The following is a 243,040-nucleotide window of genomic DNA, read 5'->3' as shown; positions in this document are numbered from 1 at the left end:
TTCCTCTGATTACAGTTTTAAATAATACATCTCAAATTCCTTTTTGTATTTTTAGCTCATGAACTTCTCAAGATGAGACAAATTATTGGTATAAAGCAGAAGGTAGTTTTGTATATTGGGGTCTGTAGAGATGGTTCAATTCTTAACAAGGTGACTGTAGGTGAACAACATCTAGGTTCTTCATGATTCAGGTTTTCTGATCAGTTAAGACAAAAATGGACTGAATTCTCATGTGCTTTAGAGCAGTGGTTCTCAAAGTGGGGCCTGGGGACCTTCAGAGGTCCATGAGGGGTTTCCAGGAGGTCCCCAGCAAAAAGGGGAATCATTTATTTTCACTATAATTTCATCCATAAGTAACACAATGACAGAATGTATGACTATTGTGGTCATGGGTTTCATTCACTCTCTGTAATAAAACATCTAAAACCAAAAATCTTATCGGATTAGGGACCCTGGTCTAATGGTCTGATCCTGGTCTAATTTGTATCAGTTTGGGGTCCTTGATATGAACATTTTTGAGAACCACTGGTTTAGTTATTTTATAAATAGCTGACATTATGCCAGTAAAATGAAATATTCTTCAGATGATTGGTTTCATATAACCGATATCTTAGTTTTTTTGTTTTTTTTGTATCATGAATAAACACTATCCTCAAATAGAAATCTAATTCCTTCAAGTTGGTGAACACTGACCATGGTTCACAAACCAAAGTGAGCTAATGCCACCAGGTGGTGACATTGTAACATACTGTACATGATAAGTGACTGACAGGCTCTGCTTGGACAGCGTGACGTTTAACCATTTACTCAAACATAATGTACACTCCAGTATGAATGGTTTGAACATGTATTAACAAGGAGTTGATTTACATTTAACTCAAAAGTACAAATACAATTTAAAAACTTAAATCTGAGTATTACATGAAGTGACCACAATATCATATTCTTCTTTTTAGTTGTGTAACTTATTAAATAATAAGGAAACAGAAGCAGCATGTTAAGATTAAGATTTGTTAATAGCACAACTAACATCTTACTCTCACTTTGTGAGAGTAAGATGTTAGTTTTGCCTGCTGGAAATTCAAAGGCTTGATGTGTTTTTTTAAAAAAAAAAAACATTGTCAATTTGTTATTGTGAGCTCATAAATTGTTAAACTGTGAAACATTATTATAAATCCTGCTGTGAATTGTTGAGCAACTATTTCATAAAACTTGAGTCCAGCCTGGTGTGAACATAACAAAACTGTCTCATGAAAGAACAATTATCAGAAAAGGAACAAATCTGGCTTCAATATGTCTCACTGTATCAGCCAGTGCTGCATTCAAGAACTGTTTTATGAATAAATTGTACATGTAAATTCTATTTTACGCTTTTGTCAAGAATATAAACTGAATTATTCAGTGATCTACTCAATATAGCAAATGAAAGATCTTTACATCTCAGTAAAAATCAGAGCATAAGAAGAGAGAGAAGAGATGAGAGATTTGGAGAATTTTGATGCTTCAGTAAACAAACAGCCAACAACCACTGATACTTTGCCTCAAAGCAAACTGCACTAGAAAATTAGAGGTCCAGTGGACAGTAATCATGGCTGCACTTTGGCTGCTGAGCATCAATAATCCTGAAACGTGCTTGTAAAAACATCAGCAGACTGTTGTGGGTGATGATTACAGCTGTGGACCAGAATGCATTTCGACTGCAACGCTCAGATTTTTTTTTAGATGTGTTAAACTAGAGAGAACCCGGAAGTTAAGTAAATTTCCTTCAAAATAAAACAATAATTAGTCTGAACAACAACAATCACATAAAGTACTCAGTAGAGTTAATTAAATAGACACCAGAACGGACTGGGAGTCCGTTATCATGTGTGTCATTTGTGCAATAATGAACTCAAAATGGTGTCACTCATCTTTTGGCTCAATTTGTGGGTCTGCATTTTCTTTCTTAAACCACTTAAATGATAGTAGCATATGTCTGAGAATCAGAATCAGATTAATTCGCTAATAGCAAGTTCAAGGAGTTCAATGTGGTCCAGATGAAGCAATAAACATATGAAGCAATAAACATAAACATTAAACACAAACTTAACAGTGTAAGAAAGGGAGAGTAATTTACATTTCTGTGTAGTGGAAGTGGATTGTGCACTTGCATATTGACATGATAAAAACTATGTGTGTGCAAAAAAGCAGAATATAAATAGAAGTATGAATACCAATGTAGATATAAATATAAATCTGAGTGTAAATAAACTATGTGTGTGTATTAACAGGATATATATGTACTGTTAACGATTTAAAAAATAATATATATATACATCTACACAGTGCAGGACAGACAAAGAAACAGTATACACAATATGAATTAGAGTGAGAGTTGGTAAAAAAAAGTTGGTATGTTTACAGAGTTTTATTACTGGAAGTCTTTCAGCATATAGTGTCCATTTTGATCTCCAAATGGCTGACTTTTAGGGCATTTCTTTCTTAAAATATTCCTACAGAAAATAAACACTCAGTGGTGGAAAGTAACTAAGTACATTTACTCAGGTACTGTACTTAAATACAGTTTTGAGATACCTGTACTTTACTGGAGTATTTCTATGGTATGCTAGTTTATACTTCCACTCCACTACATTTTAGAGGGAAATATTGTACCTCCTGCTCCACTACATTTATTTGACAACTTTAGTTACTTTTCAGATGAAGATTTGACACAATGGATAATATAACAAGCTTTTAAAATACAACACATTGTTAAAGATGAAACCAGTGGTTTCCAACCTTTTTGGCTTTTGACGTCTTACAAAAAGCAGTGTGTAGGCAGGGTCACATTTCAGATGTCTATGAGCTATTAACAGCTCCACCAAATAGTGATTTTTCCCTCTAAACATGGTTTCATTTCAATAAATGTTCAAATGATCCAATATTTCACTAAAAATCAAAGATTATAGAAAAAGTCCAAAACTGAAAACAGATTTGTGTATCAGAACTTTGTTTTTTATTCTTTCCCATTAATCAGCTCACAACCCCTCAGATTTACCTGGTGACCGTTTGGAGGGGCTCGACCCCTAGTTTAGGAACCACTGGACTAAACTAGCTAAGTGTAGCCTATATAAAGTAGTTGAAACTAGCTCCACCTCCAGCAGCTACAACAGTAACATGCTGTTTACACACTGATGCTTCAGTATTAATAGTCCAATGATGTCATATATAATAATATATCAGTCAGAGGGACCAAACCACCTCTATTACGGCAATACTTTAACTACATTTTGCTGCTGCAGGACTTTTACTTGTGATGGAGTACTTGTACATTGGTACTTTTACTGAAGTAAAGGATCTGAGTACTTCCACTACTGTAAACCCTACAAATTAAAGTTTCTGTTTATAGTTGTGGAGATATTGTTTTACTCTGAAGGGTCCTGCCGGATGTGGAACAGCCAACTGACGGTTGCTCTTAGCTCGTTAGCTTGGTATCTGTCGGTACTGATTTTCGAGCTTCGCAGTAACGTAGCATCCGTGATGGCAGGGAGAAATCACCTCCCCGAGTTCCTCTAATATGCTCCCTGTTGAGGGGATAAGGGAACCACCGGACCAGTCTCAAAATGACCACCGGCTTCAGCTCCGGTTCCTGCCGGTTCGCAGATTATTTTGTGATCTGCGGACTCGACACCGAAAGCGGGCTGGAACCCGACGAACTGTCCGGTAAGCTCAGCAGCCATCGCGGTAATGTCGCGAAGGGGGGTGGGGGGGCAGAAGGCAGGAGGATGTAGCCAGCATATAAAAACACCAAGCCAGCCTCATCCTTTAGATTTTACTGTATGTGTCGTGTATATATTTGTGTAACATTAACTGGAGGCTGTTAAGATGAATAAACGGCGTATATACCATTAATGTCAGGCCTAACGTTAGCTCATCTTTTCCCAGCCTGTTTGTTTGTAACGCGGCTCGGTGAACAGCGAGCGGATTACTGGCTTGTTATGTGTCTTTTAAGACCTGACATGAATTCTGATTTAAAGGTTGTAGCCTACATAAATTCCCTGCTGTTTTTTTAATTCTCTTAAATATCAAAAAAGAGTCGATGTTGCGGCGCATTTGTAAATATTTGATGTGTAGCATTCATCTTAGTAGATTGAGGCCGTGGTGGTTGATGGTGTTAACACTGATGTCAATTTAAAACCTCAATACAACTGAAGATGTGGTCATTGTGGCTCTTAGCTGTCAGCGACCTAATTAGATTATACAACACACAGGGCAGGATAAACTTACTAAGTGTTAAAAAAAAAAAAAAAAATGTAATGACAAATATAAAAGTGGATGATCAGGCATTGGCATAGAAGGATAGGGTACAGGATATGTAGGTTGTTTTTGTTTTGTCTGTTTTGTTTTTTGTTGTTTGATGTTTACCCCTGAGGTCAAATAGGATGTGTTGTTAAAAGTGTTACAAGCTGTAGCTACAGCCTACACCTTTTTCAAAGTTGTGTTGTTTTCAACTGTGGTATCTGAGTATCTGCCTCTTCTCTATGTGTTTATGTATGTACAACATGTGAGTATATGAATTCAAATTTCAAAAATTTTCAAAAAACCCCCAACCTAGATGCCTCGGGGCTAAAATTTACCATGCCCCCCCATTGACCCCTGACATCCCCAGCATCCACACAGTGCATGTACACCATCCTCAGAGGGCACACCCTTCACAAACAATTATATAATATGCTTAAACCTCTACTAAGAATACAGTAGGTAATGACACACCTGAAACCAGTCTGTGTCTGGACCTGGAATCCTTTTTGATTGTGACTTGACTTGTGTCTTGATTGAAAATGAGAAGATGCTGCAAATACTGTATACATGCATGTGAAACTGTAGCCTGTGAGTCAATGGTTAGTCTGAGCCCTGAGCATGACCTGTGGGTAATAGTGCTGTTTTTACCTCATACCATAATGCTGATCAATAGATGTATGTTTTGAGTATGGTTTTTGCATCAATGTAATAACCTTTCTTCATTTGTCAGGTATTTTGTTTCACTGGATTAGATAAAAATAGAAATAATCCATTAACAATTTCTCATTAGATTTTCCAAAAAATGATCTATATGATGATATATATTGATATTATGATACAAAATTACATATATGATAGCGAAAGGGGAATTGATACATTACACACTTCTATCATTCAGATATTAGAAATGGTTAAATTTTTTCTCTGTGTGTTTGTGATGACTTAATTAACTTGGATTTTCTGATATAAATGGTATAGACGGTTGGGAATTGGGTTACAGTAGGTCTTGTTACCCTTATTGTTGGTGTTTTTGGACAAGACACTTGGAGACAATACATGGTTTTACCGTCTTGAGCATTGTGAGAAATGATAGACACTGAATCCAAGATACAACCTACCAAGCTGCAGCTGTTTAGTGACAAGCTAATTCATGTACTACATCTACAAAACATCTAAATAACATATATAATGAGGTGAAGGAGTCATTATGTGAAGCTGAACAGGAACCATTAATGTCAGTTTTGAGTATTCACAAAAACCTTAACTGTTAGCTGTTATATCAGTGACTTTAATGCATAAAACCGTAAGTCTGTTATTGGACAGATATGCTCTTAATTGCATGTTAAGACATTTACTGCAGTGATGTTGCATCACCCAATCCTCACAGATATGATTGCATTTCCTCTCAGAAATTCTGCTTTTCATTGATTAATTGACTTTATTTGATGATCCAAGACAAACAGATTTAAGATAGTTACAATCATCTAGAATTGTAGAATTGTTGTTGCTGCAGACTGAAATGTACAGTAGTACTGCATTTATTGAGTGAACTGTGGATGATTAATTTTCACTGTCAATGCCTTTTAAGTAGTGTTATTGAAGACTTTTGCTAATGAATTGTATTGGTTTTTTGTCTCTTCCTTGGGTACATTAGTGTTTCCGGGGTTGTGTGGTTTTCTGTCAATATAGTTTCTCCTTAAGGCCTTCCACCTTGGAAAAAAAATGATGTAGTAATGAATACTCTTGAGTCCTTGTCACCTCTGGGAGTTATAGTAGACTCAGGATATCAGTGGAGATGGGTGTTGTGTTTGTTTTTAATAGTGTTTTTGACTATGGAGATTTGTGTCATTTGGACTTTATGTAAATACCCGGTAGCGCCGACATTTCCCACATCAGATAATGTCAGGGTTTTCCACAGCACTACCCCTGCAAACGAAATATCCTGGAAGGAACAAGTATATTTACCAACATATGTAGTTTCAAGCCAAATGCTGTATTTCTTACTGCATTCACATTCAATTATTTTATACTATACACATTACGAGGAATCAGAAAATACTCAGTTTTCTCTCTAAAGCTGTTTTCACTCATGTTAGACTCCCGCTGACAGTTGTTATGGTTGAGTCAGGCAAAGTATCCAAGTGTAAACCCTGTAATGTGAAATAATAGCCTTAAGCCTGTTGTGAGTAACTGTCTTACGGTGTATAAGCTCTCGTTGACTGGGTCAACGGTCCAGGCTGTACTCTTCTGGCTGCAGACAACCAACCATTTTGACCGATTTTCTGAACACAGAAATGCGACACAGTGATTGATAAACTTGACCCTTTTTTGCCTCTTTATCTATTTTCTGCTCTGTTTCTGTGCGATTTGTTATGACTCAGCAGGTAACGAGAGGCCTGTAGAGTTGGCTGATGTAGTACAAAGAAAGTTTAGATAAGGGGTTTCCTCCTTGAAGCAATGCTTAACCAGAAATCATTTCAATTTTTAAAAACTCACCCCTTGTACTTCTCATTTTTACTTCCTTTAATTCGACTTCCTGTTTAGATCAAATTAATGTATTTATTGAACACAAATGGAAAGATGTTGACCATTTTGCTTTGAATTGAGGACAACCAGGAGTAGAGCACAGATAGACATTGCCTCCTATGTCTATACTAATGCGGTTAAGTCTGAAAAGGCATCTTTTTCTCTCTGTTTTGGCCTTTCGTCCACAGTAAGCCTGCATTGTCTGCAGCTGAGCACTGTCCGCTTGTGAAAGTACAGCTTTTGGAAAATGTGTAAATGCCATTCTTGCATTAGTGTAGAAAGAGAAAACACTGTTGTATGATTGTCATTCTTCAAAGCATGCTTAGTTACCATTATGATACCATTCAACCTGTTTGTTTTTGACACATGTAAATGCCATAAATAAATATACATTTTATTAATTTTTTTAAAATGGAGATTAATGTCCTGAAATTTGGCTACACTGCTCACGTTTAAACTAAATCAGCTGTATTCTCACGTTCTCAACAAGGTTTCTTTGTGGCATTTCCGATTGGGCAAAAATGTAAGCGGTTGAAACCCGGCACAGCAGTAAGATCTGGGGCTCTGTGGTTATAGATCACTGAAGTTGTTCTACTTAACTGCATGTTGCTGCTGTTTACTGTAGACAAAGGTTAGGGGCTTGCCCTCATCAACTGTTTCAGTTGTGATTCAAAGAAAGGAAATGATGTGGAAATTCCATTGTTACATATGTTTATTGCAGTTTAACATCTGCTATAGGTATACCTACCAGTTATTTTGCATATAAATTCAGAAATGAAGAGAAATGCACCTGTTGTTTGTTTGTTGTCACAAATATCGAAGTTCCTAACTATATCATACAAGCTCACTAATTAACATGTTAGGTCATGTTTGTTTAATTCGTAGAAAAAACTATGTAAAACCAAGTGGTGGTTTTATGGGGGGTTATGTGTGGACTATTTTCTGGCCAGGCGCATTGACTTCCTAAAGCCTTGGCTTCTTTAAATATTCCTTTTAATGAAAGGGTTCTTGCCTAAAATTTTGCTAACAAAACTGCCGGCCATTGATGAATACTTAGCGCCATGAATGACATGAGCCAAATCCAACTCTCCAGTGGCTTCCTCCAGTATTTAACAGGACCACATTATGTTCCACTTATTTAATATGGTGCAGTGGTGATTCATGTACAGTGGAACACAAAGAAATGACCAAAACTTTCTTTAAGCGCAGTGTTTGGCAGCACAGCGAGGACCTGATTAGCATATGTATGACCTTGCCGCCTCACAGGCGACACTGGAAAACAGGGAGCCGAGGGACATATGTACACTCGCACACAGGCTCCACTTATTCAAATGCTAAATATCCTTTTGAATTTCCCAGGCAACCTCTCTCCCCCAATCCTACTCAGCAAACAAATGAGGTTGAATGGCTCAACATGAAAGCTGGCTTTAAATGCATGATTTGGGCTTTCATATTTTCACTCTAAGTTGTTTATTAATGCGTCTGTAAAGGGACCCCTGTCAGCGATTTAAAAATCTGCTTGATAATGTATCTGTGAAATTTTGGATGCAGTTTGAAGATTCATTCACACATCTCACAGTCCCCCTCCTCCTCCGAGGGTGCTGTGTATCTTGATATTTTCACACAGAACATAAACATAGGCTCATAAGCTGTAGATTAAAGATTTTCTTATTAATCAATAATGGGCTTTATCATAATATCTGCTAATAGTCTGTTTTTACTTAAGTTATATAGATTTATTTTCACAAAACACAAATGCCCACAATAGATTGCATTTACACATGAATCTTGATTTAATAAGCTAACAACTTACTAGCTCATATAATCAGATGTTAATTATTGGAATTTATTCTACTGGAAGGGTAGAGTTTTACCTCTCTATATATCTACATAAGCATAACTTTACCTTGCTGAATTTAGGATATTGTTACCCATCTCTTCCGTTCCCCGTGTGGATAAGACTTTGTGTTGGTTGTCAGTCACCAGTTTAAATTTGCTCAGTCCCTCTTGGTGAGGACTTACATTCTTTCCCATCGGCTCAGAGTAATTAAACCTGCACATTCTTGTCTGCAAGTCTGTGTATTTTCTGTGGGTCAGGTTTTCAGTCCAACCCTTTCGCTGCTAACAGATGTTTTAAGAGCTAAATTTTCAGGCTGTCTTGTGACGCCAGTGCAGTGTGAGATTCAACGACTTTCTGTCTTCGTTGTCCTCCTGTTATCTGGAGATATGACATTAATGTTGGATGAGCTGGAAAAAAGTTCAGGATAACAGAGGAGTTCCTGATTGTACTTTCTCTTTAGAGAGGGAGAATCCTGAGACTGCCTAAACCAGGCTACTCCATGGCTTTGCTGAAAAGGTCGTTTTCAATATTATTAGTCAGAGGAGCACTCTGCTGAGCTATAATACCAGTATGTGTGTTTGCAGTAAGTCCAGTCCCATTAATAGGATGCCCTGACATTTTCTTTATCACATCTTTTTTTCACCAAAGTTACCCATGAAACAAGATGCTGGTATATTTGGCAGCTAGCCTGTAAATGGTTTTAACCACTGATGTAGATGTTGAATGACAGTGACACACAGTTTACTGATGACTGGCACACTAATGCCAGTCATCAGTAAACTGAAATGCCAGTTAAGAAGCTTCTCTCACTCTGTAACAAGTAAAAAATCCCTTTTAATCAGACAAAAACCCCACAGTCTCTATTGATAGTATAAACTATGAAGGCTTTGAGTTTAAACTGAGAGTGAACTATCATGTTCCGTTAGCACCGGATCCTCTGGGGGAATAAGTGTTTATGTCTTTACTGCCGAGCTGTTTCGATGTGTTTGTCGTGTCTGCACCGCATTCTGCTGCGGGCAGTCAAATCGAGTCGTAGATGAATATCACGTTCCAGTCAGAGAGGTTCATCCCTTCGTGTCTGAGCCTAGTGGGCCGTGCGACAGTAGGTGTGAGGGTGTACGGATACAGGAGGGGTGCGGAGCTGTGGGTGGTCCCTGGCTTACAGACTGAGGGACATGGCGAGGAGCCAGAGCTTAGTGACGCTTTACTCCCACTGCTACCGGTCCACGCTCTCATCAACATCATCATCATCATCACTTGTTGGAGAATACACTGTCCATTTGCTGGAGAATATGATAAATCAAGAAAATGTCTACAGTATGGTGTGAGAGTTTGTAGGTGCTCTATGTCAATGAGTCTCCACCTCAGGTAAAGCAATTAGCGCTTAATTAGTAATAATTACCAGGTGAAGAAGTGAATGAAAGGAGCACCTTTGTAATCTTTGTACAGGAACAGGGATCGGCAGCCAACTGTGGTAGAGCAGGTCACCCAATGTGAAAAACAACAAATAGCACACTGTCTTTAAAATTAAAATTATACATTTAATTTAGTTTTTCAAGAATTATTGGAAGGAAAGCTATCATAGTCATATACGAGGGATAGGTACACACTTTTATTTATAGCATTTGCGTTAAACTTTTCTATTTCAGTAGTTTTTAGGAGATTTTCATTTCCATTAACTTTTCAGTAACAGTATCTATTTGGTTTTTTCAATATCCACTTTCCTTTCTTGGTTTCCCTTTTCTTCTTAACATTTACTTGTGACCTGATTGTTCAGAGTCCTGTAGTACAGTATAATAATAGTTTATTTGCCATTTTCTCTTTTAATTTTCCATTTCCATTTTTTTTTTCTTCTAATTTTCAGTCTGGGTCGACTCATCCTCCATCCACCCCACATAAGGCATCTTTATGTAACCAATCAGTTACTATGCACGTAATCGATAAAAATAAAACGAAGTTCACAGCAGTCCTGTCAAGTAAACGACGCCATAAAGGAAACTTTCTGCAAAGTCACTCTTATCATTTAGCTAATTTGTATTGATTTGACTTTGGAAAACAGTGTTGTTTTTTTCCGTATCTTTTGTAGTCTTTAAGTTTCCTGTAATATTCCTCTGGTATATGCTGTGATAATAAATGTGTTATTTTCACAATCAACAAGCTTTCCTGTGTTGGTGCAGAGGCCTGCTGTGTGCAGAATGTGGGTGTGAATTATGGAAATTGAACATTAGACACGATACATTATATTCTGATGACTTTAAAAGAACGATAACTGCAACTGTTGGTCAAGTAAAGCAACATGTTGCGATCTACTCTGGTTCAGCTGTGTTTCACTTTGGTTGGTGTCAAGCCAGATGCCTCCAGATGTTTGTTGCATTACTGCAATGCTTGACTTTGACTTGAAACGGTTTACAAACAGCTTCAGTCACATCATCATGTTTCATGTTTGTTTGCAGTTCATGTCATGGAGAAACATGCATGTGAACAACAGAAGTGAATTTGTTATTTCAGCTATGCACTTAAAGCATTTCAATAAATATGTCCAAACATAAAACCAGAGTTTTATGCCTTAAATGTACTGATGAAACACAACAACAACATGATTTTAGGGCCATCAGTGTGGTATGAAAACATCAAAGAAATTATAAGGAAAGGAACTGAGTCATGTTTTCCCAGCCTTACTAATCATAATAATCTCCCCGTCTGACCTACAATATCTGTGGTTTCTGACATGTTTGAAGTCTGAGTTTGTGCTTCTGGCCTAGTTTCTTCCCTGTGGGCAGTTTGGATATGAAAGTAACCAACAGATTAAACCACTTAATCCTTAAGATTTTTATTCCCTTGACTGAGTTAGTTTCACTGTATTTAAAATGTTTAAAATGTTTGTCGTTCCACTCAACATCTCCTGTCTGCAGAAAGAGAAGACTGTGGAATTAATGGGGATATTTAATCTCTGATACATTTGTGGTCAGATAATGTCAACTGCTAGCTCGAACAAAGACAAAACATTTATCCATCATTCTGAAAGTCTCAGCTAGGACGTGAATGTAGATTAAACAGAAATGTCCAAACAAGTGGAAGAAAGAAATTCATGTAGTCACCAGGGAAGACACTTGAGAGTCTTCATCATCATTTCTTATGTGTGTGTGTGTGTGTGTCATAACTGAGACACGTTCTTAGTGTAATGTAAATGGATTATCTGCAACCCAAACTACAAAAAGCCCTTTAAGGAAAGTGGAGCTACAATGATTAGATGATTAATCGATTTCTCAGGCAACAGAAAATTAATCGGCAACTATTCTGGTAAGTAATTATCCCCTTACGCCTGGAGGGCATCATGCCATTGGTCGTGTCTGTGTGTCCGTGTGCGTATCTGTCCGCAACTAATCTCACATACTACTGTACCCGTCAGCCTAAAATTTTTTGTGCACATTTATGACTGTATGCTCAAGGACCTCTCATGGTTGTGATTATTATTCACAGTCTTTGAAAAGCCTATTTTATACCGCCATTCCTTACCAGCCTATCGTGAAGCTTAGACTTGGGGGGGGCAGGGAGGGGTTGATAATGTCTGGTGTGTTACAACAAAATGTTCTAAATAAGTAACAATGTTTAAATTAAAAAGTTTGGACTTATCGTCCTGTTTATTGTTTCCTTATTAAGTCTATACAGTGTGTGTTGACATTGTGTCTCCATATAGTCAAGGTTACACCTTGATAACATAACCTGCATATTGTCTGCCCTTCATTCCACTACTCTCATTCATACACGTTGAACACACAGCCCACCCTGCACTTCCTGTTCCCCACCCACATGACCACAGACACAACTGACGGAGATCTGCACGATCCTGAGTGCACTCTTTAAGTTAGTGGTCATTTTTCAAGAAAAATGCTAAATATTCGCTGGTTCCAGCTTCTCAAATGTAAGGATTTGATCTTTTAAAATTTTTAATATGCATTTTTCACTAATTTCTTTTTTTTTTTTAGACAAAACAATAAATCCACAAAATAATCTGCAGGTTAGATTAAAATAATTGTTAATTGCAGCCCTAAAGGAAAGTCTTAATTTGAAGCTGACATGTTGTAAATAGAAAACAGTCGATGGCATGCTCTCATTTGGCTTCAACATACTGCATGAATGCGTGTGCCCGCCAGCAGGACTGTTTCTTTGAGGCTTGGCAAATGTCATGCATGGAGAAGACTGCAAAAAGCATCGCCTGGCTGCATAAAGGTTCTTTTTTATGTAGAATCTTAGATAATCTAACAGCCCCGAGTCCAATTAGTCTGTAACACAAGAGCAGCCATTCACTCTTGTCAAACCCATGACTGTCTACTGATAAGAAGCACATTTCCATATAGACTAATTTGAAGTGTTTTTAATGTGAGATCAAAAGGGTGAACTGTTGAAATTTGTCAAAATGTCACATCATTTTTTGTAAAATAACAATGCATTACTCCTGGTAAATCATCTTAATCTGTAAGGTTGTTATTATGGTTTATATTTCTTATTGTCAACAAATCCCATGAAAAGAAAACAATTTGTTGGTGTCTCATTACTTTCTGACATCGCAACCCTGTCTGTAGCACTGGGCTCCAAGAAGTAAATGTTACCCAGACAGTTTAAGTGCATCAGTTGGGGACTATTTTCAGCCACGGATTAATCCACATTTGGTTCTCTGGGAACTATAACGGCAGCAGGACGGTGTGTGTGTGGGATCGATTCAAAATAAACTACAGTGTCTGCATTCATGGTAATGAAGGAACACGTCACCCAGTGGAACGGTTTGGTACACGGATGTGTTTTTAAGTAGTTTTTGGACAATAATGGAGCTTGAATGGAGCACAGAGAAATAAACAGTACCGGGCAAGGAATACTTATTAGAGGGAGCAATTCATTGTTTGGTCTTTTCATGGGATTTGTTGACAAAAAGAAAAATATTGAATATTGCCAAACCATATCTTATAAATAGTAGCACATATGATTGACATAACAAAAGATTTTCTCTGCAATACACAATTCAATCTTCCATCAGTAACGCTGAATTTTTGCCACACTGGCAGGTTCATTCTAGTGTGTTTATTGTGAGAATATAATCCATATCAGAGCAGTATGGATTTGCATGATCTCCAGAAGAAGAGGAAAACTACAACACACACACACACAGAGTTACTGTATCCTTGTATCATAACCGCACCAGTTGTCTTGAATTAGCAAACCCACCTGACAGAGACACCATCATGTCTTGAGTCTGAGTGCAGCTTGTTCCCGGAGCAGAGCTTCGAGGACAGAGCTGTCAGGGTGTGTTTGCACAAACTGAGAAGTGATGCGCTACCCATCCAGAACCGGGCTTTTAATTATATTTTTGCTTTATTTGCTGTGTAGCTTTATGCCAATATATAGAGGCTACTAAATTCAGAGATGGGGCCAGAGGAAAATTGGCGAGTGCAGAAGAAGGTAACCCTCCCACCACACACTCTCCTCCCCCTCCTAACCTGTGCTCAGCTTCAACCCTTCAATTTTTAACCTAGCACACTTTTTTTTTTTTTTTTTTTTGATTTCTCAGCAGCGCACTTTTGTTACTACAAATTCTAAGTTTTCAGTTATTTTCTGCACAGGTGTGGGGACCTGTCCTTTCTGTTTTGCGCACTCTTGATTTCTCTCCTCCTGGTTTTTTTTTTCCCCCCGTCCTCCCATCTCCCTCCCATCCTTCAGCAGCAGCTGAACAATGAGCTGATGTTTGACAATCGCTGCTTCTGTTCCTCACACACACACACAAATCCGGTGCTGCCTGCGCTGGTATTGCTTGGTCAATGTTTACTCTCCCCCTACACTCTGAATGACTTTTCAGTACTGCCTTGGTGTGTGCATCACTTCTGCTTCATTCTGGGTTCAAATCAACTCAGTTTGTGCTTTCTCTGATTGATTATTTTGTGTGTTTCTTTTGTATTGCCATTAAAGCTGTCAGAAAGCATCGTAATCTTTAAAGGTTGTATTTTTTTTTCTTTGATTCCTAGCATCATTTTGTTTATTTTCTAGCCTGGGATGCAGACGGCAGCTTTATATGATGCAATACAGTCTTCCTCTCAAGACAAATATGCTGACTTGCTCTTCCCTCTGGAGTTGTGCTTGGCACTTTAAACCTGCTTCTGATCAAACTGTTCCTGTGCTCCTCTAACCTCATCTAAAGTATTGTGCTGACTGGTTGTCTTCTGTTCTTGCTCTCCTTCTTCCTCTCCTTTCCTTTCTCCTCTCTTTTTTTTTTCACTTTTAGGTGAGAATTTTGAGCAGAGTCCACTGCGGAGAACCTTTAAATCCAAAGTTCTTGCACATTATCCAGACAATGTGGAGTGGAATCCATTTGACCAGGATGCGGTGGGCATGGTATGATCTCTACATAGCTAAAACATTTTTCTCATGTCTTTTAAAAATAATACTAGGTCGGGGTGTATAGTTGAAATCATGACAAAATGAATAAGAGTATTGTTCCTACATTGACTTGTATCATGTTATGGCAAATGTATGCAAAGTAGAACTGCAACAATTAGGTGATTAATCAATTTGTTGCCAAATATTTAATGAATCGCCAACTATTATTGTTATTATATTTTTATAATCATTTTGAGTCATTTTTCAGAAGAAAACTTGCCAAATTCTCTGATTCCAGCTTCTAAAATGTAAACATTTTCTGGTTTCTTTAGTCCTCCATGATAGTAAACTAGTAAACTTTGGGTTGTGGAGTGTTGGTCGGGACAAAATTTTTTTTTTTACCATTTTCAGACATTTTATAGACCAAAAAACTAATTGACTAATCAAGAAAATAATTGACAGATTAAATAATCTGCAGTGCTAATGCAAAGCTACATAAATAAATGAATAAATTCTATATGTGTTTAATGCAATGGACTTTGTTCTACTACTGATCTACTACTAACACATATAAAAGACAAATATCAGTAACTAATTTCTCCCACAGCTCTGCATGCCAAAGGGTCTGTCGTTCAGGACGCAGGTTGACTCTCGGGAGCCTCAGTTCCACTCCTTCATCATCACCAGAGAGGACGGCTCTCGGACCTATGGCTTCTCCCTCACCTTCTTCGAGGAGGTGACCAGTAAGCAGATCTGCAGTGCCATGCAGACTCTTTACCACATGCACAATGCAGAGCAGTACGACATCTTGCACACTCCCACTTCCCCACACGGACCTGAGGAGCAGCGACACCAACACTCCCAGCCTCGGCCCGTACTCCACGCCGCGCCCGCCATCTCCCGCCTGCAGCGTTTCAACTCGTATGACATCAGTCGCGACACGCTGTACGTGTCAAAGTGCATCTGCCTGATAACACCCATGGCCTTCGCCCAGGCCTGCAGGAAGGTGCTGCAGCAGCTTCACCAGGCTGTCACCTCCCCCCAGCCCCCACCCCTCCCCCTGGAGAGCTACATCTACAACATCCTCTATGAGGTGCCCCTGCCACCCTCTGGGCGTTCCCTCAAGTTCTCAGGCGTCTATGGGCCCGTGGTGTGTCAGAGGCCGAGCACATCAGAGCTGCCACTCTTTGACTTTGCCATCAGCGAGGTGTTTAATCTGCTGGGGGTGGAGAACGTTCTCCAGCTGTTCACCTGTGCCCTGCTCGAGATGCAGATACTACTCTACTCACAGCGTAAGTAGCTGCCCTGCTGCAGGTACACTCAATGTTGTCATGAAACTTTTAGTATCAGGCCATATCAAGAAGCATACAAGGTGGTTTGCATCTTGCACATGTTAGTGCCAGAGTTTAAAAACCAGATAGACAAGTGTGAAGTCTTCCATTGAAATCCTATGTAGCATGGACACAATTCATCAGCATCATCATATAAGTTTTCTAAAGTGCTGGAGGAGGAAAATCAGGAAAAGAAAATCATGCATTATCTAAAACAGCTGTTTTCTAGGACATACAATAATGAGATCCTTAGTGGAGGTGGTCTGTAGACAATCAGCAGTTGCAGCTGGAGCTGGGAAACTGTATCAGGACATGTGACCAGACATTATCTGGGTTCATTGTCATTATATACTAATGTAGCTTAAAGGCCTTCTTTCCTCTTTAAAAGAGTAGATTATGGATGGATGGATGGATTTTATATTACTAGTTGTGTAAAAGTAGTCTCATATTATAGATATTTAGTTTAACCTAAAAAAAAAAAGTGTCATAAATATGGTGATTTAAGCTTTTGTCTATTGCCTAGATTTTCAGTATTTGTATTTTCCTCGAATATCCTTCAGTAAAATATTTATTGTGAGTTCAGGAAATGTTTTTGACCTGATGGTGGTCTTTTAAATTCCTGGTTGAAGCTTGTTTCCTCATTCGCCAGGGTCTAACAGAAAACACCGTCACTCAGTGTAGTCGGTGGCGAAAACAAAATTGCTGAGCTCTTTGTGCTTGTCAAGACAAATTAGACCGTCACTTCTTGGCAACGTCTGCCTCACCCAGAATCCTAAACATAAAACATTAGCACAAGAAGAGGAAATGTTGCACCTCATGTCATTACTACACTGTGGCTCTATAATACAGCTTTATGGCCGGTTTCAGAGTTTTTTTTTTATTTTTTTAGATTTAAAATGTCCGGATGGTGCTTGTATAAGAAGAGAAACTGTGGCAAGGACACATGTTTGATATGCATGGCAGAACTATTATCCAGGAGATTACGTAACCTGTTGAGTGTTTCCATTAAAGTGATGCAGTGTGAGTACCAGCTTGTGTAAATGTCGGTCCCCTCACCCATTACAGGCGGCTCCTACTGCCAGGACTCACATGTAGATGTGGGCATGTCTGTGAGAGGTTTTTTGTATGAATTGCTATGTAGATGCTGCTTGTGGGCACATTTAGGATGCTAAGCAGAAGACGTTTTTGTCGGTGGTGATAAGTCTCTCTTTGTTCTCCCTTTGCCTCATCCTTGCAGCAAACCCACAGGAAGAATCTGATAAACAATTTAATTAAAAAAAAAACTCTTTTAGAGGAGCTAAAATACAGAGAGCCTGTTAGTATTTATTCATAGTAGTAACTGCTCAGAAAAGATTCAGTTAATCCACACTTTGCAGAGCAGAACAGGTTTTTATAAAGGTGGCATTGTTCACCATTATGAGTGTGTGTGTGTGCGTGTGGAGAAACAAGGAAATGATTTAAGGATACTGGGTCTACTGTGGTGTTTGGATCCATTACAATATATAATGGAAAAGTAACGCACACCAAAGGTTGTAGTGATGTGCTGATTACTGGAAGTAGACTTGAGAGTAGAAAAAAAGTGCTGCATACTCTGGTTCCACATGCATTTCTCTTTTATTTAGATGATGTTTCGGCCCTCAGGCCTTCTTCAAGATCAACAATAATAATAGGACACAGGCAGTGAGGTATGTTATGTAAAGAGTACCTAGGGGTAGTTTGTTTTCACCCTCATTTTCTAACTTGTAAATGGGCTTATTTGAAGGGAAGTTTATTTACTCATGGCTTCAAGGAGTATATATTCTCATGGAAGAGGTACTTGGATGATGTGTTTTGTTTGTTTAAAGGGTCCAAGACCCAGCGGGAGTCATTTTTTTACATACCGCAACTCATGTTCTGAATTTCTGTCATTTACTATGGATTATGACTACACACACACATCAGTTTTTTAGATTTATGGATCACTAGAGAGCATAATTACTTGTATACAGTTTACTGACTACTGTTTACTAAGGGCAGATTCTGATCACCCCTTATCTTTAAAAAATTGTCTCCTGTTTAGTCAGTTTTGCAGATTAAAACAAATTGGCCAGAAAAGTGATGATTTTGACAGGAACATGAGTGAAATGAAAAATAACTTTCAACAAACAGGATACAAGATAACATTACGACAGGATAAGAAATCTGTCGCAATGATGCTGCCACTAAAATAAAAGACAGATCTAGGTCTGATCTCTTAAAAAATAAACCTACAGTGAAATCAAATGACCGTATAATATTTACAACAGATTATTCTAAGAGTGCACAAGAGGTAAGGGGAATAATGACAAAACATTGAGGTATACTTGAATCTGACCACCTGGTACACTCATATTTACCTCCTCCTCAATCAGCCTAAGCTACTTCAGCATCTATTCCTGAGGGCAACCACCACTGTGGTTGTTGTAGTTAGTTTAATTATAATTACCGTTGTAACAGTTTTAAACATCCTTATACAGGTAAAGAGATCCCTATAAAAGGAGTTATTTCATGCCACACTAAGTTGGTCATTTATCTTATCACTTGCCCTTCTGGTAAGTCATATGTTGGAAAGACGAGTAGAACGCTGAAAACTTGTATCGCTGAACATAGAAGCACTATTAGATGCAAAAACATGAATTGTTGAATTTAATCATCTTATTTCCTCTCTAAGATATATTAGTATTAAGAAGGTATCACTCCCCTGAAGATGAGGTCATTTGGATGATTTACTTTCCAGGAGGGAACACTATTGGATCTGCCGTCTGAGAACCCTGCCACCTCATAGATTGAATATAGATTATGACTTGAAATCTGTATATGTGATATTAGACATATAGTAGTTGTCACTTTGTTTGAAGTGATTTGATTGGCTGTAGTTCCTGTCACTGTTTGTTAAGAGTTCTGATTGACTGAAGGCCTCTTGATCGTTTTTGGAACATGATTGTCTAATCACCATCAGATGTGATACTAGGGTGTGGTCTACATACTATATACTAGTTCCTGTGTCTTACTATTATTGTTGATCTTGAAGAAGGCCTCAGGGAAATGCATATGGAGCTAGAGCGTGTGACACTTTTTTTTTTTCTACTCTTTGGATCCATTACAATGGCAAGACGAGGCAAATGGTTTTACAAAACGGCCGGGGCCGGGGGGAGAAGCTCTTAAGGGGGAAAGCCGTGGTGTTGCTAGGCGACCCGGAGACAGGGAGGATAGCAGTGATGCAGGATGATTATTATTGGCTGGAAGTGACATCATGCCACCCCCCCACCAACCCAACCCCCCCATGGGACTCATCACTGCAGAACGTGTGAAGGGTGTTGTGTAGAGTTGAGCCCTGGCAATCTTCCACTGACGAGAAATGAGGGATTGTGAGGAACAAATGCTACACACTTAAACACACACACACACACACAAACTGAGGAGAGGGATGCTCTGCAAATAAGGAGACGACTGTGTGTATGTGTGTGTGTGTTGCGTGCTAAAAATAACGCTGGAATTCATATCTCTGATTGTAAAAACATTGGCCAGCATCTCTCCCATGCAGCCATAAAAGAAATGTTAAAATCCCGGCTGCTGTTTCTCCCTACCTTCTCAAAGGGGAAACTTGTCATGTGTCAGTCATGTGTCAGTCATTGTGACATGCTGCAATTAAAGTCATTATTTATCAGCATTATTTCACAGGCAATTTCTGCTTTTATGTGATTTGTGCAGTAGAGAGTGACAGGGAAAATTGAGCGAGAGAGAGAGAGTTCGGGGTGTGTAGGAGAGATCTGAGCTGAGGATCGGCCAAGCGAGCCACCAAAATAGCTTCTGAAATTAAGTTTAAAAGCTTGGATTTGAAGCTGGATCTTTGACAGCACAGTGGATTTGGCTGTGATCTTAAGATACATAATTAAGCTTGCATTTCAGCTATGTAAAGACACTTTTACATTTTAGGGAATAGCATTAACATCCTTCCCACCTTTCTTTATTTATCGGATTAAGTGATTTAGTGCCTGCCCACTTCACTCTTCATTCAGTTTGTACCTTTGTGTTTCCAAACCTTGCTGTCTTTCTTCTCTCCCTTCAGCTTTTTAACAACCTGTCAAACACATTATCTCTGTTTTTTCATTTTATTTCTTCCTTAATCTGCAATATCAGTTAGATAATGTAGCTCAAACTAGTAACTCCAAGAACTAGACACTTGCTCTGATGAACAGTATCAGAATCTGTAAGTAATTTCCGTTACTGCTAAGTTACAAACTGTTGAAATGAACGCTGTCTTTTGTCACACAAGCTGTTTGGTCAGTTAAGTGCTGAGATGGAAGATCTGTAGCAGTTTCACTTCTGTGTGTCCAGTGTTAATTTTAGCTTGCTGTAGTGCAAATGTTTGCACTATGTAAACTGAATAGTGCAAGTATAACTAAGGATAAGTCCAAACTGCTTCTAGTTTTCAATGTAGACAAGCAAAATTGGAAAATTTAAAATCCCATTTTGTGATTTTATGGCTGTTGTTTACAAGAATCACAGTATTTAACAGTTACTTTTGCTGTGTTCATGTATAAAAGCGACAGTATTTGACTGTTTCATAAGTGGATGTGGTTTCTTCTTGTGGCCTCATTTAAGAGCAGACAGAGGATGTTAGTATTCTTGTCCCCATCCCGGGAGAGAGAGGACGCCTGGTGAGAGGGGGGGGAAATGAGGGGGGTTAGAGTCTCTTCTCATGGAGACCAGCATATGACCAAATGAAGGAATGGTATTTATTTTGGCACCATAACAGGAGAGGCAGAGCTGCTGCTGAATGTACAGTAGGTGTCAACAGGATAGAGCAGGAATGCAGATGAGGAGGACTGCACACATATTTGCATGTATACCAGTTCACTCAAGTGTGATACCATGAACATGAAGGAGTGTTGCTTTGTGAAGTCATGACAAAGGAATTTTGCGGTAGCCAGACGGCCAGCTGACTTTAGCTGTGTCATAGTTCAGAGACTGTGAGATTTTTCCCGAGCTCATAAAGGTCCTTCCAAGTTAAGGACCAGGACTTTGTACTGGGAATAGCCCACAAAGCACAAATACAAGAGATTACAGTACAACTACAGTGCTGGAAGAAGTATTCAGAAACTTAAGTACAACAGTGATACCACAATGTGAAAATGCTTCTTTACTAAAAAAAAAAAACATCCTGCCAAAAATTCTCCAGTGTTCAGTGGATAATGGAGCACTGAGGGCTGCAAATGACGTACTAGTTGTGTTGTCCAAATTCAGGCATATCGTTGAAACATTTCTGGCTGCGTGTGGAAGAATCTTTGAAATGTTGCTTTGTGTGCTTGTTATGAGATATTTGGTCTACAGATGTGGTCCACTCCCTGTATTTGGACACAGCTCACGTCTCATCACAGCTAATTCATGTAAAAGATTGTTGATCCAACTCCTCCTCCACATTTACAGAACAGAGAATAAAGTTGCTTTCTTTTGTTACATTAGTCCACTCACTTCTGGTTAAACTGGTGCTTTCTTAAAACTTTCATACATATTGTACATCTCTGATTTGGCCACATCTAACAGCTGTATATTGTTTTGGACATTTCAAAGTGAGACATCAGAAATTCCCTGCTGAATGTCCCGACCTTTATGTGTTCCTGTTGACCACCTTGTTGAACAGATGTGCTCGCTAACAAAGCTAATGCTACTGTTTAGCAGGATTGACTATCATGCTGTATAAGAAAGTTAATACATCAGAGAGTAATCAGAAGAAGAGATCTGTGTTAGATAAAAATAAAGACGATCAGGTTGCGCAACTCTTCCGTTTTAGAGGAATAAACAAAACATTTATCAGGCAAAGTCAAGCTAGCCGATCAATCTAGGGAAACATCATGAGTGACTACATCTGCAGCTTTCTTCCCGTATATTATAGGAGAAAATTTCCACTATTTACTGTTAAAATTTGGCTGAAAACACAGAAAATCCCCTACTGCTGTCATTGAGCAGGTACTTGACTGCAGTGAATTTTGTGGTCGTGCTGTGGAAACCACCACTCAGAAAACAAAGTGATTGCTGAGAATCATTACATTAGCTGTGATTACGATTCACAGAGCCTTTAAAATAATAATCAAGCCAGGAAATTAACCCTGAAATCTGCATTGTATGCACCTCTGGTACATTATATTTGTTATATGGTTACAGTCCCTGTTTTCTTTATGTGTGTGAAACAGATTACCAGAGGCTGATGACGGTGGCAGAGAGCATCACAGCCTTAATGTTCCCCTTCCAATGGCAACACGTGTACGTTCCCATTCTGCCCGCCTCCCTCCTCCACTTCCTGGACGCACCTGTGCCGTATCTCATGGGCCTCCACTCCAATGGACAGGATGACCGCACCAAGCTCGAGCTGCCACAGGAGGTACAAACACAGATACACACAGTATATTCTTTCTATACTAAGTTAAGCTTGTCTGCTTTTCTTTTATTTCAATATTTTACATATTGCAAAGAATAATGAACAACTGAAGGGGTTGTAAACTGCTGCTAAATTCATTGTGTGAAAGGGGTCCATACCTTTACCTCTGTACAGTTATTCTTGCTTTTTAGTGTTAATGTAGTTTTCTAGCTTGTTACTTCTTTTTTATCTGTTCACAAAGATGGAAAAAAGATGTTCAGGATTTAAGTGAATCAGTCCCTCCTTATATTTAGCTTTTTTTTCTTCAGACACACAACCATGGTTTGTTATAACATGCCAGTGTTTTTATTTACAATCAGAGCAAGCAATTTTATTATTGCCATTCTGCATAGATAGACCCTTTGTTGTACTGCAGACACGATTATTTGCTGAAGGCCTCTTGACTGATTTTGGAACATGATTGTGTAATCACCATCAGATGTATTACTAGGGTGTGGCCTACATAAAATACTAGTGCCTCTACTAGTGCCTCTGCCTCTATTGTTTATCTTGAAGAAGGCCTGAGGGCCGAAACATCATCTAAATAAAACAGAAATGGAGCCTGAGTGTGTGACACTTTTTGTCCTACTCTCTGGATCCATTACAATGGCAGGAGAAATGGCAAATGGTTTACAAAACAGTCAGAGCCGGGGGGAGAAGCTCTTGGAGGACAGTTTTACTCTTCGCATTCCTTGTTTGTCTTGGTTTTTTAAGCTGCTTTCAAGCATCCAGTGACTCCAGATATTTTGACTCTCTGTCTTTTAATGTAGAACATGCACAGTGCTCTCATTGTACAGGGCTGTTTCCACGGGCATCGCTTGGCTTGGGCATTTGGGGCTATATCCCCAAAGATTTTTTCTTTAGCCCCGACTAATTCTCCACTTTCAGCAGTTTGTCACTAAAGAAGACGGCAGTGTTTTACTTTTGTATCTTCAGCGAAGAGAATAGAGGCAAGATCATTGGGAAAGGTTTTCCAGGAAAATATGTGAAATACTGGTGTCTTACTGGCTGACACGTAATTCTTGGGGTTTCCATGCCAACTGCTAGTTCACACAGTCAGTCAGTGTGAGGAAAAATGGATATACGAAGGTTTTTACTGGTAAAAGGGTTGAAACTGAGGCAGTGGCACAAACATCCTCTCATGCTGAGCCAGGAAAACAAGGTGTGTAAAAGTCTGTATGAGTTCCAAATTACATGAACATGAAATGAGCAGAGCTTAAGTTAGATACAACTAACGTACATTGCATTGCACTGCCCAGCTAAACCGTTAGCAATGATAGCTTAGTTGTGCCTCTCCTTGGCTAGCGACACCAAACTAGCCTAACTAAAATTACCGTTTTGGGAAGACAAAACACAGAACATAACAGCAATTGTATTATGTGTTGTGGATTTTCTGTCATATAGTAATAATGATAATATCTGATGTGACACTCATTTTAATGGAGACACATTTATGTATGTTGATGTTCATTTATTTGTCATAGAGCTGGAGAATTGACCATTAGTTTTTGGCTTTACTGATACAATTATCACAGATGAGCCAGGCAGGATAGATGAGGAAGAGAGAACAGGTGATACAGAAGGAAAGGAGACAGAAGAGGGAGATAAAATAGACAGTAAAGATGAGGAAGACCAGAACAGAGGGCAGCGAATATCCCAAGAGGCAACGTGAAACATCCCAACTGAGCTCATTGATTTGGGGACTGCAGATACAGGGCCGAGGCGAGTAAAACATCTCTGCTTTCCATCCAGCATGTTTGGCCTGCAAAAAAGATCATTCCAACTAAGTTGATTTGATACATTTGACTGGCTGGAATACTGTATTACTGCCAATGTAGATTATATGGCAAATCAAAACAGGCAAGGGATCAAAAAGATACACTCCCCACCACAGGTTACAGAAACTGGAAGAGAGCATTAGATTCTTTTAGAGAGCATGAAAAATCCAACATGCACAAGGCCTCAGTAATGTGTTGGAAGAGCTTTAAAACCACACAGGTCCAAGGGGATATCTCAGAGCAGCTGAAAGCTGCAAATGTCAGTGAGAATGTGGATTGTAGGGAGTATCTCACACGTATAGCACCAGTGACAGCCTTTCTTGGGAACAAGGTATTGCTTTTCAAGGTCACAATGAAGCACCAGACAGCGACAATAAAGGAAACTTTATGGAGTGCATGCAACTTCTTGAGAAGTTTGATCCTTTCCTGCAAACAAACAAACTGCCTTCATATGTGACCTACATCTCTCACAATCATCCCAAAATGAGTTGACTCAAAGCACCTCTGTTGTTATGACGTCAAGGATCATCTCTGAGATTAAAGAGGCAAAAATCTACTTGATAATGGTGGATGAAGCAAGGGATCATCGTTGGGAGCAGCTTGCATTGTGTGTGTGATACATTAGTCCACAGGGCTTGCTGAAAGAGAGATTCCTTGGAATTTCCCAGCTTGAGGCATTTGATGGTTGCTCCATCACTGACACCACAGAGAAGGAACTAGAGAAACATGGAGTAAGACATTCTTCTTACAGGTGTTGTTCAATCCTACGATGGTGCCTCTGTTATGAGTGGAGCAGTGGGAGGTGTAAAAGCTCGATTCAGACAAAAGCATCCAGAGGCACTGTATATCCATTGCTATGCCCGTGAACTTAATCTTGTCATTTGCTCCACTTCCAAAGCCAACCCAGAGGCATGCCACATGTCCATCATCATAAATTACAAGCTTTTATGAAGAAACTAGGGGTGGGGAACAAAGAACTTATCCAGCTGTCCAAGACTCGCCGGGGGTGCCAGATTGAGTCTGTGGATGCCACTCTACAAAACCTCCCTGCTTTGATCCAGACCGAAGGGAGCATTTCAGCACCTCTAGCTAAGCGACTGGAAAGAAAGCTTTGGAGATTCATTACCATCTACATGCTTGTCTTGCTTCAGACACTGCTCTCAGTAACTCAGGGCCTGCACGAATACCTACAGAAAGAAACTGGTGATTTTGTGCAGGCAATAGAAGACAAAATGGTAGTTCAAAGTACACTCACATTTACTGGAACGATGAGAAAGCACATGAAGTGTCTGAGAAGACCAAGGCCCTGAAGATCTTGATATTCATGCTACTGGGACACAGAGGAAGAAGCGAAAGGCATGGAGGACTATGTACTCGAGACATCTTGTGGCACAAGGTCAGAACTCACTGCTGTTTGAAGGGGTTTGAGAAAAGGTTTTCTGGAGTTGGGGGGAAAAATCTTGATGGGCATATAGGCCTGTCATCCTGCCTTAGAACAGTTCCTGAATGAAGAGGCATGAACATTACAGCATCCACCATCCACAGCCTGCAGAGATTAATGCCGCAAAATATTTCCTTGAAAGAAAAATAAAAGTAGTACCCAGCATCAAAGTGTCTTTTCCCTTTTGGATGGTGACATGTTCCCCTCCCTTAATGCCCTCTTTCAAGCTTCTTTGACCATCCTGGTCATCAGGCGCAGTTGTGAAAGGTCTTTCAGTGCCCTGCACCGACTGCACACGTTGCTGAGGAATACAATGGGTCAGGACAGGCTAAGTCATTTGGCGATAATGTCAGCTGAGAGGGAGATGTTGGCTGATGTGGGCCGACAAGACACTTCCGCCTAGCACTTCCACCCTCAAAGTGCCAAGAAGAGAAGTGCGGACAGTAAACAGTTTCATAATGTCACAACACCCTCTTTCCCTTCTCCCTCTGTAACTCATGCCCTCACACATAGTTACACTCAAAGATTGACAAGACGGAAGCCAAACTGCTTTTGGGATTGTTACAAGCATCATTGTTCAAAACTATTTATTTTGCTTCTGATCATTTATTTGTATATATCTGATTAATATCATGGGATATTATATGGCATGGTGGGTAAAGTTATGACCTTTGAACTAGTCTATGTTTACATTGAGAGAAAACCAACCTATGCTAGGGTGACTCTGAAAATATTTTTAGTGTCATGTAGAGCACCTTTGTCATTCTGAAGTGTTATCTGTTAGTTTTGGATCTTAATTGAAAGCAGTTTAATATCTTGTGTTATTGATGTTATAGTCTATTGTGTAAATGTAGACCGATGATGCTCAGGAGCTTTTTGTGAGAACTGATTTTCAACACAAAGGGAACGTAAAGGCTTAGTTGAACCAAAGCTTGATGGAAAAGAAATTGTTGCCGGTAAGTTGGATAATAGGCATTTAAAAGGTCTTTGACTTGATTGTAGAAAACATTCTGTAGTGATGATAATTATAAAAAATGTGTTGGTTTTACTGGCAAACTAGACAAGGCAAGTTTATTTGTACACACATTTCAACAACAAGGCAATTCAAAGTGCTTTACATAAAACATAAAAGGCATCAAGACAGTATGTAAAAGCCACACAAGGCAATGTCAAAAGACATTTAAATACAATTTAAAAAGTGTTAAATTGTAAATAAAAATAAGCTAAAATAGAATAAGACAGATGGAACAGGAGAGTAAAAGTTACAGAGCAGTGTAAGATTAATAAAAGGCAGCTGCAAACGGAAAAGTCTTCAGCTGTGATTTGAAAGAACTGAGAGTTGTAGCAGACCTGCGGTTCTCTGGGATTTTGTTCCAGATATGTGGAGCATGAAAACTGAACGCTGCCTGTACATGTTTAGTTTTGACTCTGAGAACAGAAAGCAGACCTGTTCCAGACCCCCTGAGAGGTCTGGATGGTTCGTAACGTAGCAGCAGATCAGAAATGTATTTTGGCCCTGAACCATTCAGTGCTTTGTAAACCAACAGCAGTACTTTATAATCAATTCTTTGACAGACAGGAAGCCAGTGTAAAGATCTGAGAGCTGGGCTGATATGATCCACTTTCTTGGTCTTAGTGAGGACTCGAGCAGCAGCGTTCTGACTCAGCTGCAGCTGGCTGATAGATTTTCTTCGGGAGGCCTGTAATGACACCGTCACAGTAGTTGAGTCTACTGAAGATAAATACATGGACAAGTTTTTCCAAATCCTGCTGAGACATAAGTCCTTTGATTCTTGATATATTCTTCAGGTGATAGTGGGCTGACTTTTTAATTGTCTTAATGTGGCTGTTAAAATTCAGTTGTGAGTCCATGACTACGCCAAAATTTCTGGCTTGGTTTGTGGTTTTTAATATTATCGGTTGAAGCTGGGCGCTGACTTTTAATCGTTCTTCTTTGGCTCCAGAAACAATTACTTCAGTTTTATCTGACATATCCAATCATCAATTTGCTCAGTGCACTGACTCAGTGCTTGTACTGGACCATAGTCCCCTGGTGATGTGGTTATGTAAATTTGTGTGTCATCTGCTTGATATTACTAAGTAATATTAAACATTCATAGATTTCAAGACTGTACTTTTCACTTCCTTGCCAGCACAGTTCTATTTCTTTCTTTCTAACTGCAAATAATTTCAGTCATCATTTCATTTCATCTTACCCTTTTGTCTGTTTACTTTCTTATATTGCAACATTTTCTCATGTTTTACTACTTGTAGCATTGAGGTAGAAATTGTGGTTCATATCAAGTAGATACATCAGCAATGATTTCGCAACCAAATTATGAAAGTTTACTCAGTCACTTTGAGTAGTTTTCAACTCTCTTTTGTGAAATTGACAGTGTATTATGGGTTTTGAGGATTTTTTTTATCATATAGGCATAGTAATAATGGTGGCAGGTATCACATTTTCTTTTAAGACATTTGAGTGACTGGAATATTCATGTGCAGATTATAGGGTAAATCAAATCCAGACCCTTCCTTATTTCTCCAGTTTTCACATTTTTAAGCAATTTGTAGCACTCACATGCAAGAAAAAAATGCATGGAAACAGTCTATTTAGAAGTACCTTTTTAAAATGTTTTTGATGGAGAAGAATCTGGGCTCAGCCGCTGATGGTTGACAGTCCAGCCAATACCCCTGGGTGTTTCAACATCTGCTATTGCTCTCAGCACTGTGTGCCAGCTTCGTTTTTCAGTCATCAGTTTTGCCTCTCACTTTTTACACACTTCTATAAATAAGTGCAACATGTGCTGATGAACTGTCAAATGTACAAGGCCATAAAGAATATGAATTTCACAATGTGTTATTCTCCCAACTCACCTCATTAACTTCAATATTTTTGTATTTTTTGCCCTGTTTTTCTCCAGGCTAACTTGTGTTTTGTGGACATCGATAATCACTTCATCGAACTGCCAGAGGAGTTGCCGCAGTTTCCCAACAAGCTAGAGTTCATCCAGGAGATCTCAGAGGTGCTCATGTCCTTCGGCGTGTCTCCAGAGGGAAATATTCACTCTAGTGACAGCCATGCCAAGTACCGGGGCTTCCGATCTGTGGATATGGTCTCTGACAAGCGTAACGGCAACCTGGCTTCACCCCTCAACTCCTACCTGCTGAGGGAGAATGAAACTATTGCCAGACTGCAGGCTCTGGTCAAGAGGACAGGTGTCAGTCTGGAGAAGGTGGGAAGTGATAAAATCTCATAAATCAAAGTATGATATGATAGAGTATCATATATTGGGGGTTGTCTTCTCCAGTTGATGATCATAAAATATTGGCCGTTGATGTAGACAGTGATACATTTTCTGAAAGAAATTTTTCAGACTATTAATTGTAAATATGTCTAATCAAACTTTTAGCAAATTTAAGATGTTTAGGATCAGGATTTCCATGATTTGCAGTTGTATGTATAAAAACGTGTTTGTGCCAGCAGCAAATATATTTGAATCATTTGAATTTGTAAGACATCGTCGTCTTGAAATCCTGTGTTTGATAACATGTAGATGATATAGTGAGCAAAGATGACACAGAAACCCACAATAAACACGAGAAAGCCCCTCCTACACTTCCCACTAGAGGCAGAAAAAGAGAAAAGTGATGTCAAACGTGTTCAGTGGTATTGGTCAATCATTGTAATCATTGATATATGAATGCCAGCTTTGAATATACTGTTCGTGTTTCACATCTGTGGAGAGCCTCAGTGTTGTGAGCGTCAGGTTGATGGAGCAGGTGGGTGATAAAGATGTTTTCCAAGAGACCTCTACACGTTCAAAACATCACCTCTCGTGACCTTTAAAATGCTGCTGGTTGACATCTTGTAGCTCGGATGGCGGAAATCCCTTTACAGATGTCAACAGATGAAGTTGGCATCTGTACAGTCTAATTTCCTTTTCGGCTCTTGTGCTTTACAGACAGTAGTAAGTCGTAAGTAGTGACGAAATACTCTGAAGGTTGATAAATGGATGAATTAGCTGCCAACTAGAGAAAGTCTACATGCAGCCTATAATCTGCTTTATGCAACGGTGGCCAGCATTAGCTTTCCTTGAACGGATTAGCTCATTAGTGTATAGCTGTCCAACAACGAGGTCAGGCCTCACAGATACTTATTACTGTACTGGATATGAGGCTCTCCAGTCATGTGATCATGTCATTGGATTGAGACTTTGTTTTCTTATTCATACATACATACAGTGGTAGGCCTGTTCTGTGTTATTTTAACCCCCCAAATGTTGGCATCTGTACAGCTGACCCACTGACACGCTGAAAATAGAAGCTGTGTTTCAGTTTGCTTTCAGCCATAAATCAAAACACATGTCCTTGACTTCCTTTCCCATAACCTTGCTGCTTCATTAGCAGCCTATGATAACAGTCAGAAAAGATAACATGAATATATACACTGATCTGCTCCTTTTCTTTATCTAAACCTCTTTCTCAAAGCAGTTTCCCTCATTTCTATCTTTTCCTCATGTCCGTGCGTATCAGCTGGAGGTGAGAGAGGATGCCAGCAGCAATAAGGATGCGCGGGTTCAGTGTGACGAGGAGGAGCTGAAGATGCACCAGGTTAACATCCAGCTGCGTGAGGTCTTTGCCAACCGATTCACCCAGATGTTCGCGGACTACGAGGTGTTTGTCATCCAGCCAAGCCATGACAAGGAGTCCTGGTTCACCAACCGAGACCAGATGCAGAACTTTGATAAGGTGAAGTGTTATAGATAGAGATTGTATAGTGAAGAATATTGTTTTCTGTTAAATATGACATTGAATTCCACCCTTTTAAATGTGTTTGTATGTGTGTGCGTGCAGGCCTCCTTCCTATCTGATCAACCGGAACCCTACCTGCCTTTCCTGTCTCGTTTCCTGGAGACACAGATGTTTGCGTCCTTCATCGATAGTAAGATCCTCTGTCACGATGACGAGGAGAAGGAGCACACGCTGAGGGTGTTTGATGCCCGCGTGGATAAGATCCGCATGCTGAACGTCCGCACGCCCACTCTACGCACATCTATGTACCAGAAATGCACAAACATCGAAGAGGCGGGTAAGGAAAGACATTGGCCCTGAAAATCCTTGAAGGCTTTGTGAATTTCAGAAAAAGAATAAAAAAAACCCTTAAAAATAGCTTTTAAAGCACCAAACATTGTACTCAAATGTGTTTGCCTCAGCTCTCTGGACGTTGGTTGTTGCTTTCAACTGATAAGCCACAGGTTTTTTATTTTGAAAATTAACATCTTGACTTGAGATGGGTAAAAATTTGACCTCTGTCATGTTTAATTATGACCCTGTCTAAAGCCAAAACATTGCAATTTTGTGGATTTAATAAAAAGACCTTCAATCATCTAAATGACTGTGGGGATAAATTAACTTTAGAAAGTGAACTTTTGACATACTACATAGTGTTTGAAGTGTCTAATTAGCTCTGACTGGTAATTGCTGTCTTATTTGCAGACAACCTGCTTAAAAAGCGATATGAAAAAGCTGATTTTGTCGCTCCTGGACCTCATGACATTTGTCTCGAGAACGACAAGACTCGTAATATTTGCTCTCTATATCTTGAACATCTTTGGGTGGCAGCTCTCTGAATGTGTGTGCAATGCATTACGTGTGATACGCTCACAGAGGATAGATGGACTTGTCTGCATAATAATTGTCCACTTTAATCCAGAACACACAATAATACTGTTAAATATAGAAAACCTGCTAGATTAGAAATACTATGAATGTGTTTTTAATGTATTACCATCAATTCAAGATACCTCTGTGAGATCCTTTGTGCGTTGCATACATGTCAGTTTTTCAAAGCTTGGTGGACATAATCTTTTTAATCTAAATGCACTATCACTGATCTTTTTAGTGGTGATCTGATAACTGGCAGCATGCAGGGAAATGTGTGATAATTATTTTCAGGAAATCAAATCTTTGTACCAGTGAATCACAGCTTCAGACAGTGTGAGAAACGTTTTCTTTCAGTCAGTCATTGTCCCGTTTTCTCTGCTTTGTGTCCTTACATGGACGACTTGATGTGATCTTTTAAAAGTCTATTGTGTTTCTCTAAACTCGCGGGTGCTTTTGTTAATATGTGTGGGTGGGTTGTTAAGCAGTTATCAGAGAATCACTGTCTAAAGCTGCATTCATGGATGATTCTGAACTGGTTCTTTTAGAGAAAAAAGAACTTTCTGGGTCTTTAATCTGTCACTTCTTTTGCTTCTGTGGGAGTTTGGGATGAAATGTTTTGTTCAGTTTGAACTTTGTCTCTTTATTCAATTGTCAGACATTTACTAAATGAAAAATTAGAGGTTCTTCATTATAAGTATCCTGTTTTCCCAACACAGCATATATATATATTCATGCATATTTATTTGACATGAGAATAAGTTATTAATCTGGGAAAATCAGAATGCATTTTATTGCCTCCTTAATATCATTTTTAAAATTCATCCTTCACCAATGATATATGTATAGTTGTCAAGTCTTGACAATGAAATCACTATGATTTGGACAAATTAAGACAATGAAACTGATGGATGCATCCTGTAACATCATCCCCAACTCTTGCGTCCGTCCCACATCTTCTTATAGAAAAGGCCATTGAGATGAGAGTGGTAAAGATTGACCACACTGCCCTGCACCCCCACCTGCTGGACATGAAGATCGGTCAAGGACGCTACGAGCAAGGCTTCTTCCCCCGCTTGCAGTCTGACGTGCTCTCCACTGGGCCAACCAGCAACAAGTGAATATTTCACATGACCTTTTAACCTTTGTCCGTACTCGACTTGAGTCTGACTGCTGTGTTACGATGTTTCACGACACAGTTTATTAAGTGTTGTCTTGCGTTACAGATGGACCAAGAGGAGTGCTCCTGCCCAGTGGAGGAGGAGGGATCGACAGAAGCAGCACGCTGAGCACCTTTATTTAGACAACGACCAGAGAGAGGTGAGAGTCCCCCGCATTCTCAGCTCATATACATACATATCGACTGGCTCAGCTTTGTTGTCTTTGTTCATTTTTGCATGACCGTTTTCTCTCTTTGTTTTATTTTGACTTTGCTTTTATCATCTTGTTCACCCCTCCCCCCCTCACACTTTTGGTCACTTTCTTTCTTTCTCTCTCTTTGTCTGCCTGCCTCACACTCACGCGCTCTCACACACTCTCAGCATGTAGAGTGTTTGTTTCCGGAGCTGCAGCTCCTGCTGTTTCTTGACTACTACTGGCTCTCGCAGTCCTTCAAGCCCTGTCTAAAGTCGGTGACTGTGGATGTGGTATGTGTTGGTAGTTTGTGAGGCTTTAGCTTTCATACTGGGATCACATGACCTGTCCACTCATGTGGTCTCTACCTTTAGCTCTTTACCCCCCTCTGCTTCCTCCACTACGAGCTGAGCTTTACCTGATAATCCATGTTATGTCAAGACTGTGTCATGTTTTAGGTTATGACAGTTGGAACTCAATAAACATGAAATGATGCAAACAAAGTTGATTGAAAATACAATTAAATTTATACATTTTCTCCAGAATTATTAACTTACTTTGTTAAATACCTGAATAATTTTAGGCCTGATTTGATAAACATAATTACTGTTCATCACAGTTTGGTTGCTATTTGCTATTTAGCCAACCAGTTTTCTGGTTTCAGTTAGAGCATCTGTTCTTTTTTTTTTGATAAACACAATTTTTATGTCATTTTTGTGAGTTTCGCCCCTCATATCGGTTATAAGTTCAATATCTGAAGGCTGAAGTCTAGATATTTCCAACAGGAATAGTATTGACAACACAATTTCTCAGTGCAAGAGATAAGAAACTGTGTAGCAAACATATTTTGTATATTTGACTCTATATAATGAACACTGGCAAGACCTTTGAATCCCTTTTAGAGCAGAAAAATAAAAGATAAAGTAACCCATCATCAGACAACCTTCATTACCTTCATCATTAGTCGAACAAACTGTGGTTGAACTCTCTGTGGTATTCCCTTTCTGTTATTGAGTGAGGTCGGTTCTGTGGTTAGACAAACATTTGTAAGAAATTTTGAAGTAACCTCCACTAGTGACGTCAACCCACCGGTATGCTGAATTGATTTCTCTGACATAGAGGTTCTCGGTTTCCTTTTGTGGTTAGCTATTACGTGACTGAATTCTCTCTCGTGTCTTTTATCAGAAATATATCCAGGAAGCCAGGAACCTGGGCACCACCATCAGACAGCCCAAACTGTCAAACCTGTCACCTTCTGTCATCGCACAGACTAACTGGAAATTTGTTGAAGGATTGCTGAAGGAATGTAGGAACAAGGTTTGTGCATGAATGAGCTTTAGTTATTCAGTTTGATCTGTTTGCAGTGGCCAACTCGGTGCAGCATTATTGTAGTTGAGAAATGCTCACTGCATTTTGTATTCATATAGATATTATAGATATTTTGGTCTTTAAGCTGGTTTTATACAAAGTTACTTAATGGGAGTGCTGCTGCTATCTCAGCTAAGAAAGATATAATTAAAAACAAAAACATCAATTTGACAAACTATAGTTGAGGCTTAAATTATAGTCAGTTTGTGTGCAGTTAATTGGTGGACAGAAATGACAATAAAACAGTGGAACATTGCAAAACCAAACCAAGGCCTTGTGTTTAGCTAGATGAGTTTCTCTATAAATCATTTTTACTACTACAAAGAGTTGAATATCAGGACATGGCTTGTTCTGAAATTAGCAAACAAAACAGTAAATAAAAATCCAAAATTATTAGTTTGATTGCGGTATTGTATCAGAACTTCGAGTAACAACAGATTGCGTGTTTATGCTTATCTGTTTACTTCCCGGCAGACTAAGCGTATGCTAGTAGAGAAGATGGGTCGAGAGGCAGTGGAGTTGGGTCACGGAGAGGTCAGCATCACCGGTGTGGAGGAGAACACTCTGATTGCGAGTCTCTGTGACCTGCTGGAGAGGATCTGGAGCCACGGGCTGCAGGTTAAACAGGTCAGGAAGCCACTCTGCACTTAATTGAGTCCCAACAGCTAGTTGATAAACTCTCACAGTATTTAATGACCCTAGGGTATGTTTTTTTCTTTCAGGGTAAATCTGCCTTGTGGTCTCACCTGCTGCACTACCAGGAGAGCAAAGAGAAGAAGAATGCGACTCCAGGTGGTTTGGGACCTCCAGGTACAGTAAATGTTAAAATCAGTTCATCTAATTAATAAATTGATGAACAAAATAGTGACTTTTGACCTAGAAAGTACCTAATATCTTTCTTTCTACCCCAGGTTTCATCCATGATACCGAGCGACGCAAATCTGATGGTGGTGGATCAGCCATGCCCCCTCTTAAAGTCTCCCTGATCCAGGACATGAGGTGAGGAAGGATGGTTGTCATTTAGACATGAGCTAATGTTGATGTCATGAAGGAATGAAGGATAAAGTCCCTTTATTCCATCCAGTGCAGCTAAACTGTTTTAGAAATGTATTACTGTACTGTCAGAGAAAAGTAAACTGGATTAATACTGCCCCCTTGTGGTGGACTGTCAAACAACACCTACTCAGAGTTCAAGCGTTCACAAGATAGACGTCCTCAATGGAAATCATGTGTAAAACTGCCTTTTCACCACATACAGAACAGAAACAACAACAATCAAACACAAATAGTACTTTCCAAGAGTTTCCCCTTCAGACTAAATGTCCTATTTGGGGTTTGTGACGTAATGTGTGTTTGTTTTTGGTCACTCATTCAGTCATTTGGTCAGAATACATTTATCTGACACTCCTGTCTCAGATAAATGTATGCAATAGTCTCTTTATTGGCTTCACTTTTGTAAATAAATAACATGTGTGATGCCACACAGTTAATTAGTTGTGGCGGCACTCTTTCCTGTTTTCCACATTTGCCACTATTGAGTTAAACTCTGACAGGAAATAAATCTTCAAAAAAACAGTAACTGCCTTGTAAAAAGTCTTGTTCCACAGACAGACTAGTTCATTCTTCTGCACCAAAGAGCTGTTAGGAATAAGTCATGAATAGATGCAATGCAGCATCCCAGTAAAAGAAACATTTTAAATACCACAAGATTATATGTCGCAACACATTTTCAAGCCCACTAATATTTTAGAAACACATAAAAATTCACATAATAGTGCAGAAGGTTAAAATACTATATCACAACAGTAATCCAGATATTGTTTTTCTTATTATGACCCCTAAAATTAGTTCTTCAACAAAGCAAAAGCATTAACTGAAACTTCCAAAATGTCAGCTTTTGGTTGACATTTTTGTCAGACTATTGCATTGAACATCCAATAAAATCACTACCTTACTTATTATTATTATCTCAGTTTTTTAAGTATTTTATGGGAAATTAGGGGAAAGACAGAATGGATGAAATGAACCAGAGGTCCCCAGCAAATCGGACAGCATCCCAGACCTTAGGATGCCTCAATTAGCTCAATACTTTTTAGTTTTGTATATTTATATTCAAAGAACACAAAGCCTTTGAATGGAGGTGGGAGCTCCTGCGACACACCCACATGCTGTAACAGCTGTGTGTTTTTGATTTGCGTGTTTGTGTGTGTATATGATGGCAGCCATCGCTGTCATCACGTCTGCTGTGCACAGCCAGAGTTGAGGAGTCAGGATTTGTGTGGCGTGTGTAGCAGCACGTTACTTCCAGCCTAATTACCAGACCCCCGCCAGCCTGGCTGAGAACAGAGGAGGGGTCAACTTGGGCCACAAACACACACGTCTACACTGCACTGCGCTGATAGGTAGAACCTCCTCCCCACCCATGTAAACGTCTGACGGCATGATCATAAACATACTCTGACACACAAGCTACCATCACCCACCCTTAATGAGTTTTAATAATTAATAGCATTATCTTAAAACACAGTAGATGTTTATACTGAAAATGATGAGTTTATGTTTGATTTTATCACATTTCTTAAAGCTTTTTTGAGATGATAACAATATCTTATATTGGCGATATCTGCTGTCTCTTCTGGGTCAGAGGTCACAGTAATATTGGTGCATACACTAGATGTTTTCCTCTGTTGCCATGGAGATAACGAGCAGAGGAAACTGGGTTACCTAGTGTGAGTAGAGGGTGGAGACATGGAGGGGGGGATGGAAGGTGGAGGAGGAGACATGAAGAGCTCTCAGAGAGCAGACGAGCTTATGGCACAGGTGGAGTGGAAGGGAATGTGTCTGGACATCAGAGCATGATAGTGGCTCGGAGCGATGACACAGGAACTAGCTCACACACTCAGGGGGCCCGCTGCAGTAAAAATGCCATGACGGAGGCAGACTGAGACATCTTTCTGGCCACAACAACGAATTAGATCATTCAGTTTATGCTGCAGAAATACAATAGAAGTAAGAACTAAGTCAGATTTTTTAAATAACATTTTTAGTGCTGAAACAATCAGTCCATAAATTAGGTAACACTTAAAGTTAGTTAATAAATGGTTTATAACACACTATAATTTAGTATTTAGTAATGTATTTGTCAACACCCATAAGTGAAGGCTGATGTGTCTTCATAGGAGAAGTTAGAATTGTTGACACTGTACATTAATAAACACTTAAAATTGTCCTTATACCTGCTTCTAACCACACTGTAGTGTGTTACAAAGCATTTATCAAATGTTTGTATACTAATTATAAGTATATAATTATAAGTTTAATTATAAATGCTAAATAGGAGACTTAAAGTAAAGTGTTACCATAAATCAATTAGTCGATTGACAGAAAATTAACTGCCACCAATTTTGATAATCTATTGATCATTTATCAAGTAAAAAATATCAAAAATTCACTGGTTGCAGCTTTTTAAATGTGTATAAATGAGTGTTATATCATATCAAACTAAATGTATTCGGGTTTTGGAGATGTGCGAACAAAACAATTTTAAGACATCGCTTGGTTATCGACAAATGAATCAATAAAGAAAATAAGCATTAAGAGCAGCCCTAAATGTTTGCTTGGTATCAGTTATCAGTTTAGACAATAGACTCCTGTATTACAATATCTGGATGTATTCATATCACCGTGGTGGTTCCACTTATCTAGTAAATGAAAGTGCATGGACACTATTTTTTCTGATTTTTCTTTTGTTGATTGGTTGGTTTAGCTGATAATCATGAAATGAAACAACTGAATGAATATAAGCCTCAGTAGCTTTTAGCATTATCTGGTTCTCTAAGATGCATTCTGCAATTTTGTAATCTTTATTGTTTGTAAATAATGTCTATTCTAAGCATTTTCCTCGCAGTATAATATCTGTGTGTATAAGTTTGCTGGTACTGTGTATGACCACTAAGAAGTTATCAATGCTGTAAATAGTTTGAGTGTACCTTCCATGATTTTATATTCAATTAATCCCCATCTCTGCCTTGTCTTGTTATTTTCACACAATAATAACGATTTAAAATATGATCATTGTTTTCTGTTTATGTATAAGTTCTTCTCCTCTTCAGACTCCTGACCTTGTCATTTTATTTCCAGACACATTCAGAACATAAGTGAGATCAAGACCGATGTGGGTAAGGCCAGAGCTTGGGTTCGCCTCTCCATGGAGAAGAAGCTGCTTTCCAGACACCTGAAGCAGCTGCTGTCTGATCACGAGCTTACAAAGTGAGCAAAAAGAAACAGAAACAGGACAATTACAACCGTGAATCTTACATTTTAAACATATCTCATCGTTTAATTTTCCCACCTCATATTTCGTTGACCTTCTTTCTGTGCTTGTGGAGGAATGTCTGTCTCATATGAAATTAAGATGACGTGTGATCTACTCATTTATAATACATTAACTCTTTTGAAATTGCAAAGCATCGTACTGTAGTCCACTGCTGCATCAATAATTCACAGCTTGCTCCATAATTGATATCTGGGTGATGAACTGGGTCAGTGGGATTTTTTTTGTCTGCTGTTGTTATGTCTTCTACTTAATACAAAGCAATACCTACTTTGTTACCCATCAATTGTTGAGACACTGTTGAGGAATGTTTTATCTGCTAGTCATCCCAATTTAATAACGGAAAACATCTTTGTGTATTTTAATTTTTAGAAAACTTTACAAGCGATACGCCTTCCTGCGCTGTGATGACGAGAAAGAGCAGTTTCTCTACCATCTCCTGTCCTTCAATGCTGTGGACTACTTCTGTTTCACCAATGTCTTTACCACCATCAGTGAGTGCTACTTTGATGCCATACAAGCCTGATAACACCGCCAATTAAACTACCAGATCGGTGTTGATTGTTTGTGACTGACATGACATTTCTCTCCTCTCTGTCTCCCAGTGATCCCCTACCATGTGGTGGTTGTTCCCAGTAAGAAACTGGGAGGCTCCATGTTTACAGCCAACCCTTGGGTGTGTGTTTCTGGTGAGCTGGCTGAGACCGGGGTTCTGCAGGTCCCGAGGAATACTCTAGAGATCACTTTTGAGGTTTGTGTTACAAGACTTGGGTCTTATTTTTTAAAAATTTTTTGTGATTAAAGTGATTATGGTCCGGGAATGTGGCAATGTTGCCACAATGAAATCCAATAGGACAAGAAACATGAGTGGTTAGGATATCAGACATTTTGTAAACAAGCCAACAATTTAGGCAGATTATCTAAACCACTTTATTATGAGTTAAAACTGAAAAGCAAGCGGACCCAAAATGTCAGTAATAATCACTCATTGCACAGGATAACTGTGTGTAAGTACGATAGGTCTAAGTTGATCCTGTAGGTTTATCTGTAAACTGTGATGGATGTTTACAACGCACAGTTTGTATTGTCATTTTACTGTTTGCCTTTGTTTTGGCTTCCAAATAAGTTTGGTAAAGTAGGGGTTTGTTTCATGTTTCTTGCCCAGCTGGCGTTTAAAGGATAGGTTCACAATTCCTCAAGTCTGTCTTAAAACAACAGTCAGGTGCCAAAATGAATATTGAAACAGGTTTTGCTCACTGTAATCATTCCTCCTGTTCATGCTGACCATTGGAAGATCCCCTTCAAATGTGCTTACAGTGGAAATGATGGGAAAGTCCTCGTTTTTAAAAAAAAAGCTTTCTGCAAGGGTTTATCTGAAGATAATATGAAGCTTGAAAATTCCCTCTTTGTGTCTCGATGGACGGTGTTTTCCTGTTCAGCTGCGGTGAAAGGTTTTTAACAAAAAGAGTGAATTTGGCTGTAAGACTGTAACTTTGAAAGATATTGACTTGATTTGAGTAATTTGGGAGGCTGAAGCTTCATATTAGCTTCATATAAACTTTTAAACACATTATTTGCTGTGGATTTTGTCCCCCATCACTTACATTGAAAGTGCATTATGATCTTTTTTTGACTTGATTGTTTACTACCAGTATGATATTAACATGCTTCCCTCTCTTTCAGTGCCAGAACCTGGGCAAGCTGACCACGGTGCAGATGGGTCACGATAACACAGGGCTCTACGCAAAGTGGCTTGTAGAGTGTGTTATGGTCCGCAATGAGATCACGGGGCACACATACAAGTAAGCAATACTGTACCTTTTGAGGAAAATGTGCCTAATATTGCTTTAAATAGATATTTCTTTAAAGAAAATGAACACAATGTGTTTGTGGGCAGGTTTCCGTGCGGCCGGTGGCTGGGGAAAGGCGTGGACGACGGCAGTCTGGAGAGGATCCTGGTAGGAGAGCTGATGACCCCCACCACAGAGAATGATGAACGAATGTGCCGCACACCCCCGATGCAGCAGTCCCCCGGGATGATGAGGAGGTTTGTTACCATCTCGCCAAACAGCAAGCCAAGTAAGTAACTTAACTGCATAACCATAAATTACCTGGAGCTTATTCTAAATAATCCTGGTGTGGGTTTTCTAGCTGACAGGAAGCATTTGTTTCCTCTGGATTCTCCTTTTTACACTTCAATTAAAGATTCAACTGTTATCTAAAGAGCAGGAGACAACAGTGCCCCCCCTTTTTGTGATGCTTAAAGTCTTGTTCTTAATACCTTCACTGGTAAAAATTGATATACACAAATGATAAAACACGATGACAAATGGATAAAACGTGGATGGGGGATTTTTCTTCCATGTGACTGCTCGTATTGTCTTACAGCATCTTTTTTTTCTTTTCTTCTCATCCAGAGTTAAACACAGGTCAGATCCACGAGGGAGTGGGAGAGGCCATCAACGGGATTGTGAAGCACTTCCACAAACCGGAGAAGGAGGTGAGAGACGGCAGTCTAGACAGGCTCCAACATGCAGTTCTATTATTCATCACAAATGAAGAGAAGCAGCTTTCTGCTCTGGTGGTCGCTGAGCCCCTCAGTAGCTCAGTAACAGACCGTGTGGTGTAATTCAGATTTTTAAAACGTGTTGCTGTTTTTTGGAAATGTACATCAATCTTGATCATTTTTTTCTGGCCTAGAATGAAGCCTGTTTTTCCTTTTTATGTAGACACTAATATCAAATTAATAATTATTTCGCATGAAGTGATAATTGCAATTCAAAGGAGAAGCACATTGTAACTGAACCGTTGATTGCAGGTTTTAATAGTCATTCATTGTGTAGTCAAAGAACAAAGGATTTTTACAGGGAAATCCCCTTCACTGTTTCTCCACCTGTTAATATGACTGACACGAGTATGTAAGTTGTTGTGTTGGGTTGTGTCTTTGCACCTTAGTCCTCTTTCCCTGCATCATATTGACAAGTTAGGTTTGATATGTTAATGGGTTACTTGGTTTAAATGTTTATGAAAAATTGTTCCATTTAAATTCACTTTTGGAAGAAAATGTCAACATGAAAGGAATCCTGTTTGTCCTCTTCACAGAGAGGCAGTCTGACTCTTCTCCTCTGTGGGGAGTACGGACTCGTCTGGGCTCTGGAGCAAGTTTTCCAGCATGGTTTCAAATCACCCCGACTCTTTAAGAATGTCTTCATCTGGGACTTCTTGGGTAAAGACCATCAGCAATGAAATTATATTCACATTTATACAACTAGGTACTGAATTATAAAGTAATTAATGTGTCTCTTAATTAAATGATGCTTTTACAGAAAAGGCACAAGTGTACTTTGAAAGTGCGGAGCAGCGAGAGGTGGCTCCGGACGAAAACTGGCAAAGCAGAGTGCGCCACTTCTGCCGCTTCATGCGGGCCATCAACAACACGTCCAGGAACATTGGCAAAGATGGGAAGTTCCAGATGCTCGTCTGTCTGGGTGCAAGGTAGAAACACTCCTACTAACCTGATTTATATGTAGTGAACAACCTAAACATTTGTTGGGGATGATAAGGAAGATTTAGGGTGCTGAGGGTCTGGGATACAAAGCTGTCCTTCTCGCTGAAATGTCCTTGGCTAAAGTGCCGTTCTGAATCTGATACTGCATCATGACCTGCAGGGGTCAAGTGAACATGATCTCTCCTCTGAGGATTCTTGAAGTATCAGATATTTTAATTGTTTCCTTTAGCTCTGCTTCCCCGACGAAGACTCTATGTGCCTTTGCATTTCTTCCGTAGTGATCCGGTCATTTATCTGTTACAGACTGTTACTGTTCCTCTTTACACCACAGTAGTACAGGTACAATTAGTCAGTTCATAGATTAGCTGATGGACAGAAAATTAATCTGCAACAGCTTTGATTATTGATGAATTGTTTAAGTAATTTATCAGGCAAAACATACCAAATATTTGCTCATTCCAGCTTCTCAATTGTGATTATTTGCTGCTTTTGACAGTTTTATATCACTGTAAATTGAATGAGTTCGAATGAGTTTGAGTTTTTAATGTTGGGTAGACAAAATAAGCTATTTGAAGATGTTACCTTGGACACTGTGAAGTGCATTTTTCACTAGTTTCTGACATTTTATAGACTAAACCATTGATCAGTGCAATTATTATTATTATTATATTATATTCTGCAAGTTAAATCTATAAATAAAATTATTAGTTGCACCCTTACTTCATAATACACATTTTTATGATGCCTTTTTAGGGGAAGGGATTTTTAATTGCAGTATAATGTAGTTTGTCTATGAAACAAACTTTCCTGCCACCATGGTTTTAAATTATTCTTATTGGAAAAATGCAGAATGAGGTAATTACTATCAGTGGTGCTGCGTTCTTTAGTGTGATGTTGTTGTGTTGACTCGTGTGTGTGTGTCTGCTTCAGGGACCATTTGCTACATCACTGGATCGCTCTGCTCGCAGACTGTCCAATCACTGCTCAGATGTACGAGGACACTGCACTGATCAAGGACCGCTCATTGGTAAACTCTCTGATCAGAGTACTACAGACTCTGCAAGAGTTCAACATCACCCTGGAGGCTTCGCTCGTCAAAGGTGTTGGTATCTAAACCAAACCAACCTCCCACCGGTTGTACCTGACCAGGAAGAGCACTGGGGACCACTTAAAAGATTAACTGAACCTTTTATATGCAGGAACAGACTTGAACAAAGGATATCTTCTGGCTTATATTACAGCTACTGTTACATTTGCCATATATTAAGTGCAATGAGCCTTTCAAGACATGTTGTTATTTTTATCCTCAATGATGTTGCCATTAAATGTTTCAAATATGTTTTCTATTATGAACCATGATTTTCACATTATTGACGATGACCTACATGTGCTATAATGTTTTATTGAAAGCTAAATATTTTCATTGTTACCGTGAACTGCTGACAATGGCTATATTTAAGGGAAAGCGGGGATCAAAACTGTTAATATATTTTCAGAGAAAAACAGTATTATTTTGTTAAATCAGTCAGGTTGCTTGCTCTGTCGTCAACTCAGATTTCCAATGTCATAATGCAGAGCTTAAAGCAAATGATGTAGAAGTATGCTTTATAAGTATGTGTATGACAGTAGGGAGGTGAAGTGTGGAAGGTGATTTACCTACATAGGAATAAAAAAGGCTGTTACATTAGAGCCTTTACCTGGGAAATGTACTCGTATGCAAATCTTTTACATGGAATACCTTCAGTGGAGAAAAGGTTCCTTCTTGCGTGATACTGAGACTGTGTGGCTTAAGCCTGTATCCAGTGACTGACAGTCGGATAAAAGAAAATACCCCAAGTTATTGGTTTTTGCTCCAGACACAAGTTCTCCGAGAGATGCTCAAGCCAGCTCTCTGTGCAAAGCGGTTCACAACGACAGCCTTCATGTAAATACCTCCAACCAGCCCTTTCCTCAACCACCATCCAAGCCCTTACACTATATCTGCCCTCCTCTCTGAACAAAAACAGTGTCTTTGTAGACTCCTCGTGATAAAGGATGAACTCCTGCTTGTCTGTTGCGGCCATGTGAAGAGCAAAAAGGACTGCTCCCCCCCCCCGCGGCCCCCCCCACCTGATTTTGTTGTCATGGTTCCTTGCTATGCAATATCCTCAAGAGAAAATGTCCCCCACCCCCCATACAAACTCTACATCGGGGTCTCTTGAGGTATTACTGGGCCCTCCTCCTACATTGAACTGAACTGTGCAGAACAAGAGATTTGATATGTGAAGGACTTCTTTTCTGTGCCAACAACGTCTGGAACGACTGTGTTGTACTCGTCTGTGTACGACCCACACATGAGCATCTTGGGAGATATATATTTTTGTTTTCCAATACTGTTGTACATTTATTGACATAGCTGTGTAATGTAGTGTTTACTAAGTGAGCAACAGTGTACAGTGTAAAAATATATTAAGAATAAAGCATCTGTAATGCGTTAAAGTGGATTTAATTGTATTAGTATTGAGTAGTTGTCAGTGGTAGAACTACTCAAGACTACTCACTACTTTGAGGTACTTGTACATTACTTGAATATGGAAATTTATCTGCAACAATTTGAATAACTGATTGATTGTTAAGTATAATTTTTAAAGCAAAAATGCTGAAAAATTATTTGGTTCCAGCTTCTCAAATCTGATTGAAATCTGATCTTGACTGAAACTTGTCTTCTATAAATGTTTTCACCATTTTAAGACAATTAATCGATAAAATAACGGGCAGTTTAATTGATAATGAAAATAATCTTAAATTGCACCTCTAATATAAATGAGTTCAAACTACAACAGTCAAATGCTACTTACACATTAATGGATCAACAATAATCCAATATTATAATTTATGATGGAAGCATTTCTGTATTGAGTACTTTGATTTGGAAATTTTAAGTGCATTTTGCTGATAATATTTTTGTACATTTGCCTTAGTAATATTTTAACTGCAGAACTTGTAGTTGAGTATTTCTACAGAGTGGAATTGCTACTTTTACTAAAGTAGTAAATGGATTCAAATACTAATCCTGCGCTACTGCTAGTAAAGATTTATATTCTCTGCTTTCTCAGCTGAGAAAATGTAAACAAACTCGTTCGCGCCATGTCAAGTAGCTGTTTTTCTTTAAAGCCTCACGCCAGATGGCTTATGGGACTTTGAGTTCAAAAGGAGGCCGTTAACTACTGTTACGCCACAGAGATCTCTCGCACGCTCACTACACCTCCCGTCATCCAGCTCTACTGAGGAGAACGCGAGCTGCACAGCGATTGGTTAACCCAGGTTCAAACCCAACGGCTGCACTCCTTATTTGGTCATTGTACGCTCAGCCGTTTCATTCCGGCTTTTTATGCAAATGATATTCTAATGAGCAGCTGTATGCAGTAGTAGTAAGAGCATGCGCAGTGTGTGAAAAGAATACGGCGAAGATTCAAAGTTTTTGTTCAGTAAGTACGCTGTTTTTTTCCCTCCCGTTTACAACTTTTATTTGTGAAATGTCGCTTGTTTGTTTTGTGTGACGAGTCTGGTCGTGATGTGGTGTAATCGTAACCTGACGTTTCCAGACGTTTGCGAGGTTCATGTACAAAGACTCGACAACCGGATAACGTGGAAGTGAACGGGAGCGTGGCGTGGTAATGGTAGCCAGCATGCTAACAGCTAACAACAATGAGCCATATTTGGCGCTCTAGCGGGCAAAAGTTTAAATTTAAAGGGAAGGATGTGTTCATAGCAAGTTTTCATATCATGTTAAAAATACTGACACCATAAATTAATTGTGCCAAGTTGATAATCGTGTGATAATTATCCACGCGTGTTGCACGTAATTCAGCGAATAGCCCGGTAGCTTTTTGTTTGTTCACTCCAGAAAGCCGCCGCTGCTGCCCGCTTTTTGTTCCGAGATCTCCCCGCAAACACTTAACTCAGCTGAGCAATGTCTAACATCAACTCTATTTAATGTCTGTGTGTTAGCAAATTGGCAAAGTTTCTAATTTATTGACCATCGTGAAGGAAAGTAAAACCGAGGTCAGTTAACGTTACTAAACCGCTGTGTCTGATTCATCCTAACGTTTACCGTGCGGTGTGTTTGACAGTTAAGCAATTTATCGGTTGCAGCTGCAACAAATATTACTTAACTGGTGCTAATTATTTGTTTCTTTACAATAAAACAAAGAGCAGTGGGTTATATAGTTGAATTAAAGTCAGTATTGTGTATTTTTAAGTGTTTCTGTTCCCGCGACTTAGCGTTGGATACTCGGACGCTAAAGTTAACTTTGTTATGATTTTTGTAGTTGTTTTGTGCAATGTATGTATGTTTGCTGAATGCACGTGTTTCTTTTGTTTAAATTAACGGGTTAAGAGACTGGTTTCTTGCATGTCTGTGTGTGTGTGTTTGCTTGTGGGGACCGCCCCCTTCTCAGTAGTAAAAGCACGGCTGTCTGCAGACATCCACGGTGGTCATCACGGGGACTGAGCTGAGACAATTACTGATCTTTGTTTTTACATTTTCAGGTTTTTTTGCTTTAACACTGACCGACTATGTTTGGCTTTCACAAGTCAAAGATCTACCGGAGTAACGACGGCTGTTGCATCTGCAAGACAAAGTCCTCAAGTTCACGCTTCACAGACAGCAGTCGATATGAAGAAACATTCAGGCTCTGTTTTGGGTAAAATATCATATTCATTTATTCATCTTGTCTATTTGTCTTGTTTCAGCTTGTGTGTGTGAGAGAGAGAAGAGAGATTGCAAAAATTCACTGCAAAAACCCCCTCACTTGAAACGGTACAACATTTTCTTTGAACTAGTGATATTTGATCATTACAAGCAAGAAAATCTGCCAGTGGGGTGACCTTCAAACTATTTTTGTTTTGTTTTGGTTTTTAGACTTTGATTTTAGACAGTTTGACTTCATATAAGAAATGAACTATCAGAAATACAAGTTTAAGATGCTTAAAACTAGATTATTTGTCTTTAAAGTCACCTCAGTTTATGAGTCGTGGTGTGCATCTTCTGTTTGATATTTAATATCTTTAAACTCTTTAGGCGTGATCTGATTTTTGAAATAAGTTAAGTAATCTCGTTTTGTCATGATAGACAGTAGTGTGATAACAGTGCAATCCACTTTTCATACTTGCTGCTTGTCAGCTCGACCTGAAAAATAGACTGCATACCTTACTAAGACAATTTAAGTCCAGTTATCTTGAGTCTAATAACCTAAAGTGCATGTGGTGCCTGACAGGAGTATTTGTCTTTGATAACAAAAAAAAGTTCAATCATTCTAAAATAAGATAACTTTCTTGAATTTCCTTTTTTGCCGTGTTTAGGGTGTTAAACTTCAGCCATGATACTTTTCATGATGATTGATTGTGTGTGTCTCATTTATTTAAGGTTGTCAGAGGATCGTGTCGGAGACATTTGCAACGCCTGTGTGTTACTGGTGAAGAGGTGGAAGAAGCTGCCTCATGGCTCCAAGAAGAACTGGAACCATGTAAGACATGTTTGCTCTCTGCAGTGACGCGATAATCCTTTTTTCTTTAATTGCCATGTTAAGGCTTTAAATTGACTTGACCTGACACAGGTGGTGGATGCCAGAGCTGGACCGGGCTTCAAGGTGACAAAACCCAAGAAGATCAAGAACAGCGATGGAAAGAAGAAAAGCAAGCTAAAGAAGCTTCACAAGTTAAAGAGACAAAGTAGGTTGTTTAAAAATATCCTTAATGCAGCACTAACTATATGTGAGAGATATGTCTATTTTGAATAGATTTGAAACTAGTGAGACAAAGATTGACAAGGATTTGTTGGATTTCTCTGATTTGTCGTTGAAGTGTTGAGAGAAAAGTACGTGTTGTCATAGTTGGACAAATAACTGCAGTTTCACTTCGTCAGTCTTGGGTTTGGTGTGTTTTTCTGGTTAGTCTGTACTGACGGTTAGATTAAAAATTACTGTTTGAGCAGCATCTTGTGGTTCTCTGGGTTAGGACATGCACTGTGACTGTGGTGTCTAAGGTTTCACATTAAAGCTGCAACGATTAGATTAGTCAATTGTTAGAAACATAATTGGCAGCAATTTTGATAAAGTTAATTGTTTGGCTTTTTTTTTTTTTTTAGGCAAAAATTAACAGATTCCAACTTTTATAATGTCAGTATTTGTTAATTTTCTTAGTCCTCTATGATAGTAAGCTGAGTATCTTTTTGGTTTTGTGCTGTTTATTGGACAAACAAGCAGTTTGAAGTTGCCATTTTGGGCTTTTGGAGACTGTGGTGACCATTTTTTCACATTTTTAATCCAAAAAAAAGTTTATTGATAAAATAATGGGCAGATGAATCGATAATGAGCATAAGTGGTAGTTGTTGCCCTAGTTTGAATCCAGGCTGTTTTTTTGACCCACTTATTAAAAGCAAAACCTTTACCAAAATGTTAAAAACACAAGTGAATTCTCCATCTCATTGTCAGTTTTGTGCCCAGTGAATAGTTGATAGCTGAAAATGATTTGAGATTTACTCTTTACGATAGACGGCAGTTCACCAAATGTATCTGGTGACTGATGCGTTAAGTGTTTTTGTTTTTGTTTTCTAAGCAGACTCAGATGCTCACAGTACAACCTCCAGTGTGTCTCCTGCCCAGTCTCCCAGCTACAGCAACCAGTCAGATGACGGCTCAGACATCGAGTCCAAACAGAGACGCTCAACTCCGTCTATCTTCTCTTTCTTGGACCGTTCCTACTGGAAAAGGTAAGCAATCTGAACTGATTAGACCACATGACAGGACAAATTTAACTGTTTTATAATTTGTCAAATAACTCAAAACTTTCATCTTTTTTCTTTTCTGTAGGCAAAAAGTGTGCTGTGGGATTGTCTACAAGGGGAGATTTGGAGAGGTGATCATCGATCCTCGACTTTTCAAGCCCTGCTGCAGTTCCAAAAAACAGAAGACACTGGTGTCAACGCAAGTGGCCACACACCTTCCAGACACACTTCCTCCACAACTCCCCGAAGACATGAAAGAAACCTGGTGATTGCTTTTGTTGAATCCCCCTGTAGGGTTATCCATGGCATCCACCTGGATTTGTCTCCAGTGGCAGACTCCCTATTCCACCCCCCCCCCCCCCATTAGATCAAGTAGTTAGATGTTTCTTTTCTACGTAATATTCCTTTTTTTATATGGGTATTTTTTTAAACTTTTGTATAGAGTTGATTTTTCTTTTTTTTTTCTTTTTTTTTTTCTTTTTTTTACAGAAAGCAAAAAGGAAAAAAAAAAATTCTTACGGGCATTAGTGTTATTTATAGGATGAGGAGGCAAATTCTGTTGAGGCTCCGTTTCTGATTCTGAGTTGTTTTTTGTATTAAGTGATCAACGTTATGTAAATATTTTGTCACTTTCATACATATCAAGACTGTTCTATTTTTTCATATTTTGTCAAATTGTAAGTGTGCATATGAAAGACACCAGCTATTTCTAATACCAGCTTTTTTGTGTGTGTGTCGCTGCAATGTTTTGTCCTTTTTTTTTGTTTGCTCCATATGTGCAAAAGCGTGATATGTAGGATTTTTTTATTTTTTTTTCTTAGTACACAAGGGGCTGTTGGTGACACCAGGGATCATTAGTCCAACTGTCCTCTATGAATTTAATGAGCTTTTAATGTGTATATTAGATGCCAATGCATAATCTCTTGCGTTTTCACGGATTAAGCATGCCACACATTTGAAACACTCCATTATAATTTCAGCAGTCTGAGCACATTGACATCGAATAGATGTGGTTAGACCATGCATGCAGTACGTTCCTCTGCCTTTTTGGAATAACAGAAATGATGTATTTATTTCATTTGTACAGCCTCCAATGAAATGACAATGCATGTTGTAAAGCAAATGTTTGTTTTTTAAAAAAAATAGATCTTGTAAATACAATGTTTGGCTCTTGGTCCATCCAAACCTTTTTAAATTACAGGAATGGCAAACCACTACTAACGCAATGTTTCTGAAAGGTGCTGAAAATGTACTCTTTTCTTTTTCTTTTTTTTTTTTTACGCTAAACCAGTGTATATCTGTATTCACCAACTTTTACCAAAATTTTTACATCTCATTTTCTCAAACACGTTTCTATAAAATGCCTGCAAAGCTTTAGCCTGTGCTTTTTAAGTTTGCACAGAAATGTGTGCAAACTGCAGGGAAAGGTAGAGGCTTTGTTGCAGCATCAGTGTCTCTGTGAGCTGTTAATATTCCTTTGCTGTTTGATTGCTAATGGTGTGCATAGCTGAGGACTTATTTGTGGTCAAAGAACAGCATACAGGAAACACATGATCTCCGTTTTTTTTTTTCTTTAAAAAAAAATATTGGTGAAAATGTGTTTTGATTGTCATTGCTGTGATTTATGTTCAGAATCAATTGTCAAAGTTCAAACTATGCAGACATTGTGAATGTGCGAAGTGCTCTGGGGCCATCTTATCACTTAGTGCTGTTATAGCGTCAAGTGATGGATCCTGATTCAACCAAATTGGCTTGTAAAAAGCATCCATTATTTCAGCAATAATTTTTACATTTTTTCAGTCACAATTCATTATTGTCTGAAGATATTACTAATGTATTTCATGTTAAAATAATGCTCAGATTGCACAGTTTTAGCCATGGTGCATACTGTCTCTCAAATTAATACCGCAATGACAACGGTTGGTTTAGTAAAAAGTATATTATTGTAAACCATCTCAAACTTCATGAACTGACAGGTAATGCTCTATTAAGTTGCTTAATATATAAACTTTATGCGGCAGGGTAGTTAAATGCTGAACATGTTTTATGATTCTTATTAAAAGGAGAATTGCTGCTCCCTTTTAAACTGGAAAATAAGCTTGTTTTTGTCCTTCGGGAGTTGCCATATTGTTTTTGCGAGGTACATTTTGGGATGTGAGATGTGCCTTAATGAATTACCTGATCTTTTCATTATGATGTTCATGTAATTTATATTTATTTATTACAAATCTCTTTTTTTAACTGAAATTTTGAGATAACTGGTGTAGAGCCTTTCAGAAAGTCTGTTTTTTTGTTTTTTTTTTTGTTTTGTGCACTTCTTTTGAACATGCAATGTAGATTTTTTAATGCTTCTTTTGTATACTGTACCACAAAGTAGAACTGTACTGTAATTAAAAAAAAAGAGAAGAAAGTGTCTTTGAAGTATTTATTCGGACCAGTAGATGGAGCACAAGAGCCACACAGGGGAAGGCTTTGAATCATCGCACTTTGAACACACTGCTGTGGTGAAGTTTACTTTTGGTTATTTGAGTTTTCCTCTTGCGTTTCATTAAATTGGTTTACAGGTGTTGAACTAAATTGTAACATTCTTAATCGTACTTTTCCACATATTACCCAAAAGTGGTATTTAAATGCTGGCTATCAAAATCTGTGACCCTCTATAGACTCACCATTTTTTCTCTACAGTTATTACTATCTATCTACTATGGAGGTACCGTTTTTGGTAACATCTATCTAAATACAATATGTGATAAACTATGGTTTTAAAAAAAACTATTTAGCGGCAATGTAGCTGAAATTCGTAATCTAGGTCACAGAATCTGATGGGTCACAATGTGGTATAACCCTACGTTACCGACAGAAACGAGACCTGCCGAGGACTCGCCAGGAAATACATCTTTTTACAGCCAGTTATGTTGGGAAGGTTTTTTTTTTTAAGCTTTTCGTGTTTAGTTAGCGTTATAGTTTGAAGGAAAAATAATGAAATAAAAATAATTTCTTTGAAACAGTAACAGAACACGAGCTACCCGGCGTTCGTCGTCTGTGTTTAATGTTAGATACGTTTTTTAGTTTTTAGTTCAGGATCTCTCACCGTAGTAGAATAATAAACTTCATATAACGGAGAGTTCCTACATTTTTAACGGCCATGTACCGTTAAAACCGACAAACGTGTGTTTCCTAGCAACCACGTTGTTTGACTGACTAACGTTATTTATGGTAGGTCGCTCGACACTTTAGATAAGTGTCGCTCGACAGAAATGACGTATTTTCGACAGAAAAAAGTGTCGCTCGATACTTTCCTTTCATGTTGCGCACCTTGGGCATTTTGTTATGTCGCGGACACCGTCATATTTTGTCGCGCAATTTGACTGGGTAGTGTTACTAACGTCGCCATGGAGACTGTAGCTTTCATTGATCTTCCTTATTCATATTTTAGTCTGTAAGGTAACTTTAGATAACTTGTAACGGTCTTCTTTAATTAGTCCCGGATGATGTAATGTAACTAAACAAGCCGGCTGCACGGGAGCGTGTGGTTACCATGGAGACGACCGAAACCTTTAGCCAAGGCATAAATTGAAAACGTCGTGCGACTCTTTAATTTCTGTTGAGCGACACTTAGTCCTATTAAAAGTGTCGAGCGACCTACCACAAATCAAATCTTTCAGGACTAACAGCTAGCTTTTGGTAGGTAGCTGAATTGGCTAACCAACCGTCACTGACGGAAATCACTTAGATTATATGGCTGTATTATATGTATGCGTTCTTTTTTATTTCATTAGTTTATCTTTCTAAGACAGACACCAAATGCCGTGTTTACAGACTTTTAAAGAACTAAAACAGGTCAAGTTATCGATACGTGAAAAGGAAGTGTGGTCATGGCTTTCAGAATAAAAGCCTCTTACGCGCATAGACATTGTTACGTGTTTTACGTAAAGTCTCGCTACTTCCGTTGCGTCACTGGCGATTACAATGACTTGACGCAGCTCTGCTTCAAAAAGCGGGTTTTTCACTTTCTCGTGCACGCGCTCTCTCAATCACACACACACACATACACACGTGCACGCACACGTACACACACACACACACACACACACACACACACACTATTACTCACTCCTTTCTCTTTTCAAAAGCCCCTTGTGAAGCAGATTGACAGGCTAGAATGAAAATGAGGCGGACGCTCGGTCACGACTTCAGTGCGTACGCGTCCTTTTGAGAAGACCTCTAAACTTGGATCATATCACCATGGGAGCTATTTGGGCTGCAAGGGACTTTTGTTTGTTTTTGCTCTTGTTAAATAGTCGCCAAAGCGCAGCGCTTCCAGAGATTCGAGGTGGGACTATAATGTGTGTGTATGTGTGTGTGTGTGTGTGTGTGTGTGTGTGTGTGTGTGTGTGTGTATGTGTGTGTGTGTGTGTGTGTGTGTGCATGTGTATGTGTGTTGTGTTTTCCAGCCGTGGAGACTTTACGCACGCTTTCAGGAGTGCGCTCTTGTTGTTTCCACTGCGATGACTTAAACATTTTCTTTTAGTTTTTAAATGTGTGGCTGTATAAAAAACTGATATTACCATTTCAGTACCATTGTTGCTGTAGGAACTGATGTGCTCCCTGTACGCATGAGTTTATAATACAAGTTTGTTTTGTCTGTAACTTATTCATTCAGTCTAAGATTAGTTTTCAATTTGCTTGTGGGCTGCTGTTATTATTAAGATAGTTTATGTTTTAGTCGGATTTTGTCAGTAAAATCCTAGTTGTCTTACCTGATGGTTTTAGCATACGCTTGTAAAATATGACAACGTTATCAAACGTTATTTTAAATAATACATATTAAATGTCATATTTGAAGCGTTTAAGCAGTCATAACCTATTAGACCTATATGGCTTCCAGCAGATCCTTGTGCCGAGGGAAGTGATGGCTGTCACATTGATGCTATTTGTCAGACTACCCAAGGCTCTTACAAGTGCACGTGTAAAGCAGGCTTTAAAGGAGATGGGAAACACTGTGAAGGTAATTGTGAACTCCTTTTTGTCGATCTGTTTGCTTTACATTCATATCTGGTTACCAAACACCAATATTTAATTGTCAAGCTGGGATCACTGAGTTTGGTTGTTTAGTCACATATTTTAATGCTGAGTGGCCTTTTGGATAGTTTTATGTCTGTAAAACAGACTGCATGTTTGTAATTGCCATATCATACTCTTTTTTTAATCTGTATGTATCAATTCTTAATACATATATTGGCACACAATTTGCTATGATACTGGTACCCATTTATTATATTTAAAATATACACTATATATCTTTCTATTGCACTCAAGTTCTCGTTCTTTAAACCTGTTTCTCAGTAGGTGAACATTGATTTATGTGGTGTTTACTTCTCAGATATAGATGAATGTGACTTGGAGTACAATGGTGGCTGCGTACACGAATGCAACAACATACCAGGCAATTATCGCTGCACTTGCTATGACGGATTCAATTTGGCACACGATGGACATAACTGTCTAGGTAAGATCAGTTTTACACCACTAAAGTAAACGCCTTTTTTGTGTGAGACAGAGAGCTTGAATCATCAAACCTGTTGGCAGAGTTAACACTTTGTGTTGGCTGCATGTGAAGTTTCTCACACTAACTCAGAGTTCTTTTCTTGAGCCCTCTCTTGTAAATTTGCAAAAATGTTGCCCAATATGCACAGTTCTGGTTTTGTTCATGCAATCATTTAAAAGACTGATAAATATTTGTTTGAAATTTGACTAGAAAAGCTTTATTTATACTTGCAATGTTTGTAAACACAGACAAAACTGCCTTATTTGATTTAAATAAGTGACAAGCTCAGTTTTGAATAAAAAAAAAAAACTCTTCATAGTAGCGTAAACACTATTCATTAATGAAATCAATGTGATATCCTGCAGATGTGGATGAATGCAAGTTCAACAATGGAGGGTGCCAACACACTTGTGTCAATACCATGGGCAGCTATGAGTGCCGCTGCAAAGAGGGCTTCTTCCTCAGCGACAACCAGCACACATGCATCCACCGCTCTGTGGGTGAGTGTACGACAGGCACACTTGTTCTGTAAACAGCAGCCGTGCCTGTATCTCCTAGCTTGACAGCACAGATGAGCGTGAAGTACAATTGAAGAGAGTTTTGTGGCAACTCCAACAGCATTAAATCGCTGTTTTAAAAGATCTGCAGTAAGTGAAATTTTCAACGGTGCCTTGTCCATTTTGAGTTTATTATTTGTAAATTATAGTTTATTTATCATGTGTGTGTTTTTGTGTATGCTTGTATGTGCTAATTCAGTCACGCCGTATGTAGCAAATTCTACAACATTCTCATACAAATCTAAGATTGACGGCACAATGAGGGCTGACAGCTTCAAGCTGGCTCCCGTCTCTGAGCTTTTATCTGCAGCAGCAACATGCTGTGGGAAAAGGATCTGTGTGTCCCGGAGAACAAAATAAGTTAATAACTGCAACACTCGGGTCTATGTGGTCTGTGTCACAGATTAGACTGAAGTGCCTTTGTTTTGTCTTCTTGACTGAACTGAACTAAAATGCAAGTGCTTTCCACTTCATCGGGTCTTGACAACCCTTTTAAATCCTGCGGGCTGATCCAGTCAGCTGTGACCCATCTATATAAATGGTGCTACATGTCTCTTTTTCTAGCTCAAAGCATTATTGAGGATGTGATAGACGCAAGGACTGTTTCTGTTGTTTTCAAGAGATGAGCTTTTAGACAACTTCTGCGATATTTCCTTTTCTTCCTAGAGGTGTTAGAAATAACACGGTGGTTGATGTTTTTGGATTGTGTAAAGCGTGAGAACAATCAGTGTCTTTGAGGTTGGCCAGACTAATCTCTCAGTATGAGTGCCTTTGTGTGTAGCCGGTCAGTCACTGTAGGAGAGCTTCATTGTGTACCTCTCTCTATCCCAGAGGGCCTCAACTGTATGAATAAGGAGCACGGCTGTGCCCACATCTGCAAAGAGACACCCAAGGGGGGCGTTGCCTGTGAGTGTCGTCCAGGGTTCGAGCTGGCCAGGAACCAGAGAGGCTGCATCTGTATGTGCTCAACGGCATGAAGCTAACTTTACACCACACACCTGCCTACACACACACACAAGCACACACAGATGGCTTCAAATGTTGCACTGACTGTTTGGCTCATAGTTGCATGTTGTTGACCCGGCAGTAACGTGTAACCACGGCAACGGGGGCTGCCAGCACACCTGCGAGGACACAGAGAATGGTCCCATATGCAAGTGTCACGTCAGGTACACCCTGCAACCTGACAGGAGGTCGTGTGTAGGTAAGGACACTGTTAGCTGCTCAACACCAGCAATGTAAAAACATGTAAAACATAATGCTGCTGTCAAACTTCTGTATGTAGTCTGTCAATTCTGTCTTCTCTAATATTCTCACATCCATTTTCAAAACTGTCCTTTAAAGTCACATCTTAATCCTGTGGAGGATGTGGCCATATTGTCTTAACCTCTTAAACCCCACTGACCTACCAGTAGGTCAGTCGTTGCACATCGTACTATGCTATATCTATAAAAACATTGCTAAAAGTCGCAGAATTTTATTTTAGATTCTAGGGGAGTTTCAAAAGTTTCCAAATAGACCAAATATGTCAGGATACATTTTGGGGAAATGTGTATAAAAATAATGTTGAAGACCACCAGAATATAAATAAATGGAAGGGTATCTTTGGTTTGAATGTTTCACTCAGTGTAAACATCCTATAACTTAAATTAAGAGCTGAAGCAAGCTGATACAGATTATACTGTACCTGAATTCTATCAGACAATGCAGAAGATTATGTTTTACAACCTTAAAGCTACTTAAGGGAAAACAAAAGGGGAAAACTGGATGTTAAAACTGGTTGTTAAAGTCATTTTTCAGTGTATCTTGTCAGCAATAATCTGACAGTGTTGGCTGGTTGTATTCATACATATATAAATAAAACTGGATGACAGAGGTGTGATTCTGTTTATGTTTTGGGTTCTTGTTTCTCAGAATGAATTATTCTTAAAATCAAAATAGAACAAAAACTTAAGTGCGTACTCCAGGGCCAGCAAACTTCGTTTCTTTAGTAAAGCAGCTGTTATCTTGATGAATGAATGAAAACACAGTAACTGGAAACATCTCTGTGTGTCAGTTCTTCTGTTATGCAGAGTACATTTTTCCTTACAATCGTTATGAAGGATAAGGATCAGCCTTCAGATATCAGGTAATATTGTTCTCTGCAGCACCAGCGTGTGTGAGGTCCAGGCGTATCACTGCAGGGTTGTCTCCAGATTCACTTTCCTGATGTGCTGCTGTTATCTGACAAACACCAAGCCACTACAAGTTGAATATCACAAGTGTAAACATGCATCTGGTTACTGAAAGGTGACCACCACAAACACCCAGAGGTGCTCAACTTAAGACGACTTCCTGAGAGTGAACAGGAAAGTCACAGCGCTTGTGTTATGTTGTAAATGTGGTGACTTTGTGTACCATTTTTTTATTGTATTTTTGATTTGTTTTGGGTCACAGAGCGAGATGAAGCCACCACCGAAGCCTCAGACCATAATGCCACATCCTTTACTGAGGTGGACAAACGGGTCAAACGGAGACTCTTAATGGGTGAGAAGTACATTCCTAAATTCATTTTCTTCCTGCGCCAGATAAACTGAAACCAAATGAGGCTAACAGCCCAATTTTGTGCTGTACGTGACCGCATGTTGAGCTGCCAGGAACCACTCAGGGGTGTTAACCAGGGGAGAGGAGTAATGTCTAGTAAACCAACGCATTCCTCAGTCTTTTGAGCAAACTGTGAAATGACTACGCGCTCGCTCTCTCGCCCCCAGCTTCCCCCCGGAAAAATATGCATTTGTGACAATGTGGTACATTTCACATTTTCCTTCCATTTGGGAAGGGTAGAGTGTGAATCTTTTCTTGTATAGTTAGTATTTATCAGTTGTGTGATTTTGGGTCACTCTATACATATAAATCTTTATATTTTCAGCACTTTACCAAGTACATGGCTAGAACATGAGCTCTGGGAGTCTGGTCTTGTGTTATAAATAATACATGTTGTTACAGTAAGCCAGTGTATGGTCTTATGTACAAGTTATCCTTCCAAACAGTCCTCATTTGTCTGTATCTACGAGCAATTATAAATGCTTAATAATATGAATTCTATATTTTTCACAGCTTCAAATGTTCCAAGAACTTAAACTAATAATGGAAAATGTCTATAATGTAGAGTAGTATTACATCATCTCTACAGTCCAGGTGTTTTGCAAGCTAGATGCTCAGAAATTCAATGTTCTGTTTTATACCGAGAATCCGGTATCCTGTGGAATAACGTCTTTCACATGAAGAAAGGTCTTTCATATACATTCACATTGTATGCTGTAATTTCAGAGACCTGTGCTGTGAACAATGGGGGGTGTGACTGCACTTGTAAAGACACATCCACAGGCGTGCGCTGCAGCTGCCCAATCGGCTTCACACTGCAGCCGGATGGAAAAACGTGCAAAGGTTAGACTGCTAAGTCCACTGAAAACCTCCAAGAGAGGAGCATGATTTGCGCATTTGTGTCTTGTTAAAGTGATGCTAGACTATCACCTCTTTCCCACAGATATCGACGAGTGTGAGCTTCATAACGGCGGTTGCGAACACTTCTGCAGGAACACCATTGGCAGCTTTGAGTGCAATTGCAGAAAAGGTTTCAAGCTGCTGACAGATGAACGTTCTTGTCAAGGTAGAAACAGCTTCTGACTGTTTTCCTCAAACTATGGACAGTCGACATAGATTTTGACAAAGTTGTGATGCATAAGACAGAGTGGCATGTCAGTAGGAGACATTTGGGACATCCATCGTTCCCATGTATATCATTTCTTGTGATTTTTTTTATTCCAAAGGGCCCAATCCATCATTTTTGATCATGTAAATTAAAGTATATTCACAAGTATAATTATAGAGTTTGACCTATGGATAGTATACATGCAAAAGTCAGGATTTTGTTTGTTTTTCAAGTGATTGGAATATAAGTTGGTTTTAATGTAGATTTAATCAAACCTTTTAAACATCATAAAACATTAAAGATCTGTCAATCAATGTGAGAGTGATTGCAGCTTCCATTCCTGTGTTTTGATATTTGGTAATGGATCAGGGTCTGTTCCTTCAATGATGCTGACCTGATGCAACTGCAATAAACTGTAAGGCGTCTCGCTGCCTTCTTTTTTACCTGTAATTACTTTCATAAGTTCATACTCTTTTCCTTAATGTAACACACACAACATTGCATTTCATTTAATGGGAGGATTCAGGATCAAATGTAAATGTGTGTCTGTGGGTGGGAAATCCCTCCTGATGAAGATTGCGACTGACTGCCCTGCTATTATGTCATCTGTGTGATTTTGATTACAGATATAGATGAGTGTTTTTTTGAGCGGACATGTGATCACACGTGTGTGAACTCTCCTGGTGGTTTTCAATGTCTGTGCAACAAAGGCTACACCATGTATGGACTGGCCCATTGCGGAGGTGAGACAAAGTTGGGTGGGGGGGGGGGCTACACATACAGTAACAACTCGAGGGTAACACATGAGAGATGTGTTACCAAAATGGGAACATGTCCATTGATGTTCTGGAAAAAACATAACCTGTAATTCTAATAATGATTTTCCTCTTTGGTCTCAGATATAAATGAATGCAGTGTGAACAACGGCGGTTGTGAGCAGGGTTGTGAGAACACCATGGGTGGATTTGAATGCTTTTGCCATCTTGGTTATAAGCTACACTGGAACAAAAAGGACTGTATTGGTAAGCCAGTGCCTCCTCTGTATGAGAGGCTGTCTCTTTGGAAATTGTGTGACGAAAACGTATATGACATTTCACATTTTGGACTAAAACCGGGGGGACAAAAACAGGAGATACTTTGAATTCTGTTCTCTTTTTCTCTTTAATTCTCTGTCACTTGGTTTTTCTTGTGCTTGAGAAAAATATTCAAAATTCTACAGTGTGGTTGTTGCTGTCAAGATGTTGAACTTGTTTGTTGTTGTTCTTACTGTGCCACCTCTTCCTCCCTGTTACAGTCAAAAGTTTTTCTTTTTTACCTTGGAGTTTTATTGTGGTTTCTATCTAGAGGCTGGGGGTTTACCACCTGCAAAACCCCCCTCTAAACCTACCTTGAACTGTAGTAAGCAGGAGGGAGGGGACCGCTGCTTCCTGACATGCCAGTCCCAAGTTCATTTCAGCAGTGGTGAGTTGCTTAAGCCAGATGTTCACATAGCAGGCTTTGGCTGTGCTGTACCTGCTGTGACGAGAAACTGTCCAATGAGCATATTTCTAACTAAAACTAACAAAACTACTGTTCATACAATAGCTCTTGCATAACATAAGTCACTGTCAGTTTTGTTACACTCCTGCCTATGTTGCTGCTCTTATTAATTATCAAACAGATGAAAGCATCATTATGTTCTCACTGTTCTGCTTTCATATGGTGCACTTCATCAGACCTGTAATGAAGTTTTCTTCATCCTTACAATATTTCAAACAGAAACATGCAGATTCTGCGGATAAAAAAAGCGCAGAAAAATGTCCGCGTCTATGTAATTAAACAACAATTTAGTCCTTAATGGCTACCCTTTGTGGCCTACTCAAAACTTCCTGCAGCTGTTTCACATTGACAGCTTTCATCATTCCTCCATTTACAGCACCTTTTATGTTGCTGCAGTTCTGAGGCAGCATAAAAGGCAACATCAAGTGCATAGTAATGATTAACATTTTGATGGTTAAACACCAAAATCTAATCATTCATTCAACATAGTCTAATAGCAGGCATGAAGTGAAGAGATGGAGGTGGAGCAGCTGTAGAAAGTGTTGAGTAAAGCACCAAGTTTAGCCACCAGTGCTAAATTTCTACTTGATAAAAGTTGGTGTACACTTAAATTTGGATATTGTTTGATGATTGTTTGCCAGCAGATAAGTTTGAAACATTGTAAAGGGTGAATAAACTACATTTGGGTCATTATGTTGGTTGAATAGTCAGAACAGTCACTTCTTCATTGCAACACGTCTGATCCAATCAGTTGACATGACATGATACACCTCAGTCAAGCACATCATTACATTTTGGTCATGAAAGCAAGCAAGACCTAAATTACAGGTTCCAGGGGACACAGCTATAACTGTGTTTAGGAAACACAGCTCGCCACAGTACTGAATGACGAGCAGAATTAAAACATGCTAATGGACACATAATTAGTCAGTAAGTCAACCTGCTCAAGGTCTAGTTGTGTGAATAGTCGTCAACATCCTTCTGCAGAGCAACGCTTCATGTTCCTACATGCTGCCTGTTTGCTCTCACCGACTTGGCTTTTGTGGCCCAAACTTTTGTCTGTGTTGGTCTCTGTGTCACGGCCTCTTGTGTGTTTTCAGGGACGGAGGATTCCTACACTGTGACCTGTGGAATGCCTTTGCCCTGCTTGGCTGACGCACAAAAGAACAACAGTGGCTCGCATTGCTTAGGCAAGTACAAAAGATCACAGATTTACATCAGCTTCTCTCTTTCCTCTCTGCCACACAAAACAGCAACTCAAGAACAACTCGCACTTTGATTGTTTTCCGTTGGTGTTTAAGTTGATCAAAATGATGAGATTTTTTTTGTTCCTCTGTCTTGCAGGTCCAGAAATGTCCAGTGTTCCACGCATTAAGACCACAGCCACTTTCAAGTCTGGCACTACAAAGTGCAACTTAAAACGGAGTCAAGACAGACTCAAGGAGAGCTTGAACTCAGCACGCTCAGGTACAGAGGTTGCCACACAACAAGCCTAACAATTCCTCAAAATACAAGACTTAGATTACAGATAGACAAAGATTAAAATTATAGTTCCTTCATGTCACTGGTTAGAAAACATTTTGGGTTTACCGAAAACTGCCAGCATCTCAAGCCACAATCTTGAGAAGATAAAGCAGACCTGAAGGCTCCTTCAAAGTAAACCAAAAAACCAAAGGCAAATGTGAAAGAAGTTTGTGGGGAAAGTGATGTGGTTTTCAGTGTCTTGAACGTCTCAGGGCAGCACTTTGTCTGGCAGTGACAGGGGAGGATGTAATTAGCCATAGCATGCTTTTCAGTTGGGTCTGACCTAGCCATCAATCAAATGAGTTTCCGATTGTAGGATTATTTTGCTTCTCCAGAGGGTTTCGGCATGGTCTTTTACATCCCTCACATCCACTGAAAGGGCACATAATTGTTTCAAATAAAGGAAATTGTCACAGTGACATCCCATTCTTTTCCATTTTCCAGTCTACATGCACAAAGATGATCATATTAACTGCGTACAAGGGCTGTTTTAAACAATCTGTGTATGGAGTGGCATTATTATCAACATTAAATTAGTTTATTGTTACTTTGCTGTTATGCTAGCTGTGATTTTCTTTAACAATTATGCGATTGTTTGTGTTGTATGTGTGTGTCTGCTGGATGTGATGTGGTCGTCGGGGGGTGGTTGTCTCCCATGTCCACAGATAGCAGGTTCCTCTTCACTGAAAATGTCCAATTCAGCTACGTGAGCCTCCGCTGCACCCCCTCCGGGCAGCGTCCGCGCAGCCGCCACGGCAGGAAAGCAGGAGAGGAGGACGGCTCCTCCATCACAGCTGAGTTTGAGCTGGATGTGAACCTAGAGGAGGTAACAGGTTGGTCTCTCTGTGCTTCCTGCCTGCCTGCCTGCCTGCAACCTCTGCTTCTTGTTCTCCCCCTATTTCTTTCGGCGCTTTCTGTCACTTAACAAACCAAACCGTTAAAGTATCTCCTGTTTTGACTTGGCGATGGTGGTGGTGGGCTCTAGTTTGGGGCACAGGGTTGAGGAGTTTTTGTTTTTTTAATTTGAATTCTTTACAAATGGTGGCCAAGATTGTTCTTTCCATGACTTGATGGTGCGTTTGTTTATGTGCATGCCTAGATCAGCATGTGAGCATCCAGACATGAATGTACTACAGGTGTACAAGATTATATTTTCTCTGGAGGCAGTTGTGGTATCTAGTGCTTCTCTCAGCAGAGAGCTGTGACCTGAATTGTGTGCGTCGACGGTCAGAGAAGAGGCTCAGGAAGACCATCAGGACCCTGAGGAAGTCCATCAACCGGGAACAGTTCCACCTCCACTTTGCCGGCTCCGACTACGAGCTCGCCAAGAGTCTGGGTCAGCCGGCAGAACTGCCAGGCCACTGTGTGGCGGGTCAGGTGCTGGTGGGCAGGAAGTGTGGTGAGTTTGGCTTTTGTATTTACCTGTTATCCAATGTAGAAACCATGATAAAGGTCAGGACATGCACCCTCCAGCCAGACATCACCTCTATTGGAAATGTTGATGTTTTTCATCTCTCAAGAGCACAGATCCAGACACTGTTGTCAAACAAAAAGGCAGCAATGGCTCTGACTAGGCCTATACACACAGTAGACTCATAGTCATGTCTTTAAGTAATTGAAATAATCCATGCCAGTGAGATATATTTAGACAAGCTGGTTTAATGATTGGATTTGGAGCAGGTGTTGGCCAGATGAGTGCCATATTTGGTTTGCAGACATGCTGTAATGAGCTAGTTGGAGGGGAGAGAGAGCTCACTTGGAAGAACAGAGAGACTTTTGTTGGCCCTCTAAGCTGTGAGATCTTCCAGCATCTCTCTGTGATAAGAGTGTAACATGAGGGCTGATGGCAGGTCCTGTGGTAGCTGTTGCCTCTCGTTTGAGTTTTATATACAACCTGCAATGGAGCAAATGTTCATTAAGTAAGACCGCACACTGTCAGTGTTACTGAGCTGAAGGCTGGCATGTGTTTTCTCTGGCTGTTGCAACTGTGCGCCCCTAGTTTCGGGCCTCACAGTAAGTTTGCTGCCTGCTACATGAAACTGGTGCCTTTCCTCTGTTGAAATGTCTAAATATTTGTTCAAATGGTATGCATTTTTGTTCGATATACGCACATGTCTACCACCAGTGTTGAAGATGTTGGAATCTGATGTAGGCCTAATCTCAAGATCTTAAGTAAACCTCACACAACTCTTCAAGTGTTTTTTGTTTTCCCCTTTTAAACCACCATCCTCCACTGAAGGATGGGGCTGATGGTGGTGTTATTCTTCCTCTCTAGGTTTGTTCATTTTTATTGGATACCAAAACAACTCAGTTACGCTGCAGTTTCCGAAGATGTTTGTTTAAAAATGTCTCAAAATCCATCTGCTTTGTGTTGCACATATCTCCCTGTATCACTATGTTTTTTCGGCCTCCACATTAACATTTAAGTTATTTCTGCTGTTAAGCTGAGCTGACATGATACAAACATAAACAGTCCCAGTTCACAATTTTTATCTCTCAGTGTTAAGTGTCTTGATTCCTTAACTCCCCCACTACACTTTCAGGTCAACATTAAGCAGTCTATTGGCCATGGCAGGGGTGTAGACATGTAATTTGGGAGAGGAGAGAGAGGGGTGGGGGGGGGGCTGAAAGGCATTCTTAAACTCCAGCTCTTTAAAGGAGCTATATTTTCCCCTCCTCCCCCATCTCCCGCCCTGGCTTAGCTCTGAGTGCAGTTTAGTCCTTTTCAGTTTGCCCACTCCATTGAAAACCCCATTTGAGTCTTGTTCTCACTGCCTCAGAGGGAGTGTATCCCTCCACGACAACGCAGCCTCCTATGCATTTGGAGAAATGTGCTTTCACTTCTGTGCACCCTTTTAAGCATTTCTACTCTCATTCTGTGATGCGTTCAGGTTACTGGTTGAATTTCTTTATATTCCTGGTCATTGATTCTGTTTAAATACCTGTTATGGATCATTTAGTTTATTAATTATGCAACTATTTTGTCATTCAGTTGTTGTTTTTGTAACTTTTTAGCTTAACATTGTCAGCATGTGACTGTGTGAACAAGTGTGAGCAGGTCAACAATTAAAAAGTTCCAGGGTTGCCTTGACTAGTGCGCGTCCACGCGTTCGCGTCTATTTGACCGTTGTAGTCAACTTGTTTGCATGTTTGTTTTAACATTGAAGATGTTTAGGAAGTGCTGTTGATTCAAGCTGGCAGTTTGAGTGCTGCGTCCCCCCTGCCCCCCAGCTGGGGCCACTTTGCATGACCCCCAGCCACTAAACTGCTAAAGAGAATTGACTTCAGCCACACCATGGGAATCAATTAGCATCAGCTGTTTGGGCCTCCGCTTGATGGGCGCAAGCAGCGATTGGGCCAAGCAGAATGGGGGGATTCAGAAACCTGACCCCTTTTATTGGGTTCAGCTCCTTACCACTGTGATACCGTAGTGTTTTCCTATGTCATCAAATAGGCAAAGACTGAGGACTTGAATAGAGGTGAAAGGTCTTTTAAACCTCTTTGGGGCCATCAATTCGAGGACTCTATAGAAGCGTTCTTTGCATTTGAAAGGCTTCAAGGTTTTTTTTTTCTTTCACTCTTACTCTCTCTCTTCTCTCACTGCTTCCCTCTGTCAAATAAAAGCTGTTAGAGGACAATGCTATGATGGCTCCTCATGGTCTTTCAGAATAAACAATAGGCTTCAAAAAATGAACTGCTCTTGAGAGAATTACATTTTCTTTCTTTAAAGGAAAATCTAACAATTTGCTGAGCCACGTATAATGGATCTACGTTAAAGCTTTTGTGTGTCAAGCTTTTAGAGATAGTGGTTTTCTACTACAGCTTAAAGGCTACAACCGAGGCACATTTTGGACTAAAGGCCCGGGGATTTCATTGATTTATTCTTGTGTGAGATCAGCCTCAGTTTTCAAGTCAAGTTCTTAAGACCATCAGACAGACGCAGTAATTCCCAAATTAATTACAGGCATCACTCTGAGTGGGAGGAACCAAAGCAAAACGGTGCTTTGGTCCCTTTAATCAAGCCTTTGCACTTTTGTGAGATAAGAGGGAAATGCTCTCTTTGATTAGCTTCTGTGTTTGCTTTTAAAAGAGGCGAGCGTGCTTATGGTGGTATTAAAAGTAATTCCCTGATGCACAGCCATGTTATATCAAGTACTGGGACGTGTCAGATGTAGGGCACAAAGGCAGCTGTGGAGAGAGGCTTGGTGCTCTTTTGTCTCAGTGTTTTTTTCATCGATGCATTAGTTTGGTTTGCAAAGGCATTTTAACAGCTCAGCGCTGTGGTTTTTTACATTTTGATGTGTCCCTGTCAGTTGTTTACTGTATGTGTATGAGTTTAGTGCATCGCATGAAATGTGAAACACATCATGCAGACCTCAAGGTCTCAGTTTGTGTTTTTGTTTATAGGATTACGCAACAGTTCTTTGGTCCAAAGAAAATATGATTCAGAGCTGATCCATAAAAAACACTTTAGAGTGACAGTGTTTAGTTACTGTAGTGATTACTCGTTGTAATGTAAAGTTATTTGTTTTAATTTTAAGTAAAAATTTGGCAGAAAACATGGTTATATTTTCAGTAATAACATTGTTGCAAATTAAAAGCTAAATGTCTCACCTTTGTTATCAATAAATATCCACTTGAAATTGAAAAAAGAAAACATATCCCAATCCTGATTCTTCTCTCTTTTTTTGGTAATTATTATTCCATACCATAATTTCCTAATTCATTGCTATCCTTTAAGACTGCTCCAGCTTGAATAAAACGTTTGCTTCCTATGTGGAAGTATTCCCTTTAGTTGGATTTGCAAATTTATGACAACTAAGGTCATGGGACTAAATCTAGCATGAGTAATGAGCAAAACTATTTCATTTTAGTATACAGCCCCACAACATTTAGTTACAAAAATCAGACAGTGCACCAATAAAATGGCAAAGAATTAGGATATAATTAAGAAACATACTCTTTAAGCTGTATGTCTATGAGGACCCTGTAGATTATTAACATGTCTTTTTCTCAATTTTCAATTTTCACAGTAAGAATACAACATTCATTACAGGCATCTTTAGCAATATTTATGACTACTTCTCTATCAGAGGTTGTATACTGATAACTTGATTTAGAAGTTCAAAGTATATATTTAACAATAATTACCGTAATTGCAAGTTATAGAAAGGTTTATGGGTACTTAATAACACATCAGTAAGCATGATGCGTTTTTTACGTTGCTGTTTATGAGTAGTTATCTATCCATCTTTCTGACATTTCTGTCATGTAGTCCCATATATTCAGAAAATACCATGGCCAATAGCATTTTGTGATCAGCTAAAATAGATCATAAAACAAAAGTATTTTTTTAGGCTGTACCCTATTGAGTCCACATAGTTGAACTGAACTGGGCTGTTATAGTTTCTACCTGCTTTGCTACAGTTTGCTGCACCTCTGTATGCTGTGATAAACTGCATCAAGGTCAATTATATTTTTAAAGTTGTCAGTCATGTTGTGTTCACCATCTGCCCACTGCCAGGGTCCATTTTTTCACTCTGAATAATATTATTAGACAAGTGAAAATCTCAAATCTATTAATAGACTGATAATTTTATCAGAATCAGTTTGAAAATTGATCAGAATCAGTTAATTGGATGATTAAAAGATGCTGAGCAGTTAAATCACTCTTCACTGTGTTTATCTTTTCCAAGTATCTACATGGTCCTGTTTGATTACACTTGAGAGGCAGCTGATGAAGTCTGGGTTACTTTTATGTTCTTGTCATGCAGTTGAAGTGCTGTATTTATAGTGTAAATCTACAGTGTGGTCAGGACTGTTTGATTATGTGTAGCCACAGGGCATACCGCTATTCATTTATGTCTGTATTTTACATTGTCTAGCTCCCCTCTCATGGTTTTTGTAGTAGAGCGCTACCTGACGCACCAGACACTGATCTGTCTGCTAAAGTGATGTAAATTACAAATAGAGACGCAACACTGAGTTTGTGTTTCTTAATTCTTTTTTTTCATTTTATGAGGAGAACGTTTTATTACACTGGCTTGAATTAACTACTTTCACAGCGTGTCTTTCTGAGAGAATAGTAGACACGTTTAGAGAACTCTCCGCAGCACAAAGACAAAACTATCACCTGTCAGAGATATGAGAAGCCACCACAAGCTTGGCGGCTCCTTGTAGAAACATTTCTGAAGTTCGGTTTGTGTGAGTCTTACTACAAGTGAGTAATTGCAGAAATAAACGTTCATCTATCCTGGTGTCATTCCCCACCTGTCTATTAGTGAGCTGCAGTGTTGGGACACACTACGACGGTGATCAGGGAAGGTGTGTTTTGTGCCCGGCGGGAACGTATCAGGACGAGGAGGGACAGATGTCTTGTGAGGTCTGTCCTGGACCTGAAGGAAGAGAAGTCTCCAAGGTGGTCGGGGCTCGAAACATGTCAGAGTGTGGAGGTAAAACACTGTTAAACAACCCACATAAATTATCCTGTGCTATCCAGATACAACAAACACAGAAATAATATTGACAGAACATTTTTCAAATGAAGTAGTTTGCCTTTATCTCTATGATTAGAGCAGAAATCAGACATTTTAATGATTTTCTTGACATTGTACTTACTAATATTTGAATTAAGACACAGCCTTAACTGCAAAATGTCATTTAAAATTACATTTTATCTGGTAAGTTTGGTGTTATTGCCAACAAATCCCATGAAAACTGACAATGAATTGATTCTACTAACAGGTTTTATGTGTAGCTAAAGTCTGTTATAGCTTATTTTTCTTTGCCATAGACCTCATTATAACACAACTATTTATTTTTTTTGAGTAATGTTTGCTAAAAACTGGAGTTTTTATTCTTATGTAGCCTTTTATAAACCTAAAACTTTTTATTTGTCACCCAATTTTAGAGGATAATGTCTTCAGTAGGAATGAAATGACTGAGTGCCACAGACAGGCTCTTGTTGTTGCTTTGGTCTTTTCAGGCAATTTGTTACAAAAGTTTAAAACATTGCCTTATCCTCTGAAGTAATCAGCGTCATAATATAAGAACAGAGCACATCTACAGTTCACCTACATTCACTGCCGACCAAAATCATATAATGAGGATGTACAAACAGATTCCATCAAAGATCTGAGAAAGGTTTTCTTTCATGCTTTGATATCGTAAGAGCTTGGAAATAAAAAAACAAACTTTGAAACTGCATAATCTAAAGGGAAATAAAATATAAAATCTAGAACAAATAAACACAGGGGAGGAACAGCAATAAAGCCACAGAAGGAAACAAAATGTAGATAAATGTTTAGTGAATATGAACAACACAGGAAGCGATGGTGCCTTGATAAAGATCTCTCCCTGCCAGATGTTCTGCTTTGTGTAAAGCCAAAGAAGCTTGAGCTTAGATGTTGAAGATGTATTTGAATTCAAAAGGTGAACTCCAGTTCTGAATAAAAGCTGAAGGAGCCATCATGTTTTGGTCTCCTCCGCTGCTGTTATCGCAGTCACTTTGTGGCTGAATCCCAGATCCCATCTCCCCTGACAGACTAAACAAGGAGAGCTATCAGCAGACTCCCAGTGGCACCCAGTTTGTATTAGTCATCCAGGGGATACAGAGTGTGAGAGGTGGTGCACTTGTAGATAAAACATGCTATAATTTTCTTTCTTTAGACTCCTGTCTTAATGGAAGGGAATGCATTTTCTGTTTTTCACATGCAACATAGATAAAAACTAATCTAACTTGTACAACTTGCTCCTAAAAGTTTGTAAGAGTGATTTTTTTGGCAGAAAACTTTTTGGCAATTTGAACCCTGACTCAACCAAATGCTTGTGTGTGTTCAGGTCAGTGTTCGCCAGGTCAGTACTCTCATGACGGCTTCATCCCCTGCCTGCCGTGTCCACTGGGAACATACCAGCCAGAAGTGGGACGCACCACCTGCTTCCCTTGCGGAGGAAACCTGGTCACCAAGCGCAGTGGCGCCACTACTTTTCAGGAGTGTGAGACCAAAGGTGTGGCAGTCATCTGTGTTATTGTTGTTGGCGGGTAAAACCCTCATAACTTTAGTGTTCTGTTTCTCAAGTTTCAACAAAATGGATGGATTAGATGGTCCTTTTGGAGCTAAGACTATTATGAAAACCTGTCAGACTTATTAGATAAGGACAGACTGTGGCTGTTGACAAAAGAAAATTTGATATTTTGTTAGCTTTTCAAGGTTTTCACCTGTCAACAACAGTGTTACAGTCTGTGGAACATTTTTTTGGCATTGACAGGAAGTTTGCTGCCCTCTGCAGCTGCTGTAGTTTTTGTACATTTTGGTGCTTGAGTCAGTTGAAAAAAATACACATACTACATGTTAGCCTGTTCTTGCTAGGTGGTTAAAGGTTACGCTGGAGGTTTTTGCTAGATACAATGCATTTTTAATTTAAAAACATTAAAATCAGCCTAACTGGAGATTCAAACTGTTCACCCAACAGTGACTGTTTGTTGGATTATATTGACTAACACCTCTCTATCACTGTCATTGTCTCCTGTAGTTCAGTGCTCTCCGGGACATTACTACAACACCAGTACACACCGCTGCATCCGCTGCCCCATGGGCACATATCAAGTAGAGTTTGGTCAGAACTACTGTGTCGCCTGCCCTGGAAATACCACCACTGATTTTGATGGCTCCACTAACATCATGCAGTGCAAAAGTATGTATTTCTGTACTACAGTGATGAATTTATGTGTTATTTATATTACTCATAGACAATGAAATACGGCAGCAGTTAGTGATTCAGTTCTGGATAATTTATATTGCTACATCAAGAACCAAAAGCCTGTTTGACACAGTTGTGTCTTTTCACAGACCGGCAGTGTGGCGGAGAGCTGGGAGATTTTACCGGCTACATAGAGTCCCCCAACTACCCAGGGAATTACCCTGCCAATATTGAATGCACCTGGACCATCAACCCTCCACCCAAACGCAGGATCCTCATTGTCGTTCCAGAAATCTTCCTGCCAATTGAGGACGAGTGTGGAGACTATTTAGTCATGAGAAAAAGCTGTGAGTCTGAGCTGTGTGTGTAATAGTCAGTGAAATCTGGACTCTGCATGTTTAATCATTTCTTTTAAAGTTAAGAGAAGAAGTTTCTCTTTTTGTCTTTTTTTTGTTTCTCGTCAAGGTTAAGTAGGTTAGGTAGGGATGTAGCAATCATGGTTAAGCTAAATCAAGTTAAATGTTAAATCAACACAATGCTCTTATAGAAGGGATGACAACAAGTGTGCGTACAAGCTGTGTGACCAAAACTGTATACAAATTTCTTAGGCACAACATGTTTGTGTGTATCAGAAGCTTATTTATGTTGTTAGGATTACTGCAGACTACTAGCATTATTGTTACAAGCTAGTTATGGAGGATGTCCTTTTAATTCTGATGTCACAGCGCTCTCCAACTCCGTGACGACCTACGAGACTTGTCAGACATACGAACGCCCCATCGCCTTCACCTCTCGCTCCAAGAGACTTTGGATACAGTTCAGGTCCAATGAGGGGAACAGTGGGAAAGGCTTCCAGGTCCCATATGTTACATATGATGGTAAGAAGAGATGTGATGCCTTGTCCTATGGATGTGATGCTACTGCTGTATATACGCAAATTTGGTTTAATTTGTCCCACTAATAAGCTGTTTATGGACTTTATTTGTTTCAGAGGACTACCAAGAGTTGATAGAAGACATAGTCAGAGATGGGCGATTATATGCTTCAGAGAATCATCAGGAAATTCTGAAGGTATGAAGTTTACACCTGTTCAACACAAATGTTTAACAAAGAGCATGATTTTTGCATTTTTTACCTTAACTTTTGGCCAGAGTTAGCCAGAAATGTCATAATTAATAATGAATCCAGCCGTTGGAACGTGTAGAAATGAAAAATCTGGCAGAAATGTTGCCCTGTATAAAAATGTTTCATATAAATTTAGTCACTATATCTGTGTTTTACTTGTCATTCTGTATCTATATTGAGCAGCACGTATTAATGGAAGTAGAAAAACATTGAATCAATATGTATTTAAATAGCAGAAATCAGTACTAAGTTGTGTTAAACATTGATTATTCAGATTAATAATACCCTCTACTCCTTTATGTGTGTTCCCGTGAGCAGTATGTGCTCACTGGATGTGGATCCAGTGAGCACGTACTGCCCTCTTGTGGAGACTTGTAGAAATACAGCCTGCTGCTCACGTTGGCTTTGTTTGTGCTTTCCATTAATATAATACATTTTCTCACCAGGACAAGAAGCTCATGAAGGCGTTGTTTGATGTGCTGGCTCACCCACAGAACTTCTTCAACTACACAGCACAAGAATCAAGAGAAATGTTCCCTAAATCCTTCATCCGCTTCCTGCGCTCCAAAGTCCTGAGATTCCTGCGTCCTTAGGATGCACCGGTTGCCACACAGTAGCTTAGATACTGGCCACAGTATCTGTTTTATCCACTCTCCAGTTTGAGAGTATTCTGTAGTTATCTGTTTTTACACGGACCGATACGAGAGTGGACCGCACACCTGATAAAACCGACCCCGAGGAGAAAGTAGTCAAAGAAGTGGACTTTTAACCGGAGCTTTAAGAGGGAGAAAAGTGGTGCAGAGCATCCTCAGATAGGCATCAGGATCTCTTCCCTTTGCCTGGAAATGTGTTTAATTAGAAGAATTGTAATGACTTTATAACCTCCTTTAAATTTTCAAGTCACCGTCTCAGGATGCAAATCCAAAGTGCTGGTCTGCCTCATTATGATTTTGTTTGCTGAAGAGTCTTCTGCATTTTCATCTAATGGTATTCATGTATTTGAATATTGCTAAATGCTGTACATTCTAACATTATGAGACTTTTGCTTGTAGCGTGGTGATGAGAAGCAAATACGGTAGCTAAACAAATATATACTGAATCTCAGTGATACTGTATATAGAGTGTGTATCTAGTTTTAACATAGGCTACTTTCACAAGTAGAGTTGAACTGACAGAAAAACTGCTAAATGAAAGAAATGATTATAGCACGAAATGTTTTCTAAGGAACATTAGCACTACTAAGAAAGTAGTGGGACCACAAAAGCAATTATTCTAATGAATGTTTTGTATATGATGTAAAAAGTTTTAGGTGAAAAACGCTACAATGTCTGGTAGCGACTACATGTTTGACAGTATAGAATTACTGCAGCTCCTGTTTCAGTGCTCGCAACTGTCCTGAAAAACCTTTTCAGATTCCAAAAATAATGGATTGTGGCTTTTTATGCATTCATGACACAACAACCGCTCCATCTAAATGACACCAGTGTGCATTAATTTCTTTTTTTTGTTTGTTTTTTTTAAATTGTGAACCAACAACCAAAGACAGCTGTTCACTCTGCTGAGAATTGAGGACAAAGGAATGATGTGTTTTTGAGTAACAGTGATATCAGAGGTCAGAATAAATGAAAAGTCTTGTAAAATAGAATTGAGCTATTCACCTGTCTTAGATGATACATGTATGTATATTTTTTATGGTTTTGTACATCTAATATGCTGTAAATAAAGATAGGAAACTTATTTTTGGATTGGATTTCACTTACATTCACACTTCAAACACTGACTGTCCAAAGTGACTCATTTCAGATGTATAGATCTCAAACACTTTGACTAATTTATGTGCATAATGCACAACACGCCACAAACTCTGACCTAAAGATTCACATTTGAAATATTTTGTTGTTATATAACTTAAAGTAACATTGCCATAAATATTGTACACCCTGCATTACAGATATGTATCTATTCTCCATCCTCTGTCTAATCTTGTGCTTTATACAGCGGTGGAAGACGAACCAATACAGTAATGTAAAAGTACTCCATTACAAGTAAAAGTCCTGCATTACAAACGCTACTTAAGTAAAAGTATTAGCAGCAAAATGTACTTAAAGTATTAAAGTACTAATTGACTGATATATTATTATATATTACATCATTAGATTATTAATACTGAAGCATCAGTGTGTAAGCAGTATGTTACTGTTGTAGCTGCTGGAGGTGGAGCTAGTTTCAACTACTTTATATACACTTAGCTTGTTTAGTCCAGTGGTTCCCAACCTAGGGGTCGGGCCCTTCTAAAGGGTCACCAGATAATCTGAGGGGTCATGAGATGATTAATGGGAGAGGAAAGAAGAAAAAACAAAAGTTCTGATACACAAATCTGTTTTGAGTTTTTGGGCTTTTTCTCTAATCTTTGATTCTTGGTGAAATATTGGATCATTTGAACATTTATTGAAATGAAACCATGTGAGAAGTTTAGAGGGAAAAATCACTATTTGGTGGAGCTGTTAACAACTCATAGACATCTGAAATGTGACCCCAACTACACACTGCTTTATGTAAGACGTCAAAAGCCAAAAAGGTTGGAAACCACTGGTTTCATCTTTAACAATGTGTTGTATTTTAAAAGCTTGTTACATTATCCATTGTGTCAAATCTTCATCTGAAAACTAACTTAAGCTGTCAAATAAATGTAGAGGAGTAGAAAGTACAATATTTCACTTTGAAATGTAGTGGAGTGGAAGTATAAAGTAGTAATAATAATACTCAAGTAAAGTACAAGTGTACTTAAGTACAATACTTAAGTAAATTTACTTTCCACCACTGGACTTTATATTATAACTCTAACTCTATCGTCCCGTGATGTTCCGCGGGCCAAAGTTTGGTTATCAGACTGTTTACCATGATGTAAACCAAAGGGTGAGTTCGTTATACTGTCTGAGGTACTATTTCGGGAATCGGGAGGGGCGGAGTGTAGCTACGCGTGTATGGGTTTACCAAATTTAACTAAAACTCATTAAAAGCAAATAATTCAGTTGTTCAACTGTACATCTTTTTTCCCGAGCTAGATTTGATGTGAAACCAAAAACCGGCAGCTAGATTGTAGGAATCTGATGTGTCACCGCCCGCCGGGACGTCACTATAATAATAATTGAGCGCATCCAACGGTCCAGTATGCGGAAACTGACCTTCATCTCCGGAAACTGCCAGTCAGCTGCTAGGAAGCTGAGGGTGTTTATCCCTGAGTTAGCTCGATGGCTAACGTCGTCAGTCGTTAGGCTGTAGCTTCTTCACATCGCTGGCGCTGTTTGTGGAAACAGTTGAACGTTTTCTTTCATTTGGAAACTGAAGATCTGAGACACACTGAGAAGATGAAGTGTGCGTTTCTGCTCCAGGTTCTGGTGCTGGCGGGTTTTGTGCCGTTCATAGAAGTGACAGCGAAGGTGAGGCTAATGCTGGCTAGGTTAGCTAGGGTTAGAGAGATAGATTAAATCTCCTCACCCAAATCTATATAATCGATGTAATAAAGTGTGTTTCAATGAGCTAAAAGACAGTTTGAGGTTGTCTCGTGACGACCAGAGAGGAAAAGTCGCAGGTGACGTCACGCTATAATAAGGACATATGACCACAAACACTCAGTTTATAGATTTTATTAGGTGTAGTTGTCTAGATACAGTATCATATAACATTGAGCATTATAATCTTTATGAAGGGAGGATTTATTGCATGTGTAGCTGCTAGTAAATCACTAACCACTTAGTTTGCATGCAGTGCAGGTTATCTACGGGTCTTAAAGCCTTAAAAAGCAAAGATTTAGGATTCCCTTTAAAAAAAAAAAAAAAAAAGGCCTCAGAAAGATCTTAAAGTCTTAAATTTCATTCACGAAGGTCTCAAATATTTTTTCCAGCCTGCCACAGGCATTAATGTTAGTTACAAAATGCTTTTTAATGTAATTTTAGCGAAACCTGGTGGTTAAAATCCCCGATTTTATTGTTCCAGACCTCTGACCTTAAATGAATTAGTTATCTTTTAATAGGTTTATATCCATCCATTCATCCATTCTTTATCTGCTGCTTATCCACATCCAGGTCATAATTATTGAGTCATTGGATACATTATTGGGAATGTTATATGTTGCCAGGAAGTAATGACAAAAATGTTAAATAAATGTAAATAAGCTGACATTTATTTCACATTGTGCTTGGTAAATAATTATAGGCCTTATAATCCCTAATGGTTTTTTATTGATATCTTTAATACTTTGAACATGAAACAGGTATTAAATTGAATTCTATGTGGTGTTAAAAATGTCTTAAAAAGTCCTTAAATTTAATTTGATGAAGCCTGCAGAAACCCTGGCAGTGTGATCTAATGACACAAAGAGTCAGATAAATTAGACATATATATGTGCAACAGAATGTACAGACGACAACAGGATTAGGTTAGATTAAGATTAGATTAACATTATTATTATTATCATCCCAGAGAGAAACTGGTTTGCAGTGTGTGCACAAAACTTAACATGCATAATAAAAGAAACATACACACTAAGAAGGCAGATATTATGGTACAATATGGCTGACAAAACAAAACAGGTTATAAATTGATGTATATTTGGTGGGAGACGTACATATTGCAGTGCCGGTGTTATAAAAGTGTGTTGTGTGTGTGTGTGTGTGTGTGAGAGAAGTGGGGTATATACGAAGAGGGAGAAGAAGAACAAAACAAATAAATGAAAATATATAACATGTACGAACGATCTCTTACAGAATTCTGAAGACATCCGCTGTAAATGCATCTGTCCACCATACAGAGACATCAAGGGTCAGATCTACAAAAATAATGTGTCTCTCAAAGACTGGTATGTAAAGTGTTGTTTCACTATGATTGCTCACTGCACACTTCCCTGAATGATATTAATTTCCTGCTTACTGGCTCACTAATGGGGTTCGTCTTCTTTTCCAGTAACTGTCTCCATGTAGTTGATCCAATGCCGGTTGACGGGAAAGATGTGGAGGCGTACTGTTTACGCTGCGAGTGTAAATATGAGGAGAGAAGCTCAGGGACCATTAAGGTAAGTTGATGAGGAAGTAAGTGCTTCAAAGAGTGAGTGATTCATGGTTACTTTTCATTCATAACCAGGGCTGCAATTAATGATTGTTTTTGTGTATTAGTGCTGAAGCAATCAGTTGATGTTGATTAAAGGATTGACAGAGAAATTATCAGCCACTGCTTTGATTATCAGTTTATCATTAAAGTCATTTTTCAAGCAAAAATACAAAAACATTCCCTCGTTCCAGCCTCATAATTGTGAGGTCTTGCAGCATTTCCTCGTCATATATGTGATAGTTAACTGAAAATATTTTGGTTGTTATTTTAACAGAACAAGCAACCTGAAGATGCTCTCTTAGGCTTTAGGGGATTACGATAAGCATTTTTCAAAATTACAATTGGTCAATTTCTTGAGAAATGAATTGTCCTATTAATTGATAATAAAAATTATTAATTACAGCTTTATTTTCATGATCAAATAATCTGTCTATTTTTAGAGATAACTTGGGTAATTGGTCTATAAAATATCAGAGATTTAAAAAAAACAAAAAAAAACAAGGTGAGGTTTTCAATTTTTTTGTTTTGTCAGAGAAATAATCCAAAATCCAAAGATCTTCAATTTTCCAAAGATATAAAACACAGCAAAGCATCTCACATCTCACGTTTGAGAAGCTGGACTGAGTGAATGTTTTGCATTTTTGCTTAATAAATGACTTAAAAAATTAATCAATTCTGAAAATTGCTGTCAAATAACCTTCTGGCAGTTGACTATTTGCTTATTTACTAACTGTTGCAGCACTACTTCACTACAATGTTTTCAATGTTTGGATTGCTTCTATGTTAAGGGGAAACCAAACTCACCTGTAATCCTTCCATATATTTAGTTCACCATCATCATGTACCTGTCCATTCTGGGCCTGCTGCTTCTCTACATGGTCTACCTGACTCTCCTAGAGCCCATGCTGAAGAGGCGTCTGTTTGGACACTCGCAGCTTATCCAAAGTGATGATGATGTTGGGGTATGTGCGACTCTTTATATCACATACTGTGTCAATAACCTCTCTTTGCATCGAACGTCACGTGTGATTAACACCATCTGGGTAAACTTTAACAAGTTTATGGGTCTCTGTGTTCATTTTCGAACCGTTGTGGGAGGCGAGGGAATTGTATAGGTGGATTTATATTATGTTAGAAAGGCATCTAATGTCCAAATTACACTTAAAATGCAACACAGATCATTTCTTAGCCCCATCTGGTTCCACCTGAACAAATGCTGCAAGCAGTCTTGTGTGGTAAAACCACAATCTAAGCAAGAAGGAGTGATTTATATTTTTAAAAAAATGCTCCCTCGTTCTATATCAGATAGATTTTTATGTGTGGGAGGGCTCGCTGGATCACTGGAGAATCCATTAGAAACCACAATCACAGGCAACAGACTGCAGCAGGGAAGCTCTTAAACCAAAGTGTGTGTGTGTGATGCAGGCAGCTCGAAGCATTTTCTCTTCACAACACAATATGTTGACTTGCTTTTGGCATTAACTGGATCGTGAAACATTGTGAAAATAAGTTCCTGTTTTCAGGATAAAGGGTTAAAAGGTACCTGGTTAATGCAGCTAGATTTCTACTGGGTTATTTATGTGAACATGGACGTGACAAAGACCACAGACAGGGAAAGCACTTTATGTCTCTGATAGTGGTACAGCGGGATTAAATCACTGTTTGTAGCTGTGTGTTGTTGTAGCCAAAGTACAAATCAAATAAAATGTGTTCTCTGATCTCCAGTTGCACCTGCATTGTCACGAGTTCCACAAAAAAGAAGTTTATCTTTTTTAGAAAGCACTAAATTAATCACTTCTAATGACCCATTATTGGTTGAAATATTTAGTAGGAAAGAAAACTAATTACTGACCAAGTTGAAGCAAACAGGTGTTTTAGAGTAATTTTACGATTACAACAAATGCAAACTATTCTTCTTCTTCTAATTTCTGATGGTAATCTTGCTGTTTGCATAGTTAGTTAGCAATTTAAGTAAAACATATCGCCATTAAAATGGTCAAATGCAAAAAAAGAGAAGTAAATTAGTTTGGTCTCCTTCGGTATGACACAGTGTTTTAGATATCGACTCCCCTTGTCCTTTGCCTGAGGGGAGAGGGGAAGTGCAGCTGCCTTGCTGAGCACTTTGTGTTTTCACTGGCAGAGTTCAGGGATGAGGAAGTCCTACATGAGAGGTTTCTCTAAAAGCTTTTTGCTGTAAAAAATGTGTCTAAACAGTCAGCACAGAATGTTTCACATGGTTGTTGTGAGTCATTTCTTACAAACTACTTAAGAGTTAGGAATGGAAAATGACAACAAAGTCAACAACCAGAAATTAGCTTAATGCAAGAGGTTGTTCTGGTAAATAAGCTCTTACTTGTAACTTTATAGAAGTTACTGTAGTTAACCTTTGTAGAGGTTACTGCTGTTTGTTTACAACTAACAAAAGATATATGATTAAGTTTTTGTTCCCTGTATTTAAAGCAGCAGAACAGAACATTTCTACTGCTGAGAGAAATGACAGTAATACTACAGTTATCTAATTGACCCAAAGTTCAGACTTAATATTTGTTGCACAGTAGCGTCCACTTAAATTGTCACTGGATCAGAACAAAGGAAGAGAGATTTGTAAGCACAGCTAATATAATCGGAAGTACTGCCGCTGCATTAATTATAGAGGAAATGGTGGGCTTGTAATGTTTAGTCAATCTTTGATCCAGAGAGGCTGTTAAGTAAAGACTAGAAAATGTTGGTCTACTTAACTCAACATGTTTGTCACAGATGCCAGTGGTGATCCTCTCGGTCCTTTATTGTTCTGAACTTTGTTTTATTATGTGGTTTTCTGATAATGACAGTAATAACAACCTTATTTTGTTGCCCTTAAAAAAACAAAAAAACAAGTTATAAAATGTTTAACAAAAACACAAAACCAGAAAATGGCCTGAATGAGAGCAAATTAAACACAACATCTTATTTTAGCAAATTACATTTAAAGTATGAATGAATCAAAAGCACAAAAAAGATTCAGAAGAAATAACAACTTAAGAAAAGGCAAGTCTATGTTGTTTTAAAAGAGATTTGATGGATGGAAGGTCAGAAATACACAACAAATACAGTCTCAAGATCCATTCTGAAATGTGCTCTCAACCATTGTCAGAAAGCTAAAACTGTGTTTATATACAATCTCCTTACACGGAGTCTCAGGCCCTGATCACACAGAGTGCGTTTTGCATGCCGCAAAATGCTGCCTTTTTTGTTGTAGCCTACAATTTAAAAAAAGAGCAGTTTGCTGCGTCTTTTTTTACATTTTTGCTTGGCAGTCCAGTCACCAGATCACCTGTCCTTAGCCTCATTGTTTTGCTGTGAAGTAAACTGACTACAGTCCTGCGGTTTTCTGTTCAGATCATGGTAACTATGGTTGGTAAAGTCATATAGCTCCAGGTATCCAGCAACAGCCACCACTAGTTTGTCGTCCATGACTGTTGTCTCCACTTCTTGTTGTCACCACCACAGACGACCCGCCTTTCAATTCATCCGATTGGATAATGGGGAAAAAATGTAAATGACATCAGGTGTTTTTCCACTCTGAGTTGAAGTTTTTGCAACTCTAATTGTTTAGGACACCCTTGCAAAGCGTCACTCTTATTGAAAACAATTACAAAAAGGCATCGCACGCTGCTAAGCGCTCCATCTGATCAAAGCCTTATAAGAGAGGCTTATTACTGACTGCTGTCAGATAAAACTATATCAGACCTTCTCAGCTGATCATATTTTTTTTTCCTGTTTGTTTTCATTGTGTGTATTCAGGACCAGCAGCCTTTTGCCAACGCTCAAAACGTCCTGTCCCGTTCACACTCTCGACCCAACATGCTGAACAAAGTGGAGCACGCCCAGCAGCGCTGGAGGAGGCAGGTCCAGGAACAGAGGAAGTCTGTGTTTGACCGCCATGTTGTTCTCAGTTAAACTGCCCTGCAAGAAAAAGTTACAGGTGGAGCAAAACAACAAAAACACTGTGACAGAGCCCTCGATTTATATCTCTTCCTTTCTCTCATTTGTGGTTTGTATCTCATTAAGTGTGACTCTGTAGACCAGAAGTCCCTGGCAGACATTTAATCAAAGCTAGGAACTGTTGCATAGTCTACAGGCGGCACAGGAGATTACAGTGAATTCATTTTTGCACAATGTTGAATGAGAAGTCTTTAAAAACATTTCCAGAAGTAGAATTTAATCTCTGCCTGCTGTCCAATTTGCAGAAGTGCCAAGTCACTGGAGAATTTGTAATGGAAATTTGATGGTAGAGACTAATAAATGCCAGATAAAAACTTTCCAAGTTCATGTTTCATAACATTCTCCATCTCTATAATCTTCTGGCCAACAGTATGAAGCTGACCAGTCTTACAATTTTACAAGCCAGCGTTTTCAGCATCAAACATGCAGATGTTTGTTGGTGACACTCCACATGGCTGGATAAATGGTCCATCCCACTTGACTGCAGTAATCATCAGTTAGCACATAGCTGGTGGGTATTTTCCACCTAACAACTAACATAATTTAGAACTACTGCTCTCACCGTTGATTTAAGGAAATCATGTAAAATAAAAATCATTCAGCTTTCTTTGAAAATGCATGTTTTATAATAAATCTTTTATAAATGTGTTTTCAATCCTCCATCCTTACCGTAACATTTACTTTCTGATAACTGGTGTGGGATCCATCATTTAATGCATTCAATGAAATTTGATATTTGAGAGTTGTTTCACTTGAACCTCGTTGCAGGTACTGATGCAATTTCTTGGTGATGTCATACAGTAGTAAACGTAGCTGTGCTATTGATCCTTAACTATTGAAGACATTTGAACTCAGTGCCCTCTTCAACTGCCTGAACAAATATAATATGTATTTCCTTTATGTTTGTAGCACGTCTGTGTGCTTGGTTTAACATCATTTCCTTTATCAAGGTCCTAAATAATATTTGTTGTCTAACAGGCAGCATTGAGTGGTGATATTCTGAGTTACAAGAAGTTTTTTTTTTTGTGTATAGCTGGGCTGGAGTGGATGAAGAATCACAGCTGAGAGTCCTTTGAAAGTGTTCTTAACTATTGTATATGTGATACCTTTAACTTTGAAATAAATTTATGTAATATTTGTGATTCTTGCATTTGTATTGTATTGAAACTTCTTTGTGCTTTACATTAGCAGCAGGACAAAGCAGCAAGCAGTGCTCACCAGCAGTTAGTACATATAAACGTACGGATTTAAAATGGTTACAATCATCAAGGATTAAATCACAAAAAAAGCCAAAAGGCAACAAACAGTATGACAATAACAACATAGTACAAATACAAACATGCCAACAATTATATACAATATATTCAAAGGTGAATTAACATGGTTTGTATCCTCTGAGCTCCCTTCGTTATGAATATTAGGTTATATATTACTGAGAAACCATCTTTTCAAGGCCACTTTGAATGTGTGCTCTGATATGATGAGTTTAGACTTGAAGGAAGGTTGTTCAATATTACAGCTGTGGAATAAAGGAATATATTTCTACCCATCAAAGTCTTATCACCAAACAAATATGTAATTTATCAAATCAGCAGTGGTGGAAGGTAACTAAGTACATTTACTCAAGTACTGTACTTAAGTACAATTTTGAGGTACTTACTGAGTATTTCAATTTGATGCTATTTTATACTTCCACTTCACTACATTTCAGAGGGAAATATTGTACTTTCTACTCCTCTACATTTATTTGACAGTTTTAATTACTTTTCAGATGACACAATGGATTATGTAACAAGCTATTAGAATACAATACATTGTAAAAGATGAATACAGTGGTTTCCAGCCTTTTTGGCTTTTGACGTCTTTCAAAAAGCAGTGTGTAGTCAGGTCACATTTCAGATGTCTATGAGTTATTAACAGATCCACCAAATAGTGATTGTCTCTCTTGAAACTTCACACATGGTTTCATTTCAATAAATATTCAAATGATCCAATATTTCTCCAAAAATCAAAGATTAGAGAGAAAGCCCAAAAACTGAAAACAGATTTGTGTCAGTGCTTTGTTTTTTTCCTTCTTTCCTCTCCTATTAATCATCTCACGACCCCTCAGATTTATCTGGTGACCCTTTGGAAGGGCCCGACCCCTGGGTTGGGAACCACTAGACTAAACTAGCTAAGTGTATATAAAGTAGTTGAAACTAGCTCCACCTCATGCAGCTACAACAGTAACATGCTGCTTACACACTGATGCTTCAGTATTAATAATCTAATGATGTCATATATAAGACTATATCAGTCAGAGGGACAAAATTAGTATTTTAATACTTAAGGTACATTTTGCTGCTAATACGTATGTACTTTTACTTTAGTAGGGTTTTTAATGCAGGACTTGCATTTGTAATAGAGTATTTTTACATTGCTGTATTGCTACTTTTACTCAAGTAAAGGGTCTGAATACTTCTTCCATCACTGCAAATCAACATAAAGTAAAAACTACTTGTGGCCTTTTTGAGGTAAAGTGAAGTATTGTGCACTGATGCCTTTGTGGCTCAGAAAATCTCCCTTAATTGACCCTTTTGATCATTTTTTAACACTATGTTGGCAGTAATTTTCTGATCAATAAGTATTTCACACTGCTAAGGGAGAAATATTTTACAGTTTAATTTGGGTAAAAAAGGGTAAAACTACGATTAATTGAATGTATTAATTTCTAGCACATGCAAGAAGTAAGCCTCTAAAACATCTGGAAATGACCTATAAAACTCGTCGTTCACATCTGTTGGACCAAAACGCGACTAATTGAATCTGCAGGCTGTCTAAGACTATTTGATTCCCATTAAGTATCTTCTTTTCTTTTAGCCGAGTGATTTACATACCGCTGCGTCACCATTTCCTGTGCAGTCCACTTTTTTTCATGCAGTTATACTGAGGAGACTATTTTTCCACAGAAAAAGAAATCAGCTTTCAGGCTGCACAGACAGAAAAGCGACAGAGCCTCTGTTCAAGAATGGATCACTGAGAAAACACCTCAACAACACAGAAAAGGCAGGTAGGCTTTTGTTTAATCTCATTACAGGTTGCAAATGTAGAAATCTAACGAAATCTGAACTTCTTTTTTTTCTTTACAGTAACTTACAGTATTTTCTGGCATGTGTGATAGATATGTTAATAAGAAAAGAAAATGTGCCTGTGTCTTCTATAGTCTGCTGTGTTGTTAACATGGTCAACATGGCAAAGGTTAAAGTTATTAACAGACACTGAGTTTGATCGATGTTGGTAAACTGTCAAGTCCACTGTTCTTTAAGGGAAAACTAGTCCCTCCAGGCTTTAGTGCTGCATTTGCAATGTTCAGCCTACAGGGGGCGCCTCAGCCTTTGGATTTGTTCTGTTCTAATAATCAAAGTCTTTTTGCAATCTCCAAACATTTTTCATACACTCACCTTTGCTTATTTTTTTCCTGCTTATCCCAACAAGTTTTAGTTTTCTTTGGACATTTCACCAACCTTCTCTTACAACACAACACACTCACAGGTACAAGCTCCTGCGTATGAAACATTACACCGTAATTCAAGGTTTCTGAGTCCATGATGTTGTGGCTGCTGTGTGGTAACAAAACAAAAAACAAAAATGCCATGAGATAAAGGAATGTCCTTGTGCTAAACTTTGCTCAATTTGTCACTGTTGTGCTGTCGATGCTGCAGTTATTCAAAGCTTAAAGCGTTTTAGTGACAGTAAGACAGTGTTTTACCTTTTAGACAAAACATTTCAGTTTGTTATTCATCAGTTAACAAAAGAATGAGTTGAATAGCTGCAGATTATTGTCTGTCAAAAGTAATCAGTTCATCATCTCAGTACTTTTCTTTCCTTACTGAGTGTTTGTGTATCACTCATTGAATTGATGATGTGTTACAGCAACAAAAACATGAAGGCATCCTCACCTCTGACACCATCAACACATTAAGGGAGTCATGATGTTGGTACCAGATTTCATAGGCAGCAAAATGGAGTCTGCATGAAAAAAAAACAACAGTCAAAACAGGTTTGAAATGCGCCTAAGGCTGTAAACTCTTGAATGCATGAATAATCAAACAGCTCACATTCTTGAACAACAACAGAGTAGCTAAAGTAGCACAGTAAGAGTGATGTGCAGTCAAATATTTCAATAAAACTGAAGAGATAGTCGCACTATTTAAAATTCATTCTTTCCACAGAAGACACTTGCAGCTTATTTTCCTTTGCAGCTGCGACCTCTGCCAGACAAGTTGTGTCTTCTCAACCTGACTCCACTTAATCCTGAAGTTTAAGAGTTGCCTCAGGTCGCTTTCCGAAACCAGATACAGTGTTTATTGTACCAAACTTATTTTTTATTACAAAATGGAGCAGATAACTGTGCAGTGACTTTGGCCTGTTGCTGTTCTCTTCTCATATGTGTTCAGTATTTCCATACTCTACTCCACTTCCTCAGTCTTTGTGAAATGCAAAGGCTGACAGAAAGGATTAGAGGTGAATTTTTGGAGTGTAGGTGGCAAAAGCCCCACAGCTCTGTGGAATAATCCCCCTCGAACGTCTGAGGATTTTGGATTTACGGTGGATCCTAAACAAACACACATAAGGTTCAGTGATTTTATATCTGACAATAAATGTTCACTCCTTTGTGACTGCGGTTTTAGCTGGTGTATAATCATGAGAAGCCAAGCATAATGGAGAGTCCTGTAACAGCTGTAAGGATTTCATGTATTAGCGCGTGTATATACATGGAGCGGACGCATGTTGTAGTTTGATTTGTTTAACTCTCCTGTGTCATGCGAGAAAAAGGAAGTGCCTTCTCATGAGAAATCCAGATGGCTCCGCTATCAATGGAACAATGAATTCCACGAGTTTAAGCTTACTTTTCTGGTAAAACATCCCACGAAAAAGCAGCGAGTGTCTCTCTCTTTTGTGTTCAGGCGGTGAGGATTCGCAGGAAGGTCGATCTTTACGAGACCTTGAAAGGTTTTGAGTCAGGCTCAGAGAGAAAAGTTGCACAGTGGCAGAGCTGTAGGCTTCCTGCTGACTTGATGCTACGAGCTGTGATGACGGATGTCTGGGTTTTGCGACTTCCTCTGTTCCCAAGTCTGGGGGATGATAAGACACCCCAAGAGACTGAATGGAGCAGGTTTTATGGATGGGTAGTGCTTCAACATTTGGTGTAAAGATGTTACATGTAGCAGCATTGAGAAATACCCATAAATGGCTGCAAGATGCATGTTCAGTTGTGTTAAGATTTTGATATATTGTCAATAAAAAAATTGAGCTCTTGAGGAGCTTGACAGTTCATTCTTGAACTTGGAAACTGCCGCCTAAACACCCTCCACTCGAGGTCCACTTATGAGATCGTTCTTGAGCTTTTGAGTGTATCATACAGTCTTCATCAGCAGTTAAAGTTTGTTCAGTTGTCATGGAGCTTCCATTGCATTCCATTGCATGAAAAGGCTCAATCTTATTGATAAATCATATTAAAAAGAGACAGAAAATCCCTAATTTGTAAATCCCTTAAATTATGATTACCCCAGTAAATGAGATTATGGTGCATGTAACAGCAGAAGTTAAAAGATTAGCTGAAGACAAAATGAGCTCTTTATATAAGTATGTTTTGTTTATTTTCTGTACTGAACAGATACTGACCAGTGGACCACTGAGAAGCACGCAGTAGAAGTTTGAAATACTTGCTGTTGTCTGGTGTAATCTTTCTATGGAAATGCACAACATGAACTGGACTACATTAGCCGATATATAAAGATGTATTTTCATTTTTCAGAGCCACAGTGAGAGTTAAGAGGTTTCAGTTGGTTGGAGTTAACTCAAACTGAGGGGGGATATTACATTTTGGGCGAATATTGACATTTTTGTGGTCACCTTCACTTTGGTCCTTTTGATTCAGCCCCAAAGCAGCAACACTTGATGTCAAAAAAGTCCAAGCACATGCTGTAGAATATGATTAGAGAGAAGTAGTGGTGGAATGTAACTAAATACTCCAGCATTGCACTTGAGTATTTGTACTTTACTTGTGTATTACAACTGTATATTACTTTATATTTCTACTTCACTACATTTCAGAGACAAATACAACACTACTTTATCTGACAGCTGTAGGTATTACAGTATACAGTAAATATACAAAAACATCTGATCAGTGTCATATATAACAAAATGTTAAAGATTAAACTTCCTTCTTAACCAGCTGCAAACTTAAAATGTTGTTTAACCGTTAATGCACCAGAGATAATAATTCAATAATATAATATCTATAATAACGTAATATAGCTAACAGCACTCATTCTTTTACATTATTACATCATCTTACAAATTGCTCGACAGTATGTAAAGTACTTCAAATTAGTTTCAACTGCCAGGATAATATAATACACTGTACCGTGTAGTCATATAACACTGATAAGGACCATGCTACTGCATAATGAGTATGTTTACTTTTAATACTTTAAGTACATTTTGATGATTATGTAAAGAAGCATTTTTAAATTACGGTATTACTAGCGCTACTGAAGTAAAGGACGAATACTTCTCTCTACATCTATCTTTACATCATTGTTATTGGTGCATGTCGAGGTGGAGCTAATTCTACTTTATAATTGGATTTTCATTGGATTTTCATTGGTCAGATCAATGTATTGGAGTAAAAAGTACAATATTTACCTCTGAAATGTGTACAGAAGTAAGTTGCACAAAATTGTAGTAAATGTAAGACAGACGGATAGATAGATAGATAGATAGATAGATAGATAGATAGATAGATAGATAGATAGAAACTTTATGGATCCCAAGGGAGATTTTGGCATCCAGTAGCTTATATAACACCTATAAAACACCAATGCACACAGGAATAAAAGAATAAAAACACAGCAGTGAAGCGATAGTCTAGCCAATGGAGGTAGTGCAAATACAAGATGATCAACAATAACAACAATAATAATAATAATTACTGTAAATAATATAAAATACAAACTGGAGATAAATATATAAACAAATACAAATCGTGTGTAAGCCTCACATATCCAGTAACAGACAGTCCAGCGGTCCCACTAATGTTAGATACATAATACTGTCAGCAACACTGGATTAAAACTAAATTCAGTGCTCTGCTCTGCTCGGTTACAACATTCATCTTCTGACAAATGAAAGACAGCTTTGTGTGTGTGGGTGAAATGTATTCAGACAATGTGTTGCAGCGCTGCCAACCCGGTTTGGTCCCATAAGCAGACCCCATTCAACTGGTGAATATTCATCCACACTCCTGAGCCCAGCATGACAATAAACAAGGGGGGGGGGGATAGGCTGAATGCCTGGTTGAGGAGGGCATGGGGCCAAATCCCGAGAAAAGCGGGGGGCAAACAACCCGTTTCCACGGCAACAAGTCCTGCCTCCCACCCCTGCAGGCGGCTGTGAGAGGGGAGGCAGGAGGCTTTTCTTTTTTTCTTTTTTTTTTTTTTTTTTTTTTTTTTGTCGGTTTTGGTTGGAAAGACATGAGTCGGAGTTTATTGAGGAGGGCAGGTATCCGGCAAAACCGGCCAAAGTTTTTCACCGCATAGACGAACGGGATTTGTGCGTCGCAAAGGGATTACAATCTCAAAATGTCAGCAGCGATGGATATGAGGAGAGATTTGGAGGTAAAAAAAAAAGCCGTCAGTTAGTTAGTTACTGAACACGACTTTTCAGCCGGATGGTTAAATGTTTACTTAGCGGTACAAACTACCGAAAAGATCTACAAAACTTGTGTAAAAAGGTGTTGTAAAAAAGTTTTAAGTGTAGTCCAAATCTCCATGTGACCATATTTGGTCATAGACATGTTAAACCATGAAGTGCAGAAGCTGGTTAAAAACACCAGACTGTTGTTTTTTTTTTTCTTTGACTTGACCCTTTGAATGGAGAAAAATGTCCCAGCGGAGAGGCTGCGGGTTGTAATTAACCTAGACTAAGTTATCTAAACTAAGCTAAACAGCCATAAAGTTAAACCAGCAGATAAGCAAGACCAGCAGGACTCCAGATCACACCACTCTGGACTGGACTCTCTCAATGTGTCCTTTTCCTGTTGTAGGTTGGACTTTAGGAGGGCAATTTTTTGTCTTTGGAGATAAAACCCACATGAAAAAGTGTGTGACTTTATAAAGCTCTGTGTTCTGTATTGATTATGGTCATATTTTATATAGTTTCATGCAAGATTGCACTCATGCAGCTGTCTCAGTAAGTGCTGTATGTATGTGTATGTATACAGTATGCACTGTACTGATGTATGTACTGTGTGTACATTAAGGCTGCAACTAATGATGCTCTCATTATCAATTAATCTGTCGTTTATTTTTTCAATTAGTCGTTTGGTCTATAAAATGTCAGAAAATGGTTAAAAATGTCAGTCACTGTTTCCCAAAGCCCAAGATGCAACCTCAAATATCTTGTTTTGTCAGCCCACAACCCAAAGATATTCAGTTTACTGTCATAAAAGACTATAAGAGACCAAAAATATTCACATTTCAGAAACTGGAACCAGAGAATCTTGGTGTTTTGTCTTGAAAAATTACTCAAAACAATGAATCAATTAGCAAAATAGTGGGCAATTTATTTTCTGTTGATCAACTTATTGATTAGCCTAATTGACTAATCGTAGCAGCTCTAATGTACGGTATATGTACTTACACAGGTATAGCACTGATGTACTTTGTGTACATTTGGGCTCCAACTAATGATTATTTTCATTATTGACTAGGCTAATCTGTCAATTATCTTCTCAATTAATCAATTGAATGTTTGTCTATGAAACAGTGAAAAATGTCCGCCCCAGTTTTTCAGAGCCCAAGACGGAGTGTTCAAATGTAGAGCTAAAACGAGTAATCGATAATCAAATAATCAATTAATCACATAAGCTATTTTGATAATTGATCAATCATTTTGAGTATTTTTTAAAGAAAAAATACTAAAGCTCTCTGGTTCCAGCTTCTTAAATGTGATTATTTTATGGTCTCTTTCGTCCTCTATGACAGTAAACTGAATATCTTTGTTTGGGTTGTGGTTTTGGTCGGGGCAAATTTGAGGTTGGGCTTTGGGAAACAGCGATCGACATTTTCACCATTTTGTGACATTTCGAAGACCAAACAACTAATTGGTTAATTGAGAAAATAATACCCAAATTAATCGATAATAAACTAATCGTTAGTTGCAGCCATATTCAGATGTCTTGTTTTGTCGGACGAAAACCACAACCCAAAGTTATTCAGTTTACAACGGTATAAAACAGAAAAAAGCAGCCAGTCATCACATTAGAGAAACTGGAACCAAAGAATTTGGGCATTTTTTTCTTAAGAAATGACTCAATTATCTAAATAGTTGCTGATTAATTTTCTGTTGATCGACTAATCAATTAATCAATAATCTAGGTATTTGCTGATTACTTTTCTGTTGACCGACTAATCGATTTATCAACTAATCATTGCAGCTCTAGTGCACAATACATGTAATATACAAAACAGTAAAGATTTAATGTAATAATTTAATATTGTAAAACAAAAGGCAGTTAAATGTGCCATGTGTTCATTTCAGTATAGGCCTAGTTGTTCTTTTAAATGTATGCATTTGTTTTAACATGTTTATTTATTAAAAGGAACTAAACTACGTTAAAGATTTCAATAAAATTTGGTGCAAACCAAGCAACAAGTGATCGATGAACCAAGTGATACGGATGCAGATCCAGAATTTTCTTCAATTATTCCCTATCAATGAAAGATTAGCATTTTCTAACATTTTCTATTGGCTCCGGCACTTGGATTAAGAAAATATAACTCACTGTTTTCTATCTACTGTTTATTTTGATGCAACAGGTTCTATTATTAGAGTAATTTACTGACTTGGCACCACATTTGTAGTTCAAGTAAGGGGAGTTTTCTGCCTATCATGACTGTTTACATATTAGTTTCCTTGACAAAATGATACATGAATGACTCAATTCTTAAAGGTTGACTTTACAAACAATACAAACCTAACAAACTGAGCTGTTAGAATGCTTCAGCTAATTTTATTTAGCTCTCTTTATTTCCCAAAAGACTTTCTATTGTGCAGATCAAACAATGACCTCACTGGACAGGACTGTCAACATAAAGCTATTGAGGAGGTTCTTCTCTGTTCCCCTTTCAGTGCAACAGCAGTGAGCCTGGCCGGTCACCAGACACATTCAAAGGGACTGTTGTTCATGCAACATCACAATAACACTTCTCTTTCCTCTTTTTTCATGATACTGTATAAATACATCTAGATAGTTTTGCTGCCAATCTTAAAAAAAATAAAAACAATGTCTCCTTATTACATTTTACAAAGATTTTAACTGTGATAGTTCACATCTCGTGAACAGTTTTGATTTCCTGTGTATGTACTTCGGTAAAAAAAGTACTTCTCAACCAGACATTTTTCAACAGCAAGGTCTGTGGATTTTTATAAATAGTAAGTCAGCATGTTTATAAAAAGACATTGCTGATGAGTTTTTCAAATGTACACTGTGTGCTACTGTGTACGCTATATTGAGGCTACAGCCAACCGCTCTAAACCTGAGCATTCACATTCAAAATATGTGTATAAATAAATAGCAGTTCAGGAAAGTTTTATTGTGTATTTGAGTGAATTGTCCCCATCTTCAATAGAAAATTGGTACCCTGTTAGTAGCTGATTCATACGCAAATTCACACAGCGATGAATGTAAAATGATCAAACTTAATAACCAGAAGTTGGTAAGATATTTTATTCAATTCATTGTTGACTGATCATGTGGCTAAATATAAGAACAAGGTAACAAGCTACTCTGGCAGTGATGTTTGAAATAGTTGCTGTTGTTCCCTCAGTAGAAGCAAGGTAATAATTGGAGCAGCCCTTTGATGGAAGAGAGTATTTTTTGTCCTGTCAAACCTGCAGTGTGGAACTTTTACATATAAATGAATGTCTGTTACGTTCAAGCCCTTGTCAAATGAGTTCACACAATGCTGATTAAGCCTATCACCACCAGGTAAATCTCTCTGTATTTCATAGTATACTGGAGTTTTTAATCTGGTGTTGGTTTGACATTCCCGCTCTGGCTAGATGAATGAATACTGTGCTCTATGAGCAGAGCATGCGCACTAGAGACTTCCATCGGCCGAGCTGGCTAAATTCCAATTAGCCCTCTGCTAATTTGAATAGGATAATATAATTCAATTGTGAAGCTCTTCTAGACTTTCCAAATGTTATTGGACTGAATGAGTCATTTTGCAGGGGTTGTGTGATGCCCAAAACAATTAATCCACCATTTTAGGGTTAGGGTTGCAACAGTAGCAATGGAGTAGGCTAAGGCAGCGCCTATGACGTAAGTGTGTGTCAAAAGTGTTTTTGCAATTACTCTCACTGCCGGGCGGAGACAAAAGTCACACACTCCAGCTTTAAGTCTTTGAAAACCTTATTTGTCTAGCTGAACTTAGGTGCTGCAGTTCTGGTAATTTCAGGAATAACTTAGTTTTTGGTAGTAACAGTGATTTACTTTGAGAGTTTCACAGATTTTTAGACAGTACATAACTTTTTAGTCGGTCTGTCTGTTGGTTGGTTGGTCTTTCCAAAACTTTTGTCCAGACTGAAATATTTCATCAACTACAGGACAGATTGAAATTACGTTTTGTGCAGACATTCATGGTCCCCAGAGGATGAATCCTACTGACTTTGGTGATGTCCTGACTTTTCCTCTTGCGCCACCATGAGGTTGATATTTGTGGTTTTGGGTGGAATATCTCAACAACTATTGGATGGATTGCTATTTTACTTGACACAGACATTCATTTTCCTCAGAGGATGATCCTCTGACTTTATGTCAAGCACCATCATCAGGTCAAAATTTTAATTTGTCCCCCCAGCATCTCTAGCATGGCTGTAGACTCATCTACATCTTGTTTATCTTCATTTATACTGAAATGTTTTTGGGAAATCATTGTTGTTCATCAGGACTTAACTTCCCACTCATACAAACAAACACATGCCTTGGAGTTGCTGTGTACAAGAGTCTGATGATACTTTTGGCTGTAGAGCAGCTCTGAAGGAGCAGTTTTGTTCAGTATCTTGCCGAAGGGAACTTCAGCCTTTTTTGTATGCATAATTTCCATTTGGCTGATTTCTCAGTCAGGACCATGAATCTTAATCAGGGTTGAGGTCATAAGACCATCTCTTGCTGCTTTACCCCCAAGCTTTACTGAAGTTATCAACCACCGAGAGAATTCTTCCTTTGATACGAAGAAATCTTGCTTCCGTGCTTCATTGACTTGCATGAAGCTACCAAGCCGATGTGCATCTAAATACTCATTCTGTTCAGCTATATTTGTAACCTCCACTACAACCTCCGCTGTGGTTGTAGGCTGTGGCTGTATTGTACCATGTTTCAGCTTTTGTTTCACAGTCACATGGCTCAAAATCACACATTAAATGAAGATGGTTCACACACTTTAAATGCAATGAGGTGAGCAAGTAGAGTATGAAATAGCACAGATTGCTTATAACCTCCCTACTACTTACTAGGATTAAGAGAGAGTGAGTCACTATCCCAGAGGTAATGACGTGCTGGAAGAAAGCTTCTGCAACTGTGTCTGTGTTAAAACAAATGGAGCAGAGTTGAACTCAAGGTCTCCTTAAACAATTCTTTGTGAGTTTACAACATTGAATTCTAACACACATATGTCTGTTTTGTTTATTTATGCGTCTCTTTTTCCTGGAAAACATGTTTGACTCTGCTGAGTGGTATATGAGAGGATGTCTTTTAGCTTGTCCTGTTGTCTCCCAGTGCTAGCTACATTTGTATGACATCATTCTTTTATAATCCCTGGTTATAAAGCCTCTGACTTTGCTTTGACACGCGTTGCTATGGAAACGTGTTGCTATGGCGTCTCTGTAATGGTATTCCTTTAGGTTTGCTGTATAGTAGGCTAAATATATAGCATTATAAACAACAACAACAATTAATAATCTCTGTATACACTGTAGCCTACATATAGTGGTGTGATGTGTTTTTTTGGGTGCAGAACTATTCTTTATACTGTGTAACCGTAACTTGACATCACCATGTGAACATGCCGCGCTGACTCAGATAAAAGCAGCCCACCGTCAGCTTTGATGTCTGTGATTGCAAACACTGTCAGCTGTGTTTATGAAGCTTTAAGCTCTTTAACACTTGTCAGAACCTGTTGATATTCAGAATTAATGGTGCATGTCATCTGCAAAGCCTCTTTATAAAGTAGACAGCTAATGGCCTTTAATGAATTACTTACTTTGTCTGGGAATATAATTATCATATTTTGACATGGAGACACAATTTCTAGATTGTTTGATATAAGGGACTTGATGCCATTTCTTTTTCTAACATTGTCATCATACACATGATGGTTTTCCTCATGAGATCACTTCCAGTTATCTTCATTCAGTCACTGACCTCTTATATCACAAGTACTAATGTAATAAGTAATAGAAAACAGAGGACATTAATTGAGAGACGTTGAGCAAAATAGTGATGGAAACAGATTTCTGAATAAATCTCCTCTTGTGCTGTCTTTATGAACATAAAAGTTGTTGATGGAAAAACACATTTTCTTTTGCTAAGTTTTTGAAATTTGTACATTTAGGTGGAAATATGATGACAGAAAATCCAGTCTAACCTTATAGATTATAACCTGCTTGACTGTTGACTGACTGAAAAATGTGCTCATTGAAGAGAATGTGAGCATCAACGCAGGTGATGTACAACTTATCATATATTTTTGTTCGGTTAGTTAAACTCTGACTTAAAGACAGGGGCAAACAAGAATACATTTTATCTCCTTTATGTCCTTGCAAAAGTCAAAGACTGTGTGTCAGAAGTCACCTCTGTGACAAAAATTCGAGCCCCCCCCCCCCCCTCCCGTCAATGCAGCTCAGATGGATATAAGCCTGTTTTCCACATGCCTGCCTCTGCAGCTGTGCATGCTCATATCTAGGTTACACAGAAGGATTTTCCCTCTTTTCCACAAAGAGCAAACACACCATGATTACTCAAAAAAAAAAAAAAAAAAAAAAGCTGAAACGGCTAAAAAAGGAGATAAAAAAAGATTTCAAGAATTGGTTCCACCTGGCCAACTGAGCTATATAGTGGCAGCATGGCAGAGTATGTGGTAGAGTATGAGGGTAATTATGTAGGTATGGCTATGTGCAACTGCCAGTAGCATCAACCTTGGTGGTTTTCTTTTACACTTTTACAGACACATAGAGGCTGTCAGAGCCTTAAATACATACATTTAGAACATAATACATCAGTCTTTCTGTTTCAGCGCAGACGTTTTGCTTTCCCCACCATGTTTTTCCTGCTACGTGTGCGCACATCTCACATACGCAGTTCATGCGTGTGTTGCAAAAGCTTTAATGTGAACTCTGATGATGCAACTCAGCCAGCTCAAGTCTCTTTTTGTTCATAGCGCACAAAACTGGTCTGTCTGCAGATATTGCAACAATGGCGTGGATCAGTGTGTGGGCTCACGCTCTCATGTCTGCCAGTGAGTTGTGACGTCTGGAAAGAGTTGAGAATTTGCAGAGATTTTCACTCTTCCTTTGCCCATTGCTTCTTGGCTACACGTAAGCTCTGTTGTGGTTTTCAAAAACCTTGAGGACAGGTTGCTGATCAGCAGAAACAGAGGACCGGGTCAGCCAGAAAAGCTGAGTAGCAACAGACTGGATAGAATTACAGTATTAGCCTCTGTTTATGGAAGCTGTTGTGTCTCCCCCTGCATGCCTTTCAGGATAAACAAAGATCTTAAAGGAAACCCAGTTGCAGGAGGTTAATGAAAGTTTGTCCATCATGACATCATGTGCTGAGAGTGTGCATATTTGTGTGTCGTCTTTGTTGCATGAGAAAGAAGCTCTTCTTGGCACCAGGTCCAGGTGTTTCAGCCCCTTTCTTGTGCTTTCTTTCACCCTTTTAAAACATTCTTTAATACTTTGAATGCAGCGGCGGTCTGATGGATAGGGCAAATACTAGTACATTCCTGCATGAAGTGAGGAGAACTGTGTATCAGATGATCTGTCAAATGTGACAGGGCCAAGGACGTGTGGGCGCTCTTTTGAAAAGATATTTAACCTAATTAAGTCTCTCTCTTTCACGCACACACACACACACACAAACCCACACACACACACACACACACACACACACACACACACACATACACACACACACACACACACACACACACACACACACACACACACACACACACACACACACAAGACTGATAAAAGACTTACTTTTTAACCACATCTCCCTCTCAAGGACATATTGAACACAAAGGACTCTTTTATTCCAGCCCCAATAGTCTAATGGAGACACTGTTGCAGTTCCATTTCATGAATATGCTCTTTTTGCTGGGGAAAATATGCGTCACTGATATGCCTCTCATGTAATCAATTAGTACTTTTTGACTTGAAAATGGCAAAACCAGGAAAAAACCCACAAATGGTGAAGCTAGATCATTAAGATGATGGTGTTGAATTTCTCAAGGGGACAGTTTGGCTTTTGGGATTATTTCTCATGTTTTAACCAAAGACAGGCTAACTCATGGATGAGTCTTTACCTCCCTCTGTGTTGAGTTTGAGGTAATGGGAATAACTGCTGGGATTGTACAAACGAGGGGAAGGAGAACTTTTACTGTAAATTCTCTAAAGCTTGGTGTCTTGTTTGATTGGCTGCTAATTGTAACTTACATATTATAAGTTGCTCATTTTAATTATTTCATTTTGTCTCAAATTCCATTAAATTTTGTTTATGGTCAGTTGTGGTCACTAATTCATTCATTCGCTCAGGGAGGGGGATCTGAAGGATGATCCGGGTCAAACAGATGTGGTTAAGTTACTGAAGCTGCGATATGCCAATCTGGAGGACAAATGTGATGAACTTGGTGCTTCTCTGGAGCATTGATGTACAAAGAAAGTGGCGTATCCTGATACGTTGACACGACCCACGATGATGCACATCTAGCTGTGCGTGAGCTTACTTAGAAAATGGATTATGTGTTGTCCTTTAGACTTGCTTGTGTTTGTTACCTAACCTGGTTGGTCCGTGACATTAAATTCAAAACTTCATAAACACAACACTCCACTCCACTGTCTTTACTTCAAGCATACTTAAAGTAAAGTCAATATTTTATATAACTTGAATATTAAGGGGGCCTTAAAGAGACAGTAGATTGCCTGTTTCAGACAGAGGCTGAACTTGGGGGCTGCTGCATGGAGAGCCAGTATAAAATAAATCAGGAGGTTTTTTGAACTGTAATCATGCGAGGATTTATACCAGTTGGTCCCCAGAATATAAATATAAACCTGGAAACGTGCATTATACGTCCCCTTTAATGTTGTTTCATGCCCTGCCTAGTTCTGTAGAAGTTTAGCGCCAATCAGTGTTAGCTTTGTCATCAAGACCCAGTTGTGAGTTAAAGAATGCTCCAAATGAGCATGAAACTGTTGACTTTTCACAGTTGACCGTTAACTTGCCTTCGGCTCTGACATCTCAAGAGAAAATTTGTCTTCAATCTGGTTGAATGCACTTTAAAGGTACTCTAGAGCTTTGTTAGAAGTGGTTGTTTACAGACTGTGATTTTGTGTAGGGAGATGGTATCAGACCTCAGGAAGTCAGTTGGCTAACGCCTTGGTGTTTACACTGCAAAGTCCGTCTTGGGCCTCTGTGACCCATTTCTGTGATTGTAGCTTTCTTAGTCAAAAAAAAGAAAAAAAAAGAGGAGAAAATCATGAATTCATAGAAACGAATATAACAAAGGCGTGAAGAGCGGATATAATTTAAAATGTTGGCAATTTTCTTTTCTTGGCTTCTTACAGATGATTGCAGTTTTTCTCTAATCTATTTGCTTTAAGGTGTTACAAATTAAAAAACCAATGCTTAACGTGTCAGAGAAAAATCTTATAAGTCAGTGAAAATATTCAGTCTCACTACCAAAAACATAGAATATTTTTTCAGCAGGTATTAATCAGAGATAATGTTACACAGCTGCCACTGTGTCTGAATGTTATAGGTTGAAATATTCCACCCAAATAACATTCATTTGGTTTCATTTAGAGCAATATGTAAGATTATATTTCTTAAGTTACACATATTTTTTCTCAATTTCCTTTTTTACGTTGTATTTCTTGAATGGTTTGTTTTGCTTAATCATGCAATCATAGATCAATTATTTAGCTAATTTTTGTTTATTTTTGGCTGGACTGGTCACAGACCAGCCCTCTAACCGCAGTTGTCCATGAGTGAGTGAGTGCCTGAGTGAGTGATGAAGTTACACGATTGGTTGGCCAGCTGACTGTTGGAGTTTTCCCCATTGGCTGTTGCTCTTTCTTTCTTTATGCTACCTCAGTACACTTTACCAGCAAATATTACTGGGATCTCTACAGAAAATTGCAGATAAACATTTAGTATCCAGGAATTCACTTTATAAACGCTGCTACTGACTATCTTTGTAACATATTGGCCACAGTTTCACACATTTCACACGCAGTCGTCAAGACTCTTTGCCCCAAATATGGTTAAAGCTCTCTAATTTATAGAAATAATTTGAGAATGATTCTAATTTTGGGACAAATGTCATGTTGCTTGATAAGTAACTCTCTCTCTGAGTCACCTGCAAACTTGTCAAACTTTAGTGCATGTATATCAGTGCACTTTTAAACTTTTTTCAGTTTAAAATTCTGTCTGTGTCACAGAAACTATAGGGTCCTAGCGATCCTGCCCTATTTGAACCAGTTTTCTGTAAAAATGCACTTTGAATGTAATGTTTTTTATTCTCCTCTCGTTCTCTAAAACTCAGAATGACAACAGGAGAGGAGAATTGTGAGCAGGACAGGACAACACCATTCTTTGTGTCTGATGAAAATAATGATGCATGGCCCGTCCTCTTAGCACAGTCCACAGTTACAGGAAATAGCTGACAGCAGGAATGCTCCCTCTCTCTCCTCATCTGTCTCTATAGGACTCAGCTGCACTACTGGTTGGCTGGCTACTTCATACAACAACTTCCTGTAAACAAGTCATGCTGCCAAGCACCCTCCCATCCTCCACCTCTGATCTCTATGGATCTCCATTTGACCTCCTTATGCACCAGAACAATTGCTTTGAGCTTTCTTGAAAGGGTCAATGCTGCATTTAAAAAAGTGATTTTCAGGGGCAGTGGCCTCCAGTTTGAGAAGAGGGTTTAACAAACTAATGGGTCTAATTTGAGATTAAGTCCAGACAGTGTTTATTGTAAGGAAGTGGTCTTCACAGTTCTTTTTTGGTCTGTTAGGACTTGTTGTAGTGTTGAATAATAATAATAATAACAACGTGTCTGAGGCTGTGAGAGCATGCTTTTAGCAATACCCAACAGTGACCTGAATGCTTTTAACATCACCTACAGCTGTTCACCTCCATTGAAAAATCTGTTCACCCGCATTGTATTTGGGTAGAGGCAGAAATCTCAGACAGGGATCATTGGAAACCTTGGCATATAAAACCAAACCTATCTGCATGGTTTGATATTGAGCCACTGTAGACCAGTAAATATTGGCCAGGCTGATGAATTGGCTGAAATTAGATTATTATATGTTGGTACATGTCAGCTAATAAGTAACAAGAAATTGCAGAGCAGAAATGCCAAAGATATGATTGCGGTAATTTAGAAACAGTGTCTCCATTATGTTGTCTGTCCAGCAGAGAACACTGACAAGTTTATTTTTAAACACAAGTAAAAAATTACTATTGGAATTGTTATTGGATGTTTCTGATGTTCTAGGTGGAGGAATAGCTGTGCTAGAAGCAACAGAGTTTCTCTGGCACAACACTGTCTAGGACTGCAACTAACAACTACTTTCATTATCGATTAATCTGCAGATTTTTTGTTGATTAATCAGTTAATGGGTTTACAATGGGTTTAAATCCCAAAGTGATATAATCTAATTGCTTGTTTTGTCCAACCAACAGTCCAAAACCAAAATATATTCAGTTCAGTATTACATGAGACAAAGAAAAACAGCCACCAGCTGCAATATTTTCATTGCAGATTCAACATGGCAGGTGCGGTGAAGTGCGGAAATCTGTAGCATTTCTTTATTAGCTTACCTTATGAAATGTTGTCAAGTGCAATAACTCACCTTTTACTCTACTCTTACGTTTGAAAAAAGTAGAATTTAGGGTTCAAGTTCACAACAATATTAACTATGGGTTTATACTAATCCTTTATTAAGCTTTTAATGCCCTATAATAAACTTGTAGTTATTATAGAAACCAGTGTTCACTCTTTGATACCAAAGTTAAGCAGTCAGAGGTACATTAAGCCAGGTGGTGTGCAGAGCTGGGAAGTCAAATGAGTTGTCCTATTCATACTGATGGCACAGCCACTTCTGTCCTTCGTCCTTTCTGTGGTCGTAAAGGAATGTTGGTCTTCTGTTTTTTTATGTGGCACTGGTTTTAAGTCCGTATTCATCACGGTATTAGATCTTTTTATTACTCTATTGAGTCTTATCCCAGTGCTATTATAATAATAGCATTAATTCCCAGTCTAATTTTCTAATTGTACTCACAAACCCAAACAACCATAGAAGAGTTTTTAGTTGCCGTTATTAGTTCATGTTTTTTGTAAAATACACAGAATGCTGCAGCTTTTCTCATGTTTAACATCCTTGTGTTTGTCCATCAGGTGAGTGGGCGGCTTGCAGACGAACATGACTGCCAACAAGAGTTCGAAGGCTGCGCCTCGTACAGGAGGGGTTAAAACTCCCCGGGACATCCCCGACAGGTCAGTGACTTCTGGGAAAGGGTGGGCTGGTTGGTATGCTCTGCCAGTTATGTCAAATGGTTTTCAAAGTATCTATCTGACTGGATTTTTTTTTATTATTTTGATTCGAAAAAGAAACAACTTTTTTTTTTTTCACTGCTGGGAAACTACAGCCAAAGATTGTCAGTCATTATAAGACTCCCAGATCTTTTGCAAGTACGATCCTGTATCCTGGACAAGGGCCCCATCCAACTTTTAACTGTGAATGGTGAGCTGAAGCTTGTGGTAGCATGTTGAGAGCTGACAGTGTCCTGCTGTGAGAGAAAAACAAACTTTGGGGATGATATTTGATATCTTGACTGTTCAACCTTACAGTCTGTCATCCTGTCCATTTTTACCATGCCCAAAACTGTCTTCAACCAGAAAGTCTCAAAAGGAATAGTCAGTTTGGTGAGAAAAGGTCTAGTCTCATGTCACAAATAGTAGTTTAACATGACAATTGTACGTCACAACTGTGAAATGTTGTCTGTTTTCACTGTCAGCAGTCACGCCACCCTCTGACAGGCTGATGGCTGATTTTGAACTAGATGATTGTTATCAGTGGTGCTTCTTTTTCCGTTTCTCACACTGTATATAGCAATTTTACTATTTGACTGGCAGTGTTGCTCATTTATTCCTTCCTGATTTTCTTGGTGGTTAACACACAAGACAATATTTCTCACACAGTGGATCCTGTAAACTCAGGCAGCTGTTTTCCGTAACTGCTTGCGGCAAAAGTTAGACCGACTGGAAGTGGCAAACCACACAAATTTTAATCGTAATGCTAATATTAGGATGTGGATAAAAATCTGTTGCTATCATTTGCTGGTAAAAGTGCACACAGAGTTGTGCAATGTACGTTATTCCCAAGGTAACCTGGTGAATATAAATATAAGAAACACTTATCTCAGAAGCACAAAGCTCTCTCACCCCATTGGCTGCATTCCAGTGAATGTGAATGTGCATTTAACCTCTTTTGATTAATGTATTTGTCTTTGTACTACAGTCTTATTAACAGCTTAGTGGTCTCATGGGCTCATGTTACCCTAGATTCTTTAAGATTGCATTTAAAGCTCATGACGCATGCATGCTTTGCTTCCACACAATTTAACAGATGGAGAGATGTTAGTCGTGTTTGGTAGTGCTGCACAATGTTTCCCTCAAAATATGAAATCAATCTGACATCAGTCTCTGAGCTAAATTACACCTACGCTGAACATTGTAGCCATATGGCAACATGCACCAACATGGTGGGAAAAAGAACAAAAAACAACAAAACAGCAAAAACAATCATCGTCCTATGATGTGAGTCCACTGTGAGGGGATAAATGAAAACTTATACAGGATCTTTCCTGGCAATTTTCTGACGTTATAGTTTGAATACATGTCCTACACCTCAAATATCACAGTGAAATACAAAAAACAATCCAGAGAGCGATTTACTACCATCTGTGACCAGTGTTTTATATATCCAGAAATGCATATTCACTAGATTTATCTTACTACTAGTTTTATCTTCTTTCCTGATCTACTTGTATATGTACTGTATGTACTAGACATGAGAAAATTTAACCTCAAACTCTCTTGATTAAAATCCTTTGTCCTTTGGATATACTGTTTGCTAATACAAGTGGCAAACAAGGCATGAAACTACATACTTATCTATGTTGAACTATAACAGTAGAAGTACTGCTCCTGTGAAAAGTCTGCTCCCTCCATCCTGGTCAGTAACAGGAAGTGGCTTGTGGTTAACTTGTCCTGGTAGCCTGAATGAAAGCCAGAGGCCAGGTCGTCACTGGCATCCAGTGCTTCGTATGGTACTTTATGTGTGGCCGGCCCAGCTGAAGCTGACTAAACTGGGCTTATTTTTACAAGCATGATCCAGACCACCAGAACCCCCTAAAAAGTCCCCAAGCCCCCAGCAGACCCAAATTCTGCACATATTTTTTTCTTTTTGTGTCTGAAAGTGAGTCTAACATAGTGTAACAGTTACAACATAAAGATAATGAAATGATTTTAAGATTTTATTTTTACTGTTATGAGATCTGTTGCTAGGTAAACAAATATGCTCATTCTGTTTATTAGATACTGGTGAATGAACCGAAACAAGTACACAAAAACCAAATAATGATAATATCAAGATGAAGTCAACCATGTGCATTAGAAAGGATATTAGATGCTCATTAGTGTGTGTTTGGTCTGGTTGCTACTAAAACATAGCCATTGATATTTAATTTCAGAGACGCTGTTCTCTCTCTCTCTCTGGCTTCCTACTTCAGCCACATGACTTGGCAGTTTAGTTAGGAGTTTTATCCTTGGAGCCAGTTAGGTTTTAATTCGCCAGACAAATTCTAATAGCTCCCTATTGAACCACTGCAGCATGTCATGTGTTGGACTGCTGATTAATATCAGAGTGTTCAAAATGTATTTTCTTCATAAAACATACAGTGTGTTTGACTTGCAGTGTTTTAAATAAGAAAGTCTGACCTACTTAAGATTTAAATTTTTCCCTTCAAGCTCAAGTCAGTATACTGTAAAATGACACTAATTACTGTATGAGAGTAAGAATATAGTCAGAAGACTTGTTTGGAAACTGAAATGCCTTAGGAAATAAAAACTATTAAAAGTGAATTTCAGACATACTGACATTTAATAATCAATCAATACCAAATATTAGACTGAAAACAACAGTGGTACTAAACTTCATAAGAACTATCATATCCAATGAATTCCTTGTTAACTAAGCGGGGAAAAATCCTGTTGATTCAAACCATTTTTATGCATTTCTGATTAATCACAGTACCTTGACTACAGAGCCCCTTAAAAATCTATGTATAGCACACCAGAATATGATAGAAGAAATTCTCAGACAGAAGTCGCTTTGAGATCTCATATTTCTTCAAGGGAGGTTAGATAAGATGCATCCATCATACTACTTGCAGTTTGCAGGTTCCTAGGTGTTGTAAAAGTCTCTCCGCCCTGGAGCATGAGGAATGAAACCAGGGAAGGGCAGATAGGTGTGAAGCCAGATCTGCCCCAACCTGCATTTTTGGATCACAGTCCACAGTCCTCAGCTTCCTCCTCCCATAACGCTTGTTATTCTAACCGTGACTATGACATCAGATCTCCCAACGCTTCACTTTCGCAAGACTTAGCCAGATTCCAAGTCATGACAAGGTTCCTGAAAGACTATGAGTAGTAAGGTGTCTGGAATCTACAGGGAAATTTTGTCTCTCTGTGGAAATCTTTAATGAGGCGAGCACCGTGAGAAACTGTGTTTGCGTGTGGTTAAGGATGATACAGTCAGCAGTGAGCTGGGGAATAGCACCTAGTATAACTTAGCTGCAGAAAGCTTTGAGGACCAGAGAGGAGCAGGGAGACTTTTACAGGTAAGACCACTGTAATAAATCTTTGCTTAGAGCTTTCTGTGTGAGGTCCACTATGATTCTCCTCAAGATAGTTTGATTATGTGGAAAAATCCACAGTGGCATTTTAATGTAGTCTGTATTTCCTTTGGCCTTAAGTTGAATCTCATGTTGCCAAAGACAGAATACTTTCCTGTGGTTATTTTAAATAAGTAGCTCAGGTTTTCATTTGGTCTTTGATCTGGGAAATTAATTCAGAATTTTCAGCTGATTCTTTAAGAGTTTTCTTCCATCTGTTCCATATTGAGTTTCTGTTGCAGTAGGGTTGAGTGGAGTTGTTGGCAGCTCCTGTAACTTGCCTCTTTTAGTTTATTCATATCTATTAGACTGAAATGTTTTTATTTTTATTTTTAAAGAAATATTTAAATATTTGTTCACACCTTTCTCTGTCTTTTTTTAGGTGCCAGTCTACATCACCCTGTCCTGCTCTATCTGCCTGCCAGGGGCAGAGCCAGCAGCCTCTCCTCAGTGACGGTGAGAACTCTGGGAAACAGAGCAGGTACCTCAGGACTGACGGCAGGTTCCTGGTACGTGCTGGCTGGAACAGCAAGGTTGCTACCCTGTGCAGTGGTGCATCTTTCACTGGTGATACTGATTCCCACGGCCGTCTCGTCAAGTCCAAGAGCATCAGTTGCCTGGACAACAGGCTCTCCATCTATAAGCCCCCAGCTCAAACCAAGGAGTGTCAGGAAAGTCAGGGCGTCCAGCAGCTGAAGGACAACCAAGGGGATCTCTCTCTGGGAGATGGACTTAATGGTAGGCCCTTGAGTTGGAGCACACTCTCACTAGGACCTTCCTCTAGCCAAAGCCACAAGCGCACCCTCTCTCTCACCCACTCAGTAGCAGGTGTTCCCCCCACCACAATCCGCAAAAAGATCTCAGAATGGGAGTGCAGGAGGGTCGCTCTGCCTAGGATGAGCTTGTGTCTGGATAAAAGGCCAGGAGGAGAGCGCGTAGGGGGCAGTGAGGGCTGTCCGAGCCTGCTCTCTTCTCCCTGTAGCGAGAAGACATTTGACTTTAAGGGGGTTCGCAGAATGAGCACAGCATTCTCAGAATGCTCCTATACAGAGACAGAGGAAGAAGAAGGAGTTTCAGATAAAGACGGCCTGGGTCGCTTCCAGAAAAGGATAGGCAAGACAGAGTCTTCAGGAACATTTGTACGTTCCCTCTCTGCTCGGAAGGAGACATCAGCAGTCCTCAACAGGATACAAAAGATAGAGCAAGCCCTGAAGGAGAATCCCAACCCAGCTCCTCCACGTTATCTGAGTAATTGCTACGCTCCAGACAAGATAAGACAAAAGTCTTTTGTGATAGGTGATGACTTGGACAGTACATGCACCAGCAAGCGCAGCAGCATTTGCTCAGTGGCCACTGAACCAGACCCTGTTTTGGTGTCTGATAAGCTCTCTAAACTCAGACAAAGGTTTAGTGTGAGTTCAACCAGGTCTGAGAGCCCAGAGCCACCCAGCCAACAGACTTCTGTCGGCACTCCAGTCAACCCCTTACCCAAACCCAAACGCACTTTTGAGTACGACGCCAAACGGGACCAGAAGGGCGCGTTGCCATCCAATGGACTACCTCCAGCCACTGAGTCTCCCCCGCCTCTTCCCTCGACCCCTGCACCCAGCATGACACGCACAGCAAAGTCGGAGGGGAGCACCCCCATCAGAATCCAGGACAGGTTAGACAAGGATCAGTGTACTTATGTCTCTCAACTCACTGACATAAAAATACTCAATATTATTGAAAGTCAGCTCAAGCTTGGAGAGCTGTTGTGTATCAGTTTGTTTCCTACCTTCTCAGACAATAAAACATTTGTGTCCTTTATTATAGTAAACAGCATGTACTAGAGATGTGATGCTACTGCATAAATATGCACTGTACAACCTGCTTTCTGCTGTAAAGCTAAAGTTTCTAACATGTCTGATAGTCTTGTGGGGAACCTGTGGAGTGTTTGCTTTGTTGGTGTTGTCGATTAATAAGTTACTTATCAATGTGTCCGGTTGTAGTGTTGGAACAATTTGATTTGGTTCTCCTGAGTTTGTTTTAGTTAGGATTTGAAGTGGAGATCAGTGTTGAAGCTTTATTATTATCCATTGAACAACAATAGTGTTTTTACTTCATTTAAAGAGCATTGTGTGATTTTATAAAGGCTTTTCCAATTTAATCCATCATGAGTAATGTCATGATTGGTTTATCATAAGGTGATTGCCTATTGGATATAGGCAAATAACATGTTTATTGTACTCTACAGACCAGATACTTCTCAGAAATTAATTTGTAAACACTCCTAGCAAATCTATGTTCAATTTCTTACTAAGTTCACTTGTACTCATACTGTAATTGAAGATATTGTGATTCTCCAACTTCCTTTAAACTGGCAGCAGTGAATATCTAATAGAAACTAGTGAAATCTGACACTGAATCATCACGCTCCTCTGTTGTGTTCATATTGGCTTAATCTTTGCTGCTGTACTATTACTACTATTATTTTTTTTCTTAACTTATAGTTCTCAGGCTCAGATGTCCTTAGTTTTCTTGCATGAGGGTGGGGCCTCTCCAGATTTTCCCAATGTAAAATGGGGATGAAAATCCTTAAACGTTCATCCCTTGGACTGTGTTTAAAATTCCTGTGGTTCAAGCAATTTCAGACCAAGCTTAAAAGCCACGAGCTGTCAATGGGGCGACATGACCTTACTGTAGATCCCTGCTCTAATGTACCAAAGTTTCTCTGCAGTGCCACAGCTTATGATGTGTATCTTACAGTGTGCAAAGAGCACTCAGAAATAGTAAGATATCTGCATGTTTACTTGTGACTTATCAGGAATTTCCTTGTGATTGGAGCACATGTTATTCATGGCATTTCTCTGTAATTCCCTTTTCTGTATTTTAGTGGCTTCTGATTTGCATTTGAGGGAATTGTTAATTTTTTAAACTTGTGTTTCTAAGTATTAGAAGTGTCTTAACCACCTATTCAGCTCTTTTCTGTTAGCACTTGGCCAGTCTCTCTGTCTTTCTGTCTTGTGTTTACAACATCTTTCCCCATCTTGCTCTGTTTTGACTTTTTTCATTTCTAGAGAGTCGTGTGAGTCGGAGGATGCTGCAAGCTTGCCATCTTCGTATCCGTCCTCACCTGCAGAGAATGGCACACTAACCACAGAGACACGGAGTCGACCCAATTCCAAAAGCACTTTAGAGGAGAATGCCTATGAGGACATAGTAGGTAAGCACACTGCTACGCCAGCTTTGAAAACAGGAGAGATGACCTGTGTGGTAAATGTGCAGCCTTTTGGATACTGTTTGATCCAATTCATATCAAGGAGATGATGTCATATTAGACAGTAAACGGTTATGAGTAAGACAGTGAAAGTATGTGAGTAAACTGATAGTTGCTAGTCCAGATGAAGTGTTAACGCTAAATTCTGGTAAAACCCTGCAGCACTGTGAGGAAATTCCTTGAAATGTTTAGTTTTTTTATCACAGGTCTGTTTTTCATGGCTTTGCACTGATTTACTTTTTAGATATGTAATTACACAATGACTATGAATTGAAAATATCCATGACTTATGATGGTGATGGTGAGTGTAGTAGTGGCCAGTAGTCATGTTTTACTGAAAGTGATACAGTAGCCCCTGTTTTGCCTGGCTTAATACAGTTAAATAAGATTGTCAGGGTAGCTCCTCCTCCTGCATCTGCCTCATGTAGAAGTGTGGGTTATAGAAAAAGTATCAGCATGGTAGCAGTCAATGAACACTCCTGGGGTCTGAGAATGAAATTAATGGGTAACATGTGGTTGTATAGGCTGGATTTTACTGTCAAGATTGTCTGGATGTCCACAAATTTCACACCGCTGTCCAGCACTATCTACTGACACATACTGAGAGAGGATGAGCTCTCAGAATCTAAACTCCGCCATTATGTTTTTCATAGAGATGGATGTATCGTTGCAATCAATGATCGTGATTATTTTAGCTATAATCATGCAGCCTGAGGACAAAACTAAGGGTAAAAGAGATCTCTATACTTACCTTAAATTTGGATTATTTAGCATCATCTTCTCACGTTGCAACTCTTTTAGAGACAGGTCGTGTATCTTACTGTAAACAGGACTGACACAGAAGTTCTCTGAGGTAATGTGTGCATGAAATTCTTGATATATTAAAGCCAAATTCCTTTCCACTAGCAAATGACCCCAGGCCTTCTGCCCAGTCCAATTCCCAGTTCCCCTAGTGCATACTCAATGCGGTGGAAATGTGTGTCAGAGTGAGTATAGTGTGGCTTAAATATCATCAATTCTGTGTCTTATGGTGAAGTTTGACTTTTAGTTGTGGTAAAAAGTTTTCACACGCTGAAATATCTTTCATGATGAATGTTCAGTGATGACCAAATAAGGGCTAAATGTTTTTGATATGCAGGTATTTCGTTATTTCATGGTCTTTCTACAAGTAGTCATGCTGATCTTGAACAGTGATTAGTGCCGTGCACATCAGAGGTTTACTGAAGCTGAGGATGTGCAGCAGTCTCAGAGAGAGCGTAAGGGCATGACTGATTTTCATATGAATCCCAACAAAGCCTCCATTGTTCCGCCAGCACTGTAGAGTGTAGAGTTTGCAGTTTAGAGAGGCACTTCTGCCAGTGTCTGTTTGTTCCTGACAAAGAGATTGTCTCCGAGTGAGTTTGAAATTGTTCCAGCTATTTCCAGCTATTTCAAAACAGGTTTTCAAACTAAGTCCTAATGGAGTAGAACGGTGGTATCCAACACCACTATGCAGTGGTTTACAGGTCAGATGATCCATTTAAGAAGCAGCCACAGCAGTAGGAAACGAGCCATGTTTCAGTCCCTCTGTGCCCTTATTTTCACAAACAACTCACACAGAGAACCAGAATTCCCCACTTATTTCCTTGGAACATCTACTGTATCATAGTTAACATGAATTTTATCTCATCATCTTGGTTTTTGGTATCTTGTCTTGATGCCAAACCTCAGAAGTAATTTTTGACCTGTGCTACAGTGCTACTGTAGTGTGTAGTTGATAAATGGTGTGTCAATGAGTGATTTCTTTATAGGCTGATGAATCACACCCTGTGTACCAGTGAAGCTGTGATTCAGCTTTCTCTATTATTGAGTCCTGGCGTGGTTCAACCTCACAGTGTTGCGTTATCTTCACTGATGTAGTTTGCTGCTTTGTGAATAAAGGTTTGGAGCCCTGAGAAGTTTTGGTACATGTAAGGAGTGATTGAAATTCAAATCAAGTTGCACTGGCTCCATTGAGCCAATAATTTGTTATTCTTTGGTGCAAAAGAGACCAAAACTACTGTGCATTACTCTGCATAGTTTATCCAATGTGGTCACAAGCAGACTGTTCTCATGATGGACACACTGTATAGTTTGCAGTGCTGCCAAATGTTCTTGCAAAACTGTAACCTATTTTTTCATCCCATGCACATTTGTGTTTAAACTATGAATGGGCGGGCACCGCAACTGTACTGTAGTTTGTCCATTTTATAGGGTAAGCTGATACTGACATTGTTGGTATAGTTTGTTCTGTTCCTCACCCTGCCCAGAGAGTCCATTGTGTACACAGAAATGTACAATCACAGTTTGCAGTTGAGGTGTGTCCACTCCCTACATAATACTGTGTGTCTGGGAGTGTGTTAGAGAGAGATCTGGATGTTTGCAATCAGAGGAGTAGATTAGTACCCTCCAGTATATAAGCAGCTATACAGACATATCATTTTCCCAGCAGGCTCTCATTACAGCGCTGCTTCAGTTTAATGGAGTTGCGGCACAACGTGGGGTCAGACTAAGCCCTCTTATTCCGCTCCTCAGCTTCAATGATGCACAGAAAATCACTCCAGTAAGCTAATTTACAATGTACAGCATTTGCAGTTTACCTAAAACAGGTTTAATAGTTAACCTAAAAATAAAGAACAGAACAAAGCTCTGCCTGTAGGTTAATGTTAATCATTTTTAACATGCACAATCATTATTTGACTTTGTGAGTTCATCAGGTTTTCCGCTAACATACTCAGGAAGAAGGAACACAGCTACTAAATAGGTTTTGTTTTTTTCCTTTCTATTAACAGATAACACTGCTTTTCTTTCTTTTAAAAGTTCCTCTCATGCATTTCGACACCATCTGGCTCTGTTTTTATACTTCAGTGTGGTTTCTTCACTTTCTCACAACCTTTTTCAGACCCTGCCAAAAAGCTATTCTCAGAGCGCATGTCTGAATAGACATGGACTGTGGTGTTACACAAGTTTTCTCTTTATTGAAGTTGGCTCTCTGCCAGGTGACATCAGTGAGAGCTGTGCAGTGCTCTGTAATGTGCCTTTCTTTCCTTTTCTGCTATCATCTATCGACTGAAGTATCTACAGAGAATACAGTAGCAAGGTCTGTGCTTATTGGGACTTGTTTAGATGCAGTGTTGCATTTTTCATGTCAGTCCTTAAAATGAAGTGAGTAAGTAGACCCTAGTCAGAGTCTCAAAGCGTATGGCTCTGCTCTATATTTTTCTTATTGTCATGTGCAGAGCCAAACTAACAAAGAACTCATCCTGCTTACAAGAATTGTATCCAAAGCCTCATATATCGTATTTCACTGGGCCATAGACCTCCGTTGTTGTCCAAAAACTAATAAAAACATATCAATAAGCCTCACTGCTGCGCTGGGTGACATCCTCCTAGGCCCGGAAGAGTTTGGGCATGGTAGTTTGTTTAGAAACAGCTCCTAAGGCTAATGACAGCAATCACGTTTTCAGTCTCTAGAGAGTAGTTCTGTGTAAGGCAGACACCACTGTGCTTGTGCGGGAATGTGGTGCCGTTTACAGAGCTTTGCTAGCTTGCTATGCTACATATCTCAACCTCTTCACTTTATACGTAAGTTATTCACAGTGGACAATATAGTATAATAGTATGAAAAATGCTTCAGTACTTCACAACAAAGAAAAATAGGCACAGTACCAGTCAAAAGTTTGGACACGCTTTCTCATTCAAATGAATGGGAAAATGTGTCCAAAATTTTGACTGGTACTGTATAACAACGGCTATTTTAATCATATTTCTACAAACATTTAACTTCTATATCCAGAATCATTGTCTAAGAAGATGACCCTCTTCTTCCTCACTGAGAGCAGACAGTTTGCATGCCTGGACAGTGACTCACCAGCAGCGTTGCGTCCAGCAGTTTCAGCTGGGCCCAGTGGGGCCTGTGGGGCCCAGTGCCAACAGCAACTGTTTTGAAAAAAGGGAGTTCACTTGAGCTAGCTGGGAGTGACCTTTGACTTACCTTTAATGACTCATCTCCTTTCAGACAAACCATAGGGAGGCTCTTTTGTGCCCCTCACACCCTTTACTGCCCTGTTTGCCCTATTTGACCCCACAACCTCTTCTGTCTTCTGTCAAAAACAGCCTCTGACAGTTGTTGGCTTTGCTCTTGACATTACGTTTGAGCCACACTGAATATCTACATCATTCCACAGAGAAGGAGAACCCATACGAGGATGTTGACCTGAAGCGGAGGAGTTTGGGTCGAAAGTCTTGTCTTTTGGACAGCAATAGATCTTGGACCACCATGGACAGGAAACTGAACTCTCCACCTCAGGTAAGTCATAAGCCTGCTGGGATTGACAGCACTGGTATGTTTCCCTCTTGTAAATAGAGCTTATATGTTTTTTTTATGTGGAAAAGTGAATCCCCTCACTGGATGTCAGTGCTGAATATCCTGGACAAGATCCTCTAAAGAATCTCATACCTCGTTTGTTACGCTACAGGAAAAAGTTTGACCTGGTGATGTTCCATAGACAGGTCCAGTGGCAGATTTGTCTCCCATGAAGCACTTGTCTCCCTTAAAAAATGGGAATCTTTTTTACATCATTAAAAAAAAAAGTAAAACATCTTGAATTAATGGACTGGGACGAATACCAGGTGAAATGTATTAAACCTTCTATATTCTGTTCTCTGTGACTAGTTGCCTTCCAAACCCAGTAGCCAGTCCCTTCGCCTCACTGGGGGCAGCGACAGGAAGAGCCACCGGCTGTCACAGTTGTGCAAACGCCACAGCCATGATGAAATGCTGCTTCTCCCCCAGCGGGGTATATCAGCTTCACCTTGTGGCCTGCTGGATGATAGCCTCTGTGGCACCAGTGATACCCTGGCCTCACACAGGCACTGGAGGATCCCAAAGGTAAACATGGCTAGATCCTACACAAACACCTTCACTAAATCCTTGCAGAGCACTGTCTGTGTTCTTGGTCCTCTCCGGCTTCTCAGACCAGCTCAGGTTTCTGTAGAAAACCCAGTCAGAGTCAGAGCAGATCGGGATCATTTATAATGCCTTCATTTAGACAATAGATATTGTTACACAGTGCTTCAATGCATGTAATCACTGCTTGAGTTTAAGCCCTTGTGGTACCTAACTCTCATTTAAGCCATTAAGTTCTATTTTTCTGCAACCCTTAAAGCATGTACAGTATTTTACAGTGTTACTTTTGGCTAGGTACACCAACTACTTCCTTTATACTTATGATCAAAAGAAACAAAAGTTGAGATTTCCCAACAGAGAATCTCTTCTTTCCTGTGTTTACAGCTGGTCCAGAGGATCAACTCCATTTACTGCACTAAACGTGGGAAGAAGAGGCTTAAGAAGCTGTCCATGTCCAATGTTGAGACTGCATCTTTGAGAGGTAAGGGTTCTTTTTTTTCCCCCCTTTATCCACTGGCTAGATAAGTGTGTAAATATTTGCATCTCAGCCACCCACATAGAGTTCTAGCTGTGTTCCTTCTTGTGACATAAACACATGTTTGTGGAATTGCCCTTTGACCCGTAAAATATCTTCTTGTTTGTCTCATGTCTGCCTCCAGATGACAACAGCGAGAGTGAGAGCGACTCTGATGACAGGTTCAAAGGTGAGTGACCACAAAGTCCATTTCCAGGGTTGAGGTGCTGGACTTCTGTTTGTTCTCAGCTTTTTCTTGGAGCTGTTTTTCTCTGTTTGTGGAGCAGCTTCACATGGCAGTTTTGGTTTTAATAAATTACCTTGCTTGACTGGATGAATTGTGACCAAAACATTTGCCATATGCATGGATTACCAGTAAATCATTCAACATTTATTACATGTCAAATTTAATGAAACAAATGAATACTTATGAGATTTTTGTTTTATGTCTGTTATTGACATGAGCGATCAGTGGTGTCAGTGAAAGTGAATCACAACAGCAAGTACAGCAACATATATATTATAATTTCTTGACAGGCTGAAGATTAATTCACTGTGAGTCTAAAGTTGCATTTCAGTGTGAATGAATGCTTCCTTCCCTCCTCAGCTCACACCCAGAGGTTGTTGAAACTGCAGTCCATCCTTCGACGGGCCCCCAGCTACCGCACACTGGAGCTGCAGCTTATTGAGTGGCAGGAGAGAGAACTCTTTGAGTATTTTGTGGTTGTTTCTCTGAAAAAGAAACCCAGCAAAAACTCCTACTCCCCAGAGGTCACCTATCAGTTCCCCAAGGTAAAGTCATGACAATTGTAACTGAAACCTGCTGTTGGACCTTTTACATCTGGCATAACATATATCCTCAGTGACTGAATTTATTTTTACATGGAGCAAAAATCCAAAACGTCCATGTATCAGTGCCCCCGAAAATGCTTCATAGGACCTGTTTTAGCTCAGAAATTATAAATCCAAAATACTGCACAGATACATCGCTGCAGACCTTGTCTGTAAGATTTGATGTAATTTGAATCGCAGGCTGGAGGGTCAATATGTAGTTAAATGAGAAAAACTATTTTAAATGGTTTTATTAATAATATTAATAAACATTTTGCATGTGGATCACAGCAGATTTTACCTGTTGTTTACTCTTTGCTTGTAGTGCACAAGAATATTTGTGCACAATATAAATAAAACAGGGACCCATTCTTAAAAACATTGCTCCCTAGCACTACTAGTGGTCAGAAACTGCACAGGGTATCTTTAAGATTTATAACACAGTGCCAAGGGAGTCTTGGGAGCCTGTTGCAAACACCAGAACCCATTTCTGTAGCAATTATTCAAAGACATATTTTAAAGATGTTAAGATTTGGTTCAGCAGAAGTGTCCCTTGGGAGAAGTACATGTCTGCCAGCCAGGAAGGAGGAAACATACACTTAATTGTTAAGATGATGAGAGTCGGACAGGGCAAAGGTTTAAGCCTGCATGGGAGAACTGTTAGTCTGGGCACTCTGAGATCTATGGGGATCTTTAAAAAAGGAGGCCAGAATTGTCTGAATGAGTAAGAGCTAATTGAAACTCTTCTCCTCTCCTCTCCTCTCCTCTTCTCTCCTCTCCTCTCCTCTCCTCTCCTTTCTTCTCTTCTCCTCTCCTCTCCACTCCTCTCCTCTCCACTCCTCTCCTCTCCTCTCCTCTCCTCCCACAGCTAGAGAGGCCCACCAAGCAGATAAGGGAGGCCGAACAGAGGCTCAAAGCCATTCCTCAGTTTTGTTTCCCTGATGCAAAAGACTGGAGTCCTGTATCTGAGTACTCCAGGTATGGCTGAGAATCCTCCACATTCAGGGTCAAATTTATTATTACAAACTGGTCTACTGTCTGTTTGTTGTTACAACATATCAACTATTGTATAAAGAAAGTTTAGAGGAAATGAACTACCTACCTAACTACTGTGCACGCAGAGCATTGTGAAGCTACATATGTTATCAATTATTATTTTATGTAACGCTTAGCAACACAGCTGTTCAGTGTGATTATCTTGAAAACACCTCCACCCTGTTATTGCTGATATGAAGGATAACATCTTTATCTGTGTAATACAGCAGCTGATAGGAGCTCTGTCTGTACCTGCCTACCTTACTATGTTTATTCATGTTGATTTTCATCTGTATTCACTTGTTCTTTGCTACAGTGAGACCTTCTCCTTTATGTTGACGGGAGAGGACGGCAGCAGGAGGTTCGGGTACTGCAGACGCCTGCTGGTAAGCCACCGTTCAGCTCCCCGTCCTCTGCTCCCTGTTCACACCCTGCTGAGCCTTGTTTGTTGTGACAGACCTTTTCATTCGAACATGTGATACGGTCTTCCTGTGTGTTGCGTGACTGTCCATTGTTGCAGCAGGAAAGAAAATCGATAAAAAAACAAAACAAAAACAAAACATGACGGGTGTGAAACATGTTGGAACACAAAAAAGATTCACACACTTATGATTGCAGCAACTAATCTGCAGGAGGGTGCAGGGACTTTTCATCCTTTTGTTGTTCAGGTTTGTCCAGGAAATAAATGCAACAGCAGTGTAATATTACATGTAATCTGATATTATACATTTAGTTTGAGTGTGATATAATCATAAAATGATCTTACAAAAAGATAATTACATGTAATCTTAATAGAGTTAATACTGCAAAAAATTCAGTAATAGTCAGAAAGCGCATAATAATAATTTAAGCTGAACCCCAGTTAAAATTGACTCATTCGATTTAACAAGAGTTTCTCAGGAAAGGCAAGACAAAGAGAAACCATGAAAAATTTTAACTTTGTCATTGTGGAACGTTTCCTCTATATAATGAGGCTGCAGAGCACTTTGAAGTTTTTTGTTGAGCTTCCCATTTAGCTTGCGGGCACTGAGCATGACTGTGTGGGATTCTGTGAATGTGGTGGTGATTTTGTTTGCCGTTTGGTATTTCTGAGTGTGTTTACAGTACTGCAGTGTGTATGTTCTCAGAGGTTTACTGGGAGTGTCTCTACAACTCTGTATGTGCTGGGTAACATCTTTTTGAATTCTTTGACCAGACTAAGTTATGCTGCTCTCATGCATGATGTCCTCTGATGGACTGAAATTCCTCTCAATAGAAGCAGATTTTAATGAAGGTAGAGGAAGAGGTGAGCCGCTCTCCTCCAGTAACTTTGTTTCCTCCCCGCTGTCTGTCCAGCAGTTGGCAGTAACCAAGCATTCCTGAGGACTTGAATCAAGCTCCACATAGTTGATTTAATCATCCATTTGGAAAAGCGGAGGAGAAACAAGAGGAGAAAATTGTATACCTAATATGGACAAGTGGTTTGGCGTTTCTTGAGTGCTTGTGTTCATTTGTGTCTGTGTGTTTGAGTGTCTGTGCCTGCGCCCCCAAAGTCTGGAAGCACATAATGGTCTCTGAGTGTACATAGGAAGGTAGATACGATCAGCAGAAGCAGATAAATCACCTGTGTTTAGGAAGTTGGTATCCACATGAAAGACTTTCACCTCAGATGACTAGATTTTAGACTTCAGCTACAGTATTTAAACAATTTATCTGTATATTATCATAGTCTGATCCTTTATGTATTTGTTTTTTAAATACATCCCACACCCTTTGATAAGAAAAAAGTCACTGTCTCATTATTAAAACCGAGTCCGTCATCACCAATCAGTTTCTTATGCTTTCTCTTACAGCCGAGCGGGAAAGGACCTCGCCTTCCAGAGGTGTACTGTGTCATCAGCAGACTGGGCTGTTTTGACTTGTTCTCCACGGTGAGCTCAGTCTTGTCCATTCACATGCACACAAACACATATAGGCAGCCACAGTCAGCTAGCTGTGTGTGTGGTGTAGCTGTGGTTAACCCCTCTCATAGCTGAAGTAAATGACATTCAGCAGACCTTCTGCTGAATGCCTGTTCATTGATAAACCTTATTTCAGTCTCTTTTTTTCACTTTTCTGATTTCACAGAGTAATTGTTTCCTTCGCTTTTGTCTCAGTGGTGCTAACAAAGAGCAGAGCTGTCGGTGTGTTTGACTTTTTCAGCCTTATCTGATTACTTTTTAATTCAAAGTGATTGAGTCCAGACTGGTGAAACAAAGTAGCTGCTAGATGACGTGAAAATAAAATAGCATGGTATGTTTCAATATGCAAACATGTGCGGTATTCAGTGTTTAATAATGGCGTCCTTGTGAAGCCTTTTAAGTCTGTAGGCGAAGTGCGATCAAAAGTTGGCAAATATGAAACCTGAAATGAAAAGTCTGAAATGTTTTAGTTGAGTTAAAGCAGAATAGTTGTGCCATGTAGCTATTGATGCTTTTATAATTGTGTACTTGTACTATGGTTTGTCTGGTTTTACATCATGTGATATTTCAAGAGTGAATGTCTCAAATGGCTCTATTTTATGGATGGTACAGCAGCACACCTGTGAATGAATCTAATTTTTTGCTTTGAAGACTTTTAAGTGTTTTCCAGGTAAATGAGAGAGGATGGCAGTGTATGATTTCAGAGGTAGTTGTGTGTGAGAGAGACAGACAGACAAACAGAGAGATGGAGAGCGAGGTGATATCATATGACCTTGAATAAGAGTGATTCTCCAATCAACTTTCCAGACAGGAGGCAGCTTGGACCAAAACAGGCAGACAGGCAAACTGGGTGGAATTTTCCAATCACACAGGCATGGAAAGAAATGAATTTGCTATTTTTCAAAACAGAAAACGAATACTGAGTTCCAGACAATTGCTAGTGCTCAGATACATAACAATATGTTATATTTCCATGGTTATTACCCTTGATGTATATATATGTATATGTATATAGACAGATAGGTAGATAAAGCACTATGGACCAATTTATAGGAATACATTTCCACTGAGACTTGTGCGTTGTTGATGTCACTTGAAATATGTTGAGGAAATAATGCTTTTTCCTCTCAATGTTTAGATCCTGGATGAGGTGGAGAGGCGGCGAGGCATCTCTGCAGCCCTGGTCTATCCCTTTATGAGGAGTTTGATGGAGTCACCCTTCCCTGCACCAGGGAAGATCATCAAAGTGAAGACCTTTCTGCCTGGTGCAGGAAATGAGGTCAGAGCTGCTGATAGAGCAGAACACAACTCTTTTTTTCTGTTCTGACTTTTATTATACCCATCACATGGTCTTGGTAGCTCTCATCTGATAGGATGTTTCATTAAAACTTCCTTTAGTTACTTGCATTGTTTTCACAGTCAGTTGTGTGACAGAAAATGTTAATGAAGTCTACAATCTGCGATGACTTAAATTCCAGTTCTTTGTGTTTGTTTAGGTCATCGAGCTGAGGCGGCCCACCGACTCCAGACTGGAGCATGTGGACTTTGACAGTCTGTTCAGTTGCCTCAGTGTACGGCAGGTGATACGTGTCTTTGCCTCGCTGCTGCTGGAGCGCAGAGTCATCTTTGTGGCTGATAAACTCAGGTGAAGCTCCACCACCTTCAGTTAGTCATAAGTCTTTCCCCCTGCAGTGAAATGCTTTGATGAAGAGAGAAAGGGAACATTTTTCTGAAACAGGCAGTATAATAAATACTGATAACCATCTCAGTAATAGTATTACACTAGCAAAAGTGAATCATCTTTGTCATTATCTGCAAAATATAGTAATTTCACTGAAACAAAGGCTTGTCACGACAGGGCAGTCTTGTTCCTCTTGCACTGTGAGAGATTTGGTCTGTTACCTTTGTTTGACCCTTTGTACATATTTTTAAATAATTTGTTCAAAAACAAGATTATTTCACAATCGATGATTTCATGAATTTTTAACAAAATAATGCAGTCTCAAGAACAATGGAGTGAAAGTTCATTTAAATGAATTCATGTGAGCCCTCACAGGCTTCAGCCCTCCCAAGAGCCTCAACATGGATGAATGGATGAATAGATGGTTAAATATCACTCATGGATGGAACTTTTACAGAACTGCATTTCAGTGTTCAGTGTACAGGATACATCTTGTATTTCTAGATTAGTTTTTCCCCATAAAGTCATGTCGGCAGTAATATTTCTCAGCAGTTATTATAGTTAGTTCAGTTTCTGACTTTTCTGAAGAGAATTCACTTAATGTCTATCATCCAACATACTTAAGGATAAAATTTCCTCTACATGACTGGCTTTTTTTATTTGTTTTAATTTCCATTGCAAAATAACTTAAGTTAGTTGGCATGGCATGTGACTACAGATATTATGATCATATGACAGTCAAAAGACCATATTCAGGTCTGGCTCACTGCAAAACTCATAAATATCTCTTTACTTTCACAAACAGTCACCCTGACAGAGTCAGCTTGTGTCCCTCAGCCTGTCCCGACTGATGATGGAAGAATTGTAGTTACTTTGCTTGTAACTTCTGACAAACATGCATATACACCTAGCCGTATACTTGTCAGCTGGGGTCTAATGGTTGCCTCATGTGTGGAACTAATTGATTACATTGATTAGAATGCAAAGGTCAGACAACAGGTTATTTAGTCAGTCAGTCAGTCAGTCAGTCAGGCCTGAACTAAAGTGGGTCACAGAAATGAGCGTCACTGCCAGAGGAGAATAGGGTGGGGCTGATAAGATGTGAAGGGTCTCTGAGGACTCGGTGTCCCAGTCTGTCCTCTTGTTACAGAATAGAGAGGGGTACTTTTGGAGCGTTGGAGGCAAGGGTGGAGTGGGAGGAGATTTGAGGAGAGAAGTAATCTCTCCATGTATCAGAGCCCAGTTTAAACAAACATCAGTGGGGGCAGTGACTGTGAGGGGAAGGAATGCACTTCCTGTGTGCGCGACTCTGCCCTCTGATCTGTGGCTCGACTGTCACCGTTTGACTTATGATGCCACGTTCACTCCCTGCGTATGAGCGGCGGCACTCTCTGTGTCCCTTGAGAAAATCAGTCTTAGATGCTCATTACCAGAGGTGATAACATCAAGGAGACACTGGGTGGGAATCATGAACTAACTCATGACTCATAACACATACTATTATAATATATTGTCCAAGACAGTGATAATGTCCCTTATATACATCTTTCAAGACAGTAATTAATCACAATCTTTGTAACTGACTAAAAGAAATATACTTATAAACTTCTAAAAAAACTAATTCAATCACCATAAAAGATTCAGTCATATAGTACATAATTTAATGTATTATAAAATGGTGTTTTGTGTAACAGAGCATGCAGTGTCTGAGCCTTTTTAACATACACAGTGCCACCATTCAAATTTAAAATGGTCATAAATTTGCACGTGGTTAAATTACTATGAAGCAGAACACTAGTTACAATACTTGCAGTGAAAGTAGATACATATATTACATTTTCAAACTGCAAATTAAGTTACAGAAAACTGAAATAACTACAAAAAAGAAAATTACAAAATGAAATCTATAATTTTGTGGCTTAAACATACAGTCACTATCCTTGATTGATGCCGTTTACTGTGTGATCAGCTCAAACCCTATGTGCGTGTATGTGGATTTTAATGTGCGAGCGTGCATGTATACATGCAGAGCTCCTGTGTTTTGGTTTCTTTTGAAAACAGTGACAGGGCCTCACTGCAGCATTAATGACTTCTATGATAAAAGGGCTGCTCCCACCGGGGCTCTTGTATAATAATCCATTCCCAAAATACCTCGCCAGTAGAGCATGATGTATTTTTCTTTGCCTTGAAATGTATATCCAATACAAGCAGGAACTGAGAGGAAAAGCCATGTTAGGAAATCGTTCTCTGTGGGATCTTCTACCCTCTGTTTCTTTGGCATGTAGCGTTCGCTTACCTGTTGTAATATTACACCGAAACCTTTAGGTTTTGTTTTTTTTTTTATCAAAGGAGGTTGTTGCTTCTACATGAAAGTCTGCAAAGACAATTTCTTTTAAGTGATCGTTCACCATCTGCTGCCCGTAATAACACATCGGATGCCAAGTCAGATGAATTTATCATCAGCTATGTCACTTAGTAATTGCTTAATTCAATTGGCCTGCAGATGCTGGGTGAGTTTTGTCGGTGCTGTAGACTTATGTAAACAACCTCTGTCAGTCCTCAGGCAAAGGTTGAGGACGGTTACCAAATTGTGCGTGCATGTCTGGATTTATCTCTTGGCATGGTGATGAAGTACTCCTACAGTAAGAATTTTACGCATTTTGGATCTTAATGACTTTCCCTGATGTGACTCCATTGTTCGGTAGTTCTCAAACCTTTTTCTGTCAAGTCCCACTTTGGATGACCAAAAAAAGCATCACACCCTCCCGAGCATAAATCCAATAAACTTTTTATCAACCAATAAGACAAAAATGTTTGCACAAAAGAAATGTATGTTATATTTTCAAGTAAATTTATTTATTAAGTTATTTATGGCATTTCTTATGCACTTGTATTTGTTTTTCACTTTAATAATAATAATACTTTAATAACAGCGCTCACTGCACTTGTACCTGGTCAGCTACTTGAGAATTTGTACCATGGCTCTTTTTGAATCGCTGTCCTCTAACGCATGATTGTCTTGCCTCGCTTTTAAGTCGCTTTGGGTAAAAGCGTCTGTCAAATGACAAAATGTAAATGTAAAATGTATTAGACACACAAGACACAAATCTTTACCTCTAGATTGATAATGAACTTGAGAGCAAGATAGGCTTCGTCATATTTTGGCTACGACTGATGTGTTTGCTCAGTGAGCATCAGCTCTTTATTTCCCTGCAAGCATCAGTGCACATGGTTGGTTATAGTCCTTAATGAATCGTATTATTTTAACTGTACATGTTTCTACATGTCACAGCGTCGTTGTCCCTCCAGTTTGAGAACCACAGGTTGAGATGATTCAATCCTCCCTGCATCACAATAATTAGATTCACCACACTCACATAATATTTGTTACAGTAAGTGTGTGTCTCACATACTGATTTTGGTAGCAAAGAAGAAGGGAGGGATATAATGAAAGCTGAGAAGTCTTTGTTTGAGAGGAGGAGAGAATGGAAGAGTGAAAAGGAGGGGACTGTAGAGGTAAACTAAACAATGGCTCTGAAAGCTTTTCTCTTGGCCATGTTGAATTAATCATGCTCACTTTTCTGTGGTACAGGCGGCTGCTTGGGTTTCTGCATAGACCCTCTCTGGTTTCTCCTTAATGCTGTTCATTTTGTTCATCTCCATCTCTGCCAAAAGCAAACTCAAAACTGATTATTGAGGAGTGCCCTGGTAGCCGAATGCCACAGCACATGCCACATAACCGCAACGTCCCTGGATTGACTCTGGCTTGTAGACCCTCGCTGCATGTCATATCCCTCTCTCTCTCCTTGTTTCCTGTCTGCTTCTCCACTATCAGCTCTCCATTTAAAAACGCCCAAAAACATATCTTAAAAAAAACAACTGGATAGTAAAAAGTTTGTTTTGCTTTTGTTATAATCTACTGTTCTGAAAGTGAGTTCGAGGCATATAGAGCCCCAACATGTTTAAACCTCAGACAGGTAGAGTTATCGTCACTGCTGCTGGCGTTTTTCTAATCAAGTTCATTTCATTTAGTCCTCCATTATTCTCAAACACTTTTTCTAACATGCTCTGCAGTGCTGGCAAAAGGCCAAAACCACTTTTAACAACTTAACTGGTTTCCCATGTGGTATTTAACTCGAGAGGTAGAGTGAAATCCACACACTGTAAACATGTGAAATGTTTCTGTTTTTCAAAGAGAAGAGGAGGTACCCGGCCATTACCAGAGCCTGAACAGCTGATTTTTACATCAGTGTCGCTTTCGTGAATGTTTACATCCCTGTGTAGACGCTCACATACACATGTGGGCGCTCGTATACACAAACACCTGCACACATTCATCTGCTCTCTAGACAGCCTTGATCAAACTCAGACATTATTGTAGTTTTAATAAGAACATGTATAGGGTTTCCCATCGGGAAGACATTTTTCATTGTAAAATGGCTTCTGCTGCCGTCTGTGGAGAGAGGGAGCCGAGACAGAGAGCTGGAGGTGGAGAGCCTTATAGACAGGAAGAGAGGGAAAACCATTTGGGGACTAAGGGAGCGGAGAACATTCTGCAAGAGGATAAAAATACACCCTGCACAGCTTGTCATAGAAATCCTATAGGTCTATATGTACTCTACTGCCTCTTTATATGATTTCTAGGTGTTATTTTGACCTTGGGAAGCGCTTTAACATTGAAGAATGGTTTTGCAGAGCTTTGCAGCACAGCTGGTGTCTGACAGCTGTGGATCAGTTTGCTCTCAGCCTAGTCCTCTTTGTCCTGTGGAATCAAGACTTTTCAGAGCCAAGACTGGTAGACACAGTGCGGTGCTTTAGTAGAGCTGTGAAGCATGTGGTGGCACAGGCTTTTGTCTCCCTCCCTCTCTTTCTCGGACACTGAAATTTTCCCTCCTCCTCTGGGTTTCACTGACTAAGCCTCTCGATCCCATGTTTCCTGGAGTATCTGCCAGTTTAGCCTCACACACACTGAACCAGGCCTGGCAGACCTACGAGAGCTAATATGCCAGGATTAGCTCCCAAACCTCAACACATAACAGCTCTGCACAGACCTCACCTCTGAAGACCTGCTTCTTTTCTATTTTCCCAGGATATGCTGGCATAATAACTTTTATATGTATTTCTGTAATTAAATTTAGTTCTTGTACTATAATCTTAGAATATTTATGCTTGTGTGATGTTATGTAGAATTGTGGGGTTACATTTTTGTTTCATTAAAGTTGCTCTGATCAATATTTCTATATTAACAACAGTTCAAATGACCATGTGTGATGTGAAAGGTGTGGCTTTTAGTAACCAACTAGAGTTAACAGCCAACTCTGCAGTTCCCCATCAGTTTTAGCATCTTTCAGCTAATTGTTTTGGTTTTACGGCCCATGACTTTACTGGGGTTTTTTTCACTCTCACTGCTCTCATGAGCTTCTTGTTTCCAGCAACAACAGGCAGCTGTTTTCAGTAAAAAAGGCTCAGATAAATCCACTGTATGCTTCATGCCTAGCACTAAATGGCAGACAGGAAGAGTTAGCAACTAGCTGGCGAACATAGAGGAACGTTTAGTGGCTGAAAGCCAGATATTTCCCTCAGGAGTTGGTGGAGACCAAATGAGAGCTGAAAGGAGAGTGAATATTGAAATTATATTCGTCACATAGCCCAAAATACAAATCAGTGCTAATTTGGCTCCATATCTGCTTAATATATAAAAGGGCAACTTTTTGCTCAAACTACAAATTAGTCCTCTTTTAGCTATGCTTTGTGTAGCCTAAAAGGTTTTGAGTTAATTTGTCCTTCTCTTGTATGTTTTAAAGAGGGACAAAATAAAAAAAACATTAGTAGTATGTACATATATACACAATATACACGTCATATACATATCACAAAATAACAAAGAAGTGTCAAATGCTGAAGTTAAAGGGGACATTGCCCCCAAACTCTCCTTTACCCACTCCGCCTTAATTCAGGATGTTTAATTTCCTGTTACTTGTATGTTATCCTCACCTTTTAGAAGTCATTTCTCTTTGTATGGCTTTTATTATGACCCATGTGTGATCTTGGAGTCTGGATATAACACGAATGTCCCTCACTTTTTCCAGAGTTGAGTGGCAACCTCTGGTAGTGCAGAGTGTTTTCACTGCAAGTTCATCTCCTCCCAGGAGTGTGTGGTTGAGGAATGAGTGTAATTGATCCTTTTGGTATCAGTGTTGTGTCGGACCGCGTGTAGCCTGTGGCGAAGGTTTTCAGAGATCTGTGCCCCATCACTCCCTGTTGGAACTCGTCAAACCCAGGAGACGGGATCTGTTAGGAATTATAAAACCCTCCTCAGGCAAATGGAAATTAGACCGGCCAAAGCAAAGCTGCAAGTGCTTGATGTTATGAGTGAACTGGAAGAGGCCTAAAAAGACTGAACGCTGTGGTTATTATAGCCTTTGGGTTTTCACTGGTGTAATTCTATTTTACCCTGTCAAGAAAACACATTTTAATCTTGGCAATTTGACTCATGGGAAGTTAAGATGAAAAGGCCTGTGGCAAACATATAGCCTGGGTTTGTCGTTTATCTCAACACATTGATTATGGATTAAAATACTCTCTGTTCTCTGTATGGTCTTCAAAGGTTTCTCCGTCTGAAGCTGAAACTCAGTGTAAATGAGGTCACATAAAAGGGAGTAACTTGTGTTTACTTGGATGTTCTGTCTGCTGTTGATGACAGCAACCACAGAAAACATTCCTCATTAAAAGTGTATATATCTCAAGTGGGGTGCGTTTGCATACCATGTTTGATCCCTGGTCTTGTTCTTGATCCATACTGATTTAGTGCTCCACTGTGTGTGTGTGTGTGTGTTTGTGTGTGTGTGTGTGTGTGTGTGTGATTGGACCCACAGTTTATTTTCACTCTCTTTGTGTACATGGACTGGACAGTATGTAGAGGACAGAGGGGAGGAGGGTCAGCCACTGTCAACAAGCGACGGATCGTGAGAAAGACGGGCTGCTATTTGTGATCTTGATGTTATACCACAGCTGTCAAAGTTAAACCGAATTGGTGCTTGTTAGTATTGCGTCAACAAGCCTCCAGTTTAACTACAGCAACATGTCAGAGTCACGCCACCCCTGCAGATAGAGTAGAGTAATGTCATAATAATGCAATTCATGGGAATCACTCACATCTATGTGGTTTGTATTAAATGGATTCACACTCCGGGAGAAGTTGAAGTGCACCCAGATTAAGCTTTGAATCATTAAGAGAACTTGTCCAGAAGCTGTTGTATTGTTGAGTCCTTCAGAAAAAATCTTTTTGTCAAAGTGTAAGAACTGTCTGTTTGCTCCTGCTGTTATTCAGATGGGCTGCAGGAAGAGCAAAGTGTCAAAGCCAGAGTACATAGTTGTGCTGATATGCCTCATATAAAAGTAACCGTTTCAAGGAAAAGAGGATCAAGTAGTCAATTTAACTTTGGGAAAGAACTTAGAGATGGAAATAGACTGTTTAGGCACTTATGGTACACTATGTCCCCCAGTCAATGATTTAATGATGGTGATTTAAACATTTTGAAGCAGCGATATTCTTTTTTTTTTCACTTTATAAAAGTTCCTGATTGCAGAAGGCTCTGTTTTAGGAAAAAGTTTAGGAAAACTCACCACTCCCCTTTCAGCCTGGGAAAAAAAAGGTTTTCATTATCTCATGAAACATCTGCCCTGCTTTTAGTTGAATCTGGTGTGGCCCCTGCAGGGCGGTGTTGTGTGAGTGTGAAGGTTATTGATGTTGTGTGCCCTCTTTTTTTATCAGTACCCTGTCCAGCTGCATGCTTGCAGTGGTGGCGCTGCTCTACCCCTTCTCCTGGCAACACACCTTCATCCCTGTGCTGCCGGGGTCCATGTTGGATATTGTCTGCTGTCCCACTCCCTTCCTGGTGGGGCTGCTGTCCAGCTCATTGCCTAAACTTAAAGAGCTGCCTGTAGAAGAGGTAAGTTCACTCTCTCTGGATTCTCTCTGACCATCTGGTTGCAGTTTCTTTCCCAAACGCTGTTGTCTGTTAGATTATATGGATATCGGTGATTGTTCAGTCTGTTTCTTTTTGTTCTCTTTCTAATTGAAGCTTGTTTTTTTGGAATAGTGAACATTTCTGTCTTGGCTGATAAACTAAAGCAATACAGATTCAGAGTAATTCCATTATAAGTTTGGCTGGCTGCTGCTGTATCTGTTCAACCTCCTCTGCCTCTGGTCTTATTATATTAGGGAACCAGCCAGGTGACTTCCAACCATAGAAAATGATTCAAAACTGAGGCCACAACTTTAGTTGGTAACATTCAGACCATGTGCGCACTGCTTTTACGCAGATCACAAATGACTGTCCCTCGCAAATTGTAGATGCATTTAGTTTAGATTTAGATAAGTGAAATTTAATGAGCAGAAATGATCTCATGTTGCAAATTTGGTGAACAGCTTCACATTTCAAAATATTGTATAGTTCAGGTTAACTTATAAGATGTGACTTTTTGCTTCTTATTGATTTCCTTTTTAGTAAAAGCGTTGAGTGTTTTAAATAAATGGCTTTCAAAGTGTTTCTTGTTACCTGCAAAGATCTATAAGATTCAAGTCCTACCTTTTTTGAACTTTGACTTTAGTTCAGACAGTGCAAGCCTGTGAAGTGTTGCTGACCCTGAAATAAACCCTGCATATATTACATTCATACTGTACATGTCTGTGTAAGCATTTCACACAGATACACAGCAAGTCACCTCAAGTAGTTCTGATGAGGTCAGTTGGTAAAGAGCCAGTAAATAGCAGCTGAAGATCTCACAAATAATTTTGGCAGAGGAATTTGACAGGCCTAGTGAGTCATGCTACTCAATTAGTACATATAAAACATGGAAAAATGAGGAGATGCTGGTTTTTATTACATCTGAAACATGACACACTTATCTTCTTCTTCTTCTCAGGCTTTAATGGTCGACCTGGGAACTGACCGCTTCATCCGACAGGTTTGTCTGTTAACTTGTGAAGCAAAAGATAAAGGTTAAGTCAAAGTCAAATAATTTTATTTGTATAGCCAAATATCACAAATTACAAATTTGCCTCAGGAGGCTTTACAGTCTGTACAGCAACACAAGATCATCTATTTTTAGACATTTGATTCTGATAAGAAAAAACTCCCCCCTAAAAAACCCTTTAACAGGGAAAAAAAAGTAAGAAAGATGATAAAACATGCAGTTCTCTGCCTTTGAAATTAATTATCCAAACGTTGTTTATCACTGGTGACTGCAATGTTTTCTGTTGTTTTATAGATGGACGACGAAGCCTCGCTGTTGCCACGGAAACTTCAGGCAGCCCTTGAGCAAGCGCTGGAGCAGAGGAATGACATCATCAATCAGGACTCTGATAGCGAGTCAGACGAAGGTGAATAAGTGACAAATCATCTCACTCTATCAAGACAGATGTTCTCCTTGTTAATTTAAACAGTTTCTGTAGCAGAACATGTTCAGTCAGTCCGTGTGAAACTCACTACTTACATCATGTTGTCGTCTACGAGACTCGTCATCACTGTGAGTCACTATTGCTCACCTGGGAAGTGAAATAATATGTTTTTTTCTGCTGATGAGAGGTATGTGTTGAGCTGAACGGTAGTAAATTATACGTATTTTTCATGTGATCCACAAGGTTTTCATTATTCTAAATAATTCGGTCATATAACAACCCTGTAACAACCATATGTGCAATTATGAGAAGAAAAAAACAGTCAAAGATGCAATTTTAAAGTATTTTTCTTTTCAAAATATTTTTTTTAAGATTTCAAACACAAGGACGGTACCAGAGACGCAGCAAACTTTTTCGCATCATTTTTATATATTTTCAATTTTGATTAATTCTTTTTTTATACGCATGTGGAATTATATAAGTTATTTAAATCAGTATTTCCATATGCTTCAGGCTCAGTTTTCTTTCAGTTCATATTCAGTTGCTAAGATTAAAATATTGCTGTGAACATTGTCATGTTTTGCAAGTTGCAGCTGTAACCTGATACCTGTACCCATATACATGTACCTCCCATATGGTCTAGCGGTTAGGATTCCTGGTTTTCACCCAGGCGGCCCGGGTTCGACTCCCGGTATGGGAACTTGAATTTTGTCAATTCCTCCCAAGGGATCAATAATATCTTTATTTTGTAAAGCAGCTTTTAAAACAACAGTAACAAAATACTTCATAGAGCAAAAATGAAGTCAAGAATATGGAGACGAGATGCAAGATGCTAGATGTTACTTTTTGAATGACGTGCACGCTTTCATGTATTTACACTCACCAGGAAGAGAGCCCAGACGTGGCAGAGACTTTCTGTCTTTCTGCTTTCCACGTCTCTTCCAACATAAAACTTTTACCCAACAGTGAACACTGTTGTTAAATCTGCTGCCTGTCAATCACATCGTGTTCAAGCTGAAGCAAGACATTTGCGCAACCTATAGTTTAGCTAAAAGTTTAAGCTTGACTTTACACTATTACTACCACACACAACAATTAAGTACCTCGTTATATTTACAGTGTACATTTTCCAATATTTACTTTCAAAAATAGACAACTATTAGGAGAAAATAGTAATGAGTTAGCATAGTAAAGTTAAGTAGCCAGGGAATGCAGTAAAAACCCCAGTATAGCTGGAATTGTCCTTTAATGACTCTTGACAAGGCCCTAGAGATGCAGTTCGGGTTCTTCGGTTCTTGTGGATTTCAGCTATTTCTGTAATATTCACAGAGTTTCTTGGCAAGTAGCTTTAGACAGATTTCTCTTTTGTTCCTTCAGCTTCAACTCATACTTTAAGAAAGTCTTTGTCAGAAACCTCAGAGTTGTAATTCACTGTCTTTTGTGCAGTCATGAAGGTCTGGGCCTGTGCCTCTATAAGCATGCTGAGAGATTTAAATAACTTCAGGGTAACAACCATTTATCATCAACAATACTTTGACCATCACCAATGTAAAAGAAATAGTTGAGGCAAATGCATCATCATCATTATTATTATTATTATTATTTTTATGTCTTTTTTGTTGCTTAATTGGATTCAGGCTGTAGAATCATGAGATATGTCTCTGAGTCTCCACACAGTTAACAAGAGTACGATAGTTTTTATTGTTTGTGTGGCTGTTAGTGTTGAGCCAAACCATGTTTCTATTTTAATCTAACTCTGACTGCTCTGAGGCCACTTAAAGACTCGTCTGACAATTTCTTTGAAACATGTAAACATGCCAACCACTATGAAATGTCTGTAGTGAATACCAATATACTTGTAATAATGTGAATACTCTCCTTTTCCTTGTGTCTGCAGAGTACAACTCCTTAAACAGTCTGGTGTCAGAGGCTTTCATCCGCTTCTTCCTTGAGACCATCGGCCATTACTCCCTGTTTATCACTCAGAACGAGCGTGGAGAACGCGTATTCCAAAGAGAGGCCTTCCGCAAGTCTGTGGCGTCCAAGAGTATCCGTCGCTTCTTGGGCGTCTTCATGGAGTCTCAGATGTTTGCAGGGTTCATTCAGGATCGGGAGCTGAGGAAGACCCGTGCTAAAGGTAGACTGTCCTTCTCAGAGTGTCACTTATTTCTTACTTAAAAGTTTTACTGTAAGGCAAAGGCTGAACTGCTCTCTATGGATTTCCACCCCTGCTGTAACAGTAGATACCGCTCTAACACTGACCTCTAGTGGCTCCCTTGCAGATAAGAGTAATTGTCCTGTTTGTATGTTTGTATAAAGACTAAAGTGTCTTTGGAAATGTTTGGAAACAAGAAGGAAACATTCCCTTTTCATAAATATATTTAAATGTCTTGTATTGTTCTGTTGACAGGTCTGTTTGAGCAGAGGGTGGATCAGTATCTGGAGGAGCTGCCAGACACAGAACAGAGTGGAGTCAACAAGTTCCTCAAAGGTTTAGGTGAGTTCTGCAGGAGACATAAAGGACTGGACTCAGACAGGAAATTAAAATGAGGCTGCAAACAACCTAAAAGAGAAATTCAAATATTTTTTTTATTTTATTTTGTCTAACATTCTCACACTACAAGATTAGATTACTGATGACACTTTGTTATTACTGTTATCTTACCAACTGCACCAACTTTCACCTCTTTTCATGATCACTATTTGTTGTTGCTACTAGTTTGCTAAGGAAGCAGACAGTCCAGATCTTAAGTCATAAGTATCTCACAGGGAAGAAAACATCCACATTCATGATACAGTGTAAGATTTTATCACATTGGCAGATATTCAGATTTCTCCACAGACTACCGAGGGACAATTTGGGGTAATTCGGCCCAAACTTCCTGTAATCTCAGTCTGGCTTTATCACCATTTACTCTATAATAACTAGACTTAAAAACACATACATCACTGTGATTATGCACCTCATGTGTTATGCATTATACATGATTTAATGGATTTGTTTTCACTGTTTTTAGGAAGTAAAATGAAGTTTCTCCACAAAAAGAACTGAGGGGAAATTGTCCTGTTTTCAGTTGTATACCAACAACAAACTGAAGACCTGATGTCCCAAATCTCTGCATCATGATGATTCTCACTCTGTTTTTTGTGTAAACTTGTACATATTTCACTGCAAGCTGGCTGCGATACTCTTCAGTGTATGTTTATAGTCCCTCATGAGATAGTGATAGCAGGGCGGTACACACCAGGTGAGCCGTAGAGTAACCACTGATGTCCAGGTGTGCTTGTAAAGAGTGTTATCAGAATGTGTGAGCGTATGTGACTTGATATGGGCATAGATGTACAGTTTCTATGTTTTCATTTTGCATTATTTCACCACAGTGTTGTCCTCTGTTTAAGGAGCGTAGAACCTATTCGAAACTGTACATGCATTAAGACAATGAAGAAGATGATTGTAACTGTTCATAAAGTCTTTTGCAATCTTTTATTAAAAAAAACAATAATTCAAATGCAGCAAATGGCTTAGTGTGCTACTGAGTTTACTAATAATATACATGTTACATATTTATGTTGGTAAATGTTGTTTAATGGTGAATCTGAGATCCAGACTTGCTGCCATCCTGAAGTTGCTCTTATTTTTCATACATCAAGACTTCAGAAAGAAGCAGAAAGTTACTTTTCCTGTCATATGAACCAATTATCAATAACAACAATCTGGCTTTTATAACTTTCTTCATATTGTTTCCCAAAAACAAGTCCCAAATCATGTAGATATCACTTTGGGAAAGAGAAATGTGTAATTCATGTTTTGCCACATGATATAAAATCACCTCATTTTACATGTGACAACTCAATGACAGCTTCCCCCTAAGCTATGCATTAGGAGAAGCTGGTAAGATCCCTAAAGGCACAGTTAGTCTAGCACCAGCTACCACATGCTGCTGCTAACCTAATTATGTCTGTGCACATCACTCTGGTGGCTGTCACTGCCATGCTGTTATTAGCTCTACTAACTGAGAGGCTCACTGTTGATTTCAGCCGCCATATTACTTTTCCTCTGCTTGTGCCCTTTATGGCAATTAAGGTTGACATTTGATGTCAAGTAAGTGTGTTCTGTGTTTAAGATAAACCTGCACACCAAACTTATCTTACAGGACCTATAGTCTGTGATGGAATATAGGAAAGTATATTAAACAATTATGTAAAATTTCACGGTACAGTAGAAGCACTTTATTTCCATTTTGTGAAACTTTATACTTTCACCTCAACAGCTACATTTCAAAAGAAGATATTTTACTTTCTGTCCACTGTGTTTATTTGATGGCTATTGCTTTACATATTAAGAATTTACATATCTACACAGCAGTAAAGGACATGTGGTAGTGATACTGGACCACCTGCTACATTAAAAGACCTTTTGCAAGTTAATGCATCAATAATTTAACACCATGAAGGGGACGGTTCAGAGTGACTACTTTAACTTCAGTGTATTTACTGTCACTGCTTTTATCTGTGTAATAAAATGATTGAATGCTGCTCTTTTTATCAAAAAAAGAAAAAAAAAGTTACATGTGGTAACTTGACTCAAGAAAATGGTAAACCTTCTCCTCCTGACTGTCATTTATTTTTTTTAATTGTTTTGAAATTTCCTGTAATTTGATGCCAATAGGAAATTTCTAGACTTTTTGTTTTCTGTGATGATTGTTTCAGTCCATGCCTTGGTATAAAATATGACAGTAGATGTGAATCATTCACATATATTTAGTCTTTAATAATGTGTCAGCAGTAGGTAATGCACCTGTCTGATGTGATTACTTACCTGCAGGAGCAGGTGGAAGGTTACCAAGTACATTTACTGTACTTAAGTACAATTTTGAGCTACTTGTACTATATTATTTAACATTATTCCATTATTCCATACTTCACCCCATTTTCAGAGGTTAACATACTAATGTACTTTTTATCCCACTACATTTATTTGACAGCTATAGTTACTGGTTGCTTTGCACAAGATTTTTAAAACCTGTAATAAGCATATAAAATATGATTAATTGTCACATAGCACATTAAACGACATTAAAATGTTGCTTATATGTCAATGCATCAGTAATATTATCCAATTCATTAATATGATATATAATAACGTCACACTATTTTTTTGCTTAGTAAGTATTTTTTTAATACAACTTTTAGCTAAAATAGATAATTTTCTCATTATAGTATTGCAACTTTTATTTATCAAAAGATATGAATACTATACATAAAGCCATTCTTCTAAACTTTATAAGAATACAGTGTCACGCTACAGCTTTGAGAAACGTCAGAAGTATTGCATGACTATAAAATCTCACGATTAACTGCGAGACTTGCAAGCTCCAAAATTTGGCCGGGCCAAAGAGCGACATCCGATGGGGGGACCGACACTCGGAGCTGCACGGGTCAAGGTAAAAAAAAAACCTCTCACTGTAGACAGACACATAGCGCAGGACAGCTGACATGATTGACAGGCTGACAGCAGAAGTTGCTCCGCAGACAGACTCGTCTCCTCTGGACTGAAAACATCCTCACACGCGCTCACACTGATGTCTACTTATAGGTTTTGCATGAGATGTGCACTTGACATATATATATATGTATACACACAGTTTCTAGATGCTTTATACTGCGTGCTGTCCGTGCGTGCCGACTTTGTGTTTGCAGACTGTCCTCTTGTGTTTTGGATTGCACCACGCACGATGCCATGATAGGGGCGTAATCTCATGCGCACTTTCTAAAAAATAATATCACGCTCAGTGATGCGCTGGAGGTGAAGCTGCCAATGAAACGCAGAGGATGCGGGGGCAGGCACTCTGCAGCTCTGACTGACACCCTTGTTGTTATTAAACGAGGACGCATTAATAAAGTGCTGTCAGACTGACACGTTTATGAACAGGTGGAACATGAACGTGCCATAAGGAAAATCACTGGAAATCCCTAATTCCCTCAGTTTAACAGTGAGTAATAAGACACAACACTGTGTTCATACAGGGATGTATTGTTGTATAGTGATAAATAAGCCTCTGACAGTGACACCATAAATGATGATGGTTGCAAAAATGAAGATGAGCCTGAGTTAAAGCTTCCTCTAAACTTCACAATCACAGTAGAAAGTCTTGAATGTGGCAGATATTATCAGGGGAAAGTTTGCAAAGACATGCCTGTAAATTATGGCTGCACCAGCAATATAGTCTGCATGTTATGATTTTTTGACTGAGTCCACATTCCCTGTGAAAAAAAGCCTGTGAATTAGTAAAAATTCTGGTGTAGAAATACTTTTAGTTTATTATATTTTATTTATATGTTTATAAAAATGTTGAAAATTCAAATTTCAAGATATTTAGTCTAAAAAAACACAAGAATCATCCTTCAAATCTGTTCAGAAGAGTTCAAGAATATCTGATACTAATATCGATGTTTAGGAATAAAAAAATGTAATTGTATATTGGTCAATATTTCCTTAATTTATTTAACATTACACATAATCTAAACATATTTTAGGATCCTTTAGATTTGGTTATTAAATCATTTTGACCATCTCAACATGCCAGTGCTGGCTGGTGGATGGACTGGAGACACATCTGGTATGTCTGTAATGTCATTTGTTCTTCCATACGGCCCACATGTACACCGATACTGATCTATATCAGCGATAAGCTAAAATTGTTCTCTTATTAAATATCAAAATGCCTGCCATCTGTTTTATGTATTTTCATTGATAATTAACAGTTTTGTTTGGCAGCAGGTAAAATATTGGCACAGATTGTAGTTACATTTTTAGAAATGAACTTGCAAAAAGCTAAATTAACTCTGCATTCATCACTACTTTTTATATCAATATATGAGTAAATTGCTACAAATAATGTGAAAAATATTACTCACAGTGACAAACATATAGACAAAAGAGAAAAATTATCTGACTCTGCTGCTCTTTGAATCTTTATATCTCATTGTTTCGGTTTCATGGCCCACACTTCTGCTAGTTTGCAGGATGTGCAAATATGTAATTGTTTACTCACACGTTAGCTGACTTTAAAATAACTTCAAGTCCCCGTCCGCTCAAAAAAAAAATTTTCTTCTTGTTTGTTCAGTTGGATATTTGAGCTTCATTGTGCAGAATGATGTTTGTGCAGAGTTTCACACTAGAAGGCTGTTTTCATATTTATCTGCCGAAAGTGGAAAGTTTCTCTGAGCTCACTGAAAATCCAGTTCTAAGGGGCAGGCCTACGAGCAGGATTTGTGACATCACAACTAATTTTGATGCCAATCCTGGTCCAATATTCAACTTACCCAAGTGTGATGTGGAAACTTGAAGCCTCCAGTGCACAAACACTGGTAATAGTCTTTACAGTGAAGTAGGAGACATCTTGTGTCCAGCAGTTACGTTTTTTAAATGAACAATATTTGCATCTTCATAGATTCATAGATTCTGAGAGTTTTTATTGAGAAAGAAGGATGTAATGTAATTTTAAGAATTTAAACGTAGTAATTATACTTTTTTGTGGAAAAAACATATCAGACACACATTATTGTTCAAAGCAGAGTATTTTTATATGTCTTAATACATGTCTGGAGGGGATCTTTATAAGAGCGAGAATATGTCAGAGCTGTGTGTCTCAGCTTGTGTTCAACTTCTTCTGGCCTCCAGTAGCCAAACAATAAATGGCTCTTTTAACTGCATGATGCAGGTTATACTAAGTTTTAAAATAGAGGATCTCTGAATGCACAAGAGTGAGGTGTCACAACAAAGAAAGTGAAGCTGCAGTAACAAGCAGGACAAGCAAGTGGATCTGCTTTAACCGTTTGACAGGAGGCATGGTGAGATGCCATCAGCTGTAGCAGTTCAAGCACCCCATGAGTACAAAATATTTAGTGAAAACATCTCATAACAGTCCAGTTTCTGTGTTAAACTTACAGTGACCGAAGCTGACATCTTGAGCCAAGTCGGTCACCAGGAGTTATTATCATTCAGTAAGGATTTCTTTACAATTTAAACTGATAAGCAGAAGACTAGTGAAGACTCTTTTCTGTCGATGAATTCCTTGGCAGAACAGAAAGTGAGTTGTCTGAGGAGAAAAATGGTAAAATGTCTTAATATTTTAAGACTGGTTGAAGATAATCCTGCTTCCTCTGTGATCTCATCAACCTAATGTTAATAGATGTTACATAGGGGTACTTTCAAGGGAGAGATCACTGCGCAGGTTTCTATTATTGTGACATCTCTTGAGATGGCATGCATAACTGGTGCCAGGTTCACTTAGCTGTGCAGGGAAGCTGGCGGGAGGTTTCTGTTTGAAAGATAAATGCATGGAGAGTGCAGTGAAAGTATGTGCGCAGTCTGAAGATGCTACAGAGCTGAGTGAACAGGAGGCAGCGTGCACTACGACTGACTAATTGTGTTTCAAATTGGGTCTTTGAGTGCACAATGGGGAATGGGATTGCTCTAAGCTCCCCACTGAAGCACCCAAGGATGAGAAAGTTGTCAGATTTGTAGGTCAGGCTGCAGGGGTTGTTGTCAGGCAGACTTGCTCACAGCTTCGATGTCACAGCGGTTTGATTTTGGGCTATATTTGATGGTGGGTGTTTGCTTTAAGTTTCGACTGGTTATAACAGTGTCCTGTTCCCTGTTCCTTTTTTCAAGTTTCATCTGCAAAAGAGAACAGTTGCGTGTTTTGCAGATATACAGTCAGAGTATCATAGCATTATCCTCTCTGTGTCTAGATTTTACAATTAGCTCATTTTTTTTGCTCTTATGGTATTTGCTGTTCATTTTCTCTAACGTGCTGTTTTAAAATCTTAATTGATTTCACAGTGTTAGAGGGAATTACAGGAGTGTAGCCTAGTCCCATCTGGAGCTTATCAGAGCCTGACCCGGTTTTGGTGTGCTACGTTAGCGTGCAGCTCCGCTGGGACCTGTCCCCTCCTCGTGCTGACAAAGGGATGAGGAAGAAGGCCACAGCCAGCCCAGTATAGCCCAAAACAACCTGAGCCTCACATCACCTAGTCCTGCCTCACACTGCTTGCTCTAAAGACCTTAACAGTGCTTACAGTACAATTCTTCCCTCCTTCCCCATTGTAGGTCACTTGGTCTTCCTTCCTTCATTTTGGAAAGCGCTTCCGGGGATATTTTGCCCTACAAAAAAATAATTATCTTATCTCCCTAATTCCCAATTATTATGCACAGGCTTATTTAAAAAAAAAGGATTAGATTTTCTCCCTTTTTTGGTGGCTGCACCAGCGAGCAGGGGATGAATTTGAATGTGACACTCCTCTCCTCCGCTGCAGCGAGGGGGTCCTACACATGGATGAACTGGGGGAGGAGAGAGCACAGTGAGGCTGTCATGTAAGCCGTCTCCTCTGAGGCCACCTCTCGGTGCGCACTGCTTCCTGCCTCAGGTAGAAACCTCAGTGTTTCTGTTGCTGAGGCGTCAGACTGCTCGCTCTCCTCTCCTCTCCCTCCCACTGAGAAGGCGACTCCACTCTCCAAGGCACTGAAATGGACAAGGTAAGGTATTTATTTTAGCATTCTTTCCTATCTTGATTTTAACACTCTTTTTTTCTGACACAACTAGAGGTTGTTTCTTTTTGTGCAGCAGTTTCTTAATTTTGCACTGTTGATCCTGTGCTTGAACCCCTTCAGGGCAAACTGGGGCCTTTTTGTGTGAAGTTTGCATGCTTCTTATGTTTGTGTTGGTCCCTTCTCACCCCGTCAAACTAGTCAGATATTAGGAAAACCCCTGTTGTTGCCCTTTAAAAAGGCACAGTGTTCAAAACTGGAGTTGGGTGCTGCTCAACTGCAGAGGATGAATTTCTCCACAGGGAGTAATGAAGTATAACTTAGGTGAAAATGACTTTACTGTGCATCATCTTACAAGATTTCTGGTGACAGCTTTTGTTCTCTTTTACTGCTTTTATAACAAACTCAGATGTAAACACCAGGGACTACTTTTTTGATAATGACTGTGAAAAATTATTCTTTGATTTCTTATTTGAACAGAATTTATATCCTCTGTTTTTAATGTTTTACATCACAATGTTGAAATGCTTATGGTTGAAAAATTAAATCAGTTTCTAAATTATAGTACACCAACAATGCTCCTGCACAAGTTTGGTTTTATCATGGTGAGGTTTCACTCATATGCTTCTGAAAGTCTCCGAGGCATGCATGAGCAAAGAAAACAACAACTCTCTGGGGTGTGATCTAGCCCAAAGTAAGGTGCGAACACGTATGTTTCTGACATATGCCACCTCCTCTTTTTATCACTTGGCCCTGTGTGTGTGTGTGTTCAGTGTATACTATATTTTCAACACGAGGTTATTCTTTGTGTGTCTATCAGAGCTGCTCAGAGTGTTCAGAGCCAACACTTGCACAGAGCCTGTGTACACTCTGCAACAAGTGGTTGTGTTACCAGTGCACAGATGCACATCAGCATCAGAGAGCCACTTCAACTTCCCAGTACACAGACTTGCACCAACAACAGAGGCCCAGTGCCGCCCAGTGTCCCGACATGCACCAGAGAGGCTCCAGCTCCCTGCCTCCGACTGGACAAGGCAAGCATGGCTATTTACATACTTCAAGAGTGTGTTACCTCCACTCTCCAGGCCAGTATGACAGATTATTAGTGGGGCTGTACAGTCTGTCTCTCCCCTTGTCATCTGAGACAACTGCTTTGTTTTCTTTCTTGTGCCCTGTCTGTTTGTTAATCATGTGTCAGTAGGAACCATTGCAATGAATTATGCATGATGGCAACGATGGTTGATAATCGTTCCTGGAGATCCCTGTTTTATTGCACCTTTATTTAACACGTGGCCCAGATTCTTAGGGGCCTGCATGATTTAATTTTTTCTAATATTAGTGTGTTGCTATTTAAAGACCCTCCAGTATGTGTGGCAGCTTTGTACCCAGCTGCTTTTGCAGATCTTCTCAGCACTAGTTATCAAATCATAATAAAAGGACCGTAGATGCTTTATTGTGATGTGGGAGTGTTACTGTTTGGTTTGTATATTTGTGAGAAAAGCAGTGTGACTGCGCTTATAGACAGGATGTGGTCAGTCACGTTGGGTTTTCTGCACACAGGATGATGCTCAGCTCTCTACCACAGATCTGTGATAAGCAGCCATATACAGGCAGGAGGGGGGTTGGTTGAGGTGAGGCGGCCAGCAGAGAGCAGTAGGGCTGCGTTCATTAGCCTTAACCAGCTATTGTTAGATTAACGTTCTGTGGGCCAACAGTTTCTACAGTGACCTATTTAAAAAGGTGTGAAAGATGTTTTTGAGTGTGTGCCTTGGTATGTGTGTGGTTGCTGTTGCATCAAAAATGGATTGGACAGCACTGAAATATTATGCACTCACATCTTGGTCACTCAATACTCTTTTAAACGGTCCCCCTGCAACCTCAACTTGCAGCCTAATTTCCCACAATTGTATCATCCTTGCATCAAAGTACAGATCAAGGCCAGCCTTAATATTACATGCATGCCAATATAAATCATCATTTTACTTTTACCCACCTACTGTTTTGCCTGTGGGATTCTTCACCATATAGAAGTGTCACAGACTGCTTATACTGTGAAAAGTTTCATGATTTTAAACATGTAATAAGTGTATCAATGGATTAGACCTTTGCCTTTCAGTCATTTTAACAAACCCCTGTGGAAAAAAAATGTCCAGGTACAATTCCTGGCAGATTATACAACTGAAACCTTAAAAACATGCTGTCTACATATCTTCAAAGTATAGTCTGGCAATCCAAGCATGTAATAAAACCTTGAAAATTTAATGTCCAAATTCCTTGCAAGGTTCTAGCAATCAAAAATAGACCATCGGTTTTTACAGGGTGCTCCAGCGATTTTGGTATTGCACTTTAATAATGTTCCGACTTGCAAGAGACAGATTTTTAAAAGAATGGCCAAAATGGCCAGTGGCAGAGCCTGAAATATCCTGACTTTTAGTATCAGCTTTAGGTCAAACCCCAAAAACACATTTCCCATAATGTGACTCAGTAGTGTCTTTAGTTTAGAGCCTCCCTGCCTGGTAAATGTCCTTGTCATTCAAACTCTTTGTCCCAAGTTTGTAAAGGGGTTTTCTGTTACAGTTTTGTACACTCCAAGCCTAAGCAGATAACCTTTGCTGACACCACAATGATGTCATCGGGGTAATTTTTCTGACTGAGCCCCTCAAGATCCAGAGACATTATAAAGCTTTTTTCACTTTTGCAAATATGCTTAAAATAGTACCAGTACAAGCATGTGTTCTCCCCAAATGTGTTCTCAGCTTTTGCTTACACGCTGCACACTTATGGCGCTCTTCTAGCTGTGGGTGTGAATTGCTTGTCGACTGTTGCTAATACTCAACGCTCTCTCCTTCCTTCCTCCCTCCCCTCCCCCCCCGTCTGTTTTTTAGGCCCGGGGTCGTATCCTTGTTCCCTCCTCATGTGCCACTCTCACAGACAGGAGCCCTTGGAGCTGTTTTGTGAGTCATGTGACCTTCTGTGCTGCAGCAGCTGTCACCTGTCCTCCCACAAAAACCACAGGTCAGTCCTCTGACACCCAGCACAAGGACACTGCCGAGAAGGGCTAACCACAGGTTAAAAACTTCCTCTGAGCAACAGCACTCTCTAAACGCCCTGTCACTTTTATCATCACTATCTGCATACACTACCCTTGGCCCGCCTAATGTCTTTTAAGTATTCATACACTTTTGTTTTCTGTGATGTTATAGTACAGTAGTTGCCTCTAAGGTCACCTGCATAATGTCTTGTCCCCAGGAGAAACAAATTTAATTCCGGTGTTCTTCGAGGAATAAATTAATGAACTTTCTATCTGGCTGATGCTGTGATCTTGTGCCTCTCATGTTCAGGGTGGTGCAGATTGGGAAGGCCCTGCAGGATCAGCAGTGGTTGTTTGAGAGCCTGATGGTGCAGGTGGAGGAGAGGAGGTCTGCAGTGGAGAACAATGCCAAGCAGATAGAGGACAGGTTGGTTTAGACTCAAAAAAATACTTAAATCTGAGCAGCATCTGTCACAAAAACTCAAAAATTGAACAGTGTTGAATATAGAAAACTAATGCATAAATTAATGTCTGGAATGGTGCTAAAATCTTCTGCATCTGAGATTTTTCTGCTAGGAGTGAGACATTTATTTTCTCTTTTCTGTCTTTGTAGAGTTCATGGAGTAAAGATTGCACACAGGAAGGCGGAGAACCAGATTAAAATGGCAAAGATGATTATGATGAATGAGCTTAACAAACGAGCCAACCTATTAATAGAGCAACTGGAGGTAATTACTGTCTCTCTTTCTTTCTTTCTTATTGTTCAGCCAGTCGTGAATCTGAATGTAAAGAATCAGTAACCGTTGTGATGCAATCAGTCTTGAAAGCAAGCAAATGCGAGTCCAAAGTAATCTGTCAAAGCTGCTTAATCCAACATCTCAGGAACTATATCTGTCAAAAAAAACACAGAGCCATTGATTAGACCACAGTCTAGTCATGACTCTCTGTGTGCCAGTGATTACACATAACTGTATGCATTTTATTGGTTCTTGCAGAAAATCTCAGAGGACTTCCAGCAGCGTCTGGAGGACCAGCTGCAGGGGGCAATAGAGATGTGTGGCCAGCTGGACCATGTGCAGAAGTTCATCACCTGGGCTACAACTCACCATTGCAGAGGCCCGGTGCTCTTCAGCAGGGCACTGGTATGCTGACAGGCCAGTCAACAGATGGCCAGTGTCTTACTGTAACACACACAGTCCTATGAGGAAGCAGTAATTCATTTCTGTGGGGAAGAAGAAAAAAAACCCAGTGCCTCTTTTTAGTTACCTGAAGTCAGTTAAAGGGATTGTTAAGCCTGCTGTTTTAGCACACGTCAAATGGACTGTGTAGGTTTATTTTTAAAGGGGAACTCCACCATTTATACTCATAAAGGTCAGTTTACTAGCCACACAGAGTACTACTCAGCCTGTTTTACAATGTACTCTATATCTCTGGAGGACCTTTGTCAGTGTTGAAAACACTGTTGTCTGGTTTTTATGGAACTTGATCCACATGAGGGACAAAAAGTTAGAATATCTTTGCTTCTCTGCTTCAATTTTGAGAATTCTCTTTTAAAGTTGTCTCTTGTACTTTATGGAAGTGCAGTACTAAAGTGCGACTACTCTTTTAACCTAAAGTTGAATGTTAGATATCTGTGTTATTGGCGTTTGATCCCAGTGGCTTGAGTTTCAACGAAAATCATAAATCATTGTCTTTCCAGGTGTGTGTTGAGTGCTCATCCGTAATTTTACTATGGAAGTCAGTGATGACATTTGAATACAGAAGTCTCTGAAATGCAATATAGAAAATATATATTCTTCTTTCAGATTTCACTCCAGATGCAGCAACTGCTTGAGCCATCACTTCACCCCGACTCTTGGAGTCCCGTGAAGATCAAATTCAACTGGGATGCTAGTTACTGGACGAAGCAGATTTCCTCTTTAGGTAAAATGAATGTCGTTGAAGCAAGCTGGAATATTACAATACTACATGATGAACTCTCACCAATCAAAATCGAAGTAATGCATTAGAATAAAAAAATGAAATGTTTTGCATGACAGAATTCAGTGAATTTCTTAAAGGTTTTTAAAAATGTTTATGATGAAATTGTCAGTGTTTCTGAATTTGTTTTCAGTATCCTATAAATATTTTTTTTTGCAAAAGGAGATCCCTACCCATTCAACAGGACTTTATACAATGTAGTTATTATTATTAATATTATTTTATGCATGACCTATGCCATGTTGTTTTTGAACACAGCTCTTAATGTGACTGTTGCTCTGCAGGCCAACTGACTGTTGAGGGAGGAAACTTCACCTACCCTCAGGGTTTGGCCTGCTCCAGTATTCTGAGGCCGCAACCTATCACCTGCTTGGCTCTGCCGTCTGTGTGTCACAGAGGACTAGAGTCAGGCTGTGGGTACCAGACCTGCTATGAGTCCCAGATGTGTTGCCTGCATGGTATTCCCTCTCAGCCAGATCTGCCCAGACTGGACAAAAGCCAGCTGGGAGCCACAATTTACAACTCCAGCTGTGTTCAGCCCACCCTTCTCGCTGCCTCCCTGCACCAGAACCAGCAGCTCCAGAGGTGCTGGGACCCAAACAGCTCCTCAGCCTTACAACCATCCTCACAATCATCCCCTGTCGCGATGATCCAGCTCAATTGCAGTCGTGCATCCTCATCCCAGCCACAAGCCGCTGCCTCCCAGCCCCTGTCTCAGACTAAATCTTATCTCTATCACCAACACCAGAGGGAAGCTCTATCAGACAGCCAGGCTCAGCCAAGTGCAGACCGTAGCAGGCCAGGCCGGGGCCAAATGCATGGCCAGCGTCAGGGGAAGGTGCCCACTAGCACAGCTCTGCAGGAGGAGCTCAGTCACACAGCTGTGGACCGAGATGTGATGACTGAAGAGAACTGGGAGGAAAGATGCAGAGTTGAGGAGACTCGCGGACAAACAGCAGCGGTTGAACGTAGAGAGCTACTGGATGAGGAGCTGCAGCAGAACAGGAGGGAGCAAAGTCCTGTCCAACAGCAACATCACTTCCAAGTTTCTCCAGCAGCAGAGCTGAGAAAAGAGAGGACAAGACCTACACTGATGCTCAGAGACCACAGAGATGGCAGGGTGAGAGATTAAGTTAACAAAACAGCTTGACTGATACTGGATATTGGCAATAAATCTATTTTTTAGCTACCATTAAAAATTGTTTTGGCAAGGATCTCTCAAGTTTGTTTTGGCAGACATATAGTAATATTTGTAACAGTTATATACGTAACTTTGCTGGGAATAAAATTATTATAGACACCTAAAATTAGCAAAACTAATACAACAAAAATGCATTTAACAAGAAAAATAAGGGATAAATTCAGCCTGTAAAATATTCATGTACTGTAATTTCTCATTTAGCCAATATATGCCCTGCAGATTGGTCAGGCTGTACTTAACAGCACATCAGTATATAAAATACATTGTTCTGGTTGGAATAAAACTTCATAGTCATGTAGTGAAGCAGCATAGTTATGAACATCATTTAAAAATTTGGCAACAGCAGCTGCTGTGAGATCAAAGCAAGGCATGCGGTGGGACTTTGTGTACCTTGGTCTTCAATTTTTCATTTCACACGTGGTTCTGCAAAGTTTCTATGGGCACAAGAAGTTTCAACCCAGCTCACATCTCATGATATGGTAAAAACCACAGAACTCTGTTTACAAACACCTCTCAAAACCACAGTGCATCGGTCAGGTTCAAGCTCATTTCCTATGAAACACAGAAATTCAAACACTTCCTGAGAAAACACAAGCAACAAGACAGGCTGATTAATAGGCAACAAAGCCTAATTTGGAAATAGTACCATTAAGTGACAAATGCCATTTAAGTCAACACAAAGCCAGTAGGAAAATGTTATATTTATGGGAAGCAGTTATTTTATTTATTTCTGAAAAAAAGAGAGTGTTGAATCCAAGGCAGGACTATATGTTCACTATTAATTATAATCCATTAACGACCGAAACTAAAAGAAAACTGTTTATTTTAATGCCAGAATGATGACTTCCCACAGATGACAGCTAGTCTGAAAACAGATGGTACAACAGAAAAATGCTTCTTCTTTTATGAAGAAAGGGTGACAGGAAAACAAAGAGCTGCTCTGACAATTAAAGTTGAGCTGTTTATAGCAAAGCATCCTAGAAACCAGGAGAGCACTGTTCAACATAATCATACTTCATGTCAGAGATTTGAACAACCGCATAATCGCCTCTCTAAAAATCCTCAAAATGTCCGATTACAAACACAAATATCTATTGTCTTTACGTTTTCAAGTCACATCATCTGAAAATGACATGAAACCACTTGGGTGCAGTCATTTACTGTATGTACTTAACCTGTCATTAATGAGTCGCTAAGGGAATAGTGGGAGCTGCCAGTTTGATTTCAGCTCTGGTTAGCGCTCTGAGATAAATTCCAACACCCCCCACCCCCATTGTTACAGAGAGAAGGATTATAGTCTATTTTCCTCCACAGTCACAATCTTGCGTACCTCTCCCGAGGGGCATGGATCAGGTAAGTGTTTTAATCGCATGATACTTAAGAGCACATGCTCTGTTGTCAGCCTGGCCTGAATATGTATGATCGTACACTAGAAAAAGAAAAAAGAAAAAAGAGGGGACGCTTTAAAAGAACTGGTGTGAAATGATTTGTCAGCCCTCCTGCTTACATTAGCTGAAGACAAGGCTGATGTGTGTAAAGGAGCTTTTTGGGATACTTGCATTAATTAAATTGAGGAGGAGGAGAGTGGAGTAATAAGTGATTTGCAGTTGGCTTAATCAAAGGGCCACACTGCACCCCGAATGGTATATTTACATATGATAATTGGTGTTGTAACCAATCCTTTCATTGCCTGTACAATAACAGTAATATATGCAGCCATGTTTATAAGGATTGAGTTGTTTTGAATTAGTCTTAGAATAGGCTCTGAGTGATGTTTTTGTTAATTTAGTGTGTGCCTGTGTGTGTGTGTGCGTCCGTATGTGTGCCTAAGTGACACTCAAGGTTGTTTCCTGTGTGCTCCTTCTCTCTCCTCTCTGTTGTTAAGGGCATGAACAGGTGCATCTGTGCACGTGATACAGCTTGAAACCGCTGCTCAATTTTGTATGTTTTCTGCTCCTGACAGAGATCCACGTCCCTGGAGGTGTCCATGACAGCCCACGAGTGTGGATCTGACGTACAGAGCAGCAGGCTCAGCCCTAGTTCAGTGTGCGCGAGGAGGAAGAGACGCTCCCAGAGCATCCCGGCAGAACTGGCAGCCCCATCCACCAGGCCTTACACTGAAAGGCCCACAGGATGCACTCCCAGCCTGGAAGCAGGAGCTGCACATAAGGTATCAAAATATAATCATGCATGGGGAGGAACTGAAGCTCTGCTGTCAGGAAGAATAGAGGTGATTCCCACAGAGAGAGCAGATATTCCAAAAGTAAATTCGCAGTAGTTGACAGAACTTGCTCAGTTGTCATGGACTTGTAGATGTTCAAATTTCGATATTTGCTGACCACTTTAAGGTCTTCTTGTCCATGTTAAATAATAAAGACGAGAAAAATGGAAATTTGAACATCTATAATTTCATGACAGCTGGGCAAACTCCATTTACCAATGAAGCTCATGTGATTGTAAGCTCCAGAACAGCCACTAAAGAGACCTTGTGGTGAGTTTGTTTTCTTAACTGCTGTGTCTGAGGTTGAGAATGAAATCTGCCTTTAGCTTCAGATTTGATCCAAATATATATTTTATAACACTTCAGTCAGGGGAAAACGAGTAGTAGTGGCTCCAGTTTTGGCAATGTTTGTATTTTAATACTTAATTTGAAAGATAACATGCTTCTATAACCACCTACAAAACCCTTTACAAGTCAGTGTTTGGATGAAACCCTCCCACTGTGGTCATGTTATGAGTAAAGGCAAGTTCTTCTCAGCCTAAGACGTTTTTACAGTAATACAAGTTTTACATGATGTCTGTTTTGTTCCTAGTTTGCTGGTAAGGATCCCAGGCAGAGGAGAGCTTCAGATGGCGTGCTTTGTGTTGTCAAGGAAACTTCGTTTGACATGGCCCCCTCCAGAGGCTACCGGTCTCCATTACTGTCCTATAAGACAGAGCCAGGTGCTGGAGAATTGCTTTCAACCATTTACTTACATCCTTGATTAAACAAAATACAGAGTTTGTGATTACATGCATCATACAATACATCTTCCTCTTTAATAGATCACTGTTTTACTTATGTAAATGAAGAGATTGACTATGAAGCCAAGGAAAAGTGCAGGGTGTCACGAAACAGTCACAACAGGTACGTATTGTAAAAACATCTGTCTGTGCAAAAAAAAAAAAGTCATGAAAATAAGTTGTAGTTTTCATTATTTGTTGTCTGCTTGCCTCTAAAGCAACATAGATGTTCAGAAGGACTTGGGAAGGCCCAGGGTTCCAATGGTTTGCTTAGAGCGCCTCAAAATCCTTGTGTCTCAACTCCCTCCACATGGAAGACGGCAGAGTGACCCTTTACCTGCCAGCACGACGGAGAAGAGTGAAAGTTTGCTGCAGCAGAGGACCTGGCATGATGTAACCCTTGAAGTATATCTTATTAATTTTTATACAGTAAAGGCAAGATTAAGATCATTTGAATTTACTGAGCTCATAGGACTTGGTTTTACAATCTTGTATTGTAATCAGCAATCATTCAGTGAGTGGGGCTAAGGGGTAAACCATAGACTGTGTAAAAATTATGGACATAGCCACCATGACGTCATGGGAGTTTGTGGACTCCTGTTTCAAAGCCTGGAGTTTGGCATTTTGTGATGAGAAGTGACCATATTTGGACGAGAGTGTGGAGCTGGGGAGGAGCTCTTCAGGGTCCAAATACAGCACCTCATGCACCACCGTGGCAGCAACTTGTCAATCATAAAGTTGCAACACTCTAAAGCATACCCTGCTTTATCGTCTATTTTACTCTAAATGGAGCCATAATTTACAATATGAACATCATGCTGTATTGAAGAAGACTTGAAACTAGCGATTGAGACCATAAACCCATTAGGAAAGTGTTTACTGAGGTAATAAATCAAGTGAGAAGTAGGGTCGTTTTCTCATAGACTTCTATACAAACAGACTTCTTTTTTGGAGCCAGTGGAGTCACCGCCTGCTGGCCATTTCGAGAGAATGCAGGTTTAAGGCACTTGTGCACTGGCCTGATTTTTCATATATTTTAACAGAAAAACAGTACAGATATGATTATTGAAGTATATTGAAGTAGTATTTTTTTCAATTAAAGGCAATATTTTTTCATCCCTGTCAAAATGTGCTTTTAAGTGGCATGACATCATATTATGAAATACCCATGTCATGCTGAGAGCTGACCAAGTTCAATATTTTTCGAAGTAAAAAAACAACTTTTGATTATTGAAAATTGTTGACATTGAAAGTTACATTCTTGTTTACTTATTTTTGATCAGACAGTTCCTGATTTAAATCAAAATCTTGTTTTTAGAGTATTTAATGTAGCCAAAAAACGTCCAACTGCTTGTGATGAGACAACATTCAACATTCGAGAACTGTTGCTTCTTTTGTTAACAGAAAAAAGTGCTTTCAAATGATACATAAGGTTTACACATTTGCAAATTATTCTTATGTTGGGTCTTGGAAGGCAGTTTAGATAAATACAAAAATGATTTCAGGGTTTCATCCCCTGTAGATGATGTAAATTGTTTCCTACAGTGTTGGCGTGATTGCTACAAATTATTATTTTATTTCATACATCTTAGAAATCACTGAATATTCTAGTTAACATGCTGTTAAGAGGTTTTATAAATAGATTTTAGACAGCATCAAATATCAAAAATAATAACTCTCCTCTCCTCTCTTCTCCTTGTTATAAATGTAGGGTATAACTGGAGGCTCTGAGACCATGAGGACCACACACTCAGTCACAGCGCCACCATATGCAGAGCGAGAAACTTGCAATCAGTCTACCACACACATAACCAGCAGTGAGTTTGACACCCGAGGAAGACTCAGCACTCGCACAGTATCTACACTGCCATCCACTGACCCTGAATATGTGCCACAGGGTTGCTCTGCACTTGATCTGGACTCGGACTCTGATCCCAGGTCAGTCTCAGAAGTAGCAGTTGTTTCTCTGGTAGATCCAGACTGTAACCCACAGCTAGACTCAGATGCATCACCAGAGTCTGACTTAAACGCAGAGTCTTCATCTGAGGCTGAACTTGAATGTCTGGCTGCGGAGAAATCAGCAGCTGCAGGGGCAATGGGGCCCCGTGAGGAAACTCACATTGTGGGGGATTCAGAGCCAAGTCTTGAATATGAGGCAGACCCAGAGTCAGATGCAGGAGCGGGATCTGAGGATGTCCAAGGGCTGGACGCTGATGCAGAATCAGGCGATGCTGAAACCGAGTCAGATGTCCAGCCTGAATACGATCCCAGTTTTCAGGCAGAAACTGATTCTGACGTTGTATCCGATCAGCCACTGGACTCTCAGGGCTCCTTGGAGTCTGAACTTGACATTGAATCTGAACCTGAACTGACAACAGACGACCCACAACCACTTCGCTCTGACCTGGAAGAGGAGTCCCACATTGGACCTAGTCAGAGGCCGCTTCTAATCGCAAACCCAGTCCTGCAGAGGGGGAGGGAGGAAGTCCAACCTGAGCAGGACAATGCAGAGATGGAGAATGAGGACTTCTGCGCTGTGTGTCTGATCGGCGGGGACCTGCTGTGCTGCGATCGCTGCCCAAAAGTCTTTCATCTGTCTTGTCATATCCCGTCTCTACTAAGCTTCCCTTCGTAAGCTTCTTATGTTCTCACCTGAAATACAAATGTTCACTGCAATCCTCTCATGTCCTATTAAACTGTTTACGTGAAGCTGTTATTGTTAACCTTTCTTATCCTGCTCAGAGGTGACTGGGTGTGCAGCCTGTGCAGAGATGTTGTGCAGCCAGAGGTTCAGTATGACTGTGAGAATGAGAGAACGTCGGGGGAACACACATCGGCACATGGACTGTCTGCATGTGACCAGAGAGTAAGTCAAATTTATTAACAAATCATTAATAATGGCGGTGGTGTTGTGGTGCTGGACATGTTCAGTGTTTTCTGTGATTGAATTTCCTGCTTTTTTTCTTTCATGTTTGGTTTGTAGAAATGTGAGCGGCTGACTCTTCTGATCTTCAGTAACATCCTGAGTGCTCCCTTCCATGAGCCTGTCAGTCCACTTGTGAGTGATCGCCCTTTTCTTACAGTCCAGTTACAGTAAAAGCCAACTCCCCTTCATTATCTCATTTATTTGTCATTATACTGTGCCTGTAGCAAAGTAGCATCATGAACAGTTTTTCTCATGTTTCTGCTTACATCAACACACTTTTTATTCATTTTGGGCTCAGAGGGATTGATAACGAGCAAGCTCTACTCAAAGAAATAATTAAGCGTTTTGGGAAATATGCCTATTCATTTCCATGCTGAGAGTTATAGTAGATGAGAAGATTTATACATTAGTATCTGTTCCTTGAATATGAAGCTACAGCCAGCAGGTGTTTAGCTTAGCATAGCATAAAGACTGGATACAGGGGTAGTCTTTGCAGGTTTCCTGGCAATGTTGTTGTGATGACAACACTCCAGGAAGTCATTGGTCCCGCCCAAGATTGCAGTTTTACAGAGGCACAAAGGCAACTGCAATCTGTCATTTTTAAACTTTGGTTTTTGTCCTGATTAAACAAACAAGATATAACATGTAAATTGGTGAGGTTTAGGTGGTTTTTCTTAAATTTGCACAGAACCAGGCTAGCTGTTTCTCTCTATTTCCAGTCTTTTTCTTTGTGCTAAGTTAAGCTAACTGGCTGCAAAATTGTTTTTTGGCATCTTGGCCTTTATTGACAATCAAGAGTGTAGAGAGAGACAGGAAACAATGGGAGGGAACAAAGGTCTTTCGACTTAATTTTTAGTGCACAGACATGAGAGTGATATCAATCCGTAAGCCTAGTGAAAGAGAATAAGTGCATTTCCCAAAACTATTCCTTAAAGCTAACCTCCTCTTGAGTCCAGTGAGGTTAAAATTGCAACCATTGTTTATCAATGACACTATCAAGACTTGTGTGTGCATCGCTGATCCATCATCGTTTGAGCCATCAGCATATTTAACAAGGAATATTTTATCAGCAAGAGGAAAAAGGATTGAATGATTTAGATTAAGACTCTGTTAGCATGGACGTACAGTAATATTCTTCCAACTGCAGTGGCTTGATTTACGTCAATTTGTTTGATGCATTTTGAAGGCAGAAAGATCTACGAGGCAATTCAGTTTGAATGAGTTAGAGGAAATGAAAGTGGCTGGGTGGATTATATAAAAGTCTCAGATACTTAACTGCTTTCTCATGCAGGCTCGTCATTACTACCAGATCATCAAGAGGCCCATGGACCTGTCTGTGGTCAGGGCCAAACTCAACAAGAAGAATACCCGACATTATAACTCGCCAGACCAGTTTGTTGCTGATGTCTGTCTTATGTTCCACAACTGTGCTAAATTCAATTATGTAAGTTAAAATTTGACGACCTCTGTGTGTATTCAACATATCATTTTACTCATACTGAAATTACAGTTATTATCATGATTATAATTGATCTCAGTTAAAATTGATCATACCTTAAATTGCACTGATCTGTGTGTAACAGCTCTTTCTCTCTCTGACCACAGCCTGACTCTGAGGTGGCCCAAGCAGGACGCAGCTTGGAGGCGTTCTTCACCTCCAAGCTGAAAGAAGTTTTCCCTGACAGAGTTTTCCCTGTGGCTGAGGCGGACAGTGACAGTGACGAGTACGATGAGGCCTACAGGGCCGCTGAGAGTGGTTTCCCCTGGCCGGAGAGGAGGGAGCAGTGTCACAGGAAGAGGAAGAGGAGACACTCTCTCAAGTCGAGGAGACATCACTTCTAACTCAGAGGTGAATGGAGTGCAACCAAGGACACATGAGTATGCTGTATTTATGTGTAATTATACTGCTTTGTTGAGCAGCCTTGGGGGGGGGGGGGAACAATGCAGTATGTTGTGGTTTGCAATAATATCACAGTGCTGCCATCTAATGGCAGCTAAACGTAATGAAACAATATCTTAACAACAACACAAGACAACTGAACATCTCTGCAGATTTCAGTTGAACATATTACAGAGAGTTAAAAAATGGATTAAAACAAATTTAGGTTACAAACTATAAGCTGTGTATTTGAACGCATATCCTGTTGGAGGAAAGGGGTCAACAAACAAGAATCCAGAGTTTGTTGGGTTGCTTCTGCAGCCTGTTATAGAAGAGATTTGATGTTGTAATTGTCACCATCTCATATCATATTTTGCCCATGATACCCCTCTGATGCACTGGAAATTACTTAAATTAATTAAAATCATTTACCTGAAGCTTTACGCTATATTGTACAAAAAGAATGCTGTTGTTGGATGTTTAGTAAACTCACTATGTGTCTTTATTAAGTGGATTTCTTGACTTTTTTTTAGGTGAATATAGCCCTGATTATACACAGCACTTTGAAATATTGTATTTACCACCTTGGTAAATGTTCAACATATTTATACATGTGTAACTGTATAGAAGTTTATTTTATTATATTTGCCCCTTTCTTTTTAGTGACTAAATGATTGCAGGCAATTATCATAGGTTTGATTATTTGATATAATTATCAGTAGCTTTCTTGAAAAGCAGCACTGAATCTGACCCGAATGATGCAGAGAATGAATGATAACCAGTGTTAGACCTCAACAGGTCATGGAAATGTACATGTTTGTAATATGATTCAATATCTGTGGATTCAGATTGAAGAGAACAGTACAGTAACTGTCTGTTAGTTAGAGGTATTAGAGGAAATCTGAGGAAATTGTACATTTAACCATAAATTAAGTTTGTGTACATTTTTGTTCCACCAGTGTTGAAAAAGAAATGTTTCCCTGTTATCTTAAGTATCTCAGGCCTAGTAAGGGTGAAATTGATATCATTCATCATTGATAATTATAAAACTATCCTTGCAATTTGTAGTTACACAGTAGAGAGGAAACATATCATTTTATATTACCCGCTGCTGTAGCGCATTTCCTCTTTTTAAACATACTTTAACTTGCTTCCTGCAGCTTAAGATAGAGTTTACTTGACTTTTACAGTTTTACTGCACAAATTATTGTCTGTGCACTCCTTGATTGTTGTCAAGACTAGTGAATATACAGTATATGTAATGTTACTTCCTTTGAAATCAATAGATATAATAGTATTTCCTACAGTATGAAGGAAGACTTATTATACTGTAACTGTACTGACTGTAGTTACTGTCACTGTTTCAGGAGAACAGTCTGGTACATTTTTTTCTCCTTTTTTTTACTGTAACTATGAGCCATAAATGCACATATATGAATATCAATAAAATGCATTCAAGAGAAAATATGTTTCTTATTATTTTGCGCCTGTCATTATTAATCATTATACAATATGTTTCATAAGATGGATGAATGTAAAAGCAAGTTTTTTATGTCATCATAGATGTGTTATTTATTGTGTCACTGTGTGGCTATCTAATGTATGTGTTTCGTATTCCAGCCATTTATGGAGTTGGATTTATAGTTTTGGGGTATTGTGATCTCTTTCAGCTTCATTTACAAAAGCTGCACCAACAAATACATATAATTCCTTTTAAATAAAAATAGTGCTCATACATGTTTATTCACATTTTATTTCCCCTTTATTTACTTTGGGAGTAGCTCGAACATGATGACGTATCACATTTTTATGGAGATAATTTATTCTGAACGCATTTCAACACTGTAAGATGTATTCAGATTGTTCAATTTGAATAAAACTCTGTGGACAGATTTGGGTGAGCAGTGGAAAAATAAGAATTTTTGGCTCCCTATAAAAAATCTTCTGAGCTTCATCTTCTAGTCTAATTCCAATGTGTCTGCTCTGATTAAACTCAGTGATAATGATGATATCCAGTGCTGAAATCCCTCTTAGGTACGGGGATAATAAATCCGGTGTGTTTGTGTTGGATGATATAACATGGTTTGGATTTCAGAGTGGTGGAATAGAGGCCGAACTTGTTATTGCAAGGATCTGCAGAGGATGATTTCTGCAGGTTTTGGAGATAACGGTCCAACTCAGGGCATGAATATCATGCAGAAAATATCGTAAATATAGTAAATAGCAACACCATTAACAGAGAATGTCAATGCAGCTTTCCCTGATAAAATTAACAATGTAAGGACCAATTTTAAGGGGATGCTGAGCCACATAAGCAGATACAGCATAAGGTGTAAAGCATATGTAACCATATATAGTTCAAAAATAAATCATGCCATTATATGTCAGTGACATCATAATCTGTCAAATGCACAAGTAAGTCAATAAAAAGGTTCTGGGTATGTTATGGTTAATATAGTTTGGGTGGGGCTGGCTCCCAGGTTTATGAGGCCACCAGCAGCACATTATTGCTCCATGTCATTTTCTATCTTTAATCTTTTTATACTTGCCTCTCATTAATTTTTGTCTGCTCTGAATTTCTAGACCTTTGAGACCAGTTTACAATCCAAAACATAAACTTTTTAATCATTTTGTACCACTGTAGATTCAGTCAATTATCCAATTAAGAAAGCAAGAAGCTCTAAAAACATTCTTTCATTGCCACTTTAAATAGAACTTTAAGCAAATCACTAACATGTGATGATGAATAAGATTGGCTGGAAAACAATGAGAGAAGAGCGATGGAGCTCACTGGAGACTGTCTTCAACACAGACATGATGTCACCCTGCTGCCTGGCCCTGCGGCTTTTTACCCAGGAGACACTGCTGGCTGCTGCCTCAAATCACGCACAAGAAATTAGATAAAGGACTTTGAAAGATTTGTCTAGAACATTCAATTGCATGTAAAACAATGTTGTGATTGTGGTGCAAATTTAAGGGGAAAAGTTCAGAAATCTCAGGGGCACAACATTTGTTTTAGCTGGATTTTGGTATCTGGATATCTGGTTTATATTTTGTCATAATAGAATGAGGGATGTAGTTTAATATGTAAATTCATTTCTGGAGTAAGGACAGTGTTTAGGACAAATCCCTGGTGGTGTGATGGAGTGTTATTGTTGATATAATAGGACCCCCTCAGTGCAAATGCTGTCCAAGTGGCAGTTTGACATCAGTTCAGTGTTGCTGTAGATATGATATATATTTATATTATATATATATTAGTTAGGTTAATCATTAATAATCATTAATAACACTACACTGCTCATTTTCTTTTTCTTTTATTCTTCTGTTTCTTTTTTGAGAGGACATACAAGTCAAAGTTTTTATATGTACACTGTTTTGGTCAGGGGGGCATCTTGCTACGTTTTATTCTTGAATAAGGTTTGTGACCTTTCAGTCAGCAGATTTCGAGTAAAATATTACAGGATCATAATGAGACACTACTGTGACCTTTGGTGAACAATGAAAAGGGCAGAAAGAAAAGCACCGAGAGTACTGAGAGAAAAATGAGAGCTGACCACTGAAGCAGTTGGTGAAATCAAAGTTTGGAGTATTTTTGTGCTGTGGTGGGGTGAGAGAGGGGAGGCTGAATTTTTGGCCTCATGGAGGTCAACTCACATGTTATATTTTTAAAATGTTTTGCTAGTCTGTGGATTTGATTCTGCAACTCTAACATGTCTGGGATATCGTCAGTTTTCTGGCACCCTAATATCCTCAAAGTGACTTTAAATTTTGTGCTCACATCTCTTTTGATAATCATGCACGATCAATTAATTGCATGACCTTTTACCACTTTTGTTTAATAAGGTGTTCCTATAATCATATTTATTTATTTGTTTACATTTATGTAGCAAGAAAACCAGGCTCTAAATATTTAAATATTGTTTCCCCTCCATCTTACACTGTCAAAAGAAATTTTAGCAGTTACCTGCATTTCCTTGTGGCACACCATATACCTGTGGCATTTTCTTTCTCTATAGCTGACATTGTGACCTTTTGTATTCTGCTGTACACAATAAAAATATACTGCACATCATGTATAACATTTCCTGTTTTGCAGAATAATCATTTTTTAAAACATTTTTTTTTCTTTTTTTTTTTTTTTTTTTTAAAAAAGGTTGCTTGTTGCTCCAAAAACAAAGAGAATATGTCTGTATCATCTGTATCATGTTGGTTGGTATTATGTCCCCCTGCTTGGAAAACTTGTTTCAGTGGCTGAGAAGCGGCAGAGACTCTGCATGTTTTCAGTTCTCACAGGGGGACATGTGGTGGTAAAGTAGCTCTTCTAAACACTTGTGTGCGTGCAGTTTCGTAGAGTGGGAGTTAGTACAGTAGAGAGAGAGAGACAGACAGACAAGTAGAGGGAGAGTTTGAACAGCTCACTTCCAACTTATCATCATGAATGACATCAAATTGGCTCTACTGGGGAGCGAGGGTGCTGGAAAAACAGGTGAGCAAATCACACACTGACAACTGAGTGTTTTTACAGTGAAGGCTGACATTGTGTGCTGTTTTGCTGATCTGTCTTTGTTGTCTGTAAATTATGCATGGTAGGATGCATGAATGTAGACAATATGAAAGTGAGACAACTTTGTTTATGTGTCTGTTTATCTGACATACTGCATATTGTAAAATACACAAATTGTAACTTTTCAAGCCATGCTAAACCAAGACAGATGCTAATGGCAGAGCATACCGTTCATAAAATAATTTACTCCACAGTCAATGAAGCGATTTGACATGAATGTTTCCCCTGAGACTAACCAGAGGTTTTCCAAACTTTAGCTGAGAGGAAATTAGATGGCATTTCAGTGGATCCTGCTTTCATGATCTCCCTCTAGGAAAAAAACAGTTAACCCATATCACGATTTTTGTGTTTTTGTGTGGGAAATCAGTTATTTTGTTTTACTTAAGATTATACTGCCACAAGACTATTCAATAATGACAAACATGCCTAAGCTTTATGGAACAGACTTATACGGACATACTGTTCATTAGAAAATATAATGTAATAAATTCAACCCTATATATTTTGCAATGCATGTCAGTCTAGTGTGATACAAAATACAATCACAATGATCCTCTTATCTTCAGATATTAAATGTACAGAAAAATACGTTTGAAAAGTGGTGATATCTAAATGCAAATACACATTTAAATGCACATGTACTGTATAAAATACATTTTGTTCGCATAGAGCTCTGCAGGATGAAGACACAAACACACATGTATTTGATGAAGTCTATGAACAGTTCCAACTTTCAGCTGTCTTTGCATTTGAAATCTGGCATTCATTTTGAACTGCTGTATGGTTTGCAGAGTTTTGCATTAACTGTGATAGTATAAGTAGCCTGCATGTACCTCCAACACTGAATCTCTCTTTCTTACTCTCTTATTCCCTCCAGCTGTTCTGGTGAGATTCCTGACAAAACGTTTTATTGGAGAGTATGCTTCCAGTGCCAGTAAGTAAATATACTCATAACAGTAACGTTATTACACCACAGTAAGATATATCATATATTGCACTCATGGGTTTTCCATAGTGTGTCTGCTGGCCCCACACTAATTGCATTATATTTAAGGTGACTCAACTAAATCCTCTTTTCAGTCTTTTTCATATGGGTTTGAAGTCAATGACGTGCACATTTCACCATCACTCAGTGTTTATCTTACAGGCTGGATGACTGTAATAGAATTACAGTTTGCAGAGGGATATAACGTTTCAGACCTTTCCACTTCTGGCTTAAATTAATTAGCTTGTTTGCCCCCTCTGAGCAATCATGCACCACAGTAATTATAGTAATCATTGTTCCATAGTTTGACTAAACTGGCACCACACTGTGCTCATTGCCTCAGCTTTGTGCACTTTAATTTACTAAAGTCTCTACTTTTATTCATGTTCATTGGTTAATTTGATTCATAGCACATATTGCTTTTCTAAAATAATAAACATATTTTCTCTTGATTTGTTGCAGATTCTTTATACCATAAAAGACTGTCGATTGATGGGAGACAGTTAAACTTGGATATATTTGATCCATGTTCACAGGTAAATGAGAGTAAAATGTTATTATATTATTTTGGTTGATTAATAGTTATTGTCCTCTGCAAATAATTTATGCTTTGGTCTCAAGTAATTTATAACTTGTAGCTGAGGACACACTCAGCCTTTAAAGGTTTATTTAGTAACTATATGGCAGCAGAATATGTGTACAGTGAGCACACATGGTTTCTTTAACATCAAAGTTCTTACTTTTATTGACTGCAAAACTCTCAAATAACAGGATCTCCAGGACTATACTGTGCTGTGGCTAATATATTGTCTCTTTTGGCTCCTTTTTTGCTTATCTTGCAAATAAGGGGGATCACTTTTCACAGGCTCTCAACAGTGGGGTGGACATAAATATCCTATAAACTTTTCATTGCTTCTGTAGTCAAATAAGTTGATAGACCATGTGCTGTGTTTGAACTCCACATCTACCTTTGCTGTGCCAGAGTGGAGGCAGCAGATGTATCCTGGAGGAGCCTGTGAACTGGGCAGATGGATTTGTGGTGGTGTACAACATCAGTGACCGAATGTCCTTCCTCCATGCCAGAAGCATCGTGCGGCAGATCAAAGAGGCCCGAGAGGAGAGCTGCAAAGGGTGAGTGACCGTAGTCTGCTGGGAATGAAGCCGAGCTGAGGGATTTACTTTGATGAACTAATGAGTCCCATTCCTGAGATGAGCGTGTGTAGGCCTATCAGGTTGAAGATCAATATGGTATGCTGCCAGTTAAGGACTAAATTCCAACACGCTGTACTGGGATGAGCAGACATATACTTGTATGAAGTACAGTTTCAAAGAGACAATATATACATAAACAGGATTGAGGACATTTTGACTTTAGGCTTCATAATGTTTCTTTTATGACTCCTTCAAGTTAATTAATGAAGAATATTCATTAATATGCTCAATTAAATAATCCTAGAATGCTTTATATCAATTTTTTTTTGTCTGAGTTAACAGAATTGTGATAAAATACTCAAGTACTTGGTGAGTTGTAGTAAGATTTTTGCAAAATGGCTGAAGTGGGTGAGTCATGACAGAAAGAGAGGATGAAAACTCCCTGAATTTGTATTTATTTATTACATGTTTTTAGAGACATATAAAATAGTTATCACCTGATTTGTAAATTAAGTGAGGCACTGTGGGCATTTCCTGCACTAGTCTGAAAAGCACACACATACAGTACAAATTAATAAACACAAATCATGCTGAAGTACTGACTTCAATCAAATTTTATTAACTAACTACAAACTACAACTACTAACTACAACAACTTAGATTGACACTATTCAGGTGTTTTGTCCTGTAACATAGTGTAATAAGCACCCAGCATTTCACATTGTTTCTGAACTGTTTGGATCAGGTCTACTGTTATAAATCTGACCTGCCTTATGGGACACCTTCAGCACCTGGTTGACTGATTGTTGTATAACCCTCGTGCACTCTGCTGTGACAGATTGGTCGACATCCCAATCTTCCTGGTGGGGAACAAGCAGGACCTCTGCAATGCTCGGCAGGTAAGCGAGGAGGAAGGCCGATTTGTGGCTCAGGAAGACCGCTGCCACTTCCAGGAGGTGTCCGCAGCAGAGGACTACTTGGAGATATCCAACCTCTTTACGAAGCTCATTCGTCATGTGATGGAGCACCTTAAGCAACGTGCAGACCGCAGACGATACAGTGGCTCCAAGTCCATGGCCAAACTCATCAATAATGTCTTTGGTAAAAGGCGGAAGTCTGTCTGATGGAGAAAATAATTACGTTCATGGATGTAACCAACCACGCTATTAGACTGAATAGTCTAGCCATTATGTATTGGTAAACATATATGTGGACATGTTTTACTGAGCATTTCAAAATGCCAGTTTAAATGAAATTAAGTAATGTCAGGCTCTCAGATATGTCATGGTTTTATGTTTCACCTCCGTTTGTGAAATCTGACAATCTGACATCTCACAATAAAACAATTAATTTAATACATACATACAGAACATAAGAGGCACAAGGTTGGGTCAAAGGTTAAAGATGAGATTTTTTCCATCAACACAAACATGTTATGATGTATGCTTCAATTGTAATATTCAGTGAATTTTTGAAATTCTCAGTCAGTGTTTTAGTTGAAAAAAAAAAGGTTGATTTATGCTAATTTTGCATTGTGACTGGTTTGGTTTGGTGTGGGTTATAGACACAGATTGGTTGAATTTCTGCTGAGAATGTATTGTAATCTGCTTTATATATCTGCAAGTAAAACTGTTATTTTGTATTGTTCATAACTTTTGGAGAAAATTATATCAGAAACATTCTTAAAAATAAATCACTTTGCAATTTACAGTTAGTACCTGAAAAACAGTTTGCAACATGCTTTTTTCTTTCTTAATGTATAGAAGATGGGAGAGATTCATCCAGAGGGCCTGCTGAAAAGCAGATGTTATTCTAGTAGGATCACTTACGGTCAAATATGGTGTGCTTGGGTGTAGTTAATGGTCATGCTTAAATAACAGTCAAGGTTAAAGATTTACTGAGGCCCCATTCCACTGTTCACTTTAAACTGTATGTGAAAAGCTCCGATTTAACCTAAATGTAGCTATGGCCTAATTCAGTTAAAACATTTTTTCAGTGGGATTATTGTTGTCCCACAGTTAGATAAATGAGCAGTGTAATGATGGAAAGGAAGAATAAAAATTGTAGACAAGAAGTATATCAAAAATCCAAACAAATGCGTGATGAAAAACATTTGAAGGACCTGAATGAAAACCAGACAACATTAAAGAGGCAATTCAAAATGTGGCTGCTGTTCTGAGTTTAGAGTAGACATTTCAATTGTGAAACAGTTGCTAAAATGATGTTCTATATTTCTTTTTTGCAGTGCAGTTAAAGATCTGAGGACAGAATTGTAGTAACAAACTAGAAATGGTGTGAGATTGTGCCAAATGATTTGCAAACAAAATTAACAGTATGTCTTAGTAAAATATTTCACAGTGTAAGAGAAAGGTGGTTGTTAACGTTTGCTCCCATAGCTACTTTAATCACAGACATAAACTAATTCTTAACCTTTCCTACAGTACATGTCAAATTATTATTATTTTGTCAGGCTATTTCCTGGTTTCTTTAGATTTAATTGCAATCTGTGATCAATCACAGATCACAAACTGCAAAATACTGTTAAGTGTTGACCTTCTAAGGCAATAGTTATCCTATTTACAAAAAGGATAACAGTGATTGCTCCAAAGTCTAACACCGCCATCAAAGACAACCCTTCAGTAACAATTTTCTCCACTAGATGGAGACTAATGACCAGACAAAATCCAGGGTGCCACTGAGAGAAACCGTCCTCATCACATAAAAGAACTTATGGTTCTTATGCAAACTGGAAATTCAGTGCAGTAACCATGTTTATCGTGAAGTAAGGTCTGCTTTAGGTCAGGTAAACAGGTTTAGCTTCATACACGATCCACCGGGGGCGCTGCAAGCCGCTGAATCAGGAGAAGCTCCGTTCATTCATAAGAATTTTGTCCCTCTTCGCCATCCGTAGTCACTCGCCGAAAAAGTTTGGGGTTAAAACCGACCTGCGGACTTAAAAATGATGTACTCGAAGAGGTAAGAAACTTTTTTAGTTGAATTTGACAAAATCGACTGTCAGGTTGTCAACGTAAATTAATACTGGTATCATTTAACGCATCCTTATCCGTATGCAAAGACGTTTGTGCAAGTTTATGTGTCGTTGCCATGACAACGTGTACCACGGGGAATGCTGTTTGCCTGAATTTCCTGACAGAAACTTAAGACTGACTTTTTAAATAAACGTTATTACATGATCTCTTACTTAGCTAACTAAATAGCTTATCGTTAATTAGCGAATGTTAATGTTGTTGAACGGTTGTGGAGTGAATTGAATTGTAAAAAGTATCTTGAACTTTACGGAGCACGAAAACACCTTTTATAGGTCTATAATAATACCTAATTAGAGTTAGCGTACGGTAACGTTAGCTGCAGCAATTGCTGTCGAATGAGAGTAATCTTAATGTTTTTTGCACTTGTATAACTTAGTAAATATGTTCGCCAGCTGTTCATTTGTCTTCCTGTACAACCCCTTATCGAAAAGGTGTTGATTAATTTTTGTTTTGAGTGAGCTAAAGCCTCAACTGTCATCATTTGTTATCGCAGATTTCTTTGGTGTTTGTGAAGGTTGTCCTGCATCTTTTGTTCTAGTTAAACAAACATTACGTTATCAGCTTGGCAGTTGGACAGTGAATGATTTATAAGTGAAGGTGTTGGACAGCTGTGTGCTCCGATATGAATGTGCTGAGTTCTCTCCGGGTTGTCACTGAAATGAATTTGATTTGTTCTTGTTTCTGCTATGGCCTACATTTTTCTAGACGTGTGCCCTCCTAGCCTCCTAAGGCTGAGCCCAGCAAAGGCAGAGATTAGCCTTAACCAGGATTAAACCAATGAGAAATTTTGAATTTGTTGGCCCTTATCTCCTAGCAACATGTGGAGTGCTCTGAGCAAATGGCAGAATTTGATCGTTTGCTTCCTTTTGGCAAAGCATGTTTTCATGCCAATTGACACTTATCAAACATGACCATTGAAGACAGAGGGAATTCCTGAAGGGAGGTATAAATTATTTATTTATTGGGACACTACATGCATTACTTTTTTTGCTGAGTGTAGGAAAAGGAACTTGAAGGGAAGGTTCACAATTTTTCCAGTCTCTCTTAAAACAACACTCAGGTGCCCATATGAACAGTGAAAGAGGTTTTCCTCGCTATAATCATTCCTGCTGTTCATACTGGTTATTAAAAGATCCCCTTTCAGTGTAAGTGATGGGGCCAAAATCCACAGTGTGTCCACACAGTCATTTTGTGCAAAAATGCATTTAACAGTTTGTGTGAAGCTTATATGAGGCTTCAGCAGTCTGACTTAGTCATATCAAATGGATATCTGACACATTTACAGTCTTTTTACTATCAAATTCCATCTTTGTGTTTCCCTGTTGAGCTGCAGTGGATGTAAAGTAACAACAAGAGGGACTTTGGCACTAAAAAGACTGTAACATAGAAAAATATCTACTTGATTTGACTAATTTGGACAGCTGAAGCTTCATATTAGCTTCAGATCAACTTGTGGCTTGTGGATTTTGTCCCCATCACTTACATTGTAAGTGCATAATGAAGTGATCTTCTAAAAGTCAGTATGAACAGGAGGAATGATTACGGCAGCAAAAATTTATTTAAATGTTCATTTTGGCACCTGACTATTGTTTTAAGACAGACTTGAAAAATTGTGAACCTATCCTTTAAAGCACCTCCAGTATGACGCGTCATTTGGTCCCTCAGCTGTCAGGTACAGTATATTTTCACAGCTCTTTAGTAATGGCTTAATGTTGATGTGTTCTTGGTATATTACATTTAGACCACAGGCTTTGATAATCTCTCTGCATAATATTAGGATTCACCCCATAACATAGTGAAGTAGATGGGCTCTATATTTGCATTCTAAACATGCAATTTCTTGCCTCATCAGGTAATGTAATTCCGCGCTTCATTAGGACTGTGAAGTTTATCATTTGTCATCAAAGCCAAGCTGTCAATAAATGATTAAGTTTCACATGAGGAAAATGTAATATTTGGGCTCAAGCAAAACGGATAGAGTGTACATTTTAATTGCAGTTAGTAAGACTCTGTTTTTTGTTAGATTTTCAGGCTATATTTTAGCGGCTGCTTGTTACAGCTAGAGGCACCGTCATTACAGAGCTGCTTAAGCCTAATTTATTCAACTGCCTGTGCCATTAAAGAAAACAAACTTCTAAAGGCCCTGCACAATAATTGAAATGTGTAATATTTCGATGATGTGGTTGAGACTTAAAAGTGGTAACTGGTTTGACACTGTGGTTTCAGCAGCATATGCCAATTCTTACTGGGATACACTACTGCTGACTTTTGGTGTGCTGCAGTTGTACTACAAGCAAATGCCATTTATAAATAGCACTAAGTTCACAAATAAAAATTATTTTAATCATTCATTAATCTGGCAGGTATTTTTACGATTAGACAGATACAGCATTTGATAATTACTGTATTAGAGCTGCAATGATTAGTTGATTAATTGATTAGTTGATCAACAGAAAATTAATCGGCAACTATTTTGATAATTGATTGAATTGTTTTGAATCATTTTGTAAGAAAAAATACAAGAAATCTCTAATTAAAGCTTCTTAAATGTGAATATTTTCTGGTTTCTTTAGTCCTCTATGACAGTAAACTGAATATCTTTGGGTTGTGGACTGTTGATGGAGACAAAACAAGACATTTGAGGTTGCATCTTGGGCTTGTGGAAACAGTGATCAACATTTTTCACCATTTTCTAACATTTTATAGACCAAAGGACAAACTGATATATTGAGAAAACAATCAGCAGATTAATCGATAATGAAAATAATCATCAGTTGCAGCCCTGCATGGTATTTCTAGATAGAGTTCAGAGTCTGTTCAACACATTTATATTGTGGGATGTAAAGAACATTGCAGCCTTTAGAGGCTAGTATCTAGTACTCCTACTGACATTAAGGGTGGGAGAAAAAGTAAATATACATTTCCTTGAGTTAATGAAAAACAAGCTAGTTTTAGTGAAGAAAAGTTACAAAGGATCAGAGCCATCCTTTGTATGTTCACGCTCTCTTTGTTCCAAATTGACATTGATTTTGTGTGCTTAGTTCTTACACAATATCCCCCACACTCACAGTCACTGGGTCCTATTGTTTTTCGCTCAGTAGTATAAATAAACAGAAATTGCTGTCTGACAGAATGATGGAGAGATGAGGCAAGTAAGGACTTGACTTGTGATGTACCGTCAGCTCTAATTACTTCCTGCTGAAACTGAAGATGAAGCAAACTCTCAGTGTAAAAGGTGGACCACAGCCTGTGTCTCCTTGTGGTTGGAGTGTGTGTGGATTTTTCAGCATGTCTGCGTGTGAACAAAAACCATTATGTTTTGACATTGTTACTTAGAAAAGAAAAAGAAATCCATACAAAGGATTTGGTGATACTGTAGCTCTCTGAATATAATCAAAACAATAAAAATGAGGATAAGCAAAGTTTCGATTGTACAGGTATAGTTACTGGACAGAGAATTTGCCTTAATGGAAAGCTTTATAGATACACAGTTGGCACAGCAGCAAAATACTGCTCCATCATTGCAGAGAGGTTTATTTCCCAGTTGTATTTCTAGCAATCGGTCATGCATTTCAACAAACACAATTTGATGTGTGTGCGAGTGGGAAGCCAGGAAAGGATCATTTCCTTGTCACTGCGCTAGCACCTGCCCTGAAGAGTGGTGGTATACGAGAGGAAAAGCAGGAACTGTCTGCCTGTTCCTTACTGGTGGGTGAAAAGAATTGGAAGTATTTGTCAGTAGCATTTATAATACACAAGATTATTTCACTGGATAGTAGAGGCAGAGGAACTGTGTATGTTTCTCATTTATGAGAGTTCAAATGCAGTAATTCTTGGGTGCATTCGGGCCTTAGTCTGATCCTTTCTGGGGTCATCTTCTTCCTCCAGCCCTTCAAGTCCTTGGTTTGGGTTGGTGGTTGGGTGCAGGCTGCAGTGTGTAAGTTATTAAGTTAAAAAAAAGCATCAAGTAAGTAACCTATTTTGTGTTTCACCTGCAGTTTGACCCGTAGATGTAGAAAAACAGGTTTAGAAATTGCAGATAGACAACATTCAACCCCTGTGTCTGTTTAGTGACCCCTTTTAAGGTCAGACTTCTCAACCTGACCTGACCTTGATATCCCATTTCCTTTGCATCGGGGATCTGGGGCCAAGGAACCAGACACCTCTGTCTTGGAGACACCTGAGGTAGACAAGACCCTTCTCTTCCAGTCCTTCAGTTCCCCAGTGATACACTCATTGCGTGCCTCTGTCTTCCACAAATGAGCTATGATTGAGGTGATTGGAATTTCCAAAGGCTGTCACAATCATTTTGATTGGAAAATAGACAGGAGATAATGGGAGAGACAGGCCTGTTATGAGAGCCCTGTCAGGGCTAAAATAATGCATCAGAGTGAAGAGGTTAAAGACACCGCTTCCTTGTTAATAATTAATTGCTGTGCGTGTGGTGGATCCACTTCATCGCTCCCAGTCATCACTTGATAATTGCTTTACATTTAATTTGGCTTTAGAGACTGTTTTTCAAGCTGGGTAAATTGTGCTTAAAGTTGATATGGGCTCAGACAGAGACAGCAGTTTGGTCATAAACTAAGGATAAAAAAAAAAGACTAGTTAGAGCTTGGGAACTAAGAGTCAGTGATAGAGTCAAAGTCACTTCTTGAACTCAGCTAACTTAAATACTGACAAAATCAATGTTAAGTGTCAATATTCTGTTCATCTCTTTATGCTCTTCTACTAGCAGAAGTGATTACTTGTAATAGACAATATTTTAATATTATTTATATTTAATATTATCAAGTTTTTTTTCAGTATTGTATCTTGAAATTTAGGCAAAGTGAAAACAAAACGGAGTTGATTTGATATACACAATCTCTCTGGAAAAATATCATTCTTTCAGTTAGTGCTGCAACAATTGGTTAAATGAAAATTTATCATCTTAAAAATGATAGACAAGTGATAATAGTACTCTTGTCAAATGTCTCAAACGTCAGAATTTACTAACTTGATGCGCCAGATGGTTAGTTACACAGAACCATTTGAGAAGTCGTCCTTGGAAACTGTTTGGAAAAGGGCAGGAACTTTCACTTTTTGGATGAACCATCTGTCTATCATTGTCTATCACCGTCTTACCTTGCAAGGCAGCTGGATTCGTGAGATCACACAAGAATCCTCGTAGGACACCGACACAAGCGCATAACTTGAAGCCTCACAAATGATGATCTCATGATGTCATGATCTCGCAAGTCCAGCTGCCTGACATGGTAAAGAATTTAATGCTTTTTCTCTGTTTCACACCGTATCATTGCAAATATAATGCCCTTGTTTACCCAACTGTTGGTTGGCCAAAAGTCACCTTGGGCACTTGGTAGTTTTTATGGCCATTTTCACTATTTTTGAGCTATTTTAACCACTGTTAACTATTAATTGATTGGTCAACAATATCAAGAAATTTATCAATAATGAAAATAATTGTTAGTTGCAGCCCTATTTTAAGTTGATTGGACAAACTAACAAATACTTAATCTGTGTTTTGGTTGGTATATTCTCTTTCCTGCCATGTTGCAGTGGTGATTTCAGCCATCTACTGAGATGCCAAAAGTCTAGTATTGGTTGGGCTCTATTGATTAGGAATGACAGTAAACTGGGTAATGAAAGAATGGAAGAGCTTTTAGTGCTTATTGTCTTGGTCTACAAGGAAAATGTTTGCTCAATTTGTCTTTTTTTTAAGGTTGAGCATGGTCTTCAGTAATGTAAAATGATGTATCACATCTGTGGCAACACAACAATATTCACAAATGTGTGTTGGTCTTCACTTAAAAAAACAACAACAACAAAAAAAACCCAAATCCCTCTGCATGACTGCGTTCATCTGCAATAATAACATTACTTGAAAAATAATTTCACTGATTGTTCTATTACAATAACTCAATGATTCGTCAAAGAAATGCAGTTACTTTTATTAGCTAAGGATTTCTTTAGTCATGGCTTGACAAGGAATTGCAGAGAGATAATGACTTCTCCTTCCATCTCTAGATGACACAAGCAGATGTTAGTGGACTATGCAAGAACATGGTGTCCCAGCGGACAGGCAGGAACACAGTGGAGAATGATGCACCTCACATACGTCTGGATGATGACGCTGACCTTAAGGTTTGGAGAGCTTCTGTACATGAATCCACTACAGTCCTGTGTTTTGCTTTGGGCCCACCACTGAATAAGTCACACTCACACACCGGTGAACTCTATAGTACTGCATCTGCACCAGAAGAGGATCAAACTTCATGTTGCTGCTGTATAGCCCCGCTTCACTGGGGATTTTTACTGCTCCCTTTGCCAAATCCAAAGCAGCCAGTGCTCAGCCTTGCATGCACACAGATAATGATCAAGTTAATTAGACCTGAGATTGAACGAACTGCAGCAGCAACTTAATCATTTGTAACTTGATTAGAAATACTATATTCTGCAGCTCCAGAGACCTGAAAACTTTCAGTTTTTTTAGAATGCTTGAAATTAGGATGTACTGCAGAATTCAGGTCTTGAGCTAAGACATAATGTTTTTGTAATCCAAAGCAGTGAAATGATCCTTAAGTCTTAAACACAAGCTCAAGGGAAATCCCCTGCTGTCTCTGACTGACAGTGAGCAGGTGTAGATTACAAAAGTGTTAATTTTATTTTCTCCTCCCCCTAGGAAATATATACATTTGGAAGGAAATTGGGTCAAGGTAGCTTTGGGGTTGTTTATGAAGCCACCCACATTGAGACAAAGACACAATGGGCTATCAAAGAGGTTTGCAGACCAGGGGTGAGTGCATTTCGCAATCCCTCTGGGAAAAGTTGAGTTTAATGTTTGGAGAGAAACAAATGGCCATAGCAACTCAGCTGTGATTGACTTTCTGTTACTTCAGGCAGGAAGTTCAAAAGTCAAGCTGCTGGAGCAGGAATTAAAGATTCTCAGACAAGTGAATCATGCTCATATAATACATCTCAAGGAATCCTACGAAACAGCTAAGGTGAGTCTCAATATAATCTACTATTACTGTGCAACTCTGCATAAATATCTCTGATAAGCATGCACAAATTGGCTCTGTGGTGAGATGTAATTCTCTTTACTTGTTTTCTAGATGACTTATTTGGTTACTGAGCTGTGTGTTGGAGGTGAACTGAAGGAGCTGCTGCAGAGGAAAATGTTCTTTACAGAGGATGAGACAAGACATATCATCCACAGCTTAGCTGATGCCATCGTCTACCTTCACAAAAGAGGTAATGACATTCTAAAGATTGACATTTTGATAGTACGTATTACCTTTACAGCACTTGAAAATCTGTTTTTTATGACCTCCATAAAAAAGTGATTTTAGTCCTCACCTTGCTTGTGATGTGGATGTGTACATCCTGAAATCACTGTTAGGTGTGTTTACAGGTGTAGTTACTTGTGCAACAGACATGAAACTTAAAACAAGAAGACAAGTGAAACAATGCTTTTCAGCTTGGTGTAAAGTTATTTTTTTAATATATTTTATATCTTTACCCTTATTACACTGTAGTGTGGAACTAGTGGTATGAATTATGTTTTATTGTTGTAGGTATTTTATAAATTAAACGCCCATTTTAAATTGTGTGCTGAGCAAAGTGTGCATCAGTTACTCTAAGTTGTAATAACACCACGGTACCATGATTCCACTCAAATTGTGTTGCCATTCATTATAGAAGGATGGCTCATTTTAATAAAAGTAATAATAAACAACTGCTTGGAAAAAACACAACAAACATTTTAATTAAATCTATGTGTTTTATTGGAAATGCCGCTTCCCCTTTTAATGGTGAAATCTGTGGTTAGAAGTAATTTAGGACATTGCCTGGCAATGAGGCATCATTACATGTGTCTAATGACTAATTTACAACAAGCTGGGGAGCAATCCTGATTAATAGGTGTGTTTTCAAATAGAAAGTCCCTCCGTGCTGGTTTGTTTTACCTCTACAAAGACTAATGATACTTATGAAAATGTGCTGGCTTTGAATTAGGTAGGCAGGTCCCTTTTTGTTATATGACCAATCATGATCATGAAAGTCTCTCAGCTTGATGTTGTTAGGCTTTTCTCAGATTATCAAATTTTTGCTGTCCATTGTGAGCTTCAGCTGCCATTTGTCACAATCAGGTATTAGTCTTAGCTGTACTCAGGCTCAGCTGTGCTTTGAGCTTTAATGCTAACACATGCTACAATTAACAACATGGTACATGAAATGCTTAATTTCTCAGTGAGTTAACAGGATGATTACCGAAACGTGATGCACCCCAAAAGCTGTCATAGTTGGTAGTTATTAAGTGATTTCATCTCATCAGTATTTTATTAAATAACCAAAAGAAATGTATAATTATTAAATAGAGACAGTTATAAATATGAAATTGACAGATATGCTGCCAGCAAGCAGTTGAAAGACCGGAGCTTTAATGGAAGAAAAAATATCTCAAGATGGCAAAAAGAACATTTTCAGGTGTTTTGTGCACACCAGTTGGTCTAACTTACCTTTCACACACCATCAACACTGTTGCGTTGTATAATTGGTTGCTTCAAACAGTGCAGTGAAAAAGCCTGCCCAGGGCAAATTGTATTTTTCCACCTGCCATCTCTCACTTCACCAAGTTTTGTTAACGAGGCCCTTTAGCCTGGCATACTGTAAGCAAGGTAAACAGAGCACTGTGTTAGTGTGTGCGAAAAACAGTTTACTGTGGTGACTGACATTAGCAAATCATGTTGCAATTAACTATGATCACAGGCAATATTTGTTTTCATCAGTTGTCCAACACAAACTCCAACCCTGAATCTATTTATTAATCAAATCAGATTATTTTCATATTATATATGAAGAGAAACCAAAACATGTTGCAAAAGCCTCCACATATATTCAACAGTTTTAGGATGCCATGTTGGGTGACGTTGCAATACATCAGTATGTTCCACTGGCCAAGTCAATAAATATGCTCACCATATTGTAGGGCTGTAGTCAACCAAAGAAAATGTTGGTTTACTAAAATCGTACATAATCTTCAACTAATCGATTAGTCGCGGGGAGAGGGGGGGGCCTCCACCGTCACTTCTCTGCTCCTCGCTCTTTCCCGCTCGCTACGCAAACATAGTCAGGAGCCACGCTACCAGTGGTTTCACAGGCAACGTCACGGAGCTTGACTGACGTACCGGAACAGCGCTGCTCCCAAATGCTGTCGATTTCAAATATTAAAAAATATTTTTTTTGGCCTGGCGGGGGTTCTCGTTGTGTCATTATGGAGAAACACAGATTCAGTAAACGTTCAGTATGTTCAGTAAACGTTGAGTACAGTTAGACCCTGCAGTCTCCATTAGGTTGGGCGAGTTCAAAGTTGTGAAAACAACGGGGGTGTTTTGAATACACCCCTGTTTTCACAGGTAATTCGTTAGTCTGTCCCTACCGCTGCAGGAAATAATGGATTACTCCTGGAGAGCTATTGATGTAGCACTTTTCTGCTTATGAAAATAACACGGAGATTATTCGACCAATGAGAATTTAGTTGGACGAGAGCATATCGACCAACTAATCGACCAGTCGACCAGCAGACTACAGCCCTACCATATTGTTTTCTTTACCACAATGTGTTGTTGAAATGGTAGGTTTAGATAAATTAGTCCTTATTAATTCCCTGTAGGGAAATTTGTCCTCAGAGAGATCAGCTCTTGGTCAGTGCCTTGGTCAAGGTCAATGACTATTACCAACATGTTTGTCTTTTGGGTGGGGAGAAAACCTGAGAGGTCACAGGGAGAACATACAAATATCCAGTATGGTGCTCATTGATGATTTACCTTGTGACAACGAATATGAGGGATTGGGGGGAAAAGAAACTCACTAAAGAGTGGTGATTATCTCAAGTCTTTAAAGACATCAGCAACAACTCAAAATGTCATGAAGTAATAAGATAATTGACTTGTGAGGTGCTATAAATTGTAATTTAAAATTCTAATGCATTTTGAGATTGCACAGACATATAGAGATTAACTATGTGGTGAATGCTTGCACAGTTTACTGTATATAAATTAAAAAGGGCCTTGAATTATGCGTCTTTAGCTTTAAAAACAATCCTGTGTTTAAAACTGCAGTAATCAATTTTTGCCACTTACAGCTTACAGTGAATTTATTTGTTAAATACATGATGATAAAACTGTGTTCAAACCCATTATGTATGTGTAAAGGTTTTGTTTCCTCCACCTACAGACATAGTGCATCGGGATTTGAAACTTGAAAACATTCTTGTGAAAAATGATCTCGATGAGGATGATAATGGCAAGATTAATATCAAGGTAAGATGGTGACACAAACTGTGAAACTTTCCATCACTGCCTCTTATCCGTTCGTTTCTGGACTGAGCACAAGCCTCTGATGGGAAATCTTTCCTTGCCCACTATCTCCTCTATATTTAGTAAAGGCTTTAAATACTACCTCATTATGACAGACTCCCTCTGGTCTGCCTTTATAGTACACCTGTACAAAGAAAGGCTCAACTGTATCTTTAAACAAATTACCAGCTGAGCACAGCATGTTGTATGCATTGACAATGAGCCAGCCAGAGAAATACCTGGTGTGCAAGCTAAAATGAGGCTAGGCCACACATACACAAAAACACACATAAATATTATAAGAAAATGTTGTCATGGCACAGCATAAATGACTTCCATTTCACAGGAGTTGGTCTGTTCTTTCTCTCGTTTTGTAATTATGTGATATCCCGTAGTAAATATCTGGACCCATACAGCCTTTACAGCTAATTTGTTCTTAAGGTATAGCCGTGTTTTCCTTTAATTCTGTCAGAACATCTAAATTATGTTCATCTATATTTTTTTCTATTTTGTTCTTTACCTAGGTGACAGACTTTGGATTATCAGTAATGACAGGTGGTGTCGGGATCGCAAACATGATGACGGATGCTTGTGGGACTCTTATCTATATGGGTAAGATGACATCTGTATCTTCTACAGCATACTTGTAGGTCTGACAGATGACCACAAGGGTAGAGCTCTAAGTTTGAATGAGTATACATTTCTACACTGTCTTTTTGAGCTGCCAATGCTGGAAAATTTTAAATCCCACTCATGGCAGTGAGTGTTATTTTAATTTTTGAACGAAGAATGTATCCTGTATATTTTATTTCGTCACTTACTATATACTTATTATATTTATATTATACTCGAATGTTGTATCAAAAGTATCCTACTACTAGTGGTGCTATGGAGCATTGTTTATAGGAGCGGGTCCCTGTTTTATCTGCTTCCTGTGCTCTACTAGCATTCGTAAAATCATGATACAGATGTGTAGAGTATGCAAGCTACAATGTGAAATCCTTTGTTTTCAAGCTGTTTCACTGATTGACAGTTGGTTACAATTGGAGGTAAAATGCCAAAAAATGCTGGAAAATGTAGGAAAGAAGAAGACTGCCAGTCAATGTTGGATGGATATTAAAAAAAACATGGATATAAACAATGCAGGTTTCAAAATATCACAGAATGGCTTTGTGAATATTTTATGAGAAAGGAAATACATTCAAAACGTTTGTTAGGCCTCAAGGCACAGCGTGTTTAGGGAGAAACACTGAATCTAAACATAACATTATCCACAGGGTATCTTTAAATCAGGCTCCTCTCTTTACCTACATCATCACTGACCTTCAAAACATTTTATTAAATGTTGTGAAATCTGCATTATTGCCAGCTTGCAGTCTTCTTCTTCTCCTCCACTTTTAATGGTGCTTTACCAACTTTTACGGTTCATTACTGCCACCAGCTGTGGATATGCCTTCCTGCCCTGTTTATCACATAACTCATGTGTGCTGATAAAGCATGATATAAACAGTATGGGATTTACTCACTGAAACATTGCTCAACAAGCAGTGCCACTAGTGGTCAGAAACTAGTTTTAACTAGTAGTCATTTTAAGCCCTAAATTTTCCATATCTCCATACTGTACATTTGTGTGTGTGTGTGTGTGTGTGTGTGTGTGTAAATTTTAGCTCCTGAGATGATGAGCGGTCGTGGTTACAGCCAGTGGTGTGACATATGGAGTATTGGAGTAATTATGTATATATTGTAAGTACACACACACACACACACACATTCACACACACACACACACACACACACCCCTACACACACAGTGGAATACATGTGTCTTCATGTGATCCTGTGTTCCTGTAGGCTGTGTGGGGAGCCTCCATTTGTGTCCAAAACAAGGGCAACCCTACTTGAGAAGATTACGAAGAAAGAACTCAAATTCGCTCAACCCATTTGGGCCACAGTCAGTGATGCAGGTGACACTTCATCTCTATTCTCATTCTTAAATAAATGTAATCCTGCAAAAAAGAAGAAATTGTTTGTGATATGTAGTGAGGGAATATGTTTTTTCAATGACAAGCAGTACAGGATGGTGCATACATTCAGTTTTATCAAGCAATTCAGATTGCTGCTAACAAACTCACCGATTGACTTGAGTTTGTCTCAACAGCAAAAAATGTATTGACTTGCCTTCTGAAGGTTGACCCTGCCTACCGCATGTCAGCTAATCAGCTACTGGAAAACCCCTGGATTACCGTAAGGCACTGATTCTTCCAGCTGCATTCAGAAACTTTACCAGATGAGTCACATGAGAAGCTCTTATGGGGTGCTTTATCCAACAGGGTGACACTAATATGCCTGCTATACCGTGCAATGTGCTGGAGATGATGCGTCACCACCTGGAACAGGAAGAGAGTAAGACTGATGAAGATTTAACTTAGTTCGAATAATTTGGTAACACTTTCTATGACGCCCATGTCTATAATGCATTATAAACATACGTTATAATCTGATTATGTCAATCTAAGTGGTTATTGGATGCTTTAAGTGAAGTAATGAAATTCCTGATGTATAGGCAGATAATACATCACAAGCTGGTTATAAGTCACTATAAGTGGTCATCGTTTGCTTTAAGCAAAGTGAAAAAAATATCATTAAATCTATGCAAGAACAACACAAAACTTAAAATTAATTTATTTGTTTAATGGGTCATAACAGACAATGAATTAAGGTCACCAATTTGACACAACTTTTTGATGATGAACAACTGAATGATTGACATTTACATTTCACTACTGTAATGTATCCCCCAAAAACACTAAATTGACTCAAATTATAGATAATACCTGAAACAATTTCTACTTTACCTGTAGCTGTATATTTTACTTTTATGTAAACATTTGATCAACAGTGACTCCTTAAAAAAACTTGGTGATTATAGTGCATTATAAAATGATTATAAGGTATTACAGCTATGAGAATCATAATACACTATGATCCCTGCAAAGAAAATGTTGGTCAGTGACCAGCATGATGAAGTATTATGACACTTGACCTTATAAGTCATTATAAAATGCTCAATAATGTGTTATGATTATTGTTATAAAGCATTATGAATATTTATGAGCGTACATAGAGCGTCATAGAAAGTGTTACCAATAATGGAATTCAAATCTTCCGGTTCATGATTTGATCATTTTAAGAAACAATAATGTGACAGTGATAATATCCGACAAGTTGTTCTGGTATATAAAAATAATGGATGAAGTGGAGGCAAAAAATGGAAAGTGTTTAACTATTTTTTAAAAAGTTTGTATTCTGTTTAACTCACGGTTGTTGGTTTTTGTTTTTTGTTTTTTTCTTTTTAGCAATGAGAGTTAACTGGTAATGCAGCATGAAGTGTTAGTATGAGTACAGATTACTTGATGTTGATGTTATTTAAAATTGTCCACAATAGTAACAAGGACTCTGGGGGACTTGTCCTTTACTTCTTCTGAGGACACTCTGGACCCATCTCTGCTCTACAGTGCAGCTTCAACAGAAACAGACAGCGGCTGTAAGAGCCACGCTAAGCTCAGCCCTGAGAGAGACGACAGCTCCTGCACACCCTCCACATCCACCAAACCGGTACTGTATGTCTGTATGTCACAACACTGTTGACCTGAATTGCCTGTGTGTTTTCTTATTCAGGACTGAAGACTAAATTTATATGCTAGTAAGTACTGTAGATAACACTTAGAGCAAAACTGTTTTTACATGTTGAAGTTTTGGCCATTATTCATAATGGTTATGATTTTTTGTACCAACTTAGAGAGCTCACAAGGGTGAGCGACATTAGTGGTCAGATGATCAGGACAGTATCACCTTAATAATTGTGTCATCATATTGGGAAAAAAACAAATGAGAATATTATTATTACACAATCTTCTGTTAGAATTTACAAAGCTCCTTTGTGGTTTGTACTTTAATTTTCAGTATTCCCTGCATGTGGTTTTACATTGCAATGGGGAGTTAAAACATTTTATTTTGGGTGTGCTCATGCTGCGCTCTTGAAAGTGACTGTATTTATCAGTTTCTCATTTGTAAATATCATTAATGTCAATATCCAAATAGTAATTAGAACTGTGACTCAGGAGACAGGTTAAAAACAAAACAAAACTGAATTTTCCACTCTATAGATCAGCCTTTATCTATTATTTATGGTCATGGAATCCAGCTATGGATCTCTCATGTTTCTCTTTGGGTTATCCTTGTATCTTGGTATGAAGAGTAAAGAGGGTGGTGGCCATCTTCAGCAGGACAAGCGCAAAAATGTCTCTGAAACCCAGGGACCACCTCAGCCCAGCACCACACAGGTCTGTTGAACCTCTTACAACTTTTCCTTTTCAGTTCAACTTCAATTTATTCTTTAATTGATATATTTTTTTAAATTTATTACCAGTAACATATATTGCACTTTCCATATTTTGTAGTTTTTAATGTTACATGTTTTGATATAAACTTTCAAACAATAAATGTATATTGCTGTACATTCCAGATTTTAAACACCAACTATCTTGTTGAGTTGTGTTTTCATATTGCCGTGCATTCTGCCTTTCATATTCAATCACCACTAGATGGTGCCAGATTAACCTGTTACAGCAGATGGTTATAAAGGTGTAGTCATGCAGCTGTTTTTAAATTAATGTGATAGTTAATACTGTTATGTAAGATGAATATGAATCTTATCCCTGCAGTTTCATGCTGGTCTGAAACCCTCAAGACAGCCGAGTGCAAAGCAGCGCAGGCCTCAGGACAAGAGGGACGTCAGCACAGTACAGAAACCAGCCCCTGACCTGAGTAAAGCAGGCGACCAGAGACCTTCTACCTCCATTAAAAGTAAGACTGGTTTCCGCAAACCACCTGCTGCCTCTAAGACCACTACCCCTTCAGAACGAGACAAAAAAACAAGCCAGATCACATGAGAAAGTGTGAGACAGAGCACATAAGTGGGTGAGGAAAAAAAAGTGAGCATAAAAGAGAGAAAAACTAAATTAGAGGTGGACTTTATTTGATATAAATTTTATTTAATGTTTAATTCTGGTAATTGTATGTCATTCTGTGGTTTAGCAGTGATGTGAATGTAACTACTGTGAATGGTGCCACCTTTATGGTGATGACCAGAGATCAAGCAGTGACAGCAGTGTCAAATGAATGGGCCTTATACAGTGTATACAGGTTCACTGTGTGAGAGTAATAGAAGTCTAGTTTAGATGAAGCTCCAGCCTCAGCTGTGCTGCGTGCCAAAGGAAAGGGCCCCAGTCTGAGGTGATACCCCGGATGGGGCAAAGCTGCTGCACAAATGCTTACTGTTACACGGCCAACTGTTTGAGAATGCCAAGCAGCACAAATACAGACTCTTCGAGTGACCAGTAAACATAGAGACTGAATGGGTTTGTCACATTTTACTGGTGGCCTCTGAATGTTTTTATTATAAAGCAGCAAACTGGAGGCACTCAGGAGATTTGAGCAGAGAACAGCTCAGTCCTTACTAAAACTGCTATTTAGTACTTTACTCACTACCTAGTAGCATATCATTATTGAAATTATCAATGCCATCTCTTTATACACACTGTGAATGTATGACTTTTCCATACAGAAAGTAATCGTCACTTGAAAATGATTAAATCTCTTCTGTTAAAAGGGAATGTTAATTTATTACTTTGGGAAGAAATACAGGGATGTACATTAATAAGGTTTGTGTATTGTGAGAGTGTGTTTTCAATATCCAAACAGATATATTTGTAAAAACAAATGTATAAATAAATTCCCAAAGAATTAGTGTTTGTCAAAAATGTGATTACAATTTGAAGCTGTTTTAAAATCAGTAATATTTTTGTAGCCGAGGGATAATTCAAATATGTACTCTTTATGTCTGTATGTTTTTTTTTTTTTGAGAAGAAGACCTTTAAAACAATGTGCCAAATATCATAAGACATAAAACTTTGTACAACAATTTTTATTAAAATACATCTTGTTATTTAAAAAAAAACAAGATATTTTTGTTGTCTTGTAATTACATGCTAAATTTCCCGGACTACTCAAAGAGTACAGGAGGTTTCACTGTACATCATTTCAAAACACCGCAGTGAGCAACGGGGATTTTCTTTTTTCTGTTCTGACCTCTCAATTCCACGACACCCTATATGCAGTGACTGCACCCACTCAGTGTCAAAACAGAAAAACTGTCACACAGGCTGGTTACGCTCCATCTGAATGCAGAGGATTGGGACTGAGGGCAGCCACGGGTCTAATCTCGTTTGGAGGCCATTGAAAGCAGTAGGAGCTACTTTGAGGGCACTGCCATTCAAGCACAGGTTTTTTCCGCTGTAGAGAGAATAATCCCCAGCATAGATACAACATTAAAGTAGCCAAGCATAACACACAGAGGCTGAATTTCAAATCCACCCATTTGCATCTTGAAGTGAATGAGTGCCAACAATGGGGCCCCCCCTGTTCACGCACAAGCTCTGTGTTTTTAGTGCATATGTGTAAATGTGGTGCGCATTTGTTAAAACTGTTTTCAAAAGGTGTTTCTATATTTCAGGGTAGCGTTGATGCTCTTAAAAGTGGGGACACAATATATTTACCTTTAATAAATTCTGTCCAGGTATTTCTCGGGTGATGTCTCTCAATATAGTGAGTAGGTATTCAAAATTATTTTTCCCTCTCTGATTTTGATGTGTGATTAAAAAAAAAAAAAACAGACAGAGAATAAACAAATGACACATGAATTATCTTTGATTCAAGCTACTTGCCATAAAGACTGCAACATTATTATCATACTGTATGCCTTTGGTTTACTCGGACTGGTATAAACAGCAGATGGAGCTGTAGTAAGTTGCTGAATTCATTTCCTGGAGTAAATCTGACAGGAGAGTGCTTTCCCTAAAGCTTACTACCTGGTTTTATGCATGAAGATGTGTAATTAGAATTGATTGCTTGAGTCACTGCCCATTAAAAACTGTGATGTTCATGTAATGTGTCACTAATTAATATGCTGTATGGTTAAGTCTTGATGGTCCATTCAAACAAAATAAATGGTTAAGACATGCTTCTGTTTGGCTGCTGTCTTATTTTACAACATGTGATTTTTGTTTGTGGATAATTCCAGAAATTAAAATCAAAAAACACACAAATGATTCATCCAGTTAGATAAACCTCTTTCCCCTTTAGACTACCAAACTGGATTTGCATAAAGTCTGTTTAGACAACCTCCTGTATGGCTAATTTTTTGTCAGAAGAGGAGATGGGATTTCAGCATATGGTCCTCATTGTCTTGTGCCAGACTTTTAATTAATTATAGGAACACAAAACAAAAAAAAAAGGTCCAAATTGATTTGTGCAAGTAGAGTATGACCTACAGCAAATTATAGGAGTGCTTGTACATGCCTCAGGGTAGAACAAATTTAAAGAGACTGAAACACATCAAGAAAGTACGGAAAAATCAGTGCCTTCGTATATGATAGAAGAAGGTTCAGGTGAGATGAAAATACTGTCAGTTTGTGTTGCTGCAAGCGAACTGGAGCCTCCAGTTTTACTTTTACTGTTTTGGCCAAAACAACAGAGAGAGGATGTGGGAGGGGAGGGGGGACAGAAGGAGCAAGGCTGTATGGTGGATAGGTTAGGGGCGTGAATTTGGGACAAAGCATGGAGGCAAAGGAAATTAGAAAATTCGTCGGGATGGAACAAGGGATGCGCCCCCTGCCCCCTCCACAGTCCTCCCCCCCTTTCCTCCAGCAGTGCTCCTGACAGATGGAAGTAAGGGTGGGTGGGTTGACGGGATGGAGGGATTAAAAACTCTGCAGCCCCATTTTGGAGCCTGAAGAGAGTGTCACTCCTGCAAAGGTGGGGTGCAGAGAGGCACTTGTGGCAAGAGTCGTGGGGCGTGTGAAGTGGGTGCACGCAGGCTAATGTCAAAAGAGGCCCCCCCTCTGCTCCATCCACCTTTATCCACTGAGGAGCGTGGAGGGGGCTGCTGAGAGAGGGGAAGGGGGGTGCATCTCAATAACCTTAATAGAGCTCCCTTTAATTAATCAGCTCATCTGCAGAGGCCCGATACCTGCAGCTGACCCCCCACCCCCTCACCCCCCTGCCTCCTGTACTCCCCTCCATCCTCACCCCAAACACAACATCCTCACACTGCTGCTGTGACATTGTGGTAATGAGGTAACACAGCTACAATGTCATGGAAATGTTGCGGAGACGTTATCTGTGGGAGCTCATCACACATGCTGATGTTCCTGATCCCCTTCAGTGTTTGAGTTACCATGTGTGTGTGTGCGTTCATTTATGCTACTGCCCCCCCCCCCCCCCCCCCCCAAAAAAAACAAAACAAAATATGGCCATATGATACATATGATACAAGATACATATGGCCAAATGGCAGGAGGAAACCATGAAGCTGCTATTTCCACAGAAGAAGAGAGGGGGTAAACCCCGCCTCAAGTAAACATTTGAAACAGATGGCAATTTCAATGCAAGAAACGATAAGAAAGACTCAAACATCCCAATACCCAACAGGATGGGTGCTGGATCAAAAAATACCTTGCAGAGTATAACAGAGAGATCCGCACACCAAATAGCTCCCGTTTAAAGGACTTTAACTCAAATTTCAAAGCGAGCCTCATCAATCTTTGTTGACACTACCCTTTTTTTTAAAACTACACTTATTTGGGATATTTGCAATTATAATAAATACTGTAAGCTCATTTGAATATCAAATTAATTACTGAACACACTGGAGTAAATACCTCTTTTATAAGTCCTTGTTAAAAGTGAAAAGTTCTTGACTACGGTTGGATGGCGTGTTAATTTACAGTGATATCTAATCCCAGGTTACTTCACATAAAAGGCATTACTATACATATTTTAATGGGGAGGAGGTTGTTTTCCAAGCAATTTTCTGCTAGAGTACATTTTTAATTTATTCATATTTAATTTATTGGTCTCTGCATACCCGCTCAGTAAAACTAATCAACACCATGTATGGGCCTCTTAAAGCCGCATCTCTCCTTGGCAGACAGACAGACAGGCAGCCTCTGCATTAGGATAAGCTCTCCTCTCTTGTGCACAGAGCTGGGTGAAATGCCCCCCATTCAGTCAAGCAGGAGGATACCACCTCCAAGGAGACTGTTCAGTTCTCACAAACAACCTTTTAATCACAGCGAAAAAAGGGGTGGAAAATGAAAAATGCCCAGCCTTGAATGATCCAAAACATTTCAATTTCTGTGGATAGTGACCACCGTCACTATCTGGGGACAATGCCCCCCCCCCCTCCTCTCCTCTCTGTTACTTCTTGCCCTCAAACTCCTCTGCCCTTGAATTGGTTTTATGGAGCTTTGGCAGTCATTTAGCACAGTATGACTGGAGTTCTTATCACCTGACTCCACTATACACTCCAAATATCTATCGACCCATTGACACACCTTGAGGAGGGATCTACACAACCTTACACATGGAAATGATTTCAATTAATTACCATTCCCCTTTGACAAGGCAGAGAGGACGGGGTGGGGGGGAAACAAAAGGAGCCCAGACAACAGGAGCATTTCTCTGGTGTAATGTGCACCATGTGTAATGAGCAGCGGAAAGGTCATTTGACACATTTCTGCCAGAATGAATTCATTTATTTCAAGCACTTAATTCTGTAGTCACCTCATTGGTGCACGGCTTGGCAGTGCACTGAGAGGGTGCATTAACACAAGTGGAGGCCTAGTTTCTTCCCAACAGCTAGTGCTGACCACAGGTCTGTGAGAATGCCTGAAGAGCAGAGAGATAGGGAAATGGAGTGTGGGGGGATCCAATCACCCCTTCTATCATAGGAAAATCACCTCCATCACCTTCAGCGTAATTGGAGCATTCATTACAGTTCAGTAAAAATGCAGGTTGCCATTAGATGGGCAATTTAAAAGTAGGCTTCTGGAGAATGAGAGACTTGAGGGGTCATGATACGGGGTCACAGTCAAGTAAATAATGGGAATTGGTCCCATGAGGCTTGGAAAACCACAAAGCCTGTGGTCACGCACCAAAATACAAGTCGGCGTAGAAGAGGGGCAGAAATTCAATCATCAGACAGAAAATAAAATGCCCCCTGTGCCCTCTCAACATCACAATAATTACAATTAGAGAGGCAGGCTGCAATTTACCGTCTTACATTTACTCTAACCTCAATGAATTTAGAGAGCACTGAAATGTGACAAGTGGAAACATTCTTAAGATGTAGAAATTCAAAGTCACACTGTAGATTAAACAGCATTTTGCCCCATCAGAGATGCTACCTATATATACTGCATGTTCAATCTACAGAAGATCTTCATGTTGATTATTAACACACTTAAGCACTTCATGAATGAAGAAGAAGAGTAGTCAAATATGGAGGATGTTGCCTTCAGCTGCCACTAGAGGCCTCAGTCTGGCTAAAAGTTGTACCACTTTGTTTTTACATGCACTGTTTTGCTGCTGCTTATGTTTTGTTATGTTTTTACATTTCTCTAGCGGGAAAATGTAACTGTAAGAAAAACCAGAAACATTTGGTTGATCAAAGGAAGCATATTTAATATGTTTAGGTTTGAAAACGGAGTTGTTACTTATGTTCTGAAGGTTATTTTATAAAACTTTGTTCTAAACAAAGAAAGCAGAACAATAGCTCAGCAGTCTATGTGTGGCAGCGCTTCACTAACTGCAAACATGCCTGCAGTCACTACTGATAACACGATTTCAGATTCTCTTTGAGAGATTTAAACACTCTCACAACAAATCTACGCGTTTATTCTTTTGCAAAGCTCCCACTAATGACCATGTTTTTGGGGGAGAAAATGCATCTGCATTAAATATGAATAAACACATCATGATGAAACAATTAGGCAATAGTCTTCTGTGTAGCTGGATTATATATTTGGATGCCTAAAAAACTGTAATAACAAAAACAAAGCTGTGCTGTATTGACAAGCTGTGGTGAATTCACAAATTAGCCTCTCTTCTCAGTGGAACAAAATGTAATTAGTGAGTTTTGCTGCGAAAACCCACACAGGCCCTCTCCTGGCAAGACTGAAGCTTCATGCTTTATGGAATAAGATAATAATCAATGAAAAGTACGCTTACCTATCGGAAAGGATGCCCAGAGGTTCATGGTGGAATGACACACGGCCTCCAAGTCAGGAGCTCTCACACAGCATATGGGGTGTACTTTCCCTCAGCCCTTTTACCACTCAGGAGGCAGATTGGACTTCTCACTCTCAGCTACTCCGCATTATTGTCCATTATCACACCGTGGTCCATGTGTAAGGTGACAGTGGTGCTCTGATGGAGAGGCGACAGGGGGACCTAGACTGCAATAACATATTATTAGCTTTTTTCACAGCTCCACTGGGCTGGATTTACACTGGATATCCAGAGACCTCCGAGGGCAGCCCTCTGTCACAGCGGTGTCCACCAGCAGCGCAATTGCCAGAGATACACAGGGGTGTGTGGACTGAATAGCCGTGCACCCACGCAAGGCACGCGGGACATATGTATACACACACATAGACACACAAACAGAGCGTCTGTAATCAGTAACAGGCCTTTTCCAATTAGCCTCAGTGTGCTCGTTGTCATTCTTGTGTGCTATCGTAGTAGTGCATGTTCTCCTTTTGTTCTGTAAACTGTGAATGCATCTCCTGCCATCACTGTGGTGTTTCAACATACAAACACATAGATAAATAGATGTAATGGATACATGCAGTATATGCTAAAGCAGAGTATCAGAGTGCATTCAAATTCCATATGAGGGAGAGCGCGGCACATGTGCTGCTCCTGTTTAATGCAGGATGTTCTTGTCCTTGGTAATGTTAACAGTCTCCCTTGTGACTGATGTCTCTTGTCCCAGCCCTGTTTATAAAACAGTCAGAACTTCGTTAAGGGACAATAACATCAGCCATGCTCAATTATAGTGACATTTTGCTGACATGCAGATTGCCTCCCCTCAATCTTTTTTTATGTAAAATACTGATGTGCCAGTCACATATGGATGGATGAACTTTGGGAGAATCAATGGTATTGATGAATCATAGATCATACAAGTCAACAAGACTGACACCAGCAGAGTGAATTCATTGCACGCGGAAAGTCAATATTAAATTGTAATCATAATCAGACAAAGTGAGTTATGTATAATCAATAGCACAATTATGATAGTGCGTAGGACTTGTCCTTGAATTGCAGACAATAAATGCATTCAAACAGGCTGCATTGTGTTTATTACAGTATGAGCCTGTGTAGATGTGTACATGCATTCATGCTCTTCAGTTATTTATGGTGGCATACATTGTCTCAGGCAACTTATTTAATGATATACCTGAACAGTTAATCACCAAATGTAAAAAAAACCCCAACTAACTAACTAATAAATATACCAGTGACTCTTCATTGCAACATGTGTAACTCTAAGAAATAAATCATACACTGCCATAAATTGTTGGAAACTATGGAAGTGACCACTTTTGTTCTGAAATATGTTGGAGGGAGATTGTCAGGAGGCGAACACAATAAGGCTGCTAAATCCAGTGAGACGATGGCATTTGATTGTCCTTTGGTGTGTCCTGAAATATTGGAAGGATTGCAAAGTGTATCAGAGGAGCTACACTCAGCAGCTTCATCTGATGTTGGCGATCTAACAGTACCGGCAAAAGTAACCAAAACTAATTTAGAATATTATGTAAATGAAAAAATGTAAAGTTATGAAAATATAAATTATTAAAATATGACACACTTACAAAGTTCTCTAGATAATTGTCTACAAATTATTTATCATTTCTTTCCTGAATTCTTTGATTCTGAATGAAAATAAAGTTACCAGCAAAAGTGTATATATCACCTAAAAATATAGCATAGCAAATGGACAGAAATGCCTATTTGGCACAAGTAATCCTGCACTGAATAGCGCAACGCCCTTAAGAGAAGAGTAGCTTAGGACAGCCAAGAGTAAAGTTTTGGTGGTGCAAATAAATTACCAAGCAAGATGTAGAAAGATCAGAGCAGAAATAAGAACAGATAATGAAGTGATGAAAGACCAAGCTCTTTCTTGAACACCTCTGCACTCGATGGACTGAAGGAAGAGAAAAAACAAAAATACAAAAAAAGAAAACAAACAAACAAACAAACAACAAAAAAAATCTGCTTCTATGCACTCTATGTGTTGCCTCTGTGCACCGTCTGTTGGCATCTACATCAGACTCAAACTTAGCTTTATGGTACTTCCTTGTGTTGTTCTCTCCTGCTTGTGTTGTATCAGCTCTCAGATGTATGTCGCTTTGGATAAAAGTGTCTGCTAAATGAAATTGTAAATTGTAAATTGTAAGCGGTGAAAATGATAAATTGCAGTTTGTTAGATAGACCCTGTATGAGTGTATCTGGAGTTATATTTAATATTGGTGGATGATCCATAATTGGCAACTTGGCAACTTTGTGATTACATATGTCCTCTATGTTCACCAACATTAACAGGTGTGTGTCCTGGTCCAGGTACAAGGACTCTATGATTGTTGTTGGCAAGTGTTGAACAGTAAAAACAAACAGAGATCAAACTTTTCCCTATTTAGAAAGAGAAACCCGCATTTCAGATTCACTCTGTACGTCATATTAAACGAGTCAGGAGGGAATTATTGTTGAGCAGACACAGGCAGGGAGAGCTGAAGGAAGCCAGGGATTGGAAAATGTGAGCTGACATACTGTAGAGCAGCAAATCAAGACAATATATCTAGAAGGTGGACAGGTATCTACACATGCCTACAAATAACTTTCATAGATAGATGTGGTTGTGTGAATAACTGCACATTTTTACACATCCTGTAGATAAACTGTAATGTGTCACATATTTTTTCTCATATTCTTGTTGCACACTGTTGACACTATGTTGACATTCTGTTTTTTGTGACATTTTTACCATTCCACATTTTCTCATACAATATCTCAGTAAGGTCAGCTGTTTTGTATATATTATGTAGATCTAAATATTATTTCCAAAGTCCAATACTTCATTTTGCACATTTTCATAAAATTTAACTTGATATGTCCAATGTTGGAATATATGTTTATGTAATACAGTATTTTTCCTTGTAGGTATGTTGACAAAATTGTGTCCACTGTTGGCACAGTAGAGCAATATTCGGATGGGCAGAATCCCGTCATTTTCATACTGTATCTCCGCATGCACAAGGATGGCGTGATTGGATATATTTCTGTTGATTGAAGAGCATGAAAATTCATGTTGACAATTGGTGGCTGTAATGCAACATAAAGGTAGCAATGTGCCAGTAAAAGACTAGAAGAAGAAGAAGACCACACATTAATGTAAAATGATGCAGAATTCAAAACACCCAAAGCGAAAAGCCTTTGCAATGACTGAGGAAATGAATTCAGGTTGTTCGTAAGGCCTTCAAAATGCATTTTGGTGAGGAATGTTGAATGTAGACTAAACTGTGTTAGTTTACAATGCAAACTTTAAAAGGTACCTTTAAAATATTACATTACTGCATTACTGCTGCAGTGCCCCATTGCAGTTTAATACAACATAACATGATGTAGGTGATGTAGTCTGATCTGACACCAGACCTGGTGCTGTAGTCTAACATTTAAGTACCTGTTTTACCTGTGTGTACTTCTCTCTTCTGGGAAGACATGTTGTTGTTGTTGGATGCAGGATGTAGTGGAAGAAAATCGCTCAAGAAAAACCTCCAACAGCCTCCTTAATTCCTGTGTCACGTAATGGTGTGTACATCATGGTAGCATGAGTGGATATGTCCACATTGTCCTCAGCTGCTGATGTAATTGTTTCACACTAGTTGAATCTATTGCTTGCAGAGACAGTTCAGTTTATGAGCAGCAGACGGTATGTTTCATACTTGGGGGTCAACCATCTCAGTCTGTACCTCTCTTTGTACAAAGTGGTCCGCCAAAGCCGCTCCTCAAAATAATTTAAGACCAAAGCCCTCAAGCTAGCAAAACTCTTGGCCAGATGGCGTACTGTACATTTTGTCTTAGGAAGTTACTGAGCAGAAGACACCCTTCTTTCCACTTGCCATGTGTGTCACTTCTGTTAAAACGTGTGACAACACAGACTTAATGGCTCCCATTTTCAGCCTACTTATGCTGTATAGTATCAGTTTACAATCAATTTCAATGTTTTATCAACTTTAAGGTCTGAGTTTGAAATATTCATGGCTAAGAACTAACTTTTTGACTTCATACCACTTGGAGAAAGTGGGAATACATTCTGTGATTTGGGTGACCTTAACCTTTAAACACACATTTTTACCCTAACCTTAACTTTAGTTGTTGTACTGTCAGCTAACCCTATCATGTCACAAAGTGTGTGTTTTAGCAGCTTCTTCTAAATAGCCCATAGAGTTCTCCTACTGAACTCGACAAGTCCTGATAAAGCTTCAGGCTTGGGTTGGGTACAGGTGTGGTTATTTTAATATGTAATTTATTAAGAAAGGAAAGAGACAGAGTGTATAGCCAATGAATTTTAGCCTTGAGAGTTAAGCTTCAGGTCCTCAGGTCCCAATTTGGCAGTACCAGTAGGGTTTAGTAGGTTTGGGTCTTAAAGACACAGGCATTACCCAGGTCTGGGTCTCAGTTTTAGGCTCATGTACGTGATCTGACATTGTAAAGCTACTATGCTGATTTTTCACTAGATTTTGCACCTCAAGTGCAACTGAATTCAACTTTGACCCCAAATTTGCTGACCTCCATAACACAGATCCAATGGGATTCTGGTCTTGATGGAATGCGGATGTTATGGCGGTAATAATTTTATTGTACAGAAAAACAAAGGAAAAGTTCATTTGGAACCGGGAGTCATGTAACTCTTCTCTCTAATCCTACCTGAACTTGGGTATAAAATCACAAGCACGGCAGGAAATGTCAGAGAGGACGCGGGATGCCAGGTTAAAAAAGTAATACAAGTAATGATTTACATTCCTATCTAGTTCTCCGCATCCTAGTTAGCTGCTTTGTAGGATTACGTGCTGCTCTTCAGTTTGCACTCTATCTCACACAAACTATTTGCTCTTGCATGTTTGGTTTGAAAGTACCATTCTGCACATTAGTCATTAGTTTGATTTCAGTTTATTTAGACATTTATTAACCTGAAAGGGACATAAGACCACTTTCATAATTCAAGTAAAACATACCAACATGAATTCAATTCAATTCAATTTCAGAACAGCACAAAGGATAACAATTACATATACAATTTACATACACATATGCACTATTATAGATGGGCACACACAGATGCAGGATGCTATTTCTCTCTCTCTGACACACACACATGCACAAACATGCACGCACGTGCGCGCGCGCGCACACACACACACACAGGATTTATGCAACTCAAAGAGATATTAATATATTTTCAAGAGTGAATATAATCATCAAAACAAGCTCTCCCTCCCTCCCTTGCCTGTGACTACAGCAATAAAAAGCATTACATATGACTCACATGATGTGAGGCTCCTTTTTCTAAAACATTCCCCAGAGAGTGAGACAGCCTCTCTGTCATCTTCATTAGAAGATGACAGCTTTTCTCCATCAAAAAGCTCATCCCAAGGATGTGTAAGTGCTTTGAATCAGATGCTGTAATTGCTGACCAATAAAAATATTCAAGGCTGTGCACAAACAGTCTTCACTGAAGCTTCATTTTCTGTTGTGTAGATTGGATGGAGCTACAAGGTCTAATAACTTCAAAAACCTGATAGGTGCATACTGCGATACTCATCCTCTCCTCTTCTATCAACTTTTTTCTTTATTATTTCCACTTAAGTACTGACAGTTTAGAGGCCACAGATTTTTCCTGTTCAGTGTGCACTATTAGAGGGACAACCCATGAACTCTACCACATCGAATTAATGTAATATCCCTCGGATAAAAGGTGGGTGAGGTTTAAGACCTGCACCTCAGTTTTTCTCCATTTGACATCCCTTTGCCCTTCACTCTGTTGTCTTTCATTCACTGGCTTTTGTTGATTAACCATAATGAGGTGACTTACTATAGACCCAGGGCCAGCCCCCTCCTTTGGTAAGGTGGCACAGATAAAAAAGTCCTTCCAGGCAGCCGTCATAGGGGGTCAGCACAAATCAGATGGAGGGGCTTTCTTGTGTCTGGCAGCCGACACTTTCAAATGTTAATGGATGGGGGCGAACAAAGTTGAAGTGGGTCTGAAAATGCTAATTGTCCCTAATTCATGTAAATAGGTTTCTTAATGGAGGAATTAAGCATTTTAAATATGCAATTGGAGGCAATCAGTCCTTTCATTTTGCGGGGTGGCACAGGTGTAGTGGATTGAAATTCATCTTTCACACAGGGTGGCTCATTTGTCATTTGGCTGTGTTCAGGCATGGGTGACGGGGATTGGAAGAGAGGTCCTTCTGCACTGATATGTACAGATATTGGGGAGAGAAACACGTTGCAAAACCTATAATTGTGTTCTTGTTGTTGATCGTATCAAGACAGAAGGAAAAGCAATTAACGCAGACTCCAATCAATACTGGTAAATACAGCCAGTGTAAAAATATAATTTGTTCTCACCACTTAGTTGTGTTTTTATTCTATACTATACAAGAAATTATACATATGCATATTGCTACAACTACAGCAATACAGTATCGTGTTTTGACTCAAAAAATGAGAAGAACCAACAACAAAGGAAGAAGGCCTACCTACATATCACAGACAGAGGAGCAGCAGAGTAGACAGCTCTGACTTATTATTCTGATCATCTCAAACAGACAATAAACCAGGAGGTCATGTTTCAGCATGTAATAACATGGTGTAGCAGCAGGACCAGAGACAGAGGGAAACTCACAGACGCTGCGTATGGGCTATGAATCAAACGGGCAATGCATTGTCTCAGAAAATGACTTATTAGTCAATATAAAGGGGGATACTGTGTCTTTGAGGTGTAAATAGCTGTGGCTCTGCAGAGAAAAGGAGGCAGCCCTGGTTAATGAACGAGACAAGAAAAACCTTGTTTAAAAGGACAAATCAGATCACAAGATTTCAAACCCATTAGCTGCTACTCACAGGGAATGATAATAATGATAAAGGATGGTAGGGCCTTTTGATTTCGCAGTAGCAAACTGTGTTGTCTTGGGAAAAAATCTTTTCCTGGAGGAGAATCAAAGAGCAGTTCATTTTCACACTGACCTTCAGGGCTCAAGGCGGCCAGACAAGGGCACAAACAGATTGAGAATTAATTGGTGCAATTAACATTTTGTGATTATAAGGACTTCAGATCAATACCCTATGCAAATAGCAGTATTGATGTGCAGCAGAAACCTTGTTAATTGTGTTTGGCGAACAAACAGGCCCCTGTGTTACTATTCCATAATGGAACAGGAGGCATGGACAGGTTCAAACTGCTGACCACTTGAGATGCATGAGGACATGCGGCCATTTCTCTCTCCTCCATCCCACCAGTCCACCCCTTAACCCTCCACTCTGCTCAAGACTCTTTAGAAAAGTTGCAGAGTTTGATGATCTTGGTTGCTTTTAAGTTGGCCTTTTAGTGACTCTTTGAAGAGGCTCTTGAAGGCTCGATGAAGATTCTTCAGTGTTTCTGTGATCACCACGCTCATGTCAGGCTGCAGCAGATTACACAAATGGCCTTCTGCCTTCTTTATTTTTTACAGTTTTTAACAGTGGGAATGGGCATGTAAGGAAGAATAGAAACACTCTGTGCCGACAGCCATTGAAATGAATTAGTTTCAGCTTTATTGCTATGGACTGGATTTTCCACTCTCGTTATTAAACTGTGTTAAAAATGCACTTTCATTTCAGATAAGTACCAGTAATCCTGTTTGCGGACCACAGCAGATGAAGTTAAATATAATTTAAGCAGAAACGGAAACGGGTGGAACAATGTAATCACTGAAAGTGAGATTGAAGTGATGCTATTCTTATCATTATTATTATTTTCATTACTGTTAGTGTGGAAAGACACTAGTGATGGCAGCAGCAGCAGCAGCAAGCAGAAGGTGAGAAAAGAGGAAAAAAAAATAAAACACTCCATCTAATAACTATCAGAGCCAACAAATCCCTGCCCACTGCTGCCCATCTCACTTTTTCTTTCTGTGACAATTGGCTTGCAGATTGTTGCAGATCCTGTGGCCTTGAAGAAACACACAGAGCTGGCAACATACAAAAAGCACAGAGCTACTGTTAATTAGCTGAGTTTACAGGCCGAACAAACAGTTAGCAGGGTCTTTTATGTGCTGTACTGCCTGCTGCGGCTGTGGTGTTGGTGTAATGATGCTGCACTTGATATTGGTTTACCTGTCTTTAGTACTGTTATGTCACATTTGCTAACGAATGAAGCTCAAAAGGTAAAGATTCTGGTGAGAAAAGAGTGGAGCTGTGAAAGAAAGATGCTTTTTTTTACCCCTTATTTATTAGATGTATGTATTTTCACTAATTAAACTGATTGACATTTAAGTAACTCTCTATCAAATTTCAGCATACTTTAAAATGAGGTTCTCAAGAGTAAGATTACAGGTTATATAAAAAAATATTACAATTGCCATCATATTAGCCATTTGTTAGCTCGCTAATTACAGTTAATTCTTTTCAATTTTGGGCTGTGCTCCTTTAGGCATTAGCTTTAATCTCCCTGGTGATGAAGTTGGTGTATTAAATAGAAAGCACTAGAGGGAGGGGAGAGTGGACATGGAATTAAACAATCATACTTATACCCATGTTCAACAAACACCAGCAAGAAACTCACTTATTATTGGGCTATTTGATAATGATTGCAAATACCTTTCTGTAAAATGCGTTTGTGGAGTGAGCCCTCATTTTAATAACAGTAATTTAGTAAAACAAATATATAGTGACGGATTCTGACTTGACACTTTGATGCCCAAAGAGATATTTATGAAAAAAATAAAGATTAGATTTGTTTTGTAAAATATCTCTTTGTTAAATCTGATGTTGAATGTATAGAAATGAAAGTTCAGTTTCAACAGACCCAGCAATATCCAGACGCAACATATTTTTTCTGTATTGGAAATCATAAGGTAGTTAATATGTACACCAGACTCAATCCTGTGGGGCTGTATAGTGACCTTGTGGTTTTACTGAATCCGTTCATAAATTGATGCAGTTGCAAGCTGATGAACTTCCTCTTTGACTGGATCAATTAATGGCAACGGTCAAGAATGTAAAAATCAAGATTCAATAGAAAATACAAATACAGGAGGATGAGGAGCAATCCAAAATCCATCTATTTAAGATGACTGAAGTGTCTCTGGAAGATGAAGCTGGTTTAATAGTAAAGTAAACATTGCAAAGAGTATAAAGATGATTGTGGTGATGATGACATTGATTTTATCAATTATTGCACCTGTTATAAAATTGATTGTATCTCCGCTGTAGGAAGGAAGAGACAAGTTATTCTACCTAAGCAATCAACATATAAAATATACAAAATGATGACATGTGAACCAATTCCCAAACACTACTATAGAGACAAAAATAATGCAGATAGTAAATCATAAACCCAGCAGTAGAAATACCTATCTATGGTCAGGCTGTGGAGAGCAGGTGAAAAATACACAATGGTATTGCATTTTTAGATGTGGTTCAAAAAGACCTTGTCAAGATTGATGTCTCTCTTGTAGCTATAGTTAATAGTAAGGGAACACTCCTGAAATTAGAATCCACTTCTTTCTAAATGCACCCCCTGTGAAACGAGGACATCTGAGGGGAAAAAAAATGGAAGGGTACATGTCATTTCTATAGGTTGCCAAGACACAGGGAAAGGAGAACAGCCAATCTGTGAGGTGTAATGGATATGTCAAGAATTGCTAAATCATAGGTGTCCAAGACAGAAAGACAACTAACCCAAACATAATGTCATTCTGGAGGCAGAAAAGAGGCGATGCGAGAAAGAAAGAGGAAACAACACGGATGGATAAAGAATTTCATTTACATTTGGTGACCCAAAAATGAGAAAAAAATATTAACTGTTTATTTTCTTGTGAACTGTTCTTTATTATTACCTATTTGGCATCTCTGTCCGGGTGCATTATGGAAATGAAGTAATGCTACTTTGCTTAACAATAACACACTGACTTTGAATCCTCTTACTTAAGGTTTGATTGCTTCTTGACGGTGGTTTTAAATGAATTGTGTTGAGGAGTGATAAAGAGCTTATTGCCAGGAATAAAAGCCCAGAGCAATGAAGAAAAGCTACACATGGAGTGGCTAGGCGATACAGGCTATTACGGTGAGGGAATGGTGTCCTTGACTGCCAGGACGGCTTAGAATTTTATTTCATCTTGTTTTGCTGGCTGCTGACAATGATGCGTGACTCTGGCACCGGAGGAAGAGGGCAAGCATGAGAGCCATTTTAGATCTCATTTACATACAGTGTGTCTAAAACAGCATGCATTTGTATAGTATAAAGTATTGTGAGTGTGCATGTGTATGAGGAGCCATGAATACAGTATGTGTACAGGTGCATTTGTGCATGTAAGCATTTAAAAGTTTGTTTTTTAAGCTTTACATGGTGGGATTTAAGGCAAAGTTATTATGCCTGCTGTATCGTTCTCCTTGTGCTGCATGTGTTTGTGAATACACACTTGCTTTGACCTCTAACGCTCACATGAGCAGAAGCCCCCAAACCTCATGTAAATTCGGACAACGGAGGACTCAGGGACTCTGGGAATTGTTGTTTATCAGCGCAGTGAAAAGAACGGTTGAGCTGTAATGGCCCTCCAGTGGGTTCAGTATGCAAACTTCTCTGTGTAGCAGCAGTTTGAGGCCTCCCTTCAGAGCTGCCCATCTCTGTGTTATGTTGGCTGGCTGCTGGATTTGGACGGGATCAGTTCAGTTAGAGGTTATCGCTGCTTCTGTCAAGGTGAGTCAGTGTTTTTGTGGCATACAGCAGTGCAAATGAAGCAGAAAGATCTTCTAAATTCATCTTTACTGTTTTGTTTCTGCCTACAAACTGTGCCCAGCGTACATTCAGGCACAGTGGCTAAGTTGTAACTTTTAATTGATGTTAAAGATAGATCTTTAAAATGTATGATTTTCAATAAATTTGTAACAGTCAAGTTAAATGTCACACTGACTTTAATTAGTTGCTTTTTACCAGCAGATATAACTGTCTCTGCAGTCTGTGGCTTTACATTAAAAAGTCTGCTAGAAATTAATAGTGACACTGAAAATACCGCAACTGCTTCGAAAAAGAGCTGTAGCATATCAACACCACTCTACAGCTTTAGGTAGAAAACAAGTTATATAACTGACAAAGAAAGCAGGAGCACTTTAAAATAACGGCTATGCAGTGTAGACTGTATTACATCAGCAACCGCGTGCCTCCCTCAGAGTTTAAAGGGAAAAGCATGACAACATTGTGTTTATCGCAACCAGATGCATGAAATCATCTGTATAAAGTGAATATTCCATTCAGTGAAAATATGGACTAAAAACAGCTAGGTCCACAGCTATTATAAAGCTTTTGCATTATATTTTTTATAACATTAAATTGACGGATTTGAAAGCAATATATTGAAACAAGATGAGCATCTACAGCCGTGCTCAGGGGTCTGTGCTGTACAGCGGTGCTTTGAGCTACGGTAAATGCTAACGACAATTTGCTAACATACTCACAATGACAACACTAGCATGCTGCTGTTAGCATCAGGTATAATGTTTACCTTGGCCACCATCTTGGTTTAGCCTGTTAGCATGCTAACATTTGCTGATTATCACTACACACAAAGAAGGTTGATGGGAATGTCATTAGTTTGGCTGGTATTTGGTCATAAAGCAAAGTCTTGGACAAGTTAAAATTTTGACCTGATGGTAGCACTGGAGGAAAACTTTAGTGTAGTCTACTTTAACTAGTTGTCGAGACATTTCACTAAAATCCACAAATGTTAACCTCATTGTAGTGCTGGAAGAAAAGTCAGGGCATCAAAGACATTAGGCTTCATCCTCTGGTGACCATGAATATCTGCACAACAGTTTATGACACTATGGCCAATAAATGTCGATTTCTTTCAGTTTATGTGGTCTAAGTGGTGGACTAACAGACTGACCAACAAACTGACATTGCCATCCCTTGAGCCAAACTGCTAGCATAGCTTAGTGCTACAGTTAAATTGTTGATAAATTGGTCCAGTTGAAGCTGAAAAATACTATTTAGAAAAATATTATGTAGAAAATCAAGCATACAGTGATGAAGAAAGTATTACAGAGGAACAGTTTGTTTATAAGCAACAAACTCCAAGCACTGACTTCCTGACTTTCTGAGTCAGGCATGCCAAAAGCTGTTACTCTTTAAGTAAAGTATATGTCCAGTAATTATCTCATATGATGCTGCGTGTTTTCAGGCATACAGAAAATAATGATCGTGTGCCACAAAGTGCTTGAAGAACTGCAGGGGTGAAACCTCTCCCTCTGATAGGTTTAGGCATTTCAGACATCCTTTTCCAAAGAGATTTGGTCAGAGCTTTTCCTCCACTTAAACACAGAAACACTGAGGATCAATTTGTGGGATTAGTGGACACTGCTGAGATAAAGTTGGTGCTGAAGAGGCCCACGTGACTATCGTCCCCCCAGTGTCCCGCTAAAGTCCTCTTAGCTCCATTCCTGGCCGCAGAATAAGCCCATCCAAACCCCAAATGCAATCACAACCCCAGCTCAGTCCGGCCCCTCAGAATCATCATCTCCAACAACACCAGCCTAAATTGCAGCTCTGTCCCCGATCTCCAGCCCTCCCTGTCTCGTCTCCTCCCAGAACTTTATTTAATGAGTGAAGTTTTGTGGTGGGTGTTCGGGGGTCTCACGCCAGGCCTGGAGCAACAGAGGAGGAGCTTTCATAAACCATGGGCGAACAAATGGGATTTAACACACAAGAGGCTCTGATGGCCTATTAATTCTGCTTTGGCTGGCATCCAGAATGAGCCCAGCCTCTCTCCTAATTCATGGCTAATTTCTATCAGAGGTATCAGGAGACTTTTTTTCTCTGTGCAGGATGCATCCACATAACTTTAATGGATTCATTCAAGGGCTACGGCACGCAGACATTGATTAGATTGCCTCTAAGGCCCTGCTGCTGGTCGCTTGACATAGGCAGCAAATGAAATGTGACCTCTGGTAAAAGGCCTGAACCAGCCAGCCCCAGTCTAATCCATTAGCTCAGAACCTTTCCCAATCCCATTTAATTAATGAAGTGATTTGAAAAAGGGTGAACATTTACCAATCCCTGGAACTGGAAAATAGTGGGCATATAAAGTAACCGAAACAACACGAGCAACAAGAACAGCAACAGTCTCGTTCAGAGAACAAATACCCTTCACAAAGTAAAAGCATAAGAGTTGGGTTGCAGAGTAATTGTTTGCAATGAGATGGAATATTATTCCAGCACTGAGACAAGATGGTCCAACCACAAAACACATACAGATGTGAGGTAATGAGTTGGGTTAAGGAAAATTGCCTTTCTTTGGCTGGATTACTTAAATATTTGTCAGCAAGAGAGAAGTCAATTTATTCAAATTCATCAAAGCCAAACAGTGACAGCAGGGGACGGGGGAGTTAATCAGTGAAATGTAAAACAGAAAGAGAAGAAAATATTTTCCACTTTTGTCTGTAGAAAGATTTTAACAGTATGTTCATTTTGGCCATGCAGCTGTGATCCGCACTCATCAGCACCACCTCAAATCTGCTCTCTGGAATTCACATTTTCTACAGTCGTTCCCTTTTAACAAGGATCTCTTTCTGTGTGCAAGTTCTTTATTCAGACAATTGGACATGGGGCCGTGGCACAGTATTTTTCCAAAAGCAAAACCTCAATGTCAAAAGAAAGACAAGCACAAGATCTCTGTTGGTGCATATGTTGCATTACTTATTTTTCTAATTGAATTCATTTATTTATCTTCAATTAATAATTTATGATGCAACACACAGTGATATGCAAATGAACAATTTAAATTTAATGAGTTTTTAATGACCAAACAAATAATTAGTAGAGCCTGGTGTGGAGTGCATGTAATTTGAGAGGGAATGAATTTGAGAGCTTTGTTCAATGTTTGAGTACAGACAGGCTAATTTACTTATAGACCAGCTTATGCAGCAGAAGAACTGTGTGGTACATACAGAAGCATTGGAAAGTCATTACCTCAAGGTCATTAGGAAGTCTCCAAAAGGCCAGTACTGCACATTTTATGCTAAAGAAATAATGTGAGCCATTATATTCCACACAATCATAGCAAATAGCAAAATAGAGGCACATGCTCTGAATACATCTCACATGCTGACAAAGGAAAAATCCACTATGGATATCCTAAATATTCTAACTATTCCCATTGGTGTGGGAGAAAAAGGCAGAGGGCTAGATGCCACTGGTGCCAAATGGCATTTGATAATGGCTTTTTTCAGCAAACCCAAAAGACATTGTTAAGATTTACATTTTCAAATATATGCTGACCTTTTTTCCCTCCACTCCTCTGTTCGCTTGTCATCAGCACTGTAATTGAATCAATATATTTCCTGATCAGCCCAGAGATTGAATAAGGTCACGGGAAGCCATGTGTGGACATTAAAAATCATTATTCTACTCAGATTGAGCAGAGATGGCATAGACCATTCAGGGTTCAAAATGAAATTATATTAGAGTCTATTACACTTTTACAATTATAGAGACGTTCCAATATTACAACGGGAAATGAAGTCATAATAAAAAGCCCAGGGGTGTATTACAAAGAAATGACCCAACTATTTTTTTTCACTTTTGCACTGTTATTGAATTGATGAAGAGAACTTGGTGACATTACATTCACTGATAAGTGACCTTATTCATGAAAAATAGAGGTGCCTGTTTCAGTTGCTCCATTTTCTTATTTCAGGTTTGCCATGGAGCCGTTTTCCACCTGAAGTCAGTAAAAGTGTGCACAGCTACATTTCCTCACAGACACTTTCCAGGACAAGTGGTACTAATGCAGCAGCTAAAGCAGTTACCACTTTAATTGCCTTTAAGCATACATTTATTTTAATTATTCATTTATTTTCTGGGATATGGGATTTTGCTTTATGCACATGTCTGTGCAGTAAAAATGGCTAATTAAATAGCCCAATAGAGTTGTGCAATGGGAAGACAAAGTTTCAATCCTTTTAATCCAATATTCCAGAAAAAAAGTGGAAAATTAAATTAAACCACACTATTAACTGTGAATTTTCAGTCTAAACTCTTGCAAATTATGCCTAACTATTAAATTAGATAAAACTCCATTTTTAATTGGCTTACTCATTGAAATGAATAACACTTATCAGCGATCAACTTATCAAAGCTGCATGAAACAAGAATGAGCAGGACAAGAAAAAAACCACCAAACTTTCCCCCCGGCTTTACAGTCATTCTTATAGTCCAGTTTCTTATAGCTTACACACTGAAAGATCAGGCTTAGTGTATCTCAAATAAGACAATTACATGGCTTCACACATAACAAGTGGTGACCTGTGATTTGTCTGCACTGTCACGTCCATCTGGTAATGTGGAGGAAGAGGTTCATTTCTTCAGTTGTTATACTTCTGTTTCGCTTAAGGCACAGCCCCTCTGGTCAATTAGGCGTGATGGTCACAATGTCTGCAGAGCTTTAACAGTGTGCTCCTTAAAGCCTGTCAAATGACGGTGAACAGGGAAACCCAGTCGCCTGGAAACGTCGCCGGCTCCCACAGCCATCATCATCATCGCTGGATGTAAATAGCCTTTCATCTCAGGTGGAACAGAGCCATTGAGCGAGCACATCTACGTTGCCCTGTTTAAACTCTGCTTACAGAGGGATGAGCGGTAATGAAAGGACCATTTACACCGTCTCTCCCACCGCCACCTCTTCAGATTTTTTGAATATAAAACCTCGGAGTGGAACGTTTATGAAACACATAATGACAATCTAAATCAGTGGGCGGCTTCAATCTACAAGGATTAGTGGGCTTGATGTAGTTCAACACGTGAAGGAATACTTGTCGCCTTATTACTGTAAGAGCTTCAGAAGTCCTCCCTGAAGGAGTGAGTGAGGGAGGGGGAACACTCAACTACACCACAGATCTCTGGCAGCAAATTAGGGACTGTGTTATCTATTCAGTATGGGGAAAAAAAGAGGCTATGAGATACTTGGCCTGTCACATTTTTCAGGTAGAAGAAAATAACTCGGTGGTGGATTTTTACTTTAATGATATGCCCCGAACATTGCTGCCTCACACAGCCAAGCAACTCCTTGCAGATGAGGAGTGATATATGTATGTACACTGGCATGTTTAAAATGACACCTCTGTTCATTAGAAGTCTGCAGTTTCTGGGTTTTTATAAATGTCTATTTGCTAACACTCAGCAGTGACAAAATTAAAGGCGTCACCCAGGTCATGCACAGCACTCAGCCCCTTGTGAAGATTAATAGAAAAGAAATCACAGAAAAAAAGTAATTACAGTGATTAAACAGGACTGCAAAAAATGTTTGTATGAAAAATGTAAAGTGTTCATAAAACTATGCAAATTTTTGTATTTATTTAGTTTAAATAGTTGATTGAAAGACTTGCAGTCACATCTTATTTGGCTAATAATGTTTCATGGATGACCCATCTTTATTCAAAAATGTCTAGTTAATTGACAGGTTTCTGAGCAATGTCAGTGTGAGATGCACTTGTTTGTGGGGGGTAGAAAACCATCACTGAGAGCAGATTGGTAGATAAAAATGAGACAATCCTTAGAAGGAAACAGCTCAGAGTGCATAATTAGCTATTATTAGCATCAAGTGATCAGATCAGAGCTCTGGATTTTAAGAAAGCAGTGGATAGTTTTGCACAGAAGTGTGAAATATCTATTTCAAGGAAAGCCCAGGCCACACTGTTACTCTGCAACTGAAACACATCACAACAGAAATTTCCTGGGGACACTAAAACTTGACCACTTATCAAAATGGGCTAATAATGTCTATTTAGTTTTAACTTTCTGTTTGCTTGGTTCTGACATTGGCTCAATAACTAATTTAAACCTTTTATTAGCACTTCAATCAGTTCTTAATATGTCCTGGAAACTTATGTTGTGTTGTAGCTTTGTTCTGTTGGACTGCACAACTTGCAGCGTTTCTACTTGCTTGCTTGTTTCCTTTATTTTCATTGTGCGTCTTTAGCTAGTGAATGCTGCGAATGTCAAATCAGTGAATGTGTTTCATAATTTGCTTGTATTTACTTATTTGCAACATTTTTTTTCTAAATGGATGTACAATGAATGCTGTCAAAGTGATGAAGATGTATTTTTTATTTGCTTGTATTTTGTCTATTTACACGTGTTTTCTTGAGCTGCATTGTGTTGAGCTCTTTCAGCCAATGGACAACCCCTTTTCTCCTGCTATCTTATCTGCTATCTTGTTCCCACCAACTGGCAACTACTCCTATTGACTCTAGAAATAGTAAGTCAATAATTTTTTTTCAACGAGTCATTATAGTCTCAATCGCTAAATTTGGGCCCTCAGTTAAGTGCGCTGGTGGTCATTTTGGAAATTATTGCTCCATTAATAAGGTTTAAAGACTTATAGTAGCTTTGATGTCTGCCGTGTGGGCGTTGATTGACAGCTGTGATTGACAGTTGGATCACCTGCTCCTCTCCTCGGCTCTGAGACTCACAGAGTCTGACTATTGTCGCATTATTTTGGTTTAATGTTACTTGATTACGATACCTGCCCTGTTAGCACAATTTAGCTAAAGTAGCTAACATAAGGTCCTGGCTCCAAACGGAACATAACATGACGTCACCCCTCGCTACATCCATCTTTATATACATTCTATGGTTCCTACAAAGTTATAGCCACACTATGACCTCACAATAACCACAAATGTCACTCGCAACCTGCAATAATACTGCAATAATATGACGACAACAACCTGTTTTAGAGGACTGCGGGTCATGGTGGATTTACTTGATCCTGCCCCACTGAATATCTCAAAATATAAATGTATCAACAGCTTATATAGATACAGTATGTTGGTACATGCCAGTCATGGTGGTGTACAAAGATTAGGATGAAATAATGAAAAATAAAAGGGTGGAGTGTGCCACTGAGAGCTCTTGGAAATTTGTGTCATTGACTCATGAATGAAATAATTAATGATCACACTCCAGGGACTGAATGTACAGATGAATAGACGTTTATACATGGACACACATGCAATCTCCAGTGCACACAAAGTGCTTTAGCCATCGTGCTCTGCAGTCTGATCATCTCCTTCTTCAGCCAAACCGGCTGGCTCGCTCTGTCACCCTGGTTTGTTGGAGGCCCGATGGTGATGAATGTCTTTTCCTTTTTGTGAAGTCCCCCTGAACTGCTACAGCATGCCAGGCAGAATGAAAAACAGATTAAAGAGGCAGGAAACCGACACAGAGAGGATGTTTGGCTGTTGGCTATTGAGTTATCAGCCCTTTTCACACCTAATGAAACAACTTTCAGCACTGCAGCTTATTAAATATCCCCCAGTCACTGGGCAGAGCTGCAGAGTTGCCAGGCCCTGAGAAAGCTACATTAGATTTTAATTAAAAACAAACAAATTACCCAGAGCTGCATGCATCCAGGAAATTTAACTCCATCATCCAAATAGGACCTAACTTTTAACTGTGGAATGACTCTTGTGAGGAGGTCTACAGGTACACTGTTAAAAAAAAAACACCTGAATATCTATTAATGTTTAGAGGGGAATTATATCAAAGAAGCATGAAAATGGCATGCGATAAGATAGCAAGGAAACTGAATCCAACTACATCAAGAAATACATCCCATGAACTGAGCAAATAGGAAATCATCATTGGCTGATTTATTATTTGATAATCAATTTTATCTCATTTGCCTTCACCATGGACCTTCACCATCTTCAGTACATCCACAATGATTCTGAAAATCATACTTAAAAAAGGTAAGTAAATATTTCAGTTCCTTATGTTCTTGCAGAATTTGAATAGATTTTATTTTAGAAGTTAAATTCAGGTGTAAATTGTTCTGTAAGATGTACACATATAGCTGTTTTTTTCTCTCGAGATCCAGGTCTTTAACATAGAAATATAATACCTGTCTGTGTTTATAATGATGTTTTAAAAAATCTATCCATCGCTCTGTCACAGTTCCTCCTTGTGCAAACCAAGTCATATCATTACTTAGATTTTCTCTCTCGCTCCAGCCTCACCAAAGCAAAGCTCACACATCCGGCTTTAAAGGGCATCGTCTTTCCTCAGAGCAGGGGACAGTGTTTGTTTTAGCAGTGGACACTGTACAGATCTTTCATGTGAAAGAGATTCAGCTCATTATTGAAATACAGATACTGTATGAACAAGTAAATTTGCAACAGGAGACAAATAAAGACAGAATCGAGGCGAGGAATCGGCTGCAAGGCTGAAGGGTATCTATCCCAGGCTGCTAAACCAATGTGGACTATTTCTTCCTCTCCAGGCCTTTCCTCCCAGCATCACTCTTTTTCTCCCTCTGGATTTCTGCTGCCCTCCAGCTGCACACATAGCAGGCTTGTTCGTTTCATTTGGATTTGACCCCTGCTTACCTTACTTCCGAGTGGGCTTCATTAAATGTCTTTCTGGCTCTTTCAGGGCCTTCTCTCTCTCTCTCTCTCTCTCTCTCTCTGAGACACTCTAAGTGGGAGAACTGTAACAAAAGGAAAGCCTCCAATGTGCAATTCTCAGTGGAGAGGGTGACCCCAACTTTAGGGAGAAAAAGAACCTGAGGATAATAGCAAATGAAGCCAAGGGCTGCGTTAATGGGCAGACGTAGCACACTGAGTTCCTGGTGCTGCTTAAACTGACAGACATGTATATTAATACTCAGCACTTTTTTTATCGAAGTGGAAGAAATATGAATATTCATCCTCATTTATATTTCAAGGCATTTCCATTCCTGCGGGGGCCTTGGTGGGTTTTGACCAATTTCCATCCCCATTACGGAAATGACAGCTCTCACTCTTGGGCCCTGACAGAGGTCTGCCCAATGCACAGGAGGTCCTACGAGGAGGGAGCCTGCGCCCGTTCCCAGCTGTCCACAAACACTCATTAACAGAGGAAAATATCCAACGGAATCTCTGTGAGAATTTTTAATCACACAAAGGCCCTGCTAATTAGGCAGCTGATGGGGCATGGAGAGCACAAGGACGAATTCTTTAAACAAAGGACTAGAAACTTTAGGAGCCTTAATTACTCGGGCAAAGAGTTCATTCCAGAATGGCAGAGCACATCATTCCACTAATGAGACCAAGTGGCAGCACATATTAGTGAGAAATAATGTGGAAAGTTCAATTATATTGTGCTTTTGGAGCCTTTTCCCTCTTTCCCTCCCTGCTACTTATGCACACACATAAGACAAAGCCTGGGCCAGCGCAGGAAGGAGGCAGGCAGGGGCGGAGGACACGTAATCACTGGCACCAGCACTCCGTTCTTCACGTGTATCTTGGCAGGCTTGATCATCTTAATTGCCCATTAGAATGTTCTCCTGTTTGAAAATGAATATCATTATGGCACCCAGTTCTGGCCTCTGCTGGAGAAAGACTTGCTGCAATTTCACCATTCAATACCACATGTGTCTTGAATTCCAAACACACAATTGACTACCAATTTGCAGGAACTAAACCTTTAGAAATGTTATGAATTAAAAGGGCAAAGGTGGAGTTAATTACGTATTATTATGTAACTCTTTTTTTTTTCCTTGCCACATGAACAAATATTCTTAAATAACACGTTGTATGAGGTCCTGTCTGTTTACTCCCTGTAACGTTTTGTCATTGCAAATTCTGTCACCACATGGGGTATTTCTTTAGGGACAAGGATAAAAATCATTCTCTGTTGGTTCTCCTGACTTAATCTGCTGCCTTTCATTATTGTGCTGCCTTTCATTACTGGTCTGCTCATGCTGTTATAAAAACAGTGCAGTCTTTTAGTGCTACATGCAAACCTGCGTTCGTGGATTTGGTTCTATTTCAGAGCTGTTGCTTGAAAAAAATCACCAAAGTTTTTAGTCCTCAGATGACGTCATTATCACCATTGTGCAGTAAGTGTGTGGAAACAAAGTTATGCCTTCTTGTATTTAGCTAATAACATTAGCCACAATCTTTAACTTTGTTTCACAGAGAGTATGGGTAAATAATTGTGAATGACAATCAAATAATGTGCTTCTGAAAGGGTAATATATGCGCATTCTCACCTGCGTAAAATATTGTATTAAAAATCCTAATGCCCACATCAGGAGGTGCCTACATACCAATTACAGCAAGCAGGAAGCAAATTTCCCGTGAAATAAAACAGCTAATGGGAAATGGAGGGTGGCAGGCAGCATTCCTTATTGACGGCTAAGCTGGAACAAGTAAAGGAGGCAGGCAGAGCTGCCAAATGTCCACAACTGGCCTGATTTTAACCACACTGGAGCCGAATACATCATGGGCCTTTGGAAATGGGGCAGTTAAATATGTTTGTCCTCAAGATTATGTAATTTCTCCTCATATACTGTAGGACGACATATTTTTTTGTGTGTTCAAAATTAGACTCACTGCTGAAGTAAAGTGAAATGTTTTCATGGTTTGTTTTTTGATAATTAAAAAAAAATGGGGGGTATTATTTGGGTATTTGAAACTGAGAGAGAACACACATACATATAAGACAGAGACATGAACTGATCACAGGTTCTGGGCCGGACTCAGATCAATGATGTTATGATTATGGCAAACACCAAATTAATCTCAACACTGGTCCTCATAATCATTGTTATACTTTAAACAAACTAAAACCAAGTCTACTCATCTTTACATAAAAATGAAAAAAAAAAAAAAAATCCTCACGCATGCGATATTTTATACTTTGAAGTATCTTTTTATATATTTGATGCAGAAATAAGCACCAATTATGGACATCAGTTATTCACTCAGAAGGGTGTACTCAAGCAATTTACCATTGAACTTCCATAACACAGGGAAATGTCTAAAGATGGATTCAGAAGAGAATGGTCCAAATCTGTGCAGCAGAGATTTTCTGACCTTTAGACCCTGGTATGGGGGCCGAGCTCCAAAAACACTGGATCCTAAAATTACCATAATGCAACTTCACACAGTCTTTTATCTTTTGACCCTCCCTGAAAATTACTCAAATGAGTAATAACTCACTTGACAAAGCTCCACCAGAGATATAAGAGACATTAAACAACTGTCGAGTTCCCCTTTAAAACATGAACATGAAGTAATTTGAGTCTGTAATAAAACTAACCTGCATCTTTTGCTCGAAGCTGTTATCTTTTTGTGAGACGAAACCCCAGTCAAACATTTTTGTACTTCTTTTTCTCAGGTAGCTGTATGGGTTAAATGCACATGAGCTGTACTCGCAGGAGAGCCCCATTATAAAAGACATTTGGAAATCAAGAGCAGGTTGACTGTTTGTTCCCCTCCCTACTGCTTGCAGACAGCTTAACCCAGAGAGAATAGTCTGACCAGAGAAGACCCACCAGTGAGGGAACCTATTGATTTTTTTCTCCCCATGTTCTGTCTGCCAGAGTTGTTTGTTTCTTTTTGCCCATTGCCCCTGTTTTATTTACAGGCAGTAGGATCAATAGAGACACTTCCTCACTTGCTTGTTTCTAGCTTTATGAAAACACATCTTTCAGCCTCTTAAGCACACTGGCAGATCTACATCATTTCTCCAGTGGTTCAAATCATTTGAGTTCAAATGATTGACAAGTGTAATTGTGCAAGAAGGCTAGTGTATAGAAATATGAAATGCTGTAGCACTCAAGTGAACTCTTAATATGTATATTTGTTGTGCACTTTTCTGAGCTGTCATGAAAGTTGAAAAAATATCTCCTGAATATCGACCTTTGCAGCTGTCAGTTCTAAAGAGAAACTTTAAAAATGTGCAATGAAGACTTTGGTAGGTAAAACTGATTTTCTGTAAGGTTGTATGAACCTGTTGGTGACAGATCAATAGTTGGTTGTGATTGTGGGTTTTTTCATCCCGCAATTACGATCGTATACATCGTATACAAAAGCAGGAAAAACCTGGTTAGAAACATGGTTGATGCTATTAAGCAATTACTTCATATTGCTAACAGTTGGTGTAGGCCTTTACACCAACATCTTTACTCCTTGTTACATAATTCTCAGATCATTCTTAGTGATAAGAGATTACCTGAATAGTCTTTCCTTCATTTTGTAAAGTAACTAGCATGTAATCTACAGATTTAAAAAGCTTTGCAACTCTTGTTATTGGGGAAATAGTAGCTTCTTGTTGTCCCGCCCAGTATCCCTGGAAAATTTTGTTCATACTGAGCAATTCCACAACACATAATTTATGTTCAGTGCCAACGTTCAGGGCCAATACATGAAGAAGCATGCCCTTTAGGTAGCAAGACAGAAGGTAGCAGGAGATTGGAGGGGTGGACAGGTGTCTAATGCATCCCAATGCAACTTTCATTTGGGAGTTTGTGTTCCATCACAATCCAACAGTTCATATTAGCTTTTTTCTAATGATGATCTGTCCCAAAATTTAACCTTAATCTTAAGTGTTTTCATTTCCTAACCTCAGCCATAACTTCTGTAGTTTATTTGCCATAACCATAATATTTCCCTAAACTTATCCATACCATATTTGTTATGAAAAAACGTCGGCATTGGTTTAGCATTGTTGTTAAAAAATGTTGCCATTGGATGTAATCCAAGCTTTTGCAGAATTGTCCAATATCGTTGTTTTGTCTGGTGATATGGTTGCATTGTTATACATACATGCACACATGAGTACATGCATTCATAAGAGCTGACGCTCTTTTTATGGCAGAAAAAATATATATTCCACATAATCATTTCTTACATGTGTGATAAAAAGTATAGTAATATAAGTAAGAATAGAGTTACTGCATGCATTAACTCAAACAAAGGAATAGTAATGCTTATTTTAATATATTATGATATTTCACCTTTACATCCATTTTATGAGGATTTGGCTGCTGCAAGTTCAACAGCAATCATTATCTATCTAAAATCCTGAGAGAAATGACGTTTGGATTTTATAAACTGGCCCTCCTCTCCCACCTCCTGTTGACTGGCAGGCTGTTCCTGCCCTGATACACAATGCTTACACACTCATTTTGGTGCAGAGGGTGCTACACATTGAATTAAAAGAGTTCTGATTGATAAGGTAGTTGAAGGCAAATCTGCTCCCACTAATTGTCTTTCAAATGCCCTCATTAATCAAAGCGGAGCCGGCCCGGTGACGGGCGGTCCTGTCAGCCGCTCTGCTACAGGCTCTCCTCCGGCCACTCACCTCCCAGCATGATGCCTGCTTCCCCTCTGTCAGGCGCCGCTGTCCGAGGACTACGGGAGCACAGGCCATCCGTCCGTCCGCTGCACACCTGCCTTCTGCCAGACAGGATTTGACCACCCCCTGCCACTAGGATGGCCCCAGAGACCAATTTAGCAGCCACTTAATGATTCATGACTTAAAGTGGTGGAAATGAGGGCAGCATATGATAACAGGAATAAACACATTTAATTAGCTCCTCATATACATTATTTATTTATTTACTTGCACTCTGATTAATTTATACATTTTGTGTTTGTGTTGTGGGGATTTTTTGTATTCACAGCATCTGGCAGAGAGCCTTTGTTGTGTGGCTGAGAGAGAGCACGTTCTCCCACACCTTTCTTTTGGGAGGGGGGTTAGTGGTGTACCTACTCCTTATCTGGGGACCTTTTGCAAGGGTGCAGTGGGGTGGGGTATCAGCAGGGATTTGGCAAGCCCCCCACAATGAAATGAAACGAAATGGCTGGGAATATTAGACTTTAAAATATACAGCTCCCTGTGCTCTAGGTAGCCTTGTTTGTGAATTTCCTGACAGGTAGTTACTCCCCCAGTTTTCTTTGAGCATAGGGCATACATTTTCATGGAGGCACTAATCAAAGCTGTGCTGTGGCAAACAGCACAGCCACAGTAGGCCCAATCAAAGCCATGTACCTGGCTCTCTTCCATAAGGCTCCGGGAACGCTGATGACAACTCTTACCCTAGCATCTGCCATCGCATCCATCACTGGTTGACTTCCTTCACTCTCACTCTCCACATCTCTCTCTCATAGACACATGAGCTCACGCTGCACTATGAGCTCTCACTCAACAGTACGAACTTCACATTTCTATGAGTTGAGTAAATGGAGGAACAACAACTTACATCTTGCAGTAAAAGCACTAAATAAGTCTGTCAAAGAATAAAGCAAAATTACTGTTGAGCGTCAGATTTTTGTGCAGAATATTTTGTTATTATCATTTTATGGGATATCTTAGATTTGTGTTGAGATTGTCTAATACTTACACTGATTAAAGAGGCTACAAAGGGAGGAGGAGGTACAAAAAACCAAAGACAAAAAATGCTTTAGACAGTGTCACGGATATCATATCCTCTTAATTAGGTGTTGAGGAAATACGCTATAATTGTCTGCATGGCAGGGAATTAAAATGTTGGGTGTAAAACAAGCACAGAAACACTAAGGGCTCCACACTGTGGGAGTGACCTCTACTATTGTCGTTTCAAGGCTTGCTCTTGTTGTCACTTATGTGAAAGGAAATCAGTGAGAGCAGTGGGAGTGTGATGATGACAACGAGTTGAGGAGGTGAGAAAGGCCTGTGTCCAAAGCGGTGGGCGCTGAGATTCCCACCGCCTGCTCTCCAGCTCTTCTCTTTTCCGTCTCTACGTCCCCCTCTTCTACTCTAATCCCCGGCCGCTGAAGACCTCCAGACGCCCTCCTCTCATAATGACACGGCTATCAAACCCAATTGCTGTGGCTCAGACCCAAGGCAGTGCATTAAACCCCTTAGTGTCTGATTGCTTCTCTAGAGTCAAGTGGTTGTGTCCTCCCTGTCATTCCCCTGGCCACCGCTCATCGCCGCCCCGGCTGCTTGGAGCTGCTGAGACGAGAGCCCTCACACCGGCCTGGTTGACCCACTCACCCCATTCACACTGACCTCATACATGCAATGAGGTGAGAGCCCACACAAAAAGAGTGGCGATTTCACTGAAGGCTGCCAAGATTGTTTTTAAGCAAAATAAATTGAATACAGGAGACTTTCAAGATGACCTGTATGATGAAAGAATTCTCTGTAGATTTACTATAAAGCCTTCAGTTTTGTGCGGGGAACTGTGGGCTTCAAGAAGAAAAATAAATTACATTGTTTTCATTTATATATTGAAATAATAAGATAAGCGAAAAAATGCACTAAAACTGCTTCCTATTTCATTGTGCGCTCATTGTTAATGGCATCCATGCTTGATGCTCAAGGAAAACACATTTCGGCAAAGAAATATTTATTTAAAAGTAAAATGACTTTCAAAAATACTCACAATAGTAGAAATACACAAAAAAGATTAATTTACAGTTATCAGTATAACATTTTTTTCATTATTCAAAAATTTAAATGTAATAGATGGTGTTATGGATTAATTCAGTTATCTAACTGACTACACTCCTAATATCTGTTTTAACAGATATAACAGATTTCACAATACCACAAGCGCACACTGGATGTCGGGAAAACCCTCTTCTGGTTACAGCGCTAGCTTAACTCGCAGTCGAAACAATGGCAGAGTCCAAAAGCAGTCAGGCATGTAGTGTGCCTTATTGTTCAAATTCAAAAAAGAAAGGGTCGTATTTGTCGTTTCACAGCTTTCCAACCAATGAACATTTAAAAAGGAGATGGATTTTGTCCGTAAGAACAGACAAGGAAACAGGATTTGTGAGGAGAGGCAGTACTTATGTGTGTGCTTTGCACTTTAAGGAGGATGGGGTCCTTGCCTACGAAGAATCCGGTTGCAAATATTTAAAACTGCAGGCAGTAACAGCGGATGATGAAATAGAGTGTGTTGATGTTACACAAATTTGACAACCTAATGTTTTCAATATAAAGTAGCTTTTAGCATATGCTAAAAGCTATGCTAGTTAGTAGTCAAGCTAGGGTTGTCAACCTATACATGTTAGTAAGGTGAATGTCCTAACATTACTTTTTCACTATTTCCACTATTTAATAATGACATGCGAAGGTATTTAACTCTTGAAATAGATGTCAGAAAAGTTCAACTAGCTACCATTTAGGGTTCCAGAAAGTCTAGGAAAATCTGGTGTGTGTTTGGCTTATTATTCCCGGCTGTAAATTGTATCGTTACAGCAGTTTCGAGCAATGAGCAAAAAACTATACAATACTTCTCAACAATAGCTTGAAATAAGCGGGAGAATTTTTACTGCACATATATACATGAGTAATTATCTACAGAGTGCATATAGTGTAGTGCTGTTATGGATCAGATAACACAAAACATTCATGTTTTTTTTACTCTTTGCTTTTATTGAATTAGGTACACTTGACGAGGCATTGGAAAAAATACAAGAGTTGGGAACTGGTGACATGCCTTACTCTCTCTGGACCCCTACTGGATAGATGCTGTGTGTCAGTGATAATCACTATATCAGTCTTTTTATTCAGGACTGAGTTCCTCAGTGTCTACCGGGTCTTGCACTGCCATTCAGGTCAGTGCCACTGGTGGCATCATATTTTTCCTGTTAGACATCAAACATAGTAGATATAATAAATAGTCTTAATAGTTATAAGGTAGTTATTGTTTTTCATCAGGTCTTACTTAACAACAAGAGATGTGTGCCATATGTAGTGAGAACACATGACAGTCAGAGGGGCCCCCAACCAAATTTTGATTAGGGCCCCCGAAGGTCTAGAGCTGGCTCTGCATTTAGTAGTGAATCATAGACAAAAATTACTCGATAACATGCAGTGAAGGAAGTGCTGGATAATAAAGCTGTCCTAGTGACTAACAAATGATCAGGGACTCCCCGCAGAGCATCTGAGTGCAAATGCAAAAGGTTGAAGACATTATCAGCAGAGGAAGAACAATCAAATATATAAAAAAAGTTGATTTATGAAACTTTCAAGAGTCAAGACTTCATGACACAATGAATATCGCCTCAGTTTGTCAGAAGCCTGATTTTTTTTCAGTCTTTTCATCTGCGGATCTTCACACACGTCACACTGTGTTACAAACTGAACTTTTTGTATTTTAGATGACGTAAGTTACATAATGGCATAGTGTCAAAAGGACTATATTTCAAAACATCTTATTTTTAATGTTATGCATAATTTATTGCTCAGTGTTGTGAACCACCACTACAATAATGATTGAGCAAGGGAGCCGTCACCAAACATTGCTGAAGGGAGGTTCCTACAGTGCAAATGGCAAAGTATTGCACATGTTGCCTGCACACCCATGGTTGCACTGAAGGGAAAAAATAATAGGAATGAAAGCGCAAATATCTGTAAGTATTTGTTTGTCAGTGTGTGTGTGTGTTCCTGTACGGATGTGTGTACATGTGCATGAACAGTGTATGTGTGCGTGCCTCGGCACCGGTGTGTAAGATGGAGTGCAGTGTCGGAGTTTGGGCAGAAGGTGAATAACTACAGTGCTTACAGTGTAATCATGGTTCCTGTCAGCCTTGCTGCAGGAGAGGAGGGGGCGCCCAGCAGACTGAGCTCCTCGGTGATGAAGTACAGGCACCGAGGAGCGCTCTACACCTGGATATTTATTAACACAGGCCTGACAGTAATGAGGCCTGAACAGGTGGGCTGGGACACACATATCAGAGTGAGGAGCATCCGCCAGGAGGCAGTGGGGGAGACGGTGAAGACGAGTGGGAGAAGTTCACCCTGCAGGAACGAAACCCTACAGAGAGCTGAGGCTGCACACCCACCCGTACCTACACACATGTCCGACTTGAAACTAACAACATCTAAATGTTTATTTCTCCTGTGCTGCTCTAAGATTTGCGTGTCATAGCAGTTTTGGAAAAACTGTGTTTCATTTGGAATTAATGAATCACTGAAACATTGATTTTAGATTTGAGAAATGGGTCAGACTGGCCAATTGACAATTACAGAAATGTATTAAGTTGCTTGTTTTTGTGGCACTTTTGGTGTTATACATTCTAATAATTGAAAACAAACTCTGGGAATGAAACAGGATGTGAATACAGCGAGAGGTATAATTTGTAAGCCAATAGCTCCTGTTATAAAACAGTCTATGAATATTTGGAGCAGTCTTGTGCATGGTTTACCCTTTAATTTGACAGGAAAATACCACTGATCTTCTTTTGTTATTTATTATTTTGTTATTTTGTTAGAACACCATTTTACTACTTTATTTAAAAAATATACTGCAAAACTACTTTGTTAGCATTTAAGCTTAACAAAATACTTGGAAATTGTCTGCAATTCAGTTGGACACTCAGTAACAAGACCGGGTCAAAACCTGATATATGGCTGGACCGTGTATGAAATGCTAGAGGGCTTTCAATTTGTATGTCATCTGGTTATTATGTAAGTTTAAGTATTTATTTGTACAGCACTTTTCATACACTAGTTGTAATTCATGGTGTTGTACACATAAGAAAAACATTAAAAATACTTACACAAAAATACATTGCACCAGATCTTGGGTGTAGAATATATGATGCTGTTCTTGTAAGAAGGGTTAAGTTAAGTTTTAGGCTATTTTTTGTATGTTTTATATATTATTCCACTTACCTACAACCCAAGAAATAGTTTTAATACGGTAACTATTAAGTGAATCATTAATCCAAAGTGTAAATGACCCAATACAATGTGTTTCATGTTGTATTGCTTTTATTTTATTTGCTATGATAACGGAAGTGCTTTATTTTTAAAAGACACCACATGCATGTGACGTGAAAGTAAGATGGTGCATAGATCCTCCTCTCATGTAAAGTCACACGAAAAAGAGGTTTTATTTGGATAAACTGACCACATATTGGCAATCTAAATGATTACTTTCTCACCTGAAGAAATATGAAAATTTAATCAAGTGAAATATTAACAGTCCTACAGCACCCTGTTTACCAGTGTGCACACTGTCATTCAAAAACTATTTTCAGCAATACACTGCCTGAACCAGTTGTCAATCAGTTTTTAATTCAGCGAATCAATTAAAGCTAGTGGGGGACTTTTGTCTCCCCCCTCTGCCAGTGTGAGTAAAAATACTGTCAACACATGCTGACATCATAGGCTCTGCCATAGCCTACTCCGTTGCAATTGTTGCAACTGAAAAATGGTGGATAAATTGTTTTGGGTCACACAACCTCTGCAATATGACTATTTCACTAATTCACTATCAGAATTTGAACCATTCGGTCTGATAACATTTGGAAATTCTAGAAGAACCGCCCGATTAAATTATTTTAACCACTTTCAAGTTAGCAGAGAGCTAACCGGAAGTTAGCCGGCTTGGCTGGCAGAAGTCTCTCGGTGTGCATTCAAACAGCGGGAATGTCCTGCCCGACATGAGATTTAAAAACTCTGTATACTGTGAAATACAGAGAGATTTATCTGGCGATGATTAGCTTAATCAGCATTATGTGAACTTGTTTGGCAAGGGCTTGAATATAACTGACGTTCATTTATATGTAAAAGTTCCGTACTGTAGGTTTAACAGTATTATAATGGGTGAGATACACAAAGAACTCATGTTCCATCGATTTGTTTTGTACGGTTTAGGCCTATACTACAGGGATTTCCATTACTGTGCAGACATTATTGCTTTTATGCTTCATTCGATTCAACCGAAGAGGTTGTGATGATACAGCAGGCTAACAATAAATATTCGTTACTGTAAAATAACATTAGCCTTGGGTTTGAAATTTGTGTCCCTATTGATTAAAAATATTGCTGTCTGTTGATACTTTGATCCTTTGACTAGAGCTAAAACAATTTTTTGTCGTAACAGCTGACTTGACATGTGACTCTAGATACCACAAATATATACTATAAATTATATACTGATGCAATTAATATCATGTTGTGTCAACTGCTACTATTCCTGGCTCATCCACAGCCTAGTAACTGGTGAACTGACTTGCATCAATTTACATAATGATCATACTTATCACTTTTCAGAGAAATGTAGAGCATTTATATAAACTGAATAAAAATATATTCATAGCATTACACAATTGGAGCTAACTGTTTCACCTGAATAATGAATATTTATGTTTTTATAATAGCTACCCCTCTCCCGCCCTCCTCCACTCCTTAGAGGAATAAAAGTAGAGGAAATGTAAAAGAACTTAAGTAGAGTGTTGAAAGAGTTTATTGCAGCTACTAAAGTACAAATTTACATTCTATTTAGAAAATACTCAGATTTGAGGACTCTTTCCATTTTTACTTTAAAAATGGTAAGCCTTTCTATTGCCACCTCTCTCAAATTTTATTGGAGATTAAGGCCAAATAGTTCCAATTCACTGTCAAAAAAGGAAAGAAAACAGTGAGACGGTAAATAAATAGTATTGTAGACTTTTATTAAGCTACATAACAGTTTGGATTTTTATTATAGCTACATTACAGACTGAATAACATAATGTACTGCATCTCTCTGTCAATTAGGCTATTTTTTGTGAGAAAAAAAGTGTTAGTGGAGCTTTGAGTTCAGATTATTTTGTCACAGTACAGTCAGGTAGGTGTGTTGTAGGCAAGTTCGACTTGGGAGTACAAACTTCCGAGGACGGGAGGACACTTAATACGATAAAAAAATTTTTTTATATAGTATATCTGTACATATAGAGCCCCAGAGGCAGCACTGTTGTTCTGTCCAGTAAAAACATGAAGCTTCACTTTACATTCAGACAAACTAATGTGGCAGTTACAATTGCTCAGCTCAAAATCTGTGCCATTGTGCTGACTGAAGAGATGCAAACCTCGTGTCGAACCTCCGCCTTAGGAGGTCCTATGAGAAAGATGATTAGCCGAATTAAAAAGTAATTGACAACTAGTTCCTGTGGTTTCAGGCGGCATAATGGTGAAATTTGTTGTTGATTGACAGAGAATCGTAAGCCTCTGTTTGGCCAAATTAAAAAATGATTGATAGTTACCCTGCACATTGAAAGTAGTTACTCAAAGTCTCAAAGTCTCCGGTGTACTCCTACTCCTACTCCTCAGTCCCTCTGGGAGTGAACTGTGCTCGCGGCTGCACGCAGTCCCACTGAGAGGCTGAGTGACTGCGTGGAAGCGCTGTAAACGCCCCCACATAACGTAATAGAAAGCTGTTTGCGCTGAATCATTTTGAAAGATCAACAGCCAATGGGGAAACTCCAACACTTGGCCGTCCAACCAATGGTGTAACTTCATCACTCAGTGAGTCATTGAGTCAGTGACGGACAGACATTCGGGGTTATAGAGCTGGTCCATGGCCAGTCCAGCCAAACATGGTTAGAAACAAAGGATGGAGAAACATTCAAAGCAGCGTGAGTTTAGGCCCTGAATTCATGCTTAAGTGCTCTTGGATTTAAACCAGAGCTTGACATCAAGGGAAAGTTACAGACAGGATAAAGGAAATTAGAATAAGTGGTTTATGGCTTTTGGTCCATGCAGTGTTTACTTCGGGAAAAGCAGCAGAGATGGGATCTGGTTTGCTCCTCTCTCTAAATCACCAATACTTGGTAATTTTCCAGACCTCACTAGGGTTAAGGAATAAACTCTTAACCTAACTATGAGGACAACTCATAGTCAGATAAGGTTAGCAGAAATGCTGGGTACGTAGTGATTACAACTGGGTGATCCGGTGTGTTTGTGTCTGCCTTGTGCTGCCTTTCTGTACTCTGGTTGTCTTATTAAGACCCTGAGTGAGGCTAATCAGTGTTGTCATCTGACGCTGAACAGATGCACTGAACAAAGAAGAGGAGGAGACCACTGCAGGCCCAAGGTGCATCTGCGGGGGAGGAGAGAGCTGTGCTGCCTGAGCTGATGCTAGCTGATGGCACTCCCTGTCAAGTACCCCTATCAGAGACTAATGGGTGGAGAAAAGGTAGAGGGTGACTACGTCCAACATTTCATGTCAAATCCACCCTAATAATTCGTCATTGCCAGCTGTGACTGACACAAACTGTGGGTTAGACGGCGTCTTGTGTCCACCCAAAATGGCACATGGGAAAATTAACTTAACTAACGTAGTCGGCTCTGGATCCAGTCTGCAGCACTGTGGGTAATTTGAATTTCTGGTGTGTGAATAAAGAGTGAAACTTGTGCTTTACAGAAGGGACATGAATTTGAAAATGATTAGAGGAAAGGGACAGATGATGGTGCCACATGAACACTCCCTTATTCTCCATTGTTATGTCTTTCTTTCACTATCAATTCTATCTCGGTCTTCCTGTCTTCCTGCTCCTGTGTCTCTTTCTTAAACACTCTCTGTACTACCCATGGATGGAGGCTGAGAAACTCAACTAGGGCTGCAGACAGAATTTAAAACCAGAGCAGTGACTATTAACTCATCTCTGCAGCCTTCCTGCTGAGTCTGCTGGGAGCTTGCACTCATTTCCTATGCAGACACTCCTAACAGATGACCTTGGTCTTATCAGGACAGGTCTAGATCTCGCCAAAACCGGCAAGACATAATATTACTATTAAATATATTTGTTGAAAGTAGACAAATATCATTGTTCATCTGTCTTTGTGTTCCAGTTTAGTCACTATAAGCCACACTACGTGGTAGCAGTAACGAGAAGTCAGTGATCTCTGCCATCTAATCATCTACAACAATACTTTTAGATAAGTCTAATTTCAAAATGTGCGATACTGTAGCTTTTGGTTAATCTACACAGATGCATATCTACCGCAGAAGGACCATAAGCTACTTTTGTAAGTGCACGTTCTGGAAGAAAGTCCACTACAAGTGTAATTGGAAAGGCATGCACTCTACATGGATTTAAATGAATACTACACATGTCCCACTTTACACGTCAGTAAAAAAGGGCTTTCTCTTGTGCACTGGGTTCCATTTTTAGCCCTCCAGTCAAACCAGTCACATAAGCATACAACAGGGCTTTATTAGCCTATCCCCCACTTTGCTGTGCTAGGAGGACAGATCTCCAATCTGACGAGAACAAGCAGTTCCCTTTAAAGATCCTGTGTCTGGGGCTAATCTGGTAAACTCCCATTTATGCTCTTCAACACCCCAGATGGAAGGAATTAGCAGCCCCAGACAGTGCAGAAAGGCCTTAAGCCTGTGATATACCTCTGAGATTAATTAGCTTCTAACTTTAAATATTATTATAGAATCTTAGGTTGCCACAGAAATTACCATGTCTTCAACTCCATTAGACAGTTTTGTGCCGTGGACCAGGCAGAAAGCCAAGGCGCTTAGCAAGGCACTGTCTTCCATAATGCATGTTGGCCTCATCCGTACTCTGACAGCACTTAAGAAACCTACAGCCATTTGAGTGACAAAGATCTCATCTATTTTTCAGTTTTGACTCTCACTGCATGAGGGGAGATCTTATGTGCCAAGGTGTATGTGTGTGTGTGTACGTGTACGCACAGGTGTCTGAAAATGTGCACGAGTGTGCGTGAGTTTGCAGGGGCAATTAGAAAATATGTTGTTGGACAACAGCATTGGATTTACGCACAAATTATCTCAAATCAGTGCAAGCTGGGGTGTCTCCGTGTGTGAGTCACAGTTTTAATGAGTTCTTTTCATGCAGTCCTTCGCAGCCTCGCTCGCTGGCGCTGCAGATTCACTATTTTGCTCGTACAAATCTGTGTGTTTGAGTATATGTGTAGGATAAAGCTTCCAATTGAAGGAAGATGAAGGATACACACCGAGAAAGGAACTACACCTTTAAAAAAACAGACAATCTGCTGCCAGTAAAAAATCTGTAACAAATTGTTTTGTGGAAATGACCTAGAGTGGGCAGCTCAGACCTCCATCTCTGTCCGTGTCAGAAAGCTTAGATTCTGAGTCTCCCAATCATCCCCTCTGCTCCCTCTGAAATGAATTTTATTTGATGTGGTTTAAAAATATATTATTAAAACCACACTATCACCACCCAGATAACAGGCAGAATGTAATCCAAGCATGTTATAGACGTTCTATATTGAATTAATGTGAAATAAATTTTCTAAATGTCTCAAAAAACTCATTCTGAAAGCAGTTATTGCCTGGTTGTACTCTGTTTGTCAAATTTGTTTTTGTTGCATCATATGAAAAGCTAAATCTCAGATTTGAATTTGTTGCATGCATAAATATCTTTCGACAGCACTGCTCTGCATGATAAGTTTCACTCTTACAAAGAGGTAGGGCTACATAATCCATTAATGTAGCATTAGACCAAACTTTAAAGCTACTTCAGAAAGGCCATCTCTAGTATTTGGCAACATCTGAGATGGGTGGCTTCTTATTGCACACAAGTGCTTTTAGACACAAGAGCAGAGAATGTGGTGAGTGATGCATTAGGAGACAGACTGTCGAAGATATGTGCTCTTTCATGGATGCCACTTGTATTGATTTCTATAGCCTTTTAATTTAAGGTACTTTCACTTAAGGCTGAGACAAATGTGAGAAAAGGCTGGCTGCATATTCAGCTGTTAATGCTACAATCATGTTCAATTAAAAATGCATGAAGCCACAGATTTAAAGATGGTTTCTTCAAATCAGCTCGTGTTTTTCTCGTCATTAAATAATTAGGATTTGTAAAAAAAAAAAAAAATAAATAAATACACAGCACAATGTTAGAAATGCTTCTAATGATTATCAAGTGACTTAAATGAAGGAGAAAAGTCAGGATACAGTTTGTCAAAGACCATGAATAAAGCAGAGTGAGGACAATGAATCCCTTGGAGGCTCTGGCTGACAAACCAGGTAGATGCAGCTAATTGCTGAATGTATGACCTTGCTGAACAGCCTTGAAAGCACAGGTGACCACTCTTCTACTTGATAACTTTTCCCTGGCTGCGTGTGCTAAATGAAATTGCTGTTTTCAACTATGGAGATGTTAGGCTGCAGGTTGACGGCATGCAGAGAGAAAAGAGGGAAGAATGCAAGGTACCTCTGTCTGTTGAGCAGACTGAGGGCACCCGGTGTCAAGCTCATTAACCTCGGCAAGAGAAATGTTACAATGAGACAGAAGATATGCGTGGCACCGGGTCACATCCTGAAGTGCAGCTCCTTGTAAAACCTGAACTCTCACCAACTGACACAGCAGCATCGGCATTTCATACATTAAAGGCCTTTTTCTCTGAAGTGGTGGAATAGTTTTTGAGAGGAGAAGGGGGAATTGTGTATGATACTGTAAGTAGATTTAAATATTCAGAGACAGAGGTGGCTGATGTGAGGTATGAGCCTGCTGTGTATCTTATGATGGAAGTGAGTGCTCGTCATTATGCCGTTACCATGGCCTCTCAGCATATCTTAATTTATAATGCTTCTCATACAGTCATCTACAATCTTGACCTGTTCAAATAAAGCCTTTGTACCAGACAGCCACAATCAGAGTGATGAGTAAACACATACACTATGTCTATCTTGCCTATTAATCTGGGCACCCAGCTGTGAGGAAGGCTTTGCTGCCCTATCTCCTCTGGTCCACACAGTAGCCCGTTGGTATTGCTGCCCGTGTTTGGATTTCATCGAGAGCTCGGGATCGTTTCACTGCAACACAGATCAGAGCACACCAGTGAATGAATTGTGGCTGTTTCTGTGAATATTCTTGTAGATCTGGAATATGAATGACTTATCCTGGAGAGATGGACAGAGAGGCAGATAGAATAATGCAGAGAGATGATTTACCTTCATGCTTGCAGTGACACAAAGCAGCTCCAAAAGAAAACATGGGGGGGGGGGGGGGATCACAAAACTGTTTTTATTAGCATGAATTGCTGCTAAGAAATCAGTTTATATATTCTTGGTGTTTATTTTTACTTATGTGCTTACCTGACCAACACTGTAATTACCAAAAACAACATTTTTGTTGTATTGTTGTATTTATTTTTCTGCTGTGATTCCGACCTCTACATTAGTATTCTCCTGGGGCGAGGAATTTTGGTACCTGTAATTTAATTGGTGCATTATCTGTGTGGATGGGCACTAATAGTTTGTAATGTCACTTTAATTCAAACAGTCTGATCTGAGTTTGACAGGCTGGTAATTTGCCATTACCACAACTGAATCCATGAACGACAGACAGAACCTACAGTACCTTTTCTTTAAAGTGGGACAGACCACTGAATGTGTGGAAGGCGTTCAGCTAATATGAACAAAAAGTAATGTCTAGTGTGAGACAGTGCTAATGTTAGCAAGCTAGGCTAACTAGCTTCCATACACAAAAAGTGAGAATAATTAGAATTTATACATTTTATAAATTTATACAGATTGTAGGGATGGCTGTGAATATTGCCCAAAAATGCCTTGCCTTGCCTTGATGAAGTTACATTATGAAGTTACTCCAATGAAGGGCAAGCAATGGTGTAACTTCATTGGTCAACTGAGTGATGACAAATTCATCAGTTGTCTCAGTCGAGTGTTGCCACTTCCTGTATCTGTCATTTCAAATTACAAGTCCTCTAGCTTTTCATACACGGTCCAGACGTATACTAGATTTGACCTAGTCTTGTTTCCTCAGAACAACAGTTAGACTGTCTCACATGATTTTTGACAAAATTGCCTGTCCATGTTTTAGGCTGGTACAGCTGTCACTTTCTGGTAGTCTACGATTGACATGAATGCAGCAAGGTACTTCATGGACTGTTAGTCCAGTGTACTGTCATTTCATCCCTTCAGCTGGACCAAACCACTAAAGACAGGCCCAGGAAAGGTGGGAAGTGACAAAGATAAACTGTCAAAATATCTGTTAAAGCAGGTTCATAGAAGGCACACTCCTTGATTTGCCTCTTTACAAAAAACATCTTAAAAATCTAATGTGAAAATGTGGTATCCTGTAGATATTCTATAGTTTAGTGCTATGAACTTGACTTGGATTATGGATAAAATAAAATGGCACAATCGAATGTAAACAAAACTGAGATTCTTGGATTAGGAGTACTAGCAGCTGTGTGAGGCTGTATGTAGTCACAGCTATGCTTTGAGCTCAATGTGTACATCAGCATGCTAATATGCTTCACTGACCATGCTAACATGCTGATGTTAAGCAGGAATAATGTCTATCATATTGACAATCATAGTTTAGCATGATATTTGCTAATTAGCAATAAACACAAAGTATAGTTGAGACTGATGGGAATATCATTAGTTTTGCAGGTATTTAGTCATAGACTTAAGTATTTCGACAAATTGAAATGTTGAGCTTATGGTGGCATTAGATGAAAAGTCAAGAGATTACCAAAGTCAGTAGGCCTCATCCTCTGGGTACAATGAATGTCTTTACAAAATTTCATGGCAATCCATTAACAGTTCTTGAGATATTTCAGTCTGGGCCAAATTGGAGGAAAGACATTACCACCCCCAGAGCTATGCTGCTAACTTGACTAAAAAAATGCTATACCAGATATATGGTCTGTAACTCTGCAGGTGAATATTCCATGACATTTCATCTCCAGTGGTATTAAGGTGTGGGACGACACTGGCCATGCGGGTAGGTGGTTGGTTGAAGCATGAAATTCATTGTCAAGGATTTTCTTCCAGTTTAGCACAAAAAAAAAAAAAAAATCCAGATATGGTGAAAATAACAGCAAAAAAAGTAACTACTTACAGGTATGAGAAATGTCCGATTACAAGCTGATTTAAAACCTAGAATACAAAATGCTACATACTACAGGCATTTCTTGTTTCATCATGATCAACTGCATCATAATGACTACCATCACTGCATTTTAGATGGCTCAATTCATAGAAAATATAGGTGTATTAACAGAATATAATAGAAAACCTATTACTCTTTTGAATCTCAGTGTGAAATGCATAAATTGCAAATGGGGTGGTCTGTGGAACGTGTAAGAGACCTGTTAATGAAGGGCTCTGATTAGCATTTGTTAAAACTCAGTTAAGTTCTTCCATGCTAAAGGTCAGACTGCTGTTCTGACATGGGGAGATGAAAACGTTCTACTTTTTGGGGGAATGTCATGATTTGAATTAAGATTGTCAGATTGGCTGTAAGCTCGTATCACAGTGCAGGCGTCTTGTATGACCTTTTCAAGGAATTGTCATTTTCCGCCCCTGTGATGCCACCATGGCTCAGCGGGGGAGAGGCCACTCTTCTCTCATCATGTAATTTGTCCTGGGTGTTACCATTCACACTGCACTACTCCCAGCCACTCGCCCAAACGCCTATGTACCTACAGACCAGCAGGCTGCGACTACAGAATAACGAGAATGTAGCTGCTCGGGTTCTACTCTATGCTCCGTATGAAGCAGGAAAGGCCTGTGCTCTGTGCTGCTGTTAGTATGAACACCACACAACCACAACCCTGCATGGTTCCTGTGCTGGAGCAACCAATGGTCTACAGCAAATATGATCGCAGTTAACGATATTCACTACACTCGCAACAACAACTACACTCATGAGCGATCAAGCACTGGAGCCAGCTGTAGAAAGTTGTTGTGTACTTTGCAGTAAACTATTTTTTACTCACTGATGTGTGTTCATAACAGACAACAGAACATCAAACACTACGGTGAAATAAATCATGTGATGGCTTCTTAACTCTCACTTTAGTGATAGAAAGACACAAAACGTAAGGAATTTTCCTCTACATATTGCCATGATATTATTACAAATAACTTGGTAACCCAATTACATTGATTTGATGATTTGTAGGTTAAAAGATATTCTGGCATATATGTTAAAACTGGATTAAACATGGTTGAATAGGAATTTTAGATGTCTACGTTACCATATGACTGTCATTTCAACAGGATTTATATTACTAATTTTTATCCTTTCTATGAATGACAATGTCCATCAGTCAGTTGGTCCACTACTTTGGTTCAGACTGACAACTACTGAATGCATTGCCATGAAATTTTGTACAGATATTCATCGTTCCCAGACAATGGACCCTAAGACTTTGTGATCCACTGACTTTTCCTCTAGCATCACCAGGAGGTTGACATTTTTTTTGGTATGTGTGTTATTTGGTGTTTGTCCCAACAATTGTTTGTCTCAATTGCACTTGGAGTTTAGTCCTAAATAGCAAATGTTAGCATGCTAACATGCTAAACTAAGATGGTGAACCTGATAAACATAATACCTACTAAACGTTAGCATTGTAAGTATATTAGCATCCCGATGTAAGTGTTTACTTCAAAGCACAGCTGTGAAGTACAGCCTCACAGAGCTACTAGCATGGCTCAAGTTTTAACCCAGATGTCTAGACATTTATGTCACCTGCAAATCATCTAATCAATGTTTATGTCAATGCTAGCATATGATATATAAAAGAGTATCTGTGTGAAGAAAAATACATTATGCTGTGGTTAAAAATTACACTAATTGCTACAATAGTTCATAAAAAGTAATTTACTGCTATGTTCTAACTATTTCTGGCAACAAAACAGCATTTCAGAGATACATATCTTGACACAGGACAATAAAATAATGATGAAACTTAATATTCACACGAGGAAATGCAGAAACACTCCCAGGCCGTGTTGCAGACCTGTTACATGGGCTTTAAAGATATTTACTCCTGTTTGCAGATGTGGGACTCCACGCATTTAACCACGTTGACATGACATGTCTGTCTTCTGAGATTTGCACCTACAATGAAGATCATGTGGTATAGCAGCACTGTAGCTGATGTGGCACTGCTGCCCTTTCACAGCTAATTGGTCGCTCTGTGCTCATCATCTGGTTATCAGTGGTGATTGGCTGATGGTAAGCTGCAACTGGTCATTCGAGTGTCACTAGCCTGTGTTCCTGTAATTAAAATCTGTCATCCAGAACCACATCCCTCGTCGCCACTAAACCCTTTCATCAGATGGCAGAGCTCAGATAAACTGTCCAGCAGCTTTCTCTGATGAAAGAATGGCACGTTTGTGGTGCAAAGTTTTGGAAACAGAGAAAATGGTTAAGTAAATGTGGAAAAGGACAAACAGTATAACAATGGTCACATTAATAAACCGATGAAAGAGATCTTGAACCAAACAGTCACTGTGTTTGACTTAGCTGTTTTAGAAAACACTGGAGCTAAAAAGGATAGCTGTCGTTATCAGGGACATGCACAGACATTTTGAGGGGCTGTTGCAATTTGATTGTAAAAGACATGTAGGCTACCTTTATGGAGATCATACCATTTCAATATGGCATAATGGTCCTTCATTTAATTCCTTGTTATAGAAAGCAGAAGCTATATAAAGCATTTAAACTTTGAGGAAATGTTTTTGAAACCAAAAAAGTGAAAACCAAAACATTGAAACTTCAAACATAAACTCTTTGAACTGAGATGATTATGAGTTGATATTGTATGCATAATGTGAAGTAAAAATTTAAAGGAAGATTTTGCAAATTCAAGTAATTTTAAATGTAATGTATTTTACTGTTATCATCCAAAACCAAATATTTGATTGCACTTATATCTCCATGAATGAATACCACAGAATGACAGGATTACAATAATCAACATTTCTGTCTATGAATTTTTCAGAGACAATAATATAAAATCAGTGCCAGAAAAAATGCTTTCATTCTTTTTAATCCATTTCCATTTTATTTCTATAGCGTTTTAACAAAGCATTTGTCACACAGACACTTTACAGACATACATACAATTTAGAGAGAAAGAACTTCAGGCATCTGTTGAAGTTTTGGGGTATCAACACATCAGTCCCAACAATAGCAAGGCCATTACAACAAGGCCTAGTATATGACAAATTATGAGGAGTTTTTGTGTGTGATTTCCTACCATCTCCAAGTATTCCAGCCTGCAAACCCTATTTGTGACCATACAAAAACCTCCCCTCAACCCACACAACTATGAACAATTTCATATTTCAAATGACTGCACATCCTCCTCAAAGTTTTACAACTGAAATCAGCCTTATAAAAAACATTTGGTTCTTCAATATGAACAAGAGCATAACTCAGAATTTTGCAAGAATAACAAAGGAACATATCGCTATTTGAACAAAATGTACATCAAGTTCGCTGTGTGTAAAATAATACAATGTAAAAGTTTACAAATGATAACAGAGCTGACTAATAAACGCCATGTTTCTGTTATTTCAATCTGGCTCTCATTCAAAACACAAAGCAAAGCAGAGTACTAATGAGTAAACATCACGGACATCAAAAATGTTGTGGTGGACCGAACAGCAGTGGTGCTGTTCAGATCTAGAAATGCAACATTCTTAAAAAACTTGAGTCACTGGAGTTCAAAGTTATAGGAGAAGCCTCCTGTTGGGGACCATATCAATGAAAATCTCCAGGACCTCAATGTTGTCAATAGGCATCTCTCTTCCTATGGCCAGTAGGAGGAGATCTGACAGCTGCTCTTGACCACATTGATTTCTCAGCCTTGCTTTTACTAGTTTCAGCTTTGAAAAACAGCATTCTTCGGTTACTGTTGAGACAGGCAGGGTGGCATATGTTCATATTAACTGTAAACAATATCTAAGCTAGCATGATTGAACAGTCAAAACCATCAGATCCCTGTATCTCTACAGAATGCACAGTTTATGTAACGGTTGTAACTGAGGAGTTATCTTGCATGTAGCCTGCTGCCTATATGTTAGCTAGCTAGCTAGCTAGCCAAGATTGGTTCATGCAACAGCATAATATAAGGCAATATTGCGTGACGTGATGCAGACGTGACAAGCTACACATTGTTCAGAAGCATATGTGGGGATTTTTATTCATAGGGCATCCCATTGGTTATACCATTCATCGTTAATCATTTCCACAACTTTCACCCAGAGCCCTGACACGACAGCAACAATACCAAGTTTGGATGCTACAGTGTCAGATGACAGGGGGCATAGGGCATCGCTTTGCATCACATTTAAAAATTCTTTTTTTTTTACGGCTCTGGGCTATCCCATCTCTGTGTCCCATGGAGGCATGCATATAAAAGTATTAAAAGTTTGGATGATATGATGATTTAATTTGTTCTAACTTCAGCAATTATGGGATAGTCGTATTTATGCAGCCTCAACAGCTAAAATAAAATTATTATTATCATTTCCTCCAGCAGGGCAGCTTGGCTGAAGAAGCCAAATGGGCTGTTGCTCAGGCAACTTCAGCCCAGCCTTGTGCATGTCCTTGGTTATTATGTTACTCTGAAAGTTTTAACTGCAACAGTGAAGTGTTTTGTCATTGATAGAAGAAGTAGATCTACTGTAGATAATGTAGTGGTGGAGAAGAGGAAGTGAAAGATACTTGATATTTTTAATGATGTTGAACATTTGTTCAGGGCTTTAACTACTGGAGGGCACTCCACTGTTGAGTTTCCACCAGGCTGGCCTTCAGACCATGGATGACAGAAATCTTTGGAAATTAATTAGAGACAAATCCCTCCTCGCTGCTGAAGTGTGGCATTTAAGGCATTGTCCTTGGTGCTCGTATAACACCACCTTTCAGTGTCGACCCCTCTCCTTCCACTGGCTGGATAATGCAGCCTAATCCACATTAGCAATCACTCCAGTCCCTGTTGTGTGGTGGCAGTCCTTCCTAATTGCTTGGCATTATTAGGTACTTTACTTGTAAATTTGAAGAGTAGGAACATCATTCTACTGCATCCAAGCAGCAAATGATCCAATTTGCTTAATTTCCAAGAAACACCACCAGTCTGTTTTCCCCTTACTGCTCCCCCTACTGTTAGTTAAGTGAAATGATAGAGGAGCACATAACCAGAGAGGAGAGCTTCAGATGTTTTACTTGGCATATTATTTGAACATTATTTCAGAGATAAGAGGAACCATATATAAATACATTCATATTTAAATAGAAAGTTACTGTACTGTATATCCACAGACAGAGCAATAAACGGTAAGAATTTCATCAGATTTGTCTGACTCCATATCCGGCCTCAATCAAAATGCAGAAGTCTGACTGAATCAGCCTCTATTCAAATGAACTAGTGTCATTGTTTAGAATTTCCAAAGGAGGCGGATGAAAAAGAGTACCTTTGATCTAATAGAGCGCCTATCCTTCAGTGCCGCAGAGTTGTTTACTTAATTAGAAAATGACATTCATTTATAAATGGAGCGAGGCACATGTGATAGCTGGTGCATCAGTATCAAGGCAGAAATGAGCCCCTCAGACGCACATGCTGCTTCTTCTCTACTGGTGAAAAATATCAACTTTAATTCCCTTAAATATCTGAGTGACCTAATCTGAAACTCGGACGCTGGCCTGAGGGGCGGGAAAAGGGAAAGTAGTCTCATAATCTGTAACCCACTCATTCTTTATATCTTCTCTCTGTGTCTTATTCACACACTCAGACACAGACACAGCATGGCTTTTTCCCCCCTCTCTACCTCCTTGATGTTCCTCTTAAAGTTTTATTGTCACTGTCTTGGCGTCTGTTTCACTTTCTCTTCCAAAGAGATTTGCTTATGAGTTGTTGACTGCTGGTCTGTCTTTATTTCTCTATCTGCATTAAGGGGTATACACAGCCCAATCCAACTCATCTCTCCCTCTGCCTGTCAGTCAGCCAGACGGCCAGTGTCCCTGGACTGCATGTGGAGGGAGGGGAGGAGAGTCGACGTGGCCCAAGGCATGCCACTACACACCAAGGGGGAACAAGGCAGACATGACAGCCTGGTGACACTTGCTTTTGTGTATCATATCATTTTACCAATCATCTGCATTTCATTTATGTGAGACTCAGTACTCCAACGCAAAGTGTCAGGCCGGTTGGCCTAGTTAGGGTGAGAGTGAAGTTGGCTGGGTAAAACGCAAGCTGATGAAACCCTCCTGTCTGTGGCCCACTGACAACTCCAGCACTCCAAATGAAAGTGGAAAGGCAGGCTTATTATAGTACGTTTCATACAGCAAATGGTGAAACAAATGTGACTTGATATCCCAGGATGCCCTTTGTTGTTGTTATTACTGCTGTGGTTATTGTCAATAATGGTGATGATAATGCCCGGTGTTTTGTTTCAGTGCTCTCTTTTGTTGTTCTACCCAAACACGGTTTGTTGGCAGAAGAGCTGCTGCAGCAGGGAAGAGACACATTTCTCACACTGAGGACTCCACTTTGTTATTGTGATTTTTGAATTTAAAACTTAAGATGAAAACTCAAGATCCCAAGTTCATCTTTTTTTAACAACATGGTAAACAAGAGAGATGTGTTGTGAGTGTTAATCCAAGCCTAAAGCAGAAAGTTTTGTTCTGTCTTTAGATTTGTCTTGTGTTATTTTTTTTAGCAACCATATTCTGGGCATCTTTTGTATTTAAAGTGTATCTTGTGCTGGGCATTGAACATATATATCCCTTGACTTTGCATTATTAATGATTTTTCTAATCTGACAACCTCTTTCATGAGGTTGTGGAAAATTTACCATCAGTGTGTCTGTATTGATTCCTTTTGTGTGCTTTATCGATAAGCTAATGGCATTCTATAGCCTACACTGAATAAAATTAGTTATTAGAAATGTACTTCAGATTTGAACAAATACTCCTAGGATCCTTTGAATTTATGTTTCGGTTAGTTTAAAGTATCAGATCAAATAGATTTGTGCTCACATATTTCCTGAGCCATACATAAAACTGACGCAACTGAGGTGCCCATTGTGCATTTGATATATCTTTAAGTGTTGACACAAATGCACCTTATATATTCTGTCCCTGCACTTACAGTAAGAGGAGCACAGATTAGCAATTAGGCCCTCTTCCACTCTTTGTTGGCACTACTGCCAGTTTTCCACAGAGACAGGAACACTCAGAGATAAACATTTAAAAGCTCTTCATGTAAAAACAGTAGGAGAATTCTTTCTGGAAAAAAAGTTTAAATACAGAAATGAATAAATAAATACAATAAAATGTGAGCACTGTTCTCATTTTGCAGCTTGGATGCAGCCTTGTCAAACGGCACTTAAAAGCGAGGGAGCTGGTCTTGGGGGAGGTTGAGATGTTTATTCTAATGGATGCCATAATGAATGCTTACGGAGTCAGGCCTTGGCTTCGATAGGGGGCTCTGTGCCAGCATGGTTTTAAAGGAGAGCAGTCACTGCAGCAGCCCTGGGCACTTGGCACGGCGAGTTCTCCACAATCTCCCGGCACACACAGAAAATGGCAGCAAGGACCTGGAGATAACCACCCGTGAAATCTCTCATCACATGCCTTTGATTACTTGTCCACTATTTACTGTTTTTAAACCCTGAACTTCAAACACAGCAAATAAAACACAATTCCTATGACATCTCCCTTCTCATAGGGCCATGTTTATTGAAGATGTCTGTCTACAAATTGTCCCGATGTTGTGCTGTCTAGCACTTAAGACTCTTTGGAGGCACAAAAAAATGAAAACCAAATGCTGGATTGTCACCAAGTATTTAATTCTTATGCTCTTTCATGGAGTTTTGAAAACGGCAGCAGCTTTCTGTAGATTTTATAAACGTGTCTCTACGCTTTTCTAGATTGGATATTGTGTGCTATTATAGTGTGAACTGTTTGTATAATTTGTGCATGTGTTTCTGTGTGTGTGTGTGTGTGTGCCTGCTGGGGGTGAAGACTGAAGCGCTTTATTAATATGATGAGAGCAAGTTCAATTTGAATCATGCAGTGCCTGTCAGTGGCTTCTCGAATTGCAGGGCTGATGAAATTGCTCTTGCGGTTATTTAAGAGCAGTTGTAATCCATCTGAAAATGCTGTGATATAATCCATTTAATTTCTTATTCCTTGCAGCAATAACATTGAGTAACAAAAATATATCAAAGCAATGTAGCCTGGTGATTTAGTAATTATCTTTATTTTACATTACTGCAATTCAGCCAGGATTAATTGGAGTCTTATCTGAACAGAGTGGCAGGTCACTTACCTCAATACACCACAATGTGTTTTTATCTTAATTATCAACCTCCACAAACTCAATTGTGACCCACTGTGCAAAGAAATTATTATTTTCTGATGCATAAAATCAGCAATATATACAGACAGGCATACTGAAACCACCAGCAATTAAAGTGCCTTTAAGTGGTTCTTCAAAATAAACATAAACACGGTAAAATAAAGACAATTGCAGGACTGCGATCAACTTATCAGAAGAGGTGGAAAAATAGTGTCTGTGGGAGGAGCAGCAGGATGTATCACATGGTAAGTGTCATGTAGTGATTCCTATCTGGGAGAACTCACCAAATATCCATCATTGATCAGCTGTTTAAGTTGAGTTAATGTATGAGCGATGCTGAATGTATTCCCTAATGGGTAAGCTGCCTGTAGGCAGTGCAGTGGTAATAAGACCTCAGACAGCCACATAACTCAGGCTGTCTCTAAGACCACTCTCTTTTTCCTCCACCTGGGCAATCTGACATCTGATATTAACGAATTCACAGGCACTCTGGAAAGAGGAAATAAGGGAATGAACGAGAGAAGGAGCCTTACACGGCCTACGAAAGCTACGATGAGCGAGGGGGAAGTAATTAGAGCTTTATTCACCATGAAGTCACCAAACTGCTTTTGTCTGCATAATTGCCAACATGTGTAGAGTACTGATTGCTAGATTAAAGGACTATTCTGGTGTTTTTGTTTTCGTCTTTTTCTATTACTACAAATCACATGTAGCTTGGATTACTGTCAGAGATTTTCCAAAGAACAACATAGACTTTAGGTGTAATGAATGTCCAGGAAGTCATTAGTTTATGTCCATGTCATTGTGGTATGAAAATATAGATGCAGAGACCTGAGACGTGTTTGAGACAGATGATACATCTCAGGGAACATTTTGTCTGTAATTTTTATGTATTTTTTGGTCAATGCATTATAGTGTTTTGAAAAGTCTCACAGGTTATATTTTCATGCTCATGTAATATGCTGGTGAAAACCACCCAAATGTCACAGTTGGATGAATTTGAATGGAGTGAAGGACCCCATCTTGCTTTAGACCTTCTATTCCCTCCTCCAACATATACTTTACTCATTGACTTAATGAAGAAACTGCATACAGTGAGTCTTCTAAAAAGAATCCACAATCCTGTATTACGTTCACACTTAGCCACACTTAGTTTTGTGTGTATTTGTCTGTTTTTTTATTGTTTCTTTTAAAAATATAAGATATAAATAATAAAGAAATGTACAACATTTATGAGCTATGTTTTCAAAAAATGAAACCCGCAATACAAACAATTAGTAATCATAGTGCAATCACAATTGTAGAGGGTCAGTACCTGACTCTCAACAGGAAGCCTGGACATCTGAGGTGTGCCTCCCATTACCGCTTCAGCACAAGCTAAAGTGGCTTGCCTACAGCTGCATTACCACAAAATGCAAGTTGATTTTCATAATGTACTGACTACTTGGAAAATCCATCTAAATGTTTTCTAAAATGATCAGCTATTAAGTATGCACATATTATAGTGAAGGGCCTATAACATGGAAAGTAAGGTATGGTCCTTTAATGTTTATGTCTGTGCTCTTGTGTTAAGGACATCAGCAGTAGTGTTTGCTGCCTGCCTGCCTGCTGGTGGATAAAATACATAAAGGACTGTCCTCACTAAGATTAATTGATTCCTTCACATTTGGATTCAGTTCAAAGAACCAGAGAAATTGGTTGTTTTGACAGTAGTGTGGCGTGGCTCTCACTCACTCACTCACTCACTCACTCAGTCACTCACTCACTCATGGCTTAAAACACATACAATACTTACCATGTACGGTATGTACATGGACAGCTTTTAAACCAGCTTTAAAGACTCTCTGTCCATAATGATGGCAAATGCTTTCTTCAGTTTTGGTACATTAGCATTACTGACATAATGATTATGAGGAGTCACTTAGGTCATCCATCTAAAAACATCTTTACAGAACGTTATAAAAACAACTTGTGCTCTTTAAACCACTTATGCCATGCTAATGGCAGCACTGTCATCATCTGTGTCTTCATCGCAGGAAATAAATACATCACAGACGGCAGGTAGAAAAATCGTTAGTTTTGATTTGAATTTACCTTGCCCGTAGGTATGAGTGTATTGATGCCATAGAACATGCACAACAGGCCAAAATAGACACATGTAAACCCATGGCTGTGGTGGGACTTCATGATGGCATTCTCATGTATTTTGATCATACCCTCTGCACTCCCGGAAAGCCTCTCACATGTTCTGCAGCATAAGTGCTCATGCCTAATACCCTCAGAGGACGTTTTGGTCTGTCTCTATGAGTCTAATTTACGGATATCTGCATGAATTGGGAGGGCCTGGGGCCAACCATCTCATGTCTTTTTAAGGGAGGGGGTGGGCTGTTGCGTTAGTAGGCCCTTTCGGGACAGGAGCAGCATTTCAGATAAGATCGGCGGAGGGAAGTGGTGAGCCAGGCCGTTTGTTCTCGTTGGCCATCTCTCATGTTGCACCACTGATTGGGAGGAAAGCTAAAATTGCTTTCACCGGGGCTCACTCCAGCAGTAGGCAATGATAACTAACAATGCCCCTGGGACCTAGTTAAAGCTGCATCACACGCGCTGGAAAACCACTTTAATGTGGCAGCATTAGGAAGCTGTCAGTTGGGTTGGTGGGGAAAACAGATTCCAACTCATCGTGTATGTTGAAAACATTTGTTATCCCCACTTCAAAAATGCATATAATCAAGGAAGCATTTTTAATTTCATTTCACACAGCTTACCATGAGGAAAAAAAAAGGTTTAAAGACCATAAAGCGAGGATACAGAACAGAAAATTACCATGCATCCACTCTTCTCTCAAACCCTCCGCTGCCGCGCTCAGTCGTGGGGATCGAGGAGCTCATGCCATACAGAAAAGCAGCAGGTTGTGAGTTTCTCCTGTCTACTGTGGTTATGATTCAGGTACTGTTCAGTGCATGTATTTGGTAGTACTCTCACATTATTGACCCATCTGTGCAATTTCTCTAAGTGCTACTTAAAATTAGCGCTACTTATAGTTGCTGCTAATCACACTAAGGCTTTCCTTGTCAACAGTAAAGCAGAAACACAATATAAATAGTCCTCTTTTTGAAGCTTGATATGATGGAGCTGTTTCTTAAACACCACTTTCATTAAGAAAGCCTCTTATCTAAAGGTAAGAGGTTGATCTAAACTGGTTTTATTTTACAGATTTTTTTTTACCTTGTACATATCAACATTTTATCTCTTGTATTTATGCTATTTGAGAAAAATCTGTACTATTAAGAGTTAAAATACATTTTTGACCTGTGCTGTGCTGTAGGGATTGCCTACTGAGAAAATGCAAGAAAACTGAGAAAAATATATTGACCAATAGATACATTGCATTTTGAAATGCAATACAGCTTCAAAACACAAACAAGCAAATACAAAAACACAACAGAAATACAGCAAAAACTGTAGTAAACACTGTATGAAAGGATGAAACCAAATATTTCTTTACAAAAATAATGTCATGGTAGCAGTGATGTAAAAGTAAATCATCAAGGAATTTTACATGAAAAACAACACTCACCAACTTGGTCCCACCATGTTAATTCTCTAAATTTGTGAGTGACCAAACATGTTCCAGATGTTAAACCCATAATCACACACACATTCACCCTCTCCGTTTCTTTTATCTGATATACAGGGCTGCATAGGTAGTTTACTTATTTATTCCTTATCAGGTATGCTTTATCAGGGATTATGTCTTGAATAGTTCACTCATTTAGTATTCACTATACAAGGAAACCTTTGTACAAAACTGTATACGGTGCCAATGTCAGTTCAATCAGAAATATAATGTTGAGATCATCCACAGTGTTTGGTCACTTGAGGATTTACTCATTTTCTCACCTGACAATTTTGCACTTCACTTGATATATATCATCAGTCATCTGTAGTCTGTTATATCTTATATTTTGTACTTTAATGTTACCTTTGAAGTTTCTAGAATTATCTTTAGGTGTTTGATGGAAAAGCCATTAAATGCCTTTTCTTTCTCTTTTATCAGCATTTCTGTAAAGTTACACAAGCATTAGCCTCAGTTTCAGTAACATTAAAGGGACATTATTGCTCTTCCCAAAAATAAAAAACATAGAGCATAAAAGATCCATATTTGCAATGCACATTTGGTCAAAGATAGGTTGAGCAGCTTGTGCTGTTGGATGTGAGCCAGATTCAAAAATTCAAATTGAAATGAAATGCTAATTCTATAATAAACAGTATAATGACTAATGGACACACTTTCTATGTTCAAAAAGACATTTTCTGCATAAAAATGCATGCTGTCAGGATCCATAAATGGGTCTTGTAACAAGAATGTAAAAACCAGGTAAGATTGAAAAAGATAACATTAGCCACTTATATGATTTCATGAATATCCACAGTATATGACACTGTATATACTGTTGGAAGAACAGACAGGCAGATGAGAGCTGAGAGATTGTTTCAGATACTCGAGCCAGTGAATTAACATCTTTGAGGGGGTAACACCTGGTTCGTAGTGGTAAGGAATCCCACAACTCACACCATTCATAAGTTGTGTATAAGCCTCTCACACCACTCAAGATATTTTCATTAAAAAAGGTGATATGTTAAATCGACATTTTGCAAAATTATATTTATGCCTGAGACTCTACCAACCAATTAAAAAGGAACATGCAGGCTGTAAATGTAGAGTTCATTACAAATCTTAGCACTTTCTTTCAGATAATTAAAAGACAAAATGCATTTTTAGTCATTTGAAAACATGCTGCCAGTCAGGTAGACGGATAAGAGTTAAGATGCCAGTTAAATGTGTCTTCTTTCTTTTTGAAAAGAAAATGTCAAAAACAAGGTATAACATGGAACCGGATCCATGAACACACTCCACTCTGGCATAACTCTGATCACTCAACAAAAGACACCCCATCTTTGCTTAATGCCTTTTCCTCCATTTGGCAATGCTCTCTGAGTGTCCAAGAGGTGTTCTTATCCTTTTAATATATGCTCACAGTGTATCCTGTCAAATATAGATTTGAATCAATAGCACTCTGGAGTGGCTCGTTAAACTTAAATCAGCTTGGAAGTGGTGCATGCCTGCCTCACAGCTGCTGTCATTAACCACCGCCTTGCAGATTATTGGAGAAACGTCCTTGTGTGAGTAGATTCACCAGTTTACCCGAGGACTGTCGGCTGGAACTCCAATGTAGGATAAACCAGTGCTGAAGTGCAAACAGCTAATATCCCCACCCTCCAGTCTTAAAGTGATATTCCATGTAAGATCTATCTTTTGAGTGTCAAACATGCCCTGCCATAGACTTGGAGAGTGGCTGTATAATGTTTGCAGTTTTGTCCCTCACAGAACTTGGCAGCTGCAGTCTACCTGAATTCATATGAATTCTCATGAATTCTCATAGTGAGTCTGAAATCATCTATAGAAACTTCTCACTCTACTTTTGTGTGCTTAGTGTGTTCAGTCATGTTTCACCAACATGACAAAAACATCACAAATTTTGAGTTCTCTGAAATGTACCACTAAGGAGCAATTATTGGAGATCACATCTTTAATTGGCACATCCCATCTACTGTACCTTTACTTCCTTGACTGTGTTTTGTACTTAGTAAATTAGTTAGACTTAAATGATGAGCAGTTATATAACTCACACAATTTGAAGCTAAAACATAGAAAACTACCAGTATGATCCTTTAAAACATTTTCCCCACATGTCTCTCTCTGCTGGTCCTGGATGTAAATCCTGCCGGGAACATCTCTCCTGTGTATTCTTCTCTGTTTTCCAACTCAATGAGTAAATAAAAATACTGAAAAGTAAGTGATTCATCCACTCTCCTGTAAAGAGTCTAGCTCATTGCACAGCCACGCCTTGTGGGAAAGGGTTAACTGCAACAGCAACAATAATGAGAGCGCAGTGAGACGTGTGAAGTAATTAGTCAGTCTGCTCTCCAATATTTATCCAGTTAATTATTTGTGAGTATTACTCTTGTCTTCCCTTCAGATGGCTGCCTGTGTTGTTTTTTCCACACCATTTGTCACTGTCCACCTCTTGTGGATTCTCATCCCCTCTTCCTGTTGTTTTTCTATTTTTCCTTTTTTCCCCTTCTTCCGTTATGTGGCAGGAGAGTGGCATTTTGGTGAACCCTTGCCAGTGGAGGTGTTAGACCGCTGTCCCTGGTTGTGTGAGGTCAACCATGTTTATTTATTCATCTGTCTGTTTGTCTAATGTTAGTAGCAAGATGTGTAAATGGTTGCTAACTTTCCAGAGTGGTGCACACCATAGAGAGGTCAGAGTGGGGACAGATAGTTTTAACATCAACAGTGAATGAAGGGCCTGATTGTCAAGTGATGAAGGAGAGGGTGTAACAAGTTCAAAGGTCACAACGTCCAAAGTAAACCTTACCTGCATGCTTCTTAAGAAGCGCAGAAACAAAAAATTTCATAGAAATATATTTAAACATGAAACTACTGTATATCTCAAAAGAATTACCACAGATGTAGTGTGTCTTAACATTACAACCTTACAACAAACTTAACCTCATATCTGTATAAATATCCGCATATCAATATAAGTAACCGAACAGATACAGGATAAGGCTGACAGAAATCTATTATCACTGTCATTGTTTAATTAATGTGTCATATATGAAGGAAATATTTCTCTGACCTATGTAACTGGGGGAGGGGTCACATCAGAGGAAATGGGGAAGGAGTAGGGGTGGGCTTGGTTGGTTGAAAGGGAGACAAAATAGTAATTATTTCATTATGGTATGACAGCAATAATATTACAGTAGTGCAGTGTGCAGCGCGCTTATCTGTGGAACAAATGAGCTCTTCCCCAGGAGAGCAGACTGCAACACTGAGCCTAAGGTAGGGTTTGCATTGCTGTCTTTCTTTCCTCACCCCCCTTTCTCTCTCACACACATTTTCTTCCCCCTTTCTTAGCCACCTTTTTTAATATTCTCATTCATAGCACATGCAATTATTTTAAAAATAAATTTAGCAAGGAAAAAAAATTGGGCCTCTTGGGTGACGCAAATGACTTCTTTGTTTTTATTAGAAGACAAGGTGTTTATTAGGGGCCTTGTTGGCTTATTGCAGGAGGTTTCTGAGTTTGAGTAATTGTCCAATTAGGTGTAATTTCAGGATTGGTGCTAACCCAGCCGATTGTGCTGTAAGAGGAAGACTACCACCGGGACACACATTAATGAATCCCACTGAGACCTGTCTACCTTTAAGAAAGAGAGACTGTGTCTGCTTCTGTTTCGCCTTCCCAAATCTTTTTAACGAGGCATTATAACTGGGATTTACAATTGAGACAAGACACTACTTCTCCCTCCCCCACTTCATTGTTCCTTCTTCTTCACCGTCTGCGCACTGGGTTACAAAAATAATTCATCATTCATGTTATTTCAGTTCTCTGAGCAATTGCCTCTTATTCAAACAGAAAGGTTACCTTAATTGTTATGTAGCTCAGCTATTTATGCCCTGGCATAAAAATGCATGTTTGCTGCTTCATGGAAAGGTCATTCATTACAACCCAAATAACTTTTTCTCTGTCGATGTGGACTCCTCAAAGTGTTTGTTGGCTATTTCAAACTGGGAGATGGAACAAGGTTTGAGTAGGGGGCTCCAGAGGATTACAATTGTCGCCCTCTTTCTGATGTGATGAACTCATTCTCTCTCTGTCTCCCACTGTCTGTATTTGACTTTATCCATATGGATGTTGCTTCCATCCCCTTATTTTATTCTAGCTTTCTATACCATGCCTTTACTGTAAAACGTAGGCAGTCGCACCTCTTCTCACTTCCTGTAGCTGTAACCTGATATCCCCATGGACAATGCTGACCAGGCCAACAAAGCCCCAGCTTCCCCTTTGTTCTCTTCTCTTTTCTCTGCCCACACTCTTATCTGATGGCTCTCTGACCTCCATGTAGTCTGCTTGGAGCAGATGCACTGAACTACTTTCTTCATGGCAGTGACACAAGAGCCTGCCTAAGATCCCTGGTTAGCTAAGTATGCACCGCTAACTGAGAGCAAACAAGTTTATTTAGCGCCAGAGGCTACAAAACAAAGGCTGCCAGCTAACTTTACAAACCACAGGAGCCACTAAAGGAAGGACCTGTTTCCCCTGACCTGCACGATGGCACCACTGACTGCACAGCAAAGACCGCATCATTTGACACTGGAACCACAACTCTTCCCAGCCTGGCTCAACCGCAACTGACGGAATCGCCAGCTAACAGAGCAGAATGCCGAAGAGCCTCTCTCCCTTCATTCACTGGTAAAGTTAACTGGGCATAGCACAGTGTAATGGCACACGGCTGAGCACAGGACTGTTTAACTTTCGTCAATGTACATGTATTGATTTGGTTTAACATTATTCGCTGAGCTTTATTGCTGTGATGTCTTTTCATAGTTAGGTTATTAGACAACCACACGGCTAAGTTGATGTAAGTTACTCTTCACACACGTATTCATACGACTGGAGTTGCATCTGGTAACTATCATGTCTTGCATGCAAACTAACCTTGTCTTTTCATCCACCATCTTGGATCTGAGTCTGCCATTTTGTTTTGTCTGTTTCTTTCAATATTGTGTGTTCTTACCCTTGTTATCTTTTAAATAAATGCTTTTAAATATACACGCTGGTCTATTTAATGTTGCACAAGAGTGAATGCGCCATACCTCTACTCTTCAAAACCCTTCAACCTTTACTAGTTGTAGTTATAAAAAAGTTAATTATTAATCAGAGTTCCAAACTGATGGTTTAGTATATTTGATGCGACTAAATTAATTAATTGGCTATCAATTTTCCCATTTTGAAGAGTGGTGCCCTGAGGTGAATTTAATGCAAATTCTATTATTTAATGTAAACATTGATAATTTCTGATAGCCTTTTAAGCTGTTGCACCTACACCTGGGTCGAACTGACTCCCACTCAAAAAGCGTGAACTTCTCTCTAGAAATACTGAGTTAATCATTTTTTTCAATGAGTCATTATGGTCTCAAATGCTAAATTCAGGCCCCCTAATGAGTGTGCTGCTGTGTGGGTGTTGATTAATAGTTGTTATTGACAGTTTGCTCTCCTGCTGCTCTCTTCTGCTTTTGTCACAATATTTCAGTAAGTTTAATGTTACTTGATTACAATACTGGCCCTGTTAGCACAATTTAGCTAAAGTAGCTAACGTTAGTCCAAGTGTGCACTGGTCAGTGTTCCCAATAAGTTAGCATTCGCTTTGTTCCAGTCCAGAGTGTGAAAGGCAACACCCCAATCTCCTTATTTGGAAGGTCCTGGTTCCAAAACGGGAAAGATGGCACAAACCATAAGCAGCAAGTCTGGGCTTCAAACTGGCTCCAATGCAAATCAATGGGTGATGTCACACCTCACTACATCTATCTTTATATACAGTCTATAGTTGTGTTAATGTATGCTTGTGTGTGAAAGCACTCTGTTGCTTAAAAAATACATTTATATACGACTAATTTGCTTTACCAAATACATTTTGGAGTAAATGTAATTGTGTAATGATAATGTTTGCTGGCAACTTTTTCTATAATCCAAGAGGTGTGATTTTCATATACTACAAATAAGTCATAACACAAGACACTGGAGACTTGGGTTCAAGGCCTGTGTATCACATGTTGGCTACAAAAACACATCAAAAGGCATCCCATCTCATGCTTCAACATGTTTAACCTAGATCACAATGTTAAAACATGAATCATGCTTTAGGCACCAGGAATGTAGGTTGTAGAGACAGTGAACATTTTGTAGATATGTTTAGTATAAACATGATGAGTTGACAGTGAACACTTATAAGATATATTCAAAATAAATGTTTCATCATCCAGGGAGCTTTATGTGTCCTGCGCAAATTAGCTGTATACAAATGTAATTTTTAGGAGGAAGTGTTGCTGATAGAGAGAGGAAAAGAGACAGACAGATAAACAGAAAGAGACAGAAAGGAAAAAAAGAAATGAAAATGAGGACAGAATTAGGTTGAGAACTGGGAGGACCTGTAATAGACACATAGAAACTGAAATATTAATAAAGGTGAAGGCTGTGATGTTTAAACTCTCGGACAACAACCTCCTGCCTGTGTTTAGAGGCTTGCTCTTTGTGGACAAATAATAGGTGTTGGGCTGGTCTGAAAAATTCAACACACTGCATAATGTACAAAGGTTTTGCACGGAAGCACAAGGAATAGAAAGATGACTCTATCATGAAGGGCCTGCCTGGTGTTCACAATCCACACTTGCTCCCAGTATCACTCTGTTGTTCCATCTGTATGCGTCTAATGCTCCAGCAGGACACAGAGGGTGGAGATGAAGGAAGAAGTACACACTGAGAGAGTCTTCATTAGCTCAGAGTTCAGTGAAACAGACATGGCCTCACACCACTTGACCCACAGGCTTATAATGCACACAGCCCTCAGAGTGGACATCATGCAGGCCCACTTGCTTTCAGCCAGTAGGGAGATAAAGCACTAAGCTGCTCATATGAATGCCGGCAGCATCAGGAGAAATGCGTCTGAAGCTCACATGTAGTTTGGGTTCATGTCAAGGTTGCATTACACCCACCCGCCCATCACCAGTACCAACACCACCCTCTCTCTTTCTGTGTCTCTGCTTCATCCCTTCTCACATTAGAGCCTCTCACAGTCTCACCACAACCACTGACACCACCACCAGCACATCACATCCTCGCAGCAGCTACCCACTGCTCATCTTCACACTAAACCTTGTCCTTCTTTCAGGCTTACGTCTCAACACTCCCTCAGAAATAAGCCATTTCAAAAAGATTCATGAGCAGCTGGAGCCGCCATGCTGTATAACTGCAGCCATCACAGGCTTCTTCCCTGATACAGCCTGACGTCTCAAAAGGCTCCGGGATTCAAAACAAAATCAGGTTTCCTGATCCAGCGACAAACTGAGCTATTGGGAAGGCGCTTTTGCTAAGACTCTTTGTGACATGATGATTGGGAGACAGGCTCAAATTCCCTATGAATATGGATGCTACTGTTTATGCCTCCAGGAGAAAGAAAAATCAAGCACATACTTGACTGGTAAATATTTGTAAAAAATCTCAGAATGCTTTTGGCAAGGTAGGCTATATATCTGTTTTGTTAGGGATAGATTATTTTTTCCAGTGTGTGGGCTTGGACTGTCAGTTCATACTATCTTAAAAAGGATTATCTGATGCACCTAGGTCTGATTTCAATTTGAATAGGTGTGAATTTATTTTGCAGTGCTCAATATCACATACAAATAAGTCCCCTATAATCCAATTCCACCCCCACCAGAAAAAAGGATGAAATAAGAATCTCATTATACTGTCCTGCTTTATGTTGGCTTGTTCCCTCACAAACAATCTTCTGAATTCAATATCAGCATGTTTACTCGCAGCTCTTGAATGGACAGAAATGTAAGAGAACGACAGGTGATATTTTTCTAATTTCATAAAATTCAGGTACAGAAATTCGTCTCCAAGCATTAATTCATTTTGAAATACCTGCACCCCATGTCTTATTTACTGCCCCTGCGACACTGAATTCATAGTGATTGAATGTGGTGGTATGAAATTAGATTGCATTGTGTGTCTCTGGCTAATAACTCCAGATGGAATAGCTCCTCACTCTGCTTGACATGATGCACCCAGAAAGAAATATGGAGGCAGAGAGGGAAAGTTAAGGTTGCTTAGGTTCATCCAGAGGCCTGAGAAGCACAATGAATCAAGCTTTACTAAACCTTGGGAGTGGTGAGGACCTGTGTAATTTGCTCCGAGAAGTGTCCTCTGAGGAGGTGTGTGGTGCTTCTGGCCCCAGGAAGAGGCCTGCCCTCTTCTATGAGTATGGTGTGATGTGATGATAAGATGAGGTGTCCTGTTTAAGGGCTTGATTAATGACAGAGGATGAGCTGACTTCTCAGCACAGATACTGTTTGCCTTTACCGAAGCACACTTCTGTTCAGGGAGGAGAGAGCTCCTTAGGTGCTCCACTTCATCTTTGCCTAAACCCCAAATTACCACCACCACTGTCACCACAGCTCATCTTTACTTAAGGCATAATGGCAAAGATCGCGATCAATTTTCACAAGTTCATTGAAGCAGGATCCTTCATTATGTTTAAAAACCATTCACACTGATTGATCCATGAAGAGTGCATGGTATTGATAAATAATTAAAAAGCTCTCAGTTTAATTTGGGGGTAAGTAGAGGATGGGGAGTGTAGGGTGGGGGTCGGGGGTTGGGGTTGTGTCAGGCGAGTGGGCTCTTAGTTGGTGTAATGAAGCCTGGCCCCCTGCTGTGGCACGCCCAGCTGCAGCTCCCTGTCTGCCTCCCCACTTTGTCCCAGTGGACGCACAACCAGCTGGATTCGTCTGCCATATTCACAGCAATCAATGCAATCCGGCTTGAAAGAAAATCAATAAGATGTGTCCACTTATGCCTCAGAGTGTAGGAGAGGATCCTTTGCTGGGGCAAAGCTGCAAAACCAACACTTGAGGTTTCATAAAATGTTCTCTGAGATGTCCCTGAGGTACTTCACATTTACTCATATTTTTGAATTATTTCAAGCACACATCTTAAATTGAGACGCATCTTGTTACACAATACTTTTGTGATAAGAGTCCACCAAGGCTGCAGAGAGAGGAAATCTTAAGAATTTTCTTTGAGAACACAACAATGAAGAAGATTGTTGAGAGTAGATCACAGCTATTAGTGGAGCATAGTAGAGGACATACTGACAAAGACTGTCCTCACCATAAAAAGCATTTGTTTCATGACAAATGATCTGTTTTGTCTTTTAGTTTGGAGGACTTGTTCACTGACAACTTGCGGTTGTCTATGTAAGCCAGGTCAACATCTTTATGCATTGTTGGCCTAATGGAGACAGGAAGTAATTCACTTCAACGGAGCACTAATGACAAACAGTTACAGACTAGCGCCCCCTTCAGGTCATCATTTCCCCACGGACATTAGATATAATCATACTTTGCATAAATAATGGACTGAGAAGTTGAGGGCAACTTTTAAACTTTTTTTTTTCATTACATTTACACAACATAAAGAAAGTATTTTTGTATCCCCTCCAGACATGTTTTAAGACATAAGACATGCAATTACATACATAAAAATTATATTTACTTGAATATGAAAATCTTGTATGTTTCAAAAGTTTATCATCTGGACACAAGATGTTGATTTTATCTGTTTATTGAAAAGTGTATGTGCACTGGAGGCTTCAAGTTTCGACTTCAAACTTGTGTAAGTTACATACTGGACTGTAATTTGCTCCAAAACTAGTTGTTATGTCACAAAATCTATAAATCTAATATATATCATGCTCTCATTTAAAGTGAGCACAGAGAAACTTTCCCCCTTCAGCAGATAAATGTGAGAGCAACCTTCTAGTGTCAAACTGCACATACATCATTTTACACAGTGAAAGTATAGTAACAATAAGCACATTCTCGATTGGAGGTGGACTTTAATATTTATTTAAGACTTAGTAATGGTATGTGATTATTATATGTAAATATACAGTAAATCTGTGATTATATAAATATCAATCTAGCTTCATCCAATACTAAGGACCAGAAAAGGATATTGTATTTCAACCTGGTCCTCTTGCTGATCGGGGAGGCTTTGGATGCTATTTAGACAAATTCTGTGGGCATTTTAAACTTATATCAGGAAAGAACTTCGTAGAATTGTTTTGGGGGTGGGTACTGTGTTGACAGAAACGGTTCAGTAAAACAGCAGA

The 243,040-nt window shown here is 39.2% G+C and overlaps 8 protein-coding genes and 1 non-coding gene across 25 annotated transcripts; all 9 read left to right on the top strand.

Moving 5' to 3' along the window:
• Nucleotides 1-3,461: 3,461 nt before the first annotated feature.
• On the top strand, nucleotides 3,462-44,703 carry dennd5a (DENN/MADD domain containing 5A). Of its 4 annotated transcripts, XM_067588561.1 has the most exons (24): nucleotides 3,462-3,702; nucleotides 14,030-14,101; nucleotides 14,919-15,028; nucleotides 15,621-16,305; nucleotides 22,557-22,744; nucleotides 28,924-29,235; nucleotides 30,536-30,751; nucleotides 30,857-31,091; nucleotides 31,499-31,582; nucleotides 32,630-32,780; nucleotides 32,890-32,983; nucleotides 34,202-34,333; nucleotides 34,859-35,011; nucleotides 35,107-35,194; nucleotides 35,296-35,383; nucleotides 38,525-38,653; nucleotides 39,090-39,211; nucleotides 39,323-39,468; nucleotides 40,401-40,519; nucleotides 40,615-40,796; nucleotides 41,135-41,217; nucleotides 41,820-41,943; nucleotides 42,044-42,212; nucleotides 43,156-44,703. In XM_067588561.1, the coding sequence occupies exons 1-24, from the start codon at nucleotides 3,603-3,605 to the stop codon at nucleotides 43,337-43,339; spliced, it is 3,966 nt and encodes a 1,321-aa protein (XP_067444662.1). In that variant the 5' UTR covers nucleotides 3,462-3,602; the 3' UTR covers nucleotides 43,340-44,703. The 4 variants fall into 4 exon arrangements, with proteins under 4 accessions (XP_067444662.1, XP_067444669.1, XP_067444676.1 ...); XM_067588568.1 differs by lacking the exon at nucleotides 14,030-14,101; XM_067588575.1 differs by lacking the exon at nucleotides 31,499-31,582 and having other exon boundaries at nucleotides 3,463-3,702.
• An 884-nt stretch (nucleotides 44,704-45,587) lies between these two features.
• On the top strand, nucleotides 45,588-50,175 carry sinhcafl (SIN3-HDAC complex associated factor, like). 5 transcript variants are annotated; one of them, XM_067588536.1, is made up of 6 exons: nucleotides 45,588-45,692; nucleotides 46,756-46,910; nucleotides 47,633-47,732; nucleotides 47,823-47,937; nucleotides 48,823-48,976; nucleotides 49,077-50,175. In XM_067588536.1, exons 2-6 carry the CDS (start codon nucleotides 46,783-46,785, stop codon nucleotides 49,258-49,260), a joined length of 681 nt encoding a protein of 226 aa, XP_067444637.1. In that variant the 5' UTR covers nucleotides 45,588-45,692; nucleotides 46,756-46,782; the 3' UTR covers nucleotides 49,261-50,175. The 5 variants fall into 5 exon arrangements, with proteins under 5 accessions (XP_067444637.1, XP_067444653.1, XP_067444641.1 ...); XM_067588552.1 differs by having other exon boundaries at nucleotides 45,589-45,692; nucleotides 48,826-48,976; XM_067588540.1 differs by lacking the exon at nucleotides 45,588-45,692 and adding an exon at nucleotides 45,718-45,878.
• A 1,588-nt stretch (nucleotides 50,176-51,763) lies between these two features.
• On the top strand, nucleotides 51,764-73,412 carry scube2 (signal peptide, CUB domain, EGF-like 2). 5 transcript variants are annotated; one of them, XM_067588511.1, is made up of 23 exons: nucleotides 51,764-53,324; nucleotides 53,880-53,999; nucleotides 54,375-54,500; nucleotides 54,905-55,039; nucleotides 55,928-56,053; nucleotides 56,184-56,300; nucleotides 57,533-57,622; nucleotides 58,406-58,522; nucleotides 58,623-58,745; nucleotides 59,414-59,530; nucleotides 59,687-59,809; nucleotides 60,132-60,248; nucleotides 61,427-61,516; nucleotides 61,671-61,793; nucleotides 62,516-62,683; nucleotides 63,046-63,249; nucleotides 68,132-68,302; nucleotides 69,690-69,857; nucleotides 70,383-70,544; nucleotides 70,700-70,897; nucleotides 71,276-71,428; nucleotides 71,542-71,621; nucleotides 72,122-73,412. In XM_067588511.1, the coding sequence occupies exons 1-23, from the start codon at nucleotides 53,237-53,239 to the stop codon at nucleotides 72,266-72,268; spliced, it is 3,063 nt and encodes a 1,020-aa protein (XP_067444612.1). In that variant the 5' UTR covers nucleotides 51,764-53,236; the 3' UTR covers nucleotides 72,269-73,412. The 5 variants fall into 5 exon arrangements, with proteins under 5 accessions (XP_067444612.1, XP_067444595.1, XP_067444604.1 ...); XM_067588494.1 differs by having other exon boundaries at nucleotides 51,765-53,324; nucleotides 63,043-63,249; XM_067588503.1 differs by having other exon boundaries at nucleotides 51,767-53,324; nucleotides 53,883-53,999; nucleotides 63,043-63,249.
• Nucleotides 73,413-74,876: 1,464 nt separating this feature from the next.
• tmem9b (TMEM9 domain family, member B) lies at nucleotides 74,877-81,907 on the top strand. Its single transcript, XM_067588480.1, has 5 exons — nucleotides 74,877-75,115; nucleotides 76,442-76,533; nucleotides 76,638-76,746; nucleotides 77,609-77,743; nucleotides 80,565-81,907. Exons 1-5 carry the CDS (start codon nucleotides 75,044-75,046, stop codon nucleotides 80,718-80,720), a joined length of 564 nt encoding a protein of 187 aa, XP_067444581.1. The 5' UTR covers nucleotides 74,877-75,043; the 3' UTR covers nucleotides 80,721-81,907.
• A 1,755-nt stretch (nucleotides 81,908-83,662) lies between these two features.
• Nucleotides 83,663-131,869, top strand: dennd2b (DENN domain containing 2B). 3 transcript variants are annotated; one of them, XM_067588461.1, is made up of 20 exons: nucleotides 83,663-83,810; nucleotides 100,508-100,606; nucleotides 104,450-105,730; nucleotides 107,127-107,272; nucleotides 111,532-111,653; nucleotides 112,020-112,235; nucleotides 112,638-112,734; nucleotides 112,913-112,957; nucleotides 113,375-113,559; nucleotides 114,467-114,576; nucleotides 114,950-115,019; nucleotides 116,466-116,543; nucleotides 117,712-117,852; nucleotides 118,070-118,218; nucleotides 126,029-126,206; nucleotides 127,183-127,224; nucleotides 127,528-127,639; nucleotides 129,555-129,794; nucleotides 130,068-130,154; nucleotides 130,675-131,869. In XM_067588461.1, exons 2-20 carry the CDS (start codon nucleotides 100,533-100,535, stop codon nucleotides 130,707-130,709), a joined length of 3,408 nt encoding a protein of 1,135 aa, XP_067444562.1. In that variant the 5' UTR covers nucleotides 83,663-83,810; nucleotides 100,508-100,532; the 3' UTR covers nucleotides 130,710-131,869. The 3 variants fall into 3 exon arrangements, with proteins under 3 accessions (XP_067444562.1, XP_067444571.1, XP_067444558.1); XM_067588470.1 differs by having other exon boundaries at nucleotides 83,682-83,814; XM_067588457.1 differs by lacking the exon at nucleotides 83,663-83,810 and adding an exon at nucleotides 88,141-88,429.
• On the top strand, nucleotides 128,286-128,357 carry trnae-uuc (transfer RNA glutamic acid (anticodon UUC)). Its single transcript has one exon. It is a non-coding gene; the product is annotated as a tRNA-Glu (tRNA).
• Nucleotides 131,870-132,997: 1,128 nt separating the features above from the next.
• On the top strand, nucleotides 132,998-152,179 carry trim66 (tripartite motif containing 66). 3 transcript variants are annotated; one of them, XM_067588445.1, is made up of 18 exons: nucleotides 132,998-133,101; nucleotides 136,979-137,198; nucleotides 138,031-138,244; nucleotides 140,096-140,225; nucleotides 140,552-140,668; nucleotides 140,855-140,969; nucleotides 141,237-141,383; nucleotides 142,047-142,164; nucleotides 142,506-143,341; nucleotides 145,386-145,592; nucleotides 146,236-146,365; nucleotides 146,468-146,549; nucleotides 146,644-146,818; nucleotides 148,137-149,056; nucleotides 149,168-149,291; nucleotides 149,409-149,483; nucleotides 150,643-150,795; nucleotides 150,957-152,179. In XM_067588445.1, the coding sequence occupies exons 2-18, from the start codon at nucleotides 137,190-137,192 to the stop codon at nucleotides 151,191-151,193; spliced, it is 3,789 nt and encodes a 1,262-aa protein (XP_067444546.1). In that variant the 5' UTR covers nucleotides 132,998-133,101; nucleotides 136,979-137,189; the 3' UTR covers nucleotides 151,194-152,179. The 3 variants fall into 3 exon arrangements, with proteins under 3 accessions (XP_067444546.1, XP_067444531.1, XP_067444537.1); XM_067588430.1 differs by having other exon boundaries at nucleotides 146,644-146,830; XM_067588436.1 differs by lacking the exon at nucleotides 132,998-133,101 and adding an exon at nucleotides 133,168-133,650 and having other exon boundaries at nucleotides 146,644-146,830.
• Nucleotides 152,180-155,286: 3,107 nt separating this feature from the next.
• Nucleotides 155,287-159,058, top strand: rerglb (RERG/RAS-like b). The gene is made up of 5 exons (XM_067588418.1): nucleotides 155,287-155,719; nucleotides 156,675-156,731; nucleotides 157,245-157,335; nucleotides 157,779-157,913; nucleotides 158,773-159,058. The coding sequence occupies exons 1-5, from the start codon at nucleotides 155,668-155,670 to the stop codon at nucleotides 159,056-159,058; spliced, it is 621 nt and encodes a 206-aa protein (XP_067444519.1). The 5' UTR covers nucleotides 155,287-155,667.
• A 1,753-nt stretch (nucleotides 159,059-160,811) lies between these two features.
• stk33 (serine/threonine kinase 33) lies at nucleotides 160,812-178,426 on the top strand. Of its 2 annotated transcripts, XM_067588408.1 has the most exons (15): nucleotides 160,851-160,910; nucleotides 165,056-165,169; nucleotides 167,015-167,131; nucleotides 167,670-167,783; nucleotides 167,887-167,991; nucleotides 168,103-168,241; nucleotides 171,224-171,309; nucleotides 171,870-171,957; nucleotides 173,013-173,088; nucleotides 173,197-173,309; nucleotides 173,504-173,589; nucleotides 173,676-173,748; nucleotides 174,791-174,960; nucleotides 175,602-175,688; nucleotides 176,070-178,426. In XM_067588408.1, exons 3-15 carry the CDS (start codon nucleotides 167,015-167,017, stop codon nucleotides 176,295-176,297), a joined length of 1,482 nt encoding a protein of 493 aa, XP_067444509.1. In that variant the 5' UTR covers nucleotides 160,851-160,910; nucleotides 165,056-165,169; the 3' UTR covers nucleotides 176,298-178,426. The 2 variants fall into 2 exon arrangements, with proteins under 2 accessions (XP_067444502.1, XP_067444509.1); XM_067588401.1 differs by lacking the exon at nucleotides 165,056-165,169 and having other exon boundaries at nucleotides 160,812-160,910.
• Nucleotides 178,427-243,040: the final 64,614 nt, after the last annotated feature.

This window comes from Thunnus thynnus, chromosome 1 (genome assembly GCF_963924715.1).
Source record: "Thunnus thynnus chromosome 1, fThuThy2.1, whole genome shotgun sequence".
In the NCBI taxonomy this organism is placed as follows: Eukaryota; Metazoa; Chordata; class Actinopteri; order Scombriformes; family Scombridae; genus Thunnus; species Thunnus thynnus.
The sequence above is the reverse complement of the archived record's forward strand: the minus strand, read 5'-3'. Positions and strand labels throughout refer to the sequence as shown.

Bases quoted from the DNA above. Each gene is read 5' to 3' on its own strand.
- trim66 (XM_067588430.1), top strand. The intron at 140,669-140,854 runs GTTGGTTTAGAC...CTGTCTTTGTAG, and splicing joins GCCAAGCAGATAGAGGACAG to AGTTCATGGAGTAAAGATTG. The intron at 146,366-146,467 runs GTGCTGGAGAAT...CCTCTTTAATAG, and splicing joins GTCCTATAAGACAGAGCCAG to ATCACTGTTTTACTTATGTA.
- dennd2b (XM_067588461.1), top strand. From the start codon at position 100,533: ATGACTGCCAACAAGAGTTCGAAGGCTGCGCCTCGTACAGGAGGGGTT. The intron at 112,236-112,637 runs GTAAACATGGCT...CTGTGTTTACAG, and splicing joins GGCACTGGAGGATCCCAAAG to CTGGTCCAGAGGATCAACTC. The intron at 130,155-130,674 runs GTGAGTTCTGCA...CACTGTTTTTAG, and splicing joins CAAGTTCCTCAAAGGTTTAG to GAAGTAAAATGAAGTTTCTC.
- sinhcafl (XM_067588536.1), top strand. From the start codon at position 46,783: ATGTTTGGCTTTCACAAGTCAAAGATCTACCGGAGTAACGACGGCTGT. The intron at 46,911-47,632 runs GTAAAATATCAT...CATTTATTTAAG, and splicing joins ACATTCAGGCTCTGTTTTGG to GTTGTCAGAGGATCGTGTCG. The intron at 47,938-48,822 runs GTAGGTTGTTTA...TTGTTTTCTAAG, and splicing joins TCACAAGTTAAAGAGACAAA to CAGACTCAGATGCTCACAGT.
- tmem9b (XM_067588480.1), top strand. From the start codon at position 75,044: ATGAAGTGTGCGTTTCTGCTCCAGGTTCTGGTGCTGGCGGGTTTTGTG. The intron at 75,116-76,441 runs GTGAGGCTAATG...GATCTCTTACAG, and splicing joins TCATAGAAGTGACAGCGAAG to AATTCTGAAGACATCCGCTG. The intron at 76,747-77,608 runs GTAAGTTGATGA...CCATATATTTAG, and splicing joins GAAGCTCAGGGACCATTAAG to TTCACCATCATCATGTACCT.
- scube2 (XM_067588494.1), top strand. From the start codon at position 53,237: ATGGGAGCTATTTGGGCTGCAAGGGACTTTTGTTTGTTTTTGCTCTTG. The intron at 63,250-68,131 runs GTGAGTTTGGCT...CCTGTCTATTAG, and splicing joins GCTGGTGGGCAGGAAGTGTG to TGAGCTGCAGTGTTGGGACA. The intron at 71,429-71,541 runs GTAAGAAGAGAT...TATTTGTTTCAG, and splicing joins CCCATATGTTACATATGATG to AGGACTACCAAGAGTTGATA.
- dennd5a (XM_067588561.1), top strand. From the start codon at position 3,603: ATGACCACCGGCTTCAGCTCCGGTTCCTGCCGGTTCGCAGATTATTTT. The intron at 35,012-35,106 runs GTCAGGAAGCCA...TTTTTCTTTCAG, and splicing joins ACGGGCTGCAGGTTAAACAG to GGTAAATCTGCCTTGTGGTC. The intron at 35,195-35,295 runs GTACAGTAAATG...TTTCTACCCCAG, and splicing joins AGGTGGTTTGGGACCTCCAG to GTTTCATCCATGATACCGAG.
- rerglb (XM_067588418.1), top strand. From the start codon at position 155,668: ATGAATGACATCAAATTGGCTCTACTGGGGAGCGAGGGTGCTGGAAAA. The intron at 157,336-157,778 runs GTTATTATATTA...TGGAGGCAGCAG, and splicing joins CAGGTAAATGAGAGTAAAAT to ATGTATCCTGGAGGAGCCTG. The intron at 157,914-158,772 runs GTGAGTGACCGT...CTGCTGTGACAG, and splicing joins CGAGAGGAGAGCTGCAAAGG to ATTGGTCGACATCCCAATCT.
- stk33 (XM_067588401.1), top strand. From the start codon at position 167,015: ATGACACAAGCAGATGTTAGTGGACTATGCAAGAACATGGTGTCCCAG. The intron at 167,132-167,669 runs GTTTGGAGAGCT...TCCTCCCCCTAG, and splicing joins ATGATGACGCTGACCTTAAG to GAAATATATACATTTGGAAG. The intron at 173,590-173,675 runs GTAAGGCACTGA...TTTATCCAACAG, and splicing joins TGGAAAACCCCTGGATTACC to GGTGACACTAATATGCCTGC.